Raw genomic sequence first — 231,846 nt, 5'->3', positions numbered from 1 at the left:
AGACACAAGTGATTAATGTAACGACTAACGAAATGTTCATTTATTATGAAGTTTGCATCACTTTACTTCCCTTTTTTCCTTTGAATTTCACATTTCCCTTTTGCTCCAAAATGTCTAGCAATTTACCCAATTTACCCATAGTTCCTTTCCAGTCAACTGATCGAACACAACTGTAAATGAAAAATTAGGGTTGTTCACCTACAGCAGCACCAACAGGCAGCCTTCTGCACATCATGTTAGTCATGCATGTACAGTTATGCACTCGGTGTAAGGTAATGATAGAAAAAATCTGTTCTTTATTGAAAAAATTAAATCTACAGCGGCAAATGTTAAAATTAGGCAAATATCAGCAGGGACCTGCAGTTACGTAGAAGTTCGCATTTCCTGGGTATGACTCCCAAAATGGGTGCTCTCTGGGTGGAGTTTGCCTGTGGTCCCTGTGTTCATGCGCTATATTTTCCCCCGGCACTAGATAGGCGTGCAGCTTAGGCAAACCTAGTTCAGTAGACTCGGGTGCATTCGTCCTGTGATGGACGAGCGTTCTGTCCTGCCTTGATCACTGGACACAGCCCCGACCTGCAGAAAGTATCTTACCAAATGGCTGGACAGAATTTGCTAGAATGACAGAAAGCGTAGTCTCTCCAAGCACCTATTAACTTATTTTCATTTTACACTATACAAGTGTATTCAGGCGCTTATAGACTTAATACTTCAGTTTTTTTGCACCACTGCATCACACCAAATTGGAAACCTGGTCTTATTATTTATTTGCAGGATTTAGTTTGTGTGTAGCAGTGTGAAGCAGTCGCGTAGTAGTATTATTATGCGAGAGTATATCAATGTACAGTACAATAAAGCTAGTCTGTGCTTTTCATTGTTTCTGCTTGCCTGAAGATGTCGACATCCTGACAAAGAATGGCCATGTGGAATGTGGCCCTACAATTTGAGTGTGACGATAAACAATGACCGCAGAGAATGGCAGTATGTAATTTTGTGTGGGAATGTCTGACCCGTGACCCAGTCACGGGAGACCGGAAAAAAAATGCGGCTCATATTGTTCATTTGTTTAGCAACAAGGATAAATATTTCGAACTATTAAGGAGCATCAGTGAGCTTTAATTTCTAGTACGACTAATGCTCCTCATATAGTTATATATAGTTCCACACATGAAACGAAAGACACTCAGGCTGAGATTGAACTTCTCTGACAGAAACCAACGGCCACAGCATCCTATATTTATCTTTTATTTTCCATTTTCATTTTCTGATAAGGCACTCTGGAGAAAAGCTTTCGTTATATGTACGTTACCACCTACAGAAAGTACCCAGCATAACACAAAAAAATGTACTCTCCTGTCATAATTCAAACCAAGACGCATGGTTGAAACAGAAATTAAGTGAAAATGAAGTGATTGTGATACACACGGTGACACAGCAAAATGTATCCCCTGCTTTTAACCATCACCCTTGGTGAGCAGTGGGCAGCCATGACAGGCGCCTGGGGAGCAGTGTGTGGGGACGGTGCTTTGCTCAGTGGCACCTTGGCAGTTCGGGATTTGAACCGACAACCTTCTGATTACGGAGCCGCTTCCTTTCGCGAGTTAACCACTGCACTACTCAACCTTAAGTGGATCAAGTCTGAAATGCATGCACTGACTTCATCTATTCTTTATTACTCAGAAGTTGATAGACTATGAAAACCTGAAGGGCTCTGAAATTAGATCAAGTTGTCTGATGTATGATGATATTCCCCTGCCGATTAACCACAATCCATTAATACATGACAAAATTAATACATAATGTTGATCAAAAAGGCCGGCAGTAACGCAGCACAACACTGTTATAACCTGGTATTTCCTTCAGGACAACTCTGCTATATCAAACCTAAAACTTGATATATGTCTCATGGCTCTAGTTTAAGGTACAAGTTTAAGGAGAATAAAAAATGACGGCATCACCTCGCCTTTCCTAATAATGATAACTGTTTAAGTTCGAATGGTGTTCCTTTCCTTCACTTACTGTGCTATTGGTCAAACCTGAAATATTATAAAATAATTCATAAAATGATGGCAAAGATTTTTCATGGTTATTTGTTATAGCTTTATTTTTATATGAAGCAACGGGAGCAACAGGAACATTGTGCCAACACATATATATTCCGTAATGCAAGTGGATCCAAAACAATGACATTAGAGTGCATGCATAACTGTAGTGAAGGATGTCTCCCTTTTAGCAGCTAAAATAGTACGGAGGGCTTCGTTACAGGGAGACGTACGGTGGGCTTCGTTACAGGGAGACGAACGGTGGGCTTCGTTACAGGGAGACGAACGGTGGGCTTCGTTACAGGGAGACGAACGGTGGGCTTCGTTACAGGGAGACGAACGGTGGGCTTCGTTACAGGGAGACGAACGGTGGGCTTCGTTACAGGGAGACGAACGGTGGGCTTCGTTACAGGGAGACGAACGGTGGGCTTCGTTACAGGGAGACGAACGGTGGCCTTTGTTACTGGGAGACGAACTGTGGGCTTCGTTACAGGGAGACGTACGGTGGGCTATGTTACAGGGAGACGTACGGAGGGCTTCGTTACAGGGAGACGTACGGTGGGCTATGTTACAGGGAGACGTACGGAGGGCTTCGTTACAGGGAGACGTACAGAGGGCTTCGTTACTGGGAGACGAACTGTGGGCTTCGTTACTGGGAGACGAACTGTGGGCTTCGTTACTGGGAGACGAACTGTGGGCTTCGTTACTGGGAGACTAACTGTGGGCTTCGTTACAGGGAAACGTACGGAGGGCTTCGTTACAGGGAGACGTACGGAGGGCTATGTTACAGGGAGACGTACGGTGGGCTTCGTTACAGGGAGACGAACGGTGGGCTTCGTTACAGGGAGACGAACTGTGGGCTTCGTTACAGGGAGACGTACGGAGGGCTTTGTTACATGGAGACGTACGGTGGGCTTCGTTACAGGGAGACGTACGGTGGGCTTCGTTACAGGGAGACGTACGGAGGGCTTAGTTGGATGTAGCCATCTTGGCTTGGATTCGGTTAATCTTTAATGGCAGAAGGGTCAACATTTCTTCACTCAGTTCTAGCTCCGTCTCGGCAGCGTTCTTGGCTTCAGGGTGCTGTTCGCAGTACTGCACCACGAAGCTGTAGTCTTCCAATGAACGGTTTAGGTTCTCCAGCTGCACAGAAAGACTGGTGGTTATGATTTTGGACTGGAGCCGAGCCACGCAAAACTTGGCCACCAGTGCCGGCCGTAGAACGTCATTTTCCAGTTGATCTGGAAACTTGCCATCAGGGGAACGCAAGGAATCAAGGAACATTTGGTAGTACTTGATGGAGGAAGCACACAGGAAGTTGAACTTCTTGACAGTGTGTGCATCCAGGTCATCCTGCCTGTCAGCCAAAGACAGCTTCAGGTTCATCATTTCATTGTAGGCCTCAGCCAGCTCAAACTGGAGCTGCCGGCAGACCAGAAGGTAGTGATGGGCATTGAGATCCTTGCAAATGGGCTCCAGCATGTCCACCCTCCGCTTGTGCATTTTGCAGCGCCGCTCCAAGTCCTCCTCAAAAAAGGCTAGCACTTTAAAAAGGGCACTGTGGTCCTGAAGGATCTCAATGTGGTCAGTGACATGGCCGTCCATTTGAAAGTATTCCTTGGCCTGGTTTACGTACTCCTGGCCCACCAGGAAAATGGCACGGGCTTCCTCAAACTCCAGTGGGAAGGTGCAGCTCACTTTCTCCTCCAGGGCACAGATGGAATCAAAAGTGTCACTTGAACCAAATAGTACTGCACTCTTTCGACCTTGCTCCTTCTCCTCCTCTTCATTTCGCCTCGCTCGCTTCATCTCGGCTTGTCGATCTGGGTCAAGCTCACCAATGTTGTCCTGCAGGAAAAGGGTAGGGTTCAGCATTATGACAGAACTTCAGATTCAAATCTGAATATGAAGGCCAGCACTGGGCAAGTTGCTAATACATTAGCGATAAAGTTAATATTCATTTAATTTTGTACCAGAAATTATTATTTACATCACTTATTATTGTAACAGCCTCTTTTGTTTCAACAATAAAACTGCACAGGGGCAGTGGTGGCCTTGTGGGTAAGGAAATGGACTTGTATCCAAAAGATTCAAACTCTGAACCGTAAAGAAGCCACTGTGCAAGGTTCCGTCCCCACACACTGCTCCCCGGGCTGCCCACTGTTTACTAGGGGTGATGGGTTAAATGCAGAGGACACATTTCATTGTATGCACTGCGTATAACGACAGTACCACTTTACAAAACCGAGGAAGTAAATTCCTAATCTACATTGCATGCATTATAATAAATAAAAACTGCATCGTGTAGCATTACATTCATTAGTTACTTTAATATTGTTACTGTTTTGGATATTATAATTCCTTACACTACTTGTTAATGCACAACAATGAACTATCCTGGCACATTGTGTCATGCGTGTGCAGAATGCTAATTATGGAGGAAAAACGTATTTCTACAGTTCCACGGAGTGTGTAAAAACTAATCATCAGTGTAGATTAAGTTGGACACTGCTTAGTATGTTTATGCATTTTGTGGTTTACAGATTAACCTCCAACAGTTTCTTGGCATCCTGTAGCAGGTTGAGGCAATATTTGATCCAACATCTTGCAATGTCTGCCCTCTTCTGGCGCAGCTGTTCCCGTTTTTCATATTCAGCCTCATCTAGGAAAGAAACATTGCTGTTTATACTGGTGCCTACACAAGTACAGTGCTGGTTACAAACCCCCTTCGCTTACTTTCTTGAGCCGCCGCCTCTGAAGGAACCTCTCCTGCCAGATCTGCAATGACACCAGCAGCAGCCAAACAGTGTCGACCCTCCATGAAGCGGCTCTGCAAGGAAATCCGTGTAACTGTGACCATGTCAAGTTAACTTTGTGAAGTAGCACAGCAGAAATCGAAACTTTAATGATTGAAATAAATCGTTCCAATTATAAACACACATATGTGATGCTTTTACCATTACCTTAAAAATAGTTTTAATGATGATCATTATGAAAATAATTAATAATTACTGACTGATTATTTCTACATAATATAGCCAACTACATATAATCAAAGCTAAAACTAAATTTTATTATGTATATAAAGCACAAATGTATAAATAGTAGCCTAATGACAATAACACAGTCTAAATCATACTTTGATACAGGCATTACATTGATGTAAGATTGCTTGTCATGTCTCGTTTAATGTTACAGTAGCTGTGAGCAGGGTTCGAAAAAAATCTATTTTTTAATACCAAAACATACCTAGAACCATGAGTATGCTTTTTAAAAAATGAAGAGATTAACCTTAGTGATGTAATATTGGGACAGTGTGGCTGCATTAATGGCCCACTCCATGGGTTCAAACTGGTTGAACTGCAGCTGTCTCTGTAGAGTGCTGTGGCAGTACTGTCCGGCTCGTTCATACTGCTGCACATTTTTGTACACTTGAGCGAGGTAGTACATAGTATGGGTGTAGGCCATCTCAAACCTGTGACAAGAGATTCACGCAGGGAAATTAGTACAGTTATTAACCGAGAACTGCTGCAGCAGGGCAGAGCTACATGGATGCTCACCGTTTGGTTTTCTCCTGTTGAGACAACTGATCTTCCTCGAGCACAAAGAAATCAGTCAGGTCCATTGGTGGCTGACCAGCCTATAACCAAAACCAAGCAAAAAGTCTTTGCTGTATGACATTTACATAAACAAAATGCACGAGGCTAGAACAGAAGTTAATTTCAGGCCCTTTAAAAGACACCTTACATGTAAAACATTATGGAAGTTTGAAGTAGACATGGAATTTCACAAAACGAAAAAAAATCTCAAAATTGTACACAAGACCCATGTTTTTTCAACAGTGCAGGCGATTTGAAAAGATATTGCCTTACGCCGATTCATGTCTTTTTACTCGTGCAAGCGTAAGGGCGATGAGTTTGTGCGGTGCTCTGCTGACTTTAAAGCACGAAAAAAAGAAATTCGAGCTGCTTCACAACCCAAACTGCTCCTGTACAGATTCAGCTGCGGTGTAAAAAATCAACAAGGCAACTGAAGCACTGCATTATGGGACCTGTAGTTATCAGCGCTTCCTATCGCTGGGCCATAATAACAGATCTCTCTCATATATATATATATATATATATAAAAATCTGTGTGTGTCTTGGGCAGTGAGTTTGCCCAAGAACGCTCAAACCTAACTAATTTAAAAAAATAAGATCAAAAATAACAAGTTGTTATCTCAAGATCTCAGGGTGGATCTCAAGATTGTTATCTCACCTCCTCGAAATTATGCTATAATTTCTGCAGAAAAGCCTGAACTCGGCCACGCCCCCAACGTAACACCCAACTGCGGCCCAGTGCTGAATAATACATTTATCAGGTTCTAACACCCATGCAGTACTCACGTACATCAGTTGCGTTTCTAGATGTTTGCTGCTAATGACGGAGTTCATCTCACCTCCTTCATGTAATAGGCGTATATCGCTTCTGCGGTCTCCAAGAATCCCTGAGCTTTTTCCGTCTCGTCTCTGCCAGCCCACAGGATCCCGAGCTGGTTCTAGCAAATCACACCAATTCACACTGACATTTACCAGTCGGCAGGGACGCGGACGGTCCTGAGAACGGATGTATTTATCAGACGGACGCGCGTACCCGGACCTGGATGGACAGCGAGACGTTGCTGTCTGTCACGCTGAATTTGTGGAGCAGTTTCAGGCAGTTCATGAGGTGCTCCTCCCCGGCCGACAGCTCCTCGGTCTCCACGTGGTTCACGCCCAGGCAGTACTCAACCACCCCGAGTCGGGCAGCCCGCATTCCGCGTTCGGAATCTCCAGGCCAGCCTCTCCCAAACGCCGATCCCGCGTCGCCGTCGCCATCGGCGTCCGTGTCGTCGTCCTCGCCGCCGCCGCCGCCGAACGCTTTCAGCGCGCCGTGGATCTCCCGCAGCAGCTCGCGGGCTTTGTACTTGGAGCGGAACGGCTCGTTCTCGGGGTCCTTTCTGGACTCGACGTCGGAGAGGTTCTGGGCGTCGCGAAACTTGTCGCACACGGCCCTCCACTCCCGACTGCCAGGGGACGCCATGTTGGAAAGTGACAGCTCCACTGTTTACTGGCACAATGGAGACGAAGCGCCACTGAGGCCCCCTGGCGGCGGCTTCTGGTACAGCTGATACATTTTTATACATTATTTTTACATATAGAGCATTTATCAGACGCCCTTATCCAGAGAGTCCCCTGGAGACACTCAGGGTTACGTGTCTTGCTCAGGGACACAATGGCTCCTAGCTCAGCTCCTAGCTCCATTGTCACTTGTCAATTATTTTAAAATCCTGCATACGTTTGTGCAAAAAACACACAACACACGAGATATAGTTTCTAATTATCTTTACCCTTTGGCCTATTAACATACTCAAATACTTTTCCATAGAAAGTGTTCTTATGTACGGACTGTGTGTGGTACGGCAGCTGCACTTCCACAGAAAGGAAGGCACTCCACAAGGTCACCAGGTCAGCAGAAAAAAAATATTCGCTGCCCCCTCCCAACCCTGGAACAAAATTACACCTCACCATGCCGTGAAAAAGCAATAGACATGTCACAGGACTCATTACACCCCAGTCATCGCCAGAGCAATGAACTGAACTGTTATCCATATAACTGTTATCTCCATAAAATGTGCAATACCACCATACTATACGAAGTAATGTGCAATATCTTCACACAATATGCAACAAAAATCCAGTGCAATTTGTATTTTTGCATATTTTTTGTATCTATATATTTTTTCCTGTGTAATTTGTATATATTATGTTTACTACTATTTTATGTGTTTGTTATTTAAGTCTTTCTTATACCTTTATGCCTCACATTTGGGGCAGTGGTGGCCTAGCGGTTAAGGAAGCGGCCCTGTAATCAGAAGGTTGCCAGTTTGAATCCTGAGCTGCCAAGGTGCCACTGAGCATAGCACCATCCCCACACACTGCTCCCTGGGCGCCTGTCATGGCTGCTCACTGCTCACTCAGGGTGATGGTTAAAAGCAGAGGACACATTTTGTTGTGCTGTGCTGCAGTGTTTCACAATGACAATCACTTCACTGAGTCGACTGCACCTTAAATTTAATTGCTCCTAGAGAAGTGACAATGACAATAAAGATTTATCTTATCTTATCTTATTGTGTTGCTTTGAACGTCATATCTGTAATACACACACATTATAATTTAGATTAAGCCTACAGAACCCAGAACTGTGAGTACTTTGATTAATGAGCTTGACGGATCAGGCAGAAAGTTATTTGAAACAACGTTATTAAGCAAACATGAAACATTTATTAATGTAATTCTAGGTTTCACATGTAGGGTGTGCAATGATGTGTTCTTACGACGCATCTGGCTGCCACAAACGTCAACTTCCACACAAACCAGAAGCTTGCGAGCAACACCGCGCATGCGCAGCGCAGGCTGCGCACGTTACTGTGGCAACTGTGCGTAAAGGGCATGAAGAATCCGGCCAGAGCCGCAGCAGCGCAGCGCGCAAAAGCGTTTAATAAAAGGCCAGTAGGAAGGTAGGCGTTTCAAATGACCTTCTTCGACTTTCACTACTGCTGATTGCAACAGCCGTCTGTTTTAATTCAGGAGCTTTTGTGCGTTACGTGCGCCTGGTCGCTTTGATTACCACCAAATAAAAGGGGAGACCCCCCGGCCACCGACAGAAGGTGAGGAGGGGTAAGGGGTGCAGGAGACGGCGCGCCGGGGGGCTGAGCTCCAGCTTGAGCTGAATACGAAGTCACAAACCTGCCAGTTTAGCAGTTTAATCCACCATGTTATAACCGCGGTATAATTTATTAATGCAGTTAGAAATTTCAGGCACAGAATTGGCCAGCTACTGAAATAAGCTCGCTTCTCACAAAAGGTTGTTTTTTCAAATATTTTCATTTAATCATATAGCATGATATTGATATGTGGCAAATGCATATGAAATCACCTTCACAACTGACTTTTATTTCAATGCGGTTTGTGTTTTTTTTTGAGTTGAGTTTCTATTGAAAGGCTTCACTTTCTTCCTTGTAAGTAAACCCAAACTCCTTGCACTTGTGTGCTCTTCTACAGTTATGCAAGTCTGAAGTGGACACCCCAATGGAGTTTCCCCAAGAGCTCTATCCTCCCCAAAGGCCAAGAATCAAATCTCCCATATGGGGACGCTACTTTGGCTTCCAGAAGAACCAGTGCGGAGAAATAGTTGATGACGAATATCCAATATGCAAAGCATGTTCCAGAAGAGTCAAAACAAAAGGTGGGAACACGTCAAATTTGTTTGTGCACTTACGGGAGCATCACCCCGCATTGTATGCAGAGCTTAAGGTAAGGCTCAGAGTGACAGAATGTTCTAAAACATTTTAACTTCAGGAAAATTATCATTATTATTTATTATTGTATACAAAATATTATAAACTATTATATAATAGTTTATATAAAATAATATAAACCGAGACAATTGTCATTTACATTACATTTACATTATTTATCAGACGCCCTTATCCAGAGCGACTTACAATCAGTAGTTACAGGGACAGTCCCCCCTGAAGCAACTTAAGGTTAAGTGTCTTGCTCAGGGACACAATGGTAGTAAGTGGGATTTGAACCTGGATCTCCTGGTTCACAGGCAAGTGTCTTACCCACTAGGCTACTACCACCCTGTCATGTTCATCATAATATGTTTCTAAATAATAGCAACACAAGGCATATGTATGGGGGTAAAATATTGCAAAAATGCAGCCGGATCCTGTTTTGTCCCCCAGAGTTAGGTACAGCCTTGCATTTTGATTGGCTCGGGGGAATTCTGGGGGGTGGGGTCACAGTATCCTTGTCCATAACATGATAAACTGTTGCTAAGGAACAGCAGGATCATAGATGAAGCAATTTCACCTCAGAAACAAAAGATGTAACGTTTCTCTATGGTTCTTAATGTGAGGTAGCACAGCACCTGTATATTATTGCATCTTGATGTCGGTGACCCTATGAATGTGAATGTCGCATTAACAACATTTCCAGATATTTCTCAGCCATTCTTTGATACACTACCTGAGATATGCTGACACTTGTTGTCATTTTCAGAGCCATTGTGTTACATTGAAGTCAGTCAGGCAGAGGGCCATGCGCCAAGCATCACGGGAAACCAAGGAGCTCGCTCATGATGCTGAGGACAGGTGTGAAACGAACTACGTACCTAATGTACCAGGGCCTAAATTTGTAATTATCTTAATCGTAGCCAATAGTTCGTAAAGTTCTGAAAGAAACCAGCGAAAAGACGTTCAGCGGAGGTATAACAGAAACTGTTTTTTTCCGTCTCTTTCAGTCCCGATGAAATAATGTCCTTGCCAAGATTTCGCAAACACAAATTCACCCCTGCAGAGTTAGACGTCCTAATTACCGAGGTGACAAAGCAGGGCGATGTGCTGTTCAGCCAGGGGAATCTTCTCACCACTCGCGAGAAGTACAGGATTTGGTTCACAATTGCGGAGCGCGTCAGCGCCGCTTCGGGCTTGCAGCGTTCCATCAACGACGTGAAGCGACGCTGGCAGGACCTAAAGCGGAGAACAAGGGAGAAAGTGGTGGAAGTCCGACGGAACCTTAACCTTGACAGCCCCTCCGCCTCCACTGTTCCTGCAGATCACCGTGAAGACGGCAAACCGAGTGACCTGATGGGAACGGCCGCTGTAAAGATGGAGGAGGAAAATACATCTGCATGCAGTCTTTCAACAGGTGATGGTTTGGTACTAAGGCTTCTCAAACAGTACAATCTGTGCATGACCGTCCGGTGTACTCCACTACATTCATTACCGCAAAGCTTAGTCAGCTGCAGTATATATGGGGATAGCAGCCTAGAGCACAAAGTCACAGGTTGAAACCCCACTTAACCCCGAGTGTCTTCAGGGGGACTGTGCCTGTAACTACTGATTGTAAGTCACTCTGGATAAGGGCGTCTGATAAATGCTGTAAATGTAGTTATATATAATATACACGAATGTCACTTGGATACAGAAAGTCTGACTCGTATGTTCTGGACATGCCCCAGCTTGATGATGCAGCCTCAGAAGGGCAACGAATCCCAGGGGACCCAACAACAACATGCATTTCTTATATAACCTTAAATAACATAAAGTGTGTCTCCATGGACTTTTGACAGGCCATACAGGCCACTTTCTGCACACAAGGAAAAACTACACATGCAAAAAAAGGGATAAACTTTGGGAAGGAGCAAGTCAGAGAGGGACCCCTCTCTGGTCCATTTTAAGATCCCTGGAACTGTAGCCAGCGTTGATGGCCCTCTGGTACATTTCATGCTGCTACGTCATGTGACCAGCTCATTGCTAGGAACCAGGATCTAGAGTTCTCCTGTTGGGCAGAACTCTGTTAACAAGTCACTTAGGTAATCAGGGACCAGTCTGTGTTCAGCTTGTTAATAAAAGAATTTATAGTTTATGTGAAATTTTACCAATAGCCAAAGCGGTGAGGACAGAATCGCTGTGATGTGCTCAGATCTTCTCGTTCCAGTTAGAATGCTTGCAGCGGCCCTTTGATTTTGTTGGAGTTTACTGAGCGAGGATGCTAGGCATCCAATAAGTAGAGCATTACATTTGTCGATTCTTTGCATTAATAATGCATGTACCAGTTTTTCTGCATTGTGCCTGTTGTGTCTTAGCTTTGAAATATTGGTGAGAGAATGCAGCCTCTATCAGCATTCGGCTTGCCACCTTCCACACTAACGGAGGGCTTTTTAGACACATAAACAGGAAGCAAGTGGAAACTGGAACCTCAAAGGGGTTTTGGTTGTGGTTGTTTTCATTTGAAGTTACCCAGATCTGGATTGTGCCTGTTAGGCCGGTCACATGCCGTGCTGTGAAACAGCAGGTCCCTTTAGCTATGTGCAGCTTATGGAACAAACCAGCGACAGGCAGCCAGTTACCAGCAGACAAAGTACCTTCCTTTCTGATTTGTACCAAATTCTGGACTGGGCCTAACTGAGACATTTTGTGCTAAACCTACAACTATGGTATTAACAGCTTCAGCAGTTTGTGTGGTCAAGAAGGGGTCAAGGATGATCAGCGGTTTTGAAATACAACAGGAGAACATTCTGCAGATCACTGAACGGTTGCCATGCTTGCCAGTTCTTAGCTCAGAAGCATTAATGAGGTCTTCTCCACCTTTAATGAATCAGATTATGGTTCACGAGCAGAAAAACTCCAGTTTGATCTGTCATATTATGTAATCCGAGTCCTCAGATTTATAATCTCATGTTGGATTTTACTTTTTCACACAGTCATGTTTCTTGGCGAAAGTGCTGATGGACCAGTGACAAGCCAGCAGAGCACCGATGTCCAGCAAGCTACAGTCCAAGAGCTCCTATCCCAGAAAAACTCTCAGACGCACTTCTCCACAACTTTAGACACTGGACCTCCCACTCCTATGCCACTTTCACACCAGATCAGATATGGCAGTGAAGAAGATCTTCAAGACGAGGCTGAACCTGGCAGCTCTACAGGGTTAAGCGGCAACGTTGCGCCCTCACATGGCCCGAAGGTCAGCATGTTCTCAGGCCGGAGGACGGTAGGGTTTCCCGCAAGGTTCGCGTCCTTAAGCCCCTTTGAACAGCAACTTTTGAAAGCTCACCGGGAGCACACTGCCGCCATCCGCGAGGGCTTCCGCTCTCTGGGCCGCCAGAACCGGCTCCTCTACCTGGAGGTCTGTGAGACCAACAAAAATGTGGCCCGCATTGCCAACTGCCTGGCAGCAAAGGCAGAGGGCGCAGCCGACGTGACTGAGGAGCTGGTCAGGATCCAGCACAGGGTAGGAGAGAGCATCGATGCCACCAACAATCTCCAGGAACGCGTGATTGACCTGCTGGTCTCACAGCAGGAGCGTCCCGTCGTTGTCCTGCCTGCTGCGGGCATGGACGTCAGGCCCGCAGAAGGGGAAAGCATCGGCTACCAGTCTGATCAGGGATACCTGTGAGAGGATTTCTACACATTCACATTTGAATCGATACGTATGGGTAATATCCTCACCTGCGGCAAATAAAAACCGGAGAAGTAGTACATTATGTGTTTTTCTTTCGTAAGGATGCAGCCTCATGTTTCGTCAGGGTCTGTACTGCTGTATGCTGTCATACTTCGCATCCATTTTGTTCCGTGCATGGTAAAATGTAGCCTGGTGGTATTTTTCCCATAAATTATTGCACACGTTATGAAGGGTAACAATTTCGTCACCTGAGTACAGCCGAGGTAGCAGATACTGAAACAAAAATTGCCTGTTCTACCATACCATCAGTCGTGAAACTTTTTAAAAGTTTGGTATCTTGCACACAGCTTTTTTTTTTTTAATCCTGTAGTTGACTTCGAATCACCCCCCCCCTCCATTTTTGTAATGCAGTCAACTGCCAGAGTGTCCGTTTCATTTATGAGCCATGGGCAAAATCCTTCATTTGGCTAGACATGTCCCTCTGAACCACAGCGCGGCACAGCTATCTTCAGCACAGATTTCAGAGAGGTGCCGCTTCTTCCCCATTCACATTTCATTTACTATTCATAAAATATGGCGTTTAGCAAAGAATTGTTTGTTTTTAACCTTTCAAGGTGGTAGATAAGAAAGCTGAATATAAGGGCTGTATTATTACCATATTATGTGATATGGCATCATAGTCTGTTTTCATTGTCTCAACACGCCCTTCATGGTGCCAGGTGAGGTGGGCCAGACAGTGGGTCGCTTGAACTGGCATCGAGATCTTATCTTCCCACAAGTCATCATATACGTTACCCACAATAAACTGGAATCTCGGTCATTGTTACATCACAGATCCTGTCCAGATCCACTTTTGTATTTCTGTACTCCTAGTTCTGGATACCGTAAAAAAAATTCACCATTAGCTCATGATGTTGAAACACTGAAAGAAGGGCTAATCTCTATAACAACAACATGATGTTGTAGGTGCTTTAAACACTGATGGCTGCTGTTATGTTGGGCAAATGGGTGCCTCTTGTTTAAAATGTTAAAAAAATTTTGTACAAATACTTGTTGCATTAAATTGTATTAAAAATACAGAAATGGGATTAAAAAAAAACGAGTCTCATAATGATGATTATTATTTCAGGGAACTTGAATCATTTCATGTTTTGCCTCTAAATTTGCTAAATTTGGCCTCTAATCTTTATTTTCTCAATTCCTCAAAAGATACGAGCAAAACAAACACACAGTGGGTACGGACATGTGTAACTCTTTATTATGTTGTAGCCATTTGCTAAAAGCACCCATATTGACAGAAAAGCACATAATTGTTGACATTTTTGCAGATTTATTAAGAAAGAAAAACTGAAATATCACATCTGTGCCTTGCCACAGAGTATTTTTTGACTTTATACTTGTTTTTCTTATGAGTTTTCCAAGGGTGCCAATTACAGATAACACTGGCTCCTGGAAGCACAAAAACAGGTATCGAGAGGCAGACTCTGAGTAAAATGTAGACATTTCAGTGGACTGAGCTCTCAAAGATGAAGTGAAGTGATTGTCATTGTGATACTCTGCAGCACAGCACATGGTGCTGATTACGGGGCCGCTTCCTTAACCGCTAGGCAACCACTGCCCCAATATTCAAGTAAAGAATATAGTCTTGTTCAACAAACATGCAGATCTGGAAGTTTAACATATATGTGATGTTTAAAGTGCTCCCACTCCCAAGTGCATACATACATTTCTTGTGACATTGATGCCAGAAAAAGGTATTTGATCATTTTAAAATTATGGAGAACAAAACTGGAGTTGGTGGGGCTTTTCATAAAATGTGATGTGAGTTATTAGTTATTAAAAATGTGTGAGTTATTAGCTACTAGTTTTTTAGAATAAATGCACTTTCAGCAGTGCGATTGCTGGATGTGAATCTGTCTGATCTGCGTGTTTCTTTTTGCCCTCGAACAGGAAAAGGAAAAAACCCAACTGTACGTTTGAGGTTGCAGGCTTGCATCAGATATGGTAATGTGGTATTAAACGTGTTTGAAATGCGAACCACTTTATTAGATCAGGGCGAAGTGGATGGAAGCATTTCAAAATGGCCAGTTCATTTTATTTCTTTTTATTATGTCAGTTTAAATCTGGGTTGAAGCCAAGTCTGGATGAATGGGTTATGGACAGTGAGTGAATGAGGTACTGTATACCTTGATGTGCAAAGATTTCTGCACTGCAGCTCTATCATTTCGAAGTGAAAAGAAATATACAAGGCGATACATACATACGCAGATTGGCTGATTGGTCTACGTCAGCGTTGTGCATGTTGATCCTGCCCTTTTTTACTCTCCATTACACTGGGATGCACAGCTGGCTTTGGCTCTGGCCTGTGATCCCTCCTCTAGGTGCTGATGTTTTGTTGATTGCAGCAGAGAGGATCTGTCTGTTGGGTATATAGTACAAAAACATGTTCATGCAGAATATTCTGACTGTAAATTGGCTTTATTCAAATGCCAGGCATGTAAGATTATTTTTGCATATGTTGTCTGATGCACAATTCTTTCAGTCTCATGGAGTCTTGCTCTAGTTCTCTTTCTCACCTCAACTATTACTGCACAGAAAAAGATTAATAAAATGAACTTTAAAAAAAAAACATTATTTGTAGAGTAACCAATGCACTGTGAGCACAACATTATAGTATTTATTATTTTAGCTCAAGTGTCCTGCAACAGCCTCTACATTTGATCTTAGCCTTCATGAGAGGGTCTGGAAACCAGGAGCAACAGATCTTGAGTCATGAAGGAATTATTTTTGTCATAGATCTGTGCCATTTTTGCTGCTTTGTTGGTGGTGGAAAATGTCAACTCAGTGTTCTAGAACTTCTTGTGACCTGCTGACTCAGGGGACCATGAGCAAATGTTCACTGAGTCATTGACTGACCAATGTCAGAATGGTCATCCCAGAAGATTCTGCTCCCAGAGAGACAGATGCCTCACTGTTGGTTGACTGGAATGGGCTGTGAAGTGATTGTCATTGTGAAACACTGCAGCACAGCACATGGTGACACAATGAAATGTGTCCTCTGCTTTTAACCATCACCCTTAGTGAGCAGTGGGCAGCCATAAAAGGCTCCCAGGGACGGTGCCTTGATCAATGGAACCTCAGTGGCACCTTGGTCGAACCTGCAACCTTTCGGTTATGAGTCCAATTCCTTACCTGCTAGGCCACCACTGCCACAATCATTATCTCATCAAGTGTTCAACTGATTTAAATGTTCATCTGCTAATGTGGTCATGTGGTGTTAACCCTCTCCTACATGTGCTTTAATGTACAGTATAATACAGAATTACTGTAATGTTACATTCACAATTTACAATTATTTTATTTTTTACAATTATTATAGCAGCCAGAAACTTCAAAAGCCCTGTCTTTGTGCACATCACTATATCAGTACAAAACAAGTTTTAATTCTCTTTATTGCATCATTGCACCTTAATAGGTTATAAAATAATACCTGGAGTAATCTGGCTATTGTTGCTTTTTTTGTGGTTAGATGCTGGTTATTTGTATTGAAATATGAATTATGAGTAAAATATGTTTTGCAGATCATTTACTGCAAATACACAAATGTGGATGATGACCACACAAACCTTTTTTGCATTGCAGTCTGCCTGGTCCATCCTAATGTAACCCCATGGTAAAAAAATATTATGGCTCTAAATAATAAATATATGTCTCACATGTTGTGTCTTTGAATGTGTGAGTCCATATAGCTGTGAGCTGTATTTGAGCTGTATTGAGTAAGCCATGCAGCTGTCTGTTTGTCTGAGAACACAAGCGTTGGTCTAATTTGCTACACAAAGGAAACATTAACTTTGAAAGATGATTATCAATTTTGTGCCTGAAACATACGCATACAACATTTTTTCTATGCAGTCAATAAGCTTCGTCCTTTCAGCGTCTCGGCGATGCCTGACGCTGCTGTCCACAGGAAGACAACTGCATGTAGGTCCCGCAGTTTACGCTTGATTGCTGTGCTTTACTGTTTCAGCTCGGTGATGCGGCGGACAGAGCCGAAGCTGGGGGTTCCGCTGCCCCAGGTAACGTGGTCTCTGTACTCCCCCGGGCGCAGGATGTACTGGCGCCCCCGGTAGTGCGGGTGCTCGTAGAGGATCCAGTAGCCGTCCATCACGTTGCAGGAGGAGATCTCTCGCGCTTGGAAGCGTTCCTGAAGGCTGGGACAGTCGTCGGCCAGTTCCATCACCTTCCCACTGAAGCTGGATCTCTCAAACATTTTCAGCCGGTAGTTTCCAGAATACTGCGGAATAATGCAATTGATAGGAAAAGGTCACTGAAGTGGCCACTCATTACACCAGTGGGTCATTACACCATGATCCTGGAGGGTACCAGCCCCGCACCACTCCCGATTCAAGCCAAGAACTGTGTGGTGATGGCCAGAGAGACTGTGCTAAATGAGGGTAAACCCCCCCCCCCCCCCCCCCCCGAACAAAAAATGCAGTTTAGCTGCCCACCATGGCCATTGATTTACAATAAGTACTTATCCAATATTCCCAACAGCCTGCCAAGAGACCCTCGTTTCTGACAGACACAGACTAGATGTTGTCTTACGGCAGGAATCATGCGGCAAGAGCGGATGCAGTTGTTGAAGCCCGCCCAGCGGTGATGGTCGGGATACTTCCCGCGGCTCAGGATGTACTGGTAGCCGCCATAGTTGGGCTTCTCGTAGGCCACCCAGCAGCCACTGTCCACGCGGATGGAGTTGCAGCGGGAGAAGTGGGAGTGTGTGTCGGCGCAGTCGCTGCTGCACTGGAAGTGGCGGCCCTCGAAGTTCCTGCCCTCGTAGAAGATGATCTGATTGGAGACAGTTGTTAAATTATACTAGGATCTGGTTTTTGGTGCAGAGGAAATAGTAATTGCTTTTTAATAATGGATTTTTAAGGTTGAAACTAGAAACTAAAAGTGTTGAATCGCAAATGTGTTTTAGGAAGCATTTCAAAATTGCTTTGGATTCAGTTCACAAATTTGACGTGTGTGTGTGTGTGTGTGTGTGACTATCTGTACTATCTGTGCTTCTACTGGGGAGGGGCACTGACATTAAATGCAGCCTCTTACCTTGCTCATTGCGAAGTTGGAGATCAACAGGCAAGAACCAACCCGGCGCTGAAGCTTTTTATGTGCTGGTGGAAAGGGCCACACGCCAGTGCTTTGTCATTGAAATGACACAGGCCCTCATGTCAGCACAAACCAGTCGTCACGTTCCCTGTGCTTCCATTGCACTGAGCACATCACCCCTTTATATCTGCTGCTTTTGTCATGCAGACTAGCACTTTATTGTATAAAAAAAAAAAACACAGTTGCCAACTTTGTAAGTGGAAAAAAAACCCTGAATGGTTTAAACATGTATTTGCACACAAATGCAATTCCGCATGTACATTTAATTCATATTGATGACGTGAATGAAACAAAATGGTTATTTATGTGAAGCTTTCATTATTGTATATGTATGAAGCCTGCAGTTGCAGATGCACTTGGGCCACATCACCGGTTTTTGAAGTGGTTCCCGTTTGCGAATGGTGTGACCTCAGGTCCAGGGCCCTCATTTGAACAGAGGTGAACACACTCTCGCGCTGACAGACACTTCTCATGCGTTTTTAGGAAGTGACGCTCGTCAGCGAGCATCAGGAAATGAACTGTTACTTATAATACATTCAGGGTGACGAGCTGAGAAAAAAAATTCACGCTGGTTGGGCTGTCAAGCGACGATCGACACAAAACCAGGAGCAAACTTGCACATTAAAGCTCACTAGCGAATGAGAGATTGGCACTTTGTTTTGGATGCACAACCTTCAGCTTCTAGTGAGTATCTGTTATCCCTCCCTTCTGAATTTTATTCATGTAATAATTTTACTAATGTGTTCTGGCAAAAGTGCAGAACACAACCTAACTTTACTGATTGCTGTCATGTAGCCTCAGAGAGCTCCTGATGCTGGACTAAATATATAATATATATATTTCATATATAAATAATTAAACATATATTTTATACTTTCATTTCTGAGCCCAGGTTTAATTGGCTTCTGCTTTCAGGGCATTATATTTACAGTTACATTACAGCCATAACCACACCACTGACTGCCTTTACTGAGGAAGGAAGTGAATTGTGACTCGTAATTTCCTGTTGTCTTTGCATATTAAATTCAATGAGTTGAATAAAATGTATTAACATAATAACAATGACAGCAACACTAATCAAAAGAATACTATTAGTACTAATATTCATTTATTACTGCTTCTCCTGCATATAATAATAATAATAAGAAGAAGAAGAAGCTGCTAACTACAGCCAGAATTTTAAACCCATAAACTGGTTTAATGACAATGAACCTGATAAACCTGCAAAGTTCCACTGCTGAGCTGGAAACATCATTACCTCACCCTGGAGAAATTCTACTTCAAAAAGAGTGTCCTGCTGCCTTTTGGAAACAAATGCCGATATTGATTATTTAGTTGTCTGCAAGGTCAACTCCAGACAACTGTCCTATTCATTCTAAAATCCGCACTGAGACAAACCTGGTATGGCGAGTTTAGTCTGTGTCCTCTGTATTCTCAGTGTTTTCTACTGCACCGTAACGACTTGAATAGTTTAATTAATCCTGTTTGTAGTTTTTCTGGGTATGATGACAGTATATGATGTTGTAAATTTAATGGAAGTGACGTTTCTGTGGTTTCAGGTTATCAGTTTATTAATGTAAAAACATGCATTAAATGAAATTGTGAAAATTAACCGCAATGTGCCTGACCAAATGCCTTTACAGATCCCTTTTTACTAAGTTATGTGTTAGTACAAAGCAAGCATTCTGTAATCTTTTTGCATACTGGCATCTGGAAGTTAATAAAAATGCCTAATTTGGGTCTCTCTTTAGCAAAAGTGTATGGATACTCATACACCAATAACCAAATGATGGGGCTTTCACCACTGACAGATGCCTAAATGGTAGTGTGTCCTATTAAGGCTGAACCTAGTAATTATATAGTGGAAACATATACAGAACGTATATTATCATTTTACATAAATTCATGCTTTTCCAATGGAAGTAATAAATAAAGAGTATTAAAAAGTATAAATATAATTTTTTTTCATGCGTGTTGATTGTTGATGGTTTTTCTTTTTCACTTTTGGCATATGTTCTCTGTGTTCTTACAAAATTGATTTTATATGTTAAGATAAAATACGACACTAAAAGGGGAACCATTTAGATATGAATACAACTCATGACTGTTTTGTTGGCTCTTCTTATGCAGGATCTTCAGACATGGCTGAGGTGATGATAGTTTTCACTGCCGAGGCAGAGGCCTGGGCTGAGTATTTGCTGAAGATATTGGAGGCATCGCATAAATTTGCAAAGAACTCCATAATCCTGCAGGTGGTAGATGAAGAAGCTCCATTCTGGGAATGTGACCTCACAGTCTTCTGTGACACCAAATGTGTTCTGCTCCTGGTCACGCCTGTATTCCTGGACCTCCAGAGTGATCTTGAAGTCCTCCACACTTTTCAAGGTCTTCTTTGCCCACCACACAAAGTGGTGGCATTTCTGTGTGGCGTCTCAGAGTGTAACATTATGATGGAATATTTTGAACACTGGGACAGTTGGAGAAAATTGCATGCAGAGGATGAACCAAGCCTTTATGTTTCCACGATACTAGAGTGCATAGTCTGTGGTAAGTTAAGCACATTTTTTAAAGTTTGCAGTGGGTGCAAAGTGTGTGGATGAATTGATTACATTTACGTCCAGAGTGATTTACAACCAGTAAGTCAAACCAGTAAGTGGAGTTTGAACCTACAACTTTGTGATCTTCTGGTTCACAGGCGGTTGTGTTACCCACTAGACTACTGCCACCTGCATTGGCTATATATTAATTCAGATATGTTTCTATTAATTAATAATTATAATCAGAATTCAGTTGAATGAAGTCCACATTCCTTGTCAGCAAGTAATTTGATAAAAATAAACCATAGTTGGAAATTGACTTTGGACCAACACATAGTGCGGGTGTCATTCGTTCGCCTCTAATGGTAATCAAGACATACGAATGCCGAATTATTTATTATTAAAATTGGAGCAGTAAGATGGGTAGAAAGCTTTAGCTAAGTCAAAAAACACCAAAACAGACAAATCCATATCCTCATGAAAACTAAAGCATTTGTTCAAGGCAATGTTTTATTAATTGATAAAACTACATGTCCTAGGATCTGTTGATTCGATATCTCATATTTATTTTAAAAAATAATTATAGATTGCTAATATTTAAAATTGACATTAATGTGTGGTAGACAAAAATTCAACCTCACTCACTGTAGTCCAAAAAAGAAATTTCTATGGTTCATGGATCTATTAGTAATAAGCATGAGCCATTTAAAACTGAACCATCTGCCCAGTCCCTTGCACTTTTTGGCAGTATGTAGCAATCATTTGGATAAAAAAAAACATCCATGCTTCCTTATTCTCATAACAGTACATGAACTCTCATTTGAATGACGAGTGCATGTACTCAATCAACCTTAAACAGGGTTTTTTGGCGGTTTGAACGAGGCTCTGTGCGTACAGGCGCTGAGTGCGAAGAAGGTATCCAGGTTTGGCCAGAGTCCCCGAGCAGGTCTACCACCACTGAAGGAATGACAGAGGAACTCGCGCCTCCAGAAGCACCCATGGATGAGGATGATGTGCCGCCAATAACGAACCAGTATGAAGAGATGCCTTCCACAAGCCAAGACTGTCTTACTGTACAGCCCAGCAGAATATTGTGTGGGGTAAGCACCAGGTTATTTTAATCAATGAATCTTGGTTCATTTCTATAACCAATTAACCACGTAAGGAAGTAAACAAGTATATGTCTAGATGTTTAGTCTGTAGAGGTATGACAATCAACTACTTCAGTGCAACACGGACAATATTTTTTTCAAATGTGAGTGATATTTTTGGACACAAGTGTTCCTCTTTTTCGCTTTAGACACAGGAACTGGTTTACATGATTTTGTCCAAAAAGTTGGATGATCCTGAAAATGTTCAAATTGAGGTTTCTTCGGAAGATTCCACATCAAAGCTCATACCCGGGAACCCGGTAAATGAGTACACCATTAGCTTCAGGTCACCAGGTATGTGCTCTTTGTTTCACGGCAGCACACAGGAACTTGTCTCTCCACTTCAATGCCACTTCTCATTTTCCTGCTTCACTTGCATTTGCATTTGCATAACTCTTTTGAACCCCCCCCCCCCACCAGACATGCCAGCAGGAGAAGTTACACTGACACTGTATAGCAAGCAGCTGGCTGTTTGCTCAGCCCCTCTGTTGTACTACACCGCCATGGAGGAACTGAACTACTTTCTCCGAAAAGCGTCGGATCCCTTGCAGTTTATATGTCAGGTAGTTCGGATTATATCAAATAATGACTTGAAGGAGCGATATGACACTTTTCATTATAAGCTCACAATTCAGAAAAGTGTCATTCAATGTGATGATAACAGCCTGCTGCTCTGTGCTACCGTTGGCCGTTTAGGCTTTTAACATCACGTACAACGCTACTGAAGCTCTGGACGATTTGCTAACTGAGTCGCTGGAATCACGGATGCCAGCAAACGGACTTAAGGTGTTTGGAAACAGTCAAGTCGAAAAAGACAACATGTCAACCAGTATGATCTTTTTCCTTTACAATTCACCGTACCATTACTTCTTAGAATAGGACATATTTCATTTACTGTGTTAATGTAATGAGCAGCTTGTAGTGAATAGGTAATCAAATTTGTTCTTTCAGAAATGAGAATTATATCTCACACACAGATATTTAAATTCATAAACAAGACGTTTATTCATAAACATGTTTCTTGCAGGTCAGCGAAATGAAGAGCTTCCCACTCTGCTTCACTTTGCTGCCAAATATGGCCTGGAGAAACTGACCAAGGTGCTGCTGCAGTGTCCAGGCGCACTACAGGCATACAGTGTGGCTAACAGGGATGGGGAATACCCCAACAGCCTGGCCCAAAAGAGCGGCTTCTTAACATTACGACAAATGATGGACGACCATGTAGTGAGTTGTTCCTCCAAGATCTCCTAAAATATGTTAATTTCAATGACAAAAAAAATGTTGTATAGAAGTACATATTTAAAATTGCACATTTCAAATAGATATCTGTGTGTGCAGCATATACATTAAGACTCTTTCCAGTTTGCATTTGAACATGTTAAACACGCATTAGGGAATTCGGTAAGGAAATTGGGACCAAATTAGCGCATTTAATGGCACAACTGGATGCTGGGATTGTAATAGAGAGTAGTGTATGGCTGTGTGTTTGTGTGGATTCTTTACATTTTATCATTGTGAATGTTTTTTAGAGAGTTAACATGGATGTTTAAAAGCTGAATTAACTCCTTGTTGATGTAGAACTACAGATGAAACAGGGTAATTATTTTTAGTTCAGACAAACATTAATAGGCTTTCGGCCAGAAGAAAAACATGAGTAGTTGTCCACAGATACTTTATCAATTCTCTAGATAAAAGCCAGTGGCATTTTTCTGCACATGATTTTTATGTTCATGGTATCCAAAAAGGAGCTGTACTCTGCCTTGAGAATGCAATTGTTCCTGCACAATTGAATAACTTTTTTCTATTCCAGGAGATGTCAGATATAGAAAAGACTGACGTCCAAGAATTCCCTGCACCAGATGTTGCAGATGTGTACGAGCCCATGAGCAACACGTCACAGGACAGTGACAGAAAATACTCTCTCACCGAGGACATCTATGAGTCAATGAGGGAACTAATACCTGAGGACGGCTTATGTAAATCACTTTCGGGGGTTTGGACATTAGATGGCATCAGGCTATTCACGATAAGATAAATATAACAAAACAAATTGTAAATGTTCTATTCCCCTAGATGCCTATATGGAGAAAACATGCAACTCTGAGGAGGCGATGCTGCGAAGTTTCTTTGAAGGTAAAACCTCAACTGAAAAAGTCATTTTTGTCCTCAGACAAGCCTTGGTTTTGGCAGTGAACTTATTTTTCATATGAACCAAAGAGCAAAATGTGCGCCGTGTATTGATTGTGAGATAAACTCCTACGGCCCTCAGCCCAGGCTGCATAAAAAGTTTATTTCTGTAACCTCAAAGTGACCGTGACTCATACAGCCATTTGATTAAAGGGGTTGAAAATGGCAACTGGGAAATGGAAAAAAACAATTATGTCACCAAAACCTGACACTTTCCCCTCTGCTCTTCAAAAAGTGAAAACTACACAATATTCAACAAGGTCAAACCAGTCGGATGAATATAACCCACATGGCGGACACGAGGACGATGCATTAGAGTATCCAAACCCAGATGACAAAGAAGATCCATACAACCTTTGTTTAAATGAACAGATCTATGACTTTGTAGACGAGAGTCCACATAACTGTGTTCCGGTCAAAATAAACCGGCCTCCAGCACCCATCCCCAGACCAGCAAGGCCCCCTGAAACAGAGGAAAAGGAAACCTACATATCACGAGGTATGGTTTTCTATCATAAGTACGATGAACCGGTGTCTTAAAGGTACAGTGTGTGATTTGTATAGTTCGCAATCTTTCAAGAATTTCATGCACAAAACTGCATTTTTTGGTGGGAAAAAATTAGCAGTACTAACACACTTGACAACATGTGAGTGCCTGATCAAGCCATGATGATCATGTGGTTGGGCTCCGTAGTAGGGTAGATGGGCCTTGAAGCCTGGAATGAAGTCTGGATTGAGAAGTAGGGGACCTACACAGTCTTCTTATGCTCCAGGGTTTTGTACTGTACCTCTAGTTGTCTGTGGGAAGAATCAGGCTAGATTATTTCTTCTTCATTTCACCAAATGTTACATTTTCTCATTTGCTCATCAACACTGTTTGACTAATAGAATTGCAATGCTACCATTATGGTTTTGTTTTGCAGTGTTTTCGAAAAAAGATGAGCAGTATTCCCAAGGTAATGTGAATTTTATGTATTACGCTATCTTATGCATTACCGTGCAAAGAATCGTTTTACAGGAACGTAAATTAGACTATTAGACTATACTGTTTGCATTTGAAGCATCCGCCACATCTACATTTGCATCACTGGGCTTCTGTCTTTATCATTGCCAGTGAATATGGAGAGGAACAGACCACCCCATGCTAGCCAAGAGCAGTCGTCAATCGCAAAGACCCCTGGCCAGATGCAGCTCATAGCTTTACAGGAGAAGGTCAAGATGGGCTCCATAACCATAAATGAGGCTGTGCAGGAATTTAAGGCATGGCAGGATAGAAAAACCAATTCCCTGCGAGTTCAACAGGTACAAAGACAGATGACAATAAACTTTAGATCGAAAGCAAACAAGCTCTCTGATTTTTTAAAATCTGATGCCATGAAATTCCAAAGCTTTTAGTTGCCATAAACAGCTACATAATCTTGCAACCCAGCTGCGTAATGCATCAACCTTAAAGAGAGACCTTCAGTGAACAAATCCTCAAAAACACCAGTACAGAATGTGTAAAACCACCAGCAATTTTTGGACAAATATTAGAATGAAAAGGAATGAATGGGTTATGTTCATGTTGACTGTGTGTTCCCATGTTTAATATTGTGGCATGCAGGATGACGAAAGAATGAAAATTTTAACAAATACTTGGAGAAGAAGTGTGTGGGTAGCTGTAGTGCACGGAGAGAATTGTACAGTAAAGTATCACTGCAGTTCTCCCATTTAAACGTCCACTTGCTTTTAAATATACAGAAGTACCAAAAGTTAAAGTACCATGATTTATTATGGATGTAATGTCATATTTTCATTTTTGTAAGAGCACTCTAATGACTGCAATGATATCATACAATTTTTTATCAAATGAATACAATAAATCAATATTTTGTATGAAACATTGAAGGGAAATAAAATTCCATGACATAGACCCAAGCGGCTATGAAATCACAAAATGAGAACAGAACACGTAGATAAATCTGGAAATTACTTGGAATTTGAATTAGTTTTCCTTTGCAATATTGCACAAAAGCAAATGCCAAATGCATACATTTACATATTTCTATGTTCACTAATTTTTAGCCAGGAACTTACTGCTTAGTTTTGACTGGTTATGTTCCCCATTCCCCCTACATAGAAAATTGAACGACAGACTTTGCAGAATGTAAAGAGAACAATATTTAGGTAAAATGGAAATACTTTAGTAAAGATTTCCAGTTGTGTCAAATCTTCTATAGACAACATTTCATATTTAGAACAATCGCAAACATTATCTGAGCTTAATGATCCACGGTGTGCAGTTTTAACATAAATGAATATTACTGGGGTTCATTTTTATTCCTTGGTTCAGGACAGCTTGCAACGCCTGCGTGACAGTATCACTCGACGGCATAAAGAAAGAGGGAGGACGTCAGGAGATGGTATCTATTCATTCGTTCAACTTTATAGTGAAATATTGGCTGGGATTATAACGTGTCATATGTTTTAAAGACCTGGAGATTACGGCCCCCATGCAGAGGAACCTCCTGTGGGACATGAGCATCGAGTGCTCCGTGTACGAGTCGTCCCCGCGGGTGGCGGCCCCTCCACATCCTCCCAGTTCCAGACCCGTTCAGAGGGGGACCTGGCAGACAGGCAGCACCTCCAGCAACTCCAGTGAGATCTCTCAGTCTCTTTTTCCTCGTGTCCCGACGTGAGACGTTCCGTCATTCGCGGAGAGACGGTCGGTGATGCTGCATTTCTGCTCCACCCGCAGGTGCCGAGAGCAACCGGCTGAGCACCCTGAGCAACGTCAGCTACAGCAGCGCGGAAGGGGAATTCGAGGTAACGCCATGAACTAAAGAAGACACACACTGCCATGCGGCCTTCACTTTGACACACTTTCTGCTGTGCCTGTGGTTACTGCAGGACAATCCAGATTTAGGGCCCCTCCCCCCTCGACCGGCCCGGCACCCCGAGGTTCCACCGGTGCTCCCACCACCCAGGGTCCCGCCACGTTTCCCAGAATGGTAGGAGACCTCCCGCTCCGCTCTCCTCGCTTGTTCTCCTTTAGCATCTCTGGAACGCAACACTGAGCGTCAGACTAGCATCATTGTTTTCTGTTCCATTTTTGCCGTGCGGAGAGCGATCCGGTGAACGTGGCTTCCAGACGTGCAGCGGGCCGTACAGGAAGTGACACAGATGAGAGGAAATATGCCCCTACCACTCACGGCCCCCCACACAGCCAAGCGGCCATCCACCCCGAGTTTCCGCCACTGTGGCAAAACTAGCAAAGGGTGTGACGTCACAGTAAACATGTCCTCTCACAATCATCATTTTTATAAATGTTAAAACGACAATACATAAACGTACTCATATGCACACATTAGCCAAACCATGACAGTCCTACGTAGGAAATAAATACGATTAATCTGTGCTGATCTTGGTTGATCAGGCTTGATTCATGGTCCAAATTAGGCTTTGGCCCATTAAAAAGTGAAGTGAATGTCATTGTGAAACACTGCAGCACAGCACACGGTGACACAACGAAATGCGTCCTCTGCTTTTAACTTGGTGAGCAGTGTGCAGCCATGAGAGGCGCCCGGGGAGCAGTGGGTGGTGGCACCTCAGTAGCACCTTGGCGGTTCAGGATTTCAACAGGATCGCAGCCTGCCATCGTAGTCGTGGTAGATGTGCTGTGCTGATTAGCGACGTACTCTGAAAAAGGGCCGATTTCAGTTTTTTAACCACAAACCTCGCCTCTACGTATATGGTAATGCTACTGTACCTCCACCAAGTGGGGTATTTTTTTATAAAACAGGCCCCTTCTGAGATAACATCTGAGTGCGAGTGCCTGGCTGCCTTAGCAGGAAGGGTTCGGTCCTCAGCCTGCCAGATGAACTGAAAGATAAGCGCCCGTGAGCGCCTTAAGATGGCTGTTAACTGTCTCTCACGTTCCCCCGCAGCGTGCAAGACGAGCGCTTCATGCAGAGCCCCGCTCGCATCCTGCCCCAGACGCCTCCCCAGCGGCCCACACCTCCTCCGCCCATACCACGCAGAGCCAGGTGACGGCTGCCGGTCTCACGCCCCGGATCTCTGACTCCGCCCGAAGAGCCACGCGGTGAGGAACATGCGGCAGAAACTCGCTTTTGAGGCTGCGAGGGCCACTTCCTCCAGAAGGCCTTACATGGCCCGGAGCACGGCGAGGCGGATGGGCCGAAGTGTTGTCTGGGACGTTTATTTTTATTTTTCCGTCTGGCCATTTACAGCTTGTTACATAGAAGAGTTATTTATACTGAACTGATTTGAGTGGGGTGTTGAGAGGTGTAAAGAAAAAAAAACTTTCATCTATTTAATACGTTTAGAACTCATCTCATTTGTATCTCTTGCATCTTACTGTTCAGAGAAATACCAGATACCAGATGATTTCGACTGTGTGTTTTTATCACAGTTTGTATAAACTAATATCTGCGAGTGAAAAATCATACCAATATCATCTATATATATCATCTAAAGATATATAGTGCAGTTAATGTGTATTGATTACATGAAAATGTTTGTTGGTTGCCTTTCATGAACCCAGGATAAAACATTCCTGATCAGTTTCTGTCCAATCAATTATATTTATTTAGATTAAATGAAACCATTTTTTTTTTGGTTGTTTTATGTTTTTTACATTAATACATTTTAGGCATTATATAATTACACTATGCAATTGTTTGGTAGAATTTCACCTGTTTGCTTGGTTTTAATAATAAAACATGCATTCACAGCATTTATCAGACGCACTTATCCAGAGTGACTTACAATCTATAATTACAGGGACAGTCCCCCCTGTAGCAATTTAGGGTTAAGTGTCTTGCTCAGGGACACAGTGGTAGTAAGCGGGATTTGAACCTGGGGCTTCTGGTTCATAGGCGAGTGTGTCACCCACTAGGCTTCTACCACCCATACAAATAAAATTGCACCCATGCAAATAAAATTGTTCTGCAATATAAGAAGATTAGTGGAAGATAAGTGCACTGGTATGTGATGATCCTGAATGATGATCCAGATGAAGGTGTCCACCCAGTTGCTGCCTCCGCTAAAAGCATAATTTATCTATTCATGCTTGAACAGCGCCACCAAGTGACACATTTCAGTTTCGTTAAGTCATGTTTGAAGTTGAAGTTGATTTTATTGTCATTTCAGCAACATACGTGTTACACAGTACATAGTGAAATAAAATAACGTTCCTCTGGAACGTGGTGCTTTTAATTCAGGGTGGATTAAAGTCAAAAGCAACAAGGGAACTGAATAGCAGAAATCCTTGGTGTGAAACACTGCAGCACAGCACACAGTGAAACAACGAAATGTGTCTTCTGCATTTTACCATCACCCTTGGTGAGCAGTGGGCAGCCAGGACAGGCGCCCGGGGAGCAGTGTGTGGGGACGGCGCTTTGCTCAGCACATCAGTTTAACCTTGGCAGTTCGGGATTTGAACCATCAACCTTCTGATTACGGGTCCGTTTCCTTAACTGTTAGACCACCCCTGCCCCGGAATATCTGGAATGTTATGTATCAGGATGGTAGTAGCTTAGATAGTAACACACACACCATGAACCAGAAGTCCCAGGTTCAAACCCCACTTTCTACCATTGTGTCCCTGAGCAAGACACTTAACCCTGAGTGTCTCCAGGGGGGACTGTCCCTGTAACTACTGATTGTAAGTCGCTCTGGATAAGGGTGTCTGATAAATTCCGTAAATGTAAATGTTATATACTTTGACTTCAGAAGATATTTCCTACAATAAAACCTAACATGGACATGATAAAATCTAACTACCTTCAGTCCTGCTAACTGAACTTCTTCAATGGTGAGGCTCTTATAACGCTCTTATCATTAAACCTTCTGAGCACATCTGAGCTGCCACAACCCCATAGCTCCCCCCAGGGGGAGCACTTGGCGTAAGCTACATCATCAGGCTGCCTTCTGGAACATGTGCTGCATGGCTAGAAACCCCAAGGGACCCTCCTCAGTGTCCCCCAATACTTGGCATTACTCCACATATAAGCTGTGTCCGAGAAATACTTTTAAACTGTATTCAATTAATAACATCATCACTAGTTATAAGGGCCTCGGAGTGGCATGTCAGTTTGTAACGCGGACTCACACCTCAGAGGTTTGGAGTTCAAATCCCAACTGCGTGTGTGTGTGTGTGTGTGTGTGTGTGTGTGTGTGAGACAGCCCTGTGTGGGTCTCTGTCCCTGCCCCCTCCCTGTGCCCAGTGTCCCGGGACTAAGCGGTTATGGAAAGTGACAGAGTAATTTATTATATTAATCATACTTAAAGCTGGGTCAAAAAAGCCTGATGCTAACACAGCAGACCTCTATAGTATGTTGAATCCTCATATACGTCTTAAAATGAAACTTTCCTACGAAATGGGACAGGCTTAAAATCCAGAAGAAGACAACACTGCGTCTCATTTAACGCCAGTCTGGAGATGCTGGAGCTGCGCCACGCCTCCCGGTCCTCCTCACCGAGGGGTGTGGTGTGGTGCGCGGAGAGGACAGGAGGAGGAGAGGGGGACAGGAGGACAGGAGAGGAGCGGCAGCCTCTCGGTCATTGCACCTCGGGGAACCCTGGACCGCTTCCTTTCCGAGGTGAGCCTGGCGTCCCGTCCCGTCCCGCCGCTGGAAACGTCCCGCGGACGCAGGGCTCAGATGACGCGCGTGATGCGTGATGCGTGATGCGTGATGCGTGATTCGGGGAGCTGAAGGTAGACAGTCCTGTGCCGCGCTGCGGCGAGGCGACAGGAGGCGTTTGGACGCGCAGCGGGCATTTCTGGAGGGTAACGGTACACCGCGTCCTGCGCGACACGTTATTATAGGGTCGTGCGTGAATATTACACGGGGCTGCGAGCGGGGCCCTGTTGCAGCGCATTTAAAGTGTATCATTGTTTTGTAATTCAGACTAATTTAAGGTAGCTTTGGGGGGGGGTTTCATTCACTGTGCCAGTCGTTTTTATGAATGTACCTTTTGCATTGTCCTTAACAGTGTTGTCAACCGTCCCGGACTAAAAAAAACATGTGTTATCTGGGCCTCTGATATAAAAAAAAAAAAAAAAAGTGGAACAGGACTTGCTGTATGCTTTTGGGGGAGGCATCCAGCACGATGTGTGAAAGAATGACAGAAATAGACTCCCTATCTGCAAAAAGCCTTGAAGGAGCACGCTGTGCGTACGTCGCGTCCGGTTCGCAGTGTTACCGTCGGACCCGGATCTTGCCCATTTCAGTCCTGGCCATGCACATTAACATTGTTGTGTATGGGACGGGGCTCTTTAGTTAGAATGACCGCCTGTAACCATTGGGATTTTTTTTTTTGAAGGCCTTGGTCTCGAAGTTCACTTTTTGAAGTCCTAGACTACTCTGTGACCAGCTGAAAAGTGTCAGTGCTACACACTGCTGTCCTGTTCAACGCTTTCGCTGCTTCTCTGCGGTTTTCATGACTGTCATTGCAGTTCCATTGTGCAAAATGCCGTCACTGCAACATTTGCAATGACCTGTACTTTTACATTTGACCATGATTCAAATGTTAGTCTTTTTAAAAGTCCCAGGTTGGATGAATAATTTGTGTTAGCTTGTTAATAATTTATAAGCTGTGCGTAGAATCACATTACAGTACCTGTGTCTGGTACTGACTTGAACGAGAGGAATCCAGGGGAAACATGACATGGAGCTATGGTGATTTTCTTTCAATCATTGATCAGCCCCTCTTCCATTATAGCTTGATATAAAGGTGGTTAGAGGCCTTCATCGAGCTGTTTATGGACCTGACAACTGTCAGCGTGGTCAAAGGTTAGATATTCTGTAACAAACTGAAAACAACTCCATTGACTGAATTTTTCAGATAATTTTGAGCAGTAGCAATCAGAATGGTGCTGTAACGTCATGTGTAGTATTGTTGGTGATTCCAGATTAAACACAATGTGTATGAGCCAAGACTTATATACTCACGATTTTATTTAGAAACACCGTCCCAGACGACTCCTACATATTCCTACGTAACCTTTCCTTCCACAAATGTCGCCTGCGTGAAAAGACTAGCTGCTGAAATTCAGAATCAGTTTCTAGCCTGCTCACTAACACAGCCCCTGCAATTCTGCCAAGGTACTGCTCTCGGGAACAGTATATCCCAATACCTCCTTGGAAAGGGAAGGCATGGCATACCGGAATGACTCTTCTTTTTTGGCAGCGGCACCAGAGGCTCTCTGCATGTTTTGGAGCTCAGCAAAGAGAGCACCCATTCATATGTCCATGGCTTTCCAGTGAACTTTTCATTTGGCCTGTAAGTGCCTGTACGAAGGTCCATCAAATTTCACCATCGAAAAATTAATACTGAGTATTGTGATACAACATCAAGCCTTGTTCTGTATAGTATAGATGCATTTTGTCCCACGAAGAAAATGTACATTGTTTTAATGTATTATAGCATATATTTTTAGATTGGAAGAGCTTTATTAAAATGAAAGAATTGAATAATACTAGAGTCGCTGCTCTTGGATGCTTAGCGTTATGGAACATTAGTTTCACTCTAAACCCTGCACTGATTGTGGAGAGTTTTTTTTGCAGAGCCTGACATTTCTCTAGGAGACGCAATTCCCCCCCCATCTCTCCTCATTGCGTTAATGTTACCCCAAGTTGCTTGGCAACCTCGACACTCTCTCCTGTGGTGGCTCTCATTGGCCAGAACACGTGTGCACAGTGCTTCAAGCGTACGTCTGTCACTGTTGCGCTTTTCAAGGTCTGAGAGCACAAAAGCGTATGCTAATGCGTCTGGGTAAACACGGGAGCGAGTGGACAATTTACGGTTCAATTTGGTGCTTGATGACAGATTTCACCTCTTGCAGCTTTAGCAAATTTCAGTAGCTCTGCTTGGCAGTCAGATCAGTTCTTGTTCGGCCCTCAGCCAGTAACCTTTTCCCCTTGTGTAGGGGATGCAAGACCATTTTGTGCTGAGTAATTAGTGTTTATTTCACTCTGGGTCTTATGGAACTCTTGCATTTATGCCAATCAAATACGGCTGAGAAAAAAGGACTGCATTATGTGTGGGCATGCATTGTAGTGTTGAGTTCAGAACGGCCGGCCAAGACTCCCTGGCATTCTTTAAATGGGCCATTAGGAGTTGGAGCCATTACTTATGGAGGAGATTTGGAGCGCTCTGTGATACTACCATAGAGACCCGTGATAGGACAGCACTCCAAATGTCTGGATTATCCCAGCGCTGTTTCCAGGTCTGTGAATGCGGATCCGATTTGGAGAAGCTTCACAGTCAGATTAAGTTACTCCCTGTGCTAAAGACTCTCATCAAACTGATTGATTAAGATCAATGTTTCTAGAGGATAAAATACTAATTCTATCCATTAAAGGCACCATTTTTGAACTGGAACTAAGCACTGTGCCACACCGTACGTTTTCACGATTTACATGAATAAAACGACAAAGAACTGCTTGGTAGTTCTGTCCATGGTCACTTTTTTAAAATGCTGTGTAACTCTTTCTGTCACCCAGAATGTACTTTTTAATGAGTTTAAAATTGTAGGCGCCTAATGATCTTGTGTAACTTGAAGTTCAGGCAACTGCATTGGTGAACAGAGCAGTCTGGCTTGCGTGCAGAACGCAGAGCAGGGTGGAGTTCTTTAAGCTGTAAATGATATCTCGTCTCGTCTTTTCTTTCAGTCGTGTTTGGCGATTTGAGCAAATTCCACTGTAGCATTGCTGTGATTAAAGATGGTTCCCGGTGCCCTCCAGACTTCCAGAATTCCTTTCAGCACAAGTGTCAGTCCGAGATTGGCTACTCGGTGTTGTCAGTGAGACATTCTTCCGACAGTTGCTGTGAAGGCCCCGTCGGCCCGTGATGGTCTGGCCAGCTAAAAATGGCCATGTGATCTCTGGGCGCAGGACCAACGTCCATGTGCCAGGCGTCTCTCCCCTGTTCGGCACTGCATCCTGTCATGGACAGCAGTGGTCTGAACCCTTCTTCTCAGAGTGCTGGAGCTCGAACGCTTTCCCTGTGATAAATCCAGCTCTTCGCTTGAAGGTGCTGATAGTCACCTTGTGTACATTAGCACACCACATTAACCCATTAAACCAGAATAAAATGTATGTAATTGGTGAATGGTAATTATAAAAGAAAAGGTGATTGTCTCTGAGAGGGATGAAGATGGACAGAACTAGAGATGATTATACTAGAGGGACAGTGCCGGTCATTAGGTGAGATAGGCGAGGTGTGGGTTGAAGAATGCTGAGTTCCAGAAGAGAAGAAGAAGGACGTGGTAGGGGAGGACGTGTAAGAGGTCAGTGTCATGGAGCAAGATGTTGAGATAGGGTTAGATGGAGGAGAGAGCATCCAAAAGACATTTTGCATCCGTGTTTCTGAGGCCACAATGACATTTAAAGTAGAGCATCGGTGCTAATGTTCTGCAGTGTAGTGTAATATATCACTTGCCATGAAAAAAAGTAGTGAAGTGATTCTAAAATGGTAATATTAAGATTACAATCCGCTCAGTGTACTAGTATTGTAAGATTACACCAACTTTCGTGAGAATCACACTCACACCAGCACACCAGCTCAAGGATTTTTGATCTTTGTAGTGCGTTTTTGGTGCGGTCTATAAGTAAGCACCGCTGGTTTTAGCTCCGCTCGTTCACCGCCTTCACCGTTATCACAGTCAGTGGACAGGGCGCAGCGACGCGCTGACAACGGGAGACTGTGGCACACCCTCGCGGATCACACACCGCGCTGAAACGTGATCACGGTGCGCTGGAAAGATGCACATGTCAAATATGGCTGCAGAAAATGGCCAGGTTGCATACATTTCCTTTTATGCGGCGGGGTTGTTTAAATCTGCTGCCCTTGAGCGTCGGATGGCTTGTGTGCCGCAGGCTCCCGTCCAGGACTTCTGCCTGTAGTGTTTACGCTAAAGATGGGGTCTTCTGAACGGAAAGGGGGGGTCGGCCTGCTACACTCTGGCAGCTCCGAGCCATGTTTGGAGCTTTTTTGCCTCCATCCCGCTTGAGTGCTGGCCAGTCTCTCCACCTCCTCTGTCTTTTGTTGACAAAGCAAAAGTTACGTAACGCCCCCACCCTCCCTCCCCTTACTGCTAGTGTGTGAGAGCTCTTGTCGTCTGTGTGTGCGTGTTGTCCAGGTACGGTTTTAGACTTTTCACATAAACCTCAGCAGATATCTTCTAAGTGGGACTTATGTGCTGCTGTGATTTTGGGTTCGAGTTCCCCGTTCCTGAAACGGATATGATACGAAAAGGTCTGAGCTGTGCCGCGAAACCACATTGTCAGGGATTTAGGTTGAAATCGGACTGTTCTGTCCTGTCTGAATGTCGCTCTGTCCTGGCAGATGAGAGACTTTTGGGTGAAAACACCCCTCAGACTGGCACAGATGCGCCAGACGTGACCTCAGGTCTTTATGGGTGTTTATCATCCAGAGAAGTTAAGTCTTCAGTGGCTTATTGATGGATGCACAGTTATCCCTCTGGGAAGTGCTTTAAAATTATGGAAAGTCATCACACCACAAATAAAAGTGTTATTAGTATTCTGTATTAAGTATTATGAAATGATCTTAATTGATGTGATTAAATTATGAATATTTAAATGGTTAACTTAAATGAATGTAATTAACACAGCTGTATTTTGTTTACTTCCTGTGTGGGTTCTGACCTATGACACAAATTCAAAATTCATCTTAGTCATATTTAGTCACTACATAAAGATGGAGATGGACAGTAAAGGAGATGATGCCAATAACCAATAAAAAAACAATTAATATGCACAATTTAAAACTGTACACCACAAGCTTTAGACATAAGAATTATTTGTTATTGTGTGAGTAATTAGTTCATATTTTTAATCATCTGAAACCTCCAGTTATTAACTGTCAAGTTAAAAAACATATAAATAAACGGGTATAAAATGAAGTAAATCAATTCTCCGCACTGAAATTTTGGGGGCTTACTGATTGAAGACACAAAATCCACGGCCCTTTCTCAAGTGTCTATTACAGCTACAGCTATTTTCTCTCATCACCCAGCCCGATCCAGTAAGGTTATGAATAATTAACAAATCAAAGCAGATTTCGTCAGTTTACCACTTGTGAGAACCGCTGATGTTAATTTGATGTACCTTTTATCAAGATAAAGAGCAGCATCATGCTAAACTGTAGGTCCATTGTGTCATTGTGAGCCAAGATTTGTGGACCGGCCTAAAAAACCCAAACACAGTAGTGATGAAAAACGTCACGTCACTACATCATTAGCAGACTAATGTTAATAGATTCAAAATGTGGCACGAGGGTGACGTTTTTACTCTGCCGCTTCTTTTCCTGCAGCTGACGATGATGTGCCACCATGCCGTGAAAATGTCAGCTACCCAGATGGCCTGCGATGAAATTCTGCTTCTCTGTATCTCAGAGCTGGCTGAGCACTTATCCTCCCTCAGGCCCATCTCTCTCCCCGGTCCCCGCATGCATGTTTGAGGTGTGACCTCAGAGACGTTGCCATTCCTGCCGGACTGGCATGGCTGGGCAGGGCAGGGCAGGGCAGGGCCGGGCGGGGCCGGGCTGGGTGGGTAGAGCATCGTGGCTGGGCTGTGGTGAGTGGGTGCCACATTCCCAGGTGGCAGGTGTTGACAGACCCATCTGGGGATGGTTGGTGGTGAAAGCTGCCAGACCCACCACTGCGGCCGGGTCAAGGACGGACCCTGGGAAGAGTAGAAAGGGAGGCTGGGAATGTTGGAGTACATCCTCCTCGTCTACTCCCCTATAATAATAATGCGGGGTGTTTCTGTCAGGGTCTTCCCTGGAATTTGGGATTCTGAAGACAGTGGGTGTCAGGTAAGAGAAAATACTCTTTCGGGAATTTCCCACTGCCTTCCAGGATGTACTTTAAGTAGTTTATATTAACGATAGTTGTCTTCGGTCCCTATTTGTGTTGGCTTGATGAGCTGGTTGTTTCGGTTGTGAACCTTTAAGAGCTTTGGACCTAGCATCATTCCGAACATGTAATGCCAGTCCTCCACCTCCATGAGTTCTTGTTGATGGTCCTGACAGGAAACACGGCTGGTTGCTAGGCAGCTGACTTTGGCTTAATGAACTATGAAATCCCCTCCATTTGGAATCAGAGACACCCTTGATTATCTCGACAGATAAATGAGAAGCATTTTCACCGTGTAAGCTGCTGGAAGCCTTGTGTCTCCCTGAGCTGGATGTGCCATGTGCGGTAACATGCACACAGTACATAGTAAAACGGGAACAATGTTCCTCTGGGGCCACGGTGCAACACGAGAGAACCACAGAACTGCACAAGACAGAACAAAAGTCCTAACAGGAACAACACGACTGAACAAGACAAGACAAATGGCAATGGCTACACTGAGGATAAATGCAGTATATGACCAGCACTGTTTTCCAGTAGCGGAGATGTGCAAAGAATGCAGAACAGTTTTTTTTTTTTTTTTTTTTGCATCTGCAAAAATGTAGGACAGCAAGAAATGCTGAGAAATGTGTACTTTGTAGTTTATGCAGGGCTCTTGTTTACCTTGGCTGGAGCTGCTCTACAGAGGTGAGGTGTTATTTTTCAGACATGGTCAGGATCCGGTCCGGAAGGGGATACTCCGGGTCCAGGTTTCATGATCGTCCTGTGTTCACTTGATTCTCGATGGTTTTCACCTCTGCACCTCGGTGATGTTTACCCTGCCACCGTGACAAACATAAAAACTGGTTTAGGGAACAGGTCATTTTTAGATCAGGAGTCGTAATGATGTGCACCAAGATCTCTGCTGACCTTCATTATGTGACCTACAGGAAAAAGCAACAATACAAACCACTGAAAACAGACCCCCCCAATATCAAGAATCGATCAAATATTGATTTATCTAAACTGTTTATTGCAGAATATCTGTAATTTGACATGATTTGTATAGAGTAAGAGATGCTATTGTCCTTCATCTGGATAGTATCTCCTATAATTTGTAGGACTCTATCAAATATTACATTAACAGCATTTATCAGATATTAGCGACCGACCCCGAGTTCTTCTGGCACATCTCTACATATCAACATGAAAATTGTGGACACTTCCACATTTTAAATGTATTATTATTATTAGTGTGTTTTACATTTTTAAATAGTTCTAAACAATGTCAGGTTTACTGTTGGAAGTTTCACTACTGACTAAAACTTTTGCACAGTAGTGTGCCTCAGATAAACTTCATTCTCAGTTTTCTTTCATTTGGCTCTTGTTGAGGCAGAGAAGCTACTGAGAAGTTCTGTGGGTCCCCCTGCCTTTAACAGTATCTGGAAACACAGATTAATCTATTCGACAGCTCCACACAAGACCGTTGTGTAAATCAAGTGATAGTCCAAGAATAATTCTTTTTCGGCGTTAGGAACCTTACTGCTAGGGCAGTGGTGGCCTAGTGGTTAAGGAAGCGGCCCTGTAATCAGAAGGTTGCCGGTTCGAATCCCGATCTGCCAAGGTACCACTGAGGTGCCACTGAGCAAAGCACTGTCCCCACACACTGCTCCCCGGGCGCCTGTCATGGCTGCCCACTGCTCACTCAGGGTGATGGGTTAAATGCAGAGGACAAATTTCACTGTGTGCACTGTGTGCTGTGCTGCTGTGTATCACAAGTGACAATCACTTCCACTTACTTAAGTAATATAGGTCAAACAGTGGCGTGAAGCAGGAAAACTGGCTTTGAATCTGTTTTCTGTTTTAGAGAATAAATAATCGGTAGGAAACAACTGTATCTACAGAATCCTATTCAAATTTATACAGGTTCATTAAAAATTATACTGTAATTGGCAATTAGAAATGTACATATTTATAATCAGGAATCCAAGCCTTCTTAATACTGGCTCCCTGAGATTTGTGCTCCTCTGTGTTCATTTGTCTGCACTTTGCTTGAATGAAGGAATAAATAAATAAATAAATAAAATGGGCACTTTGTTAAATTATAAGGCAAAATGAAGTGGAGATGTGGCATCCCCTTCTTTTCATTCTTTATTCCCCTTTGATTTTCTAGGAAGCTTCTTAAGATGACATGCTCCAGTAATGTGCTCTGGATTAGCTAATGTTTTCATGCTTTGATCTCTTTCTTGCTGCGTGTCTCTCTCTCTCTCTTACACACACGCACACACACACATGCACGCACACACGCACACACTCACACACGCACAGTGCTGGATTTGAGTTAACTCTCACTCTTCCTCAGTTTCTTTTTTTCCACTCTTCTGTGACCATTTGAAGAGAGAAGTGGTGAATCTTTCCAGGCATTAGAATGGGAAGTCAGCGTTCCCAGGTTTTACCTCGGAGTAACACACTTTATGTAGCGGCGTCATGGTGCAGGGATTTCCACGTTGCCCCTGTTGCCCCCGTTGGTGTGTGCATGACTGTGTGCAAAAGTGGAATGTATGACAGTGTGTTTGTATTCTACCTTCTTTACCCTCAGTTCACTTTGTAGTTATTAACCACGGTAGGCTGTGTTCTGTAAATCATTAATAGACTTTCTGATAAACTTCCATCCAGGTATTCCTTGGTGGCATCTGCTCTGCTTCCCATGGGAACAGGTTTTTCTGTTTTGAGCCTAGACTTCTCATAGCCTTTTTCATATCTTCAGTTCTGAAGACCTAGGTGTAGGTCCTGGCCAAAAGTTTTGAGAATGACACAAATACTGTTTTTTTAACAACGTTTGCTGCTTCAGTGTCCTTAGATCTCTTTGTCAGTTGTTTCTGTGGTGTATAGAAGCTTAATTACAAGCATTATATATGTTATATATATATTATATATGTATATATGTCATATGTACATCAAGTTTATGCAAAGAGTCAATATTTGCAGTGTTCCTTCATAATCCGTGCTTGGAGTTTGTCAGAATTTGTGGTTTTTAGTTTGTCCTAGTGTTTCAGTGTTTTGTTCCCCGAACCACTTTAGTTCTCACTTTGTTCTTATGGCACGGTGCTCCATCATGCTGGAAAAGGCGTTATTCTTCACCAAACTGTTCTTGGATGGTTGGGAGAAGTTACTGTCGGAGGATGTTTTGGTACCATTCTTTATTCATGGCTGTGTTCTGGGGCGAAATTCTAATCATTCTTCATAACATTCTGGAGTATATGCAAATTGGCATAGTAAAACGGAAGCAGCAAACTTTGTGAAAAACGGTATTTGTGTCATTATGAAAACTCTTGGTTGTGACGTTATTGGCATGTTAGTTTGATTTACCTGCATAATTTGCATGATTTTGCAACAGTCTGTTTGTAACTGGGAGATATCAGACTGCAGTTGGGCCCACTTGTAGAGTTTTGCGCCACAAATAAAAGTTACTGCACCCCAAATCCATCACTTTGAAAAAAAGTACTTTGCCCAGATTGTGTTTGGCTTTACCAAACCTAACTGGCAGACAGAGGGTTGAAGAATGTCCCATTTCTAAACCACAAAGCAGTTCATTATCAGCAGTTTAACACTATCACAGTGATGCCGTGTTATTAACGTGCAGAGCCACATATAATATAATCATTCTGTGAAGATCTCTTTGTGTCTCACCCAGCCAACCTGTTTTCTTCTTCTTCTTGTGTTCCTTCCCTCCTTCCCATCTTGCTGCCTCAACAGCCTGGATCGCATTACAGTGTCAAATGGAAGCAGTGGTGTGATGCTTTTTTCATTATCTGGATGCAAGTGTAACTTCCCTTTATGTGCATGGATGCTCTCCTCAGCTCTGGGCTTCTCACACTCACACTGCAAAATATCGATTGGATAAAGTTTAGTTGATTCAACTGAACTTGATTCAATCGTTTCTGTCGTTCGTTCATCTTATGTACATTTTATAAATTGCTTCTGTGTCCATGGACTTAACTGGGTCAGGGTTGCAATGACTTGCAATTTATGGTGCACACACACACACACACACACACACACACACACACACTGTGACAATGACTTTCTTTAATAAGAGAGTGCTTGTAACATAAGAGAATACCACAAAAGTCATTTTCTTGTCATGCTATGTTCTAGGGCTCTCCTGCAGAGGGCACTGTGAGAGCTGACCCACCCCACAGTAAGTGTGGCACATTCTCTTCACTTCACTCGTCCCTTCATTCCTCATTCACAGGAAAATATCGTCTTTGGAGAAAGTTACTGAGAAGGAATGGCACATAGTTCCTAATAATGTGGAACTGTAGTGCAACACTGTGTAACTCTATTGTTTAGGCTTCGTGATGAATATGAGGTGGCACACTGGGCACCTACTGTCCTCAGGCCCCTGACGGAACCATTGTTTCAGCAGCGTCCCACCGTCACTGTCTGTTCTTTCCATCCTTCCTACCATCTGTCTTCTGTGTCAAACATCACTGAACTTCTCTGTTATTGCTCTCTGCTCATCCGTCTCCGGCTGGCTTGTAGGACACTCTCTGTATCTCCACAAAGCAGCTGAGACACCGATCACGGTCTTATTTAAAATTCTGCTGCCAGAAAACTCCTTTTGACATGGTCCCCTACTATAATTTAGAATTTTGTAAAAGCCATACAGGCTCATGTCCATTCATGTCCACTGCCAGGTAGACAGACGCTTTATAGATGGATCTTCATCTCACTCGCCATTATGTTACCATTTGTAAGGCTAAATAACCTCATTATTCTCTCAATAATGTTCATGCTTTACATTTATTAAAAATGTTTATTAGCCTCTATTCCATTTGCTGAATTTCTGTAGCAGAACCACCAGCTTGTCATGTAAATCCCATTCACACACTGTGGAAAGGTGATTAATGTAAATAAACAAACAAACAAATAAATAAATAAATACATTTACACACACACACACACACACACACACACACACACAGACACTTTGTTCAAATTTGTTGAAAATCTCAGAAGGTGATCATGTGATTCAATACTTGCATCCTGATTGGATGATCTTAAATCTCCAAATGATAAAAAAAAACAGCCTCAGTGGGAAATTCTTGCAATACTTCCCCCTTTTGGAGATAACTGCAATAAGTAAAGAGTAAGGTGGACCTGCCGTTTGATCCTAGCTGTTTCCACTGTGTCTTGTCCTCTGTAGTCCCGCTGTCCTCCTCTGGACCTCGCACAGTTGCAGCAGTGAGAATAACTCCTGTGACCAGCATGAAGAGTTCACCTGACCTGATGCCCACCGGTGAGCATTGAACCTCTTTACGATGTTTGCAACCAGTTAACCTAAATGGGTGTAAAAAGCAAATTCCTCCAGACTTTCACTGTGCTGAAATTAACGCAAATTTAGTCCCCCGTGGCGGATTCTGTGCAACATGGCAATCTTGTCCAACCCCCCCTCAAAAAGCCCAGATGTAATACTGAGGGCGGTTTTCACCCTGGTTACAGAGTTGGACCCCACTCGTGTGTGTAAAGGCAAGGGGGCTGTTACGCTCCGGGCCACACTCGTCCACATCGATGATGAAGACTGTATCAGCCAAGAGCCTGCTGGGGACACTGCCAAAGGTGAGTCGCCCTGTGGTGCAAGTAAAATCGTGGACGGTAGAGATGCACTAAATATCAGTACATGGATGAGGTACCGGGTTCAATCCCGGCATCTCCATGGTGATTTCTCTGGGGCAGTGGTGGCCTAGCGGTTAAGGAAGCGGCCCCCTAATCAGAAGGTTGCCGGTTCGAATGCCGATCCGCAAAGGTGCCACTGAGGTGCCACTGAGCAAAGCACCGTCCCCAAACACTGCTCCCCGGGCGCCTGTCATGGCTGCCCACTGCTCACTCAGGGTGATGGGTTAAACGCAGAGGACAAATTTCACTGTGTGCACCATGTGCTGTGCTTCACATCACTTCAGTACTGTTTAATACCGCTGTACATGGACAAAACTCACTTCACGTGGTTTCTCATGAAAGAATCATATTCATGAGAAACCAAGGCCACACACCATAAAACCAGAATTTCTGATGGTTGCTCTGATGTTATGATACATGGTGGGGAAAATACGATTTGTGCCCACAGTCACTATAAAACCGTGCCATAGATCGACAGGGTGTGAAATAAATCACCGGAGGCCTGTTGTGCTCGGCTTATGTGATTTATTTGGTCGCAGGAATCCTGTGCAGTTAACGATGAACTTGTCAAAGATCCCTCTTGTTTCCAAAGCCCACACACTGTACAGTGGAACTCTAAACCCCACTGAATGTGGCCCCGCTTGTTACGACCCCGGCATTGGAGCCGCTTTGGAGCGTGGCCAGGCCTTGCGGGGAGATGGTTGAATTGTTGTTGTGCCCGAAGAAAAAGGCCACTGGAACAAACACCCCTTACAGTGGCCTGAATGGGGACCTTGTTCCTAAGACAAAGTTCACCGATTGCGAGAGAATCTTTTTTTCTCCTCCCGGGAAATTAGCATGTCTCTCCATTGCCGAGGCTTTGTGGGAAGCGCTCGGCACTGGCAGAAGTTGATAACGGGTCGGGTTTAATTGAAGGCCGAGTGTTTTTCCACCCTCCCGGGTTTCTCGGGGCGGTGACAACAAACACGACGTTGGCCAAGTGAAGGTGGCTCCCTTTTCCCCCGAATTCGCGGATGCGGGATTACTGAGGAGCAGCTCTTCTGAGGCGAGCGGTTATGGGTGCATTACAGGTGCCTGGCTTGGCGCGGTGAACGGGGACACCTCGGAAACGGCTTCGGCCGAGGATGACTATGACAGCCCTGGCGTCCACTCGCCGCGCGTCAGCAACAAACAACCAAAGGTTCGTTTGAAGAATCTTTCCGTTCGCGTTTTTAATGAAACGATTGTCATTTCTCGGGGTTGAGCGCTGATTCCTTCTGTTCGGCAGAGCGAGTCAGTAGTCAGCACAAAACCCCACTCTCCACCAGATCCACCGGCGTCTGCCAAGGCCATCGGAGTCAACCCCACCATCGTCCTGGTTCAGCACGGCCGAGGTGGGGCACACTCTGGTACACTTGTTCTTGCCCCGTGGCAACTTTCTTAATGCACGTTGGCGCAATGCCGTAGGGTAACAGCAGACATCAAAACGTTGAATATGTTTTAATTCCATGTTGCTATTTATATCAGATGCTGAAATATCATGGTAGTTTTTAATTTCGTGACAAAACCAGGACATATTAGTGATTCTAAATGACATTGTATACATTAATAGTGCATTACTAATGTTTTTGCATAGTTTGTAGTTTGAAGAGACCTGGGCTTTACTTTACTTTACTTTACTTTATTTAGCAGACGCTTTTATCCAAAGCGACTTACAAGAGGAAGACACCAGCAATTCTCGTTCGATTTCTATAGAATATTGAGTTTACAAACTAAGAGCCCTGATAAGGCTTAGACTTGTCAGTGAAGAGCATGCTCGGAGATTGTTAGGTGCTAGAAAAATTATAATGTATTTATACATTTTTGTATTGATTTATACATTTTTGTATTTGCTTTCTGTCCCCATTTGAGTCCCATTTTGATCTTCAGTGTTGCTGTGAAGGAAAAATGGATATATTGACTTGTCTTGAAGGTCTGTTTCTTTGGAGTTAAGTGCAGCCCCATCGCTAAAGCTTTCAGACTTTAAATATTTATGTTCCATAGAATTTCCATCACCAAGTGCTCTGGCCTCTTGTTTTTTTCAGATTTCTTTCTTTTCTGCTTCCATCACAAAAGTGTCCATTTTGGTTTCCCTTTCTTTGAACTTCACCCTCTCTGAAATGCGTCAGAGAAGAACAGAGAAGGCTGTTCTTATGAAATTCGTATCCAGCCAAGTTCAAATCCTCTATGCAACTATGAACTATGAAACTAAAATTCCTTCAACCCAATGTAGACGGTGACGCTAACACACTAAGGGCTGCAGTATAGCCATGTGAAGCATCTCAGTACTATCAAGGATTGTAACACAAACAAGAAAAGCCTTCATTTCTACTTATCTGCGATTAATGCGATTTGTTGTAATTGGCTGTTGTTCTAAGACTTTGCAAAACTGTTGACTTTGATTTGCAACATGTGTGGTAAGTAAACTCTAATAGACACAAGACTTGCTATAAAATACTGTTACTTATGTACTGGGTCACTGCATTGGAACTATACAGACTATTGCTTTTGCTTATTTTTGCTTGTGTCCTGCACAAGCAGCTGTGTGGTTACTTCCACATTCAATTTTCAGGGGGCAGTAGTAGCCTAGCGGGTTAAAATCCAAAGCAGACTCAAAACCGAAGGGTTGCGGGTTCAAATCCTGAACCATCAAGGTGCCACCGAGGTCACCTTAACCGACGCACCGTCCCCACACACTGGTCCCCGGGTCCCCACTGCTCACTAAGGGTGGTGGATTTAAATCCCATTAAGGGCTGCCAAAGAAGATCAACCTGTGGGGTTGTCCACACAATCAACCAAGAGTTTTACACCCTTCCTGATGCAACCATCCCCATTTACCCGGGCTTGGGAGTGGCACCAAAAATGCGTTCCCACAGGCAGGGTTGTGTGGGCTTTAAAATAAATATACAAAAATTAATTCAAACCAGAAGCATAGCTGTGTTTGCCACAGGCGTGAGCTGTTCTGTAGGATCCATTTGGGTGCTTATTTAAAACATGAGTCAAGAGTCAATGAGTTCACTTTACTGTTTTATGAATGACAGTTCTGTGGTGCAGTATTGGTTTTCTATCTTGTGGAATCTTAATTTGCTTTGGAGTCAAATAGATCTTAGTGTAAAGTTATATGTCTATGAAAGGTCATCCTTTTTACATGCTGGCTGTCCTTTTGGGGTCCTGTTGGTTAATGTTAGCAGAGTCCATTGTCACAGAAATGTTTTATTATTATTCTGTTTACACCCTTAAAAATCAACCTATTGCTAAAGTAACATTAAATTCCATGATCATTTTCTAAGTCTGACTTAATATTTTTTTTTTGCCATTGTGGGGTTTTTTTTCAGATCCATTGCAAGAGAAGGGAAATTGTGCAGATAAAAGAGTACACGAGTCTTCAGGAAGAGTCTTGACTGAAACCCCCCACAGCCAAGTGACTGATATGGACAGCAAAAGGCTGTCCCTGTACTCTCCGCTCATCAACCCGCTGGAGCAACCCAGGCCCCCTGTTCGGGTATGAAACCCTCAGGAGCAACATTAAAATCATTGCAGTTGCATTTGTTGCTTTAATGGTCACCTATCATGGGGCAAGGTTACCTCCCCTTTCTCATCCAGAGAATTTCCCACCCCTCCCCTAAAAAATGATAACTACCATCATGGCTTGAAAAGTTTCTCTGTGATTGGATGCAGTTCCATCACACAAGACCCTGAAGAACCAGTGGGTTCATTTATTGTTTTCTGGAAAAATGCTGACATGACGTCCTGTCTGCGGCCAACATTGTTTTTGGTGAATGGTGTTGAAGATGTAATTTCCGCGAACGCCCTCTCGACTCCTATAGGCCGCTCTCCTCCTCGTCCCACCTCTCTCCTCCTCATTAGCATTTAAAGCTACAGACACCGAAATGTCGCCTCCTGGGAAATCTCATTGTGTGACTAGATAATAATGGCTGTAATTCTGCACCATGGCTGAATTTCGGAAAGAGATGTCAGATACAAAATTAGAGGACCGCTAAGACCTATATAAAAAAACGAAAAAAATGTAATAGGTGACCGTTAAAACGTACCGTTTCATTTCTCAGAACACAGAGAAATCGAAGGATTGGTATAAAAACATGTTCAAGCAGATCCACAGAGTTGCAGGTAAGCCACAACTATATTTCCCACGTTTGCACCCTCTTTTGTCCAACTCCTGTATGTGTGTGTGTGTGTGTGTGTGTGTGTGTGTGAGTATGCATAGTTCAAGTGTGTACGTGTATGAGCTTCGCATGCCTGTCAATCTTTGTCAGTGTGTGTTCTGTCCTTCTCTTGAACGTCTCACTCAGAACCGGTTGAGGAAAACCCGTATCGCCCCACCTACGTTTTCCCAGAAACCAATGACAGGCCGCTGAGAACCAGAGGTACCGGCCAGAGTGAACAGTAGCTGCTCCTGCCACTTTAACCCGATAACCCTCATCTATAATTCCCGGCAGCTCCCTGGCCCAGTCCATTAACATTCGAGACGTGCAGGACCCCTGCAGAAGCAGAGGGCTGGGAGGAGAGCTGACCTGTGGCAGGACATGGCACAAAATGTATATGTGTGTGTGATTTTATTAGATGAGGGTACATTATATTTTATGTGACTGATGAAGTCGTCACATAGAAATATATGTTTTATCAACACTAGGTGGCGCCCTTGTATTTTAAACTCACAAGAGCAAAGTCTTTGTGAGAGAAGTCATGTTGAATACTTCCACATTACTTCTTTACATATATATAATATTTTAATAATTGTATATATGTGATGTCGGTATATGACATTTTAATAACACTTTATTAAATATTGATAAAATATTGATTAACTAATGAAAAAACTGAATCAGTCCAAAGTTGTGGTTGAAAGAAATACAGTTCCTTTGTGTTCAGAGGCCCTATATTTAATTCAGATAGGTGTGCAGTAAATCTATGTAGAGTAGCAAGGCTAATGCACTGTCAGCATCGCAACACTCCAGATCGAACCTTTTGGCTCTGGCACGTTCTATTATTGCATCAGTAATTACAGACCTAAAGACCTTCTTCTGGAAACCAATCCATATGCCATCCAGTGCCCCTTCTGTACCCATGCCCTGTATGTTCTTTTTAAATGATAAATTAATAAGAGTAGCACTCTTAGTAGCAAATAATTGTCTGACTAATCACACCAAGTTTGGTTTGAACCTTTCAGTCTGCTGTAAACAACAGAATATTTAGCATCTGTTCTGTGCACCTAGTTTTTTGTTAAATGCATCAGAACATCCTAACATCTTTTCCAAATAGATGTTGTAATGTCATAATGTGTGCTTGAGACTATACTTGGCACAGTTTTTCACAATTATAAAGTGCCTAGACAGGGTACGACACCTTTTATTATCATGTGTTATCACCTTTGTTATCTGTTATTACATATATTGTACATGGTATTTTCATTTGGAGCTTGGAGATGTCATCTATGACTACATGCATAAAATATAAAATAAGGGACGAGAGTACAATATATAAAAAAATCTACACTATTTGATCCTTGAGAATTGAGTGCACAGCGCCGGTCACATAATTAATGGGCAGACTTATATAATGACAGCGATAGCGTCGGCTGCTGCTGCTGCGACATGCGCTTGTAACAGGAGACGTCGGGCGGCTCCTCGAGTGACACCTGCTGGCCTCGCTGCACATGTAAACAAGCTGATCAGCTGCTAATGGCTGCTACGCATGGCATGCTAATCCGCGCCATTCTCACCTTTTTATGTGCTCTTCTGGTGTTTTAGTGACGTGCATGTAATTACAGTTCATTTCTGAGTGTAAGAGGAACCCTGCGAGGTGTTAGTCGTTGACCTCTGACCTTCTTTCAGATGACACGCCCTCGTACTACGTTTATTCGGAAGATGGTGAGTGTGACTTGTATAGATTTGAAATTGCGATTGAACATGCGATTGCATGTCACGTGGTCCTGTCTAACACGGACTGGTGGCTTTTGCAGCGACGAGCGTTCCTCGTTCCAAGAGTGCAGTAGACGTGGGCTCCTCCGACCCCCGAGGGAAGCTCCCCGTGCCAGCCCGGACGTCTTCCCTCAAACCTGCAACCAAAAGGTGTGTGTGTGTGTGTGTGTGTGTGTGTGTGTTCCTTTTGACTGCTTGTTAAGACATTTGCCCATATTCTCAGCAGGAGTGAATGTAAGGAGGGATGAGAAAGGACAGGTGAAGGGGGATAAATGGGGGCTGTGAAGCAGCAGATGGTCTGCCTGGTGCTTTATGAATGGTCTGCCTGCTTCTGAGGAGGCTGTAGGGCTGGGGGTCAAAGGGTGACAGCTCACAGAAGGGAAGTGGGAAAATAAGATGGGCTCATTAGTAAAATAGAAGTAAAGGGAAGAGGAAGGAAGGAAGGAATGAAGGAAGGAAAGGAGAGATGAATCACAGTCGCATTGATGGGGACATCATCCTAAAAAACTGTTGCCATGGAGACTCTCTTCAATAAGAATCTTTCTTTGCCTCCCCCCCTTCCTCCTCGTCTCTCCGACACCCCTGCAGGAATGACTGGGAACCCCCTGACAAGAAGGTAGACACCAGGAAGTACCGCGCTGAGCCCAGGAGCATCTTCGAGTACGAGCCGGGGAAATCGTCCGTGCTGCGGCAGGAGAGAACGGTACCCCCGCCGCCTTCTGGCTTTCTCCTTCGCTGCATGATGATGTGTGTCTGCGAGCCGAGCATGCCGGGTCGCTCAGCTGACGTGGAAAGCGCCGCTGCTGAGGCTGAGTGTGTGGGTGTGTTTCCGAAGCGCCGCTTGTTCGCTGCCATTAGGCCACAGACCCCATCAATCAGCCGGCCGCGTTTTGCTGAATATTCTGGTTTGACAGTGGTGACGTATCCGAGCTCCTGTTCGCCTGTTCAGACATGAAGAACCCGGGGAGCGGAGCTGGCGCCGCGATGAATGCGTTGTGGCGAAGGGAACCGAATCAGGGCTCCGGTGTATGTTGACACCTCCAGCTGTCCCTCCTCCAGTTCTTCCAGGGCAGCCGCGGCCCTGATGGCTGCCTGATGACATAACGCTGTAATTTTGCCACAAAATAACCATGGCAGGATACTGTACATCAGTTTCTCTTGTCGCTGAAGAAGGAAATCAAGAGCTCGGCTAATAAAGCATATATGTTATTATAGTTTGCCCTCACTCTTGCATTAAACGTACATTATAGATGGACAAAATGTTATTAGTTGGAAAGATTTTAAATACCTAAATGAAATGTAAGTGACTGATTGTACAGTAATGTAATTACTGAAGCAAGATATTTTGTAACTGTACTTGAGTGGACGAGACCCCTGAACGTTTATCACAGCAGATTCTCAGCCTCATGCAGAGTGAATGAACATACAGCTGGTGTGGAAAACCAGTTACATTTCTTTTTCTGTCCTACACTGTGTATAGTCCTGTAGTGTGTATTGACATGCATATTATTACTTTTATAATTGCTAACAGTTGTTAATACAGTCAAATGCATTGGGATGAGTACACGTCCGCATTTTCACCTCCACAAAGAAAAAAAGAACAGAGGAAAGAGGCCAGATGACATCTGACAAATGCCAGACCTGCTAACTGAAAGTCACATGACTAAAAGTAATTACATTCATCTCTACTTTGCTCCCCCACCCGGCGATGTTAACATGCTCGTGATGATGCAGGAAGCTGCCCATCATTATCTCACTCAGCCTCATTTGTCTGTAAATTCTGTGCTGAAACTGTGTTTTCTCTCTTTGTCCTCCTTTCCTTCTCTTGTTGCCACACTCCTTGTAGCCTCAGGACTTAAGCCCGGAAGATGTAGATTTAGAAAATGAGCCTTGGTATAGGTTCTTTTCAGAGATGGAGTTTGGAAAAGTGGTAAGTTTGTGTCCAAGTGACAGTGGTTTTACTGTAATGCATGTCGTAACATCTCTACTCAGCAGCCTAAACAATGTCCGTGTCATCCCCTGCTCCCTTTTTTCAAGTCCTTGATCATTTCATTCATCCCGTTTCTGTCTCTTGCCCGTCTCATTTTATGTTCATATTGCAAATTTTCTGCATGTTGTAATATGACTTATTTATGCAGCATATTTTGCATTAAGAATGCTGACTATTTGTCTAAGACTATGTTCAGCCATTTGAGGTGCATTCAGCAGTATAATATCTTTTACAAATGAAATCCATCCAATCTGATTAGTCCTTTCTTGGTTCTGCAGTGATCCTTTACATTTGGCCACTGGATTAATTTAACACACAGACCCCCCACTGAGAGTTCAAACTATGTGATTGGTGATTCACAATACAAACATAGACTTGCTCACCCTTCCAATCACGAGAGCCTATGATCCAAAAACAGAGTATTCAGGTGTTTCCATGCTTCTGTTTCAAATGACGTCACATGCCATTGGCTTCTATCAGGCCAGTGTGAAGGAAAGGAAGACTGTTAGGAGCAGTCCTGATGTAGACACAACTGAAATAGCAAGATATTTGGAATGCATGACAGTGCTACCATTGGCATATGCAATAAATATACATTGAAAAATATAGATAGTTTGCATATTTAACGAATGCATTTTTAAACTCAAGGGAGAGGCTGAAAAATTACAATAGAAATTGAACATTTAACAAATTTTTGGTGGCCTGTATTAATTCAGTTTTAGTCTAGTGTTTGCGTCAAGCTGTCATTATTTTTTAATTATTAGTCTTACGCATGTCCATACGTCAGACTAAAAGTCTGAACATTTTAGTTTTATTTATCCTTGAACTATCCATGAATTGTCCATGACTATTTTATTCTAGTTTTAATCAACAGAAACTGAGGACATTGAATTTTTAGTCAATGAAAATGGTATTTTAGTCTCTTTTTGTAGTAATGCAATTCTATTTAACCCCATCAATATTGTACAAGAACCTAATAGAACAGACAAAAAAATATATTTTCTTTTAGTCAAACCTTATCTTATTATTATATTGTTGTTACCAAGAATACTCTACATCCACTCCAGACAAGGAAGACGCTCTGATTTGTTCCATGTTTTTCGACCAAACATTCTGCTTTCTTTTCCACTTCATTTCATGGGGCAGTGGTGGCAGTGGTGGCCTAGCAGTTAAGGAAGCAGCCCCGTAATCAGAAGGTTGCCGGTTCGAATACCTTATCAGGGCTCTTAGTTTGTAAACTCAATATTCTATAGAAATCGAATGACAATTGCTGGTGTCTTCCTCTTGTAAGTCGCTTTGGATAAAAGCGTCTGCTAAATAAAGTAAAGTAAAGTAAAGTAAACAATACCGATGTGGATTTCAGTTGTGTCATCATGTGCTGTGCTGCAGTTTATCACAATGACAATCACAATCACTTTCACCTCATTGTAAGGAATGGTCGCTTTGTCATTTTGTCCCAGCCACCTGCTAAACCACCACAAGTATCCTGAAATATGCCAAAATTGCCTATGTGATGTCATCTGTGTCACCGGATGGGAGACACAGGAAACAGAAAAAAATAATAAATGCATAAAAATAATAACACGATTAAACAAGAGGAAATAACAACATTTTTAAAATAAGAGAATTTTGTATTAATTTTAATATGCAGACCACCTTTATTCTTATTTTTATTCATGATATATTACATGAATAATATATCATGAATATATATGATATATTTCGTTATAGTTCTGTCGTGTCATGAAAGTTCATTGATGAAGATATTGCGTCATAAATTTCATCAACGAAAACAACACTTCTGTACACTTTAAACAAAACGGAACTGTGTCAGACCAGTGGCAAAGTTGTCTGTAATGTAGGAAATTAAAGCAAACAGTTAAAGAAATACCTATACCTTGGTCATCTGCAATGCAATACAGTGCACAATTATTTCCCCCCTTATTCTTCAGACAGTGTTGCTGTAATGTCTGCTGTAAAACTCAACAAGGTTCATCACCAGCCTGCCCAGCCTCTCAATCTATAACTCAAAACCAGGTGTCATGGCCTATTAGAGGACAGACAGATTTAAAGTGGAAACGTCTTGTAAAAAAGGTGCCACCTGGAAAGAGCTGTGTCAGTGTGTAAGTGAGTGACACTGACCTTGTGCCAGTCATGTAGGATGAGGATTGGGGGATTTTACTGGGGTGGATTGACCGCAACCAGCTGTCAGGAAACAAGTGCATCCTGTGGCGTAGACATAATCCAGCCAATGAATCATCAGGAATGTCCACATCTGAGTAGGCACATGCAGTAGATACACAGTAGATCAGTAGCTCAGGGTTGGATCACTTTGCCTGGTAAATAGTAGTATAGCATGATGGACAACAGTAGATACGCCTTGTTTCATATCATGTAATATTGTCACTAAATCCAGCCCAATACAGAAACAGCTAAATAACAACCATGTTAAACACTCCCCCAAAAAAGGAACATTTTATTCAATTTATTAAAAAAACATTCAAACATCAAACTTTGAAGGACTACTTCAAGTATAAAACCAATTTAAAAATCCCAAACATGGATAAATCTTAATAATCGTAAGTATGGTATGACAGATTCTACTGGTGAGAACTCTGCAGTCTTTACATGAAAGGTACAGACACGAAGCAGCACCAAACCTGCCACCAGTGGCTAAAAAGCTTTCTACGGGTTTACTGTTAGGGGTACAAGGTTATAACTGAATAGTTCTCAGAGCCTGGAAGCCGTGGTTCGGTGCACTAGAGGGAACACAGGATCTAAATTCCTCGTCAGTCTTGGCCATGTTCCTCCATTCATCATTAAATAAACATTCAGTAGCTCTTAAAAGTGCATTGTGTTTGGAGACCTTCCAAAATATAAAAGGTATGCCTCTGAAGTCGTATGCCATTGTGCAACCTCTTATTCCCCTCGTCACCGGAGTCGGGGTCGGACTTTTCACCCCTCCGAGGTGCATCTACTGTACCTGGGCCGGTGGCCAGCCAGACCGATTGTTGGCTCTGTATGTACATTCAGTGCTATAGGAATGCTTCTCACAAGTATGCCTACCGAGGCGCCGTGCCTGTCGCCCCATGTCATCAAATCAGCACCCATGAGTAACTAGCGCATTTGCTATGAGGGTGCGTCCCAGAAACACGGTGCAAGGTCACTGTCTTTACATGCAGCGGTGTAGCGTCCATCTTGGGGGCGCAACGTAGAGGCACTGTAGTTGGTAGTAATTACTTTGCATGGCATCGCTACACAAGACCATCAGCAGACATTCCTCCTTCTTCCGTCCCTAGTAGAGGACAGGCCCACCCTTCATCCGCTGAGATGGTTCTAGCGAGGACGGCTCTGCATGAGATCATGCAGCTGCATTTTTACCCCAGACCCTGGAAGGAATGCTTGACACTCCCCACCCGTTCTGAGCTGCGCCTCGAGCTGTAGTCTGAGTGCCCGATATGTGCCTGTGGTCTGATAGTTGAAGCGACATTCACTTCCCAACTTAAAAGCCCTTTAAAGGCTGTTTCACCGCGTCCCGACGACTGCGCCATCTGTGAGGTAACCAGGAATTCCTCACGGACCGACGCATTCGCAAGGACGTAGGAGTTATGTGCTCTCAACTTTCAGGGGGCCTGTGGTCCCATTCGGTAGCTGTAAGTCATGTTACGACCACCCCACGCTCAAGGCTATGCCAGACGGCTCACATTTACATGTCTGTGTCATTTTTTTTATTAGTTGAGATTGATGAGCAGGAAGTGTGCAGTAAGAGCATTTCCACTGGAGGGAAGCAGAGCTGCCTTCTGCTGCCTGACCTACTAGCCCATTGTTGCTATGGGGTTTGCCTCTACAATGTGCTCCAGAATGTGTCCATGGGAATGCATCTGTCTGATGATTGAATTATTGAAAATCGTTGCTCCATTTCATATTGTGGAAAGAGTGTTTGGGATATTTTGGCAGCTACTCCTCAAAATTTACATTTACATTTACAGCATTTATCAGACGCCCTTATCCAGAGCGACTTACAATCAGTAGTTACAGGGACAGTCCCCCCCTGGAGCAACTTAGGGTTAAGTGTCTTGCTCAGGGACACAATGGTAGTACGTGGGACTCGAACCCGGGTCTTCTGGTTCATAGGCGAGTGTGTTACCCACTAGGCTACTACCACCCTAATGACTCCATATTTGCATAACGTCAGGATCCGTGTCTGTTAATCTCATAATCTCGTTTCTGTCTGATTTGTAAATAGTTTTTAACTGCTGTAGATCAGGCTGGAGATCAACACCCAGGCCACGTCACTTCCGGCTTTGCCTCATATGACTCATGTGACGGACTAAAGTGAAGTAGCCCAATGACGACACTCTTCAAACCACAGTCACGCGGGACACATAGTTTTCCGTTTGAGCCTTCCCTGCCGGCAAATGCACAGGAGACATGTTGGGGGGGGGGGGTCACACTGTGTGTTATATTACACCCCCAGTTTTCTGTCATGTCTGTCATGTTTACCGTTCCTGTCCCTGCACTTCAAACAGTGGAAGAATATTGATATTATAGGGGAGGCAGCCTCAGTTTATCTCAGGGTGCGCCAAATTATCCTCGGCTTTGAGGGGGAATGACTTCTGGTTGGTTCCATTTCTGGAGGGCAGATGACCTGCTCTGTAAGGTTATTTATACACCTGGAAAGTAGTAAATTTCCTTGAGTCATTTCCAACACCTGTTAGGAAACAGGCGTATGAAAATGGGCAAACATTATTAACACACTATTCCAGTGACCCGTCAATGGAAAGGAATTTTCAGGGCTTTGCTGACACAATGGCGAGTGGGACGATCCCTCATCTGTTACATTCGCCGACGGAATCACCTTGAAGGTGACATTCTGGAATATTCCATTTCCGGGGAGCTAATTGGCTGTCATCTATTAGACGGCGTGATCGCCTAAAAGCCTTTAAACCCAGGAGGCGAGGGAAGGGAGGGAAGGGAGGCAAGGGAAGGGTGGGGTGTCATTTTGACCACGAGTACCTACCAGTTTACACCCATTTGTGAGAATATTGTCACCCAAAGCTGCATCTGGATGGGATTCGTTCCATCGTGGGATCTGTGGTTTACAAGATCTGCCTGCAGTTTGTAGACGCTTCGTGTTGCCACGGCCCCTTCAGTTTGAGTTAGCTGCAGAGAGCTTTCTTTTCAAGCGGCAAGCTCAATTAACCACCATGTGCATTGTGGGACACCATTGCAGTCAAGCTCACAAGATACGATCTGTGAGGAAGGCCTGGGCCATAATGGAGGGGCGGGGATAAAAAGTGTGACCCCTTTTTTTTTCTTCAGGGGTCCAGTTCTGCTCTGGAACATTAGCCTATATAAATAGCCGTCTCCTAGCCAGGCTGAAATTCTGCTCTTATAAAGATAGGCGTTCGTCATCAAAGATTATTAATAATGCACCCTGCTGGAAAGGCATGTTGTGGTGGAGCCATGCCTTTCTGCTCTCCCCTCGCAGGGGTGGGCGCCGGCCAGATGGACAGAGCCCTCCTCAGAGGAGCCGGCACCAACCATCCGGTCCGGGATTGTGCAATCTTATTTGCAAACAACACTTGCTCTTGTATTCATAGACCCCCCCCCATCCCGTTATATTTTTACCCACCGTGACGTCTGTGTGGCAAAAGGCAACAGAAACAGTGGCCTAAAATTAGCTGCCTCTAAACCATTCAAAATGCAAGGGGGAGCGTGTGGCCACGGGCAAATGGCTCTCCTGGTGTTTTGGAGTTTAGTTGCTGCCTCGAAATAAGCGCCGTGCCTCCCAATAAGCTTTGCTCCGACACGGAAGCGTGCGCGGCCATGTGACAATTGTCACGGCCGTGCGTGTGACTGTTTATGGTCCGGGAAATGTGTGACTGCTTCAGTGGCGTGTATGTGCAACATATGTGTGTGTGTTTCACGATAGCCTCGCATGGTATATGATGTGTGTGTGTGTGTGTGTGTGTGTGTGTGTGTGTGTTTTGCATGTCGTCTATGGCATGTGGCCTGCTTCCCATACCAGCTGGTTAATTGTCCCCTGGTCTTGTCGGCTGGTAATGAGTGTGACTCAATACCAGACAAAGAAGAGAGCCTCTGTGTGCCGGAGACGCGAGCTCATTGGTCGAGCCTCTGACAGCCACCTCCTCGCATGGCGCCCCCTCTCACAGAGCCACCCCCCCCCTTCCCAATTCCTTCTCTCCTCCACCTCCTCCTCCGGCTCCTCCCCTTCACTAGCCGCTTGTTTTTTCTGACTTGCATATGGGCCAAAACACTCGCTCCATGTCAGGCTTCGTCCACGGAGGCTAAGAGGCTACGGAGCTAAAAGTCCAGCGCTTTGCGTGGAGTGGAGCTGCTCGAGTGGAGAGAGCCTAGTCTATTTCTAACTGGAAGAGACCATTCCCGAGGATTTTTATCAATGACTTCTTTGTTTGGTTTGTTGCAGAGTGCCCCTACTTTCAGCCCGTTGGAAACATCATCTGACCTACAGAAATAGTAAGTCCATGTTCTTACTCCTCCAACCATGCTTTTGTAATCCAGTTTGACTTGCGGTGTTGTGCTGGTTTGCCGATTGGGGTGTATTTTTGTAGCTGTCAGACATTTTTTCCCTCTCTGTGAATCACCCCGCGTTTTCCCCCTTCGTGGGGAGGAGGGGACCCCAGTTCCCTGATGTGAGTGAGTGCTGAAACAGCCTGTCTGGTGTGCGAGTGTGTGTGTGTGTGTGTGTGTGTGAGCATGTGAACACGCATGCCTGTGAGCGAGTGTCTCAGATGGAGGGCTGGAATTGGCGGTAGGGGCATGGGCAGCATGCTGTGATAAATTCCATGCTGAAACCATCTGAAAATAAAACCCTGGATGTCTTTTGCCGAAAGATAAGGGCAATCCGTTCCTCCCATACTGCTCGGTTGACTCCCATTTGCCTCTGTGTGTGTGTACGTAGGTGGGAAAATTGTTCATTCTATTACGGAGTTAAAATGGAAACACTGAGAAACCTTTCCATCAGAGCCGCCTAAGCTCATTGTTAACATCTTTGCAGATTTAGAATGACTGTTTTTGTTTAATGCAAGTCCCAGACAGAACCGTATAGCCATTCTTGCAGTTTCCTCACCAAGTCCCTCTGGGGGTTCAGGAGAATGCCACTGGGTGCCAATGTCATTTCCAATTAGCAGCGTTACAAAAATATTTGTGTTGCCATGTTGGCCACCTTTACTGTCTCTTGATGACATCAGTTATTCATATCTGTGAAATGAGGCATGCCATGAAAATCTTTTGCGGGCTTAATTGGTTCTTTCTGGAGGAGTGGTTAAAACCACGTGAAAATTTTTTTTTTGTGTGCAGACTATTAACATTTGCTCCTCCCAACTGGACCAGTTCTCATTAGCTAAATGAGATTCCAGCACACAATCTGCAATTCTAGCTCTCAGAAGTCCTGTTGTAATTAACTGTTTAATTGTGAGCTGTTACGTTTATTGATTTTTCCTAAAGATATATTTAAATGAAGAGTTATGTAATAGATGCATATATTCTGGTTAAAAGCGGTAAGAACATCTGTTTGAGGGTGTTTTTTTTGGAAGGATGCTTTCCTTTCAGGGGAGTTCCATTGTTTTGAAGAATCGTGTAATTCCCTTTTCCTGTTCTACACCAGACGGCTGTTCTTGTCACTGCTTATGGGAGAACAATGGAGACACAACTCCTCTGATCCATTGTCCTTTCTTTCCACACGCTGTGGAACATGCCACAGACTACTTTGTTAATTGATGAGCGCTCACTATGATAGTTGTCATTAACCATCGTGGGCGGGCCAGGCCTTATCCTCATCCACTGTGGCCGGTACATGCCAGATTCAGCTGGTGAGACAATACTGGTCAGATCATTTCCAGTTGCTGAAACACAAACGCCATGCAAGTGGCCAGCGTTAATGCCACAAGTTCCTTCCCTGGATGGACTTATTCCGAGGACTGGCCGTTAATGGAATATTCTCCATCAAACCTGAAGAAAATAGAGTTAGATGTTAGCAAGCTGACAGACCTTGTGCTCAACACACAAACAGTAACTTCAGCAGAACACGTGTCTCAAATTGCTAAAGTACGTATCCTGCCATATAAAAGGGTAGTGTGCGCTGGCCTCACGCTATAAATACTTTTCCACAATCAGTGGACTGAATAAACTACTGTATGGGAAAAGAATTCCAGGAGATCTTGGCTGCTGGGCGCGGTTGCAGCTTTCGCAAGTGCTTCTCCAGCAGCCATGCATTTAGAGCCAGAACACACTCAGGAGCACTCATGGAGCAGTATATGTCAGCAAATGTTTTGTTATCAATTAAAGGTCTGTTCATTTTTCTGTTCATCCATGCTCATCTCTCTGCACTGTTCTTTTTTAATCGAATATTAGGGACGTTTGAGTTAATGGGTTAAAAAGAATGGTAAATTGGGAAACACTTGACTCTGAATCTCCGATTTGCAGTTGGTTTCAAAAGTGGAGAATGACCGAAGGTTTGTCATCCCCTTTAAACCATATTCTAAATGTACCAATTTAGAATCTTAGACTTGCAGACCTATGGTATATTCATCAGAAATCTTTTCTTAATTTAAGTTTTTTGATCCACGTTGTTTCTGAAGTCGAAAGGGAGGCAAAGTACAGGTGCGTAGCACCAGATCCCACATATGGAAGTGCTTAATATTTTTAGCCTGTGGCTAAGTTGGCCTCTCTTGAAGTCAAAGATAAGGGTTAACACGACTCCTGCTGCTTCTCGCCGCTGAATTCCTGCATACCAGGCGTGTGGTGTGCTTTGACATTGCCTTTCTAAGAAGTGACCAGACTGAAATTTGACAAAATTCTTTTTTTTTCGAGGATAATGCCTTCCCAGCCCAGGCTTTACTGATTAGATTCATGTTAAAAAAGCTGGTGTTTGGTTTCTGTTCATTTATTGTACAGTGAAAATCCACGCAGATAACCCTCGGAGCGTTGAGCTTCTGTTTATTGTAATGCTGCTGTCCCATCTCTCCCGGTTCAACAGCTCCTCCTGTAAACCGGGCCATGGCGAGAACCAGAAGGACGGCGGGTCGTCCGCAAGTGACCCTGCTGCTCCAGAATGCGACCGTCACATTTACAAAAGTGTCCTGGAGGGCGGTGACATCCCTCTCCAGGGTCTGCGGGCCCTCAACAAACGCCACGGCAGCTCCTCCTCATCCAAAGGTACCGTCCCTCCCCGTACCGTTCACTCAGCAAGCTGTGTCTGTCCCCTGCCTCGTCCGCGGGGAACGGCTGGGATCTCAGTGGACAGAAATTAGGAACTTTTCAATTTCTCTCTATCTAAAAATAAAAGCTGTGAGAGATCAGATCCGTGTCCTGTCCTTTTAACCCCATCCGTCAGCCTGTCCAGACATCACCTGTTTTTAGGATGTCATGCCAGTGCTCATTTGTCTTACCGTTTTTGTTTGTGCCCCCCCATTTTTATAAATACATCATGCCTGTCTCGCCCCAGCTTAGATCCTAGTCGGCCAGTGGTGCAAAATTAGGCTGTACCCTGTGGGTTCCCTTGTGTAAGACAGGATCAGACAGCGGATGGGCTCACTTGTATGTTTGTGTCTGTCTGTCTACAGCTGAAATGGGTATAGGCTTTAAGAGCTTTGGGATCGGGCTCCACTGGGTATTTAAGGGAACCAGATTTGGGTGGGAAGTATGTCATACTATCATCTCTATATCATTATCATGAACACGAACATTGTATATCAGGATTATGCATCATGCTTTCCAGTTTTCCAGTCAGCAAAGTCTGATCTTCTGGCCAATGGGGGAGCAGAAAGGGTGAGGAAAAGGGGGAGAGGGGGGCGTTGTGATTGGGAGGGTCAGGTTTTCAGTCAGTTGTGCTGAGGCATGGGCAGGGGTGAGATAAACAAGCTGGAAAAACACGCACACACATGGGGGGGTCAGGCATGAGGAAGTCAGCTGTCAAAGTGAGGTCAGAGGATGGAATGCTTGCACATGTGGGTTATGGGTCACAGGATGGATGAGCATTCATCTCTTTGAAAGGTCCTCTGGGATAGATCTGGTCAGTACAGTTGTTATGGCTTGGCCTTATTAAACAGGACTATACAGTAACCAAACCGTATGGCTTGCTTTGCATAATGGACTTTGAAGACATAAAGTTGGAAGTAAAAAGAAGTCTGAATGAGATGCTCTAAAGGAACATTGTGGTCCTAATTTTAGCAGCCACTATAGCACTATATAGAGGAAAAAGAACCAACAATGGCTTTGGTTTTGGTTGCTTACATCTTACATGCCTAGAAATGTCACCAGAAGATATTGCATGCTGCTCATGTAATCATGTTTCACATATCACACACTTAACATTACATTTAAACCCTAAAACAAAAAACAGTAGTATTTACCAGCCCTATACTGGCATACATAAACTATATATATATATATATATATATATATATATATTGCTGAAGAAAGAATGCAGGAGTGGTAAACACCAGTGGAATTTACGGCGCGCGTGTTTTTATTTTTACTAGAAAGCTGCCTCTGGCTGGCTAGACGTGGGTTGATGGGGTAAAATTCTTAAAACAGCTGTCTTGACAGTTTTTTGGTTTCTTTGGCCTGGAAAGATAGCATGAGGATTTACCTGGTTTAAGGAAGCTATACACAACTGAAAGAAGCTAAAAGAAATACTGTGTGGTGTTAGCATTCATGCAGCTTTACCACAATTATGTTGGATTAGTAGCTTATCGTGAACTGATAAAACACTTCTCTCTTGGCAATGGGATTTCTGCTGAAACCTGAAAATACAGATCTTTTGTTCTTAACCGGATAACATGCACAAATAAACAGTCATAATCAAGTGAAAACCATAGTTTTCATAGTTGCAGTCAGCAACAATTAGAAATGGGAAACAGAGAAGCATTCTTATAAATATTGACCTAGTAAGATCTGTGGTCTTGTGACTAAATATTCTATGATTTGTGTTTAGATGTGAGACTGTAGTTTTCCAAAGTTTTCATGTGTATTAACTAGCATTAGCTTAGCTTGTCAAAAACAAATAATTCAAAGAAACGTAACCAGCAAATTAACCAGCTGTAGTGTGAGATTTTTCAGATGTAAAGCACAAACAGGTTATTATTATACACATCATTTCTCTCCATTTTCATTAATCATCGTTTTTGAATGGTGAACATGCATTTGAATTATTTGTATTTTTGTCCACAAATGTATTCAAATTGAATCAAATGTATTCTGGCATTCATTTGCATTCATTTATTGTTTTCATATTACAGATTATTGTAGCTACTATATGCTTTTGTATGTGGAACTGACTTTCATCACTTAACGTTCCCTCCCCCTAATATTTTTCAATTGCTTATTGTTTCAGATGTAGTTTTTGAAGTATTTTTTGGTGCCTTGGTAGCAGGAATAAAGACTTTACTGGGCACTGGCCCTTTGGTGAATACATGTGTGTGTCATTATGTGTTTAATGTGTTCTGCCGCTTTACCATAATCTAATATGCTCTTTGTTCTGTTGTCCTGCATGCTTGCCCAGTGGATTATAAAGGTGGGAATGGCTATGTAATTTCACCCTGCTCTTCTGTAAATAGTCAATCGGTTCTTGCCAGTAATGCACTAGGTCACCAGTGTAAGGGTAAAAAGCCCTTGTCTGCTGCCAAAGCTTGCATTCCCCAGATCCTTCCCTCAAAGTTCAAGCCCAAGCTGCTGCCCCCTGCTGGTGAGAACCTGGAAAGGAGGGCTGAGGCCTCCGGCCATGGGAAGGCACTGAGCTGTGAGGAGCTCTACAGGGAGCCCAACGGCACCAGCAACGGAGGTGTGGAAGAGAATACAGCTGATGCTAAGGAGATGGACCAGAATGCAGAGCTGAACACCAACAGGCCGCTCGAGAGCAGAGTGCGTCACAGGAAGAACGCAGGTATTGCCCAGACAGCCACAAACCGGAGGAGCACACCGGAATTTTCCATGCTTTATCGGAATATGCACCAGATTCAGCGGCCAAGCTCACTGGGGTCCAGCCCACACGGCAGCGTGCGGAGCCTGGCCTCGCTCTTTGAGAAAACGAGGGGGTCGGGGTCATCAGAGAAGGGTGAGGGTGACGACGGTGGCGGCAGTGTCCCTCGTGATGCTGTGTTGTTCCGTGTGACTGAGTTTGAACGGATCATCCAGCGCTCCGGCGCAGTCCCCCCAACGCGATCAGCATCTTTACCCACACTGCACAGCAGCGCCAGCCCCTGTCACAGCCCCGCCCCCACCTGTTACCTGACCTCTGCTCTGTCAGCAGAGTCGCTGGTGGTCCCAAAGGCGGAGCCCTCGGTAGACTGCGCTCTGGTGGATGTGGAGTCCAAGACGCAGGGCGAGGAGTCCTCGCTCTCTGGCAGTGAGGGTGTGGGATCCTCTGAACACAGCAGCAGCACCGCAAGGGCGGAGTCTCACTCGGGGACCGAGATGGAGAGTGTTTCCATGAGCAACGCTCCAAGCGGGAGCTCCTCCTGTGATGAATCCTGTGTGCCAGACCCCTCTCACCCCCATCACCACCAACACCACCACCACAGCCTCTCACCCCTTCATCTCCACCTTAAGCCCAGCAAGTGTAAAGGCTCCTGCCCGGCCTCCTACACCCGCTTCACCACCATTCGCCGGCACGAGAGGCAGCAGGCCAACGCCCTGCAGGGCAAGTTGGAGCGAAAGCAGGCCCTCCCGGCCAACCTGCTCCTCATGGGCCCAGCGCCCTTCCGCCTCCGAAAGTCACTGCAGACCCAGCTGGGCCGGAAGGCGGGAGCCTTCTCTGCCACCAGGGCAATGGAGGCAAAGCCCCTCATCCCTCAGCGGCTCTCTTCACTGGAGGTGCTGGAGAGGCTGAGCAACGGCGAGGGCTCCCCGCTGGAAGAATCCAACGGTGACATCCTTGCCGACGATGAGAGCACTGACGACAACAAGAACCATGTGACAGAGGAGACCACTCACCCTAGAGGTTGCTATCTTGAGATGCTCATGTTATCTCCTTTCATACACACAAACATACGCACCAGCATGCCTATGGACATCTTCTCCTCTGACCTCCTCCTGCTCACTCTGTCTTCTGCAGTCAGTAGCTCCGTGATGCTCCATCTCAGTTTGCTGTGGCGTGTGAGACCTTGTGTGTGCTCTGTGACATAATTCCCCCATGAACCACCATCTCACTTCATAAGTGGCAGTGCTAAATCCATGTCTGTGGTTGGTGGTTGGTAGTCTCGTGGTGTCTCATCTTTTAAAGATCTTCTGTTTGGCACAATCTGTCATGAAGACCATTGATGATCATTCAGTGCTTTATGTGTTGTGTGTTTTTTTTTTTTTCCCACAAACTGCCTGGTCGACATTTTAAAACCTCCCACTGCTTGTGTCTCCAGAGTGCCGGAGATGGGAATACTTCTAAATCTGATGTAATAGATGAGTGGAAAATTGAAATCATGATGCCCACACCCTCACCCTCAGAGTTTTGAAATACTTGTTATGATGATGGTTTTTAAAGATGCAGTATAATCTGTTTCAGACGCAAACAATCCACTACACAACTATACTTTCTCATTCATGTGTCTGCTGTTCCCTTATTTTCTACAACAAATATGTGATATTGTTTATCAAACATAATGAATGCAAATTCCTAGTCTTCTTCTTGCATTATTTGTTGTAATGTGTGGTTGGCATTGTGCATTCACAACGCCTCCCAGAATTTGCTTTCATTACAGTGGATAAACTCATCCAATATTACATTTATGTGTCATTGTGTTTATATATCAATTGATTTTTTTGTTTCACTTGGTTGTGCTGGTCTAGAGTTAAACACAACATGGCTTATTCTTTTGTAAAATATATTAATTATTATTTTGATTCATTTTTCTGTGGCATCTCAGACTCGGGCTAGCCATCATATTCCAGCTTCTTGTTTTTCACATGCATGGTCAACCTGTCTATCATGCGTTATTTTTGTCAGCCTGTACAGCCGGAGGCATTTGTCAGCATGTGCGCAATGAGTCATTACTTTTAGTCTCAGTTTACCGTAGTTCCGTTCTGACTAATGGATACGCTGAAACCTCTGTTCTAAACAGATTCGGACTCCTCGCATCCACTGAGTCAGGCGGAGCACCCAGATGACGTGGCCCAGAGGAGATATGGGGACAAAGAGGTGAGTCGGCCTGTCTATTGCTGCTGGGCACTACAGACATGAATACTATATTTGATATGAACTATCTATGGAGAGGTCTGTGTTGCATTGTAGGCTTGATTAACATGATTATTCTATTTTAAGTTAAAGGCAGAGAATTCTGTGTTTTTTGTTTTTTTTTTTAAGAAAATTCTGGAAGAACAGAGGAGGTTAAAGCGTGAACAGGAAGAGGCTGACATTGCAGCACGGCGACACGCTGGCATTGTGCTGACCCACCACCAGTTTATCACGAATGACCGATTTGGTGACCTACTAACTATAAAAGACTCAGAGAAAAGGAAATCTGGAATAGAGGTGTGTTGTTTGTCTTGCTGGGCTGTGGGAATATAAAAATAGGAACAAATAAATTAATCGTCGGCATAAATCAAAGGAAATCATTGCACATGCACAAATCAGGGTTTTCAAAGGGAAAAAACTCCTTAGACATGAGGCTAATTACACAACTCAGAAGAAATCTTTAACCCAAAAATAGTTCAGTGTTTTTTATAACAGAGATCTGGACATCACTCACTCTGCTTGGTGACAGTCTCCACTTTTTATGAGCAGACTGCACAGTAGCTGGCAAGCCCGGATGACTGACAGAAACACAGCCACCGACATGTAATTGCTGCCATTGCTGGAATATCCTCAGTGCACGGGGGATTAAAGGGCAATGCTCACAAGTGGGTGAGCTCAGATTCTAAATGGGGCTCAGAGACACTGGAACGCCAGGTCTGCGGGCTCTACATGCTAATGCTGCGAACCCGATAATGAAATATTATATTCATAATTGACATTCTTAGTCGTACTCCTCTGGGGGTTACGAGGCAAAGGGCAAAATGCTTTGCCTTGTTATGAAGTGGTAGGAAGCTGATTAGGGCTCCAGGTCCTCTGGGGACCCTTTAGAAGCTAATGACATTGAAGACTTTAAAGCTGCCGGTGAAATAAATAGTCCTACAGTGTTCATATGGTGATACATAAATATCCAGTACTAGTCTAATAGACTGCTGCTATACTGGTAGCTAAATTCTTAATGAGAAGTACATCTTTAGAAATCCTCACTACAAAAATGATTGTTTACAGTTTAAATATATGAATATATTAATTATGAGTGCAGGAATAGGAATATTGTCAAGTTCTACTGTCAATTAAGAATGAGCTGCTCTTCCCCTTGCAGAGAACACCAGCCCTGGCCAGGTTCGATTTTAAAGCTGAGACACTAAAGTAAGTTAATGATTAATTCATTATGAATTCATGATACATTTTTACATGATTAATAACAGAGCTGTTGGCTGATAGATTAAAGGTTTATTTCAATCATGGAATTACTTACTTGTACTTACTTACTGTGTGTGTATCATGTGTTAAAATAAGATGTTTTTTTTTGTTTTTTTTATGAAATAGCTAACAAACCTTGTTATATTTTCCCCCGGAACCTCCTTTGTCAGGGAATTGCCGTTTCAAAAGGGAGACATTGTGTACATATATCGACAGGTGGACCAGAACTGGTATGAAGGAGAGCACCACGGCCGCGTAGGGATCTTTCCCAGGAGCTATGTCGAGGTTAGAGCTCTCTGTCGACTAAATCTGTAGGGCATGTCAAGTGCATGAATGGCATTGTGATTTGAAATGACGGGTAACAACGCAACACAAACAGGTATATCTTCATATGAAGTAAATGCACTCACAGTCTCTACTGCTGTTTCCCGCAGCTCCTTCCTCCCACAGAAAAAGCCCAGCCAAAGAAAAGTGCTCCAGTGCAAGTTCTGGAGTATGGGGAGGCCATCGCCCGCTTCAACTTCAACGGTGATACCGTAGTCGAGATGTCTTTCAGAAAGGTTAGTCTGATTGGTTAGAAAGATTATTCTGAGGTGCCACTGTAAATTTACATTTACAGCATTTATCAGACGCCCTTATCCGGAGTGACTTACAATCAGTAGTTACAGGGACAGTCCCCCCCTGGAGCAACTTAGGGTTAAGTGTCTTGCTCAGGGACACAATGGTAGTAAGTGGGATTTGAACCTGGGTCTTCTGGTTCATAGGCGAGTGTGTTACCCACTAGCAAAGCACCGTCCCCACACACTGCCCCCCGGGCGACTGCCCACTGCTCACTAAGTGTGATGGGTTAAATGCAGAGGGCAAATTTCACTGTGTGCACCGTGTGCTGTGCTGCTGTGTATCACAAGGGACAATCACTTCACTTTTTTTCCAAGTGACTGACTTGGTTTGAATTGACACATTTTTTACACTTAGTTAACATCAATCAGACTACCTGGCTAATGCACTACATCTGGCAACTGGCATGTCAGCATCAATATGATACAATATAAATGTGAATATTTTTTGTTATTGACAGGCATCCTCCTTAAATTGTTGCAACGTAACTTGTTGACGTAATTGTTGTGTTGGCCTGCAGGGGGAGCGGATCACGCTCATTCGCAGGGTGGATGAGAACTGGTACGAGGGCAAAATCTCTGGCACCAACCGCCAGGGTATCTTCCCTGTGACCTATGTGGAGGTGCACAGAAGGCCGCGTGTGAAGAATGGGGTGGACTACCCAGACCCCCCCCTCAGCCAGTCTCCCCACCGCAGCGCTACAGCCTCTCCGCAGGTGAGACCCTGACATGACAGGCTGACATCTGTTGTGAAATGAAACATTTTTTTTTCCCCATTTTCTATTGTTTACCCTTCTGCTCATATTCCTAAATCCCACTCTCTCCATCCATCCTCATTTCTTTTTTCCTTTCTCATTCTTTCTTGTTCTGATTGCAAGCCGAGTCGTAACCGGCTCACGACCGCCCCCCTGCCCCTCCCGCGCTCCCCCAGCCGTTCAGTCTCCCCAGAGGTCCGTGCGGTCTCCAGTGAATGGATCTCTCTCACGGTGGGAGGGGCCAGCCCGCCGACCGCCCCCACACCTCCCCTCCCCCCGCTGCCCTCCTCTTCCTACCGCTGGGGCGAGTACCTGCCTCCTTCCCAGTCAGTCAGCCCCGTGCCACCTATCAGCGGCAGCCCCTACTGTGTCTCCCCCATGGCCTCCCCATCTGCCTCTCCCCTTCCCCCACCCTATCCGCCCCGCCCGAGCTCCGCAACACCGTTCCTCACCTTCACCCCACCCCAGGGTGAGGACTTCCTGTCCCCACCCTCCCCTCGTCTCTCCCGCAGCCTGAGCCCCTGTGGTGGGGCTGGGCTGGAGGGATGGCTGATGGGGGCCAGTCCCCTGGACAGAGAACTTCTAGAGGCAGAGAGCAGCCAGGCCGTGGCGCGCGAGGGCCGGGGAAGCTGGCCCAGTAGCCCGGCAGAGGTACCTTCTGCATGGTGTGAAGTGCTGCATCTCACTGTGTGCAGTAACAGGGAGTCACCTCCAGCAGCTCCATCCCTAATAATCGGAAATGGATTAATCACCTCTGAACTTTCAGTATTTATGGCTGGTGTTCACTCATTTGTTATGAAGCTTTCACTCTGGAGGCAGAAAGGGCAGATTTCACTGTGCAAAAGCAAAAGTAACTTTCAATATTTCCATGTACGTATTCATTTTTTTCATGCATATTCATTTATTTTTTTGGTCATTATGTATTTACCGGTTGCTTTGCTTTTGCAAAAAAAAACAGTTTAAATGTTGTCAAACTAAAAATGCATGTTTACTTGCACACATATTTGACATATACAGGGAAGTTTGCGTATTCATATGCTGCATGATGTGTGGCAAATTTTAAGGCTAATGTTTTTTCAGATATGCATTGACAAACAAAACAGACCCTTTAAAATTGTGTTTTGATGAATTTTTGATGAATGTTTGTTTCCAGGTAAGAGTTTGGCCGTGTGACTAGTAATGGCAGTAAGGGAAATAATAAGACATTTAAATTACTCTGAGTGCTTCCTAATGTCCTGGAACAGTCCCATGTGAAATGTTTATATAATTGTGGGGTAAAATTCACAGCCCTTATCGTTTGATCCAGCACTAACCCCTTTTTGCACAGTTTGCACAGAAAGCAGACAGCAGTTTGTCTCATCAAACGGAAGAGTCAACTGATTCTTTGTTCCTGTGCTCCCGACAGCCCTTAAGAAACGATAGTGACTATCAGGGCCGGAGCTCCCGGAGTCCAGTCATGCTGTTCGACATCCAGGACAACAACATGAACGCAAACTCCTTCACGGTAAAGACCACATTTGGCTGTTTTTAGCTGCAGAAAAAGCATAGACTGATGTCACTGGACTTTTTTTTGCAGTGTTCAAAATTATTAGATAGATAGATCATCAGTGATATCTACATTCTCAAAGTCTCTTCCCTTGTCCATCTCTTGAATCAGAGTAAATGAAATAGACAGTTGACTAAATAGTATAATTACTCAAAAGCCAATTTGGTTCAGTTTAGGCTACATAGTAGGATATGAGGTGTCCATGATGTGGTGGGCTTTCATAAACTGTCTCCTCTACTGTCCTCTACTTTCTCCTTCCGGATAACCGGATAACCTTCCAGCCGACTCTTTAATGTGAATTTAATGTGCATGACATGGATTAATGAGTTGGAACTAATATCTCCCTTTTTATCTGTATGCACTCATTCTGGTCTCTTACTTTTCCATGCATCTGGATTCCACCCACCTCCTCTTCCTGGTTTTCCTGCCGCTGTCGGCGCTAACGGATCCCCATTTCTGCCCTGTTACTCACCTGGATCCTCCTCCTTCTCCTACTTCCTTATCTGCCCCATGCTAACTCCTCCACCCACCCTTCTTCTCCTCACACCTTCTTCCCTCCGCCCGTGACTGACTCGATCTCATGGGCCTGAATACTTATTCCTCCTGCCCACCAGGAGGCGGTCTGTAACGAGATCATGAATATTGCAGAGACCTCGGTGAGGTACTGCAGCACGCTGTCGCGCCCCTTTGACTCTAGACACAGACTGCCGCCCCACCCCAGTAAACACTCTCTCATCATTTCCCAGCAACCACAGTCCCACAGCAGCAGCCCCGAGCCCAGACGCCTCAGCTGCGGAATGTGAGTATATACAGTATGCCAGTGGAATGAGTGCATTGTGCATTACATGTTATAATGTGTTTACATGTTGACTAAAGTTCTCTGTACTGGCTTATACCCTAATTTTACCCCATGGACATAAAGCATCTTCACATGCGCAATGCTGCCATCTGTATTGCACAGTTTTGCACATTTTTAACTTTAATCACTTCAAAATAGTGGACGATTACAGGAGATTTTGTAATGTGATTGTAGTTGTAATATTTTCTAGCAGCACAATATATTATTATGAGTACACTAAAACATTTTAGGATTTATGCCTAGATTTATTTAAATAGATCAATGGCAAAAGCATTTGTTTAACGTTTTACATGTGCTTTGCTGACTGCAGTTTCCAGGCCCTATACAGCTACGTGCCACAGAACGAAGATGAGCTGGAGCTGCAGGAAGGTGACCTCGTCAGTGTCATGGAGAAGTGTGATGATGGCTGGTTTGTTGGTATGTGTCACATGCTGTCTGATCAATTTCCACACTCGAGTATTACGCGTGTCAGGCTGTGGCCAGGGAATTACGGCGCCGCATCTTGTGGATGCTCCACGCTATGTCGAGGGGCACAGATGTAAATTTATTTATTAACTCATGGGGGTGTCAGGAGCCGTATGTGATGGAAATGCATGCTTTTGTTGAGCGGTAGAAAATATGAGACAGAGATACAATTTGTTAAGGTGCTAGTATTGTCATATTTCACATTACATGTTGTACCAGCTGGACTAAAATTATTTCTACAGATGAGATGATACTCAGATCTCAATAAGACCATGAAATTTGTAGAAGCAACTGTCAAAAGTTTTTGATTTTTGAATGTACATTTCAGAATTATACAAAAAGGCCCGTGGAAAAAAATGGGTTGATTACTTAAAAACCACTCTGTCTGCAAGAGGTCAGAGGTTGAGATGGTCAAGAGATGGTCAGAAGTACCTTATGAAAAAAGGAACAAGATGGCCAACACAGTCTCCAGACTTAAACCAAATAGAGCTGCTACAATGAGACATTGAACTGCATGAACGTCAATAAAATCTGTGGTGTTGGAGATGCAAGTGCAAGCATCTGTGATGCAAGTGCCCTTCTCATCATTTCCTGGCATCGAGTGTTCGTTTCCTTAATTTCCTCTTTTTGTTTTTGTAGGTACCTCAAAGAGGACGAAACAGTTTGGCACTTTCCCGGGAAACTACGTGAAGCCTGTCAATTTGTAAAAAAAAAAAAAAAAAAAAAAAGAAAAATGTGTTTTTTTTTTTGTTTCATTTTTAATTTTTATTTTTGTATAGTCCGAGATGCTTCTAGAATGATACCGAGGCTGCCTGTTGAGTTTGGTACATAGTTTACCAATGCGCTTCGAGTTTTTTTTCTTGCTCCTTTTTTGAGGATTATTGGCCAGCCAGGTGAATACATGTGTCTGCGTATGTGGTCAGTAAGGTCTGAGGCATGTGTGTGTGGAAAGTATTCACTACTATCATCACATTCAAATACACGTCACGAACACACAACTTTAACGTAAACAGCTTACACCGTGTGGCCCCAGTATGAGACACATTTTCGTAAAGGTTTAGCATGTCTTAAAGTACATACCGTACTAGTATGATAAACATGATGTGCTTGTAGTATAAAACCAATGATCCCAATGAAATAATGGCATTTTAAGATCACTAAAAGTACAGAAGGAGATCTGAGGAACTGCATGAGGAACATTCATAACAATCATACTCATAGATGGGCAGGATTCAGTCACGCAACGTCTTTGCCTGTTGCCAACTCACAAACTAAGTTGCTCATTTAGTAGCTTGATTGTATTCAACCCTAAATGCTGCTGCATCAATATTTTAGGGTAGTTGCTACTGAAATGCTGAAGATGGATCACACAATCTGCAGCATTATACAGTTCTCTCGTGCAACACGATCGTGATTCAGCTTTGAATCAGACCAGTACAGAGTGGGACTAAAAATCCAGATAGCTGGCGTGGGTCTAAACTACCGTAGCACCGTATAGTTCATCCTGCCCACCTCTGAATTCTCACTTGCTGAATTGTGTCTACAGTTGAAAATTTTAAAATGAGTTTTTCAATGATGATTTCTATGTGATTGGAATAGATATGAAAGGCTGAGGCGGTAGAACCAGTAGAGTTCAGTTAACCGTTTGTCAGTATTATATTTGGAGGGAAACATTTAAGACTGAAATGAACCATGACATTTCTCACAAGCTTTGTTTTTTATGTAGTTCCCAAGCAAAAACACCTACACTTTGCTTTAATGTATGCACTGTTACAATTTAAAGGTGTTGGGGATAATTAACATTAATATGTATTTCCAAAGGAAAGCAGGTAAATGGTAGTGTTTGGTCAGACACGACAGGCAAGTGATGAGCTCTGTGTGAAGGTGCACACTTGATAATATTAAAGCCGAGACGTTTAAAGCCGATGTTTAAATCGAAAAGTGTCTTTCTGCTCAGTGGTATGATTTAATAGGAATTTTACAGGCAGCAAAATTCAATATAAGTGCAATCATTAACCTTGAAATCAGCACATATAGGATTCTGCATTGTAATAATTAGATTTATGCCCAACAATTTCTGACAGAAGTATTATTGTTATTAAAATATCATTTCAAAAGACCAGGTGCTGTGGGTTGTTTTAAACCAAATTATTAAAAAAATGAAGTAAAAAAGCAGCCTTTCCTCGTAGCACTTATTTCTTACGACGGTTCAGTTCATGAAGATGGACAGGCTCTGTGGAGTGCGTGGTCTTTTATATTTCCTCTTAACAGAATGTAATGTATAAAAAACTAAAGAGTCTTGATTTCTTTGGCAATGCCATTTAAATATGACGGGCGTAAATGCTGGAATATCTGACTTGCCGGAACATTGCTCCTTGAAGCTGTGCAGTAGGTTACGTTTTTTTTCTTCTTTACATATGATCACATAATTCCATAACACATTTAATATATAGCTGAACCAAAGAGTGGAAGGATATAGGAACAGTGTTTTCCTGCAGAGCTGATGTCCTAATTGGCTGGTGACTGGTACGAATGTGACGGCCTTACTCCAGTCTTCATTATCCTAACTTCTCAGTGGACATATGAGACTCTCAAAAAAGAGGGGAAATAAAATTGAGGTCAAGAATGAGGAAAGCTCATGGCAGCATGCAGACTAGAGGGTGGTCAATTAACAATTACTCATAAACATTATTCATCACACTCAGTTTTATTGCCATCAGTTTAAAGGTTATTTCCAATCCACACCGATGCATAATTACGATGACCTGGTGCCAATAAAGCAATGGTTGTAATTAAAATCCCGCATTATTGTTATCTGGGCATCATAACAGATCAGTATGTTTCTGACATGTTTATGTGATATTTGTTTGGTTTGTCTGTTACATCTTCCGGAAATTACAGACAAGGTGGAATCACTAGAAATATGAATTAAAATGTGTTATATATCTTGCAAATTAAAAGGTAATTTTTTTTTTAACCAGACTCCCAGTAGTTTATCCGTTTTATCGATCATGCGCCTGCACTTCCATCGCATTTTGAGCGACGGCCTGCTGAATGCTCTAGCATGGACGCGTTTATCCTGGTAGCAGCCTTTGTTTTTCTTCGTTCTGTTTGAGGAAGACCTTTGCTGAGTCACACATGCTTTGCTAGTCGATGTTGGTGACACGCCTTGTATTGCATACATGCCCTACTCCTCGCCTTTTGTGGTTAACTGTAGATGTTCAACAAGCCATAGGATCTTGGCCTTTTAAGACATAGATTCACTGTGTCACAGCCCTTTGGGTCTTTATATATTTTATTTTGAATAATTGTCATGATTTACAGATTGTTTGACTGTATGTGCTGAATGTCAAGTTTGTCTGGGCCATACCTTCCTGCACAGAAAATCCTGCCATAACACTAAACAAACTTTATTATTTAAAAGATCCTTGAAGGTCAGGAGGTCTTCTCACTCCACAAACTGTTTCTTGTGTGAATGTATGAGTGTGGACTATTGGACCTTTCGTGTATGTAGTTCCATTCAGTACCCACGGCATGAAATAACGAGTATAGCATTTATTAGCCTGGCCTATGAAGTGTAAATATGTATTATAAAAATGAGAATGCAAGTGAATTTTGTCACAAGAAGCTCTATGAATTCAACTATATTTGCAGGACTTTGAAGGAATGTTTGGCAAAGCACAGCGTGGGCCTTGTTGAGCACAGTCTAAAAATGTTGGGTTTCTCATGATGCTGACCAGGAACTCCAGACTTTTTATGCCTTATGTCGCAAATCTGGTTCATTCGGTTGTGCCTCGTTTGTTTTCCGATTTTCATAGAAAGCGCGTCATGCTGAAAGACGCTTTCGTTTCTTCATCACGCTGTAGCAGTGAGTGTGAAGATGTGTTAACGCCCCTAACACTGAAGGCTGAAATGTGTGTTAATGTCTCTCTCTGTACATGGTTACCTACGAGAGTTGTGTGAACTTCAGTTGGCTGAGGCGCACATTGCAGTTTTTCTTTGTTTGCTTCAATTTGCGGTGCTGTTACAGTTACATTAAATTAAACAATATTTACTGCTGTGATTTCAATATTATGCAATATTTAATAAACTACATTAAAGCATATCACTTTGTCTTTTTTTCTCTCGATTACACCACTGTAATTAAACAGCAGACATGTGGAGCTGTACGATGATGATGATGATGATTCATGGCAATTAACATCCTCCTGCATCAAGAGGTGATGATACAACTGTTCAAGTTCAAGGGGTTCAGAGAGATTTATTTTATTCATGTTTCTATTAAAGTCAAACCAAAATCTGTGACCAGTTGGTGCCATTCGGAGTTTCAGGGTGCGGTTTGGTTTGATGAAATCGCCACTGATTATTCAAAATACTTTCAAAATAGAAAGCAAACGACACGAATAGCGCTCAGAAATAACGATTGCTGAAGTTACAGTAAAATTAGAGTAATGTTGGGGTGGTGGCAGGCCAGCGGGCACCAGAAGAGCGCAAAGTGACAGGTTCAAACCCCACTTACTACCATCGTGTCCCTGAGCATGACCTTTAACCCCGAGTGTCGCCTGTGGGACTGTCCCTGGCACTACTGAGTCCCTCTGGATACGCCCAGTAAGTGCTCTACGTGTTCGTGGAAAACACAACTTTGTGGGGAGCGGCGCATTCCACATCCTGGGACTTTTTGGCTCTTCCATAAATGGTAAGCTTGCATATCATCTGGTGACGTAACGCTGCGCCCCGAAACGAAGCGCGGAGCGCGGCTCTTATCTGCGGCCGGGAAACGCCCGTCTCCCTCCTGCCTCTCCTGCAGCCGCCATGCCGCTCCGCGTTCTTCTGGAAGGTCCCGGGCCGTGGGGCTTTCGGCTCGTCGGCGGCAGGGACTTCGAGCAGCCGCTCGCCATCTCCCGGGTGAGTGAGAGAAGGTCCGGCGCCTGGCCGCTCCGCGCCGCGACGTCCATGTTTGTAGCGTCGTGTGCTACACGTAACGCTTTACTGTAACTGTAACAAAAAAAAACGCTGCGGCGGGGCGATTAAACGTGGGCGACCTGCTCTGCAGGTGACCCCAGGAAGTAAAGCCGCCCAGGCCAACCTGTGCATCGGGGACGTGATCCTGGCCATTGACGGGGACCCGACAGAGGGCATGACCCACCTGGAGGCCCAGAACAAGATTAAAGGCTGCGTTCACGAAATGGCGCTTTCTATTGACAGGTAGGACTCCTTCTACTGTACTCTGCAGACCTCTGTCCTGTCCCGTGTCCATCTGCACCGGTGTTCTGTCGGATTGTCCTACCTTGTCAGAATTTCCTACCCGAGCATGCGCGCGCATATATATATATATACACACACACACACACACACACACACACACACACTTCCTGCAAGCTGTACAAATGCAATGTGCAACTTGTTTCTATAATAATTATACAATTATACTGTCCATAAACCACAAGTAGTTTGTTGTTATAGCTCAGAAACACCAGCCGGGTTGTCCGACCACCAGTGTTTTACCTGTTTGAATATTAATTATGACACTTTGTTGTCCAGAAAACACTGGTATTGTTCTGCTAGCTCAGAAACACAAGTACTTGCCGTCTTTTCCTTTAATTGCTCCAACTGAACTTTGAAAACCGCGTGCATGCGCAGTTGCCTTTGGTGGGACGTTTCAATAAGTAGGATGGAACGATCAAACACCGGAACACCTCCAGACTGTCTGTGTGCGATCTGAAGCCAGGTTTATTGGCCAGAGAAATGAAATGGACTGGAATGAAAATCGTACTTTCTGCTCGGTCCAACCCTTCCGCAGACATTTTTGTTGTGTATGTAATGCATTAGCAAATGTGCGTCACGTTCTAGGTCTGAATCCAAAATGTGGTCCCCACTTTCATCTGAAGAAGGCAAGAGCCATCCATACAAGATGAACCTGGCAACAGAACCACAGGTACTGGTTCTCATAAAGTTTTATTGCTTTTATTCTCCGTTCCCATTTGCGCTGTGAAAGCTGCGTCCCCTGCAGCAGAAACTCGCGGACTTTAAAACAAATAAAGGCTTGGCTGCGAGCTGCCGGCGCTGAGGTCACCGTGTTTATCCCAACAAGAACTTTCCTAGGAGACCAGAGGTTTATCAGCCAAGCCGTGACGCCACAGGGAGTTCCTGTGGGCCAGAAAGGAAGAGTTGGGTCAAAGTGGGAGAGAGCAGGAAGCGTGTGAGCTTGTCCAGGCAGACACGGCATGTGTACAGACTGGAATATTTTAAAAAAAAAGAAATTATAATAATAATAATAATAACAATAAAATGCGCCCTGATTATATTTTAATGCCTTTCTAAATGTAGAATCTCAGTTTGCGAAACTTTGCTTTCTGTCATTTGAAAGATGGTAGCTTTCCACTCCTTGTTCTGATCACTTTTGTTTAGGCTCATCGTTTGAGTCTCACCGCTAATGTATTTTCTTTGTCACGTGATTCGTTACCGACCGCATGCGCATCATTACTGCACATTTTAAAACGACCTTTTCCGAGCTTGTTAAAAAAAAAAAAAAAAAAACAGGGTGTCGCGGTCATGAAACTCGTGTCCCTGCGGTCTTCTAGGAGGTGAGACACGTGGGCTCTGCACACAACCGCAGTGCTCTCCCGTTCGCCACCGGCGGACCCAAGGTGGTCACCAGTCAGTACAACAGCCCCGCCGGCCTCTACTCCTCCGAAAACATCAAGAGTTTCAACACCGCCGTGGACGACATCAAAACCTTGTCCTCCTCCGGTGAGCCCAGCAGCGTGTAAGTGGATGTGCTCCTGAAACGGCCTTTTCCGTTGTTGTAGACACGCAACCGGTAGTTGTGCTGTTTATTGTACACACGAACCAGCGCTGGAACCAGTTTTCAGCTTGCCAGTTGAGTTAAATTTCGGAACGTTGGTGGTACTCCAGATTATTATTTTTTCTTGTAACCTTCTTCAGTCTTATGGTGGGGCGTTCAGGCCCCCAAGTACCTTTGGGCCTTGTTCATACCAGCGCCGAAGTTACAAAAGTGGGAACTGGAATGGAATGTAGACTTTTGTGCTTATCTCTTATCAACTAGTGCAGGTTGAGATCTTTTGTTGGCTCATTATGTCACTCTGTGTCCTTTTCCAGTCCAGATTCTTCAAAGACGGGCGAAAAGCCAGCGCTAGCTGCTAATTCTGAAGTGTACAAAATGCTTCAGGAGAATCAAGAGTCGGATGAGCCTCCTCGGCAGTCTGCCTCCTTCAAAGTGCTGCAGGAGATTCTGGAGTCTGGTATGTGTGTGCTCATGTATATCCTCTGCATAACGTATTCTCCTGAGACCCAGACATTTGAACGATTCTCTACCTTGATCATTTCTTGCATTGTATATTTGCCCGTGTACTATGTTTTAGGGGTATTAGAAATTATCGAAAGAGCAATATATTGCAATATTATACGTGGTCATATTATCTCGATACAGGGACTTCAAATATCAATATTTTTGTATGCAAACGTAGTTTTTAGTGAGAATCAGTATGCAACTACAACTCCACTCCTGTAGATGGCGCTGTACATCTGGGTGCTTGATGTTTCAGGCAGAGTGAAATCGCAAAACATGACAGGCCAATCACAGCATCTTGTATTCCAGTGCTGTTTTTACATTTTCAGTGAACTCAATATGTACAGTATCAAAATGTGTCATGATATAATCATGTCATGATGTGTATAGTATTGTGAGATCCTTGCCAATACACACCCCTACTATATATAATAATTTTAAAGAAGTCTTTCACCAAAAGAATAATTTATGATGACCCTATTTGGTGATTATGATCTGATTACTAACTGAAGACCCTTTTTACGACCTCAGGGGACTCTGACAAACCATCAGGGTTCAGGAGTGTGAAGCCCCCAACCACAAAAATTGGGGCTTCTGTAGGCAATGCTGAAAAGTTGTCAGTCTGTGATAAATGTGGATCAGGGATTGTGTAAGTATCTTTTTTTTTCCCCCCATTCATTATCAACATTGACTTGCATATGTAAAGCCATAGGATTTTTGGTCATCTTCGATCATCTCCGAAATGGCAAGTGCGGTAGGGTATGCTATACTATATACTAACTAAGACCAAAGCATGGACACTCAGGCTAATTAATACATTTCCATTTTTACATTATGGCACCCTTATCCAGAGCGACATAAAATCAGTAGTTACAGGGACAGCGTGTTACCCACTAGGCTACGATCACCCCCTTCATGTGGACCGTTGAGTGCATGTGAATTGTTTGCCTGTGGAAAAAATGGCAGCCGGTTGCACCATGAAAGAAGACAAGCTGGCAGAGGCTCTGGCTAATGTTCTGCAGGGAAACTTTGACATGCAAGCCACATATACATAATCCTTAATAATAGAAGTATTCCCTGATGGCTGTGACCTCTATTTGCAGTGCACTCTGGACAAAATGAGTCTTGACTCCTTAGAGGAACATTGCAAAGAGCTGAAGGTGTTTGCTTGGCCTTCAAATGCCCCAGATGTCAATCTTAACAAGCATCTGGTAGATCCATGGAGGTTCTATTCACAGCCTTTGAGACCTAAAGGATCTGCTGCTAATATCCGTGTTGGTGGCCTAGTGGGTAAGGAAACAGACTCGTAATCGGAACATTGCGGGTTCAAATGTCGAACCACCAAGGCGCCACTGAGCAAAGCACCGTCCCCACACACTGCTCCCTGGGTGCCTTTCATGGCTGCCCACTGTTCGCCAAGGGTGATGCTCACCGTGTACTGTGCTGCAGGGTGCCAGATCCCACAGGACATCCCCAGAGGTGTAGTGGAGTCCACACCTTGTCTGGTCAGAGCTGGTTCGGCAGTGTGTGGCAGAACAAAGTTATGGTTGTTTTATGCTCTCTAGGGACCTTAAACCACCTTGAACCTTTTATGGTTCAACAAGGGCTGCTGAGATTATTATTTTTATTTATTTTTTTTTGCGCCTCCTTTTGGTTCTGATGCTCTGCAGCTGTCACGCCACTTCATCCGACCGATATCCAGTTATGCTGCAGGGCTCGTGGTGCCAACAAGACAACAGCTGCTGTCTTGTTAACTCCTGATTATGGCGTGTTAAGACTTCAGAGGCGCTTTGAAAGGGGTGCCGACGTGCTTGTTCCATGTCACCCCCCCCCCCCCCCCCCCCCCCCCAACACCCTGGGCTGGATTTGTGCGGATGTTTATCAGCGGTGCAATATTGGTTCCACTGTGGAACCTATAAGACTTGGTACCCCACTTACCACCACTGTGTCCCCGAGCAAGGCAACAGGGGGACTGTCCATGCCACTGCTGATTCTTAGCCGGTTTGGATAAGGGCGTCTGATAAATGGAAATGTCATTTATGGGTCGTTCTTTTTCAGACCATTTTTATATTGAAGAACAAAACTATGAAATAAAACACAAAAGATTATGTAGTAAACAAGCATTGAAATAAAAGGGTTGAGGCTCTTTGAAGCAGCGTACCTTTTGCTGTGATGACTGCATTTCACACTCTTGACTTCTTCCAACCACTGTAAAATGATGGGAATGTTTTTCTATCAGTCCCTTATAGAGCTTCTGTGTAAAATATTGATTATTAGGCAGAACTCTTGTCCACATCAGAGGAAAGCTGACCCTGGTCCGGAACATAGTTTTCTTTGACTAGTGCCATTCAATATTGCGGCAGTTAAAAGGGTGCAAAAATAACTTTAGCGCTGTAAACATGAACAGTGCGTCTAATTCCAAATGTGCATGCCCGAGCGGCGCTTTTACACAGACACGCTGCCCTGAGCCTGACCTCTGGAAACAAGCAAAGCCACACTGCTGTACTTGTGGTATGTAATTGCACATGGTTTGCCAGTGCAAACTGGAACAAGCGCAAGAATGTCAGGCTTGCGGTGGGTTTATCCAGAAAGAATCCTTATTCATCTTTGCTGTGGGTCTTTTCATATGCCATTGTGTGTTTTATGTTTCCATGCATATCCAGATTGGCTAAAATGAAATAATCACACGCTCGGTTGGCACGTCAATGATGATTATCGCTTTATGGGTAAACTGGTCAATGAATGAATTCGGTCTTCTTTAACCCAGCAGGCACACTTAGATGACAATAATAGTAATAATAAAAAAAAAAAAATCATTGTTTAAATGTTTATCAAGAGATTGGCTTTGTATTGATCCTTTTTTTTTTTCTGCTGACAAGGGGGATGGTGGTGAAGCTGCGGGACAAATTCCGCCACCCTGAGTGCTATACCTGCACAGACTGCCAGGTCAACCTCAAACAAAAGGGGCATTTTTTTGTGGAAGACAAGATCTACTGCGAAAAGCATGCGCGTGAGCGGATGACGCCACCCGAGGGCTACGACGTGGTCACCGTCTTTCCCAAGTAGCCCAATCGCCCGCTGTCGTATCCAGGCCACAGCTGAGGTTAAAGGGATCAGGGATCACGTCAGCATTCCAGCATCGACAACATTCCAGAGCGAGGCCACCTCAAGCCTCTGTGCTGCTTTTTCACCTTACTGGTATTGGGTGACAATGCCTTAAACATCAAAACTGTATGAATTGATACTGCCTTTAGTTACAAGTTAGCATTTTAATATGCAACATTGTGTTTCAGTGCAATGGCACGTTCAGAGAAGTGCAAGTAATGGAAAAAAATAAATATATATATTCAAACTACTATAACTGGATTAGGTAAGTTAAAATACCAAACCAACATTATATGCAGATCAGGTCATTCTTGTCATCCATCTTTGTATTTTTTCCATCAAAATTTTTACCACTTTATAAACACAGAATGACTGAATAAAGTATATTTTTTAAAGTCAAACCGCTGCTTTGTGTTCAGTGTGGCCATTTCTTCCTGGAGAGCAGATTTTTCACTTCCTGTCATGTTAACCACACCCGAATAATCTTTACAGCTCACATCTGATGAGACTTGGACCAAGCAGGGGTGTGACGCATCATGAGCTGTGCGTTGTGCAATTCCAAAATGAAATATGTGCACAGTCATGGAGGCAAATGTTACATTTACAATCTATATTCGGATTGCATATCTAATCAGTATCAACTAAATAAATATCAACTTTGTTACACCTCACATTTTTAGTTAAGTTGCGCAATGTTATTTATAACATTTCCAAGATGTGAATACAACAAAAGCTTGATTATTGATAAATGTGTTAAATCTCTGATCTGGCAGCCATGGCCTGGGTTAGTAATGTAGGAAAGGAAGGATTGAGGGAGGTATGGTATAAACAATGAAATAAACTTTTAATTTGAATCTATAAACATTATGTACAGATACAAGAGTGACTGTAAATACATGCAAAATGTCACAAAGAAATAGACTGTACAAAAGAGAAGCACACAGTGACATAGCGAAACGTGTCCTCTGCTTTTAACCATCACACCTCGTGAGCAGTGGGCAGCCATGAAAGGCGCCGGGGGGGGCAGTGTGTGGGGACGGTGCTTTGTGGCACCTTGGTGGAACAGGATTCGAACCGGCAACCTTCTGATTACGGGGCCTCTTCCTTAACCGCTAGGCCACCACTGCCCCCACCAACAGACCCATGATCGCAGCCGATGTCATCTTATTGGATATGCCACTAGGCCTGTTTTCCCAATAAGTTATTTCCCAATAATCATTCCAGAATCAGGAGTACTGGCATGGGGTTACGTTTGGAAAGTGGTGAAACATCCCCACCTACTGGCGGACCGACGCATTGCATCAACAGTGTAACTCATTAGCAGCAGGATTCATAATTCAATTAACTGTGACGTTATTCTTCGCTCTGCTATTAAATAGTTTGGGGATTTTTTTTGTGAGACGTTTTCAAACATTTCTCAGGATCTGGTAACGTCACCGGTTATATTTCAAGGTCGAAATTACAGTCCAGCATCTGGAACCACATCTGGCCTTCTGCGTCCTGGGAGAAGCGGCGGAGGGAAGCAGGCTGGGTGCTGAAGGCGCCGTCGCCGTGCGCCTCCTGGGTCTGCTCCTGGCCACTCGGGAAGGCCTTGGAGAGCCACGCGTGCTCCTCCATCCTCAGGGTCTCCGTCAGCGCCCAGATGTAATTGTGGGCGAATCTCAGGGTCTCGATTTTGGTGAGCTTGCCCTCGTCCGGTGAGGTGGGCAGGACGCTCCGCAGCGCGTCCATGGCCGAGTTCAGGTTGTGCATGCGGTGCCGCTCCCTGTCGTTCGCCTTTACGCGCCGACTCGCCCGCCTGAGCCACGAACGCGGCGTCCTGGACGGGAAGCGTGGCGGTGGGCAGCTGGCGGGCGACATCCTTCTCCCTGCTGGAAAGGGTCAGGAGGGTCAGGAGAGTTAGACGTGCTGCTTTACTTTCCAGTTAACGGGATTCCGAGCGGGAATTAAACAGCCAATCAGGGCGGTCGGGGCGCGTCTTTAATTACTTCAACTTTAACCTTTTATCCTAAAACACTATAAATATTAACGACCAAAATGAAACAGATAAAAACAGCAGTTAACATAAAAAACTAAAACTAAATAAATCATTTTCCAGTGAAAATATGTGCTGCCATGGACGAAGGGGTGTGGAATGAAACCTTCCTTCTCACCTCCAAATGTCGCTTTCCCCGCAGCTTCCCCGCAGATGGCCCGATTCTGCTCGTCCCAGATCCAGCTCCTCTTATTCCTGCCCCGCACTGTCACCTTTATGTCGCATCCGAGCCTTGGCGCGGCTGAGGAGCGGCCAATCAGCGTTCGGGAAACGTCTTCCGAAACGCTGAGAGCAGCGTTCAGTGCCCTCGACATTAGTTTTTTATTAACTTACAGCCTTATTACAGTCAAAGGTGTAAAAGCGTCCCTCGCCAATCGTGCGTTCTGGGCCGCGGCCGGGTGTGTCAATATACTACATATATTTTACTTCTTTACCCTCAGCTCGATTTTTTTTTTTTGCTTAGCAGACACACCTTAACGAACAACGGTCATTATAATAAGAAGAACAATACCGCGTGGCTAGTTTTGTGTGATTTTGTAACGCACCGGACACTTGGACACCTTGGACACCTTGCGCGGGTCTCCAGTGCGCAGGAGGTTATTTCGCGTGTTGCTGCTCCTGGTACGGGGCGGCGTTATCGACAACGACCGCTTTCTTCCAAACGTTTTAACGCGTGAATAAAATCAAGCATCCTAAACGCGATCACAACCGTGCGGTTTTACAAAACGTTGCCACGTTAACGGTACCGACGTGCGCAAAGTGGCCGTGTCGTCGGGGTGAGGGGGCTTTCGTGGAGTCTCTTTTTTGGGATTCATCTGAGTGATTTCTTTAACAACAACAAAAAAAAACCCACTTTGCGCGTTTCAGACTACACGCGAGAACGTGTGCGTGGCGGCTGCCAGTGGGTGGGCTGTGCGTGCGCTCCGGAGCTCGCCGTTGGAGAGAGGAGGGGACGTGCGCGTTTTTTTCCCCTCTCAATCAGCGTCCAAGTGTCTTTAAAAAAAAAAAAAAACAGGAAGGGAAGGTTTGCTCTTCACCCGAGATCTTGATAGAACTGCGCCGTCCGCGTTTATTACAGAAGGCCACTTTACCACCTCCGTGTTTGCCGCCGAGGAACCTCTCGACTATTTTAACTAAATATGTGTTTTGGGGGGGCACGTGACGGCCATATGCTTTCAATAAAACGTACAAATATGGCCGAGAGATATGGGGTGTTGTCTTGCTGTTATAAAAGGCTCGAAACGGTCCCAAAGTAAACCCAATCGTGCCGCTTTACAAATAAGCACCGATGCCAAATCCATATTCGGCCGTCGCGGACAGGTGCGACTTCGACTGTCAGACCTGTCCCCACATTTTTTTTTTATCAGCTTCTTGGTAATATCCTGCTTGTTATGCAAAGTATGGGCAAACACTGGCGAGCAGTTGCTGTGGAAATGGCAGATATCCGAAAGTGATTTAACAACATTTAACAATAAAGCGGACCGACCTGGGAGCAGGTGATACGTGGCCCGAGCCCCGTGATTAATACTTCCTTTACTGCTTCACTTTACAATCTCGTGTAATTATTTATTAAGCGAAATCTAGTTCGTATTATTTTAGCAAACACGAGTACCAGGTGGGGCTTTATTTTCATCCTCAGCTTTTTTGTTTGAAGGACATTTGAAGAGGGCAATCAAAGACCAAAACTCGCTGACCAGATTGTTGCCATCCATTTGTTCCGAACGGGCAGACGAGCTATTGAATTCTTCCCTCTTGTTCAGACGAGGAAAAGAGCTGCACATAAAGAAGAAAAGGGAAAGTTCGCCCAGAGGGGAACAAAAACAACTTCGAAACATTTAATTGCAACCCGGATGCCATATGTACACCTCTCGTGCAAAGCCCAACAATGCCGGCGCTTTTCTGGAGTAGGACGTGCGCTCTTGGAGACGTGTGCGCTTTTGGAGAGGTGTGCGCACCGCGGCCAGGACGACCTCCGCGTGCACTTTATACGCCAAATAATGCGCTTTTAACGTGCTGCCGGGGTCCTTTTGAAAGGCGGGGCATTGTGCTCCAACGCATATGCTTTTGATGACTAAATTCTCCAATTATACCATAAGTGAATGGAAAGTAGCCTAGCCGCAAACGTCTGTTTTCTTTGTGCATTCGGGGGTCACCCACGTGAATCCAGTTACTTTTCATTCTTCTCTTTTGTAAGGTCCAACGTTTTTAGACTCTGGTTCAGAATCGAATAGCTGGTGACGTCATGTGGCGAAGAACTCACCTATTTGACCAAAATAAAAAATATATATATTTTTTGCATCCCGCACTGCTGCGAAGTGTAACAGCTCTCACAAATATCTCCATTTTATAATCACCTTTTATCATAAATATACCTCCATTTCATCATAAAGAGGAAGAGTGGAGGGGATGTTTCTCAAATAAGATCTTCACTATGTTAAGCATAGTTTATATTTTAATATTTTTATATCATTTAACTTCAAATACGTAGCTTATTCAAACGTCATTTGGGAATTCCAACTGACCTTTTCATTTAGAGTCATTAAAATTAATTTATTCATTTGCCACACATCCTAAAAAAATCATCCCTTCTCACACCTTTTCAAGATGATTGTCAATTGGCTTAGCTACTCCATCAGTGGCGACCTAGTGGTTAAGGAGGTGGACAGAAGGTTCATAGGTTCGAACCACTAAGCTCAAGGTGCCACTGAGGTCACCTCGGGCAATGCGCCGTCCCCTGACACTGCTCCTCGGGCACCTTTCAGGACTGCTCACAATTGGAGATGGGTTAAACACAGAGGACACTTTTCATTGTGTACACTGAGTGCCGAATGCTGTAGATCAGCATAGGACAAATAGTCACCTTTCACTTCAATTTCACCTGTCATACATCCCACATGATGCCACCCGTTGTAACAAGATAATCACTTGATGACCTTGATGAGTTTTGAATGGGAATGACACTGATCTGTATCATAGTTTGATGTGTTTGGTGGCTGCAGACCAATCAGAATGCCTGGCACTGAATATCATTAAAATGCGTGTTGTTGCATCCTTTCGCTACTTCACGGCAATGGTCTTACTTGATAACAGAGGGCTGTTTAAAAATATATTCAGATTTGAGGAACATGGCATGACATGTATTGGGATCCGTGTGTAGTGTTAAAAAAACTTTACATAAAACCTTGCACACTGACTCCCTCAGGTGGCCAGTCTGGCTCATAACAGGTTTCATGTCAGTGACATGTTCAACACATTCCACACCTCTCTACTATCACTCTACCGCAGACATTTATACACAGTAATCACATTAGTGTTAGCACACTTAAGTTAGTGATTTCCTATTTGCTCTGAATTTTAATTAAAAAAGTAAAAGTTCAGTTTGATATGACTAAAGAAGAAACACCATTTTCATTAGTTTAATTACCCCAAAAATGTAGACAATAACAGGGATAGCCCCAAATAATGAAAACTGACAATGTCAGTAGTGGGTGTTTCCACCATTTGCTGCAATGACAGCTTGACAGTGACGTCTCATGCTCCTCACTAGCCTCGTGATAATTACACGAGTGCTACACGCAGTTCTGCCAGGTCACGTGGGGGTGGGGCACGATCATTCAGTCTCTGCTTCAACTGGTACCAGACGTGCTCTGTGGGGTTCAGGTCAGGGTATGATGGACATACCATATGAGGCTCTCCAACTTCCTGAAGTCGAGCTGACAATTCTATGATGTCTATGAGGTAAGAACGTGGAGTGACTGAGCACAATGTACAATAACCAGGCACATTTGCGCTGACTGGTGATGCCTGCCCAGACTGTTGCACCTCCTCCACCCTTGGGACCATGTTGACATCAGCGTATCGCTCACCTTGCCTTGTCATGCAATTCTGACCGCCATCATTTCTGTGCAAGGTGGCCCGACACTCTGCATGACCACTGCTGCATTGTCCTGGTCACATGGTCTTGTGCCCACTGCAAATGTTCACGGCGGTGTCTGCAACAGTCATCTCGCATTGAAGCCAAGTGAAGCTGGTTTTAAAAAATTTCTCTGGAAACCCTAGAACCCTCGCATTTCGTAAACGGGCCTGCCACTGTGGTAGTTGCATAACAACGTCTGAGTGCACCTTAGGTTCTGGTCATCATAGCGGTCTGTCATGAACTCTGCCAGTAGTTCTGTATCCTGATGCAAGTCTGCTGATGACACTTTGAGACGCACCAAGTTCATGAGCAACATCTGACTGCCTGCTTCAGACCGAAGGCGTGCCATGGCCAGGTGACACTGCTTGTCCTTTAAGTGATGTTGTGTGTTCATGGCTGTTTGAATGATGAACTTGGAATGACTTACTGACAATACCAGCTTTTTATACCCACAGAATGTTGAAATTGATGCCACATTGAGAAAGGTTGTCTTTTGGTATTGGCCCCAATATAAGGCACATCTGTACACAATGAGACCTTTACATGGAGAACACAAAATTAGGTGTGTCTATCACCCCAATACAATTGCCCCCCTATCCCAAAAATTTCTGATGTGACACAAACACCGCATGACATCCACTAAGTCTCTCACAATATCTCAAACTTATTGTGAGTAGTGTGTGTGTGTGTGTGTGTAAGTGTGTATACACGCCTTGCATTAAAATAGAAACAATACGCAGAATTAATTCTTAATTGTAGTACTTATTATGCACTATTTCGTCAACAACGTCCCACACAACTTTTATTTTGAAACGCGTGCCCTTAATGTGATCCCGATCCACGGATCTCCGTGCAAATAAAACGAGGGCGCTTCGTCCCTGAGCGTCGCTCCGTGCGCCGTGTGCAGATCTATATATTCACGTCCCACCGTTTCCTCCGCGAAAAGGTCGATCCGGAGCACGTAGCGCTCTGCGCATGCGCACGCCGCGCACATGTCACACGCCCACGAGTCGCCATAGGCTGCTTTTTACCTTCTGGTCACTTCCTGATACAAGCTTGTGTCTGTGATTGTGTCATGACAGCGAGTGGCTCGGCCACAAAGAAAGTCCGACAAAGCCGCGGAGGAGCGACTCTCTGAGTTCCACAAAGTTCACTGGACAGCGGAGGAGATATTCTTTGTTCCGGGATTTGACCATGGACATGGACTACTGGGTGAGTGAGGAGATTTACAGCGTTTTCTCTTTTATTTCAGGCTTTTGGAGGCGGCTGGTCATGTACGCTGGTATGAAATCCAGAGATTCCTTTTTATTGACTTCGCTGAGTGAACGTGTCGGATGCTGCTTTTGTCGCGAATAATGACCATCAGGTCACATTCGGGTCATAATGAATCCCAAGTCCCCGCGCAGGGTGACAACGCGCACTCTTTATTGTGCATTAAGCAGTATGAATAAGGAAATCGTATTTCAAATATACACCATCAGCCTTCCTGTTCGACCCAATCTCGCAGGAAGATGGTTTTTAAATGGTGCCCAATGGAAGAGGACCAGTCGACCACATCGGTCTTACTGGAGAGACTTTGGGACCGGCTCCTGAGGAACATCTGCAAGTTCAGCACCCGCAAGTTCATCTGAGATGTTCATCAAGAAATCCGTTTTCCCACGGCGTGTGGACGACTGGAGAGTCGCGGCAGATCAGATCTCATTTCGTCTCTTTTCTTTTGACAACAAAGGCCTTCTCCACGGAGAATACGGAAAACGCAGCATCAGCACGGCCGCACGTCTCGCCCCGTGCCCGCACGTCGCCGCGTAATCTCAGCGCTTTATGGCTGATGGAAGGGGACGCGGCCCGATCCCTTGTCTCTGTTCACACCCGTTTGATGGAGGCCGTTCAGAGCCTGCATCCGCTTCAGCATGAATTATCCGTGCTGCCCGACCCTGTAAACTTGCCGATCCACTTGAAAAACCTGGCCAAACCTGCCAGAGTTCTTCTCCACAGCCGAATGGATTCACTTCACCTGGAGATGAATTGACTGCTTCGAGTGGTTATGTCACATGTGCCTTGTCATGATCGCTGTAGCTATCAGGACCTTTGGTTATTTAATCTGTGATCTGCACTTCTGCGTGTGGAACGTCACCTTCGTTGTTATCATTCACCGCTGCTCGGTCGTAAACTGCTGCCATTGGCTGATAGCAAGCTGAGCTTCACCGGAGTTGTGCTGGCTCACAGAAGGGATCCGTAAACCAAGGTTCGCTTTCGGCCGTCCTACGTGCCAACTGTGTTCACAGCGGTCACTTACACACGCTGCCGTGTAGGATGTTGTGCGGCGGATTGTGAGGTGTGATGATACAGATCTCTCCTCTGGTCTTGTAGGGGGCCTTGGATGTGTACAAGGAGATGATCCTCCTCTACGTGGAGGAAGGGCGCCGCCGGGCCAACTCTGCGTGCGCCGGCCTGGAGCCGTGGCAGATCATCACAGCCACGGTTCTATCCACTCTGGGTGCTGTTTGGGTCAAAGGGTTTCTGTTTCAGCAAGAGAGTAAGTACCTTGTCCCACCTGCTAATGAGAAACCCACCCCTGAACCTGGAAAAAAACCCAAAACCGGCATTGGCAGTAGGCCGTGTTTCTTTCTAATTGCATCAAGTACAGACTTTTGGGCCGTGTGGGTTTGGCAAATTTGGCTAGGAAGCCTAAGCTTGTGTAGGGTCACAGGTCATCTCGAACCGGCAACCTTCTGATTACGGGTCCATTTCCTTCCCGCCAGGCCACCACTGTATATTGCTGTAAAATATTTTATTCAGCTCTTTATGTATCAGTAACAACAATTTGAGATTCTTCTTACAGCCGAGGGGCCGGGTCCGCTCTTCAGTTGTATGAAATGCCCGTCACCACCTGATGCAGCCATGACAAAAACCACATCCGGGTATCTGCCACGCTCGTGGTAAATGTAAAAGTCTTGAATGGAACTGGGCACATTCTGATCTCAGATATCACTACATTAGGTCAGAGTTCACCTTGAGCGCCGTTGCTGGTGATGCCTTGTGAACACAGAGGGCACAAGTTCTCGAACCCTGTATCAGATTTAGAGTTGTAGTTTATCCAGAGACATCAGTGAATGTGTCCCCTGCGCTATTACTTACTAGTGCAAGGTGTCTTTTAAACAAAGTTGAAAAATTGAGTACGGGTGCGGTATTGGGGCTCAATCCCAATGATCCACATAGTCAACTGGCTTTTTATATTTTTGATGCTGAATTCGCTCAATCAGGGAATCTTTATAACTGAATTAAATAACTATCCTGATAACAGGCGCGTTTATGGTCCAGATAACCAGTGGATTCTGCACCATTTGTACAACGCGTCCCCTTAGACTGAGAAGAAACCCGAGCCCTCGCGATAACAGTGGTTGTCAGTTTTCGTAAGATGCTGAGTGCAGGAAAAGTTGACGTGTCTGACCCGTCTGTGCTCCTGTTCCTCAATTCGCAGGTCTGACGTCAAGAATGAAGAAGCAGTGCTTCAGACTCGTCAGGAAAATACCGTTTGTTGGCTCAACTGTACGTGCTTCACTCTTGCCCTCTTTGTTAAGTAACGCCTGGAAACACGATTGCTTGAGGCGGGGAGAGAGTGAGCAGAAACCTTTCTCCCGGTTTACATCACAACCATGTGATAAAGGCAGGGTTACTTCAGGACGTTGTCTTCCAGACAATAACTCGGCCCTTATCTGGCTTCAGCGTTTCATTTCTGTTTTTTTTCCCCTGCTGTTGAATAGCATTTCGTGTTTGGTAACGTTTTGCTGAATACAATTGAAGTTAGACTTGAATTGAGGAGTGCTGGGACATTATGCAGATCTGTATTGAAATGTACATGTTCGAAATAGTCTTACACTCACTGATTTATTACTGACTAGACCTGTTATAAATGTTATTATGTGGCCTGCTTTACTTTTATCAGAAAAGAAAGCACTGGTTACTTGACATTACTTGAAAATCATGAATAAGGACCTGTGAAAATGCTGTATTGTCTTTCTATATTTTTATTTCTTCTGACGTTTAATACATTTGCCAAAATGTGACTTCTTTTTTTATAAATAAAAAAAAAAAAAAAAAAAACTTTGTTATTGGCTTAAAACTGAATCCTCAGCCTCTCGTCTCATCCTCATCTCTTTTGACAGATCCAGGCGCAGCTGAACAAGGCTCTGGATCACATGTCTGTCAGTCTGTGCACGTTGAAAGAGGGTATGAGCTACGCCAAGCACCTTCCAGCCCAAGGCCTCAGCCAGAAGCAGGTCCTGGAATGCATCCGAGAGTACCAGTCTCTGAGTGAGCAGAAGTAGAATATTTCAATTGAGATGGACCGTGGTGATTTGGCTGCATTTATATGTTGTATGTTTGTTGTAATTGAATGATGTGCTGCCAGGTACAGTTGTTGTGGGGAAATGGCTATGGCAGTGTCCCGGTACAAGAAGTGACTTAATATGTGATTAATTAAAATCAGTACATGGCACAGTTTGTCACAGGTCCGGTGGCGCGGCTGCAGCGTGGCTACAGTCTGCCTCATTGTCAATTCCAGCTGGTGTGTGTTAAACCCTCAAAGCGCTCTGTGCGTTGTCGAATTCTCTGTTGATCAGCTGAAGTTGACTGGGAGAAAGGCCGGGTGTCTGGTGCCGTGTACTGGGGGGACGAGACGCTCACACAGCTCCTGGTCAAGGTACTGCTGCAGTGATTTCTGTAATCCCCATTCTCGCCACCACTTTAATAAAAGTTTTTTTTTACGTTTTCTTTATTGTCTGTCAGGTGTATGGCGACTTTGCCTGGACTAATCCTCTCCACCCGGATCTCTTTCCTGGAGTTCGCAAGATGGAGGCAGAGGTGGTGCGCATGACATGCAATCTCTTCAATGGCGGACCGGAGTCATGTGGCACAGTCAGTAGTCACCACAACACTTAATTATGTAATAAATGAAGCCTTATTTCAGTAAAGCCTCCTGGGTCTTTCCTCCAGGTGACATCAGGAGGAACCGAGAGCATTCTGATGGCCTGCAAGGCATACAGGGATATGGCCTATGAAAGGGGGATCAAGCACCCTGAAATGTAAGCCCAAATTGTCAAAAACGTGGCAAAAGCCCAAACCTGTTGATTCTGTTAATTATATATTGCAGCAGAATAGGCTATGCAACCTACTGTCAAATTAATTTATAATTATGTGTATTTATTATTTAAAATATAGCTTATTAATAACATTAATCTATTTGAAGATCATAATTATTATTTTTTTATAAATATAGCATTGCGCCCCTCAGTGTGCACGCCGCCTTTGAAAAGGCAGCACATTACTTTGGGATGAAGCTCATCCATGTACCTTTGGATAAGAAGACCATGAAAGTAGATGTTAAGGTAAATACTGTGTGTTGACATTCCATTTAAAGTCAAAATCTTTGTGTTACTTGGTAAAATATTAGTCCTACTGACTGAATGTTGTTTTTTTTGCCTAACATGATTGAGAGAGAAATTAGCAATAATATAAAATAGAATTGTTAAATGTTTTAGTGTTAAATAGTTAGTGAAATCACATTACGTTGTTCGTAATTTTTCTGCTCAAGGCTATGAAGCGGGCCATCAGTAGGAACACAGCCATGCTGGTTTGCTCTGCTCCTGGGTTTCCCCACGGAGCAATGGACCCCATTGAGGAAGTTGGAAAGGTGACCACAGTCTTTTGTTTCTTGTGCTCTTGGGTTTTATATTTCAAGGAAAAAGATTCTGTGTGCAAGCGTCATCTGGTACAACTGTTCTACGTTAGTTCTACGTTAGTATCTACACTACAGACCGTTAAGATTTACGAGAAAAAAAGTAGAAATCCTAAGTGACTGGTGTAATGTTATGGATATGAAACTTTTGTCCCAATAACCACCCCATGTCTTTACCACAACACTCACAGATTGTCTGCATCCTTTCCAAGCCTTTGTGGCTTAACAACATTTTTCTAAAGACTATAACATTATAACAGTCTGTTAAATTTAAGTGCATCAAATGTTTTCATGTAATAACATTTTGAAAAATCATTGATTACAGTGTTGATTACAGTTCTTGATTACACTGTGTAGTGATTATACACTGTATGTAATTCAGCATACTGGAATGGTGACTAATATTTCTCAGGCCTTGCTATTTAATGCTGGCTGTCTAAAATATATATATTTTATATTCTTGTAGTTGTGTGTTGAAATATCTTATCTAATTTATTAATTACTTTAATATTAATGTCCCTACTGCAGCTTGCTGAAAAGTACAACATCCCCTTGCACGTGGATGCCTGTCTGGGTGGATTCCTGATCGTCTTCATGGATAAAGCAAAATTAGCACTTGCGCCATTTGACTTCCGTGTCAAAGGGGTGACCAGCATTTCAGCAGACACGCATAAGGCAAGTGAAGTGGGTTCTGGGCATTCTAATCAATCTGAATATCGCCAGTGATTTTTATTGGCCTAATTTGCTCTTCATTTTTAGTATGGCTATGCCCCAAAAGGCTCATCAGTGGTGCTCTACAGAAACAAGACCTATCGCCATTACCAGTTCTTCGTTGCCCCCGATTGGCAGGGGGGTATCTATGCGTCCCCGTCTGTGGCTGGCTCCAGACCCGGGGGCATCATCGCTGCTTGTTGGGCCACCATGATGTACATGGGTGAGAATGGCTATGTAGAAACCACCAGGAAGATCATTCAGACTTCACGCACTATTGAAGCAGGGTGAGTCTGCTCGTCTGCTTTTGGTCTGGTTCAATCTTTATTTACAACTGATATTATCGAGCTTCTGTCCGGTTGTCAGGATCCGTAAAGTAGAGGGCGTCTATGTATTAGGGAAGCCTGAGGTGTCTGTGGTGGCGATAGCGTCAGATGTCTTCGACATCTTCCGCTTGTCCAATGCTCTTACATCAAAGGGATGGAATCTGAACACCCTGCAGTTCCCATCCAGGTACGTCTGAAATTCCTGCTCAAATCAGGCAATTGTTTTCTATTCTAAGTACTCAGATAAAATCAAAAGAATAGTTCATGCTTTTCATTTGGTGATGTTAAATGCTCTGAGATGTTTTCAGTAACTCAGAAGTGCAGTTAGTGCTGGGACAAGCTGGATTTTGTGGCTTTTAAGAGGCTGTTTAGTCTATCAGAATGAAATCTCAAAGCTGTAGCTACTACAGTCTTTTTATTGAAAGCAACTCCAAAATAATCGCCAAACTCTACATTAACCCTTAAATTACTCAGTCAACAGAAAGCCATACATGTATTCCTGGTAGCTCAGATGAGGTGATACTGTGAACTGCGCTTGTGCTCCACAGCATTCACATCTGTGTCACAGTGCTGCACACCAAGCCTGGGGTCGCTGAGCAGTTCATCAGCGATGTGAAGGAGCAGGTGGCCATCATCATGAAGAATCCAAAGGAGAAAACCACAGGGATGGTACGAGATATTGATGCATGTTTTTGGGTGATGTTAGGGCTTTATGCCACTGGATTTTACTTGTACTGTATTGGCACAAATATTAGTGGGCCCCAGTTTTCCAGAGTAATTAAAAGAAACTTGTTAAAAAATATCATATTTGGCAAGATTAACCTGCATGGCATTTTTTACCAGGGCTGTGAATGTAAGATGACCACCCTTCCAGATGCATGATTTTTTTATTTATTTTTTTTTTTACATTTTTTGTTCTTGTAGGGAGCAATCTACGGCATGGCCCAGTCCATCCCTGACCGGTCGATGGTGAAGGAGGTCTCTTGTGGTTTTCTGGACTGCCTTTACAGCACAGAGGCTCCCAAAGCCCACAACAACCATATGAACGGCAAAGCCCACTGATAGTCTCGAGTAGTTCAGATGGGCACATTTTGGTTTTCTCCCATAGAAACATTCGCCCTTAACCCCTGCCTGTTTTTAAATCCACTGTCTCCTAATGGCCAGTGTCTTGAAAGCACAGTTCAGTGTGACTGAAACCTCTTTAAGATTCAGTTGTTTAGAGATTTCAGGGTTCTGCTAGACCGTGAATGAATGAATGAATTAATTAATTCCTGATACCTCATCCTGCAAACACTTCGGCCCAGACCATCAGGTTTAGTACAAAAAAGCCGTCCAGGTAGACCTCACACCTTTGACTTCTTGTACAATCTGGTTAAAGTGAATCTTGTTGCCTTTTCATATGACCCACTACCTAATTTTTAACCACTCCTGCTTCACAGGGTATAAATATGTAATAATTCAGTGCAGTACCACCACACCTGGCTCGGTGAAGTTGACTGATCATCACTTTGCTCCATGGTGCTGCTGAATCTAAACCCTGTAACGGTTTTCTGTGGTCTAACGCGCCTGTGGCGATCAACTCGGCTCTACTAACTACCTCACTGCACTGAAGCTAAGCACAGTAGACTCTACCAATCACACAACCCCTAAACATTTTTTATTTCATTTGAAGCCTTTATTCCACTTGCCGAAGCATTTTTAATGGTTTTGCTTATAGCCGGCTTTGCTAAAATCTTTTGGCATTAACTTGTCATGATCTCTGCAATAATTGATTTTTTACCACGCTCCCTTTTAGCTGAAAAACCAATGCAGTGGGCTATTGTCTGAGTCTGAGTTGTTTTTTTTTTTATCTGCAGCCATAAAGGGAATTTATTATTAAAAAAATGTTGTAGGTTGATTTTAAGGACGTAACATCACAGTACCACTGAATCATGATGCTAGGCCTTATTTTTTTAAGCATTAATTATAATTTGCAACCACTGTGTGTGTGTGTAAATATATATATGTACATTTTATCCATCACTAATGTAATATCACATTTCAGTATTTTCGGTTTTTGTTTTTGAGTGGCATTTTATTTGTTAACCGTAACACTGATGTTATGGCTTCGGCAGGCGATGGTTTCATACCACTGAAAGAAATCTTGACTAGTGAAGACTACAGGGAGTCCATAATGTATTATTATTTTTAAGCAAACAGCTCTTTCAATAACCTCCAGTTTTGTCTTTGAACGCATTTCAACTAACCAGACATTTCCCCTATGCAAAGATTAAATGCAACCCTATCTGTCTGAAGCACCTTATACTCCTGGAAAAGAAAGGCCATACCCGCTATAGATCTGCAGGTTTTAACAGCACATGCATAGCAGTAGCACAGCATTCACCCGTTTGCCTTCCTTAGCCATGAATTGGTGTTCGCTCTAGGGCTAACAGTATGTATGGGTAAAGATCCACCTCAGGAATAGTGCTTTACCAGACCAGTTCTGCGCTATTTGATATGTAATTGTTTGTTCCTTTTAAGTCATTAAAGGTTTTTTTGGAAACAAATGCTTTTCTGGGCTTTACAGATGTTCTTGTGGTTCCCACTGGCACTGCACTGGCTTATTTTTCAGGGCAGGGAAACACCTTGAAGGCACAAGATTAAAACAATTGGTCCAAAAATATACCATCTCCACACAGGAAGCTTGATCCAACAACACAACCTTTAAAGAGCATGTGTGTGTGTAAACCTCCAGCTGGAACTTTCTCCTCAGCGAGTACAGCAAAGTCCAGGTTTCACCGTGGGGTTTTTGACAGGAAGGCCAGTTGGGACTGAATGTCATTTATTTGATTGAAGAAAGGAAGACTGAAACATGTGTAGAATTTTTATTTTGCTTTCATACAAGTAAAAAATAAATCACAACAGATCTCATTTCACAGGCACAATAATGTGACATTACATAGAACTAAGGCACATCATTTCTAATATACAGTAGTTTTTAAAAAATGGAATCTGAGGCCAGGGGAAATTGGACTTACTATAATACTTTTGTGCCACCACACAAACTAGTGAAGGTGTTCCAGTTTGTAGACTGGAACTTTGAAGTTCAGGTTTACAGTATACGGGGTAGGATTTCTGCTCCAGAGTTCAGCTGGCAATGGTCCCGTTCCGAAACCTTTTTGGGCAAAATTTTCTAAAGAAATCTAAGGCAGTCAAAACTACTAAAGTAAAATGATTAACTGCAATTAATCACTTAATACCATTCACAAATAGAGCTGCATGGGAAGTAGTTAACAAATGTTGTTTGTGTCCTATAAAAGAACTGCCTGACAATCTATTTACTGGCATTTAATCAAAAATACATTTTAACCAATTACTTCCAATTAATTACTTTGTTTTGAGCAGCCACAGGTGGTTTCAGGTCATATATGCAGCAGAACAGGAACTGTGCTTTTTTTTTTTTTTTAATCCATTTAAAAAAGGCATTTTGAAACACCCTCTTTTCATAAAAGTTACCAGTGGTCAGGAGAGCAGTGGCCACACTGTCTGTCGACTTTTGCCTCTCAGAAAACAGACATCTGGTCTATGAAGTTTGCCAAATCGATGTCACGTTGCGACAGTCCCCCACATTCGTGTGTGCTCAGAGTGATCTGGACCTTAGCGGAACATGAGAACCATTCATTAATACGAAAGCCTTGAGTATTATGGACTTAATATACAAAAATGTACATACAAATGCTAACTACCTTGTTGTAGACATTAAACCACTCAGGGTGATGATCCATCTTCTCAGCCTGCAGTGCTACTCGAGACATGAAGCCAAAAGCCTGACAGACGAAATGGTATAAATATAAAACACAACTACAAAAAAATACAGGAAACATCCATCTACATCTGTCTTTATCCACCTGGTTGAAGTCTTTAAAGATGAACTCCTTGTAGATGGCATCTCTGCCAACCACCTCCACCCACTGTCCACCATTATGCAGTGTTGAAAGCCATTGTTCTCTCTGCTCAGGACTCAAGATCTGAATTTTACCAGCCTAAAAAAAATTTAAATTGCTCATAATAACTGATTGAATTTACATTTACAGCATTTATCAGACACAGTTAGAGGGACAGCCCCCCCTGGTCACATTCTGGGTTAAAGGTCAATCTCAGGGACACAATGGTAGTAAGTGGGGATTGAATTTGTGACTTTGTGGTCTTCTGGTTCATAGGCGAGTGTATTACACACTAGGCTACGACCACCCCTATCCTGACACATTTTAAACGTATAATTTTTAAAACTACATACTGTGCGAGTTAAACGCTGTAGCTGTTTACTTGAAAATGCTATTAAAAAAAAAAAAAAAACTAAAACAAAATGAGAGGGGCAGCGTCTGAAAGAGCCACTGTGATTGGTTGTAGAAAGCTGCATCTGGAACCAATGATGCCTCCTATCCTTCACTTTTAAGAGGCTTTACTGTTCTGCTGGTCACTTCAGTGACATTCCTGCTGCTCGTTCTCACATGATTCTCACAAGAGCAGAAGGGCATGTTGTTCTTTAGTGATGTTATATTAAAGATGCCACACCAGAACATTTAAAAAGGAAGGCACGTCAAGACAGAGCACATTTAAGAGAATAAAGCATTATTTTGATCATAATTTTAATTGAATAAACTGGATTACTTCTCATTATGTCATGTTTTGTTGAATTTTTTTTTCCACAAACAATACTTTTACACTTTTGTCATAGGTGTAAATATGTTCAAATACGTTCAGGTTAAAGTTTAAAAGGAAAGGACCAGGTTGTCCCTTTAGTGCCTTTGTCCCTTTAGGCACTAATCTGCCCTTTGGGCGGAAAAAAGCAGCACAAAACAAATGTCACAATGAAGCCCCCACTGCTGATAAAGCTCAGTGACTTCAGCAGGCACCATAGCAACAAGTTAATCCGTTACATGCCTACTAATGTCTCTCGGGGCTTACAAATCGCAGGCGTTGTTGTAGTTGTCTCCTCTCGGCTTCTCATGCACACAAGCAAACACACAATTACCATTTATAAATCGAAATGTAATATAATACAAATGTGTACATATGCATATCTAACCAGAACATTGCAAATGATACACAATCCATGCATGAAGCATTATTACCACACTAGAATTCATTTCCTGTAAATGTGTGGCAGTCAGTGATGTCCATACCATACCATGGTTGAAGCTGTTGTCTGGGCCACCGAGATCCTCACTGCTCCTGCCTCGGTTCCGCTGACTGAGACCTGCCAGTGCAGGCAGCTGCAATTCATCCCGAGGACCACACAGCCGGGGCTGTCCTGAGACGTGCCTGAATGAAAAGAAATGGTCGAGGCGGGGCTCATGCCTACAAAAGCCAGAAGAAAAAAATATATATGTATGTATATATGTATATACATATATATATATATACATACATATATGTTTTTTTCTTCTGGCTTTTATATATGTATATGTGTGTGTGTATAGAAAATTTTATCAAAGCATTTCGCATTTACTTTATATATATATGTGTCTGTGTGTGTGTGTGTATGTGTTTATATGACATAGTAAATGCGAAATGCTTTGATAAAATTTTCTAGATTCCCTAGAATGCTGTGCAACATTGAGGGCCCTTGGTTTCAGAGCTGTTGGCTGTGATTTATCTCACCCAATCCAATTGCTCATTTCACTGACTGTGCATTGAGTGAGGGACAATTTGTAAAAGTAAAAGTAATTGAGTTTCTGCACCCGAGCGGATCGCTCAAACATCAAAGAATGCATCTGAGGAAGTAAGCCGCAGCCCCAGAAGAGTAAAGGAAGTGGCGATCAATAATTAAGCTCAACAGAGGTCCACTGTATTCAGCCGCAGCAGCAGAAATTGGCCTTCATTAACACCTTTATTTCTGAAACACACATCTAATAAGCACATAAGAATGAATTGTAAATAGGTTAGCCTTATGAAGGATTTCTTGAAGTCTACAGAACTACGAAGAACGAAAGCTACCTTCAGCCATGCAGTTGACAGGTCACAGGCTGTGTGTCATGCAATAAAGTTTATTCTCTCCCCACAATACACTTTGAACTCAGTTTATATAACTGCACATCATAAACTCAGCCGGTCTGCAGTGTGCAGAAATGGCAGCTGGAGTCCTGAGAAACGTGTTCCCGGTGCTTGTTTTTGCACTTTGTGGGCTTTGTGAAGAAACGTCTGGTGAGCGCAAACCATGAGAATAGGAAGACAATCGTGAATATGAGTGTTTTGTAAAATACAGATTATATTATTCCAGATTGTGTTAATTGCTTGAGTGTTGTATGATTTTGGGGGAAATGGGAAAGGGCTTAGAACACAATTTTAAGAGACTGATGTATGATCCTACAGAAATGATAGTTGGTGTTGTAGACACCCGAAAGAGACGTTATACTTAATGCATAGAAATCAAATGAAGAACAACATAACAACATAATCTTTGTGTTTCGGTTTCTCAGAACACGCACTGAAAATGGATGAAGCCTTACTTACTGTACACAACCAACTGATAGGAGGCATCAGAGTTCTCTATGTCTCTGACTACTGCTACAAGGTACTTCAACCTTTAAACACATATTGCCTTTTTAAATAAGTGTTGCAAAATATGAAATCTAAAATTGAGAGATTCTTATAAAACCTGTCTGCTGCCCTGTAGTGCCTGTACCAGCCTCTTGTCTTTGTTAAAGATGGCCATAGCAACGCATCGGTAACAGTGAGCACAATTTTCACACTCACACTGAACGTGCAGCATGAATCTGGGAACGACACACTGTGTAGGTAATGTACTCTGTTTTTAACTTTTTAACTGTGTGTTTAGATCCTCGGTCTGATGAAAGCCTTTTCTAAGAGGAATCGATCACGGATCAGTTGATGTGACGCCGAAACAGCCTCGACACTGACCTGAAAATACGGACTTTGGGTCACACTATAACCCTACTGGCCATTTACCATAGTTAAGGGCATTACCGCAACCTGTCCAGCTGCCCCGAGTGCTGCCACTCTGCAGAGACCTTGGTATTGATTCCATGCCCTTTTCGGGTTAATGCAAGCTGACACTCCAATAATGACGAAAAGAACCGCTTTCCTTGGAAACCATGATGTGTACAGCAACAGATCTTTTAATCAAACCATTCTAACTTTAATCAGAAGCCATAAAAAATATATCTCAAAATATCTGGTTTCACTAAACCAAGTGCTGTTTTCCCTATCCTGTAGTTAGAATCTAGTCAAAGGCCTGTAGAGATCAATGGCAAGGTTCCTAACCAAACCGAACCGTTATTGATTTTCCCTCACACACACACACACACGCACACACACACACACACGCCAGCGTCTCATCTGCAGAACCAATCAATGAAGGCTTGTAAAGTACAATTTGGGGATGAATGCAAAAACAGTGCACCATCTGCAGAGCGCCTCCAGGTGTCCCTCAAGAGCTTCTTCTCCCTCTGACTTAATTCCCCACCAACATCAACAAATATGGGAAGACATGACCATGAATAAAAAATATCCATTTGAATGCCACGGGACACCCTGGTCATTATTATTATGAATTTTTATAAACCCTGAGTGATACACGATGCCTTTTAATTTCTTTCCCCAGGTTTAGTGAAATGTTCAAGGAAGCTGGACATTATTCTCTATGGGTCAAAGAGTCACAAACACCAGAGGATAGCGGCTCAGGGTGTATACTCTCTGTGGAAAAGAAGCCACACAATGCTTACTGGCGTGAGTATATATTCACAAAATAAATGTATCATCTCTTTGTGAGAGCATTAACATTGAACAACAGTTTTTTTTTTTATTAAAATTTTTATAAATTGTCTGTTGGCAACCTGGAGAAGAGCCTCGTTCCTCTCCCAAGGGCTGGGTGCACAGTATTGATCAGATGAGCTAGTCTTTCTTGTGGGGGCCAAAAAGAAAAGCTTTTCTGTTTGTTGTGGAGGCTGCCCCATGAGGAGCCCTAGTGGGAAACACATTAAGGGAGCGAGGTGGATTAGGGCATAATGGGATTTTGAAAAGCGCCTCTCGTCCGTAATGTGGACCCTGCTTTGCAATAGAGCAGATTATGTTGTAGATTGTACTTTTAAGTCAAAGTAGCCATTATCTGTCAGATATATGGCCAGTGTGTCTAGAATCCCCATAGTATGATGAGCGTCCATTAGTCTCGCTGTCTGGTGATTATATTCAGGCTCCAAAGGGCTTTCACAGCTTAAGTAATGGGTCTGGTAATCAACGCTGGCTCGGACTCAGGGGCTCAGCAGGAAGCTGACCTGTGCATTTAGTTAGCGTGGCCATAGGACTGACCACTGCTGCTGTAGCTGGGATGAGTGCCCTGACCACCAGCCCCTGTGAATCAAAATACATCAACCATCTATAACACAGATGTGCTCCAGATGTGTTTAAAGCGGCTGCAAAATTAAATAATAAAATAATTCATGAACTGTTTAAAATGGGAAATTAAAACATTATTAATGAATTCAATATGACATGAATTTTTAGATACATTATTAATTAATTAAACGTGTTATATTTAAATATTTCTCAATTAATTTTATTTGAGCACATTCAGTGACCCTTCAAAGTAAGTGGGCAGAACTAATGCTCATCTAGCCTGAGCTTGTACTGATGATTGGTTTGGTCTGAAGTTGAGTCCTTTCCAACATGACTACCATTCATGATTTATTTTCCTGCAGAGTTTTCAGGATTATGGGATGCAAATGTATCTGTGACCAATATCTTGATTGGTAGCCCTCATGAATGGACACAGACTAGATCATCATTAGCCCCATTGAATGCACCCAGACTAAATAAATTGGATTTTTTTTCAATATGACACATTTGAACTAATCAAATTTCTAGTTTCTAATTTTTATAATTCATTTAGTTTTGAATTAATTATTACACACTTATTACACATTTTATTATTCAATTATTGATGTATTTAGCTATTTTATTTTGCCACTCATAGCCCTCCATACCTAACAAGCTATTTATTCAGAATGTAGGGACAGTAATTTCAAATGTTAATACCGAAACTAATATATCTTTAATGTTGACACACAGACCAGCTGCTCACCATGTTCTCATTGTGGCAGAAGGTTCTTGTGTGTCAACTGGTTTAGTGACCTTTTCCTTTGTTTGTTTTTCCATACCCTGCCTCCACTTGTCCTGTCACACTATGGTGGATTGAACCTGGTGTCCGGTGCATGGTGCACATTGTGCACAGTCTTTCACCATGAAAAGCTGTTCTCATTATTAATAATAAAAAAACCTGATTACTATTTCATGTGTTACGAAAAAAAAATCTACAAATTTCATATGCAGGTGACATATGAAAACACGACAAGAACAATGTCCTTACACATAACACAGATAATATATCACTGCAATGTTTTTAACCGTTTGACCCAACTTTTATACTTTGGTGTGATTTTCAGAAATCAAATTAAGGATATCATTACAATCTCACCATGAACTTACGCAAATATTGAGTTAAATTAGGTAACATTCTGTTCAGTGGTGTTGGTGACCCCATTGGACATGTACATTTGTTGAATAGTTTTAAAGACTGCCACAGTTTTTGTGAGCATCACCAATCTAACATTTCATTCCCAGCGAGAGTTCTATGGTCGCCTCCTGGAAGCCCACGTGTTCTCAGTCAGGGACGCTTACCACGTGACCTGAGAGGATATACTTCAGACCGCAATGACTAGGATTTCACAGATTGATTGCATGCCTTTGGAATAGTTTTGAGTTACATAAGAGGGGATGGTTGGCTCCTTGAGAGCTCCCCTGTGACACTGCATGGGGGGTGGAAAAAATACGCCAAGCAGTGGGGTGTAACAAACAATATCATGCCACAGGATATTGTCCTGCTGTTAATGAAACTACGACTAACCAGTGATAATGTGCTGATCTGCATCCCTTGATTTGTGCTTATTGTCAATGAGCATTTTGATAGATGCTCAGCCCCTTGATCAGCCGTTCCATGTCTTTGTATTGTGTAGTAAAATCAGTTGAGCTTTTGATGTGTCTGTGTTTTACCTTTTTGACTGCAGCTCTCCTGACTGCATTTCTTCTTTTGGGGCTCGTCAGCCTCCTTTGGGCCTTGGCACCATTTCTATCTAGGTAGCCATCTACATTTACAGTGTATACTATTGATCAAAATTTTTGAACTCCAACATTTTTATTCAAGCAGTTCAGTGTCTGACATGAAAGCATAGAACAAATTAACAAAAAAATATTTTAAACTGTTGACTAAAACACTCTGGCATTCTTGTGTTGTGTTGCAAACCATTTCAATGGGGCTTAAGCCCAGAGACTTTGCTGAACACTACATGTTTTGTCATGAGGTAGTTCTGGCATAGTCTGGACTTTTGGGTCATTATCTTGCTTTGGGATGAACTCCTGACCAACTAGGGTGGTGCATGGTGCAGTAGAACTTGTTTAGTTACTTGTTTGGTTCAGGATCAAGTCCCTGGATCAGCTTGAGAGCAGCACAGTTCAAGATTCAAGATGCCGTGGAAATGGGGCATTCGCACAACGCACGACGCCACGAAATGGGCATTTAATACATGGATGACAAGACAAGGGAAACATCACCAAACAATGACCTGACGGCAAACAGACACGAACAGGGCAGCTTTATACACTCATACACAGGTGATAACAATCAGGAAACATTTCACAGGACGAACATGAAACCTTGCCAAACCGGATCATGACATTACCCTCCCTCCTAGGCACGACGCCCGGTGTGCCATCCAAAATGGTCCATGAAAGGGGAGGAGGAAGTCCATAAGGAAGAGTGGTGGCTGTCCTGCACTGATGGCTTCCGGCCCAGGCCAAAGCACGGCTCTACCATGGGGGAGACTGCAGCGTTGGGCGAAGCCCATACACGGAACGTTGGACCACCACTAGACATGGAACAATGGGGCAGGTGTCCTCCCGACGAACCACAGCTCCTTGGATCTCAGTGGGGCGGCGTCAGCTGCATCCAAACCTGGTTGGGTCATTCTGTCACAATGACTGGACATGACGTGGAAGAAGGATGCATACGCACAACGCCACAAAATGGGGGTTTAATACATGGATGACAAGACAAGGGAAATATGAACAGGGTAGCTTTATACACTCATACACAGGTGATAACAATCAGGAAACATAATAACACAGGACTAACTCCGGTCCAAACTCCAGACCCGGAGTCGCCCCTGCCGGACCGGATCATGACATTTACGTATATACACTACACTTAACTATACTAACTAAAACTAAAGCTTAAATACTGTACAGGTTATCTCTATAGGAGAAAAGTCAAACGTGTGTATAATGAACAGGTAAACAGGAGATAACTGGACAACATTGTGTAAGATGTTCCTCCTCCATCTTTAACAGTGTATGTCATACACTGAGGAACAGCATTCAAATATCCTGCATGATAAACCAAAGATTTCAAATTTAGATTCACCAGTCCATAACACCAGTCCTCAGGAGTCCACTGGTGGTGTTTCGTGGCCCAAGCAAGCCTCTTATTCCTTGCTTTGTGTTTTGTGTCTCCCAGACTTCTTCATATCAGTCTGAGCGCATTTTGATGGTGAAGAGACCTACACTTTTAATTGTGATGACAGTCTCTCTATACATTGTTAATTGTCTTTTACTCGCCATTTATTATAACACGCTACTTTCTGCCATACAATACTCTTCCAATAATGCTGATGAGGGTATTGGGTACAACCTTACCCTTTTTTAACTTCAAAGCAATTCACCTCTTACCTTTTCACCATTTCAAACTATTCATTGGACTTGAACTGCTTGAATTTCAATGAAAAATTTGGGTGTTCTAAAACTTTTAACTGGTATGGTATGTTTAATTATGTACAATGTTAAATGTGTTTAATTACATTCCAACAAGTGCATGTTCATTTTTAATTTCATTTGGCAATCATTGCTGTCTCTTTACAACAGATTAATCAGGAAAATTCACTTTTGTCTTCGAGAACCATCTGTAGGAAATGTAAGTACAATGAAAAAGCTAGTTATGGCTAACACTGAGAGAAGAGATGTGTGTGTTTTTGCAACAAGTGAAATGCAACTAAATTTTTTGAAGAAGCTCAATTTAGATTTAATTCACTGATTATCATGACAGTAATATACCATAATATACCAATAAACCATTTCTCTCTAAATTGGAAATACCAAGTGGTGTTTATAGCAGAAATTCAGCAGGGCCATATTTGCTATAAACCTCTGTCAACAGCAGCAGCCTAAATCAACTGTTGTGTGGACTGTTTGGCTGAATTTCATTTCTGAAATGTCTGAAATGTCTGTGCAAAAGTTCTGTCTCATTTCCCAGAGGAAGACGTCCTCATCTCCCATATGGTGCCATGGTGGCAGAACGATCCATCATGTAGAATTAGTACAAGAGCCTTCCTGCTCTGGTTCTGCAGAGTGCCTGTGTATAGGGCTGCAGTCCAGGGTAATCAAACTAGCCAGTGAAGTCCAGTTTGAAGCTAGGCAATAAAATGCATTCCCGGGTTCAGACTAAGCAGTGTATTTGATAAAGCGGTTCAGGGTAATTCAATTTGTGCCACACTGCAAGTTAAGGACTGTTCAGAGATATATGTACTAAGATTATTTACGTATTTGCTGTATATAGTATGTAATGTATATAGGCACCATAAAACAGATAAATCCTTCACCAGCACCAGCTTTTATATATGCATTATGCTTCTTGTTATATGTTTGTACAGGACGATGAGATAAACCCTACTGAAAATGGTGCAACCACCCAAAGATCATCACGGCTGAAGTCTCTGGACACCTTTAGAGGGTAAAATGTGCGATTCAGAAGGAGCAAATATTTCCTGGCATCATCTTTTTTTCATTACTTTATGGTCTAGAAAGTGCCCATTGTTTATGGCATGGATCATACAGCCAAAGATTACAGAAGGTCACCGTTTGGTCGCCCGGTCACTTGAGCTATTGTTATCGGCCAGTCGCCTTAGGCATCATTTCTAATATCTTCTGCGTCTGTGGTTTGGAACAGTGGAGTCCTGTTGGCCAGGAGTGATGTGATTTAATCTCGTGTCCCAGCACCCCTAATTGTGGCTTGGGGGCAAACACCAAGCACACGTCTCTTGAAACAGGAAGCCATTGTGGGGCTGACCTCCTGCTTACCAAATAATAATGATGTAATAATACAGCCAACATATCAGCACATATCCACAAGGCTTGGCATGGTTCCTCATTGAATAGAAACTACGAAATATATATTACATCAGTTCTTCCTCACATCACTTCATGGTTTTACTCTTTTGCCAAATACGTAAGGGACATACATCATGATGATGCCGGACCACCCACTATTCAAAACTATTCACCTCACATGTTGGAAACGCTGGTTTTACTGTCACAATGAATCACAGTCTCTTTCTCTAGAACACCATTCCTTATCTACATACAAGTGGTCAACACAAACAACCTCGGAAGAAAGCAGACCTCAAACCTTGTCTCTGATGCAACCAGGATAACTTCTAGCTAGCCTTCTCTTTACAGAAATCTCAACCTATCGTTATTCATAAAAAATAAATATTGTACTACAACAATTATCAAATTGATTATGAATTTAGAAGCCCTTTGATAAGCATACTGTGTGCACATTCAGGAAAATTTGCCATCTCACAAGATCCCAACCACATACAATAAATACACCTGCAAATTGACCTTCAGGTCCTGAATATCTGTTTAGTGACTCTTCAACTCTAATAATTGACCAGAGTTGGCTAATTTAATATGCATGTTCATGGTCAGGGCAAAAATCTGTATCACCAACAACAATGACTCCTCTTCAGCTAATACTAGTCTGATGCGATTGTGAACTGAAATCCACGATAATATCCTGCCATTAGTCCGTGGAAAAAAAATAATTATTGGTAAGGTCCGATTGGATCTAATTGAAAACTTTAATTCACACTTTTCCTCACAGAGACAAAGTATGAGAACATGATAAGATAATTACCACATTTAATGCATTGTGTGTTTCGATCTTCTTATGGAACTGGTGGTACAATAAAGGCTCAAGGCCCCATGTGTCACTAAACTTAGATGCCTAAAATATTAAAATAATAAACCTGACCCATGTCCATATAACAGTTAATCTCTTCCCCATCACTTCATTAATGGCAAAACATTGGGGGACCATTTTGGTATCTTTCCCAACACTCTTCATGTAACGATGAGTCTGTTGAATTAAGCTCTTTTAAGTTTTTTTTATTTTCAAGGAGGATGCATGAAACTTTTGATGATGATGATGGAAGCTGATTAATTTTTACCTAATGGAGAATGTTTGTCGCCACGGGTACAAAAATATATAGAAACTGAAATACTGTTCCACAAATTAACGATCTTTTATATGAATGCACTCATGGTAATTGTAAAAATGGTTGCTGAACAATTCCTGACTCAGGCCCATGGGTGACTAATGCAGTGTCACTCATTTATAATGTCAATTAATTTTTTAAGTGGATATCAGCATCTATCAACTGCCATCCAGCTGCGCGGGCATCTGTTTGTCGGTGCAGATTTTAGTATTGTGTCAGCTTTTAAACTTGTGAATACCACCACTGATCACAGTGTGTCATGAGTAAGCAATGGTGGCATTCAGAAGAAATTCAGACTGAGGAGTGTGGTGCTCACAGGAGTCTTTATAGATTAATACTCTTGGAAAATGGAACAATAGAAAGAACTTTTCCTACTCTGCATGAAAGAATCATAAGTTTTGGCCAAACAAATTTTTGACCAATGGTGGAAGCCATCTAAAGTAAATGTCCCCCCCTTAATTTAAGTCCCTTAATTTATTATGTTTGTAATGTCATATTATAATTTTTGTAACATTGAAGCAAAACAACTTCCATGAGACTGAACCATATGGACATGAAATTACAGAATTTGAAAAAATAACATTAATCCCTGGCCCAACCAGTATTATTTTAATAGGAACTTGCGTATTGCCCATGCCAAACAAGCAGAAACTGGGGGTGATTAGAAAGCTTGTGTGCATGTGACTGGCAGCACCTGGCCAGCCCAGGGCTGCCTTGGTGTCACAGTTTACTTAGTTTTATATTTTAGTCACCACAAAGTCACTCATATTTTTTGTATAATGATTTTGTATAATGTAGTTGAGTAAAAACATTTGACTTTGAAATGTAGTCATACTTTATTGAAATGGAGATACATGTCCAGCACTTTTTTTTTAAATAGCAAATAACGCTCTGACTTTAAAGTGAAGTGATTGTCATTGTGATACACAGCAGCACAGCACACGGTGCACACAGTGAAATTTGCTTTTAACCCATCACTCTTAGTGAGCAGTGGGCAGCCATGACAGGCGCCCGGGGAGCAGTGTGTGGGGACGGTGCTTTGCTCAGTGGCTCCTCAGTGGTACCTTGGTGTATCACGATTCGAACCGGCAACCTTCTGATTATGGGGCTGCTTCCGTAACCGCTAGGCCACCACTGCCCCAATCTAGGCCACCACTGCCCCTTAACATTAACATTATTAACATTATTACCATAGATGTCAACATAAAGAAAAGTCTGATTATGTTAAGACCTTAACTTTTTTATTAGCCGCTTTTTTTTGCTTTGCAATGAAAAACGGCATGTGTTTGTTCTTATGCAACACTCAGGTCACTGGTCGTGATCATAAAGCAAAAGATTTTAATTAAAAGATTAACAATAAGCTGCTTTATTGCAATCACATGCTCAACCTGCATCTGGAGATTGAATTAGTAATAGCCTGTGTTGCTATAGAAACTAATGGCTGCAGTTCAAAAGAGAGTGTGTGTTTAAATGTCTTAGAGACTGCCAAATATCCTCAGAAGCATTGAAATTTAAGTCTAAAGGTAAGACCATTTAGCGGGTCCCCTGTGTATTTAGGAAAAAATTGCATTTGGTTAAGTTTAGAGGTAGACTGAGGTTTAGGCTTCTACATACAGCTAGTAACATATTTTTTCTTCTTTATACAGCTAGTAATATATTTATATACATGTAGTTTCTTTAATTTTAGGTCCTCACAGATGCATAGACACAAACTTGTGAATGTGTGTGTGTGCGCGTACTTCAGGCTTTGCTGAGATTTGACCGTCCTTCGAGATGATTAAAATCTTGTATCAGCAGGTCAGGCCTAAAAGGAGCCATAATGGTTTCTGTTGTATCTCTTAATTGAATTTAGTTGAACAAAAAAGAGGACGGGCCGTGGGCAGACACAGAGGCCTTTGTCTGGCGGTATATTCACAAGACTGTTTCCCTCCTGTTCCACACTTAAACGCAACTTAGCACGATTCATAAGAAACTAGCAAGGGATGGTGATGATGAAACCGTGCTGGGAGCAGCTTTCCAGCAGTGCAATGTACATTTCCCAGGTCAACTGTCCCTCTGCTTTCTGCATTTTTCTAGACATTTACAAAAATGTTTTTTTGCTGCATTGACTGTGGACCGCAGCGCACCCTGTGAAATTATAACTCTTATAATAAATTGCACAGAGGGGTTTAGTCAGCAGTTTCACGCGAGGAGATCCAGAGGACAAGCGTTCATTTCCGGAGTGATTCATAATGCTTAGACTGCATTTCCTCCTGCAATATATATTAAAACCTGCCCCACCCACACCCTGCTGATCTGTAATGTGGACGTCTGACAGCTGGCCGGTGGGAGACACTGAAGATTGAATGGGTGTCAAGTTGATATGCGCAACCAGCCATAACATCATGACCACCTACCTAATATGAGTGTATATCAGTGTGAATTGCGTTCTAAGTTGCAGATCATTTAAGTCCCCCAAGTTTTGTGCTGGTGCCTCCATGGTTTAGAATTTTTCTGCAGAACATCCCACAGAAGCTCAGTTGGATTTAGGTCTGTAGAATCTGGAGGCCATGTCAATGTTTAGGGGGTACTGTACCCAAGGTTTCCCAGCAGAACACTAACCACTGTCTGATACTCCCATGCCTGTTGAAGGAGGACACAGGACACCCTGACCAGTGATGAACCAATGTGTTCTGACACCTTCCTATTGGAAGCACATTCACTTTTTCAGTAGGTTAGGGCTACCGTAGCTCAACATCTGCTCATAGCAATTCACATAGCAAACTTGCTATAACTCAAATCACTTACACTTGCCAATTATTTCTGCTCAAAACATATGCCTAATACCGCCCATCCCACCCCCGGGCAAATAATCAGTGGCATTCAGATCATCTGACCGATGCATATTTACTACAGTTTCTTCCTGCGTTGAAAGCAAGTGTATGAATGAATTAATGACCTGTTTTTAGACTATTTAAACATACGTTGATGCTAAGAGCCAACAGAGAATGCATAATTTTTTTATACTTTAGACAGCCATGGAGTAATATTTCTCACAGACAGGTTAGAGCCAGTCATAAATTAGGTCATTTTTGAAAGCTCACAATGAAGTATCTCTGTGGTTCAGTCACATTGTTTTCGGTCTGTGTTATTGACAAGACATTGATCCATTTTGAAATGAGCATGTATTAGTAAAAATTATTAGGTTTTTTTTAATTTGCTAATAATAGAATAACAGAGTTTGCCATGCCAAACAGGATTAGCAGACTGATGTCTTTACCTGCAGATTTCCCCCAGAGGAGGCTAGCAAACCCAAAAATACGATGTAATAAACAGACCTCAGCTCGGTCCCTATATCTCAGAATCCAACATAATTTGGTATTTCTCAATATAATCTGGTATTCCAGAAACACTGTCCACAATTCACCACCTTTTTAAAAGTCGTACACGAGTTAAACCTTAATTCCCCTCACTCTTTTGTTGGGATCTGCTTTTGGCAGTAAATTTTGAGTCATTTAGGCATTGTGTCGTATGCTGAGTGTGCAGCTTTGTTTATTTATTTCATCCTAAAGCAGGCCTGCTGATCTCACATGGTCTTCCTACTACTTTGCAGGTTCTCTCTTACGGTCATGGTGTTTGTGAACTACGGTGGAGGAGGGTACTGGTTTTTTCAGCATGCTCCCTGGAATGGTAATGTACAGTAAGATTTTTGTCTGTCACATGTGAGCCAACACATCTTTATAAATGAGTAAAATCAGTACAGATTTTTTCAGTCTGCCCACAGCCTTCACTTTTTCTCGCTGTAGTTTGATTTAATTCAATAATAAATATTTTTTTCTTGTAACAAAAAATGGAGCTGAAATTAAGAAAAAAATGAATTGCAGAATGCTGCTTTTACTGAATGGTGGATGTGATAAAGGTACTTTTGCAAACTCATTATTACTGAGTACAATTTTCAGTGTGTGTTCCATTCTGCTGAAAATACATAAAACCTAAAAATCTACTTTGCTTAGTTGAGAACCAAAGACATATTTTCTCTGTTTCAGGCCCTACTGCTGACATCAATTTTAAAAAGTATTATCCTCTGTGTTATAAGCAATAAGACCCTATTAGTGAGTCTGGCAGTGAATAAAGTGAATGAACATGTACTGGGCATAGCAGCTCATCACCATCTCCATCTGGAGCACATAAGATAAGTGTGTGTGTGTGGTCCTTATCTCACTAGAATAAAGTGCAGTGCTCTGTTTTGTTCACCAGTGTATGGTTTTATACTGTAGACTGCAATGATAAGGGAGAGTACAATGCAATTACTTACTGAGATCAGACTACGCATCTGTTGTTAAGGTCAATATCACTAATAATCTTCATAAGAACTAGATGGTGTGGTGTGTTTAAATTTAATGGTGACTGTTACAAAGAGCATCTCCTCAAAATGAGCTCAATTTGAGCTTCATAATGGCCTCTTCATCACATCAGCAGAACTATATTGATCATACAGAGGAGCTGACTGGTTTTCATATTACTGCCAGGCCTCCATTGTCTTGGAACTTGGGAAATGTATAAATCACTCACCGTCTAAAAATCGAAGCCTAATCAGAGAGTCATGGTTTGAGGGCACGCCTCTTTTTATTACTTGCTTCAGACAGTTTTTAAAAAATAAATCTTTGCATTGTCGGATACACAACTGTTATAATCATTTGTTCATTCTGGAATCAGCCCATCCATCTGCCTGGGGTCTCTGTTTGTCCAGACTTCCTGTGGAAATTAATTTTTTTTTACTTCTGACTGACAAAAATAGCTGAAAACGATTTGTTTCTCTGAATAATCTCCGTTTCCCTCCCTCTGTGATTGCATTACAGGACTTACAGTGGCTGATCTTGTGATGCCTTGGTGAGCTGCCATCCTGCATTTAATCAGTCAATACGGAATTATTATTGTTCATGTCAATGTACAGGAATGCTGACCTGAAAAAAAAATGGGGAAAACATAAGTGGGCTAATATAAGACAAAGGGCTTTTGAGTACAGTCTAGGTACAAACCTTTCAAAGTACAAAGCCATTAGTTCTGTTTTGAAGTGAACCCTTGAATTACGACGTGGATCATTGTGATGCTAGTGAATGTGATCGTATCTGCTTCCCACGCCTCAGGTTTGTCTTCATAATTGGGACCTCAGTAGTGCTGGCGTTCACGTCCATGCGCAGGAGGGCTGTGGGCCGCCTTCAGCTCCTGCGGAAAGTCACCTGGCGAACCGTGGTCCTGACGCTCATTGGCTTCTGTTTTCTGAACTACGGCCCGAGAGATGGACTCTGTGCGTATGCTTTATCTACACACTGACTTTACTTGTGTCCCATTGAATCTAAATTATCACTGTTATGTAGAGAGTTAAAGTCACAATTATGTGAACTATGATCTGTCTGTCTTACAAGGCAACTGCACATTACATATTTTCTTGTGTAAAGGGCAAACATAGATAGTGCCAATGTTGTCAGAATTGGCCATTTTGTAGTGGAGGCCTAGACTTTGCGTTGGCGTGGGTTTAATCTGGTAATATCAACAAAAGCAAACATGAAAATGTTGACAGGGTATTTAGTATTCAAGCCTATCTTGCTACTAGTAGTTCTAACATTGGTTATTTACATTTACAGTATTGAATATTGTTTGAACCTGTGACTTTGTGGTCTTCCGATCCATACTGCCCTGCTATGGTATGCTATGGTAAAACAGCAGGGTAGATTGGATTGGTTTATGCCACATTTTCACGCATTCACAGTTTTTTGCTCCAAAAGTGATAGTATGAGGCCAGTGTCTGTGTTCTAAAAATGTAATTGATAGTGCTGAACCACAGCTCTCTGTTGAAGGATTGCTATCTGGTGTGGTGTTCCAGTCAATAATCTCTTGAGACTCACCATTTGCAAATTGATTTCCTGTTCCCTGGCTGTTTGATAGTTGCTGCTAAACAGTCAAGTGGAATAAAAGGAAGACGCCCCCAGGCCATGGCATGGATGCACGCGATGATTTACCTACATACCTGAAGATTTGTAGGATTGTATCCATTCTGTTAATTAACTGGAGGAAAACTCTTGCTCAAGCAATGCATTGTGGGATTCGCTGGGTCGTCGATATGTCAACCTGTCCCTATGCCCATGCACAGCCTGAAATGGGCGGGGCTTTCACACTTTAACCTATATCTTTAGACCTTACTGTTTAGTGTGCACAACCATGTGAGGCCACAAACAGTTGTTAATGGTGCGCTGTGTAATATATATGCAAATCTGATGTCTGAAATGAAATATAGTATCAATGTTTTCATTTTGAGTTTAATTGGCAGGGTATAATACGCTATAAATGGACCCCTAATGTCATTTACATTTAAGGCATTTAGCAGATTCAGATTCAATACATAAGTCAGACAATAAGAAGGTTACAAGTTCATCTAAATATTCTTTAAAGAGGAATGTCTTGAGCTGCCGTTTGAAAATGCTCAGTGACTGAGCTGTTCTGACCTCGAGGGGAAGTTCATTCCACCACCGAGGGACCAAGACAGAGAAGAGTCTAGATGAATGTCTTCCTTTTACCTTCAGAGATGGGGGGACCAGGCGAGCAGTACTGGAGGCGCGGAGATTACGAGGTGCAGTGTGAGGTGTTATAAGGGCTGTGAGGTAGGATGGTGCTACTCCATGTTTGGCTTTGTAGGCCAGCATCAGTATTTTGAACCTGATGCGTGCAGCTACTGGGAGCCAGTGGAGGGAATGTAGCAGAGGGGTGGTGTGGGAGAATTTGCGAAGGTTGAAGATCAGAATGTATATGCTGGAATGTATATTAGTTCAGTTTTGGTGGGATTGAGTTTGAGGTGATGGTCTGCCATCCAAGATTTTGTAGAGATTTTGGAAGCAGCATGTAGGTCTGAGGGAGGAAAAGAGAAGAAGAGTTGTCCACAGAGAAGTGAGTGGCTTCCATAGAGGCCGCCATCTTATTTCAGCCTTTTTTTCAGCATTAGCCCAGAATATACAATACTAAACACTGGCTCTAGTCTCTTAAATCAAGTTACACTTTGTAATCCTGATTTGAAAGCCACGAATAAGTGATTGCAGTAGTTGGAACATCTTTATTCAGCACCTGGCATCCTCAATTAGCTTTATATTACAGGGCCTATAATTAAGATAATGAAGACGTTTTTCCGTGTGGTAGTAGCCTAGTGGGTAAGATACCTGTCTATGATCCTAACGACCAGAAAGTTACAGGTTCAACTAGGACACATACTACTCTTGTGTACCTGAGCAAAAAACTTAACCCTAAATTGCTCTAGGGGGACTGTCCCTGTCACTACAGATTGTAAGTCGCTCTGGATAAGGGAGTCTGATAAATGCCAGAAATGTAAATGTTATTATACATCCATGTATATTGTTTTCAATGGTTCTTTTAATTTAGAAAAAAAGTTATAGTATTTAGGAAACAAAGCATAATAGTTTTTGGAATTGCAAAATACAACTCATCTTTTCACTGCAGACCTCCCTCCTGGCCCTCATCCCTGCTTTTTTCCTCATTCAGACCATGGGGCACTGAGACACAAGCGTGTATTACTCACAATAGGCAAATTTAGTTAATATTTCCGGAGCTGATGTGAGTGCTGTTTACGTTCAGATGTCAGCCATTTGCAATTTCTTGGCCTCATCCTGTGAGCTGCAACCAATGTTCAGATGGCACACTTTTACCGACATTCACATATGTTTCCATTTCATGGGGTAAATGTACACTGAACTTTGCAGTTTTGCTGCAAAATGCATGTTTTCTTTGTGCAGGAACATTTTCACAAAGGAACATCTTTGTGTCTTATGCAAATGCAAAAGTGGGCTGTACTGTGTACTGTGCTGCTGTTGCTGTATCAAAAAGAGGCAATTTTGGCAGCTTTAGCCTGATAAAGTACAAGGCGGCATAACAGCCAACAGTACATTAGTCAAGATGTTTATACATATCCAGGCTCGGCAACAGCCAAGATGGCACTGAATCCTCCTTGAGCCAGTTTCCTGTCACTTTATGTTAAAGATAAAACCAGCCACTAGCGCTCAATGTAATTTTTTTACTATTTAAGCATATGTTCTTTGTATAATCCTAAAAATCAAATCAAAGTCTGACTGATTGATTTTTTTTTTTTATCTCAGCGCCATGAGTAATGGGAAGGTTCTTCTTTAAAAAGCGTAACCTGTGTTTGGAAGTGGCATCTGCCATTACTCATTAAAATGTCCTTCTTCTGTCCTGAAGAGAGGTGACATTTTTATTTGATTTGTTGGATCAATGATCGCTGTTATATTGTTCCTCACACTCCTACTGTACAGTATGTGAAACAAAAAGGTTTTCAATTAACTAATGTGGAGATTACCATCAATCTTCCTGTACCTCCACACACACACACACACACACAGCCGATGGCTCACTTTGTTATCCGTCCTTCCTGCTCTCTTGTCCAGATTTTTTTTTTTACTGACCATAAAAAGGGGAGCCTGTTAGCTTCACCTCCTCCTATTTCCACCGCCACCCCTGTAGGAGGATCTTTAGGTGCTTTCAGATAGATGGTCGTGGTCTCTTCCTGTGCTAGACTGCGGTTGTTTATGGGCTGTCATGACAGCTCATAATAACAACAGACAGTTCACCAGCTCTGATCCTGGCACAATCTAATACTAATAATTACAGTAATAATGCCGCTATATATGCTCCATGTGTTGTTATGACATGTTGAACAGTGCAGATGAACAGTCTAGGATACTTATTTACAGTTAAACTCTGTGCACACGATTCTATCAAGTGGCTTGTAGAAAATTACAATAACATGGGAATATTTTTTTTCATAATCACTGTTGTCTTCGAAAGTAAAATAGAAAAATGTAGAAATATGGTATGGTACATGAATGACCAATCATCTGTGTCGTTGTATTACAGTATCGTTGTCCTGGCTACGTATACCAGGGGTCCTGCAACATTTGGGCTTCACCTACTTTGTCCTGGCCCTGATGCAGACCTTCTCAGCACATGCTGAAATTCCTCTAAAGGAGGTGAGCATCAAATTCAGACGTATACCGCACCATACAGAGACAATGCATGTGGTTGGACAAGTAATGACTTGACAAATCATTTCAATTCAATGTTGAATGTTTTATTTTCTATTTTCAGGCTGGCAGGGATTATAATATTACATTGTGTATGTATACCAACAGAACTGTAATAAACATAACCTCAGCCTCAAATTACAGGACATCAATATACAGTTCAGTGTATATGCAGAATTTACACAGACTGGCTTTATCTGATCTTGTACAGATGCAGGCTGAACCTCATCTGCTGCTTTCTTTAAACTGCATCCACCCACTAGACAATTCATTCATCCATCCATCCGTCCGTCCGTCCATTCATTCATTAATTCAGTGCATCACTGCTGACCGGGTATTGTTGGGGTGTGAGACATTTGTCAACACTGCAGTTAGACAGATGCTTGTTCTCTGTTGATGTGTCGCATCTGAGTCGCTGCAACCAAGGTTTCCATTGGCGATTCTAGTAAAAGTGCATTTGTTGTTGCAGCATCACTGGTGGAACCCCATTCAGGATGTGGTTTTGTACTGGCCAGAATGGGTTTTCATCATCATCCTGGAGATGGTTTGGCTGTGTCTCACCTTTCTGCTGCCAGTTCCCAACTGTCCAACGTAAGTTGCTTTCGTGGTGTAGGGCTCCTTCCAGCTGACCTTTTTACTGCTTTCTGACATTCTTCACCAGCCAGAATCAGATGATTGATCTGTTCTGATAAAAGTTTGGAAAACATGAGCTCCCTTTAATACGTAATCATGTGGCAGCATCAATGTAACTGAGCTGTTTTCCATAGTGCAGAAGAAAGCTGGTGTTATCTAATTGTCATGGAGGGATATATGGGCTTTTTGTGTGTGTGAAGGAGCACATTTGGTACAGGTCTTCTCAGTCCCTTCTCATGATTTATGGGTTTGTGTTGGATGCTACAGTGGGAATAATTAGCCAATCTCAGTCTGTCATGTGCAATAAGAGAAGGAAGGGGCAGAGGATCCATCTTAGTCACTCTTCCTTTCCCCCCTTTTTTTGCTTTGTTCCAGCCATTCATTAATGCCCCGGTCCTCCATCCTGTCCGGATCAGCCGAGCCTGCAGCAGCTTCACTGATTTAAATTCTGCCACTGAATAATGCTATAAAAGTTCAGTAACGCAGTAAAACTTTCATTTCGGTCAAACTACTAATCTGAACTGCACTGGAACATTTAACCAGGGATGGGTTGTACCAGCACTACACATTCAGAATACATGACATCTCATGCTATATAAAATGGCACACTCAAATGTGGTCTGGATTACACAAGGAAAAAGAACACACACAGGCATGCACACAAACACACACAAATATATCTGTTTTTTATTGTACTACAGCAGCATATATGATTACATTTGTGGTGATGTTTTCAACCATTTATATTTTTTCAATGTGATGTATCGGCAAGAATTTTATCTGAAAAAGATGTGTTTTGATTTGATTGATATAGACTACATTCTTGAAACACTTGCAGTTCCAGGTTAATTTTCATTGAAAAACAACCTGAATTGTGACCTTCCCAAAATGTTTAAATAATAATGGCTTTCTATGGCTGAACTGTTCTAGCTGGCCTGAACCTTTTGATCTTTTAACAGTGGCTATTTAGGTGCTGGTGGTATTGGAGATGGTGGCCTGTACCCAAACTGCACTGGAGGTGCTGCAGGATACATTGACAGATGGATATTAGGAAATCATATATACCACTATCCCACATGCAAGGTGAGCCATACAACTAGTTATTCTTTTTCATTTATTAACTGAGATAACAAATATCTGATTATATGTGCATTTTTCCTTAAGACATTGTACCATACAACAGTGCCCTTTGACCCTGAAGGTGTTCTGGGAACAATAAACTCCATTATCATGGGATTCATGGGCATGCAGGTAAAGCTGGAATGCAATTGGCGATCATGTTGATAATGTTATTATATGTTAGATCATGATATCATTTACAGACAAGTACAAAACCAGACAAGTTTTACACCTCAAAGAGAAATACAAAAGGTTTCAGATTTACATTATTACTGTAACAGACCCAGTGAAGGTCATAGTCTCGTAAGCCCAAGGAAAGTAAATGTGCTGTGATGTGTTGACATGCTGTCTTTCTCAGGGTCACTTTGCCAGCTACACACACACACACACACACACACACACACAGCTGTACCCAATCTCTGATGCTGAGAACATTGAAAAGACAAGGACGGGTGTCTGTGTCTTTGACTCAAGACTTTTTAGAGGTTCACACACATTGATGTGGACACTGTGCTGAGCGCGGCCCTCTTCAGCGCCCGGCTTCGTACACATTGTTTCATTCCCAGTAGGAGGGCAGAAAAAAACGTTAGTGGTGAGCTCCTCAGTCAACGCGGCTTTGAGGACATGCCAGGTGTCGCCCACCCCCATCTGTGGCTGCCGAGCTAATGTTCACGGCTGCAACATATTCGTCATCGCTGAGACTTGGCCACCACATCTGCCGGAGCAGGATCCAGGAAACATGAACGCTTTGTCAGGGACGCTCCGCTCACATCCGCTGCCGACCAATTACTGTACCCACCACACCCAGAGCAGTGTACCTGGGGGAGACTTGTCTGTCAATAAAGCAAGGAAATGCTTCAGAACTACCACATGAGTGTGCATCAGTCTGAAATTAACTGGAAAAACTCAGTTTTCTTCACTAAAAAGTAAATGTATTGTTTTTTTAACAGGCAGGAAAAATAATTCTTGTTTTTCGTCTGAGGAACCTCAGTATTCTGACTCGCTTTCTGATTTGGGCTGTCATTTTGGTAAGTTGACATGGTTCATACCTTCAATTGCATGCTTTGTACAGGTCAGATTTATAATAAGGAATACAAACATGAACTCAAACAAACCCAAAGGTGCGTGGTATGAAGACCAGAAACTGAAAAGCAAATGCAATCGGTAAGGATTCCAGTGTCCACATCAGTGTAGCCGCGTCCTCCAGCGTCTCTCTCTCTCTCTCTTTTTAAGGAGCCCTGACTGATCAGGCCGGCTTGTTCTCAGCTCTGATCAATCAGAACTCCCCAATCAGGTGCATGGCGTCCTGTTGTGGGCACCTAGCGGTCCCCGGACGTCAAACCATGTCTATTATTTGATTCTCTTGCCCACTAAAACTCTTAAAAAAAAAATTGCACCTTGGGGCAAATATGCTGGTGCAATATAATATAATATAATATAATATAATATAATATAATATAATATAATGTAATGTAATGTAATATAATATAATATCATTTAACACATTTGAAATGCCCCCCCCCACCATACTTTACTTCACATCACACTTTGTCATAGCACAGTAATTACACTGTAGTAATACATTCATTATTGAATGTTAGCACTCTGGAGTTGTTAATTATGTGCTGTGGTGGAGTTTCTTATGAGTGACATTGTCCTGGTCCTCACTCTGTGACCATGTACCACGACCATGTATTGTGACTCTGTGACCATGTTTTACTGCTTCCTTGCTTGATGGTGGGTTTTGGTTCCAGCCAGAAAGATGTATAATGCTACCCAGTGGGACCGGACCGGATAACTCTCATTGCTTCCATGTTCATAATGGCCTCAATATACAAGAGAGTAATGCGAAAATATATAAACGATCAGATGAACAGATCATGTTCTCCTCTCCACTTACCCATGCTGCATTTGCTGTAGTGGTAAACAATCTTTGTTTCAGCACATTCACATATTCTAAACACTCAGGCCACTCAGGCACACAACTGGCACCTTGGGAGATATCAGACAATTTTCTGGTGCCTTCATGCTGATGTAAAGATAAGCTTTTTGTTTTATAACCATTGTGCCATTGCATCGGGTTGCTGTTCAGATTGGGTGGTCCCTCAAACAAAGCAGTATAAAGCTAATACGTGCATCGGAATATGAGAAGCCACTGGGGTATCTTCCCATGGGAAGAGCTGCTTCTACCCAGACCATTTTACTTCCTTCAACATAAAATAAAACAACAAAAACAGCATAACATATGTTAGATGAAATCTGGTACGTTGGCATTAAACTTCTCAGAGATATTAGATCAATATGACCTGTATGTTCATAGGAAATATAAGAATTATTGAACACCAGAATGCATTAATATTTAACCCTTTAATGCCTGAACCAAGAAATAATAGACAGAAAAGTCTAATGTTTAGCCTTTCTTAGAAAAAAAAAAATAATAATTTGCAATTCTGTTTTTGCGTTTATATCGTATTTAATACTTAGGGCGATAACAAACATCATGCTCTGCATTGGGAGTCCAATTCCTATCTTACACTTTGTTATCTGTCTCTACATGACCCTCTATGAATGTCCATTAAGCCATGTGTAAATTAGCCATCGCATAGATATTCATGATTTCCAATTCTAAGATTTTTTGTAAATGTCACATTTCAATTTGTATTCAGAACTGCTTCATGGACTATGGAATAAAAATGTATATCACATCCAGAAAAAAACAAACAAATGACCATTGAGGGATTTACCACTAAATCTATACTATCTAATGCTTGTCTTCTACCTTTTGCATTAAAAAAAAATTCTCACATACAACTAGTGGTAACTAGTGGGATTTATCACTAAACAGTTTTATCAGATAGTATAAAAATGGTTTTATGCAGTTTATATCTCATGATAATGCAAAGGGTCTCAGAAAGGCTTTTTTTTTTTATTTAACTTTTCTGGGTTCAGTGAACATAATGCCCATGGAACCCTGGTAGATTCCCTGGAGTATTGACACTGACGTCTGTACTATGCTTCAAACAATGCGCCAGCATTTATCTGGAAAGATCATTCTTATTACAGAATCTTAGTTAGTATAAGTATAAGCCGTATTTTTCAGCTGAAGATGCTGGTGGCAGATAAGGTAGAATTAATTTGTTTGATCTGAGGTAAGTTACCTACCACTTACACTGGATCTTTCTCTTCAGCATCAACCTTGTTTGCACTCCAGCATTGTGCATGTTCATGTAATAATGTGCTTGCAGCAGGATCAAATGTGAATTTGTGATTGGTTGAGTGGCTATTACGGACAAGAAGGAAAAAGTAAAAACTCATCCATCAATTCTCTGCAAAAGGACATGTTGATGGGCATTAAATCTCAGTCTGTGACATTCTAGATATGCAAGTGTGTGAACTGGTTGAATGTGTGAGATATTGAGAGACGATATTTAGTGACATTAGCATGCTAACCTGTTACCAATCCACCCTGTTTTGTTATTCTATACCAATATATAGATATAAAGTCAATGTAGAGTTAATAGAAATCAACATGTTGTAGGCACAGCTATTAGTTCATAATTTAACTAATATTTAAATTTACAGCATTTATCAGATGCCATTATCCAGAGCGACTTACAATCAGTAGCTACAGGGACAGACCCCCTGGAGCAACTTAAGGTTAAGTGTCTTGCTCAGGGACACAATGTTAGTAAGTGGGATTTGAACCTGGGTCTCCTGGTTCACAGGCGAGTGTGTTACTAGGCTACTACCACCCTATACAATATCAAGACAAATATCAATACAAATCTATTTTATGTTCTGTGTTCTTAAAGACCTGTTTGTTCATAGAAAATGTAAGAATTATTGATAACCAGGATACCTTAGCATAACTGTTTAATATATACAGTACAGGCCAAAGGTTTGGACACACCTTCTCATTCAATGTGTTTTCTTTATTTTCATGACCATTTACGTTGGTAGATTCTCACTGAAGGCATCAAAACTATGAATGAACACATGTGGAGTTATGTACTTAACAAAAAGTGGAGATCTGGCCTCCACAGTCACCGGACCTGAACCCAATCCAGATGGTTTGGGGTGAGCTGGACCGCAGAGTGAAGGCAAAGGGGCCAACAAGTGCTAAACACCTCTGGGAACTCCTTCAAGACTGTTGGAAAACCGTTTCAGGTGACGACCTCTTGAAGCTCATCGAGAGAATGCCAAGAGTGTGTAAAGCAGTAATCAGAGCAAAGAAACTAGAATATAAAACATGTTTTCAGATATTTCACCTTTTTTTGTTAAGAACATAACTCCACATGTGTGAGATGTTTGTTACGAGTCTGCTGACAGGAGGGGATTTGTGTATTCTTATATACTACCTGATTTTTCATCAGAAATCACCCCATGACTAAATCTTACTCTTTTAATGGTCACCTATTATGACAAAATGTGACTTTGTGAGATAATTTAACATTAATACGAGTTCCCCTAGCCTGTCCTGCAATGGCTAGAAATGGTGATAGGTGTAATGAGTGCTTTGGCCATTCTGCTTCACCATTCAGAGATCGGCAAGATTACAAAGAACCAGTGGGTTGAAAACATTTTTCTTCTAGAAAAAGGCCAATACGACTTCCTGTTTGCGCCCAACAGAAAGTGTTGATGACGTAATTTCTGCAAATGCTCACTCATTTCTATAGGCCGCTCTCCTCCCCGTCCCGCCTCTCTCCTCCTCATTTAAAGCTACAGACACTGAAACCGCATAGCCTGATTCGGTCAAAGATGTGCTTTTAGACTAGGTTTGGTGATTTATTCTCAACTCAGGCATATACATGAAGTACACAGTAATTTTATAAAAAATTATAATTTTCAGATACTAATCGATACTAAAATGTATTCTCAATTTCGATATCAGTTAGCACTGGTATCGATATTAAATTCCAGTTTTGCATCTGCCGGTTCACAGAAAGACTACTACTCACACCGGCAGACTACAACAATTTTCAACAGGCATTGCAGCAGGCTGTCCCTCCCCCAGCTACCTGGAGGACTGAATATTTACACGAGAGACACTGTAAATAAACAAAAAGATGTGGAGAAGTGCTTCAAAGTTGTCTCCGGTGTGGGTCAGAGGGCGAGATGAAAGAGTAGTCGGGGGCGGAGCGGTCAATCGGCAACATCCAGGGCAAGCAAGAGACAGGCAAGGATAATCCAGGAGGGTAGTCAAAGAACAGTAAGTTCGCTTGAGTCATTGCTTCTGAGTGGCTGTCCTCTTGGGCGCCCGCACGCCCCCTGTAGGACCCGTGGTGGAACGGCAGTCGTGAGAGGGGAGTAAAGTTGTTGTTCAAACGTTATATATTTTAACTGGCAGTGTCAAACAATACTTTTGGAGTAAGATAACTATAAAAGTGGCTGTTCCTTTGCTTGTTTTATAATTTTGTAAATTATTGGAGGGTTTTTAATGTGTTTGGCTCAAAAACATTAAAATACATTAATTTATCCGTTAATTTTTTTATCCGTTAAATCTAGCTATTTATTTATTCATTAATTTCTTTGTGTAGCATATGTGTGTATATTTACTGCCATGTAAAGCCACGATCTGAGTATTTCAGGAGGACATCTGGACAAGTTCAGAAGAATTCAGTTCGCCCTGAGAATTTTTTTTGCCAGGATGCTGCGTCCAGGCGTCCCAATAAATCGAGGGCCGGGATAATTACAGTTCAACGATCAGCACTTGGCAGTCAGAGATTGAAATTGAGCGACTGGCCTAGATACCAGCGGTTGTCCCACATCCTGCTTGCGTAGCCTGGAGACTCAATCTTAACCCGGCCAGGCTATGTCCACATCATTGATTCTGTCATCTATACAAATGACAGATACCCCCCCAAACTAGCATGTTTGGATACTGATCTGTCTTCTTCCTCAAAATGAACAGTAATGGGATATTCTCTTTTGAAGGAACCAGTTTAACACTTCTCCTCTTCTTCAACTCGGAAAATGTGTGAACAGTTCTGTTTGCAGGTTTATCAAGGTTGGTGTGTGTCTGTTGTCTGTGGCCAATAAAATCTTAAGTGGTCCAAGTGATGAACATTCACTTAATCTGCAAACTCTTGGTTCTTGGGGTTCAGAAGTGCCTGCATTATTGCGCGGCATTGATTTGGAAATCTGTTTGGTCTCCACCCTCAGGGAACCTCTGCAGCCATCCTGTGTAAGTGCACGCGGGACGAAGGATTTATACCTGTCAATAAAAACCTTTGGTGAGTGCTTCCTGACCCTCTAAATCCAGCCACTTTCCCCAGAAAGGAGAGGATGAGTTTCCAGAAGGCACAAATCATGGCCCGCTAAAACACGCGTTTACTTACCTCTAACAGCAACGGGCCGCAGTAAATAACCACCAGCGGGACGCATCCTTGAACGGGACTGGCCAATCGGGAAGGAGGTGCTTTATATTGCCCTCATTGCCCACACCCACCAAATCATGTCACGAGCGCTGACACTCTCGCATGTCACCTTGGCGTGAAGCCATTGTTGCAAATGTGGGTGTGGCTGCTCAAAAACACAAGCATGTGTGATCCAGACGTGGTAAATTAATATTAAATTGTCTGTTGTGGTTGCCTTGTACATTCTCTTTGCTTATTTTATTGTGCTCATAATAAACCACGCGGCCTCAAAGCTTCCACATACACTTGCTTCTATGGCATGGGGGGGGAAAAAAGAGTTTACTGCACTCCCGTTTACCCCGAAACCATTACCTGCCGGGGCTTAATGGACAGCTCATCGTGCCCAGCAGGTTATTGAACTCTCAGGTTTGAGTGGCTGTCTCCTTTCCTAAAAGTAATTAACTCCCAGGCAAGAGTCCTTCCTGGCCCCGCTTCAGATTAAATAAAAGATGCCTGCCGGAGAGCTCTGGGACGTGGCCATTTTACATTAGATAATATTGCATTAAACATCCTTGCACTTAGGAACAGACAGGGACAAGGCTTGCTGGCTGGGCGTGCAGCAGCAGGTGCCAGGGATTCACTTTGGATGCTCATGCTTCTTACGGTCCAACGCAGACGCGGGACATTAGTTATCGGTTTTCATGCCTTATGCAAATCACAGGTTACTCACTCTCGGTCAGACTACAAAAAATGTTGCATTCTTAAAGTGCATGCTGGGATTGTAACATATTGCTCTTAAAATGCATGATTTGTGATATAAATATACATATCAACATACACACACACGCATAGACTAAGATGGAGCCATTTGAAGAATCCACACCAAGAAACAGATTTAACATTTTTGTAGCAGGAGAAAGTGTTTGATTAATGCTATTTTAATGGCTGCTTTGCTCATGACGTCATTAAAAGCCGCTTGATGATATGCTCATTAACATGAGTGAATGATGAGCGAGTGTTCAACATAAACCTTCAGGACTGTTGGAAACTGTCCCCATTGTCCAACTTAAGGTGGTGGAGAGAAGACAAGAGTGTGAAATGCTACCATCACAGTAATAACACAGTAAAAACACAGCAAAATCTTCAACTTTTTACCTTTTACCACCAACTTTTTTATTAAATAACCTCATGTATGTTATTTCAGTCTTCCGTTTTGTTAAATAATGCAAGATACATAAATGAATAGAATTTTTGGAACCCTCAGATTCACTGCTTTTTCTAAATGATATTAAAAGTTTGTTTTCTCTGCAGGTCCTTGTCCTATGTGACCTGCATGGGCTGTTTTTCCTTCCTCTTGCTTGGTGTGATGTTCTTCATTGTGGACATCAAGGGCTGGTGGGGTGGTCAGCCATTTATATACCCAGGTAGTAAAACAACGCACAGATGTGATCAATGGGATCAGATGACAAATACACTAGGCAAATGGACATGATTATAAAGAAGTAGATGAAACAGTTAAATCCACAGGGAATACAAATGCAACATTGTTTCCTCATCCGGACCTTCTCAACACCACTTGATTCCTTCTTAACGAGTTCAGGGAGAAATATGCAGGTAGTTTATTGTGTTTTTATCACAAACCTAATACAAGTACCTTCTACCTGACTCAGGACTCAGGAGTCAGAGACACATATCTTCACATATGTAATTAAATTCGAAGCATGAATTAGAAGTGCTGTCTATAAAATCTTATGATGCTGTCGCTTGCAGGCATGAACTCCATCTTTGTGTACATCGGCCATTCTCTCCTCGGTGCCTACTTCCCATTCAGCTGGGAGATGCGCTGTCAGGACAGTCACTGGGAACTGCTCTTCCAGAACCTGTGGGCAACGTTCCTCTGGGTGCTCATAGCGTATTTCCTATACCGGAAACGGTTTTTCCTGAAAATCTGAAAACGTTCCAGCCCTCGGCCGTGCTCATGTAGTCTATGTGTCGGAGCATGGAATCTGGTAGAGTTTGCACCTTAATTAGCAAATAGCCATCCACAATGGTCTGATTTATAATGGGCCCGGGACACCTTTTTATTTGGTGTCTGCCATGTTAGGGCTGAACGTGGTGATTAAATCAAATACACTGAAGTGGTACTTAACAAATTAGAAAGACTGATTCTTCCGCTCCTAGGTGGCCATTATGAATCTGTTGTCATGGCCACTCCCCTGCGGTGCCGAAAGAGCAGAGCGACCATCTGCTCCTCGAGTGACAGTGCTTTAATGGGGGTCAAGCTGGACTCCTCACTGGAGAGTGTGGCTATTAAGGCCCGTCCCTATAATAACCAGAACAGCATGAAATGACCCAGCCCTCACTCACACTGATTTGTAAAGATGCATTAAAAGCAATCCCAAAAAGGAAGGAAATATCCCAAACAGAGCACAATGAATTTATGGATTGTTCTACTTCCATTTGGAGGCAGTTATTAAGTATTCTGATGTGTGCAATTCATTCTCCAAAATTAAATGTTTAAGCTATTAGAGAAATCATCTATCCAACAAGGTTGAGCCTTTGATGAACTCTATTCAGCTCTCCTACCTAATAGTATAAGAAATTTGTTCATAATAATTTACAGTAGTAGCTGTGTGTATGTTTACATATTTAAAATAAATTAATTATGACATTTCTGTCTTTGCTTTTTGTTCACTGTCACCCAACTCACCCATTTTGGCAGAAGCAAGTTCAGTGAAAGCTTAGAATCTGTGTTTGCGAAATGGACATATCTGTAAAAGTTGGGTTAACAAAATTTATTTTGCAGCTGTGTGGATGTGGATGTTTCAGACCACACACACACACACTTCTGGCCTGGACACATGACTTCAAACCCGAAGAAACAGACAGAAGTGTGGTCACTTAAGTCGTGGTTCCACCAGTGCACTGGCTGGTGCTTATTGATTTACACTGACCATATGTCTCAAAATGGAGTGCATGCCAGTGCATGTCTCACATAGAGTAACATGATCTTTGTTAATATGCACCTTTTAGGCCGGGATATGGCCTCTTTGTGTTCAGCTATGTAAACAAAAACCCCAGTGGGCTACGCACAGCGGATATGAATCAGTAGAGAGTATCGGTGTCTGTGCTATAATATCCATTAAATATATAATGTCTGTATTATACAGACATTTGACTGGTACAATTAACTGGTTTAAGGTGTATGGAAATACAGCTTAATTTGAATTCTTCAGCCAGTGCATGGCCTCATTTGTATCAGGACAAGAACAAGACTTTCTTCAGTCTCGGATTATTAGATCAACGCTAAAATTCTATTGAGCTGTATGGTCGAGGTCCCAATGCCGGTTCGTTGCTCGCCGCCTCACGGCTAGATGCTCTGCTTTAAAGGTGATGATTGGAGTGACTGTGGCTTGATGGACCAGTGGCCTGAGCTGAAGGCAAGGTAATGTATCACAGTTGGCACCAAGCACCGAAACTGGAGCAATCAGGCGGTCAGAGAGGAGAGGAGCCCAGACATGGACTGGCTCAGACACAGCCATCACTGTCAGGCCAAGACAGACCTCGGCTCGGAATTAAATGTACTGTGCTGCTGCCATTGAGGCTATTATTGGCTTGTGTACAAGCTGCACATGAAATGTAGGAGGAATGCAATTATACAAATGTAAAATGTACATGAAGAAAATACTTCTCTTTTGTAAAAAAAAAGAGTATGTGTGTATAGGTGTCTGTTGCTAACCTACCAGTTGTGTGTATGTGTGTGTGTGTGTGTGTATATATATATGATTCAGCACATTCTTTTTATCGTAAATTTAGCAAAATGCAATAATTATTCAATTATGGGCTTTATTTTAAAAGGCATGTCACTGTATGGCAATCTTACTGGATCTATATGAATTACAAATAAAAAATGCCTCAAACGCTGTAACTGTAATTTTTGTAACTAACTGTCATTTTTATTAAAGTTAATATCTTTCCAGTCCAAATTCAGAGTGAAAGCTTTTTGTGCTGCACAGGTAAATAACACATGTGCATATCCATGGCTACGCATATACAGTATATCTGACATGATTAATGCACTGAAGCAAGGGAGCATACAGCAAAACTGAGATACGCAACACAGGTTACCATTCAAGTCTGGCTATCTATCTGTCTATTGACACATTTCATCTCTACATGTATGCAGATATTCCATCATTGATAGACATTTCCAGCTACAACATGAACAACATCTGGACTGGAGTTCTGACCCTTTTTAATGCACCAAATCTGAAAAGTGGACATTTCTATATGCAACTACAACGTGCACTTGTGATGTGCTGGTAAAGTAATACATGCAACAGTTGCAGCCCCTTGCCTGCAACAAAATTAAATCAATGCTGTGATGAAATTCTCCTGTGAGGACGTAAAACACCGTCTGTTGTCTGCTGTACAGAGAGGCCAGTATGAAAGCGTGCCACAACCCACCACACCTTACGCAACAATTCTAGGAAAGTTGGACATCGCAGTAAAAAAAGGTATTGGGACAAGCATGTCCTTTAATGGCAACATGCTGTAGTACTATTTTCTGACCAGGTATGAACTTCCATCACCACCGTGCAAGCGACCTAAAAAGGAAACGGTAAAGGTCACAACTCAGGTCACACATTGGTTCTGAACATAAAATTATATATTCTCGTTCTAATCACGGTAAAATCCTCCGGCACTGAGGGTTTACATGAACCCCTTGTTATGGGAATTAGGGCTTGTAATAAAAGGCCACCCACAACCAGTCACGTGACCCCCTCCTACGGGGCAGGTGGGCGTGGGTCCGCCACGATTGTCAAAAAGTTGGCACGAACGCGGCAGAAATGTCGCGCCCTCCGGTGTGAGCGCTCGACTGCGGCGGAAAAGGCGGAAAATCCATCCAGTGCCGGGATATTATCGCGACTCGTCCCCCCGCGTCCCCCGCGTCCCCCGCATCTCCCTTCATCCATGGGACAGCCGGGCTGAGGACACGTTTCTGGAGAGATTCTCTTTTTTTTTTTTATCTGTTTGTCTGCTGGTTGTCTTTTTTTTTTTTTTTTTTTTACTCGGTGGGGATTTTGCGCGCCTATGGTCGCCCAGCATGGGAGAGGCGCGCCGCGGTGTGTTTTGGGGAGTTCGAGTCCTGGTCGCGCTGCTCCAGTGGGAAGGTAGGAATTCTGCTCGCTTCTCTCCTCTTAACGAATCCACGATTCTTCTTCTTTTTCTTTTGTTTAATTACCATCCACACCACACACCACAGGATCGCGTCCCGGACGCGCGTCCTTCTGGTCACCAGGCGCGTTTCCACGAGGTCGCGATTTATTCTTTTCATTCGGAGGAACGTGCTCGTCGTTTATTCTTTTCATTCGGAGGAACGTGTCTTCATTGCACTCGTGCCTGCGTGGAGTTTCCAGTCCGGAGTCTGGGCGGGTTGGGCGGAATAACTTTATAGCTCCTTATTAATTAAAACCTGTCTTTAATGCACCCGCGGCATTAATTGCGTATGAGTTGATCATTATTTACTCGTGCTAGGGATTCGTAACTATTTCCCCCTCGTACGTCGTATTCGGTTTTAATAGTTTTTCGTATTTAATCGGCGTGTCTGGAGGAGATGGGAATGTCCGTCGTCTGACCTTCGTTCGTTTTTTGGAAACCCGCCACGGTCGCGATCTAATTCTGCGTTTTATTTTTAAAGACAGACAGACAGACAGACAATAAGAAAATTCCCGCCGGTATTCCTGCTCTGATCCCTTCCCTGTCCCCCCGACTATATATATAAAGTTGCAGCTTAACGCCACAGGCGACCGTCCCCTGTTATTCTGGGATCTGGGCCTGCAGGAGGAAGAAGAGGAGGAAGAAGAAAGTTCACATTTTAAACAAAGCAATCGAAAAGAAATGCTCAGCTTATAGATCAAGGTATTACAATAAAATGAAATAGGAAAGCTGTGAGGAACACATCAGTGCAAATCCAGGTTCATCCACCTTCTTTTGAGGGACACTTGGAATTGTGACATTCTGACGACCATTGTCACGAATACCATTAAACGTGATTGCTGACCTTGAAACAGCACAATATATCAGGAAAGGCACCGGCCCGAACTTTTGGGCCGCGGAGGACGAGTTCGGGCCTCCCTGTGGAAGGCGTGGCGGCCAGAGGGCAGGTGTTGGCCAGGTGCTGCGGGCTCTGGGCAAACATGGAGTGTTTGTCTTCTGGGGGGAAAGCGCTGGCAGTAAAATAATAGCGCACGCCATTCTGATAACGGATGAGCCCCTACGCCCCTCATTAAAGGCACGGGCCGCTCGGCCGCTAAACGGAGCTGCTCTCTTTTATGACAGTGTTTGTGTTTGAGATGGATGATGGGGAGGCGGCAGGGTTCGGCTTTTATTGCGCTGCCCTTTCACGTTTCATGTGGGGACTTTGTCAGTTTATATCGGTTGTGCTCTGCATCCCGCATCGCCTCGAAAGCTCTCGTCTGACCCTGTCTGCATCATGCTTGGTAGCTTCTAATCTGGACCCTGGCAAACAGAAGGTGACGGACGTTCGTCTGCGGCTCTGCCTGCGCAGCACGTTAAATTTCACATTCGTGAAACCAGAGCCATTAAAATGACAGATGCCGAGGACTTTCAATGGCAGGACACACAGGGGCGGCTGGTCTCTTAAAGAGACACGCAGAAATGCCACCGACACCTATACGCATGCGTTTACACGCGTCCCATGCACGTTTAAATTCAGTCCCGTGCAGTTTTTACCTTTGTCTGTGTTAATAAATGAAATGGCCATGCTTTATTTCATCTAAATTAGTTGCAGGTTGCTGAAATTGGCCCAATTGTCACAGAAAGAATATGTGATACAATCTGAAAAGAACAAATGTTACTGTCGTGATCCGGTCCAGCATGTTAGTCCTGTGTTATTATGTTTCCTGATTGTGTTCACCTGTGTATAATTTGTATAAAACTGCCCTTTTTGTGTCTGTTCACCGTCGGGTCATTGTTTGGTGATGTTTCCCTTGTCCTGTCCTCCATGTATTAAACACGTTTCGTGATGTCGTGCATATGCATCCTTCTTCCACACCATGTCCAGTCATCGTGACAGTTATGTATTTATGAGGTATGATCGTACGGAATGGCTGTCTGTTGTTAGTTTTACCCTGGTGTTTATTACAAAATTGTGCATTCATATGTTAATTTTAACCTATGTTTTTGCAGATTGATTGAAAAAAATGGAAAATTCCGACCTTTAAAGCCTGTAAGGAGCTGTAATGAGTTATACGTGCATATGGTTATACATGAAGTGTTTGTGGTGAGCGCTGGGACTGGAAATTCTTTGCTTCAAAATACAAATGTCTGTGGAACACCGGCTTTTTTTTCTCTCTTTTTAAATGATCAGCCTTAACACAGTCAGCCACAGGCCACAGCCTGTATTTCCATTTCTGGCCTGGTTCATTAACCTGAGGAAATTGGGAGTTTGTCAGGATGATCAGTCACGTATGGGCTGCACACTAATGCTGTCTGCATAAGGATCCAGGATTTCGAATGTGCGCTTTCTTCAGAATAAACTCAAATGTCTCCGTTTTTCTTTTTCTTATTCTTCACTGATATGTCTGTATGACTGTGCTTCTGAAAAGTCTTTCAGTGAGGCCTAGTAAAATACACCATTCACTACCTTTATGCAAACTGCTCATTTTCTGATTTACATCGTTGTTGTAGAATAGCACAGTCATCTCCAGTCTTCCTGTCAGTGACATTTATGACCTCCCTGCCCCTGTGTTGATTATCATTATCGCCGCCAGGTCACCTCAGGAGTTTACTGGTGCCCTTGTTTAGGAAGTAACACATTGATCTGTGTATGGGCAGACCTGACCCCGTTACCCTTCTCTGTGGGCCCGCCGGTGACCTCCAGCCCTGGAAGCACCTTCAGCCGAGTGGTAATCTGCTCCCATCAACTGCCACTGCAGTGGAAGCAGCTTTCGCGGACCGAGCTTGGCTTCCTCCTTGCATTAGTGCAATCATTTTCATCAGCGGCCCATGGACCGTGAGGCAGGCCAGACCAATATATCTCATTTGATGCACGAGCCTATTTGATTTGGCCATATATTACATTACATGATTTGGTTAAGGCTGCATCTTGAATTGCACATGGAGAGATTATAAATCTTGCGATAAATTGCCAGTAGATCTCTTATCATCTTCATCAGAATGCAGTAAATATATAGGAAACCATGGTAAAAGCTATCTGATAATGTGCTTCCTCCAAGGTTTTATTCCACTTCCAATGTGTCTTCAAAAATATAGGACTTAAAATATTTTCCTTAACAGACCAATCTTTTAAAAAGATGACACATTATTTTCTTCTTTAAAAATTGTTATAGTCCTAATTATTGTCTTGTAATTTTTAATTAATTCTAATGATTAATTAAATAATGAATTGCTATTTTGTTACTGTTTTATAATCATGTCAATAAATGTCAAGGTGTAACATGAATAAATGGGTCAATATGTCCCATCAATGAAGTTATAAGTAATGATAATGCTGGTCAGCATGCTAATATGATTTTAAATGCTCAGGGCACCTTGACTGCTCCCAAATCGGGTTACATGCTGCCGATGGTACCCAACAATGGTACCCGGCCCGGATTCACATTTCTGGTACATGCGCTGGAAGAATCTAATTTGCCTCAGTGACGAGACAAGACGACATTGATTGAAATTAGGGCCCGAGGGCATTTGGGGCTCGCTTTTTTCCTACATGGGTCTTTACTCATTACGCTCCACGGGCCAGTGATGCATGGTGTGTCTGACCAGTCATGTACAGTACAAAAGCCTCGGTCCCTATCACGGCGTGAAGGGAGAGGCAGCGTTTACCAGCACGCCGGAACAAGCGGTGCCATGAGGTCAGTTTTAGATGGAAAACTGCAGCATTGCCATTTTTTAAACCATGAAATTCATCAGTTACTGAGCTCGGCGAGGCGTCAAGATGAAGTATGATCACGTCATCGGGACAGATTTCTTCGCAGCATATTCAGCACAAAACACTCTGGGATGGAAATGGCAGCGCTTGGTGCAATTCTCGGTCTCACTGGTCCATGTAATATCAACTGCTGGCCCATTGTAAGCAAGCAGCAGGAATGTGAAAGCGCAGCAGGTGCCGCAGGCAGCCGGCACGCCGAGATATTAATGCATTTGCATGAGAGGGAATTTGGAAAAACACAGAAGGGGGTGGATGATAACAGGCCGGCATAATGGCGGCATCGGGAGGCCCGCAATGCTTAATGGCCTCGTCCGTGCATGCTGCCATGTCCCAGCCGATTCCAGAGGGAAACCTAAACCCAATTCTGATGCTCCAGCGGATCCCAGCGGAGAGCCGAAATGTAATTTCTTGATGACTGATGAAAATTGCTGTAGCTTTTGTGAGCCCTGTCCACTTTGCTGGAAAATTTGATTGCGCTTTGCGGTGATGATTGATGCTCACATAATATCTCGTGCCATTATGACGTACCTGTAGCAGAGGCAGTGAGATGGTACCAGTCTCAACTGGTTAATTTGAGAAACCAAGACTTTCTTTCAATATTAATTGTTTCATTTGCCTAAATATGGATATATTGCTTGCTCAAACTACGATTCAGTGGTCACATTTGTCTTGGTTGTAATGTGGACAAACCGCTTGGAAGGATTTTTAACCATTATGAACCATAACAACTCCCTCCCACTGAGTTATGTGGTAATTGGTGGCCATTTAGTTAATTAAACCGCTGCATGAAGCCACAATAATGATTCCCATTACTGTATTATAAATTGTGAGGCGAAGGACACTTGACAGTGGTGGACTGGAGGACAGTGTTATTGCTGTGTTATTTCCATAATTACACACAGTGTTTTCAAAACCTTTTTTTTTTATAACTTTGAGCTATGTAATAACATAATACTGTTATATGTCAGCACGGATGCATTATATAAAGTTATTATTTTCTTGTTTGCTTAATACTCTGCATATCTTGGTAAATAATGTATATTGATATGTAAAGTGTAACGGCTTGACTTGTCATTCGGAAATATTGCACTTGACGGTTGATTAGCATCGAAATTGATTAGCCAGTGACCGCCCCGGTGGATTGTTATTAGTGACAAACTCGTTGTTTGCTGACCTTCGCTGAAAGGGCAGGGGGGTCTTTCTGTGCCGGTTTAATCAAGGACACTTTTCCACTCGCCGGGTGCGGCCGTAGGAAGCCATAGGTGGAACGGGGGAAAGAGCCTGATGACTATAACAGATACGGTCCCAGGCACAGTGGGAAACGAAAGCCACTGTTAGAGCGGAATTTGTACGTTATTCATGTAAAGTCTGAAATCAAGACGCATCTCTGTCTGGAAAGAAAAACGTTGAGAACTCCTGATTTACTGCATAGGCATTTTGGAATGAATCCAACTCCTCAACAAGTGCACCTTCCCTGCAGTGACCGTTCCTCGTGCTGATGGCCTGGTTTCTATTAGCAGAGGCTGTGCATCTTGAGGGGGCGGCAGAATTAGACTAACTAATAACTTGTTTTATTTAGCTCTAGAGATATGGCATGAAAATACTCCAGAACGTTTTGGTCTTAGCTGTAGTACTGCATATAATGCGGTATTTTGATGTCACTGTGGTGATTTAGGGCAACGGTTCTCAGGCCTTTTCAGGCCAGGCATCCCTTTAGGGCAAGAATTTTTGCAAACCTTCTCAACAACAAACTTAATTTACTGTCATGTCCATGCAGAACATTACAAAAACGTTCCAAACTGTGTTCAATTACGGCTGCTGAAGGAGTAGAATAAATGTAAAATTGGACATGATTTAGAAGGTAAAAATATTTCAATAATAAGGGTGTATTTAATAAATTACGAGCTGGGCGGACCTGGGTTAGCTTGGTACTTTTGTCATTTGACGTTGCTTCTAAAAGAAATTGTTTATGCCTGAAGCGAATTATTAGAGAAATATTTGTACGTTTTATGGACGGTGAGAACCGCTGCGGAACCAGCCCTACCTTAATTAGCGAGCAGGGCAGCTTGTGAAGCCACGTGGGCTGGAACGAAACCGTACTGGCGGACGTTCCTTCAATCTCCTCATTAAGTTCTCAAGGCAAGTACACAAGTATCCAGCTGCTTTTTGAGAGGAGCTTCTTCCCGCAGGCTATACGAGCTCTCCACCACAACACTGCACGGGACAGAACACTAATACACTCCAGCACTTTCACTTTTATTTTACTTTACTTTCACTTTACACATTTGCACACCTTCACCCTACCTGTTACACATATTTTATGTTAAAAACATAAAAGCGTAATATTTGGTTATGTTTGCAATATTTGCATATTGGTTCACTGGATACTTGCAATATTTGCAATACTGTGGTCTGTAGCAGTCGCTAATGCATTTCACTGCATATCATACCGTGTATGACTGTGTATGTGACAAATAAAATTAGAATTTGAATTTTACATCTTTACTAGTGCTCCATGTCATCATGTCCCAGGTTTGAAGTCGTGTTTGTGGTTTACCTCTAGGTTTTAGTATATATATAGTATATATTTTTTTGTTTTTTTTACTGAAATTTATCAATTGATTGATCAATGTGGGAAATATATAGCGTTTAGAATATTAAGTCCCTGTTTTCAGCAGGAAATTATGCCAAAACACAGTAGAACTGTCATGCAGCTATTTCGAAAGCCTGATATTTCATTCAAGAATAATGGATTTGATGTATTTTATTATTAGATGGGGAAGAAGTTGTATCAAGTATCGCTGAACGGTGGTGGCATTAGCAGTGTCCTTCTGCGGGTATAAAAACGCTCGGACTCACTGACCACAGGCGTGAGCTGGAGAAGAAAGCACTCAGGCTCCACCATCACATGATGTCATCGATGGTAAATCTCGCAGAGGGCCCATATATCGAGCTAATTATCTTTGTCCCTGGACAGCGGCCTCTTACGCATATCTGCATTTTTTTTTAGAATTGTACCTGTTGATGGAATACATGACAATTTTTCAGGTAACTTTCCCATTCATGGAACAAGAGTAGTCCTAGACTAAAAGCATTTTTAGTCTTGTCTCTTTGGTCTAGGCCCAGGAAAGCGATCCATGATGCCTAAAACACGAGACAGTTGCAACTGTGATTAAACACGGGTTCCTGTAACCCCGAGTGCTCGTCCATCGATATGCCAGATAGCTGATGTGCTGCTTGTGAGAGATAAAACTCTGTCTCTCTGTCCCACTGCCTAATTGATTTAGTACCATAGGTTACTGTAAAGCCTCAGTGCTGATTCTTTGATATGCCTGAAAGCTGAAATCAATACGTTCAGACTGCATCATAGTGTTTGCAGTCATAATCCATTGAGCAATTGTGGGAGGTCAAAGCAGAGAACATTTCTACTGACGGACTTTAAACACAAACTCACAGGACTGCAGTAGTCAGTACGTGATGCTGGAGAGTAATGAACCTCCACTTCTTAAACTGGTATGGTGCATCGCTTTGAATGATGGAACCCTGTTGGACAGGTTATGGTTTACTGCAGCACTTACTGCAGTATTTTTAAGAAATTTCATAATTAAAAATGAAACAGAGCAGTGATGTGTAGTGAGACAGTTGGAAAGAAATATATTTCTGAGTGGTGCAGTTTAAAAAGGTGCCAGTGTTCCATAATGCAAATGGGGTAATAGCTCTTTCCAGATGTTTTTGAGGGTTTTACCTGTATTTGTTGTGTCCTTGTAGAGCTAGTATCGATTATATTTCAAGATTGGGGTACGGTCTGTTATAGAGTCAACACAACAATATTAGATTATGCAGCTTTAGACAGATAAAACTAAGACAGTAGTAATAAAAAGGTGATTGGGCCAATTACAGGATCACATTGTTAAAACCGTAGGTCCACCAGAAACTCGACAGAAGACCAATCTGATGACCGTCATATTCAATTTCCACAGAACTAAGACCAAGACATACTTTCAAAGACTCTACAGGCCTCTGTGACACACACACATACACACACACACACACACACACACACACACACAGCTGTAATTAAACCAAAACCTTTGCTGGTGGGCAAGTGGTATTCCCATTGAGGCCTGCGATTATCATTTCCAGAGATGGGGCTCAAAGTTTGACTCTCAGCAGTGACTCACCACAGACTCCCAGCCTCTGCACCCCTGGAAATTCAATTGGCCACGTTCCCGGTAGTGGGTGTGATGGCAGGGTTCCCCCCCAACTCCCGCTCCCAGCCAGTCTGAAACAACACCCCGTATCAACGGGGTCCGCAAAGCTGCTGATTCCATCCGGTTGCATGGAGATTTTCCCCCCTCTGGAATATTTCTTTCCTCCTTTTTTCAGCTTGAGAGCTGTGTGGCCAGAGAAAGTGCAAGTTACGTGTTTAACAGTCAAACGAAACCTTGTTATGGACGTTCTGATGAAGAGGAAGAAATAAAACAACATTTTAAGAGTGGTAGCTACTGCGGGGGTGCCATCATAATGAACAGAAGTTCTGCTTTAAAGAGCCGTTATAGTATTTAGTGTCTCATCAGGGTTCACAGAAATAAACGTAGAAATGAGTAGCTACTGCTTGCTAGTTATCTCTCACACACCCAACGCTCTGTAAATTCAGGGACGCAGTTGTCCAAAAAATGCGCCGAGGCACCCACAAATCCTCCAGAACTAGAAAAAGTCCGGCACCCTGCATTCTATCCCATTTCTCCTCTCTTCTCGCCATCAGACCACGTCCGCCAGCCACTACCGGGGCAGTGGTGGCCTGGCGGGTAAGGGCCCGTAATCGGAAGGTGCCACCGTCCCCGGGCGCCTGTCATGGCTGCCCACTGCTCACCAAGGGTGATGGTTACCACCAACACCCTCAAAATATTCCCCCAAATCTTTTATGTCGGCATTATGAAGCGGTGAGCCGAGGGACGTAACCTGTTTGTTTTTGGCTGCTGGGCCTTTTAATTATGGGGGGGGGGGGTATCTCCATCTCTCAGGAAGGCCGGCCGCATTTTATCCATCAGTCCGACCTCCTGTCATCCAAGCGCGGTGAAATTAAATCAGCGTCTGAAAGCAGAGCCCGGGCTTCGACTGCACCAACAGAAATAGCAAATCTAGTTTCGCTGCTTGCTAATGACATTAGTGCGTTCCCCAAATGGCCGCCCACCATCGGCGGACAGGAACACAACGGGGATATAATTACAGGCCAAACACTTGCATCTCCATTTTCCGGTAAAACACGCCGGCGCTGTTCTGGTGCTTTATAGATTACCGCCCCCCCCCCCCCCCCCCCCCTGCCACTGTACACAGTGGCGTGCAGGTAATGATTCATTCCTTCGCGGTATTACGTTATCCTCCCTTATTAAACATCCCAAGGTGAAGCCAAGGAGAAGCGGAAACCGCGTGTTATTGACCGCGCGAGAGATTCATTAGAAGAGGCGTGTCACTGTCATACGACCCCCCCCCCCCCCCCCCCCCCCCCCCCCCCCCCCCCCCCCCCCCCCCCCTCCAATCTCTGTTGATTTAACACCCAGACATATTTCAGGGAAATTGCTGACCTGTGCGACGCCCTCTCCGCCGCCTCTGCGCCGTCGGCGTTAGGCCTGAAGATTTAGTGCTATTGAAATGAATTGAATCGCTCCGTGGTTTTTCATAAGCATAAATGTCTTCTAATGTTTCTGATTTGAGGACGTTCAGAGCACTCACGTGGGGCTTTTTTACTCCAGGATTCAGAGGGTGACTGCAAATCTGTGTAACATTTCATGGGAATGAAATGAGATCCATCGGACGTTGGTGGTCAGTGATCTAACCAAGCTCGGGTATTCTCACAAATGCCGGTTTTAGTCCTGAGACAGCAGAGCCGTGGCGAGGACATGTGGCGTCATTTTTGCATGTGCAGTGTACGTAGCAGCTGGTGGCCTAGCGGTTAAGGAGGCGGCGCCGCAATCAGAAGGTTCGAATACTACTGAGCAAAGCACCGTCCCCACACACTGCTCCCCGGGCGCCTGTCATGGCTGCCCACTGCTCACCAAGGTTGATGGGTTAAATGCAGAGGACAAATTTCACTGTGTGCACCGTGTGCTGTGCTGCTGTGTATCACAAGTGACAACTAACCTGTGTTGTTTTTTTTTTCCACTTTGTAGGTTCATTGGGTCTCTACTTCCCACATTATGAATATTCTGAAAGGATTTACATCGGGCAGCCTGCAGGGACGCCCGTTGTACAGATTCATTCCATGCGGGAGACGGAATCCGAGTGGCCCCACTTCTACCTGTGCTGGCGAGCGAGTAGACCCCCTCTGTACGCCTCGTGGTTTCACATGAACGAGACAACGGGTTTACTCTCCCTGACCAAAACCCTGGAGTGGAATGACTTTGCCACAGTTGGTGAGTTTCATAAAACAGCATGTACTGATGTAATGTAGAGATTAGGATTCAAAATGTGCAGCATATTACGAGTTATTGTTGAGCTTTACGTCTACGTATAGAGTCAATTGTATTTTTTATCTTTTTGCAGACAAAAATCCGTTTGGTGCGACGAAAAAGCTTGCGCTGGTGGCCGTAGCGAGCAGGATGCGGGAGCCGGATTGCCACATGTGGCCTTCGGTGTCGATCACGGTGACCCTGGAGAATGCCACATTGCCCCCGTGTGGCCAGATGAAGCCGGAGCGGCTCTGCTTTCCGCTGAGGGAAGTGGCTCCTCACATTACCGAGAACCGCCTGGCCGGGGCGCTGCACCAGCTGAGACGCCTGAGCCTGTCCGACGTCTGCTCCAACTACACCATCACGTATGGCGTGGACGCAGGTATCTCAACTCAGTTTTCTGTATCCATATATGCATATATCCTTATATTTACAAATGAAGATTTAATTACGTGGGAGGCCACAATTTCATTTCTGTTTGGTGCTGATGACCGTGCAATTTGTATTGTTGTTTAAGATAAATATATATAATGAATACATTCTACTATTCTAAAGCAACCTGCATGGTGTGGATGTCACGTGTGAGATACTCCGATTTACTCCCAAAGCAGTCAGGCTCTGAATGTAGCCTACTAACCCTTTACAAACGCCCTGATGACTTGCCGTAGTGGAGGGGGAATAGAGGGCGTGCCGCAGTGGCCTCATGGGATCATTATTAATATTATTACCATTACTTAATAGGCTTTGCTACGCAGGTAAATTCATACATTCCTTTTTGCCCATTTTAATTCTTCTGACTTCCATGATTTTTGTTATAAACATATTTCTTCACTTAAAGACTATGTGATTATGGAGTGGGTGGGAAAAAATAACCAGCAATAGAAATCACATTTCATCACTGTTTAACATTTACTGTTTGCTTTTGTATTACATGTACCATTTACATGTAAATAACATGTGCATATCATGCAAAGAACTATTTCACAATATTACACTGCTTTCTTTTGTAAAATAAAAGTGTAAAAAAACGTATCAAATTTTGGAGACGTGGAATAAAAAAAAGTTGTACCCACTTCCATAATGAACTGGAACCATGTTAATAAAACCACGTTTTTGAATCACGTTCATTATTGTCTCATAATAATATTGTGTCACCCAAATCTGGTCTTTTTGTATATGATGTGTTGTATGCAGAGCATTTATTACCCACAATACCCTCTAAATACTAATTTGTAAAAGAATAAAACCTGCTGCATTTAGGCCTGACCTCATTCCCAGCAAGCAGTGACCAGTGTTCCCTCTTTTCACCGTAGATGAAGCAGTGCCATTCGCTGTGAACAACGCCACGTCCGAGCTGATGGTGACGGGACCCGTCGACCGCGAAGAGAGGGAGGTGTACCACATGCAGATTATCTGCACGGTGGACACTGGAGACACCGAACACAAGCTCTTCCTGCCCATGCATGTCAACATCTACGATGAAGATGACAGTGCACCGTACATTCCCTTCTCAGACACTGAGAACGTGGTGGTGGAGTTCAGTCGCATGCAGGTTTTTTCCCAAACTACTTTCATTTAAAAAAAATTATATTTTTGAAAATTGCTAGACAGTTAGTTGAAGCAGTGAAGGAAGAAATGCAAATAAGTCCTGTTTTATTTATGGTCTTTATTAATGCCAAACAAGTTGCATTGATACTTTTACTAAAACTTGATCTTTTAATAAATGTAGAGGGTGTGTGTGTGTGTGTGTGTGTGTGTGTGTGTATACAATATAATATATATATATAATATATATATATTTTACTATTGTGTTCAACCATTATTTTCTCGTGTGTTTGCAGGGTACTGTTTTTGGAAATGTGCTCGTCTATGATAGGGACACAACGCCAGTGTACCCCAAACACTTAATCCAGAACAAGCTGCTGGGCACCATCGTCACCAACGATACCTGGGTGAAAGACACATTCACGGTTGCCCACTCCTTCAGAGAGGAAAAGGCCATCTTTGGAAATGTGCGCGGCACCGTCCATGAGTTTAGTAAGTTCTGAGCCCATCATAAATCTTCATCTTTTTACCGGACTATATATCATCTATTAATGGCTTAGCCTGTGGCTGCACCGTTCAAAATGTCTATAGGTCTGTTGACATGTAGTTGCCTTGGTTTCAAGCTCTTAATGCCAAGACAGAGTTGAAACCAAGACACATTTCTGCAGGGTCTTGTTGGTGGCGACATGCAGGTGCCCTAGAGAAATGATCTGAGGAAGTGGCTGGGCCTGTTATGTAGTCAGGAAGATTAGAAATGAGCCTAAATGTCATTTCATGGAAAGAGCTGCCATGTTTAGTCTGTAATAGAGGCATTTCTCTCTATTATAATAACTGCATTATTTCATGTACAAATTGTTCGAGGTTTGCTGTTGTGTACCTTTCCAGAGCTGATCCTCAACAAGAACCTGTCTGTGAGTGAAAAGCGATCCTTCCAGATAGATTATCTGGTCAAGGACACCACATACACAGGTCCGAATGGGACCGTGATGCTGCACTTCAATGTCACCGTTCTGCCGGTGCCAATCCACTTCACCAACGTCACGTACTTCTTTACCGTGTCCAGGAGAGCGTCAACATATGCCCAGGTATTTTACTGACCTTCGTAAATGAAGATTGGGGGCCAGTGTGCAGGAGGTCCATGCTCTTTAGTTTTTTCATGTCTGTATAAGGCTGCACTTGAAACGGTTCAAAGGCATCAATGTAAAATTAAAATTACATAACAAATTGCAGCTCCTACACATTTAAAATGTAGTTTTTACATTACAGATAACCTTATTTCTAAGTTTAAATAACTATAAGTTGATTTCATTTTTGACGTAATTGATCATTTGACCTAATTGATATGAATGCAGTGTGGTAGTAGCCTAGTGGGTAACACACTAGCCTATGAACCAGAAGACCCAGGTTCAAATCCCACTTACTACAACTGTGTCCACTTGCTCGAAATGTAAAAAAAAATGTAAAATGTAAACAATATAAACAAATAAAGACAAAATCTGCCATTAAAGCGTAAGTACTGACACTGAATTATTTTGCATCCAAAACTGCAGAAAAACAAACAGCCTAAATTTATAAAAATGATCAATTGGAAATGATTGTCCCTCACCTTCCTCCATGGAGGCACCCTTAGTGTAAAAGAATAAATGGAACTGTTCAGTGTTTTATTTTTGCCGGCGTCTCTATAATCGCTGGTACACGCGTTTACTGCGTAGGGCAGGCGTGGCAGCGCTACCCACTCCCAGCCATGCTGGTTCTTCTGCCATACTGTGCTGTTTAATGATGGATACAATCCGGATGTTCCAGGTTGGTCAAGTTTGCGTGGACAACTGTTTGAAGTTTGAAGGAATTGAGGTGGAATACCAGCTCGTACCCCTGGACAGGAACGCCTCTGCGGACTTGCAGTCCTGCTACGCAGCGGTCGTCGTAACCCAGAGCTTGAGGGCCGCTTCCGGCAGGCTGTACTTGAACGACTCGGACGTGCTTCAGCGGCCGGAGTGCCAGGAGCTGCAGTTCACCTTAGTGGCTCAGGAGCAGCAGCAGCAGCTGCAGGCCAAGACCCTGCTGGTCATTGTGTTTGAGGGCGAAGGTGAGTCTCAATATGAAAAGTCAAACCTGTCATTTTCGTCTTCGCTGACACTCCCGGACTAGTGAGATCTTGATGCTGAGAGGAGACTGCCCCAAAATCCGCAATTTTATTGATTATTGTCGTCTGTTATTATTAGTATAAGTGCATCCCAGCCACGTGCTGTCCTTCTGCTGTCATTTGTCATTTATCCCTGTTTAATGTGTGTTTGCTCCTTTCCTTCCCCACGTTCCAGACACAGATCCTGTCTTTAGGGGACGCATTTGTCTAATTAGAGGGAATATGGGAACTTACAGTGCGGTGACAGACTTGATTATCTGATGTCCAGTGTCTGTCTCTTACAAATGATTTCATTTCTTATTGTTTTTCGTTGCTTAGCAAGTAAACCTGTGGACTCGCGCATCTTATCCTGTGCTGAGAAGAAGGGTCGTGCTGAATGCGAGACCTACCAGGGTCTTGGAACTGCAACAGGGCTCTGCCAGTGGCGGCAAGGCTCAGAGAAAGGTTCCAGAGTTCTCGTTTTTATTATGTCTAATTGGCAAGCATTATCCATTATTGGCAGAACTGTTTGTGTGACCAACAAAAGTCTCTCTTGCTCCCTCAGGGATCTCAGTAAATTACTCCACCTGCTCGCCAGACCTGCGGACATGTCCAGATCGCTTCTGTGATGCAGTTGAAAGGAAAGACAGGACAATCTGTCCCCAGGATTGTGCAAGTAATTTATATTTCTCCATAATTATTCATTGAAATGTATAACAGTACATTCTTATTGTTACGTATAACTCATAATTAATATGTGCTAATTTGCTTGCATATGACTATGTTGATGTGGCTTTCAGGGGTGCCTATCATTGGAGGTCATGAAACTGGCTCAATGTACGGAATTAAAGCTGGCCATGGTACCTGCTATTGTGTCCCCGACAGGTGTTTTTGTGAACCAGAAGACATAAAAGGTGAGGGGATTCAATTTATGTGGATACTAGTATAATATATTAAAAATTGCATCTTATATTTAGCATATTGTACATAGTATTCATGGAAGATCAATCAATTTATTTATAGAGCAATGCAGTGTCATACTAATGTCCTGTACAAAAAGTAAACAAACATACAAGAATTTATGGAAAAAAATGACTTTTATGTCAAGACTTGAAAGTTGGAGTTGATGGTGCCTATGGAGTCTTCCAAAATTTCAGAGCTGAAATTGCGAAAGCTCAGTCACCCCAATTCCTGTTCAGAAGAGTGTGGTGAAAGTGAACGTGTGAAAGTGTGAGATCTTTGGATATCTCATGAGACGCTTTTTAAATATATATTCATGTTAAATATATTATATATTGATTTAAAAATACTGAGTGAGGGAAAAACCTGGGACCTCTGGTTCATGGCGAGTGTCTTACCCGCTGGGCTACTACTATGTGATACTTCATAGTTTTGAGTCTTCGGTTTTGTTTTACAATGTAAATCGCAGCCATATTACATTAAATAGCCGGCATTTTGGCCTCTAAAACATACATTTATTAAAGCATTGAAGTTGAGGATTGCACTGTGATGGGTGGTGAGCGTCTCCTCTTATACTGCTATAACAACCTTAGTGATAATATAAACCGTTTCTGGTTTATTAGTATAAATACAGGGCTGCTTGAACAGTTCAGAAATGCAGCATTCCTCAGATTTACTTACTGCACACAGTCCAGCCTCAGACCTAATTTTGTGTCAAATCCCACTTACTACCATTGTGTCCCTGAGAAAGACCCTTAACCCTGAGTGTCTCCAGAGGGGACTGTCCCTGTAACTACTGATTGTAAGTCACTCTGGATCAGGGTGTCTGATAAATGCTCTAAATGTAAATGTGTCCAAATTAAACCTCATCACAAATCACTGTTTTGCTCTAAATTGGCTTGAGTTTGAAATACTCAATTTAATTTGCCTGTAATTAATAGGACATAATAAGGAAATAAAAAAATAATATAGTTGTGTGAATGTAGTTGGGTACATTTGGTTACCTTAATATAAAATTACATAACTTATTTTTTAAGTGTGTCTTCAAATATATTTAGTCACTCAAAGTGTGTGCAGTGTTCAATTTGAGCTACAAAAGCACTGTTCACGGCTTTCGGTTTACCGGTGTAACAGTTTGACCAGACAGTTTATTACTAGAACGTATTTCATATTCAGGAGATGGCCCTGACCTCTGCTCTGTGTCCTTCAGTGGCCATATGTAATGACGTCTGTAAGACCGTCATCGCCACCGCCCTGCTGCTGTCCTTCATCATCTCCGTCCTGCTGTCCTCCTACTTCATCCGCCGCTACCACAAAACGTCCCCCAAGACCCCCATTGCCTCGGCCGAGATGACCTTCCGCCGGCCGGCGCAGTCCTACCCCATCAGCTACTCTGGCAACGTCCGGCGCGCCTCGCTAGACTCTATGGAGAACCAGGTTGCCATCGACACCTTCAAAATACCGGTGAGGATTCATCATGTTATCTGTTCTTTAGGACGTCCTGAAATTCCGTTAATGCATGGAGAGGCTCGATGTCCAGAGGTGTAAAGGACTGGTGGAGTCATGTGCCGGTCTGCCTCCTCCTGGACATTTGTAGTATTGCACATTTCATCTTAATATCTCTCATCCATTAACAACAATAAGCATAACATTTTATAATGCCTGTCAAGGCCTTTTAGAGACCCAAGGTCAAACGGCTTGAACAAGGTAGAAGGTTTTTTCCAGACGTCAGAAGGGCCAGGTCATGGAGGGATTTGTATGTAAGGAGGAGGCTTCTGGATTCATCAGGAAGCCAGTGCAGGTGGATAATGAGTTTAGTGGTGACATGTTGGTCTTTACTGGGAAGATCAAACAGCAAACCACTGCAATATGCATGAATGAGACCTTAGGTAGACAGACAGAGATGTTCTTAAGGTGGACAAATACCACGTGACATTTATACAGTGATTCGGAGGAAATCTAAAAGTATCATGATGTATATTGTTTATCATGGAATAGTTGAAAAATATGGCGACGTCATTTTTTAGGCCCTTGGCTACTGTCAGGCTGCTCAGTTTTACTGCTGTTAATATTTAATATTAGTTTAATCAAAGTTTAATAAATAGTTTGCTGTGCTTGTCAATAGGAGGATCCAAAGTGGGAATTTCCACGTAAGAATCTTGTGTTGGGAAAAACTCTCGGGGAAGGAGAGTTTGGAAAGGTTGTCAAAGCAACAGCCTTCCGCCTTAAAGGGAAAGCAGGATATACCACGGTTGCAGTTAAGATGCTTAAAGGTAAAAAATTTTTCTCTCTGTGACATTGTCTGATCTACCCTGAGTTGTCTTTATCATCCCTTCGTTTCTCCTTACAGAAAACGCCTCTCATAGTGAACTGCGTGACCTTTTGTCAGAATTCACCTTACTTAAGCAGGTTAACCATCCTCATGTCATAAAAATGTATGGAGCCTGCAGCCAAGATGGTACGTCTGATGTTTCAGCGTCCTTATTTAGAAATAGAAATGTGGATTTACTTTACCAGATTGTTGACACCACTGGAGTCCTCCTTCAGGTCCACTCTATCTGATAGTGGAATATGCGAAGTACGGGTCTCTGCGTAACTTCCTGCGGGAGAGCCGGAAGGTCCGGCCCAGTTACATGGGCAGCGATGCCAATCGGAACTCCAGCTACCTGGAGAACCCGGACGAGAGGGCACTGACCATGGGAGACCTCATCTCATTCGCCTGGCAGATCTCTCGGGGCATGCAGTACCTGGCCGAAATGAAGGTACATGCTGCTGTGTTGGATCATGCGTATATACACACACACATACACATACAGTACCGTACAAACGTTTTAGTCAGTAGTGAAAGTAATTAAAGGTTTTTGATTTTCCCAACATTAAACGTGAAATTGTTCAGGAAGGGACTGTCTAAAAGTGTGTGAAACACTATTTATTTGAATTGAGAGCAACTCTTTAAACTAATGAATGATCTCCTATAAGCAAAAGTCTACAGTTGGAGAACAATATTGCACTGTTGCTCACATATCAATAGGATAACAGAGTCTCTCTGTAGATACACATATAATCATTGTTCAATAAAACAAGGAAATTCTACATGAATGCTGTAATTACACAGATTTGGTGTCCGTGTCGGGAGGCTTTTACGATGATTTTTTTTTTTTTTGATAGCTTGTTCACAGAGATCTTGCTGCCAGAAATGTCTTGGTTGCAGAAGGACGAAAGATGAAAATTTCGGACTTCGGATTGTCCAGGGATGTTTATGAGGAAGATTCGTATGTAAAGAGAAGCAAGGTAACAGGCGATGCCCATGCTTTCTTATTGTAATGAATTCAGATGTATTAGTGTAACTTGTATTAGAAATACATTGATTTACATCTGATGAGAAGGATTTATTTTCCTTAATTAGGGACGTATTCCAGTTAAATGGATGGCGATAGAGTCTTTGTTTGACCACATTTACACAACCCAAAGTGATGTGTAAGTATGCTCTATTGTGCTTCTCTGTAGGAGTTTTTTTCTAAGAGTAATAAACGCGATTAGCTGGCATCGGTGACATTTATTTATTTATGTCCTCGGGTAGCTGGTCATTCGGTGTGTTGCTGTGGGAGATCGTCACGCTGGGAGGAAACCCCTACCCAGGCATTGCTCCAGAGCGTCTCTTCAACCTCCTGAAGACGGGATATCGTATGGAGAAGCCAGAAAACTGCACTGATGAAATGTATGAACTTTTTTTTTTCTTTTTTTGTCTGCTTGCAGAATTTCCCATGTTCAATTCGTTTATTGTTCAGCCGGTTTATCTATTTTGAATCAATTTTTTTTTTTATCTAGTTAATATAGCACTTTGTTTCCAATGTCAACCTAGTTTGTCCATTCGCAGGTACAATCTGATGCTGCGATGCTGGAAACAAGAAGCAGACAAGAGGCCGACATTCTCAGAAATAAGCAAAGAGCTGGAAAAGCTGATGGTGAAGAGCAGAGTAAGAGCGTAGGAAGCTAGCGTCTGGTGTCTTACTGTGCTCTACTCAGGTCCATGTAAGCTATCGTGAGCATCCATCTGGATAGTTCGGGGAACGGTGACTTCAGGCTTAATTCGACATCATTTTTAAATTTAATGTCCACGATGAGCTTCTTAGTACAGAAGTACAGGATTTTTAGTCTTGTGCAGCTGTGGCTGACCGTGTTTTTTACCTCCTCTGCAAGGACTACCTGGACCTGGCAGCTTCCACGCCAGCCGACTCCCTCCTATATGACGACGCCCTCTCTGAAGAGGACACACCCTTAGTGGACTGTAATAACGCCCCACTCCCTCGAACCCTCCCCTCCACTTGGATTGAAAACAAGCTCTATGGTAGAATTTCCCATGCATTTACTCGATTCTAATGTACACACGCCGTCTTTTTGGCAGTCTGTCATTGGCTGACAATAGCTGTGATAGTGGCATGCTTACTGGTGATCCCGGACACAAATTCTTTTACACAAATCTTTTGGCTGTCGTTACGTGTGAACGAATTTTAATACGGGCCTGCTTCTCATGTACTTGAAGTTTAATCAGGCAAAGGTGAAAAAGATTTTTTTTTTAAATCAGAAACTATTGTTGCGTTTCAAGAAATTGTTACCCACACTCATTATTTATTTTATTTGCATATGTCAATAGCTGTGTCAATCTTTTCCTCAACATTTTCCCATAATATTTTATATTTCATTTAATTCCAAAACATTGCTAGTCTAAATGAGTGGCCATACATTTGAACCAGGTCCTAAATAGACCAACTGTCTTGTGATTTCTGTACCGTTTTTGTACATATGAAAGTATATAGGTGTTTTCCTGCATTACTGACTAGAGAAACAGTAAGGCTTTTCATCAGAACTCGACTGCAATCCAGAAACGCGAATGCCTTTTTAAACCACAGTCTTAATAATCCTGACAATTAATTGGTAGGCGATGGCCTAAACGTATGCAGCAATAATATGAACCGCGAAGCCATTTCTCTAAGCAGTCTTCCAAAAAAAAAAAAATGTATTGGGAAGACATTGGGGCTATTCCAGGATAGGTAAATAGATTCTAACACACAATGCCTTTCTACATTGTTGTCACCAATCAATCCATTGCATCAACAGTGCAGTGCCACCCATCTTGTCAGAAGCAACTTTTTTTTTCAAACCCGCCGCTCGGAGCGCTTGCTTCGACCGTGCCGAGTAGTTCAGAGTTCCTTTTGAGAGCCTTACTGTCTGCACTCTGCATTCTTTTCATTGTCCTCGCAGAAAAATGATCTGTTCTCGTTTTTAGGCATGTCATACCCCAACTGGCCAGAGAAGAGCCCGGTACCGCTCAACAGACTTGATGCCACTAATCCTGTCTTTACAAGATATGCCAATGATAGTGTTTATGCAAACTGGATGGCTTTGCCTTCGTCCGCAAAAATTGTGGACAAGCTTGACAGTTAGAGCAAAGTGAAAAAAGAAACTGGAAAGATGTGTATATTTATATATGACTCTATTACAAACTGTGTACATATATCCTCTGATGCTAAAGGCAGTTCCCTTTTAGTTCTGTGGTTCCTGCGTCAGCATCGAGTGTGGAGAGGGGCGGGGGGGGGGGGCCGGAATTGTGTGTACCATGCTTAAAGCAGTATGTTAGTCGTTACCTCCAAGCCAAATTGGCTGTAATTGTATTGCATGACTGTACACGGTTGTCTGTCCATGGAAATGTCTTTCAAGTGCCTGTGCCGCTTCTGTTATAGCCTCCGTGCTGCCGAGAAGATCTTGTCTCCAGTCCAGGAATTAAAAGGGAGCTTCTTTACCATCACGCATTGTAGGTCTTTCAGGGGTCCCGCCCGAAAGGCTGTTTAAATTCCACCTGACAGATTTAAACCGTGTTACCTTCTGTTCGAAGCATCTCACAATGTGTTTGCCAAAGATATGTGTGTAATCCATTTCTGAATTCCAAAACGATCAGATGTTCTGTACTGTTCTGTAAAGGGACGTGGTTCAAGATGTAGACTAAGAGCATGTCCACTGTCATTGCATTCCCTGACGTTCTGATGAAATTATGAGTTATGATAATGCCGAATGGTCAGTGTGATTAATAGTTATGTTCTTATAACATGATTAAGTTACAATCAATAAAAAATTTTAAACATGCTGACTTGGTTTATGTGAAAATACTTGTAATAATTATTTCTTTTTCTTTGTTTTGTATGACTATTAAAAGTAAAAAACACACTTTCGGAATTCTTTACAACAAACGGCATTCTGTGTATATGTAGTAAATATGAATTTTATGGTGAGACATTAAATTCCTGCTGACAAAGTAAACAAGAACGTATTGGTTAATGAAACACTTCATGTTCACCCTTTCTGGTCTTCATCATCTCAAGATGGTTTTCTGGAAGCAAGTCCTAAAGGACTCCATTTTCAGCTGACATACACACAAACCGTAGCACAGGCCTCAAATAAATGCATTCTAATTTGCTCTGTTTATGATAAACTTTGGATGAATTAAAGTACAACTGTACAAGATGAGGAGACAATGAACAACATCGTTGGAGTTCTTTTATACCTTTTGGGCTCTGCAAGAATGTCACTTGCTCCACTCGTATCTCACCAAATTGCTCATGGCAGGCTGTATGACTGGAAGATGTTATTTTAGGAATAACCTGTACCTTTAATGTGCTTCTAGCTCAAATAATTTCCTTCTAAGAACGCTCTCCATATCCGCTTAGTCTCACTCAGGGTCGCGGCTTCTGGAGCCCACCCCGGTGACACTGGGAGCAGGGCAGGGCCCCCGCTCACCACAGGGGGCACACACACACACCTACAGACAGAGGTTACGCCTTTGTGAGCATGTGAAGTGAAGTGAAGTGATTGTCACATGTGATACACAGCAGCACAGCACACGGGGCACACAGTGAAATTTGTCCTCTGCATTTAACCCATCACCCTGAGTGAGCAGTGGGCAGCCATGACAGGCACCCGGGGAGCAGTGTGTGGGGGGACGGTGCTTTGCTCAGTGGCACCTCAGTGGCACCTTGGCGGATCAGGATTCGAACCGGCAATCTTCACCACTGCCCCGTGGAGAGCATACACCCATGAGGTCTGAGCCTCATGTAACTAACCACCACTTGTTTCCAAAATACGAACATATATTTTATACTAACAAAAAAATCAGCGGTGTTATAGATCCTTTACATACAATCACACCTAACTTTTTTAGCAAAGAAAGAAGCAATCACTCTGAATTACTTTCAATATGGTTATGAAAAGAGGCAGAATATCAGTGACTGGTGTATGTTAATGTTTAGTCAGGATATTGCATTGAAACCATTTACATTTTTGGAATGACAGCAAATATTCACACCTGTCACCTACCAGTGACAATTTACCCGGCGCAAGGGATGAAATGTTGTTTCACATTTTAGTGAAGTTGTTTCCAATATATTAACATATATATATTTTTACATATGTATATATATACACACACACACACACATACACATGAGTGGGAATCTCGACTGCATAATTTCTGGTAGTGGGGGACGTTTGCGCTCTCCCCTGGTTTTTTGGGGGGCAGTGATGGCCTAGTGGTTAAGGAAGCGGGCCCATAATCAGAAGTTTGCCGGTTCGAATCCCAATCCGCCAAGGTTCCACTGAGGTGCCAGTGAGCCAAGCACCGTCCCCCCACAACTGAAAACATGTTTTATATTCTAGTTTCTTTGCTCTGATTACTGCTTTGCACACTCTTGGCATTCTCTCGATGAGCTTCAAGAGGTCGTCACCTGAAATGCTTTTCCAACAGTCTTGAAGGAGTTCCCAGAGGTGTTTAGCACTTGCTGGCCCCTTTGAGAATCTACCAATGTAAATGAGAAGGTGTGTCCAAACGTTGCATATTGACATATATTTTATATTTTTAATATATACATTAATATATATTTAACATGTAAATATTAACATACAGCTTTAAACATATTTTTTGGTTATAACTGACCATTTATAAAATGGTTATGATTTTGTCAAACATTCTGAATTCTTTTCAATGTGGTTATGATTTGAGGCAGAAATGTTGCAGTTGCTGAGGTCGATGTGTCCTGCTGGACGTCCATGACCAAGCTGGCAGTGTGCAGGGAAGGACCTGGCAGATGTCACGAGTTCCCAGTCCAGGTTCCTCAAGTTCCTTGTCTGGGCATCACAGGCTGCCCAGATTTTGATGCCATACTTGCCAGGTTTAATTGGCATATGTTGTTTGAATCCACATAGACCTCTGAATGGGACCAGATGCTCGTCCACTGTCACATCAGGGTTGGCACTAAACTGCTTGCACCTCACCCACCCATCCTCCATCCTGTCGGTGTAGTAAAACTGGCAGCGTCAAAATGTAACCGGGAAGACCACAGGTTGCTACAAATAAAAAAAAGCACAAAAAACATGTCATTTTCTGGCAATTATGTGAAAGTAAGACAAATGTATGGCATACAAAAAAAAGTCACACAAGTCAACACGAGGGTTGAATGATGAACGTGTTTTATATTTTTTTGGCTGAAGAACGCCCGCTGCCGTCACGTGGTTCCACTCCCGCCCAGCAGGGGGCAGACATGCGGCGTCGCCGTCAGCGCCGACAGCGGTGAAGAGCGGCTGTTGACTCTGACAGCGCGTTTCCGCGTTTTAACCGGACCGCATGTCGGTCTGTGCGGGGTTTTACGTTCAGTTACTCGCTGCCGAGAGACCGTGTTGCGCGCTGTCGAGGTTCTCTGGGTTTTTGTGGCCATTTTCCCCCGAAGCAGCAGCTGCACTGATTCGCCACAGTGTTGTGCGAGCCTGACGCTTCCTGTTATTGAGCGTGAAGCTTGGGAATTCGTTTCGGGGGGAAAACTCTGGACGGTTTTGGCCAGATAGCCAGTGGCTGCGATGAGCTATTCACCGTGATATTACATCTTCAAACGCAGGAAGAACGTCCAATGTCGTCTTCAGACGTCGTGGAGGTTGTGGAGGACGATGATGTCCAGTTTATATGTGTGAGTTTTTGTTGTTGTTGATAAGCTCCATGTTGGAGTAGAATGAAAGTTGGTGTGATCGCAATGGTGATCCATTCAGATTCCAATCAACCTACTAAATAGCGGTCCAACCCGTGGTGTTCCCATGTTTGATGTGCAGGAAGGTCCCCTGCGCCCGGTACTGGAGTACATCGATTTGTCCAGTGATGATGGGGACAGGGCATCCACCGTCTCTGAAACTGTGAGTAAATTTGCGTGGGACGTGGCCAGATCAGACTCAGTCCCTGAGGCCGTGTGACGTCTTCTTGTGTGTTTTTGCTTTGCAAGATTGAAGACCAGATCGACAAGCAGAAGGCTCAGGTCGCCTCCACGCTGGACCGATTGGCCCGACAGGTTGCTGTGGAAAAACAAGAGCGAGCGGACAAGTGCAAAGCCTTCAGGGTCTTATAGAAAACGTTGCAATTACGTTTCCTATTTATTGTTGAATTAATTGCTCACCCAGATGCTGAGAAACGCTATTCAAAGGCAGTTTTTTTTTTCCATTCCAGGAAAGGTTGATTTCTCAACAAGCTCATGGATGCCAAGAACTGGCCTTCAGTCGTACAAATCGCGACCACTACGATGCAAAGCGATGTGTGGACATGTGGTTAAAGATGCCAGGTAATGTCACACTGGAAATCACTAAATGAATCATATGCATTATTTAATGTGGCAAAACATCAAGCATTTTTCTTGTGCGGAAATAAACATCTTAACGGCAAAGCCAGTAATAACTTTTTTTAACGTATGGCCTATAAGACGTAATCCTAAACGACTGGTGTATTTTACAGGGCCTAGACCGGGAGGTATTTACAGCGGTGCAGGCTGGAGACGCAGATCTGCCCCTCCGGAGTCTTTGAATTCCTCTCCCAAAACGTGTCCAGTCCTCAACTGTGGCCGTGTTTACGATAACGCACCCCTTTTAGAGGGTCATCTGAAAAGGTCGGGTCAGTCGAGCGTAGTGAAGTGCTTCTACGTCAAGTCATTGTACTTCTAATTGTTTTTTTTTCTTCTCTCTTTAAGGTTTGACCACTCGCCTTGTGACCCCACCATCAGGCTAAAAGGAAGCCAGTCTGTCCTGTTCGCTTGCATTGCTTGTGGTCAGCACTTTCGCACCAAAGACGAATGGAAAGGTCACCTGGAGTCAAAGGTTTGGTGCAGTTGTCATGGATTTGCATAGCTTATATGATCTGTCTTATCAATCTATGGATAAAGCAGCTGTACAACATAGTCCCGGTACTCTATGTCTGCCCATTTGACTGGAGTGGGATGACTTTTGACTGGAATGCGGTCACTGCAGGTGTCTTTGCCTGACCCCGGTGGCCACGCGAGTTCTCAGACCTGCCAGTTAATAGTGTGCTATGCATGCCCCGCCTGCTACCTCCTCTTCAACATCAGGGATGAGTGTCTCCAGCACATGTCAGCCAAGAGCCACTTCACCGAGTCCATCAGAATCAGCGGTACGCAATCTTTCCTGTCATTTAGTGCCGGTGCCAAGTAGCAGGGAGAGTGATTAATTTCTGGTTCTCACTGTCTTGTTCCGATGCCAGATTCGAGAAAAGAGGCCGTTCCCATTCCGATCACCCGATACGCCAAGAACCGTCTCATCGCTCTTTGTAAGGAGGTGGGATTCTGCGTCAGATGCTCGCAGTGCAAAAAAATACTCACCTCACACATGGAGGCGCGAGCGCACTTCAGGTGACTTTTTATTTACTTATTTATTTACAATATGCTACTGAGATACCTAAATTGGTCTTGGGATCAATATAAATGTGGAAGATTGAGGAGCCTTTTGAAAAATGTAATGACCTTTCCAAAACCTCAATGAGCAGCTTGCTGGCCAGTAAACCGCTACACTGCGACAAAATGCGTTTATTTTAAGAAAATGGCGCTTCAGCAGTTACATTCACCTAATGTACTTTTCAAATTGTTCAAACTCAAAATAAAAGTAAATTTCTTTGATAGATGCTCCAGTACAGCCGGTAACGCTGCTCTGTAGCGACCCATCATCACAGGGGCAGTCCACAGACCTGCATCCAATAGAAACACTATACACACAAGACCGTGGATGGTAGTCTAGTGGGTAACACACTCACCCCTTAACCAGAAGACCCAGGTTCAAATCCCACTTACTACCATTGTGTCCCTGAGAAACACACTTAAGTCTTGAGTCTCTCCAGGCGGACTGTCTCTGAAACTACTGATTTGTAAGGGGCAGGGACAGGGGTCAGATAAGCATATAAGGAAACTGTCCTGTTAATCATACATTTGCCGATCTTCTGAGGTGCCACTGAGCAAAGCACCGTCCCCACACACTGCTCCCCGGGCGCCTGTCATGGCTGCCCACTGCTCACCAAGAGTAATGGTTAAAAGCAGAGGACACGTTTCGTTGTGTCACCGTGTGCTGTGCTGCAGTGTATCACAATGACAATCACTTCACTTTCCCTTTTTTAAGTCACTGGCTAAGTTAATGCTGATAAATGCTGTAAATATTAGTATATATTATATAACTGCCAAGTCCTGGTTTAAAGCATCAGGGAAATAAGTTGATTTTCTTCAGTACGGACTTGAGTTCAATAGTTTTCTTTTATAACAACGTGATTTTTCCCTTTCATTCCCGCACGTTGGTTGTCAGCGTACACTGCCGACAGGCAAGTGCCATAGCTGAGGCGGAGAAGACCGTGGCTGAGGTCATGCAGCAGTTGGCCATACAGGGTCACTGCTCCCTGTGCCCCAAGGTCTTCCACGACCAAGGACAGATGGAGCGGCACCGTCAGGCCACCCAGCATGAGGTGGAGCTCTTCAGCACCATGAAGAAAGCCATCCTTCTCTACAGTAATTACCAGGAAATGCGGAGGGTGAAATCGGCAGCGCCGCCCCCCGGGGGCGGGGAGGCGTCCAGCACTTCAGCGCAGTGGAGCAGCGATCCTCTCGGCCCGCTGGCCAAGAGGCAGAGGCTGGGTGACCCGGACCGTCCTGCCGAGCCTGGCCGCTCTTCAGCGGCGGCCTGGTTCTGTGAGTGCGGGCTGCGCTTCTCCGAGGAAGCCCTGGCCAGGAAGCACCTTCACGCGGCAAACCAGGTCTTCCACAAGTGCGGCGTCTGCGGCAAACTGATGGGCGAGTCGTCCATCGCCAACTTGCACATGAGCCGCTTTCACGGTGGCGCCCACCTCTCCAACATCCTCTTCCACTGCAGAAAGTGCCAGGTGGACATGCCACGCTTGGAGGACATCATGTCCCATGTCGGCGTGGCACACGAGGGCCACACCTTCTACCAGGAAAGAGAGGACGTGGCGGCTCCTCTGCGGGACAAAGCGTCCACCAGCCGGGAGCCGAGCGCGGTGGCGGCCGCCCCCCGGCGGCAGGAGAGGTGGCTGTGCCGCATGTGCGCCGAGCTCTTCGACTCGGAGGCGGCCGTGAAGCGGCACTGCGGCGAGGTGGGCGGCCACAGCTTCCAGCGCTTCGCCTGCCCGCACTGCCCGCAGAAGTTCTTCAAGGAGGACACGCTGCGCCGCCACTGCTGGAACGAGCACGAGGGCCGGCTCGCCACCCGCTACTTCTGCGGCCTGTGCGACGGCATGCAGTACGACACCGAGCGGGAGTTCCTGCGCCACTACCGCAGCCTGCACGCCACCGACTACTGCCGCCTGGACGCCGGCGCCGCGGAGGACCAGCCCGGCGGCGCGGAGGACCAGCCCGGCGGCGCGGAGGACCAGCCCGGCGGCGCGGAGGACCAGCCCGGCGGCGGCCGCTGTCCCTGCATGGCCGCGGAGATGGCCAGGGACCAACGGAAGGCCGTGTTCACCGGCTGCATGAAGGCCCTGGGCCGCGAGGGCCGCTGCAGCTACTCCTGCGGCGCGTGCCAGGAGCGCGTGCCGTCCTACTCCCAGATCAAAGCGCACGTGCACACCAAGCACGGGCCCCTGCAGCGGCCCGGGGCCTTCAGCGTCACGTGCGGCGCCTGCGCCGAGGAGCACCCGGACGTGCCGGCCTTCCACGCCCACTACCACGCCCGCCACTGCCCCCTGGAGCCCTGCGGGAGTTCCCGGAGCGGCGCTGGCACCGCCGAGACGCCCAAAGCTGAGGAGATGTCCTCACAGCAGAACGGCAAGTCTACAGTTGGCAGCTCTGAGAGCCAGTTCATAATCATATTCATATTCTCATTTGTATGCCCTGGTATGACGTATCAATTTGACCCGGTTATACTATAAGGCGCGTTGAACTCGTCAGGGACACGTCATAAGATATAAAAAAATAAAGAAATAAAATAACCGTCACACAGTTAGCTCTGATGATAAAGCAAACGTTCCATTAACGTCACACGGTGAACCAAACAAATATAAGCAGTAAAAAAAAAATTTTTTATTTTTTTTTTATTAGTAATTCCTGTACATAGTGTTCATAAAAGCTATAACTGTTTATACTTTATGAAATAGATGGACATTAAAGGTTAAGAGGTGAAATATTGTACACTTCAAAAGGTTTCTCAGACCCACTAAAACAAAGCTGGATTCTTACCTCCTGTCAGTTGTGATGAAGGTCTTCAGGAATTCTGTGAATACAGCAGTAAAACGCGTTTACTTCGGATACATGACGTAAAAATATCTCTCATTGTTGGTATGAGTGTGATTTATAATTTTTTTTTAATTAAAGCATCTTCCACTCTTGCTCCAGAGTTTGCGGATGTCAAGCAAGTCCTGACTGTGGAATCGGATGAGGCACAGAAGACCTCAGGAGGCGAAGGTGGTGGATCTGCCCATAACTTGCTGGTTTTCACTGTAGCAGATGGAACGTGGTTCCTCAGAAGCGACTCACACGCAGCTTCCTCCTTTTGCAGATCACTTTGACGAAGACTTGAATTACGCCCTGGCCTTAAGTGCTGAAGAGGCGAAAAAGCCCACCGAGTTCGACATGGGTTGGTATCGAGTTGATTCATTTTTAAATTTTATTTAAAAAGATCTTATTTTCTGTCCCCTCCTGAATGGGCGGCATCAATTCATCTGGCATTTCTTTCTGCCAGCTTTCCGCACGCAGAGACTGGTTTTGTAGGTATGTTGAAATAACGTCACAGTCAACTCACAGGAGTTTGTTCCCTCTTTTCCTTAACCACGTGGGTGAAGTGTTGGGAATTTCAAGGCTGGTAACATTTTGGAAATGCTGTATTTGCTGAGCAAGTCCACGTGAATCGTGGTACATGACAGGGTACCTTTTCTCGAAAGATTCGGTGTGCCTGGTTATTTTCGTCATTGTTCATCCTTCACTTTGTTGAACTACAGAACCCCCTACCAAACCGACAGAGCGCAGAATTCCTCCAGATTTTCCTCAGAGCGCTCTTAGTTTTCATGTTCAATATAGATAAAGAATGCTGCCCGATCCCTACATTCTGGTGCAGTAAATAAAGCTCATTCTGAGGCAGGCAGAACTCATGTTACTATTGATTGATTGATTGATTGATTGACCCTTCAGTTGGTAAATTTAGAACCGAGACTCACTTCCCCCATTGTACATCTGGCATCAGATGTCTTAGATCTTTAAACAAGTCGAACCTTTGAAATTGTGGAAGCTGAAATGTGGACTGAAGGCAAGTAATGCGTCTTTTTTTTTTTTTTTTTTTTCCAGAAATGGAAGCAGCTATGAAAAGAAGCTTACAAGAATTCTAACCTCAAAATGCGGCGATTTATTTTTTTGGTGTGTGTTTCTAATAATTTAACCTGTTTGCTTGTATGTAACATTGTTACCTTCAATAAAGATAAAAATGTAAAGAACGAGCTGCGTTTCTTCTGTGTAAATCTGATACCGGGTCGCGGGGGGCGGGGCCGGGTCTGGCAGCGAGGGGTGGGTCTCGGTGGGGGGCGGGGCGTTCTCGGCCGGGTCTGGCAGCGAGGGGCGGGGCGTTCTCGGCCGGGTCAGGCAGCGAGGGGCGGGCCGGTCCCGGCAGCGAGGGGCGGGTCTCGGTTGGGGGGCGGGCGTTCTCGGCCGGGTCTGGCCGCCCTTGTTTGGGAATGTTCCGTGGTGGGACGCCGCTAGACGGGAGAAGCAGCATGGCTCAGGCCCGGATCCACGCCAGGATGAACGAGGCCCCCCGGGGCGGCATGTTCACCCGGACCCTGTCCATGGCCGACCGGTCCGGGCGCCTGCTGGAGAGTCTGGATCAACTCGAAACGAGGTAAAGTAAAGTTTGAGCACGCGTCCGGGGGGAAGAGGACGCCCGGTCACCGTGCGCGTGTAAAGCGACACTTGTACTCGGGAAAGTGTGTGTGACGAGCGGATCTGCTGGCCTCTCTGTCCACAGGGTGGAGGCGCTGAGGGACGCGGCCGCCGCCATGGAGCAGGAGAAGGAGTGTCTGCTGGAGATGATCCAGTCCATCCAGAACAGCCAGGAAATGCGCACCATCTGCGACGGTAAGGACGCGTTATGAAGCGTCTCGCCGGCTCTCCTGCTGTGTTTGGTGACGTGACCGTGGCTCTGCGTCGCAGGGGAGCGGGAGGAGCTCAGCCTGACCGCCGAGCGCCTGCTGGGTCGCACCCTGACCGTCCAGGTGTCGGTGGACACCGTCCGCAGCCGCCAGCAGCGGGACGCCCTGCACCAGGCCACCGCGCTGGTGGACGAGATCGCGGCCAAGGTGCTGGACGACATGGAGGACGCCAGGAGGCGGCTGATGGCGCTGCACGCCGCCTGCGTGACGGACGCGTCGGACGTGCCCGTGGACCAGAAGTTCCAGAGTCTCGTGATCAGCTGCGCCTTGGAGGACCAGAAGAAGATCAAGAGGAGGCTCGAAAATCTGATCCGCAACGTGGACAACGCGGGAAAAACCATCAAGATTATGGATCGCCAGAAAGCTGAAGGGTCAGAGAGTGAGAATGGAAATTAATCGCCCCGATTATCAAACCATCGCTGTTGTCTGGACTGACACCAGATTCCGTCCGATGTCTTAATTATCATGTCTGGCAGTTCTTTAATTATTTCTGTCCTGCTCCAGCCACACCTTCATTAGTGTTGGAGGTCCGAGGTCGTCCTTCTGTCTCGTGGTGGTCCAGGAGCAGGACTGAGTTACTCCGTCTCTGTCTATCGGGCCCCCACACCGCTCACAACCATGGACGGTGTGAAGAAAGCGGGGAAATCACACCACTAACATCACGACCACCACCTCATGTCCGGCTCAACGCGTTTTCCTGTAGAAATACATTTTTAAAAACTCGAAACGTTGACTAGTAAATGAAGCGATTTCTACTGCTTAGACTCTGGCTGCTAATTAGCCCGCATGTCGGATAGATTTTGGTTTCATTTCTAGACGACCGAAGGCAGTGGAGACGCATCCATGTTGTCTACGTGTTACGTGCACCATCCGGCCTACGGGTCCATAGTGTGTGTAGTTTGCATGATCTTCCCGCGTTAGTGCGGGTCTCCACCAAGCTCTCCGGTTTCCTCCCACCACCCAAAAGGCATGTACACTACAGGTGGAGTGGCGACCCTAAATTACCCGCAGGTGTGAGTGTGTGTGCGGTGACCCTGAGTTGGACTAAGCCGTTCTGTGAGTGAGTGATTATGTGCCCCGCCCCCTCTTCAGAACACAGCCACACCCCTCCCTGATCGCTTTCTGCAAGAGGTACAGAGTTACACGATGTAAAGCTGTATACCTTTCCTCACTCTGCTAATGCATGTATAGAAACGCCACTCTCCGCGTTTAGATCAGACCCCGGCCTGTATGGTGTGTTTACATTCCACTACAGTGACATTACAAGCTCTGTTCTTACTGTGAATGTGAAGGATCCTATTAGAGACGGGGTGTAGAGAATGGAAATCTCCCTTGTAGGCGTGAAGTGACCCTCGCATGAGTGGGATACGCTCCACCCAGGGCGTGGCCCCTTCGCAGTCCACATTTCCTCCTGTTTTAACCACACTAATGCTCATATGTGAATCTAAGAGTCCTTTTAGCGATGTACTTTTTCTTACTGTTTAAGAATAAAGTAAAGTTTGAAGTTTGGATTTGTCTTGTATTTGTTGCCTAATTTGTAAAACCATATTAAATGTGGAGTTAATTTCCAGTCGCCACAGTGAGAATCAGTGAGCGCAGAGAGAAAAATAAACAGTAGCTACAAAAAAGGGGAAAAACTCCTGCTTCCTTTCCCAAGAATGCATTAACAATGCTGTACATTCTGACAAGAATCAGTCCTGGGTTGTGGAGTTATGCCAGTGTCTGACCAGTAGGTCTAGTTAATGTCTAAAATAAATGTAAAATGTAGAGTGTATGTATGGAGTATAGTTAAATGTTCAAGTTGATGTTTGTAGGTCAACAATATGATATTTTCCCCTACATATTGGACTATTCTATATTGCTGTATAACCCCTGGATTTCCTCTTCATTTAGGACGCCACACTTGTTAATTTCATTTGTTCAGTTAGTCTTTAATGACAAATCTCAATAATAACAAACCTTTAATTACAGTTCTTAAAATTTGAACACACATTTCAATTCTTTACTAGAAACTCAAGATGGCGGGGAAATGGTGTGTTAAAAATAAAGCAGCCACATAAGCACTGCAGACCTGTAGAGAAAAGGCGGGGGGACAATAAGGCAAGCATGCACTGCTTCAAGACGATGCCACAATAACCAAGATGAACCAAATTCCATAAACGATGAGATTAATTACTAAATAAAACGGTTAGATCTGTGTAAATGTGCTTGTCTTGTATGATAAGTGAAGCACTCCTGTGGATTTGACAGCAACTGAAGAGAATACAGGCAAGATGGTCCATAATTTTAAAAGGCCGCCTGAAAGCAGCATTAATATTTGTTCCTCACTACTGATCAAAATCCAAAATGCGGGCAGGGGGCGGGGAAACGTGAGCAGCAGCAAGTCTGCATCAGCACATCCTTCCCCTCATTGTGCAAAGTATGTGCTCCCTGAACGAAGCCGCGCCGCGCCGGCTGCTCAGTACCACCGGAATGAATCAAACAAACGAGAGGCGGCCTAGCGAGTCCTTCCGAAAGCGATCGTCGAGATTCTCGTTTAAAGCAAACTACCTAATGCCAATTTGCATAAGCATTTGCATAAGAACAGTGCACTTCAACAAGCCAGTTGCCAAAAGCGACAGCGCCAAGCTGCGTCCGCGCTCCTGGATTCAAATTAGTATCTTAAAATCATTATGAGATACAAGACCTCTCTGTAGTTCTTGTTATTTATGATTAAAATCTAATATATAGTTCTATTTTCTTATCATTTGTTCAATTGATGAAAAACATTTTGGCACTAATTGTATAGAATTTTGTTTTAGGCTACTCATGTATTTAAGCAAAACCATAAATATCTGTATAAAAATACCTCTTGAAAAGAAATAAATGGTGTTTCATCACTATATATATATATATATATATTTTTTTTACGTACTTCTTGGACACCATTTACATTCTGGGAAAGTCTGAAAAGGCTAACCGCAGTAAACTTTGAAGAGTGTGTCAGGGTGTACATGCTCCTTGTGATCTTTGGTGCTGGGGGGTGGTAGTAGTAGTAGTAGTAGTGTGTGTCACATCACTGATTGTTAGTCACTCTGGATAAGGGCATCTGATAAATGCCATAAATACATGTCTGGAGTCGCTGTAGTGTCACCTGTCTAGTCATATGTGAACAAAGTCACCCCTCGGTTGCGTACAACTTTAAACACTTAACAGGGCTTCGGCCAACACTCTGCTCAAAGTTTATGGCAATTAGCCCTTGAAACCTATCAGTACAAATATATTGCACAGATGAAACAGTCAAATGCACAAATGGCAATTTTTAAGGAGGAAAATGAATAAAACCATGTCCTTAAATCCCATTAGTGTGTAAGAATGTTACCCTGCTCTACACCATATAAAGTAATGCACAACTTTGTATAATCTACACTGCTATTCGGACGTCATGTATTACAAACGCTGCTGGTATGAGTCCTGCTGGTGGGGGACAGAGTAACGTGCCGAGCCCAACTGAGACGGCTCCAAACCAGTCTCTAATGCGGAAGCCCCCCCACAACCATGCAAGTAACTACAATCAGTGCTAGCCTTCGCTAGATTAAACACATTTAACACGACTTATCATATGCGCAGCTCTGCAGCCCCACAAGGCTTCTCCTTCCTCAACCGGCAGCGTCTGGGCGCTAAAGCAGCCGGCATCCGCCGAAAGGGTTTTTGTTCCTCTTGGTGCGCTGCTTGTTTGGTCTCAGGTGGATTACCTCGCGTCCATTTTGATTGTTCTGGCTTAGGTGGCTTCCGCTTGTAGTGTTGAAGACGCCTGCGGAGCAGATATATGACAAGTGTTAAGAAGGTTTTTAATTAGTCCTTATGTTCTTTAACATTTAACGTAATCCCCAGAAAAGTTCGACATTTCCTCAATGTTGATTAAATTAGTTTAATGACGATTATGATAAAGTGCGAGTAGTTTTTACCAATTTTATTGCTTGTGGTATGAATAACTTCCGGTTCCTCAGCAGTTTGTTGTTTGAGTCTCTGAAGATACTTTTCAGCAAGATATTTGAAAACTAGAAGAAAAAAGAAACGTGGTTAAAGGTCATCTCCGTCCACCACTAATCATTTAAGAATCACTGACGTACACTGCCATTCGACAGTTTATGGTCATTAATGAACGGCCTCATTATTGATAGATAAATCATTGTTTTGTCGAAAATAACATGTCCAGACATTGTAGATGTCTACAGTAGCTGGAAATGTCCGAATAGATTATGTGCATTCATGTAGAGAGGGCCGTTACGGGGAAAATGTACAAACGACACTTTAAAAGCTTGGTTATCTTAGTAGAGCCGAAAACATCCACACTGGTTAAAGATGCAATAAAACTGGCCGATTTCGGACTGAATTCAGGTCGGTTTGTACAACTTTACGTTCAAACTTTGAAATAACAGTGAAAGGAGCATGAAATGGAGAACACGGCGCTGTATCAGGGACCGTATTAGCTCGGAAGCGCGTGTGATCGACTGAATCGGTTACCTTCATTGACGTTGAGGTCCTCCTTGACTGACGTCCGGTAAAACCGCAACTTCAACCTTTTGGCAAGGCCCTCGGCCTCCTCACTGTAATGACAGAGGAGCACTGTGCATTCAAAGTGTAATTATTGATTTTATTACCTATAGTCAGACCTATTTCAGGACACAATGCTGCGCAAGGCACGGATCTTACTTTTTTATCGCCGTCTCGTCCAGCAGGTCAATTTTGTTCTGCACCAAAACAGTAGGAATGTCCCCAACCTCCATTTCCACCTTTTCTCTCCAGCTGCTGATGGCTTCGAAAGACTCCCTGTCTGTGGTGGAGAAGACCAAGACGCACGCCTGGGCACCTGAAGAGCACATCAATCAAAACGATCGACTGTAAGCTGCGAAGCTACCGGAAACCATCCATCTGGAAATCGCGCCAATCAACCTCATTACGCACGCGAGGAGCACTGCGCATTATTAAAATGTGATTCCCTGCGCTCGTCTCACCTCTGTAATACGCCTTTGTAATGGCATCAAACTCTTCCTGGCCAGCAGTGTCCCACAGCATCAGTCGGACGTCCTCATCGTTCACCCTGAGAGGGCGAGGTCAACAAACGTATGGTCAAGCAACCGTATGTGATGCCACGGAATTTTAATGACGAGCCCATCCGTAGTTCTGTTTTACTGCTTAACCTACTTCATATTGAATGGTCACCCCAGAAACTCAAACATTCTTTTAAAATGTCCCCTATTATGAAAAGGCCCCTTTGTGAGATGATTTAACATTAATACGAGTTCCCTCAGCCTGTCTATGGTCCTGCAGTGGCTGGAAATGGCGATAGGTGTAAAGTGTTCTTTTTCCACCCTGCTTCACCGTTCAGAGAGCGGCAGCTCAGACGGTCGGATCTGGAATTTGTCCCCTTGTGTCGTAATAAGGGGAAAGGTTACCTCACATTTCTCATGCATTGTCCACCCAGACACTTTCCCACCCTCCCCTCAAAACGGTAACTCCATCGACCGCCATGCTTGAAAAGCGCCGCAGTTTCTCTGTGATTGGATGTATTTCCTTTCTGTAAAAACGGCGACACGACTTCCTGTCTGAGCCAAACATTGTTGTTGATGTCATTTCCACCTCGTCCCGCCTCTCTCCGCCCCATTAGCATTTAAAGACCCCGAAGCGGTGCGTCCTGGGAAATCTCATTGTGGGACTGGACAATAATGGCTGTAATTCTGCACCATGGCTGAATTTCGGAAAGAGATTTCAGATACAGTATTAGGGGACACTAAGTAAGACTGATATAAAAGCAAAAAAAATTATGTCACGGGACCTTTAATGATGTCATGATTCACATTCCAAATCCACTAGTTATGTTAAAAAAAGGAAAGTCTGCCGACTTATATATTTGGAGAACATTTTGCTGAGAAAATGGTTAAAGAACACGGTCTTACATGATCTGCCGTTCAAGGAAGTCCACTCCGATTGTCTTCTTGTAGTCCTTGGTAAAGATGCCCTTACAGTAGCGCTGAATCATGCTGGATTTCCCCACGGCTCCATTGCCCACCACGACCACTTTGATGGCCACCTCCATATCCTCTTCCAACATGGCTGCAGAGTCTGGCGACTTCGCCGACAGCTTGCCTGGCTCCTCCTTCTTCGCTTGGTTTAGTCACTTCACTCTTGTATTTGTCTAATGGGACAGGGGGAGAGGGGAGAAGGACATTAAAAAGGGAAATTTTGTGCGCGAGATGATGCTGAAGTTCCTTTATGACCAGTGTTAGGAACACTTTTCTTCTGAAACCGGGTGGTGGTGCTTCACAACAGCTACTCTCCAACTTGTCCAACGCAAGACGGATGATATCGTTTGACTCACAGGGTCCCACCGCCGTCCTCGCTTCCAATAAAGCAGGCGTGGTCCACACTGCACTCTTTCCAGGGCTTATGTCACAACATTCCAGATGGTCAAGGATAAACTAGGGGGGGGAGAACCACTCAGCAGGAATTCTGACAAAACCGGCGTGTAGCAAAGAGTCTGGATTCTTTTCAGACTGAGCAGCTTTTAATGAGGAAATGAGTAGATTTAAGCACAGGCGCAGTGGTGGCCTAGCGGTTAATGAAGCGGAAGGTTGCCGGTTCGAATCCCAAAGCACGCCACACACTGCTCCCCGGGCGCCTGTCATGGCTGCCCACTGCTCACCAAGGGTGATGGTTTAAAAGCAGAGGACACGTCTTGTTGCGTCACCGTGTGCTGTGCTGCAGTGTCTCGCAATGACAATCACTTCACTTTCACCTTTTTTTGTATTAAGAGGACAAATGTAACGCACGACGTTAAATTATCCCTCCAGGATTTCAAAATGCCACAATTCATGCAAACACAACCAGGCCACGTGAGTTCGGCACAACCTTGCACAGAACAGAAGCTGCCATCACTACAGTCCTTCTGCAAAACTGTGACTGCTGCTACTAAACATGCAGATATACTGCCAGTCCAAAAAAAAAGAATAATAAAAAGTCACCACCTGGATTTAACAAAGTCAGAGCCGCCCCACGTCACTGAGGCCCAGCTGTTGCAGAGAGGAGGTGGATATTCCATCAGTGAATTTCTTCTTCCCCGATGGGCCGGGCCGATTACAAGATGGGTTCACCACGCTCAAATTGGGAAAGAGGGGTTCAGGGAGCATGCGAGGCATCATTTTCACACATGGACTGGCCTTCAACCCCACTGAGAATCGCATCATCATTCCCATCATCTCCGAAAGATCTCATCAAAACGTTCATGCAACTTTGAATCGAAACAAACGTGTCCAGGAATCCAGACTAGAATAGGGTTAGGCTACTACCACAGGGAACCCAGGTTCAAACCCCACTTACTACCATTGTGTCCCTGAGCAGGACAATTAAGTGTCTCCAGGGGGGACTGTCCCTGTAACTACTGATTGTAAGTCGCTCTGGATAAGGGCGTCTGATAAATGCTGTAAATGTAAATGTCTGATGAATGCCGTAAATGTTAATATCGGTCCAGTGCGAAACTTTTTTTAGTCCCATCAGCGGAACGCTTGCCAGGTCATCACGTGATTACATCTGTACGCTTTCACGCGCCTCAGAGTGGATTCAAAATGTGCAAACCGGGACAGGCACGAAGAACGGGGGGAGGGCAGCTAGGATTACAGCGGGTAACCAGATCCGGGCAGAGATCGGCGGAATATTACATCGGCACACGCGTTCAGAACCACGCACGTACGCGGCGGGACTCGGGCTTGTAAGAACGCCACTTGTTGTACCTTCGGCGGGCTCCTCCCGCACGACCCGCTAGATAACAAAACCCGCACCGCTGCTCATTCACCCACGCAGCGCCCCCGAACAACGACGGGCTCGCACGGAGAGGTCCCCTCACCCGCCGCGCCGCGCCGCGTCCATCTGGGGGGGAGAGACGGAGGAGTCGCCACGCTGGGTCCGGCCTCCCGACGACGGTGCCTGCCCGCTGCGCTCGGAGGCAGACCGTCCGGTTCGTTTCCTCGCACGGACGTCACGACGTCGCTCGCATTTTGGTCACGGAAATTACGGCTCGGTTCTGTAGTTCGACACAGACATCCAAACAGCGTTATCAATACCGCCCTGGTTACAGGAACGGAGATCTGTGTTGCCAGGTCGCGTTCACAGAAATAAACATTCAACACATTTTCGTGCGTGGCAGATGCTGAACTTTGATATATATTTTTCTATTTGAATATTTAAAAAATCCACTTCGACGCGACCACAGCATGCCACCTGTTCTGAAGCCGCGTGCGTCTGCTTGGAAAACAAAGACCCGCGATTGTCAATTCAAAAGGGCGACCAGAGAAATAAAATGTAATAAAACCGAACTGAAGTGATTAGTGGACGCAACGAGCGCACCTGGCAACATGAAACGGGTGGCATGAAACGTCACGGGTTGCGCATTCGGCGAGCAGGGGCTGGAACGCTTCAAAATAAAAGCACAAAGACACGCACCCAGCGCACATTTTCAGTCGAGCTTTATGATTGGTTAAAAGATAAAGTCTGATTAAAATGTAGCACGTTCATGAGAGAAACCCATAAAATGCATTTAGACATGGACACAGTTATATGGGGTTAAGTGAAGATTAGCTCCACAGCCAACACTTCTGTCGTTCCTCTACATCTATCCGATCACTCTTTTATTCACTTCAGACTATCCCCCTGGCACGCACCACACCCACCTCACACTTAACACAATTTCGCCGTAATCTCCGTACCCTCTGCCCTACTCAATTGTCTTCCGCTGTCTCCTCTGAGCTCTCCCCCCTAGACATCCTCTCTATTCACGACACTAACCGTGCTACAGACATCCTTTTCTCCACACTAACATCTTGCCTCGAGAGACTCTGCCCTCTAACCTCAAAACCAACACGTGCGACTCCACCCTCACCGTGGATCTCTGACGAGGTTCGCCGCCACAGGTCCCACCTTAGAGCAGCTGAAAGGCAGTGGAGGAAATCCAAGTGCCCGCTTCAACTTAATAAGTATCAATCTCTCCTAAAGTCCTTCTCTGCTGCTGTAACTACAGCAAAGACCAGATACTTCCAGGACAAAGTAAACAACTGCAATGACTCTCGAAAACTTTTCTCGACTTTCAACCGTCTCCTGAATCCTCCACCCCCTCCCCCCTCCACTTCTCTCTCATCTGAAGACTTCGCCACCTTCTTCACAGAAAAGGTGGCTGACATTAGCAAACAATTCTCACCACCTAACCCCAGACCCCGTCCTGCTGTTACCTCTGAAACCAGGAATCTGTCTTCCTTTACTCCCCTCTTTGAATCAGACGTGTCTAAATTTCTCCAGTCTAGTCACCCCACCACCTGCTCTCTGGATCCAATCCCCTCACACCTCCTTCAGTCCATACAGCCCACCATAGTATCTGCTCTGACACACGTCTTAAACTCCTCACTCACAACAGGAACATTTCCCACTGCTTTCAAACAGGCTGTCATTACTCCCCTGCTCAAAAAACCCACATTAAACCCATCTCTACTGGATATCTACCGCCCAGTCTCCAACCTTCCTTTTCTTTCAAAAATTCTTGAAAGAGCAGTCCTGGCTCAACTTTCCTCATTTCTCCACAAGCATGATCTTCTTGACCCTTTTCAGTCTGGTTTCAGGAAAGGGCATTCTACTGAAACCTCCCTCCTGGCAATGATGGATGACCTTCGTGCTGCAAGAGCTGCCCGCAGATCATCTGTCCTTGTCCTACTTGATCTATCTGCTGCCTTCAATACAGTTAACCACGAAATTCTTCTCACCACACTCTCTGATTTAGGAGTCACAGGAACCGTACTAGATTGGTTCACCTCTTATCTCTACGACAGGTCCTTCAAGGTATCATGGGGAGGTGAGACATCTGTCCTCTCTAGGGTAACCACAGGGGTTCCACAAGGCTCTGTCCTTGGCCCCCTTCTATTCTCAATATACACTCGCTCACTTGGTCACATCATCCAATCACATGGCTTCTCCTATCACTCTTATGCTGATGACACCCAGCTCTATCTGTCATTCCCACCAGAAGATGCTACTATAGCAACAAAAATTTCGGCCTGCCTCTCAGACATATCGGCATGGATGTCTGAGCGACACCTCCAACTCAACCTATCCAAAACCGAGATTCTGATCTTTCCGGGCAACAATTCTCCTCAGCAAAACCTTTCAATTCAAATTGGATCGCTATTGTTAACACCCACGGCATCTGCAAAAAGCCTTGGGGTTTGGATAGATAACAAACTGAGTTTGAACCATCATGTTGCTGCGATCTCCAGATCCTGCAGGTTCACTCTCTACAACATTCGCAAGATTCGGCCTTTTCTCTCACAACAGGCTACGCAGCTCCTCTTCCAGGCAATGGTCATCTCCAAACTCGACTACTGTAACTCTCTCCTGGCTGGAGCCTCTGCAGTCACCATAAAACCACTCCAGATGATCCAAAATATGGCAGCCCGTCTCATCTTCAATCAGCCAAAATACACCCATGTTACACCTCTTCTTACCTCCCTCCACTGGCTCCCGGTAGCTGCTCGCATTGAGTTCAAATCCTTGATGCTTGCCTACAGGGCTGTAAATGGAACTGCGCCCTCCTACATCAACACACTACTACCTAGATACACTCCTGCACGCTCTCTCAGATCAGCAAACGAAAGGAGACTAAAAATTCCTTCTTCACGGGGTCTCCGATTCCAATCATGTCTGTTCTCCGTTGTTGTCCCTGGCTGGTGGAACAACCTGCCCTCCTCCACACGACTAGCCGAGACTATCACCACTTTTAAGAAGAAGGTGAAAACCCTCTTATTCCAAAAATATTACAGACAAATTTAACACATACACATGCGTACACATTGAACAAACAAATACAAAATGTATAAATACATTATAATTTTTCTTAGTCTAGCACCCAACACTCTCCGAGCATGTTCTTCAATGACAAGTCTAAGCCTTATCAGGGCTCTTAGTTTGTATACTTGATATTCTATAGAAATCGAACGAGAATTGCTGGTGTCTTCCCATTGTAAGTCGCTTTGGATAAAAGCGTCTGCCAAATAAAGTAAAGTAAAGTAAAGTAAAGCTCTAAATTGAAAGTGATTGCCATTGTAAAACACTGCAGCACAGCACACGGTGCACACAACGAAATGTGTCCTCTGCTTTTAACCATTATCCTTGGTGCGCAGTGGGCAGCCATGACCAGCGGCCGTGGACCAAATCGCCAAAAATTAGTATTTGCCTTTAGCTAGATGTACCCAAAAGTAACACATGAGCGCATAACGAGTCGTATAATAGTCAGTCTCTCAATCACAAGTGTTTCTCAAGTGTTGCTGTGGCTATAGTTACATTATGTTCAAAAATACCGACGCTTCCCGTCGCTAAACACGCTGTGTTTCGAAACTGCAGTGGCGATTTAATGCAGATTATGCAGTCCTGGATGATCTCATACACACAAAAGGAGGAACTTTTTATTATAATAGTTACAGTAACTAACGGAAAAGAACGCATCAATACAAACGAAGTAAACTTTAACAAGTTTATTGACTGGGTATGTACGCAGTACTGAACCTATATACACACATATATGGGGACATAAGCAGACACCACGCCGACGGTGTAAATATAAATGCCGATATTGCTGACGTAGAACGTACGTTGTGAATCGAGCGACGTTTCAAATAAAACACGCGTGTGCAGGACAGGTGGTGTTCTGTTAGGAAGAAGAAGCTCCACGCTGTGTACCAATTTGCCGCCGGACAGTTCTGCACGTGACTCGACGCGGCCAATCAATTTCCCGATGCGACCCAGCTCCGCCTCAACGTCGAATCTGATTGGCCCCCAACAACGTTCGCCCTTCTCCCGCGCTCTCTGATTGGCTCGACCATTTGGCGGGTTATTCTGTCCAGGAAGAACAGCGCGTTTTGGAAACAGCTCCGCGGCATTGAGAACAGCGGTAATTGTTAATACTTTTACATTATAAGCATGTTCGTAAAATACTCTCCTTCATGTAATTCTGCATTATTCATTAAGCTTCGTAAGGGCGTAACTGTTGTTTCGAACGGGAGCTAAGGAGCTAACAAGCTAACGCTTGTTTCCTCCAGCCAGTGGAATGAACCGGTTGTTTTGTTGTTTAGTCTTGCTGCCGCCCGCTGCACGGTTCTCTCTCCGGACTCGCCATGCAGTTTTCCCGGAGAAGGAGGCTCGTCAGCCAGCCCCAGGACGGGCTGTACGGCCACTGCCTCCAGTTCTACGGACGGCCGCCCGCCGAGAACATCTCGCTGGCTGAGTTCGAAACGTTCGCGTTTGAGCGTTTGAAATGTAAGTGTCACGCTCGTCGTCGGTCCTTCGCGGCCTGCGGTTGCTTCGTTCACCGGGGCGTCCGTTCACTGCATCACCAGGCGGATGCCGCTCGTGTGGTCGCTGTCTTCGCCCCGTGACGTGCTCTTCTGTTTTATGTTTTAGTGCTGAAAACAGTGGAGAATCTGGGAGTAAGCTACGTGAAAACGTCCGATCAGTACACAAAGAAGCTCTATAGTGAATTCTCCAACCTGAACTTCCCCCACAAGGCAGAGGCTGTAAGTACTTACTGTCTGTTTTTTCCACTCATCTCAAAGCGATTGCTGAACAGACCTTATGGCATTTGAGATGTGGCCTTTTTGCTGCATAGTTGTTTAAATCACCGTGTTTATGCAAACTCTCTCCCAAAAATGTTCTAGGATGACAAGAAAGAACAGACTGAGTATGAGAAACGGAGGAAGGACCACATCTCCCACTTCATCCTCCGCCTTGCATATTGCCAAACGTACGTATTTGAAAGGGCTTTAAAAGCATTAAAAGTCATTTCTCATTTCACAATCAGATGCTTATTTTTCAAATGGTTTTCAGATTCTTATTTTTAAAATATCACATTACTTTCACAGCAGTATTTCTCGCAGTGAATATGCTCTGAAATGTATTTGCAGAAGCAAAATCTGTAATGTGGTTAGCACTCACATATTGCTCTAAAGCTTAGAACACTTGTTTCCTTGTTCTATTCCATTAAGGTGTCTCTCTGCAGTTGGTGTGACATGTCATTCTACCAGTAAAGATCCACATAGATTAGCAAAAAAACAGGTTGACATTGAAAAGCTCAATACCACAGCTCATATTTTGCAACATCACAGAACTCAAAAGAGGATCATTTGAATAACTGTATGACTGCTTGTGCTTTTTTATTTTTTATTTTTTAAACCTAGGAATAACTATATATTATATATATATATATTTTTTTTTTTACATTTTTTTTTGCAGTGAGGACTTAAGACGTTGGTTCATACAGCAAGAGATGGATCTCTTCCGATTCCGCTTCAGTGGCCTTACTTCCAAATCCAAGACTGAATTCCTTCATCAAAATAATCTGCAGTATGACACGGTAAAAGAAAACGGGAAGTTGTATATATTTTTCAACTTACTTTTTAATAAAATATTAACAAAAGCAATCTTTTTCCAAATTTTCTTAAATGAAATCCTACAGCCCGATATGGTATACTGTATGCACAAAGTAAGCCAAATGTCTGTACCCTGAAGCATATATGTGTAGATGTTGTTCATGTTCGCATCAGCAGGTGGTGCTACAGCATCAACAAAAAATCAAAATGAAGCACTAACTTTGTGAAGGGGGGGGGATGGGCCCCAGGGAACTGTGTGTGGGAACCTAGCTCTGTGGCACCTTGGTGGTTTGGTATTTGAACCCGCAATCTTACAATTATGGCCTTAGCTGCTAGGCCACAACTGCACAGTGTACATGCCCCATGTGAGTTTGGTTATTGTTGGCATGATGTTCATCTTAATCGCTTTTAAGAAAAGTGCAAGTGTTTTTAGGGCTTGAATGTAATTATCATCTCGGCCTGACTATCTGTTTGCTGCTGTCTGTTGCTGAAAGGCACCAGGAGAGGGAAATCTGGGCCAGTACATTTATCACAGCATGTATCACACATCATTTTACTCTTGTTCAGGTGGTAATTGTGCAATCACATGATTAATTTTGATTAGCGTTAAAAAAATGGAAGCTGAGACGGACACTAGTCTAAAGTGTGGAGGAAAAAAAAACTGACCATGAAAACTGACTCGTACTGCGTGCAAAGGTTATTGGCCAGAATGTCGTCCACAGTAAATGTCTGGTTCGGGATTTTAAAAAGCTGCACTTGTCGGGCTCGGGTGAGAACAGGAATATGTGTACCAGGGCCAGTGAGAGGTGGGTCCTGCTCTTCACAATCTTTGATTGGTTTAGAACACAACACGGACACGCCCGAACAATTTGTCTCACCGATGCGACGTTTTTTAGTCGCATGTACCTCTAGAGCCCATAGATCATGAGCACACATTTATAGTGACCTGTACAATCACCTCAACTCGTTTCTGTAAATGAGCAATTACAGATGATGAACGGATTTTGCATTGTACAATTTCTATTGTATTAATCAAACGCAAACTGTAAACGTTAATTGATTTTTACATTTGCAGCATTTATCAGGATATTTTAAACAATAGCTGGGAGTTGTTAGTGCCATTTATTTATAAAAAAAAATGTGATCACTACTACTTTATTGATTTTGAGCAAGTTCTTTCGCTTGTGGTCCTGTTCACTTTTTTTATTTATTTATTTATTTATTTATTTTTTTGCTCTTGTGTATCAGTATTTTTATGCATATTTGTATGTATATGTAACCCTGATAGGTTAGTATGGAGCAGAAAAAGGCATTGGTTGACAAACTGGTCAGCTCCAGCTATGCTGTCAGTGGAGCAACAGTGATGGAGCAGGATTTCTACAAAGTAAGTTGAGCAGCATAACTCACTGGCATCATTTCCAGAAGCTGAAATCTGTGAGTGGGTCAGTGACCTTTTCTTCTCATCCTCTTTATTCGTGGACCAGGTCCCGTTTCAGGACGCCCTTGATTTGGTACGGACGAGGAAGGTCTTCCTCAAGGGTGGCTATGCCTACATTCCTCACCAGGATATTATAGCCATCGTCCTGAATGATTTCCGCACGAGACTCTCTAAAGCCCTGGCGGTAGGTAACCTCATTTTTTTTTTCCCCCAGAATAATTAGTTTTATAGCTTTTGTTCTTAGTTCCTCTTTCTCTCTCTCTCTTGCTCACACACGCAAACACTTCTCAGGTCCTCTAGAGGCAAGAAAATAACAGGGTAAACATACAATTAATTTGCCTTGCAATTTGTAAAATCCACACGCACTCTTTGAAGAGTCTCTTTCTGTCTCAGCCATTTATTCATTACGATTTGAAAGTCATAAAGTGCTTTAATCCTTTGTCACCAGTGCTGGGTAAACATTCATTTGCACCATATGGAGATTCACAGACTTATTGCATGAATGTTCCAAATTAAAGCTTGCTCGTAGTGGTGTCAGAGTTCCCTCTGGGGACACAAACCAGCGTGGAACTGAAATCTCATGAGTGGTTACGGTGCTCACGGTGGGTCTGGTGCTTCCTGAATGGCCTTCAAGTTCCAGAATTTCAAAAGCTTAGATTAAAATGTATCTTTTGAACCTTTTTTTGGCCTCGTAATTAAATTTCAAGCCAGCGGTTCAAAGAGCAGGTTTCGTGTTTGTCGTGCAGGGGGAAGCAATTGAAATGTCTGCAGTGCATGGCAATTTGCCTTGAGTGTGAATAATAACCTGCCCGGTGAAAAGAGAGACGTCTGGATCTGGAACGTGGGGGTAGAGAGCACTGCGTAGGCTGAGGGGTCTCGGAGATTGCACCGCGGAACCGCCGGGTTCCAGGCGGTGGACGGCGCTGAGAGTAAAGCATGATGGATTGGAAAAATGATTTTTGCCATTCTGCTGTCTACATCTGCCCACACGGCCTTTAGGCTGGGTCCGCTCCTGCTGCTGTCCACAGCTCAACGCTGTGTTGTCCTCGTTAAATTGACGGGCAGGACGAGTTTTCATATGAAAGTCAGTCTTGTTTCATACGTTTGCCCAGTACACATCTAAATTATTATTTTTTTTTAAGGTCACCTGCAAGCAATAAATGTAGAAACTCATATCTAGATAAAAGGTCCTAGAAATCATGGGCATTAAACTAAAGTTCAGGCAATTAGGAAGAAAATAGAGATCCTAAAATGTGTGTGTGTGTGTGTGTGTGTGTGTAAAATACTGTGTGGAAAAAGTGTATATGATTAACATAGAAGGTCTTATTTTAGAAATGCTTCAGAAGGAGTGTGTGGAATACTCGCTCTGCCAAGTTCTACCGGAGGAAGTTGTACTAGTTGCTAGGCGACCGCTGAATTCTGACTGTTTCAAACTTGTGCAGCGGGTTTTGACAGCCGTCTTTGTGGCTTGTGTTGAATCGGGTCGTTTTAATTTCATTTTTATGGACTGCGCCCTGCACTGTTTGCACAATTCAGATGACTAATCAGCGGCTTGCTAATCACTTAATTGCTTTAATCAACTGATGTCGGGTGCCAACAACCAGACTCTTCCCTGGCAGTGTAGCTGATGAGGTGCTTCCGAGTGTTAACTCTCCCACGTCCAGACACGTTCTGTGCAGGCACCGCTAAGGTTTATTATGTTTAAAATACGTTTACTCTGTTGGTAATGCTGTGACTTGGCCATGGCCTGTTCTGGGCTACGGATAGACAACCGTAATGTGTCGCAGAAGTTCTCATCCGTTGCACACGTCTCGTCTGTAGGCCTCGTCATTCATGGACCACGTTGATCAATTCTTTTTTTTTTTTTTCATCAGATGTGTCCTGGACGAATTTGAAATAGTGGGGTAGTGGATGATATTCTGGTCTATGACCCAGATTGCCATGAAGTCGCTGGTCCAAAACCTGCTTACTAGAATTGTGCCTGAGCCAGAGCCACAACCTAGAATAGCTCCACAAATTCTCTCACTTTCTCAGGTGAATATAAGCTGAATATAATGTCAATTTGTTGCATGACTGTAGACATGCTGACCCGTTGCAGTTTCAGAGAACATCCAATAGGTGGCACTGGAGAGCAGTGGGTGAAGTGGGCTGAGGCGATACATTTTTCCCTTATTGTTTAATTATGTAGGCTCGGGGAATAAATAACTGCAAAGCAAAATAAGCATCAATTTGGTAAATTTGGGCTTTAAACGCTGGCATCACCTCATAATTTTATAAAATGATGTTTGTTATCAGTACATCCCCCATAGCGCTGAGTCCCAGTGCCAGGTTCTTTGTTTTAGATGTAGCTCCTGCAGGTCTCATCAGTACACTGTGTTCTGGGAAGCTTTGTTTATAATATTATAAAGCAATAAGTATCATCATGCTAAGTATAGTCATGATGATGAGTAATATATACCTTCACTGCGTCATACGCATGCGTTTCTTTGGTTCTTTGTTGGGATTTTCATGGCTTCTCTAGTTGTTCTGGTTGAAGCTGTTCCAAAGTTCTGTTGGTTTTGGGTGAGAAGTTCTTCCAGCTTGCACTGGCCTCTGTTTTAGGTGGTTTAGGGGGCAGGCGATGGGAAAATTCTGCTCCCAGTCATGTTGGATTGGGGAGAGCTGAACCGCCGTTCAGCGACTGAACAAAGAGAAACTGGTTTTCATGCGCTTCTCAGGATTCTTGTGCCCCAAGGAAGAGGAAAAAGAGGTGGCCAGCTTGCAGGTTTTTCCTGGCCTGAGGTCGGAGGTCTTGAACGACTGTGGTATCATTCAGATGGTTAACATTTAGCATTTTCCCTCAAAAAGTAACAAGGGCAAGGAAGTTTCTTTGCTTTTCTGATGAAATGTATTAAATAGTTGTTGAATTATAATTGCGATTTTACATTTATTTATTTCTTAAAATGTATTTATTATTTTCTTTTATTGATAGATTCAAAATTGCAAACACTCGTATTCGTCTGCATCTTTAATTGATTTGTCTGATGTCGAAGTTCCGCCATTATGATGACCATTAAACCACAGCAGCGGGGCCTGTTGAGCTAGTTTACAAATGAAGCAGTTTTAATCCTAATTAGAATATAATTTATTATTCAGCTGCAAACACACAGCAAGTGCGGATATTAACTCTATTACATAACTACTCTGCATTTAAACAGAGCAGCTGTCAATGAATCAATTATTATTGTTCTTGATCATATATGGCTCTTGTATTTTTATTTATTTTTTTTAATTGTGGAACAAAACTGAAGATAGAGGGCTATTAATAATGCATTTCACACTCTTGTCATCTCTTCACCACGTTAAGTTGGACTACTGTCCTGAATGTTAATGAGCATCTCATCAAGCAGCTATTGATGATGACAATAGTGAACAAAGCAGCAATGAAGGTAAAAATAAAAAAGAAAATGCAGACTAATCAAACACTTTCTCCTGCTACAAAAATATTAAATATGTTTCTTGCATTGGATTCTTCAAAATAGGTGCATCCAGAGTGGGTGTGTATGGATATGTAGTCATGTGTAAAACATAGCCATAAAGTGATCTAGATTCTCCCAGTCTTCCCATTCATCATCCCTGAAGTACGGGCTTGTGTTACATTTTGGAATCGGTAGCGTTTACTCTTGCGTAATTTAGCGGTGGCCCTATAACCGGTTTCGGCCATCTCTGTTTGGTGCTGGGCTGCGACCCACAGGGATCGTGCTCCACCGGGATCTGCCGACTTTGCTTCAGCTCTCCCTGATATTATTAGAACCCAGTGCATCATTTGCTGTGAAAGTGGCCATGAAACGGGCTTCTGTCCTCTCATGCGATGTTATTCACAAGGAGGCCGCTTCTGTTTCAATTTATTGGCTCTTCTTTTGTCGTCGGGCAGAATGAAGCTCTGCTGTCTCACTGTTCTCAGGAAGCTGGCAGATCTGCTCGCTGTTCAGGTGAAGGTGGGCCCAGAGCGTGTTTGCTTTTGTGATGACATGGCATATCTGATGAACGGAGCACGGGTCTGTGTGTTTTTTGGTGCTGGTTCCCTTGCAGGAGGACAAGTGCAATTTCAGCATGCAAATGTGAAGCAGTGTGGAGCGACACGCCAGTAAATCTGTTTCTTCACCCATCATTTCCTTAATTAAACATTTTCTACCTGGACTGATTCCATGGGCAGAACTCACAAAAGAGCTCGACTGAGCTGTAAATGTGTTCTGGAGTAGCTGGCTTTAATAATCCTTAGCGACAGCGGTGGCAACTTGTCACTTTGAGGCTTGTGACCTCTAAAATTCAAATTAGAAACCCACTGTAAACAATGTGGAAGAGGAGGACTTAATTGCTATTGTAACGAGAGGTATTAAAACGGCGGGATGATACGGGGGAATCATAAAAAAATCTGACTGCTAAGGGAACAGAGACCTCTTTATAACCACCCGTTGCTTGATTGAATGTTTTAATTAAATTTTGTGGATCTCAGTAAAACCCGCAATCCGGAGTTGATCTTGGAGGACATTGTTCAGGGTGTGTAGGGTGCTGCTGAAATGCTCCTGCCGATCGTGAACCTGTTAGCAGCTTTTTATTAATTTTTTTGTTCTCATTGCCAGAACTTCTGCACAACACACGCTGCATAATGCAGCGTTTGCTCTGGGTATTTCTGTAACGTGTCATCATAGGTTCCTTCAGTTCTTTTGATGAGATTAATCCTGAGATCCGGCTAATGATTTCTAAAGTAAATTAAGTGAAGTGATTGTCACATGATACACAGCACACAGTGCACACAGTGAAATTTGCCCTCTGCATTTAACCCATCACCCTGAGTGAGCAGTGGGCAGCCATGACAGGCGCCCGGGGAGCAGTGTGTGGGGACGGTGCTTTGCTCAGTGGTACCTTGGCAGATCGGGATTCGAACCGGCAACCTTCTGATTACGGGGCCGCTTCCTTAACCGCTAGGCCACCACTGCCCCACTGTCTTATTCTAGTTTTCCAATTTTCCTTTTAAAAAGCGATTGTTTTGGTCATTGTGAAACAGCACAACACACGATGACACAGAGAAATGGGTGCTCTGTATTTAAACACATTACCATGGCAACCTTGATCCATGGGACCTCAGCGGCACCTTGGCGCTTCGGGATTTGAACCCGCAAGCCTTCGGGTATTGGTCCTTTCGATCTTCCACAGCTGATTGCTTCCTGTCCTAAACTAAAGTGTCTACAGTGTTTCTGCTGGGTTTGCAAGGCGGACCATTACAGACTATTCTCCACTTGCACGAGTAAATTGAGTGTTCGATCTGAATGGGTTTAAGTATACGTGTGTGAACATGTATATAAAATCTGAGTCTGTCCTCATACATGTCACAGCTGTACCGACAGCTGTAGATAGCCAGCGAGAGGAAGGTGACCCCGGCAGATGGGCCTTGCAGACAGCGGCACAAAAAACCTCCGATTGTGACACATGGGGCATTTTTTCTTTGTGGCAATTGTTGTGTGCTGCTGTATTGAAATGCTGCTGGGTCCCCCCGGCGTGCAGCTTTTATCAGCCATAATTCAGCATTCATCCACCTCTGCTCTGAAAAGGCTGCCTTTTTAAAATAAATTAGCAGAGTAAATATCATGTCAAGTGATTCAGCGCAGAACAGCACACAATGACACTACGGATGTGTCCTCTGCTTTTAACCATCACCTTAATGAGTAGTGGGCAGCCATGACAGGCGCCCGGGGAGCAGCGTGTGGGGACAGTGCTTTGCTCAGTGGCACCTTGGCAGCTCGGGATTGGAACCGGCAACCTTCTGATTACGGGGCCGCTTCCTTACGCGCTAGGCCACCGCTGCCCCTTAGAGAGAACAGACAGCAGGAGACGACAAGTTCTGCATCTCTGGCCTGGTGCTAATCCATCTTGGCAAATGGAAACATATGCCAGCCAGGCACTCTGTAGCCAGTGACATTCCGAAAATCTAGTGGCAGAGGAAAATGAAATGTGTCAATCTTCTTGTACCCGAGCCCTCTATAAATCCGTCTGGGGAAGGAGACTTATGACACTCAAAACAGTTTCCAGGGAGTAACGTGGAAATCAATCTCCATGGTGAAAAATGTCACCTGACACTTGAGACGAGATGTTTTCCATTCTTATTTTTATTTTTTTGTGAACTGTCAGTAGTAGGTCACTTGGTATCATTTGTCCTTCTTTCGTCTCTTAGACGGCTGAGAGCAGTAATTAACGGACAAGACTAATTGGTTTTAGAACATCTCTTGGGGCCTTAAACAGGCCGTAATTATTTTAATGCAGATTGTAAGTAAAAGGGAATTCTATTGCACTTTAAAGCCCACCCAGTGTGCCTGCCGGCTTTAAATAAGTAATTGTATTTGAAAGTATATGTTATTTAGGTGTGAAATCACTTTCCTTGCTCCTAGTGGTAAACCAGAAGTCGGAGACTGTGCGCGGCAGGAGAGCATCATTGAAAATTCTATACATCGATCAGTGCTTCATTCAGTACGCTTCACGGCAACCAGAGTAGATAAATTATAAAGCAAAGAAAAGTGCGGACAGAAGCGTGTATCCTCACAAAGTCCACTGATTAATACTGCGGCGTGCTTGTGCTGCTCCCTTTAAGTGTCTGATGATGAAAGCTTTCAGCTGAGTACAAACTAATCTTTTTTTATTTTTTTTGTGTGTTTGAAATCACAGGGAAATAAATATACAGGGGAATAAATTAAATTGCCAGGCTTCACCCTTCTGAAGAAGGCACAAAAGGAATAAGTTGCCATGGCTGCAACTGGAAGGATGCATTGTACTCATCCTGGGTTGGGATCATAGACGTCTGTTGGCAGTAGAGTGGGGTTTTTGAGACGTGACTCACCGCCTCCTGCCATGTTCAGGCTGGAAAAGAATCATCCAGCTGAAGTCCTCCACACAAGCCCCGCTAAAGAACCTCTGCAAATCATTCATGGTTCATTTGATGTTGCCCACTTAAGGGCTGTGATGTTAAGGGCGCTGGCCACTAGAGAGCCATTGTGATGAGAATGCTAAACATCAGTAGCCCTGTGCCGCCAGTACAGACTCCACAAGGAATCTTCTAGCTTCATTTTCTGTGTCGGGTAGATTAACTTTTATATCAAGCTGAAAACAAAACTTTATTTCACAACTCTGTCTAAACCCTGGTCTTGTTGCTCCAAAATGGCTGAACTTTGCTGAACACAGGATGCCCTGCAAGGTTATGAAACGGTTTTAGAATCTTTTTTTGCAATGGCCTCAATTTTGTGGTTGATGCTTAATTTTAGTAAAACATTGTAAAATGTGTTTCAGTTTGCAATTAGGTGTTTTAAAGAGATGTCATGTCAGCTCCTCAGACCCCTGGTCTAGAGCATATTGCCTGAATGATGGTTCTCAAGGGTCCTATGATTTCCGCGATGCAGCGTCCGCTATAAATCGAGGAATTGTGTATAGTTTCCGGTTGAGGCGGGACATTTGCACACCAACGCAATGTAAACTCACGGTCCGCGATAGCGTAGAGGCTGCCAGTGCATATCCGATTGGGTCCGCGCATGCGATTTATTTTTTTATGACTCTGAAGAACAACAACTTTTGAAAGAAGTCCACAATGTTCATTTATGTTTGTCAAATGTGAAGCACTTTTATTTTATAAAAGGAAGAATGTCTAATATTGTGAAAAAGTTCTTTGCATGAAATGCACAAAATTGTGTACAAAAGCAAAGAGTAAATGCCAAAGCACTTTGTTGAAGTGTGTGATTAAATGTGATTTGTCATATTGCAGGTTATTTTTCCCCCACTCACTAAATAATCACATCGTTTTTATGTCTATAATGGGAAAACATGGAATGCAGAAGAAATAAAAAGGAAAGAAACTGAAGTTAGGAAAAAATAAAACTGATTTCACAGGGCCCTACAGGAGATTTATTGTGCAGCGTTTTTTTAAAAATGCAGTGTGTGTTGTTATTTTCTCTATAATTAATATCCTCACATGCTGTATGTTTTACTGCAATATTGACAGTGGGAGAAAAAAAAACATTCACATTAGAAATAAAAAAGCCTCCTTTGTAAAGAACCACTGTGTTAATTGAATCTTACAATTGAGAAATTTACAGAAAAAAAAAGATATCTACGAACCAATTGGAGCTGTCAGTCTGGGAGTCAAGTTGACACTTCTTGCCAGTCCTCGGTGGATGGATGGATGGCTGGCTGGCTGGCTCTTCAGGGGGGATGGCAGGATGGCTCTTGTTTTCACTGCTGGGCCTCCCTTAATAGAAAGCCATCTTGAAAAGTTGAAGGTTTATTTTGCTCCCTGTCAGCCATTGTGATTAATGAGTGTCCAAGACACTGCCATTGTTGTGCAGACGCTGAGGTGTAGGGCGCAGGTAGAAACTGTTTATCAGACCTATACACAGAAACTCTGATGGACAGGCCACATCAAGAGCCCGTAAGGAGGGGATTGGCTGCTCTGGCAGATGAGGAGATTCTCCTGAAGGAGATGTCTGGGGACTGTGACCGAGGCATCGCTATTCCTGTTCCTGCTGCAGGCATCCTTAACATGATGAAAAACACAAATTTGTTTCTTTGCAGATTGCTTGTCGACATGCCTTGGTGTTTAAGTTAAAAACAAGGGACATTTAGGCACAATAATAACCTGTGTACTAGAGGTGTGAACATTCACAGTTGATGCATCCCATAAATTGTTTACATTGTTATATGCTGTTTTCAGATAAAGGAGTTAAGGTCTTGTACACCTGTGTGGATGCGCTGATTTGCTACAATGAGCAGAAAACCTGTATTCATTGTCCGCGCTCACCTTGTAACAGTCGTATATACAGAAGAACTGAGCAGACTGGTCCAAGCTGCTGTGGTCGCTTTGTTATGTAACGGTTGGTACGTGTCCCTCTTTGCCATGAAAATGAACTTAGTCCCATTTCCACTGTCAGCCCTGCAACAAAAGGACCTGCTGAGATCATTTCAGTGATCCTCTCATTAACACAAGTGAGAGTGTTGATGAGCACAAGGCTGGAGATCATTCAGTCCTGCTGACTGAGTTAGAACAGGCTTTAAAATGAGGGTGAGGCTTGAAATCATTGTTCTTCCTCTGGTTACCTGCAAGGAAACATGTGCAGTCATCGTTGCATTGCATATAAAGAGCTTCACTGGCAAGGATATTGCTGCTACTAAGATTGCACCTAAATCAACCATTTCAACCATCTTTGCCCAAGAAAGTCCACCAAAGCGGCAGGAACGTCTCCTAAAGATGATTCTACTGCAGTATCGGGGTTCCACCAGTGCAGAGCTTGCTCGGGTATGGCAGCAGGCAGGTGTGAGTGCATCAGTGAGACGAAGCCTTTTGGAGGACGACCTGGTGTTGGGGGCATCTGGAAAAAGGATGTCGTCTGGAGAAGAAAAGGTGACTCTACCATCAGTCCTATGTCGTGCCGACAGTAAAGCATCCTGAGACCATTCATGTGTGGGGCTGCTTCTCATCCAAGGGTGTGGGCTCACTCAGTTTTTTTTTTTTTAACTAAGAACATGGCCATGAATAAGGAATGGTACCAAAACTTCCTCCGACAGCAACTTCTCCCAACCACCCAAGAACAGTTTGGTGAGGAACAACTCCTTTTCCAGCATGATGGAGCACCGTGCCATACGGATAAGGGATAACTAAGTGGCTCAGGGAACAAAACACTGAAATTTAGGGTCCATGGCCAGGAAACCCCGATCTTAATCCAATTGAGAATCTGTGGCGGGCGGACAAACAAAAATCCACAAAGTCTGACAAACTCCAATCACGGATTACGAAGGAATGGGTCACCATCAGTCAGGATTTGGGCCAACACTGCAAATATTCACTCTTTGCATAAACTTGATGTAATTGTCAATAAAAGCCTTTGAAACTATATAATGCTTGTAATTAAACTTCAATACACCACAGAAACAACTGACAAAGAGATCCAAGAACACTGAAGCAGCAAATGTTGTGGGTTTGTAAAGGTTTGTATTATATCCTGCTGTATTACAGGGGTAGCGTTGCTACAGCTGGTTGAAGTAATTCAGTGGTTAAATGTAGTTTACTAATAAGTAATAAAAAGCTGATTATCAGAATTTTAATCCAAGCATTCTGATGGCCAGTCCTGTGATTTATGGCAAATGCTCCTGAAGTTTGGGAAAATATTATAAATATTTTTTTGCCTTCGCTCACTAATTAAATGGAATAATTATTTCCTGAGTTAATTTAGTCCCAGTCTTCTCTGTCATAGGTCACGGTTGCAACCTCAGTTTTATCATTCTGCCGACTCGCTCGACATCTCTCTACAAAGTGCCACGATTGCTGAGTAATCTGGAGGGGCCAAAGGCGCAAACGCATTGAAAAAGCACTGCTAGGAAGGATGGGCCAAAGCAGAAGACAGTGTAACCCAGTAAACATGTAGGAGCTTGCTCAACTGGCAGAGGAACATGCATCGGCAGCACAGTGGGCAGAGATTCCAGAAGATGAACGCCGGGAGGGTAGGGGTGAAGACGTGTGCAGCAGGCCTGAAGAGAACGAGGCGGGGCTCATTGTTGCACCACCTGGTGGAGTGGGCGTGTCCGATAGGAAGATGCCAAGTGAGTCTGCCCATAAGAGAACACATGTATTTGTTATTTTTAATATAAATTATTATTTATTTTTTATTTAAAAGCAGGATTGTGCAACTCAGGTTTCCCCAAAATGTCTGTAAAATGCTGTGTTTGTGGAAGGTAGTACAGCTTTGTTTCTTGTTTTTATGTGTTCTAAGCTCTTGCTTCAGCTGGCTTGGTTTGTCAGCTTTTATGGAAACCTCCAGATTGTGCAGACAGGTTCATTTCCATTTCAGAACGTGAGCTATAACTTTAGGCTTTGTGCTTCACATCGCGGAATGAGGTACTCAAATGACCTCAAATGCACGGAATGTCTGAAAGGGGGTGATTTATTTGGTTTTCCTAAGTGCCGCAGCTTGGCCTGGGACTTTGGACACAACACAACATTTATCAAGGTCTTCGTTCCGCCGCTATCACTGTCTCTTCACTCATTGAAATGCACAGAAACAAGTGAGTTTGAATCCATTTGCTTTTTGCTGGAGGGAGATGTTGTGCCTTTGGGATCATGAATGTTCACAAGTGCAGAAGAAAACTGATTGAGGGCTTCTACCAATACAATTCCCATTATAAACCCATAAGGTTTAAGTAATGACTGAATGAAACTATAGCTATTGACTGTATACAATAATATGTGTTTGGGTAGGAAGTGTATGGTGAACAGCGGCTCTGTAGTCGGGGCAGTGGTGGCCTAGCAGTTAGGGAAGTGGCCTCGTAATCAGAAGGTTGCCGGTTCGAATCCCAAGCCGCCGAGGTGCCACTAAGCAAAGCACCGTCCCCACACACTGGTCCCCAGGCGCCTGCTATGGCTGCCCATTGATCACCAAGGATGGTGGGTTAAAAGCAGAGGACACATTTCATTGTGTCACCGTGTGGTGTCCTGCAGTGTTTCACAATGACAATCACTTCACTTTCAAGTAAAAGTTTTTGTTTGTAGTATGTTATTTTCTTCCCACAACCCTGTTCTTTGCCTCAGTTCACAGTTAACTCAGGGTACCTACGGTCATTAAAAACCTGGAAAAGTCATGGAATTTGAAATGAGAATTTTCCAGGCCTTGAAAAGTTTTGGAATCATATTCCGCAGCCATGTGTCTCCTTTTGAAATTCATGTAAATTACAGCCGATGATTTACGACCGAACCTGATTGAGTCCATTTTACTCGGGCTTGGACTGCACGAACTTGGAGGAAGAAACGTTGTCATTTAAGTTACATTTGTCATCGGTTTTGTTGAAAAGTTTTCTGATAAATTTGACTTTAATTTTTCTTCACATCTGCACAGAACATATGGTCATGAAAGTCAGTGAAAAGTCATGGGATTTCAATACAGCTTAAATGGCTAAATTATTTTGGTGTAATACAATATGAGAGGTGTAAATTTCTTTTATGTCTGTGTATGTATATGTGTGTGTGTGTGTGTGTGTGTGTGTGTAAAATATATATAATACAATTTATGATTATTAACATTGAAGTAACTGCTGTAATGTCATCATTTTTGACTGTACATTATGTGGCAGCCCTGCGTTCTCTCAACTGCAGTGTGGTATTATGGGAAGGTGTTTCCTGGCTCTCTTATATGTGGAGGTGAAATGCCACCAGGCAGCTGCACTCTGTCCCAGTGGGCACCAGTCATCTGTGAAATGCCACTCTGCCCCTTCCTCGCCTTTACCCTCACAATGGAGTTAAAAAAAAAAAAAAAAACCCTTCAGTTCAAATTCCGGAACTGCAATTGTTACATACACTTGAGGCAGGGTGGCGTTTTAAAATATTTATACACCCATCTTTATGCAGGAATGTGATTATGTGCTTTTGTATGGTGGTGGGTGGGCGATAAATGAAGTGACTCAGGATTAGTTGATTCATATTTCTTTCCATTCCTTCTTTTATTTACCCGTCTGAATTGTCTTTTTAATAAAAAGGTAAAACACTACAAAAGAGGCAAAGCTGCTTTCAGGGTGCACTCCTCTGTTGAACCTTTTTATAATCAATGTTCCGAGGCTGAATTACTCTGCGCTCCGATAATCTCCCCGAGTGGCCAGAGCATCTCACCTCATCTCAGCTCCTTCCCGTATCTTTGTTGACCAGATACCCTTCAGTGGTTCCACAGAGTTAATCTTGTCAACTCAATTCTCTTGCTTGTGATTGCTTATCGAGACGCTGATGTCTCTGTCAACAAGAGGAAGATGACTTCACACTGTGATAATCCAATAGTCAATATATTGGTGCATTTTATTTAAAAGTATTAGTCATAAGAATCAATTCACAGAACCAGCTTGGAGAAATGTTTATTATCCGCATACCTTCATATCAGTTGTGAGATTCTGCCATATTCCATGTACTGACTAAAACTGAACATATTTTTTTGATAGATCATAGGTAATTGATTAATTATTTGAGATACTTCTGATTGTTATGTGTTATAGTCTGCCACAAAAGCAAAAATATTTAAAATTGTAATGAATATAGCATATATGTAAGTTATCCTTTTTTAGGTAAATAAAATTATGAAAACAAACGTAATTCACCTGCTCTCTTTTAATTAAATTAAAAGGGTTCATCCCATGCAATCAGGCAGTTTATTTAATAATGGAGACGGTCTAGTACCGAGAAGTACTGGCTGTCAGTCCACACATCTCATGGCACAGTTGAAAATGTTCGATAGAATGTTGCATTATGAACCCTGCAATATGAATTCGGTAAACCGCCATGGGATATTTAACAAGAGTAGATGTCGTAAAAATCAGGCTTAAGTTAAATGCAAATAGCCATTATTGAGAAGTGAGTGGTTGCCATGGAAATTGACAGATTTCCTTAAGACATTGTGTGCTATACATTTGGGGACGGATTAGAGCAGGATTATTTCCGTCGGGCTTTGATTTCCTGGAGAGTGTCCAGATCACCAGCATCGCCGCTCAGGGCCACTATGACCGCTCCCTCACCATTGTAGTTGCATTCCCGCATTGTCGAGGACAGCGAGAGGACATCATTAAATGAGCGTGAAATTGAAAGCTGCTAGCTATCTGACTGGATTTCATGTGCTGACCCTTTTTTCCTGTCTCTGTACTGGGTGTGAAAATGTTCATTTAAAAAAAATAAATACAGCACAGTGTAACTCCAAGGCAATCACACTTCTGTAAAATCAAACTGTCCACTTAAGATGCAAGACTGATTGACAAAAAACCACGGACCACTTCTCAGTTCCTATGCTTTTTGGTCACTTTTGAATGCTGGTGGTGCTTTCACTCTAGTGGTAGCATGAGACATACAACCAACACAAGTGGCTCAGGTAGTGCAGCTGTGGCAAGAAGGTTTGCTGTGTCTGTCAAGAGTTGTGTCCAGAGCATGGAGGCGCTACCAGGAGACAGGCCAGTACATCAGGAGACGTGGAGGAGGCCGTAGGAGGTCAACAATCCAGCAGCAGGACCGCTACCTCTGTCTTTGAACAAGGAGGAACAGGAGGAGCACTGAAAAATGACCTCCAGCAGACCACAAATGTGCATGTGTCCGCTCAGTTGTTCAGAAACAGACTTTATGGGGATGGTATGAGTGCTTACAGCCAAACGCCATGCAGCACGTTTGGCATTTACCTGAGAACACCAAGAACGCCACTGTTGCCCTGTGCTCTTCACAGATGAAAGCTGGTTCACAGTGAGCACGTGACAGACGTGACAGAGTCTGGAGACACCACGGAGAACATCCTCCAGCATGACCGGTTTGGCAGTGGGTCAGTAATGGTGTGGGGTGGCATTTCTTTGGGGGGGGTCGCACAGCCCTCCATGTGCTCGCCAGAGGTAGCCTGACTGCCATTAGGAACCGAGATGCTCCTCAGAACCCTTGTGAGACCATATGCTGGGCTCCTCAGAACCCTTGTGAGACCATATGCTGGTGCGGTTGGCCCTGGTTCCTCCTAATGCAAGACAATGCTGGACCTCATGTGGCTGGAGTGTCAGCAGTTCCTATAAGATGAAGGCATTGATGCTGTGGACTGGCCCGCCTGTTCTTCAGACCTGAGTCCAATTGAGCACATCTAGGACATCATGTCTCGGTCCATCCACCCTTTTTTTGAGCAGTGTACATTTACATTTTTTAAATTTAATAATTTTTTTTGAATAACACTGAGTCTATTAGGGCTGTCAAAATGAATGCATTAGTCACTCTGAGTAATATATAAATATTTAATGAATAAGGATATGGACAGTGGAGCAATTTTGGACTCATTCAGTTCCTGCCTTTTTTTTTTTTTTTTTTTTTTTTTTTTTTTTATGTGCTTTTACATAAGGCACTCAAAGGCAGGAGCAACTCTTCTGCCGTGTCCGTGGTAAACCTGCTGTGTCTGGACTAGGGGCGATTATTAATAATCAATGCAGATGTGGACTTCTGAATTGATGCAGTGCACAACATAATTGATTTATATCATGACGTTGCTTTGTGATTTACTGGCAGCGACATATAAATTATCGTTAAAAAGTAGTACTGGTTGCGAATGTGGCGGCCTGACCTGTATACAGCGCCTTAACTCTTGTATTTGAAAACATTATGTGACTATGTAGAAAATGTATGGGATGCCTTGTGATGCAACAATAATCGAGGCATTGATAATTGTAATCAAATCAAATTGTGAGACCAGTAAAAGTTCACAACTAGAGACATTATCTTTTTTTCAGCCATGCTGACAGTGAAAAATTAGTCATTAACAATTGATTTTGATTTTAAATTCTTGCAAAAAAAAAAAAAGTGAATTAATTCAGTTTTTTTGTCACTATACAGCCCTAATAATAATAATAATATGTTATTATATTAGATTATATTATTATGATTATGTATCATCAGCGCAATCCTGTGCTCTTTTTCGGGCCTGGGGGCGGCATCTACATTTTGTGCTGCATTAGGGTGCGGTGCTGTGTTCCTGAGTGAGTACAGTCTTTATCGAGCTCTGGAGGTGGACGGAGCGAACGCCCGAGCAGGAAGCTGGCTGCCAGCTCTGCGCAGCGTCCAATCTGTCCCTGCTGTAATAGTTTGACCACGCTCAGACCACATCCTTCATCATTGTCTCCACTTTGCTTCAGTTAACAGATTTTCTGCCACCCTTGCTGTGGACTTGATTAATGTCTTTGAGGTGGAAATACTTATTGGCTTAATTTTTCCTCCTCGGGAATGGCCTGGATATGCTTTAATTTCCTTGAAAATAGTGCTGAAATACGTTTTTATCTTCACTTTCACCAAAGCCTTTGTATTGATTCTTTTCTTTATTGATTTTCGGCTGTTCCTGGCTTTTTTTTTTTTTTTTTTAAGAACTGTTCAACATTTGGGTAACAAGTGTGCAGCCTTGTTAGGAGTTTGGAGCGTTTGTAAGGATTATGCATCATAATATGGTGTCTGAAATGCATAAATATGAGCCAATAACTGTATGTCCATATGCATGTGTGTGTGTACGTATGAATTTTTTCCTTTAATTCCTCTTTCTTTTCAGCTGACTGCAAGATCTCTACCAGCGGTGCAGTCTGATGAGCGACTCCAACCTCTCCTGAGCCACCTGAGGTAATTGGCGTCAGTGATGTTCACTCTCGCTCCTGTTGTATTATTCATTGTGATCTTGCCGTTCTGCCATCCGCCCTTGTTGTTGATATGAGCACAGACATCCCTGAAATAGCGGGTGGAGCTGCTGGTTGAGAAATAAAGCTGTGGAGTAAAAGGATTCACCGACAAGTGGACATGAGCTGGTACAGAATGATGTTGAAAGCAGAGCATTTCATTTTGATGGTTGACTGGTCGTTGCCTCAGTTGGATTAGTAATCAATTAGTTGGATTAGAAATTGCAAAATTACAAAAAACTAAATGAGGTTGTTTAAATTATTTGTACTCACAAGTGTACTCTCTGGTTAGAGGTTCTAAATCAGCATGAATCGTGGAACAATTTTTGTTTCTATCTGACGTGATGTTTCAATAGTTGATTAACTAATAATGCCCTGATATTCACAATATATTGACAAATAAATTCAAATCTGACAATATGAATGTTCCAAATTATGAATCAATATGGTAATAGTCTAATGCTCCACCCTATCAAAAACATGGGGAAGCTGTTCATGACATCGACAGGTCATGACAATTATCATGACCGCTCAGACGTGGTGTTTCATTAAATTAATACATTCAGCTGTAAACTCATTTACATAGTTCCTTCATTCTGCCATTCTTCATTTGTTCCTCTGGGAAGGCCTTCGAGTTGGTCCTCAGGACAACATGTCTCAGCAAGATTAAACCAGCACCGCTATTAGCTCATTTGTGTTTTTCACAGCTGTGCATCTACCCTGCATCTGGAGATAAGTGCCACTGCCACCGCCACCTTTGGGGTGGGATACACCACAGGGCCACCGGGCATTTTTTTTTTTCCTTTTGTTAAAGCCCAGACAAGGGCGTTTTAATAGGATATGGTGCTGTGGGACGTTCTGGTGTTTTGTTTTTTTTTGCAATGCCTCGACCTTATGCGCTTGTTGGCTTTATTGGCCCTCTGGTTGAATTGTTCTCTTTTCACCAACCCGCTGTTCGGTCAAAGCAGGGATTGGTGAACTTCATTTGAAACCACAACTGGCAGAGTCTCAAACCATGCAAATTGAGCTGACCTTTAAACCAGATGCTGTTGTACTGAATTAAGTGCGTTCTGGTTGGCTGCTAGAAAACGTCCCATGTCACTTCTCACCAGTGTGATGACAGCTGAATAGCCTGATCTTCATTATTATGACAAGTACCTTGTTCACTCTGTAGTTCCTTTTTGATGTAACTAATTTGAAAATGTCCTCTAATTATTCATATAAAAATTGAAACACACTCTCCTCCTTCCTCTCACAGTCATGCCTATGTGGGTCAAGATTACAGCATACAGAAAAACGTGGGGAAGATTTCTTTGGAGCAAATTGATCCTGTAAGTATGCACTTCAGATTTTCACAGCCAGGGATTTCGATCAATACCGGCTATAGACGTGTGCCGTTTGTCAGGTTAGGTGCCGAAGGCTCCAAGTTTATACTCCTCCCAATAAGGCTGTTCATGTTTCAGAACAGAGCAATTTAACATGCATATGTGGACATATAATAGCCTGTAGTTAAACAGCAATTAAACACAAATGGTATGCTACAAACATAACTCTGTATATAGATCTGAGCAGTGAATTGATTTCAGATTGAGATTTAACAGCCTGACTAATGCCGTGCTTTAGTATAGATGTTATGCAGCCCATCACAGGCAGTGTATATAAACTGTGTATATTGCGACTGTGCAATATAATGCACGTCTATTCCAGGGAAAGGTCAATTTGAGGTGCAGGAAAATAATCTTCAGCCAGAAATAATTCTTATGCTTATTTTCAGCACTTGAGGAAGTTAATTAGATTCATAAGGAAATGCTAAACAAAAACCCTACTCAAATAAAATTTCTGTAGCTATGTGCAAAGTACTGGAAATGTTCTATTGATTATTCTGATGTTGCCATGTGTTTAAACAATTAAAACAATTAAATATTTTACTAAAATCGTGTAGGGATATTATGTGACTATGTAGAAAAATTGAATCATGGCAATTGAATCAAATAACTGAAAAATTTACTTTAATGAAGAATCAAATAAATAAACAAATTGTCTGGTAAGGCAGAAACCCAAAAATGTGTTTGTCAACTCCCTTGAACAGGAAGCCTCATGCATTCAAGACTGAAAATGCAAACCCATTTTGAAGAAGACTGTCCAGAATAAGCACATTCTCACTTCAGCTTTTATATGTTACTTTGAAAAAAATGCTCTATTTAACCATCACCCTTGGTGAGCAGTGGGCAGCCATGACAGGCCCCCGGGGAGCAGTGTGTGGGGACGGTGCTTTGCTCAGTGGCACCTTGGCGGATCGGGATTTGAACCAGCAACCTTCTGATTACGGGGCCGCTTCCTTAACCGCTAGGCCACCACTTTAGTTTTACCTTGCTTATTCGTATTAGTTTATTACTCACCACTGTTCCATTGCAAATTCTAATGAACACTGTTTTTTTGTTTAGTTTTTTTTTTTTTTTTTTTTTTTTTTTCCCAGTCGTGACCTGATATACAAGATATGTACTCTAGTCCGTACTCCACATTGGTCCTTTGATTATTGAATTGACATTTGATCCTCTCTTTTTACAGCTTTCCACCAAGTCCTTCCCTCTATGCATGAGGCAGCTCCACAAGTCTCTGAGGGAGAACCACCACCTGCGGCATGGCGGGCGTATGCAATACGGCCTCTTCCTCAAGGGCATCGGCCTCTCCCTGGAACAGGCGCTGCAGTTCTGGAGGTCGGAGTTCATTAAAGGCAAAGTAGATGCTGACAAGGTGCGCCCAGTTACACTCTAAACTTTCGGTTTTATTATTGACTTTCCTAAATCCTCAGTAGACTTGAGGTGACAATATTCCAATCAGCTTGTTTCCCCCTCTTCACCGTTCAGTAGGAAATGTGGCACCCTTTCATTTTGCCTTTAATTACCGTTATCTTGTTTTCCACTCTTTTATATTTGTTTTTTCCAGTTTATTTTTTGTTGCAGTGGTACAAGAAATGACGTTCTGTATGAGAATTTTATTTTCTCCACCATGAACACCTTCCCAGCACATTCTCTGTGGAAGATGCTGTGGTTCAGTTGCTAAAAAAACAGATGTATTTGCAATACATGGACTATTTTATATTGAATTACATGAATTTGTTGGAAAACAAAAGAGCTGTTCTAAATCAAATGAACAAAAACATTATACTAGTGTGAACTGATTGTTATTGTGAAACACTGCAGCACAGCACACACAACGAAACATGTCCTCTGCTTTTAACCATCACTCTTTGTGAGCAGTGGGCAGCCATGACAGGCGCCCGGGGAGCAGTGTGTGGCGACGGTGCTTTACTCAGCGGCACCCCAGCGGCCCCATGGTGGATCAGGATTCGAACCGGCAACCTTCTGATTGCAGAGCCACTTCCTTAACCACTGCCCCGCTGTGAAATTAGTTTTATGGCTGTGATCATTTTACATAAAGGGTGGTTGTTTACTCTAGAGTAATCAGACTGTTCCATCAACTTCCTGTAGTCTTTGCATTCACACTAGTATCTTGCATGGCAGCTATTGTTAGGTTAGACTTTTGAAGCAACAGATTTAAACAGTTATGATCAACATTTTAATATCTGTTTTGAGTTGATGTTTTGTGTCGTGAGATTTGTAATATATATTTAAATATTTATTTAATTATTCGTTCTTTCTCAGCTAGATGCAAAGAATTCACTAATGGACAGATTTGATATGCCTGAGGAGTAGTGCTTTTGTGTTAACACACACACACACACACACACACACACACACACACACACTTATACACGCACATATATTAATTCACTGCTAAATTCATTTTGAAGAATTGGATTAAGAAACCGGATTTTGTTCTAACATACAATTGAGAGAAAACAAGTATGCCATGGAATGCTATTTGTTTCAGCTGTTTTATCTCTAAACGCACAAACGATATATTTCAAGAATACTATATACATTTTAAACACTAACTGAAGTACAGTTGCAGTTACTAGAAAGCATTTTGTCTCGTGCTTTTCACAATGAATTGTCAGACAGTAAGATGGGTCTATTTAAGTACTTTATTTGTAATTCCTAGAATATTGATTATATTAACAATGGGAACTACACCTACCCTGATTTATAAGACACAGCAGCAGTTAATATTAATAACAGTATGAGATTTATGCTCCAAACTTTGCTGTGCAACAGTCAGGTTGTCAGTTATCTGTTGTCTAAGTTTGCCTGTCCAAAGGTTTTTGAGGAAATCTGTTCTTACGTATTTATAGCAGATAAATGCTCATCAGATAGTTTTTGTGTGTGTGTGTGTGTGTTGGTGCATTTTTAGACACTTTTTGGGCTGAAACAGTCTGGCAACGCTGCTTGCTCTAATTTCTGTGTGAGTCAGAGCTGTCAGTTGTCACCTTGAGCCCCTCCCATTTTGAAACATTAAAGCTGTGTGATTACTGTATGCAGTGGCACTAATGTCCTATGTCTGTGTCTGAGTGCCTCTTGGACTTCAAAGACTTCTTCAGTGGTCTTAAGTGACGAACATTTGCCATGCCACACTGGCTCGCAAGGAACAAGCTGCAGTTCAAAGAGCTTTTCTTGCCTTCACTACTGCTAAGCCACTTTAACTGACTCAAAATGAATCTGTGATGTTTGTGGTTCCTCCTTCCCCACTTTGCTCCCAGACCATACCTCGCGTTTAAGGTCATTCCCCGGCAAATGCATTCTGAAGTAGTCATGCACCGCCAGTCTGAAAAGTGCCCCATTTCCAGGGTGGCTGAGCCGCCTCTGTCTGCGCTCTCAGGTGTGACCTGCATGGCCCGTGCGCGCCAGACTGAGCTTTTGTTCCGTGCCGGAGGTTTCCACAGTTAGCCAGGTTGGCGGTTCAAGGCTCTTGAGTGATGTATGTGTTCTATCAGGAATGGCAGTGTGTCACAGGCTGCAGAAAAAGGGCCATTAGCATTCCTGTGCTGATGGCAAAACCGCCCCTCAGACCGGGGTCCTATGCAGGTGTGCAGGGTGTAGAGCTCAGTCAATCATAAAAAAATTTTTTTATCTCTTTTTTTTTTTTTTTTTTTTTTTCCTGATATTGTGGCCATGTAAGTTCACCATATTTTAAGTACATGTTTAAGACATTGGTGAAAAACTGCAGGGTCTTGTTATCGGTTTACTTTTATCTCATACAAAAACAAATAGAAGAATTCTGCTAACAATTTATAATAATGGTCCTATGCAATCACGATAATACACTTTTTAACATTTTAACAGGTTTATGATTATCAACCTTAGCGTGAAACGTTGTTTTTTGTGGTTATAGTGAAATCGGTCTGTCTCTGGTCTAGCTGTTTGTCTACAACGTGTCATGGAACAGTGTGGAATGTTTCCTAAAATGTCTAATTTCTAAAAATCACATTTCTCACATATTAAGATTTTTTATTTTTAATAAAAATAATGAGTGTGGGATCACTGTTTACTTTTACTGTTCAGCGGCCAAGGAGAGGCGTGCATCTTGGACCACACACACACCAAGTATTAAGCAATGTTCGCCAATGATTTCTGATTCAGATTTGTGTTACATTATAGATTAAAGTGCGAAGTGGGTTCTGCTGTAAATAAATTATGGAGACCCTTTGCCCTTCTCATTACCCTTGGGATATCCTGTCCTCCAAAATCCCTCATTAGCGTTACACCGCGCTCTGCTCTGTAGCTGAACTCCATATCAATGTCCTGACTTGTCTTCAACTTTGGGTGTTTTTATGTAGGGCGAGCAGGATGGCGCGCGGGAGCCCTGGCCCCATGCTTTACATTCTGACTATGCGGACACTATTAACAATCATTTTGATTGAGTGTCTACAAAGTGGGGTGCCTTGGGGTGAAACTCATTAGAGGGCTCCAGTGTGCCAGGGGAGCGTCCGTATTTGCATGAACACCTCCACAGATAAAGCGAAGATGGGCCCGTCTCTTTCAGGGATTTCGGTCTCTTGCCGCTGTGGTAAGTGAGCAGGCTCGGTCTCCTGTCATCATTGACTGCAGGAAATACACTTTCAGCTGAGGTGGCCATCTTTTGTTCAGTTTTTAATCATCTTGTGAGTCTGAATTGCCACGTTTTAATGAATTCTAAATTAGAACTTTGAGTTACTTTGACGGACAGTGATCTAATTAATACAGGCATAATTTTCTCTGACAGACAGTTCTGTCTGTCTGTAATTCATAGAGTATGCATATAATAATTAGCCTAATTATCAAAAAAAGAAGTGCACAGAAATGATCATGCTTTTTAATGCAATGTACGTTTGAAGCATTATTCAATTGGCCATTTTTCATTTGATGTTTCTCGTTTACTTTTTGCACTGGTTGCAAGCCACAAAACTTACTAACAATATAAGAAAAATATATTTTCCCAAAGTAAGTAGACAATGTTGTTTTCTGATGGGCTAAATTAGTCCCATGACACCCCTGCAGGGCCCAGTATGTGCTACTGCATCTTGAATATTGGCACCACAAAAAAAGTAACTGTAAAAAGCTATTTATGTAGACCCACATCGTGCATCCATGTCACGTTTTTCCCCAACATAAAGAAAAACATCCAGCAAACTTTTTCAAATACGCTAGTTGGACACCACTGACCATGTCTGCAATTGATTTTAAAGTGAACTGCACTGGATCTGTAACCTCAGAAACCTGACCCAAATCTATACCTTCAGAATCCTAAGGAAGAGAAGATTGACTCCTCTCATGTCTTCTTGTCCAGCTTCTGGTGAAACCAGATTCTCTATGATGGATGATGTTGATATTCAAGGCACCCATCTTGGTTTCCTTGTAGTACCGTTTGTTAATGTTTCGGCTGTGCCGTTTAGTGACGTTTTGAACTCTGCTGTCTGCCCTTTTGATGTTTGAAGACAAAATTGGAGTACTTCACTCTGCTGTCTTCCAGAGTCTCACTTGTCTTTCATTATCTTCTGTTAAGGTTCTAAGCAGTCAGCATGCCAATCTTGACTAGAGATATCTGTCCATGTACACGGCTTTATTCTCTGGAGAAGGGGATAAACCAGTCTGCTGACCATATGTGCTCCTCTCTTTGAAGATATAGTGAAATTGTTGGGATCTAGGTTCGATGTGTAATGCACGCTTGTCTTTTTATCTCTGGCGGTTTGTGGGGTATTGCGTTAGACCTAATCCCACTGTGTAGGCTGAGCGCAGTCTGCTTTCTGTCTGCAGAGTGCATTAATAAGCATCTCCCTGGTCTCCTGTGACCCTCCTACTGCAGCAGTATTGAATGTCAGTAATGTGTTATTTGATTAGTTTAAGACTATTTGCAGTTTACTGTGTTTGAATGGTCAGAATAGAGGGAAAGACCTGTGAATTAAGCGTATTATCAGAAGACTTTATCCAAACGCTTCGAGTGAGCAGATGGGTTTGCTCAAATCGAGATTTTGAAAGAAATGAGACACTGGAGGACTCTAACGATGCTCCTCTGGAGCTTTTCTTGGCTGTAGCACAACAGTTCCCTCTAATTTAGTGCAGACGGGGTATGAAACCTCCGCCTCACATTTGCATACATTATGGATAAGGCTGTTGACATTAATACCGTAATTAGTAGCATGATAATAATCTGAGCATGGGAGGGAAGCGTGACTGTGACTGCGTGTGACAGCGCTGCCTGGCTGAGGGACTGGAGGAATGAATGGCTGTCTGGTTCCTCCGCAGAGACGGCCTCCTCGGTGTAATTATTCAGGCCTGGCGTCGCTCCTGCTTCTTAAGCCCGCAGAGACACTACAGCGTAGAGCGAGCGAGGGGGGAAACGAAAGTGATGTGTGCTTCATACCGAGGGCTTTTGATCACATTCGTTTGTTTTGGCAGAAATGTGGGCTAGGTGTAGTCCTGTATATTTTATTAATTATGTAGAGTATGTAAACACTGAATATTCGCCTGGCTGTGATGCTGTATATGGGGTTTTTGTAATGTTTGATCATGAGGGTTTGATCCTTCCTTTATGTATTTATTTATTTTATACAGAGCCTGCTCCATGAATATGTGTGCAGGGTAATTAAATTAATAGCAGAAGCCAGCGCCAGCGAATAAATTTTCTGCATGCAGCTTCAACTGTGTCTCAAGCCATATTTTAATGCAGTAGGTTGTGATCTTTAAACCGCAAATGGGTTCCTAAATCCTTAGAAGTGCCATGTAATGAATATACTGTCGTGAAAGGAGTATTTTTACTGCTTCTCTTTTATTGCAGCTGTGGAGATCGTCACCTTGTAAAGTTTTTGAGGTGTTATGACCACTTTTTAATGACTTTGAAATGTGGAGTTTGAAGACACTACTGCATTTAAACCGTATCATTGTGAGGTGGAGATTTGTAGAGATGCCAAGGTCATGGCAGTGAGATCAAATTGATTAGTGTAATAGCAGAGGATGCAAACATGCCATGCCCCACCCCAATGTAAAAACACTCACAGATGGTCATGGAAGGATGTACCCATCTCATGGAGATCAAAACACCAAAATTCTGTGTCAGTTACAACAGCATTCAAAGAAACCCCCAGAAGGTTGATTAATAGAATTAATTATCAGGCAACGTTCAGAACTAATGTTCAACACCCAGAGCATGAATTAGTCTTAGTACATTGTAATTCTTTGAACATCAGGTCTCCTTTACTTATCTTTTGCATTAATTACTCACATTTTATCCTGGATATCTGTACTTTGTAATCCTTACAATTGGGGAATTGGAATTGTATCAATTTCTGTGGTGTTTTGACCTATTTGGATAGAACTGGTGTTGTCAAATTTGAACAGGTGACATGTTTAACCAAAAGTTTTTTTTTTTTTTTTTAAAACCTTCGTGATGCACGGGACATTTTGATAATACAAGTTACTAGTATTCAGTATTATGAACAAGTGTGAGATGTATGTAATGTATGATACGAGACACAGAATACTAGTCTCACATGTTAAAATGAACTTCCACAATAAAATTCTGTGCACTCTATAAGCTTTCAGACAAAACTTTGCATTTATAATGGATATCAAAACTGCAACACTTCAATAAAATAATATTTATGCAATACTAATATATGCAGTTAAAATGACCAAGATTGTGTGATGCACGGTACAACGTCACTGGTATAAAAGCTACACGAGTGCTGTTAAGTTTAACATATGATCAGAATCGTATTTATTGGCCAAGTAAGTGCAAGCACATACAAGGAATTTGATTCCGGTAGATGGAAGTAAGAGTAAGTAAGAGCCAGTAGTAAGAGTTAAAATGTGGTGCATTGCATTAATATTTTAATTAAGCCTGATGCACTATTCAATATAACATATATAAATGTAACTGTGAACGTCTTAGTTATGATAATAATTTTTTTGTAATTTTACATTGTGAGAGGTCACAGTTTTTCAAATGTCTGCAAAACTTTCAGTTTTTTTTAAATACATTGAGTGATGTTCCACATTATTTGAGTTACCCATCTTAAATATTAGGACAATTAAAAGTGCAAATATTACAGAATCTTTTTTTTTTTTTAAAGCATTTTGGTTTCATTTTCTAGAGAATCACCCTATACACCCCTGCGAACCTTTTCTGGGGAGGGCTTTTACTTCTTGGACTTGAATTAGGGTAGTCTTGTCCTAGTGGGTTATGAAGCAGACCCGTAATCGGTAGAGGTGTGAACCTTCACTGGTCTAGCGATTCAATTTTGATTATCAATGCCTCAATATCGATGCATCACGATGCAGCCCATACATTTTCTACATTGTCACATGATGACAATGTCACTGTTCACCTTGTAACAGTTGTTATACTGGTAGTACATCACTATGCTGTTGGCAGAGTTAGTCGTCTGCCCCTGTCCTGCTGCAGAGCGCATGATTGAAAACCCACAGCAGTGAGATTCTCTTTCTCTGAATGCTTCACCAGAGTTTCCTCCACTACACACAGACCAAAAACCCATTACAACCTGAAGCCACAAATGGCAGAAAAATGCCTGGTTCAGACGTCTATGGTGTCAGGTGAGCGTGGACAGAACACAGACTATTTTTTCTCATTGGAGAAAATCTAAAGCCACTTTCAGACGACTGTAGCAGAGCCGCGCTCACAAAATGTGTGGCTTTCTAAACTCCTGCTAAGACTCCTGTTGTGTTGTAGATCTCTGGTCACTCCGAGACTGTTAGATCAACTTTGCCTCCATTGCCGCTTTGTGTGTGTGTGTTTCAAAGTGGCAGGAAGAACACTCGCCTGCTTTGATTATATTGGTCAAGCGAAAATATGTCACTGAGCACAGCAGTCAAAGTTCAACAAATTTCAACTTTGTCCCCACACGCCAGGTCCCCACACACTGCTCCCTGGGCACCTTTCATGGCTGCCCACTGCTCACCAGGGGTGATGGTTAAAAAAAAAAAAGACAAAAAAAAAAAAAAAGACCATATTTTGTTGTGTGTCACTGTGTGCTGTCACTTCACTTTCACTTCACTTTGTTGCCCCCAAATGGCAAATAGAGCTTCTTTTATTTACCTCTGCTTTGTTTTTCCCAGCTCATATGGAATACATTCATCAGATATTCAAGTCTCTATTCCTTTACTGTTGTATTAACACAACATTTATACAAGGTCTTGATACAACTTCCCAAAGATGCCTGCTCCTCTGCAGTACTACGTTTTACCTTTGTACTGTTGAGTACTTTATAAGTACTTGAGTCAGTCATTTTATTGTTTTTTTTTTTGTTTTTTTTTATATAAATATTTTAGTCTACAATAGCATCACCATCCTAAAACTGCACCTGTTTACAACGTTTAGTCATCATTATGCATATTTCATTTTTATTCGGGTCTAGGAGAATTTTGATCCCAATATTTAACAGAATTCAACTGTGACTTTTCTGAAATCAGTTTACTAGCAGCAATGCATTAATAATCCCTTAATCAGTCAGTCTTTGCTACAGAGCTGTTTTTTCCGGTTTTGTTCCCATTATGTAAAAGTGTCTAGGCAAGTGCCTGCTGATGAGTTGTCAGAAAAAATGGTGATCTCAGGATTTTAAGTCACACAGTCGGTTAGTGTGGCGCTGGAACCTGCGGCTGATTTCTCATTCGTGGACTGGCCCTCATATCCAGCACCCCATGGACTCATCACATAGTGTCAGCGCTGCAGTGCACTGACATTTAACTGAAAGAGGCTCAAGGCAGAGGGATAAAAGGTTCCGTTAGTCAAAAATCCTGATAATCTCACCTTTTTCTGTGTGTACGGTTACACAATGGGCTCTATTTTCCAAAAGGTGCTCCACTTTACAATGTATTAATGGGCGTCAGTCCAGAATGAGGAAGTAACAAGCTGTCAAACATAATCATGCTCCTCCCATTTAAACCCTGTTGATAAATCAGCCATTAATCAAAGATCCTGTTGTGGGTGGCAGAATAATGACAACACCAACAACGGGGTGATTTCTCTTCCTCAAGATATCGATAACTCGCGAACAATCATAATTATGGTGTGGTAGAACAAATTAGAAGCAGTGAATTACGTGTCTTGTATGCAGTGTTCTCATTATGGAGCGTTGTGGTGAGGAGAGGGAGATTTGCGGAAGAAATTGTCTCTGTTATTCATAATCCAGTCACAGCTGTCTGGAGTTTGGCGGCACCTCTACAGCAGGTTCCTGCTAATAGCTCTATCTTTCATAGCGGAAAACACCCTGCCACATCCAACATGATGTACGACAACGTCTCTGTTTTCACCCCCAACCTCTATTCCTCCCCACTGCCCTCATCCTCATTCGCCACCCGGCTCAATCTCTCTCTCTCTCTCTCTCTCTCTCTCTCTCTCTCTCTCTTTCTCTCTCTCTCTCTCCCCCCCCAGTTTGACAAAGCATACGCCTACAGCGTCCGCCACATGTTCGGGAAGGAAGGCAAGCGCACAGACTACACCCCCTACAGTTGCATGAAGGTGATTTTATCAAACCCACCCAGCCAGGGCGACTATCACGGTGAGTCATAGGTGGGGACGGATGGGTTATTCACAGATGTAATGAGCCTTTCTGTCACCTACTGTAAATCGTCCCCAAGGTGACGCGCTTCTGAGTCGTGCCATTTTAATAAAACAGGATGCTGCGAAACGTTCATTGATTTCAAATGTTGCATGTGAGTTTATTAAAGACGGGGGTTTCGCTCCCCCACGTCTTCCGCCTGCTTCTCTTCTCATTAACTCCTCTGCACAGGATGCCCATTCCGCCACAGTGACCCAGAGCTGCTGAAGCAGAAACTGCAGTCCTACAAGCTGTCCCCCAGTGCCATCAATCAGGTGGGTCTGGCCAGGCAAGCCAGAGGAACCATTGCGCTGTTGAAGTTATTTATGGGCTACGCACAGATACAGATATCCTATCCACATGCACTGTTTGACGTTTTATGAATCATTGTGGGATTTGAATCATGCAGGTGTCTCCTTGTCTCAAGAACTCTACCACGGACCTTGTTTAATGTAAAAGCTTCTATTGTCACATTCCTGCCGATGGTCTTTTTAATTTTTTAAAAAATTTTCTTCAAAATCTCGTTAAAAAAAAACCTTCGACTCAATATTCATGTTTGTTGAAATTTCTACCTCGAATTCATGTGCACCAGTCCTCCAGGTCCATTGGTGCTGGTTGGCCATGATGAGGATCAGCACATGACTTTAGGATTTATAGAACTAAACAAATCCAAACAAGAAAGCACTGCTTGCTAGTAATCATTTTCGTGTGAACTCGCTACCCAAACAGGCCTTTTTTTTTTTTTTTTTTTTTTTGGTATATAATTATTTTTGACAGATAGAAGATGGGAACGAGGCTCAAGGTATGATTGACAGCTCTCAGGCACCCAGCTTCCTCTGTCTGCATGACTTAAACCTCCTCCTCTCAATACGTGACTTTATTTTCTGCTGACTTGTAACACACAGTCACGTTGCCATCCGCACACGTCACAAACATGATCTGTGTTGTAATAGCCTTGTGACCACAGGCACCACGTCTTTTATGCAAGAACTTCCCTATATATTCCTTTATATTACATAAAACTACCTCCATGTTGTTTGCTTTAAAAAGAAATCTGTGCAACATGTCTTTTTTTGTTTTTTTAGTTTTCCCCTCATGTGTCACAGCAAGACCTAAAAAGGTCACATACAGACTTGACTATCTCAGCAGAGCAACAATTTTTCTTCTCTCCCTCATTAATTTTTTTTTGTTCCCCTTCCTCTGACCGCTGGACGAGACCACACAGATGTGGCAAGTAGAAGTGGATGGAGCGCTAATGTAGTTAGACTGTCCGCCCTGGGGCAGCACATCTCTAATCAAATTAAATTCATAATTTTGCCAGCCACCCCTTTTTTTTGAGAGTTTTGAGGAGTGCGAGCTCCTGCGGGCGGAATGGGCTCCACATGGCGTCTCTCCCTCCGAGTGGTTGTAGCCAAGCCGTGGCCAACTGCATCGCTTAATTAAAAAAAGCTCCGGTGTAAGAAGCAGGTATGAGCCGGGAAGTGATTAACACGCGTAATGCCCGGGCTCTCATTCGCCCGGCTCGCTCAGGGGGGTGGGAATAAAAGAGAAGGTGACAAAGGAGAGTAGCAAGGCCAGCCACCAAGAACTGAGACTCTTGCAGCAAGAAAGGGTGGAAAAAACAAAACTCAACAAAACTCCTGAGGTTCGGTTCCCCAGCTGCAATTAAACCTGAAGTGCCAGTATAGCAGCTCTGACTGTTCATGAAATCGAACTGTGCAGAAGGGCACATGGTTCAATGCAAAATGAGCACCGTAATAAAACAAAGCTTTATTTGAACCAGCTGAAGGCAGAAGGCTCCTTTTTAGACTGATTTGGCTAATTAGCACCCTGACTTTTAATTCATTTTAATGGATACTCAGTCAGAATGTGTAGGTATGGGTGCCGGGTGAACTTAATATACATACATATTTAGGATCTATATGATGCTAGGGCTGTGCAATATGGCTAAAAATCATTAAGCAATTTTTTTTTTTTTTTTTCTTTTTCTTTTCATGATACACAATTTTTGGCAGCTCTCATTCGGGGTCACCACAGCGGACTTTGCAAAAGTTGTACACAGGATGTCCTGCTTACCCAGCCTTGGGACTGGCACAAAGAAAGACACTGTCCCCATTGGCTGGGTTTATATCATGATACACAATATATGGGTCTCAAAACCTTGAAACTTCCTCTAAATCAGCCCTTTGTTGCATAAAACAACACTAATGAATTAGAATTAGACAGACACACACACACTCACACACTCCAATTCCCTTCTATATCTGGTCATGACCACCCAAAGGTGTATAATCATCATTTATACTTGAGAGCTTTACATATAAAACACTATGTACAATCATCTAAAACCAAGATTGTATATGATCCCAGTTCAGGTCAGTATAAGTAAACTGTAAATGTCATTACTTCATTTTTATGAAATGAAGCAATACTCTCAACACTCACAACTGTTTTCCAGAGGGTTTTCAATCCAGCGAGCCACACTCGTTATGAGGCTATTGAGGAATTTTATGTAACTAAAGCCTATTTTAAATGAAAGATTTTGTAGTATGTTGCACAGTACATATAAGGCACAGTACAAAGCTGCTGTTACTGTTCATGTACTTTTTATACAAACAGATATGAGTCTTTTAAAAAATTTAAATACCCAAATATTTACATTTCCAGTAAATCTTTGTGGGTGAGACACAATAATCATTGCTTTTGTCGGAAACCATGAAGAAACGTCAGGTTTTGATTATACCTTTTGTATGTTTTTCTCGTGTTAATTGCTGCTAATTGATGTAAAGACAGAGCATTAATTTGATTTTAAGTCTTAGTCTTTGTTCGTCTGGTTCTTTCCAGTGGAATTCTAACCCCCTAATCATATCTTGCGAGGTTCAGATTTATTGGTGGGGCGTGACCTCACCCCATTATGGTGTTCTGCTGAGGGGTCGGGGTTATTTTCTCTCCACTTCTCTCTCCCCCGAGCCGGCGCTTACTGTGTAATTAGTCAAGTGCCAGTACCTATAGAGACTGATTGTAATACAAGCTCCCCGCGGGCTGTGTGTCAATTAATTCACCGTGGCCCTTTGAGACATGAAGCTGGAGGTGCATTTACATGGAGTCACTTTCTTTTAATGGAGTCAAGAGAACTGAAGCTTTTACCCCCACTCCGCCTAAAATATCCAAACCGTTCTGGATGGCAAGTCTTTTTCTGGGTCACGGGTAAACAATAGGTTTACAAAGTGATGTTAATATTAAAACTGAGCCTCCGACTAAAGTACAATTAAATTAAAATACATAAATACAAATTTAATAACATTCATGTGTATGATGTGAACATGTGGTTTGGTAGCAAACCCTGGTCCTGCGGTGTGTGTACATACTGGAGATGCGGTGCCCATAGAAAAGGGGTATTACCGGTGTAATACCGTGAGGGAAATGAAGGAGATTGGGAGGATTATGGGATGTTACATATTGACAGGAGGGCTTTAAATTATGCAGAATGTGGAAGTGGTTGTATGAGAGCTGTCTGTCATCTTAAAGTTTGAATAGAAAAAACATCATTCATGCTTGGAAACTCTCAAATTTGTTTTAATATAAATATTTCCTCCTCAGACGACTCATTGCCAATTAGTGCAAATGCTTGTTTGCAGTTGTTGGTGCTAAGGGTGCCACAACAAATTAATAGATTTATTGTATTATATGTATGTATACGTATTTGTATTTATTTATTTATATAAAATATAACAAGTAATCCAGAACACCTAAAAAAAAAAAAACTCATCATATGTAGCAGTTATTGCGCTGACTGCTGTTCATCACTAATGGAAAAATGATGTTATCCTTCTCCATGTTTTAACCAATGGATCCCCCCTCCACCTCTTTTTCTCCTTCTCTCTCTCTCTCCGCTGCAGATTTTGGAGCTGGTGAAGGGAATGCACTATCAGCTGGCCTGCCAGAAGTACTTTGAGTTGACACACAACGTAAGGACACCTTTCATTTGTGGCCGGATGTAATTGGGGCTGCCTTTGTGTGCTTGGGGACGGCCTGGCAACTCATGCACAAAGACTCTGGAGGGCCGGGGCACTGCCATCACATCCATCAGGAGCTGTCGGACATGCTTAATTTTTACGCGTTTATTATGGCACTTTAGATTAATTTACTCCCCTATGAATATTTCATTTATTTGATCTAGTGCTTTTTACTGGGGACCTTTTGGATCAGCACTTGCTGTCACCTTCAAGGTTATTAATATTCAGTCCCTATTTAGAGTGGGAGGGGAGAAATTGATGTGGGGTGAGCTATTGTAAACCTTTCTTGCCATGATAAATCTCTTTACAGTTGAGCTTCATTATGCGAACTCACCACCGAGGCTGCAGACATCGCTTTTTATGTGTTGAGTCAATCCTTCAAAAAATAAGGAGGATTTTTTTTTTTTCTCCTCTCGCAAGGCAGAGACATCAGAAAACATAAATGAACGAGTGAGTGATGACTTCTGCGGATGTGTGTTTATTTTTATCCTCCACACTTCAGTATTTCTCATATTCTAAGCAGCACCATGGCTGTGAGCGTGTTTTTCCTCCGAGGAAGTAATAATCCAGAGAGATGTCAGTCAGGATTAGCTCGTATGACATGTGCCCTGTCTCGCCCACTTTCGCTGCAGCTGAAGTGACAGATTTGGGATGGAAGTGTGTGCACAGGCAAGCACTACAGTATCTCCAAGGCGACGGTTGAAACTCAAATAGAAGAAAGTAGTCCGTATGAAAGAGATGCTGACTTTTCAGATGCTTGTCACTGCCACGATAGTACGCGATTTTAAAGATAACGTTGGGATTCATTTAATTGCTGGCTGAGAGACAAGTAAAGAGTGCTGATCTCTGAAGATATTACGTCCGCTTTATTATGCCTGTTTTACCCGTCACAGCATAACATGACAAGCTCCTTTGCTAAATAAACTAAGTTGCTTAGCAACAAAACCTGGAAATATTTTTATTATAAAGCATGACGTGAGAGAGCATTTTAACATGTGCTGTTTGAACAGATATGATGGTATACTGTTCATTCCACAGCGCTGGCCCATGGCAAGCAGTGCATTTATTTATGTCCACTTGCAGATGTTGCACAATAAAATGGAATCCGTCCTTAACTTACCGTAAAACCAAATGCATGCACTCAGTCACCTTCAATAACCACCTAATTCACAGTGGCGTGAATATTGCTCGAGGACAGGGACACACCCACCACATGAGAAATAATATTTATGGCATTTATCAGAAGTAGCCGGTGGCCGGTTCAAGTCCAGGTCTGCACCAAGGGACTACAGACACCTTTTGTACTGGTCCTGTCATTGGTAGAGGCGTGACGATAAATTGAGACAATGGTTGCCTAGGAAGGAAGTGGCCCCGTAATCAAAAAGTTTGAATACCGCACCGCCAAGGTGCTACAGAGCAAATTAACGTCACCATACACTGCTTACAGTCAGTAGTGACAGGGACAGTCCCCCCCTGGAGAAACGCAGGGTTAATGGTAGTAAGTGGGGTTTGAACCCGTGACTTTTTGTGGTCTTCTGGTTCGTAGGCGAGTGTCGTACCCACTAGGCTACGACCACCGCTTAAAACCACATCACATTGATTAAGTTACTTGCTCGGTGTATGATGTTGACGCATGCATGCTTTTTATGAGAAGAGAGTATGTTTCATACAACAAGCGCTTTGCACGACCTTGAGCGTCTTATGGATTGATGAGCTAAAAACTAATTAAACGGGCCAGTTTGAGGGCCAATTCAGCCGCAGAACATTGCTGAGGCTTCCCTCAGGCCGGAGGGCTTTGAATGTTCCAGTCAAAGTAAAGTTAATTTGTACAGATGACCCATCATTACACCTTTTTCAGCCTTTTATCGTCAGGACTATTAAAGGTCCATACACAGTGCATGAGGGGCTGTAAAAGCCAATAATCACTTGTGCTATTTAAATTTATTTGTGCAATAAGCCTGCTTTATCACCTGTTGTGTTGTGGCACGGCGCTGCGGTCCACGCTTGTGCTCGGCCATTGATTCAGCCTTAAACGGCTGATGTTTGCATTCCAGTGAAAAGCCTGCAGCGAAGGGGGTCAGCTCTGCTGATGAATGGCCTTAAGCAGGGGTGTGGAACCGATCTATAATTCCCCTATCTGTTATAGTAGAACGAGATTGGTGATGTGATAAACACCATCTAAACGCTTTGGAAAGATTAAGCGTCCGTAGCTCGTATTTTTACCATATTTTTTTATGCCGACTGTGTTACGGAGCATTTGTGACATTAATGCCTACAATAAAGCACAGCCGCTTGAATTGGAGGAAGCAGCCTAGGCCTCCCTCCTCCTCCTCCTCCTCCTCCTCGCTTCAGCCTCTCATCAGAGATGCCACTGTCCTGGTCGGCACGGCAACTCTCCCATCCATGCCTGAGAGACTTTAATCACTGCCACATGTCCCACCTGGTTCCAGACCTGTGAGTTAGAACAGATAGATGGGCGCCGTTCCTCCCTCTCCGGCAGCATTTATTAAAGGTCAGAATGTAATACTTCGCTGATGAAATATTTACACAAGGGCAATAAATCAAATAATAGAAAGAGTAATGAAATGGCAACCACCGGCTCCACCGAACTGACGAGACCCTCACGCGGCCAGAGGCTTTGGAAATTAGGCTGCCTGCAATTCCCATACCCACTCACTCCAGATTGTTTCATGTTTATGCGGTTTTTCCATTTGTCATCCACAACATGCCAAAGTTCGCTTCCACTGTAAAGCAGCGTTCCTGGAATAGATTTGCGGGTAATGAATTGCAGCGTTCGCCGCTTAAACACCCCACCCTTCCCCCTGATCTCTCTGTCTTTGTGTTGAATATGCGCAGGGAAGTATGATTTATTTCAGGGGGGCAGGTCATGCATCAGGCAACTTGTGAATGTGGGGTACACAGAATCTGCAGCTGCATTTACATTATTAACCATACTCTCTCTCTCTCTCTCTCTCTCTCTGGAAGATTGAAGATTCCGGATTCTCCCTCAATCACCCCAATCAGTACTTCATGGAAAGTCAGAAGGTGCTGGGCGACGGCAAGGACGTGAAGAGGGAGCCGGAGACGCCTCACAGGGAGGCTGCAGCCAGTAAAGGCCTCGGCGCGTCACGGCAAAACGCGGAGGAAATGGAAGATTTGGACGCCCTCTTCCAAGACGATTAGAGGCCGTTTGAAGGTGACTGCGTCACCGTTCCACGATCTGGAAGAGACCAGTCTTCTGTGTTTTTTATTTTGTTTTGTGTGTATGTAGAATCAAGCTCTTCTCATTGTGTGTTTTTATGCTCTCAAATGTTTTCCCGTGTATGCAAATAAATATGAAATTGAAGTAACCGTACGCGCACACGTGGGGAAGGTTATTTTTTTTTTCCCGCCTGTCTGCTCCCGTGGCTTAGTTTTGATCCGGGTTGCAATCAGAATCCGTAGTGTTCTCTTTACTTCATGAAATGATCTGCCTGGGAGCTTCGGCTCCCCGCGGCTTCATCCCCTCCACTCGCCGGGTCTCTGCCGAGATGGCTTATCGCTCGCCTGCGCGGCGCGCCGAGGATTTGCCTGCTCGCTGGGCTACGCCGACACAATCTCCAGACTGCCTGGGTTGCCTTTGCTGGTTCTGCTGGAACAGTAGATAGAAATAAATCGCACTTTTACGCTGTTGCGTCGGGCTACGTCTAAAAGATGCAGTCTGGCCCCTGTCTGAAATTCCACAACTTTTCCAGCTCTTACGCCCTTCCAGGCCTCAATGGGTCATTTCCAGACGTTTTCTGCAAGGGGGGGAAACATGCTATAGGATGTGTTTAATAAAAATTAACATCAAAGTGAAATTCCGATTCCTTTGCAGGGACGAAATTCCACTCTGTCAAGATGCTCTTAACTGCACCACAGGGCTTAATTTCTGGGCAGGAAACTTTCGCTGACGTACTTTTCTGTATTTTTATTTTAAAGCTGCACTCGAGCACCCAAATCTCCCCGATTTTCTGCACCCTATGAAGGAGTCATAAACCTTTTAGTGCAGCTCTCTAGCACTGATCTGGAGAAAAAGCGGCGCGTGAGGACACCCTGGGCTTAATTCGCGGAGCCCTTTCTGAAGCCTAATGACATTCGGTTAAATGGCGGCTCCGTCCTCCAGCCGGCGTAGCCCAACGCCGCTCGGATAAAACGAAGCCTAGATTAAGATGAAATGTGCCGTTGCGCAGTGAAGAGACTAAAGCGGTCTGAATAACTTGGAGTGTGTTTGGGTCGCCTGCGTCCTCAGACAGCATGTGTGATCCTCAGACAGCTTCCTGGCGGCTGAATACGTTTCGTCTCCCCCGATATGAAAATGTCCTTGGCGTCGGGAAGTCATTTGCATTCTCGGGTCCCTACTAAGGGTCCCGTTCTCCACCCTCGCCCCATCTGTAATGGCCCTGTGCTCCCGTCCTCTCACTCACTCCGTAGTTGGAGCAGGCTCGGCCTGCTAAATTTAGAGGCAATTAGAGACACAGTGGAGTTGGACCTGCGATGTGAATGTAAATGGGTCCCCCCGGTAAAGCAAAGACAAGCAGCGGTGCCATTACGGGACAAATTGAATGAGTGTGGCTAGCTTTGAGTATGCATTTGCTTTTCACCTAATGGTTTTCCTACTAAAGCCACAATTTCACACGGTTAATGGGGAATATTGTGTTATTTAGTATGAAGGAATATCTATTGAGAATAGTGTGATTTATATAAATGTGGTGTAACCCAGACACATTTGTTACAAATAAATATAGCATTTCAATGTAATAAACAATAATTAGTTAATAACTAACTTTCTAATCATATGTCTAGCTTTGAAATTAATCTATTCGTTTTTCACGTGTTAATGAGATTAACAGCTCAGTTTTGTTTACTTCACGGGTGGGTCGGACCTAAGGTCGAGATGAAGATGGAGATAAAGATGAACACGGACAGATGATTTGTGCTTTGAGGCCATATTGAAGATATGTGGATTCCAAGACATCTGACATCTCCATCTGATTCCCAAACGCCATCATAGTTTATGTATGCATTATAGCAAGCTTTAGCTTTTTTGATTCATTACAAAATGTGTCAATAATTCATTAACAAAACAACCCTAATTTCTAGGTACCATAGATATTAGGTATATGAATGTATGTACTTGGATGAATTTTTGATTGTGTGAGCAGAGCCAAGTTTTCCGTAAAGGCACATTAAGCCTAATGTGAAACTAGATCCCCATCTTAAAAGGGTCATCGCATGGGGAGGGTCTCTATAACTGTTGACCAGTCACACTGAAATAAGCGGCATTTACACACCAAACATTAAATATGGGTGCTGCCCGATTCAAATCATTATTCTGACCTTGTAAGCCATCCTGTCATTGAATGGATGTGAGGAGGGGGGTGTCTTTTAATGAGCTCTCTAACCTTTGCGCCGACTGCCCGGCTTCCATATCTCCCCCCTCTATAGATTTTCCTCTGACATCCACCTGGGTTGTTTGCCTTGTAAATGTTGCGTTAACCTTGCCAGACAAAAATTCAATTTGTTTCAGAAATGCGGCAGGTCGGTTCTGCAGAGAGGGATTTGTGCTAAACAATAGTGCGGCTAAATATTAAGGGTGCATAGTTCTCCTTGTCAGTGAGAGGCTTTGATGAGTGTGTGTCTGTGTGTGTGTGTGTGTGTGTGTGCGTGCGTGCGTGTGCGCCCACAGTGGTTTGATGGCATTTGTCAAAGCTGGCCTTTAATTCCATGGTGCCCTGCATCAGCGCAGTGGGCCCGGTTCACTTGGGTCCTTTCAATTCCTCAAATGGGTTTATAATTATAGAGCGTGTTCTAGACCGAGGATCAGCAACGTCTAGTCGTTCTCGCATAGATTGTGTCTGTCCAATAAATATGTATATATGTGTGTTGTGTTATTAATTTTTCCATAAGGGCTTCATGAGTGACATCATGCTTTTCAATATCCATTTTCCTGTTTAAAAGAAGCCCTCAGCCCACTGGCACTAAAGTCTCATTTATACGGTGATGAAGCAGCACCGACCCTGCTTCTACCCGCACCGCAAAGATTCAAACCACCGGCTGGTAATTAAACCAGCTTGTCTGTCTTTACCGGGGTTAATATCGCAGCCCAAACGTGTGAGACTGGACGCTGTAAAGTGTGCCGTTAGAAGGCATTATGCCCAACCTAACCCAGGGGTGTGGATACTGAGCAGTTGTCGAGTACCCCACTACTACCCAATACATACAATCAGTATTTACAGGGACTGTCCCCTCCTGGACACACTCAGGGTTAAGTGTCTTGCTCAGGGACACAATGGTAGTAAGTGGGGTTTGAACCTGGGACTTCTGGTTTCACCACCACACACCACCCATCACAATGTTCAAAATAACTTGACAGTGCATAGAGTGCATGCTGCAGTCGTTATTGAAAACAAGAGAATCATAGTCTCATGTGGATTATTTACGTCCCCACCATTCACATTCTTTATACCGTCCATACTTTTTGACCTTTATTTCATCAGGTTGATGTTATTGAGATATAGCACCTCTTTTTTTAAGGTAGCAGATGAAAACAAACACAAAAGAGCAGCATCACCACGTCGTAAAATGCATTCCAGCCCAAAGTAGAAGTACCGTTAATTAAACAATTTGCAGGTATGTCTGGACGGTGCGGCAAACATGAAAGCCTGTCTCTGTCCTGGCCGTTTGAACGGAGGAGACCCTGATCTGCAACATGGGGACGTCGCACAATAAACCACGAAGGCGGGAGGCCTGCAAAGTGACAGCCAGGGCACGTTTACTTTGGAGTAAAGACGCAGAATTTGCCGGGGTTCTTGGTTCTCGAGGTGCCGGATTATATATGAGGTGAGGTTCAGACTGCTGTCCCGCTGTACTGTGAGTGTCACCATGTCATGTTCGCTTCCAAACATTTTCCCCACCAATGTCTCTGTTCCACTGGCCGAATTCCTCCACCCATTCCTGCTCTCACAGCCATTCTCCACCCGCAATAGTTGTTTTTTTTCCCACCTGGAATTCCGCATCCTGTTTTTCCCCCTCCAACCGCACATTGTGGTCCAAAAAGCCTTTTTCTGTCAGGCAGGGTTTTACCTTCCAGCGTTCCTGTTAACTCTTTACACAGTTCCTCATTTTGTAGGGCTATGATCTCCTTTAAAAAGCTTTTCTATCTTCTCGTTACTTCTGTTTTATGAGCTTAAATAAATGGGCGTATATCCCTACACAGGTACACAACAAAATTATATAACAAGTCTATCAACGTTCACCCAGCAGACCCTGGTCTGTTAACAATCCACAGAAATGGATATTTTCATTAGAAACGTCCTACTATGGGATGCGGCTTGCCGTTTGAGGCCTGATGCTGATGATGACGTTATTGCAGTTGACGTCTCAGATATATGAGGCGCCGATGAGGGACAGAGTTTGGCTTCTGTCCATTTCAGCCGGCTGATTTCGATACAAAAGTTTCCACGCAGCGGTGCGACTGGCTTCCATTCTGAAGGCTGTTATTACAGTGAAAAGGACTCTCAGTGGCGCGACTCACTTCGGCCCCGTTATCTTGACGAAGTGCTCTCACGGGGGCACAACTTATCGATTCCTGGTGTCATTTGCCACCTAATCTAGCCGAGACTACGCGGGAAATGTTGTAAATAAGCATTTTTTTGGCTGTTAACCCCCCCGCAGGGAATAATTGTCGGCTCGGAAGCGATTCACCTTTGTGTAAGGAGCGTTTGCCGTACCGTTCATCAGCAGAACTGTGCTGATTAGTTTCATCCTGGGGACAGGGAGGGCTGGGCCCAGAATGTCATTATGCTGTCATTATGCTTCTCTGTGCTGCTAAAAACAAAGATCGTGGTGGAATGATATTTCAAAAGTTCCTTTCTCTTGCTTCTTAAAGTCAAAAGATTTTTACTCCTGCCAAGTTCACGCTTTGGGCGTTTAATTTTAGTCTTCTCATTCTATTTATTTTTACCTGACACACAAAAGCATGGCTGGGAACGTTCACTCTCACCCCGGCGCTCTGCATCCTCTCTTGTTCTTAATCTGTCCTGATGTTGAATAATTACCAGGCCACCAGTGTGTTCTGGCCTTCGGAGAATTTCCCACGTTTCGAGTACGGTTGTTTATACCCCCTTCCTTCCTGTACCCCAATTTCGCTCCGGTTCAGACGCCATGCATATTAATGACAAGGGTGAAGGGACCAGTGCGGCGCTGGCCAGGCTAGTCTTGATCCGTGTGAATTGTGATTGTCATTGTCAAACACTGCAGCACAGCACACGGTGACACAACAAAATGTGTCCTCTGCTTTTAACCATCGCCCTTGGTGAGCAGTGGGCAGCCATGACAGGCACGTGTGTGGGGACTGTGTGTGTGGGGGTGGTGCTTTGCCGAACCGGCAACCTTCTGATTAGGGGGCCGCTTCCTTAACCTCTAGGCCACCACTGCCGGTGTGCAGAGGAAGGCGGGCATCCGGTGAGGAGCATCCATGTCCTAGACAAATCAACTAAATAAAAAAAACTATTAGCAAATGTACAGAAATTAAATGGAAAATTATGTTGTGGAGAACTTTAATTTAGATTATGAGATCCAAGTTTTGTTGGATTGTCCAAATAAAAAAACAACCGTTCCGTTTGCATTTAGAGTAACTTTTATTCCCCCCATTGCCCTCATCATTTCATTAAATCTCTCGTAAAATAAAATTGCTCCTGCACAGCCACTCAAAAGACATTTGTGGACTGAAATGATATTGGTGTTGGTTCAGAATGGCTCTTTGTTCCATGATGAGACGAGTTTATGTACCTTCACAGAAAGTAATGCAATAATGAAGGGAAAAATAAACGCAAAATGATTGTGTTCCCCGCAGCATCAAACCACAAACCAGAAGAGAATGACAAAAATTACAAAGGATCTGAGGCATTCTTCAGCATCCAAATATGGACATTTGCATTGAGGTATAGAGGAAAAGCAGAAACTTCCTCTAAAGCCTTTAATGCACGCCAGAGTGTGGAATGTTAGCACTCTGCAGACACACACACACACTCCCACATTGTACATTTAGAACAGTGGTGAGTCGGAGGCTTAATCGCTGTTCAGATATTCAGAAGCAACAAAATTTACTATCTTCGGTTTTGACAGAGAACAAAAAGGAAATAAAAAGAGCATAAGAAGAAAACGTACAAAACTTAATTTGAGGACAATTCTATTGTGTTCTATAATCCTGCCATTAAAATATTCGTACAAAAGTGGAAAAGTCACAGCAAAGAATTTACTTTATTACCAAATAATACAATGGGCATCAAGAACTTTGAAAACTAAAAAACACGTCCTAGCAGGCATACATCGTCTTCTTTAAACACATTTACAGAAAACAGAAATCACTTTGCTCAAAATGAATTAAAAACACTTAATAATTCTCTTTGAATAACTGGGGTTGAACCCGGCTTACATCAGATTTCGAAGTGTTAACGTTCTTGTGACTTTCAAGCAGCTCCTCGTTCACTTTCATTCCATCCTCACCGTGTTTAGGGATTGGACGCGTTAAATAGTTCACTCTGTCCTCGTGGAATAATCACGCTCCTCCAATTCTCAGGACTACCATCCAGCCCTTATCTATAAATCATTTAGCTCTTTGCCAATGCGACTTTATCTCGCAGGATTCCGCCACGAACCCCCCTTGTGCAGGGTAAGGCAGAAATTTGCCATCCCAATTTGCCATCCCAATTTATTATATCTTGACCCCTTTCCCCCAAAGCCCACCAGCACTTGGGCAAATAAGCCAGAACACTTTGCATTTATAGACTGTGTCTGAAAATACATTTTTGATCATGTGATCTTCATCTTTTTCCTTTTCTTTGCAGCCACGTTGATAGATGACTGCTGCCAAGATCACGTTTGGGTAAAATGTTGAATTGTGCAAATGACACTGCTCTGTTGGCTATTGACTGTTTTATAGTTCACATTATCATATTCTTCTTGGAATACTAACATGATGGTAATGGGTGGGTGGGTGGGTGGGGTAGAAGGTTTTGGAAATGGTGTCTGTTTCTGGAAGCCAACGAGTTAAAACCAAAAGCACCGTTCAGTGCATGATTCAAGCCTGGTTGCTGAAAATTTGCTAGATGTTTCGTATGAATCCCTTTGAAGAACTTCTTAATTGAGTTAGAAACTGCTTCATTTTCATACCACAAATCAGGGACTCATTTCACCAACAATTTAAATAAGTAACAAGAAACAGATGCAGAAATGTAAAGTGAATTGCAGGGGCAAACCAGCTTCATGTTTTGTGGTAATTAAATTTTATTCTTTGCATTTTTTCATCAGATCATTTACAACGTCTGTTTCTAATGTGGACATTTAAGGGAAAGTGGTAGCCTAGCGGGTAAGGAAGTGGAAGGTTGTAATCTGAAGGTTGCCGGTTCAAATCCCAAGGTGCTGAGGTGGCATTGAAAAAAGTACTGTCCCCACCCTGCTAACCAAGGGTGATGGTTAAAAGCTGAGGACGTATTTCTTTGTGTCACTGTGTGCTGTGCTGCGGTGATTCACAATGTCAATCACTTCACTTTCATATGTCTGACGAACTATGTAAGTAAATAACATAAGGTAAAAGCTAAACTAGTATTTTTTCTTTTGTATAATAAAACATGGGCATAAAATAAATACATTTTTATTGCAGTTTAAAACAGGATGGACATATTTATGATGAGCACAACTCCACTGTGAACCAGTTTGACCAGTGACATGGTCCACACACAGTGGCTCAGTGGGCAGCACAGTGGACTCATTGTTTTTGGTTTTGGTTTTGATTCCAGGTCCCAGCTTTGTGTGTTTTAAAATGGTCATAAAAACCACAGAATAGATTTTTTGAGTTTGTGCTTAGTATATCATAAATACTGAATCACTGAACAAATTCCAAAGACTGAATTCAGTACTTGATAAACCAAAATGTTTCATTCTTATCCGTCCTGGATACTGTTTTCAATCCCCAGAACTATAAAACCAAAAACCCTTATAATCATTCATAAGATGTAGATACATACATGAATCTATAGTGGTTTAGGATGCAGAAGACACTGTATAGTTAGGAGTTGTATATGTATGTTTCTCTCTCACTTTTCTGTTTATATACAATACAGGCCAAAAGTTTGGACACACTTTCTCATTCAATTATTTTCATGACCATTTACGTTGGTAGATTCTCACTGAAGGCATCAAAACTATGAAAGAACACATGTGGAGTTATGTACTTAACAAAAAGTGGAGACCTGACCTCCACAGTCACCGGACCTGAACCCAGTCGAGATGGAGCGAGAGAGAAAAAAAAAATAATAATAATAATAAATATATATATATATACACACACACACACACACACACACACACTTTTACATGCAAAAAGTGATTTCCCTGTTGCAGAGCAGAGAGTGATGTTCTTGACTTTTGACCGCATGCCTGCGTCGTGGAGCTGATTTCTCAGCAGCAGCGGCTGACTGAGTGAAAGAAGTAGGCCATTTGTGCAGGGCACCATATTTTCATGACAAGAGAAGCCAGAGGGAGTTGAAGACCCCAGCAGCACAGACGTCTCCGAACTTTCCTACCTGCCCCTGAAATGCAAATGAAGCGTCGAGGCAGCAGAGCGGGGAACTTATTAACGCTCCACCCTCCCACCCTCCTCTCGAAGAAAACGAACGTGTCTTCAGGACACAGAGCAGAGGAAGAAGGAACCTCTAACCTGTGTCGCTGTAAATTAGTCCCTCATTCGGATGGTGTGACGCTCCGAGCCACTGCTGACCTCGCCCATTCCCCTTCCACCGGCGGAACAGGCCGTCTCACTTTTTCCGTGACATGCAGGACGAAGACTGTCTTATTAATAAAATGGTTTATTTATAAAAGGTGGAAGACAATCAGGTTTGTGTGAAGTTAGGCTTCCGACTGCAGGGTGGACTGGTGAGACATTAAATAAGTGTAACACTTCATGATATTCAGGACACTGAATAACTGTTACGCCTGCGAGTGCGGTCAGCTGAAGCACTGCAGCAATCCCTTTTCCTGGAATCTCACAGTCGTCACTTTGCTTGCATGTTTCCGAACGTTAAGTCATTTGGGAATGGAACATCTCATCACGATTTCTTGAAACCACGTAGTCGCAAACTGTGGGTTGAACATAAAATGATAAAAATGTAAAATTACTTGTTCCTTAGCAGGGTCGCTCCTGACAGAGCCCATTCTGGGCCATCCGGCACGGGGCGCTAACCCACCACAGTCTAGTTTTAATGTTATCATTATCTATTTATTCCTGTTTTAATCTATCTTTTCATAATCCAAATGTTCTCTTTAAACATTTTGAACAATTCGGTCGATCAATTGAATAAAAGAATGCAAACCACATATTAAAATGTTGACTAGGATATAATAAGGTTTTTTTTGGTGTTTTACCATTACCAATACCATTACAGCGTAACATAAGATATTTTAGTGGGATGTTTTTCATTTAGCTTAGTTTGTTAAGACATCTTAAAACTTTTTTTTCTTTCTTGCACTTTTTTTTTTTAACCTTTACACTGAAAATGAAGAACTTGTACAGAACAATTTATCACCTCTGGACTCCAGGAGGTGTTTTGAGGTGTTAAGTGTATCACATCTGAAGAGCTGTGAAGCATGTTCTGCGCACACTAGACAGAGCTCCGGTATACTCTGGATTTTCAAAAAGAAAATGCAAGTGGGCTTGATTAGTTTCAGCAGAACTGTCCAGCATCACTGTCTTGTTTAACTCCACTTTTTTATTTTTCAGTGTAAACAGGCCCCTAATGGTAAGGCTACAGGCCCATGGAGCACGTATGGGACCCTCAGGTCCCCTTATGGTCAGACTCCTGCTCCAGGATTAATGACAGGATGAGGAGAAAGCTCGTCTGGGAGGAGATCACAAAACAAGCGGTAAATATAAGAGAACCACAGGGATTCTGTGCAAGTCACAACTCAAGGGTTGGGTGGGAAGATGAAGGGCGTTTTTCATGAAAGCAAACATTGAAGCTCATTTCACATGCCATTTCACCGTGATGTATGTGAAACACCTTAAGATCTGACAGGTTTAAGGAACAGCAAACCCATGGTGAGCAGTTGCAGTGGACTAGAGTGGAATTGTCACATGCCACAGGGTCTAAACGTGACAGACTGACCTCAACTAACAAGCTGCAGTAAATCTGGAATAGTCAAACGACTAAATAAAGAAAAGAGGAAAAGCTGTGTGCCAGCATGACCCTGACCTCAGTTAGGATCATCGAGAAGAAAATGCTGAGGGTTGGTGAAGACCTAATCCCACTACCTTCTCCAAACAGGGGAAAATAGATGAAATATTGGGTTGGGTATATTTGAAGTTCTGGTTGTGGTTTTCATTGCAATATTTATTAATTATAGATTTATGCACATTTAAGGCTTTTTGTTTAGATGCCACAGGACATTTGAATATTGTTATGTTCTGTTTCTTTCTCAAAATGCCTTTCAACATTTCCACAGTCAATATCAAAATCAAATATCAACATCCCTCCCAACGTTATTTGTAATACTCGCACGTTTAGAAGCGTCTCGCTGGCCGACAGTGCTGGGGAATAAACCAAAAAAAAAAACATAAAAACCCCACTGTTCACATCAACATGTCCAGATTCTACCCCAGTACGTACACCGGCCTCATTATAGTGGCCGGCATGCCGCGCTAGTCCGATCAGCTGCTGCCGTTGGGTACAGGAGAGTTTAGAAACGCAGTCCCCTTCCTCAAAATGTCTGGCGGGGACATGGCATCCGCAGCTGAGGAGTTCTTCATCTCTGACAGCCTCACATAAACAAACATTTTCCCAGCATCCACACTAGCCACATGGCATGACGGCATAGCGGCGCACAGATGGAGTTGGGCCCATGCTTGCGGTACATTATACTGAGCAGCTGATGGGAAATTCATCTGAAGTTGTCTTACAAAATTTTACTGGGGTTTGCATGTCAAAGTGGGTAAATTATTGTGGAGGACCGAGGCACCGAGGCTGTGGGTTGGCGATAAATTCATTCATAATTTCATTATTTCAAAAGTCAGTAGTAATATTGATAAACGTAATCTAGAACATTTTCTTAATTAACGGCTAATGGTTACCGTACAACCCATATAAAAAACCCATGCAAATGTATGGATGTGCTATTTGATGGTATAATACATTTTTATAATGAAGTTTGATATTCTGAGGGACACCGTTTAGTACTGGGGCGCAGGGGCGCAGTTCAAAGTATCTGTCTGTACTGATAATGTAACATTAATGTTCAGGTGAGCTGAGAAATTATCACGATAATGTAATATTAATGTAAAGCGACCGCGCTCAGCACATGGCAACTGACTGACATTTCACTTGTAAAAAGGACCCAAAGGAAGAACAACAGCTAATGCCAGAACTAACCAGATAACCAGCTACATCTTCCAGCAACTCCTCAATGACTTTGTCTGTCTTGACTTTCAGTAACAGCCACTAACGGCAAATAAACATGAAATGGAATTACCAATTTATCAATTTATATTATTAATTTATGCAAAAAAAACCAAAAATTAATAGTACATCCAAGTTTACAGATGAATAGAAACTGTAAACGGGGCAGAAGAACTTCGTTACAGAAGTTAAGTTTTGGTCTAGGGTGTGGACTCTCGTGTTGCATGGAGAAGGTCCTCAGCTATCAAAACCAACAGAGCTTTGTGCATTCTGGTCCAGTCTACAGTGGCCTTCATGCACCTTCTTCCTAGGTGTATCCTCTTACATTCACAGTCCAGATAAAAAACACCTAATAAGGAGTGTTTGTCACTCGCCATGGAAACATCATCCAGCCCCCGACGCAGCGCCAGATCGTCCGCCGCTTTCCTTCGCCCCTCCGCCAGACCAAAGCTCATTTGGAATTACACGCCGGCCTGACATCATTATCCCTGTTGTGCGTGGCACAAATAACTCTTAATAAGTTTGTGTTGGTGTCTGCTGGTGTCACTGGGCGAGCCCACAGCGGGATAACAGGATGGCTGGAAGGCGTCCGATTCCCACTCGCAGTGGCCGCTGCGGCCGCTGGGAGCCGGAAAACAAATGAGGAGCTCGGTTGTCCGCCATTCATCACCGGCGCCCGCTCTTCCCCCGTGAGGCCTGGCCTCCGCTCACTCCCGCCCCGCTCTTCCGGAGACTACTTCAGGAAGGAATACACACGCGCGGTATTTTCCCGTCTACGGCGCATGGAAGCGCCTGTGCGCCGTGACAGATGGAAGTATTTTTCCCGGTGATACTCCCACACAAGTGTGCTGAAGAGGCCATATTGCTCTATATCCCACTAAATGGCATGAGTGGGTGTGTGAGGACAGTTTGATTAAAAAGTGGAAATAAAAAAACAGATAAAGTGAGGAGAAGAAATCATCTGCGGGAGATTTTGATCAAGTCTTCTCCACAAATATCACTCGAGCTGCTGCTTTAGTGAAAGGTTAATTATCTGAGCCCTCAATCTGATATTTAAATAATAATAAATGGCGGTCTGATTGTCCCGTCGGATCTTCTGCTCTGTGTTACTGGTAGGCATCGTGTCCTCCCCAAACACCACAAAAGAACTCGATATCTTCATGAAAAGCTCTTATGTGGGATGGGACCAGACACTCCAGCCTTCGCACCCCTCTGAGTGTCCTTGAGTTTGTCACCGGGTCACCAGTTCTCCTTCCTTGGACCTGTAGTCAATGCATAGCGGGAACACCCTGCTATTTTGAAGATGCTGTGACAGACAATTCTGATCTCAGATCCTTACTCCACGTACTGCAGATTCCCCCCTAGAAAGATGGTAATCTGTGGTTTTTGATACACCTACATGCATAGTGGGGATATTCTACCAGAAACATGGTAGAATCTGGTCGGGAAAGGGCTACTCCAGATCCTCCATGTAATAAACCATGCGTATGCGTATACGTTGTGCGAATGTGTCCTCGTTCCTCACCATGTCCAGCAATTTATAGAATGTACATGGGGGCCTTTTCTATGTATTTCACCACTGTGACAGGGCCTGACAGAGAGACATTTAACAGAGACTATTAGCATGCTTGAATTTCAATAGCCTTTTAAAACGTGCTTTGTATGTAAAAGAATTGAATTCTTTACTGGGTAAATTTAATGTGACAAGACCTAAAATTTTTGCTTGCCCTCCCAAAAAAAAAAAAATTAAACGTGAGAACTCAACATTGATTAAAGTCAGTGTCACCTTGGTCAAATGACATCGCTTCCTCTAATTCATGTCCTTAAAAACTCTCTTTGCACTATTTTGTGGCAGGACATGAATTATTTCAAAAAATATTAAAGAATATATGTATTTATTGTTTTTATCTATAAACTTTTTTATCAGAGAAAAACACATGCATGGACAACATCACGACTCACAAATGTCGTTGTTAAGATATTTTTGGATTCGCCACCCAGCACATTTGTGGCAGAATGTCCCACCTGCATGGATTATTTTAAACTGGTTAAGAGTGTGATCTTTAATCCAGCACATCCTCAGCTATAATGTGCTTGATCACCATAGTTTGTTACAAACGTAACTCTAAAACAAAGATCTTGAGAAGAGCAGAAGGGACATAACAACATAGTTTTTATATGATCACTTATATAAGGGCATAACTATCCTAGCCCAACATAAAGTTACCCAAGTTTTACATTTACAGCATTTATCCGACGTCCTTATCCAGAGCCAAGGTGCCACTGAGGTGCCACTGAGCAAAGCACCGTCCCCACACCCTGCTCCCCGGGCGCCTGTCATGGCTGCCCACTGCTCACTCAGGGTGATGGTTAAAAGCAAAGGACACATTTTGTTGTGTGACCGTGTGCTGTGCTGCAGTGTATCACAATGACAATCACTTCACTTTCACTTCACTTCTTTCACGGTGTCCCCTCCATCAGAGACAACGTCGGTTTGGACTGGAGAGGTCAGTCACCTGTATGGGTTGGAAATGTTGATCTGTGTGGTGTAAATACATTTCAGGAAGGAATGCAACTCTGCTGGTCATATTTGTGTTAATTTATTGTTCTCAGTCCAGCACCTGAAGTTGCGGACGTGTGAAAGTGTAGTTATTATTGATGGTAAATGAGATGAGATGGGCTCGCGCTGGAGCTCTCCTCCGGCTGTGAAATCATTCAGCCTCTCCACTGACGACTGAATTATTGTGAGGCTTTGTTACAGTAAACTTTACAAAGGTGCAGGCGGGTCCCATGCACGTCATCAAAATGCAAAGTGGCCGATGAATAGATGGCTGCAGCACAGAGCTCCTGTGGCAGCAGTAAAAGTACCGCTACCTGGGGGTGAGCCCTCACTTCCAAGCTGAAACTCGCACACCTCAGTGAAACGCCAGCGTGTTTTTACACTGTTGTCTTTCCGAATTACCATAACCCAGGGCACTTAAGGGATGACTGCAGCATATATTATGCCCTCTCTGCACCTTGCGATTCATTGTTGAACTAAATGCATGGAAGACCTAAAAACAAAGGCTTGGGCCTTGGATTCACAGCAAGAATATTTGAACGCATTTTCATTGTACACTCTGTACTCATTATGTCTGACAACCCTTTTTATTATACAATTATTTCAGTAATTGTCAGGACCAGTTCTGTAGATGGAGTGAATAACTATAGTGATAAAGAGTAAAGGGAAACAAATCTCATATGGAGCCTAAATGGGCACAAAATGACAGGTTGATTTTTTGCCCACTAATACCTTTTTTGGTTTAGGTAATGGTCAAGGTGCTGTACAACAAATGGACTATATCCAATATTTTCTAATGTCCATTTCAGGTGGCTGAAATCACTGTAGAAGTATACTTTTTTGTAGGCAGACGTTAGAGTTTAGAATATTTTTCTTCACGTTTTCTCTCGCTCATTAACATATATGTTAATTCCTCTACCTTTGCAGTGATCCCAAATGTCTTATTTTTATAATCTCAATAAACTTGACTAATAGCCCCTGAGATATTCTCAGTTTATTTAGGTTGGTCGTTTCAAACATTTTTCCAATAGCACTAGTCCATGACAAGTATACACTAGTTTGGACCCACCAACCCATTTATGGGTCTTGCATTATTTACTTTACAGAATAGAACGGAAGACACAGGACTATGAAATAACACACATGAGATTATGTTATAAAGAAAAAGAAAAAGAAAAGGTCAAAAGTTGAATATTTGTTTATCTCTCCAAAGCAGGTAACTTTTTGCAGTGATGGCACCATTTCACACTCTTAACTTCTCTCCACCACTATAAGTTAGACAACAAGGACTGTTTCCAACAGCCCTGAAGGTTTATTATGCTGATTATGTTCTATAGTGTGTCCATGTTGAACATTATAACATGTTTTTCCTGCTACAAAATACTAAATATACTTTTCTAAAATTGTATTCTTCAAAATGGCTTCATCTTAGTCTCCATAAACTCCACAAACTCCATGCAGCCAAACTTTTGACTGGTTGTGTAGTTCACACGACAATTGGTTTCCTTAACACCTCTTCTTAAAAATGCTTCCCTAAAATTTCAATCTGGCAACATCAAGCACAAGGTCGTATACTAATGATGATCGGCACTTTAAATAAAGAATTCAGATTGGTGAAATTCCCCCAACATGAAATAAGTGTATTGTCATAATACAGTGGAAAGTTTTTGACAAACTGAGGTAAAAACTTTTTTTTTTAATCGTTTACTGATGAAATATGTCTGCAGTAGGTGTCCAAGTCCATCTGTACCTGGCATCTTTGGGATAAAACTGCTTTAAACGGAACAGGATGGCATTTAGCATCAAAGTCCTTTCGCTGGCTGCGCAACACGCTAGAAAACCCTGCTGGTTGCTAAATTGGAAACAGGGTTCCTGGGGCTGTGGATAAACTCTTCATTATTCTGTTGGTGTTTGGTTCATTAACTTCGCAGGCACGTGACTTCCTTGCATATTTGATTAATTTTGCTTCCTAATTCCTCTCTCTGTAAGCCCCACCTGCAGCCATGCTGTCACAAGTGATTAAATGTAAAAAGTTGGGGACAATCTCTCTGGTGCATAAAGCAAAAGCAGAATTTTATGAATGATGTTTTTTTTATCGCTTTCTCATCCATGTCAACAGGAATGCTGGTGACTGTCCCAGCATTCTTTGGGGCGGGGCTGGTGTGAGATTATCACAGGGCAAAACACTCATACCAGGGCAAGTTCAGCACTGCTCACTCGCCTAAATGAATGCTAGATGCGGAGAGAACCCAGGATGGGACACAAACCCACGCTTCCCCGCCGACCACAAATGGCTAATGGTGCATACAGTGTGGACTGCAATATGTAGGAAACCCTCTATAATACTATATTCCTTAAACGTACACAATCAGTCAAAAGTCTGGATGCATTTTCTCATTTATGGGTCAAAACAGACACAGGACTAACACGTGAGGTTATGTAATAAACTTTACTTTCCCCTGAAACAGAAAAAATATAAATATGTTTTGGATACATTTAGGATTTCATTGGATTCTTCAAAATTATTCTTCCGTATTAGTCTTCTTAACCGCAACAGAGTAGTTGCATCCAGACTTTTGACTCGTGGTGTGCGTGTTTTATGTTTTATGATTTTGGCCGATAGCTCATGAAATCCATGACAAAATGTATTTAAATATTAACAACGAAAAATCATAAGAAGGTTTAAAAACATAGAATCATCCAATTATTTATGTTCATTGTTCATTTGATCAATCAGCACAGCCACAGGGGACACACAGGACAGTGTAGTTTTTGGTGCTGGTCCCAAGCCCGGGTAAATGGTGGATGGTTGCATCAAGAATGGCATCCGACATTAAAACTTTTGTCAGGCCGATTGTGCGCAGTTGAGCCACTGTGGCGACCGCTTTCTGGAGAAAGTGAAAATTATCGTTTTTTAATCATTGTGTCAAATGTGTCCTCTGCTTTTAACCATCAGTGTGCAGTGTGAGCAGTGTGCAGCCATGACAGGCGCCCGGGGAGCAGTGTGTGGGGACGGCGTCTTGATCAAGGGGACCTCAGTGGCAGCCTGACAATTTGGGATTTGAACCTGCAACCTTTTGGTGACGAGTGCACTTCCTTACCCGCTAGGCCACCGCTGCCCCCAGCTGAAGGAAAGAGAAGAGGTTCATTATTACAGTCCATTCTTCTACGATGAAGGTTGAAAGATTGCCTTTTTTTATTATTAAACACACAGGATCATGTTGGGTTTGGTTTCTTGGTGAGAACGTTGAAGAGCTGCAGACATCGTGCTTCTCGCACGATGTCTGAAAATCAGCGATGTTGCAAACTGCAAGACGTCCCCCACTCAGCTGCCATCAGAGCGTGGTCACCAGTGAAGGAAACTAAGTACCCCCCCCCCTCCTCCTCCTCTTAAATGGATTCGGTCAGACATGTGAGGAACAAGTCTATGTCAGAATCTGACACATCAAAGGCAAGTGGAGAGGGTGAGGGGGAGGAATGCTGCTAATCGAGCGAAAGGAAGGATGTTGGAATGTCACGATGTTGGTGACAATCACCTGGCAGAGTGCTCCGCCCTTTTCTTGTGTCTGTCAGATGTGTCTGCTTGCTCCGTGTTGCGGACTGTCGAATGCCAAGGTGGAGATAAGCGCTGGGTAGATGTGAACTTTGTCGTGATGTCATTGAGAGATTGTAAACAGCCTGATGTCTTCTCCACATGTGACATTATCCATCTTTGTAATGTCACTTTCTGAGCGTAAAGGCTTAGAAAGTTCAAATCTTCATAATGAGAAGCAGCAAACCACACTGCTTGTTTGTTGTAAAAAATTAAATTCAGAATGCTAATTCCTGTTAAATTTCATGCTTTTCTGTACATTTTCACCTTTAAGATAAATGCTGAAGCCAAATGGCAGCACTACTGTATCGTTATTAATAGGATTCCAGCAGTTAAAAGTAGGACATTTCTGTGGAAGTAATCCAACAACGGATATGCTCCACATTCAAAAAGACTTGGAAATGCTTGCAATGATGAACCAGAGGACCTTGTGATGAGTTTAAATGTGAACATCACAGGCGCAGTGACAGGCTGTATTTACAGGAACCGACTAGGAACATGTAGAACATGAACAATAATCAAACGTGTTCAGTTGTTGTCCTGACAATGTTTCATTTGTCGTATGTCGTATGTTTCATTTCATTTCCAACTGGTGACTGCAGGCAGGTCATGGACATGCAGGCTTCTGAAGTTAGATGGTCCCTCTGCTCTGTAGTTCAGAGGAAACAGTGTCTATGGGTTCCAGAAGGAATAACAATTACATTTCTTCTGACCACAGAACAGTATTCCACTCTGAAGGAGCAGACAGCAGCATGTCTGGATCATCTTTACTTTATTTTCCTGGCATACACAGAGATTTCACCAAGTTCCTTGAATCTTTGCTTAATGATCTTCTATCATTGATGAGCATTATATCATTTTTCTGGAATTGTTCATGTATAATAATTTAAATTACCATATTAATACATGGTGGCATATGGAGTCTTTATGATAATGAACAGTAATTAACCATTTTTTCCCTCCGTAGCACTGCTGATAACAGATCCAGAGTTGCTGAATTACAGTAGTTGCCTAGCAGTTAGTGTGTCTGCCCTGGATATGTGCATAACCTGCCAGCCAATCAGAATTGTTCCACTAAATGTTTAATGGTTTACATATTACTGTTATCGTCTCTGAACACGATTATGATTGTGTTTCTTATTGTACAATTTTCATTGCACGGACGGTTTAACAGTATATACGGTGTTGTGTTGCCTGAGACCAGATGGGTGTTTAGCGTTGAGCTGTGCATGCACCGCAGATCACCTGGCTGTGACCCTGGATCTGATAAGCCGGGCTAGATAGCCGGTGGATGAACAGGGAGCTAGATGGAGCAACTTTGAACTTTCACAGGGGGAGGTGAGGAAAGTGAATATTTAATAGCGTTGTATCATATATTATTGGAGCATGGATTGATCAGAGAAACAGGAAAACATTTGACGCAATTGTATTTATGGAATGGGAGGTCAATAACAACAAGAGGTTGAATTTAATGCCACAACACACATATGATCACTGCAAAACAACAAATATCGATCTTTCAGTACATGCTACTGGGTATAGTTGTTGTGTCGATATTTCATTCTCATGGAGTTTTTTTTGTTTTGCTGAGGGACTGCAACAAACTAGTAACCATTTCTACCAGATGTTGTGATCCTCACTGTGAATCAGACAGAACCCAGACATTCTGCCATGAGACCATGGCAGAATGTTCCTTCACTGACAGGTTCGGGTTCATATGCTTCACGTCTGGAACATGACAGGACAGGAAAAAATCACATCATGTCAAAATGAATTATTGATACAACAGCTACGCATCCACAGTAGAATACACCACATGATCAATAGCTGTTCTTTTGTTTTATTTTTGCTGTTTGTGTAGCATGGAATTTAACTGGTTGGTGTCATATAAAGGCTTCAAATGTCTAAGAAATCTGTTTAGTAATAACAAAAGATCATTTTGGAGCGACATCGATAGGCTCCATCTTGATGTTCATACGCCTGACAAAGCTGTCACTGCTTTTGGGCCGGACCACAGGGGTTGTGAGGCTGTGTGCTCCTCGGGCGCTTCAGCTTTATCGGCCCCGATGTGAATTCTGAGTGTACTCGGGGACACCAGGAGCACTGAGGCCTGAGAATTCCAATGAGGGGCTCAAGAAAAGCCTCCGTCTTGCGGCTTCTCCGGGTCCTGCTGTTGTCTCGGGTTTGATGTCTGAGCTGTGATGGGTGTCCTACACGTGTTGCGGCTTTCGAACCAATTTCTGCTGTGGAATCTGGAACGAGCGCGTGAGCATCGACTGAATACAAAGTAACGTCTCCACCACACAAAGATCTTCACAGCCAGGAGGATCTCAAATGTGCTTAGGAATGTGGTAAACCTTTTGGGAGGGCTGTGCGTTTCAAAATTGTGGGAAAATCAACCTCAAATCTCTAATATAGACATGTAAAAATTATTCAAAAACCAGGCTGTCTGTTCAAAGCGCTGGCCTCAGATTTTTACTACTGGCCTATTGGTGTCCCAGATTAGATGAATTTACCTTGTGATTTTTTTTCCATATTGCCATTATTTTACATGTATTTATTAGGGTAATTATATTTAAACAAACAGGTATTTTAAGTTATTATCGAAGGACGAGGGACAAATGCAAGACTTAGAAAGGAGGGGGTATGGTGGTTGCGTATGCATTAAAACACCTTTTCCACCCAAGTGCAATAAAACCCTTTCAGCCTCTTCCATAAACTACCAGCTCCAAATAATTGATGCCACTTTTATTATTTGTAAATATTTTATATGTTGGTCCCACTGTAATGGAATGTGTATTTTCAATTTGTCCCGATACTCCAGTTATTTTACCCTGAGCTGTGCCTTGAAAGTCTCATTGTCCCTGTAATGAAGGTGTCTTGTATCTCTTCAGCCGCGTGGACAGCGCTGTATTCCGCGTTAATGAAAGCTCCTCCGCGGCTGGAATCTCCAGGTCTGCAGCCCTCAAGCCGCAGACACGTTCTCAAGTTGCTATTAAGGCCGCTTCTTTTATTCACTCCTTCAAAGGCCTGGCTAGACAATTAGTATAACCTTTCACAGAGCTCTGCTCATGTAAACCGTTGTCTTCCCGACTGCGTGGAATGGCAAAAAAATGATCCCCCCCCCCCCCCAAAAAAAAAATGTCAGGAAGACAAATCAAGCAAAGATCGACACCGAGCGCGAACACGTTATCCGTCCTTTGAAATCCTATGAATTAAAATGGTCCATTCTTCTTGGTGAGCGAGTTCCTCGCACTGTCTGTAAATTATTACTCTGCCAGAGGAGCTCCCAGAGGGACTAATTGTTCAGCTCAGTGGGTGTCCTTGCCTCTTTCAAGGAAGATAAAGAAACTCCGTGTCATATATTCAATTTGAAGACAATAATGGGGAGGGAAGATTAGTCACCCAGAGAGAAAGAGATTCCACTGAGATACAGGAAATACGTTTTTTTTGTTTTTTTTTTACGTTTATTTTGCACGGTTGCGGAGTAAAGTTCAGCGAATCTATTGCAGCCTGCGTTCTTAAGGGCGCGCAGGGAAAACAAAGAGAACGTTCTATTCATCTCAGACTAAACCGTTCTT

At 43.3% G+C, this 231,846-nt stretch overlaps 14 protein-coding genes across 29 annotated transcripts; 10 read left to right on the top strand and 4 right to left on the bottom strand.

The window, feature by feature from the left end:
• Nucleotides 1-2,076: 2,076 nt before the first annotated feature.
• On the bottom strand, nt 2,077-7,149 carry kifbp (kinesin family binding protein). The gene is made up of 7 exons (XM_028989401.1): nt 6,675-7,149; nt 6,481-6,579; nt 5,603-5,682; nt 5,334-5,517; nt 4,779-4,872; nt 4,592-4,704; nt 2,077-3,890 (listed from the first exon to the last, which is right to left on the bottom strand). The coding sequence occupies exons 1-7, from the start codon at nt 7,101-7,103 to the stop codon at nt 3,012-3,014; spliced, it is 1,878 nt and encodes a 625-aa protein (XP_028845234.1). The 5' UTR covers nt 7,104-7,149; the 3' UTR covers nt 2,077-3,011.
• A 1,363-nt stretch (nt 7,150-8,512) lies between these two features.
• LOC114795994 (myb-related transcription factor, partner of profilin-like) lies at nt 8,513-14,244 on the top strand. Of its 4 annotated transcripts, XM_028989769.1 has the most exons (6): nt 8,518-8,580; nt 8,651-8,730; nt 9,125-9,376; nt 10,130-10,221; nt 10,371-10,777; nt 12,336-14,244. In XM_028989769.1, exons 3-6 carry the CDS (start codon nt 9,152-9,154, stop codon nt 13,025-13,027), a joined length of 1,416 nt encoding a protein of 471 aa, XP_028845602.1. In that variant the 5' UTR covers nt 8,518-8,580; nt 8,651-8,730; nt 9,125-9,151; the 3' UTR covers nt 13,028-14,244. The 4 variants fall into 4 exon arrangements, with proteins under 4 accessions (XP_028845601.1, XP_028845602.1, XP_028845600.1 ...); XM_028989768.1 differs by lacking the exon at nt 8,651-8,730 and having other exon boundaries at nt 8,513-8,580; XM_028989767.1 differs by lacking the exon at nt 8,518-8,580 and having other exon boundaries at nt 8,587-8,730.
• Nucleotides 14,245-16,467: 2,223 nt separating this feature from the next.
• On the bottom strand, nt 16,468-18,287 carry LOC114795781 (gamma-crystallin M2-like). The gene is made up of 3 exons (XM_028989416.1): nt 18,143-18,287; nt 17,639-17,881; nt 16,468-17,327 (listed from the first exon to the last, which is right to left on the bottom strand). The coding sequence occupies exons 1-3, from the start codon at nt 18,149-18,151 to the stop codon at nt 17,049-17,051; spliced, it is 531 nt and encodes a 176-aa protein (XP_028845249.1). The 5' UTR covers nt 18,152-18,287; the 3' UTR covers nt 16,468-17,048.
• A 421-nt stretch (nt 18,288-18,708) lies between these two features.
• Nucleotides 18,709-28,694, top strand: pik3ap1 (phosphoinositide-3-kinase adaptor protein 1). The gene is made up of 17 exons (XM_028989458.1): nt 18,709-18,886; nt 20,333-20,749; nt 21,637-21,839; nt 22,040-22,184; nt 22,311-22,453; nt 22,587-22,719; nt 22,918-23,114; nt 23,701-23,866; nt 23,964-24,023; nt 24,313-24,576; nt 25,001-25,033; nt 25,192-25,379; nt 26,410-26,479; nt 26,550-26,714; nt 26,815-26,882; nt 26,967-27,067; nt 28,004-28,694. The coding sequence occupies exons 1-17, from the start codon at nt 18,841-18,843 to the stop codon at nt 28,104-28,106; spliced, it is 2,502 nt and encodes an 833-aa protein (XP_028845291.1). The 5' UTR covers nt 18,709-18,840; the 3' UTR covers nt 28,107-28,694.
• A 1,873-nt stretch (nt 28,695-30,567) lies between these two features.
• On the top strand, nt 30,568-74,384 carry sorbs1 (sorbin and SH3 domain containing 1). Of its 9 annotated transcripts, XM_028988827.1 has the most exons (28): nt 40,468-40,730; nt 41,098-41,140; nt 42,149-42,241; nt 42,445-42,561; nt 43,689-43,798; nt 43,886-43,991; nt 45,972-46,138; nt 46,704-46,764; nt 46,947-47,021; nt 48,489-48,524; nt 48,617-48,725; nt 49,164-49,278; nt 50,422-50,505; nt 57,017-57,066; nt 59,588-59,766; nt 62,114-63,550; nt 64,665-64,741; nt 64,907-65,074; nt 65,937-65,983; nt 66,208-66,322; nt 66,472-66,597; nt 67,176-67,370; nt 67,533-68,060; nt 68,815-68,913; nt 69,570-69,616; nt 69,702-69,754; nt 70,125-70,231; nt 70,919-74,384. In XM_028988827.1, exons 1-28 carry the CDS (start codon nt 40,719-40,721, stop codon nt 70,967-70,969), a joined length of 4,407 nt encoding a protein of 1,468 aa, XP_028844660.1. In that variant the 5' UTR covers nt 40,468-40,718; the 3' UTR covers nt 70,970-74,384. The 9 variants fall into 9 exon arrangements, with proteins under 9 accessions (XP_028844661.1, XP_028844662.1, XP_028844660.1 ...); XM_028988828.1 differs by lacking the exon at nt 40,468-40,730 and adding an exon at nt 30,568-30,679 and having other exon boundaries at nt 69,570-69,754; XM_028988829.1 differs by lacking the exon at nt 40,468-40,730 and adding an exon at nt 30,789-30,867 and having other exon boundaries at nt 69,570-69,754.
• Nucleotides 74,385-74,892: 508 nt separating this feature from the next.
• pdlim1 (PDZ and LIM domain 1 (elfin)) lies at nt 74,893-81,094 on the top strand. Its single transcript, XM_028990056.1, has 7 exons — nt 74,893-75,184; nt 75,333-75,484; nt 76,130-76,214; nt 76,861-77,045; nt 77,399-77,541; nt 78,120-78,237; nt 80,468-81,094. The coding sequence occupies exons 1-7, from the start codon at nt 75,092-75,094 to the stop codon at nt 80,652-80,654; spliced, it is 963 nt and encodes a 320-aa protein (XP_028845889.1). The 5' UTR covers nt 74,893-75,091; the 3' UTR covers nt 80,655-81,094.
• Nucleotides 81,095-87,669: 6,575 nt separating this feature from the next.
• sgpl1 (sphingosine-1-phosphate lyase 1) lies at nt 87,670-95,964 on the top strand. Of its 2 annotated transcripts, XM_028989209.1 has the most exons (14): nt 87,670-87,856; nt 89,015-89,180; nt 90,126-90,193; nt 90,811-90,958; nt 91,267-91,346; nt 91,433-91,561; nt 91,640-91,728; nt 91,923-92,031; nt 92,238-92,336; nt 92,910-93,056; nt 93,141-93,379; nt 93,459-93,605; nt 93,967-94,087; nt 94,343-95,964. In XM_028989209.1, exons 1-14 carry the CDS (start codon nt 87,839-87,841, stop codon nt 94,478-94,480), a joined length of 1,698 nt encoding a protein of 565 aa, XP_028845042.1. In that variant the 5' UTR covers nt 87,670-87,838; the 3' UTR covers nt 94,481-95,964. The 2 variants fall into 2 exon arrangements, with proteins under 2 accessions (XP_028845042.1, XP_028845043.1); XM_028989210.1 differs by lacking the exons at nt 89,015-89,180; nt 90,126-90,193 and having other exon boundaries at nt 87,671-87,856.
• A 304-nt stretch (nt 95,965-96,268) lies between these two features.
• pcbd1 (pterin-4 alpha-carbinolamine dehydratase/dimerization cofactor of hepatocyte nuclear factor 1 alpha) lies at nt 96,269-98,710 on the bottom strand. Its single transcript, XM_028989521.1, has 4 exons — nt 98,589-98,710; nt 97,306-97,440; nt 97,144-97,224; nt 96,269-97,053 (listed from the first exon to the last, which is right to left on the bottom strand). Exons 1-4 carry the CDS (start codon nt 98,682-98,684, stop codon nt 96,961-96,963), a joined length of 405 nt encoding a protein of 134 aa, XP_028845354.1. The 5' UTR covers nt 98,685-98,710; the 3' UTR covers nt 96,269-96,960.
• Nucleotides 98,711-99,893: 1,183 nt separating this feature from the next.
• On the top strand, nt 99,894-127,548 carry LOC114795651 (heparan-alpha-glucosaminide N-acetyltransferase). Its single transcript, XM_028989170.1, has 17 exons — nt 99,894-99,974; nt 100,077-100,198; nt 101,025-101,149; nt 103,483-103,552; nt 105,392-105,440; nt 106,177-106,256; nt 111,398-111,474; nt 112,644-112,674; nt 112,932-113,092; nt 116,719-116,831; nt 117,355-117,476; nt 118,478-118,601; nt 118,683-118,769; nt 119,588-119,665; nt 124,800-124,870; nt 126,305-126,417; nt 126,764-127,548. Exons 1-17 carry the CDS (start codon nt 99,894-99,896, stop codon nt 126,943-126,945), a joined length of 1,686 nt encoding a protein of 561 aa, XP_028845003.1. The 3' UTR covers nt 126,946-127,548.
• Nucleotides 127,549-130,039: 2,491 nt separating this feature from the next.
• On the top strand, nt 130,040-151,188 carry ret (ret proto-oncogene receptor tyrosine kinase). 2 transcript variants are annotated; one of them, XM_028989113.1, is made up of 20 exons: nt 130,040-130,167; nt 140,138-140,380; nt 140,511-140,798; nt 141,730-141,968; nt 142,258-142,453; nt 142,847-143,046; nt 143,765-144,047; nt 144,423-144,548; nt 144,649-144,759; nt 144,884-144,997; nt 146,254-146,507; nt 147,169-147,316; nt 147,394-147,501; nt 147,591-147,805; nt 148,212-148,334; nt 148,450-148,520; nt 148,624-148,761; nt 148,921-149,020; nt 149,244-149,391; nt 150,331-151,188. In XM_028989113.1, the coding sequence occupies exons 1-20, from the start codon at nt 130,101-130,103 to the stop codon at nt 150,486-150,488; spliced, it is 3,330 nt and encodes a 1,109-aa protein (XP_028844946.1). In that variant the 5' UTR covers nt 130,040-130,100; the 3' UTR covers nt 150,489-151,188. The 2 variants fall into 2 exon arrangements, with proteins under 2 accessions (XP_028844946.1, XP_028844947.1); XM_028989114.1 differs by having other exon boundaries at nt 149,244-150,456.
• Nucleotides 151,189-153,637: 2,449 nt separating this feature from the next.
• Nucleotides 153,638-159,837, top strand: znf451 (zinc finger protein 451). Its single transcript, XM_028989304.1, has 12 exons — nt 153,638-154,051; nt 154,191-154,271; nt 154,358-154,471; nt 154,579-154,690; nt 154,861-155,011; nt 155,093-155,219; nt 155,370-155,529; nt 155,620-155,767; nt 156,705-158,176; nt 158,744-158,812; nt 158,907-158,984; nt 159,689-159,837. Exons 1-12 carry the CDS (start codon nt 153,995-153,997, stop codon nt 159,727-159,729), a joined length of 2,610 nt encoding a protein of 869 aa, XP_028845137.1. The 5' UTR covers nt 153,638-153,994; the 3' UTR covers nt 159,730-159,837.
• Nucleotides 159,838-160,051: 214 nt separating this feature from the next.
• Nucleotides 160,052-162,056, top strand: bag2 (BCL2 associated athanogene 2). Its single transcript, XM_028989759.1, has 3 exons — nt 160,052-160,235; nt 160,362-160,471; nt 160,547-162,056. The coding sequence occupies exons 1-3, from the start codon at nt 160,072-160,074 to the stop codon at nt 160,939-160,941; spliced, it is 669 nt and encodes a 222-aa protein (XP_028845592.1). The 5' UTR covers nt 160,052-160,071; the 3' UTR covers nt 160,942-162,056.
• A 399-nt stretch (nt 162,057-162,455) lies between these two features.
• On the bottom strand, nt 162,456-168,719 carry rab23 (RAB23, member RAS oncogene family). Of its 3 annotated transcripts, none has more exons than XM_028989339.1 (7): nt 168,428-168,719; nt 166,485-166,723; nt 165,543-165,628; nt 165,241-165,397; nt 165,052-165,134; nt 164,493-164,585; nt 162,456-164,338 (listed from the first exon to the last, which is right to left on the bottom strand). In XM_028989339.1, the coding sequence occupies exons 2-7, from the start codon at nt 166,637-166,639 to the stop codon at nt 164,205-164,207; spliced, it is 708 nt and encodes a 235-aa protein (XP_028845172.1). In that variant the 5' UTR covers nt 166,640-166,723; nt 168,428-168,719; the 3' UTR covers nt 162,456-164,204. The 3 variants fall into 3 exon arrangements, with proteins under 3 accessions (XP_028845172.1, XP_028845173.1, XP_028845174.1); XM_028989340.1 differs by lacking the exon at nt 168,428-168,719 and adding an exon at nt 167,553-168,418; XM_028989341.1 differs by lacking the exon at nt 168,428-168,719 and adding an exon at nt 166,907-167,195.
• Nucleotides 168,720-172,454: 3,735 nt separating this feature from the next.
• prim2 (DNA primase subunit 2) lies at nt 172,455-210,997 on the top strand. The gene is made up of 14 exons (XM_028989764.1): nt 172,455-172,510; nt 172,692-172,875; nt 173,020-173,132; nt 173,274-173,359; nt 173,848-173,968; nt 175,273-175,368; nt 175,469-175,606; nt 191,514-191,581; nt 192,893-192,965; nt 194,203-194,388; nt 203,461-203,587; nt 203,819-203,901; nt 207,526-207,594; nt 210,628-210,997. Exons 2-14 carry the CDS (start codon nt 172,734-172,736, stop codon nt 210,823-210,825), a joined length of 1,500 nt encoding a protein of 499 aa, XP_028845597.1. The 5' UTR covers nt 172,455-172,510; nt 172,692-172,733; the 3' UTR covers nt 210,826-210,997.
• Nucleotides 210,998-231,846: the final 20,849 nt, after the last annotated feature.

The sequence above is a fragment of the Denticeps clupeoides genome, chromosome 8, assembly GCF_900700375.1.
Source record: "Denticeps clupeoides chromosome 8, fDenClu1.1, whole genome shotgun sequence".
Lineage (NCBI taxonomy): Eukaryota > Metazoa > Chordata > Actinopteri > Clupeiformes > Denticipitidae > Denticeps > Denticeps clupeoides.
Note: the sequence above shows the minus strand (reverse complement) of the source record. Positions and strands in the feature narration are given on the sequence as shown.

Coding starts and splice junctions, on each gene's coding strand:
- kifbp (XM_028989401.1), bottom strand. CDS start 7,103: ATGGCGTCCCCTGGCAGTCGGGAGTGGAGGGCCGTGTGCGACAAGTTT. Junction 6,580..6,674: donor CGCTGTCCATCCAGGTCCGG/GTACGCGCGTCC, acceptor GTGATTTGCTAG/AACCAGCTCGGGATCCTGTG. Junction 3,891..4,591: donor ATGCCAAGAAACTGTTGGAG/GTTAATCTGTAA, acceptor CTTTTCCTGCAG/GACAACATTGGTGAGCTTGA.
- LOC114795994 (XM_028989768.1), top strand. CDS start 9,152: ATGGAGTTTCCCCAAGAGCTCTATCCTCCCCAAAGGCCAAGAATCAAA. Junction 9,377..10,129: donor CATTGTATGCAGAGCTTAAG/GTAAGGCTCAGA, acceptor TGTCATTTTCAG/AGCCATTGTGTTACATTGAA. Junction 10,778..12,335: donor TGCATGCAGTCTTTCAACAG/GTGATGGTTTGG, acceptor TTTTTCACACAG/TCATGTTTCTTGGCGAAAGT.
- LOC114795781 (XM_028989416.1), bottom strand. Junction 17,328..17,638: donor CTTGCCGCATGATTCCTGCC/GTAAGACAACAT, acceptor ATTATTCCGCAG/TATTCTGGAAACTACCGGCT.
- pik3ap1 (XM_028989458.1), top strand. CDS start 18,841: ATGAGAGATTGGCACTTTGTTTTGGATGCACAACCTTCAGCTTCTA. Junction 23,115..23,700: donor AAATGATGGACGACCATGTA/GTGAGTTGTTCC, acceptor TTTCTATTCCAG/GAGATGTCAGATATAGAAAA. Junction 24,577..25,000: donor GGAAACCTACATATCACGAG/GTATGGTTTTCT, acceptor TTTGTTTTGCAG/TGTTTTCGAAAAAAGATGAG.
- sorbs1 (XM_028988824.1), top strand. Junction 64,742..64,906: donor GGAGATATGGGGACAAAGAG/GTGAGTCGGCCT, acceptor TTTTTTTTTAAG/AAAATTCTGGAAGAACAGAG. Junction 69,755..70,124: donor AGACGCCTCAGCTGCGGAAT/GTGAGTATATAC, acceptor TGCTGACTGCAG/TTTCCAGGCCCTATACAGCT.
- pdlim1 (XM_028990056.1), top strand. CDS start 75,092: ATGCCGCTCCGCGTTCTTCTGGAAGGTCCCGGGCCGTGGGGCTTTCGG. Junction 75,185..75,332: donor AGCCGCTCGCCATCTCCCGG/GTGAGTGAGAGA, acceptor CCTGCTCTGCAG/GTGACCCCAGGAAGTAAAGC. Junction 77,542..78,119: donor GCAGGAGATTCTGGAGTCTG/GTATGTGTGTGC, acceptor TTACGACCTCAG/GGGACTCTGACAAACCATCA.
- sgpl1 (XM_028989209.1), top strand. Junction 91,729..91,922: donor GGGATCAAGCACCCTGAAAT/GTAAGCCCAAAT, acceptor TTATAAATATAG/CATTGCGCCCCTCAGTGTGC. Junction 92,337..92,909: donor CCATTGAGGAAGTTGGAAAG/GTGACCACAGTC, acceptor TCCCTACTGCAG/CTTGCTGAAAAGTACAACAT.
- pcbd1 (XM_028989521.1), bottom strand. CDS start 98,684: ATGAATTGCAGCTGCCTGCACTGGCAGGTCTCAGTCAGCGGAACCGAG. Junction 97,441..98,588: donor AGACAACAGCTTCAACCATG/GTATGGTATGGA, acceptor AATTTTTTTTAG/GCTGGTAAAATTCAGATCTT. Junction 97,225..97,305: donor TCTTTAAAGACTTCAACCAG/GTGGATAAAGAC, acceptor TTCGTCTGTCAG/GCTTTTGGCTTCATGTCTCG.
- LOC114795651 (XM_028989170.1), top strand. CDS start 99,894: ATGGATGAAGCCTTACTTACTGTACACAACCAACTGATAGGAGGCATC. Junction 118,602..118,682: donor ACCACTATCCCACATGCAAG/GTGAGCCATACA, acceptor TTTTTCCTTAAG/ACATTGTACCATACAACAGT. Junction 126,418..126,763: donor TCAGCCATTTATATACCCAG/GTAGTAAAACAA, acceptor TGTCGCTTGCAG/GCATGAACTCCATCTTTGTG.
- ret (XM_028989113.1), top strand. CDS start 130,101: ATGGGAGAGGCGCGCCGCGGTGTGTTTTGGGGAGTTCGAGTCCTGGTC. Junction 142,454..142,846: donor CGGCACCGTCCATGAGTTTA/GTAAGTTCTGAG, acceptor GTACCTTTCCAG/AGCTGATCCTCAACAAGAAC. Junction 144,760..144,883: donor CTGTCCCCAGGATTGTGCAA/GTAATTTATATT, acceptor TGTGGCTTTCAG/GGGTGCCTATCATTGGAGGT.
- znf451 (XM_028989304.1), top strand. CDS start 153,995: ATGTCGTCTTCAGACGTCGTGGAGGTTGTGGAGGACGATGATGTCCAG. Junction 155,012..155,092: donor TTAGAGGGTCATCTGAAAAG/GTCGGGTCAGTC, acceptor TCTCTCTTTAAG/GTTTGACCACTCGCCTTGTG. Junction 155,530..155,619: donor CGAGTCCATCAGAATCAGCG/GTACGCAATCTT, acceptor TTCCGATGCCAG/ATTCGAGAAAAGAGGCCGTT.
- bag2 (XM_028989759.1), top strand. CDS start 160,072: ATGTTCCGTGGTGGGACGCCGCTAGACGGGAGAAGCAGCATGGCTCAG. Junction 160,236..160,361: donor CTGGATCAACTCGAAACGAG/GTAAAGTAAAGT, acceptor CTCTGTCCACAG/GGTGGAGGCGCTGAGGGACG. Junction 160,472..160,546: donor AATGCGCACCATCTGCGACG/GTAAGGACGCGT, acceptor TCTGCGTCGCAG/GGGAGCGGGAGGAGCTCAGC.
- rab23 (XM_028989339.1), bottom strand. CDS start 166,639: ATGTTGGAAGAGGATATGGAGGTGGCCATCAAAGTGGTCGTGGTGGGC. Junction 165,629..166,484: donor TTCCTTGAACGGCAGATCAT/GTAAGACCGTGT, acceptor TCGCCCTCTCAG/GGTGAACGATGAGGACGTCC. Junction 165,398..165,542: donor TACAAAGGCGTATTACAGAG/GTGAGACGAGCG, acceptor TGTGCTCTTCAG/GTGCCCAGGCGTGCGTCTTG.
- prim2 (XM_028989764.1), top strand. CDS start 172,734: ATGCAGTTTTCCCGGAGAAGGAGGCTCGTCAGCCAGCCCCAGGACGGG. Junction 191,582..192,892: donor CCTCTCCTGAGCCACCTGAG/GTAATTGGCGTC, acceptor TTCCTCTCACAG/TCATGCCTATGTGGGTCAAG. Junction 203,902..207,525: donor CCCCCAGTGCCATCAATCAG/GTGGGTCTGGCC, acceptor TCTCCGCTGCAG/ATTTTGGAGCTGGTGAAGGG.